The sequence below is a fragment of the Erythranthe guttata genome, chromosome 12, assembly GCF_056151865.1.
Source record: "Erythranthe guttata isolate IM_541 chromosome 12, IM_541, whole genome shotgun sequence".
NCBI classification, from domain to species: domain Eukaryota; kingdom Viridiplantae; phylum Streptophyta; class Magnoliopsida; order Lamiales; family Phrymaceae; genus Erythranthe; species Erythranthe guttata.
In genome coordinates, this window is record NC_142544.1 from 1,671,359 (window position 1) to 1,884,526 (window position 213,168).

The 213,168-nt window shown below is 33.3% G+C and overlaps 25 protein-coding genes, 2 long non-coding RNA genes and 1 other non-coding gene across 29 annotated transcripts; 12 read left to right on the forward strand and 16 right to left on the reverse strand.

Annotated features, from left to right (window-relative positions):
* Positions 1 to 6,438: 6,438 nt before the first annotated feature.
* LOC148766184 (uncharacterized) lies at positions 6,439 to 7,795 on the reverse strand. Its single transcript, XR_016034857.1, has 2 exons — positions 7,380 to 7,795; positions 6,439 to 6,868 (listed from the first exon to the last, which is right to left on the reverse strand). It is a non-coding gene; the product is annotated as an uncharacterized LOC148766184 (long non-coding RNA).
* Positions 7,796 to 21,010: 13,215 nt separating this feature from the next.
* Positions 21,011 to 26,805, reverse strand: NAGS1 (N-acetyl-l-glutamate synthase 1). 2 transcript variants are annotated; one of them, XM_012977176.2, is made up of 10 exons: positions 26,258 to 26,805; positions 23,949 to 24,036; positions 23,638 to 23,843; positions 23,395 to 23,546; positions 22,444 to 22,834; positions 22,117 to 22,214; positions 21,818 to 21,929; positions 21,557 to 21,716; positions 21,401 to 21,473; positions 21,011 to 21,308 (listed from the first exon to the last, which is right to left on the reverse strand). In XM_012977176.2, the coding sequence occupies exons 1-10, from the start codon at positions 26,558 to 26,560 to the stop codon at positions 21,158 to 21,160; spliced, it is 1,734 nt and encodes a 577-aa protein (XP_012832630.2). In that variant the 5' UTR covers positions 26,561 to 26,805; the 3' UTR covers positions 21,011 to 21,157. The 2 variants fall into 2 exon arrangements, with proteins under 2 accessions (XP_012832630.2, XP_012832631.2); XM_012977177.2 differs by lacking the exon at positions 26,258 to 26,805 and adding an exon at positions 24,195 to 24,848.
* A 1,898-nt stretch (positions 26,806 to 28,703) lies between these two features.
* On the reverse strand, positions 28,704 to 30,389 carry LOC105953457 (uncharacterized). Its single transcript, XM_012977116.2, has 3 exons — positions 29,820 to 30,389; positions 29,635 to 29,729; positions 28,704 to 28,955 (listed from the first exon to the last, which is right to left on the reverse strand). Exons 1-3 carry the CDS (start codon positions 30,085 to 30,087, stop codon positions 28,815 to 28,817), a joined length of 504 nt encoding a protein of 167 aa, XP_012832570.2. The 5' UTR covers positions 30,088 to 30,389; the 3' UTR covers positions 28,704 to 28,814.
* A 2,538-nt stretch (positions 30,390 to 32,927) lies between these two features.
* On the reverse strand, positions 32,928 to 33,001 carry TRNAT-AGU (transfer RNA threonine (anticodon AGU)). The gene has a single exon. It is a non-coding gene; the product is annotated as a tRNA-Thr (tRNA).
* An 898-nt stretch (positions 33,002 to 33,899) lies between these two features.
* On the forward strand, positions 33,900 to 35,658 carry LOC105953456 (glycosyltransferase 6). Its single transcript, XM_012977115.2, has one exon. The coding sequence runs from the start codon at positions 34,155 to 34,157 to the stop codon at positions 35,493 to 35,495; it is 1,341 nt and encodes a 446-aa protein (XP_012832569.2). The 5' UTR covers positions 33,900 to 34,154; the 3' UTR covers positions 35,496 to 35,658.
* A 1,317-nt stretch (positions 35,659 to 36,975) lies between these two features.
* Positions 36,976 to 37,930, reverse strand: LOC105953455 (uncharacterized). Its single transcript, XM_012977114.2, has 3 exons — positions 37,634 to 37,930; positions 37,338 to 37,556; positions 36,976 to 37,240 (listed from the first exon to the last, which is right to left on the reverse strand). The coding sequence occupies exons 1-3, from the start codon at positions 37,821 to 37,823 to the stop codon at positions 37,116 to 37,118; spliced, it is 534 nt and encodes a 177-aa protein (XP_012832568.2). The 5' UTR covers positions 37,824 to 37,930; the 3' UTR covers positions 36,976 to 37,115.
* Positions 37,931 to 40,801: 2,871 nt separating this feature from the next.
* On the forward strand, positions 40,802 to 41,437 carry LOC148766186 (uncharacterized). The gene has a single exon (XM_088826763.1). The coding sequence runs from the start codon at positions 40,802 to 40,804 to the stop codon at positions 41,435 to 41,437; it is 636 nt and encodes a 211-aa protein (XP_088682889.1).
* A 5,406-nt stretch (positions 41,438 to 46,843) lies between these two features.
* LOC105953454 (uncharacterized) lies at positions 46,844 to 47,798 on the reverse strand. Its single transcript, XM_012977113.2, has one exon. The coding sequence runs from the start codon at positions 47,561 to 47,563 to the stop codon at positions 47,102 to 47,104; it is 462 nt and encodes a 153-aa protein (XP_012832567.2). The 5' UTR covers positions 47,564 to 47,798; the 3' UTR covers positions 46,844 to 47,101.
* An 8,482-nt stretch (positions 47,799 to 56,280) lies between these two features.
* On the forward strand, positions 56,281 to 57,661 carry LOC148766187 (glutathione S-transferase T3-like). Its single transcript, XM_088826764.1, has 3 exons — positions 56,281 to 56,302; positions 56,746 to 57,050; positions 57,134 to 57,661. Exons 2-3 carry the CDS (start codon positions 56,748 to 56,750, stop codon positions 57,659 to 57,661), a joined length of 831 nt encoding a protein of 276 aa, XP_088682890.1. The 5' UTR covers positions 56,281 to 56,302; positions 56,746 to 56,747.
* A 140-nt stretch (positions 57,662 to 57,801) lies between these two features.
* On the reverse strand, positions 57,802 to 59,354 carry LOC105959663 (uncharacterized). The gene has a single exon (XM_088826458.1). It carries the CDS (start codon positions 59,347 to 59,349, stop codon positions 57,913 to 57,915), a length of 1,437 nt encoding a protein of 478 aa, XP_088682584.1. The 5' UTR covers positions 59,350 to 59,354; the 3' UTR covers positions 57,802 to 57,912.
* A 2,620-nt stretch (positions 59,355 to 61,974) lies between these two features.
* Positions 61,975 to 62,550, forward strand: LOC105953432 (uncharacterized). The gene has a single exon (XM_012977093.1). It carries the CDS (start codon positions 61,975 to 61,977, stop codon positions 62,548 to 62,550), a length of 576 nt encoding a protein of 191 aa, XP_012832547.1.
* A 7,779-nt stretch (positions 62,551 to 70,329) lies between these two features.
* LOC105953431 (uncharacterized) lies at positions 70,330 to 74,201 on the forward strand. Its single transcript, XM_012977090.1, has 2 exons — positions 70,330 to 70,545; positions 71,772 to 74,201. The coding sequence occupies exons 1-2, from the start codon at positions 70,330 to 70,332 to the stop codon at positions 74,199 to 74,201; spliced, it is 2,646 nt and encodes an 881-aa protein (XP_012832544.1).
* Positions 74,202 to 77,024: 2,823 nt separating this feature from the next.
* Positions 77,025 to 79,228, forward strand: EMB2001 (P-loop containing nucleoside triphosphate hydrolases superfamily protein). The gene is made up of 4 exons (XM_012977173.2): positions 77,025 to 77,597; positions 77,708 to 77,777; positions 78,491 to 78,653; positions 78,759 to 79,228. Exons 1-4 carry the CDS (start codon positions 77,135 to 77,137, stop codon positions 78,972 to 78,974), a joined length of 912 nt encoding a protein of 303 aa, XP_012832627.1. The 5' UTR covers positions 77,025 to 77,134; the 3' UTR covers positions 78,975 to 79,228.
* A 339-nt stretch (positions 79,229 to 79,567) lies between these two features.
* Positions 79,568 to 81,334, reverse strand: LOC105953506 (large ribosomal subunit protein uL23). The gene is made up of 2 exons (XM_012977174.2): positions 81,056 to 81,334; positions 79,568 to 80,233 (listed from the first exon to the last, which is right to left on the reverse strand). Exons 1-2 carry the CDS (start codon positions 81,212 to 81,214, stop codon positions 79,811 to 79,813), a joined length of 582 nt encoding a protein of 193 aa, XP_012832628.1. The 5' UTR covers positions 81,215 to 81,334; the 3' UTR covers positions 79,568 to 79,810.
* A 4,052-nt stretch (positions 81,335 to 85,386) lies between these two features.
* Positions 85,387 to 86,255, forward strand: LOC105953430 (short-chain dehydrogenase virD). The gene has a single exon (XM_012977089.2). The coding sequence runs from the start codon at positions 85,387 to 85,389 to the stop codon at positions 86,227 to 86,229; it is 843 nt and encodes a 280-aa protein (XP_012832543.2). The 3' UTR covers positions 86,230 to 86,255.
* A 5,919-nt stretch (positions 86,256 to 92,174) lies between these two features.
* Positions 92,175 to 95,417, forward strand: LOC105953504 (AP2-like ethylene-responsive transcription factor ANT). Its single transcript, XM_012977172.2, has 9 exons — positions 92,175 to 92,621; positions 92,714 to 93,305; positions 93,381 to 93,463; positions 93,620 to 93,628; positions 93,732 to 93,820; positions 93,908 to 93,981; positions 94,101 to 94,151; positions 94,285 to 94,361; positions 94,758 to 95,417. Exons 1-9 carry the CDS (start codon positions 92,354 to 92,356, stop codon positions 95,261 to 95,263), a joined length of 1,749 nt encoding a protein of 582 aa, XP_012832626.2. The 5' UTR covers positions 92,175 to 92,353; the 3' UTR covers positions 95,264 to 95,417.
* Positions 95,418 to 107,116: 11,699 nt separating this feature from the next.
* LOC105953503 (receptor-like protein 44) lies at positions 107,117 to 108,576 on the forward strand. Its single transcript, XM_012977171.2, has one exon. The coding sequence runs from the start codon at positions 107,460 to 107,462 to the stop codon at positions 108,273 to 108,275; it is 816 nt and encodes a 271-aa protein (XP_012832625.2). The 5' UTR covers positions 107,117 to 107,459; the 3' UTR covers positions 108,276 to 108,576.
* A 1,534-nt stretch (positions 108,577 to 110,110) lies between these two features.
* Positions 110,111 to 112,700, reverse strand: LOC105953502 (thioredoxin-like protein AAED1, chloroplastic). The gene is made up of 7 exons (XM_012977170.2): positions 112,342 to 112,700; positions 111,577 to 111,623; positions 111,365 to 111,479; positions 110,845 to 110,889; positions 110,711 to 110,770; positions 110,515 to 110,604; positions 110,111 to 110,402 (listed from the first exon to the last, which is right to left on the reverse strand). Exons 1-7 carry the CDS (start codon positions 112,468 to 112,470, stop codon positions 110,277 to 110,279), a joined length of 612 nt encoding a protein of 203 aa, XP_012832624.2. The 5' UTR covers positions 112,471 to 112,700; the 3' UTR covers positions 110,111 to 110,276.
* A 919-nt stretch (positions 112,701 to 113,619) lies between these two features.
* Positions 113,620 to 114,719, reverse strand: LOC105953429 (mitogen-activated protein kinase kinase kinase 20). Its single transcript, XM_012977088.2, has one exon. The coding sequence runs from the start codon at positions 114,679 to 114,681 to the stop codon at positions 113,620 to 113,622; it is 1,062 nt and encodes a 353-aa protein (XP_012832542.2). The 5' UTR covers positions 114,682 to 114,719.
* Positions 114,720 to 115,593: 874 nt separating this feature from the next.
* Positions 115,594 to 119,994, reverse strand: LOC105953452 (thioredoxin-like protein AAED1, chloroplastic). Its single transcript, XM_012977111.2, has 7 exons — positions 119,539 to 119,994; positions 118,981 to 119,027; positions 118,552 to 118,666; positions 116,469 to 116,513; positions 116,321 to 116,380; positions 116,012 to 116,107; positions 115,594 to 115,884 (listed from the first exon to the last, which is right to left on the reverse strand). Exons 1-7 carry the CDS (start codon positions 119,839 to 119,841, stop codon positions 115,765 to 115,767), a joined length of 786 nt encoding a protein of 261 aa, XP_012832565.2. The 5' UTR covers positions 119,842 to 119,994; the 3' UTR covers positions 115,594 to 115,764.
* A 12,412-nt stretch (positions 119,995 to 132,406) lies between these two features.
* LOC105953451 (1-aminocyclopropane-1-carboxylate synthase 3) lies at positions 132,407 to 134,440 on the forward strand. The gene is made up of 4 exons (XM_012977110.2): positions 132,407 to 132,687; positions 132,773 to 132,904; positions 133,024 to 133,184; positions 133,293 to 134,440. Exons 1-4 carry the CDS (start codon positions 132,544 to 132,546, stop codon positions 134,245 to 134,247), a joined length of 1,392 nt encoding a protein of 463 aa, XP_012832564.2. The 5' UTR covers positions 132,407 to 132,543; the 3' UTR covers positions 134,248 to 134,440.
* A 1,879-nt stretch (positions 134,441 to 136,319) lies between these two features.
* LOC148766188 (uncharacterized) lies at positions 136,320 to 137,316 on the reverse strand. The gene is made up of 2 exons (XR_016034819.1): positions 136,974 to 137,316; positions 136,320 to 136,452 (listed from the first exon to the last, which is right to left on the reverse strand). It is a non-coding gene; the product is annotated as an uncharacterized LOC148766188 (long non-coding RNA).
* A 7,154-nt stretch (positions 137,317 to 144,470) lies between these two features.
* On the reverse strand, positions 144,471 to 146,082 carry LOC105953427 (uncharacterized). The gene is made up of 3 exons (XM_012977087.2): positions 145,725 to 146,082; positions 145,359 to 145,488; positions 144,471 to 145,064 (listed from the first exon to the last, which is right to left on the reverse strand). Exons 1-3 carry the CDS (start codon positions 145,858 to 145,860, stop codon positions 144,515 to 144,517), a joined length of 816 nt encoding a protein of 271 aa, XP_012832541.2. The 5' UTR covers positions 145,861 to 146,082; the 3' UTR covers positions 144,471 to 144,514.
* Positions 146,083 to 156,489: 10,407 nt separating this feature from the next.
* On the reverse strand, positions 156,490 to 160,894 carry LOC105953425 (Serine carboxypeptidase S28 family protein). Its single transcript, XM_088826479.1, has 10 exons — positions 160,375 to 160,894; positions 159,600 to 159,786; positions 159,379 to 159,512; positions 159,176 to 159,288; positions 158,560 to 158,683; positions 158,015 to 158,164; positions 157,750 to 157,905; positions 157,122 to 157,201; positions 156,967 to 157,016; positions 156,490 to 156,887 (listed from the first exon to the last, which is right to left on the reverse strand). The coding sequence occupies exons 1-10, from the start codon at positions 160,774 to 160,776 to the stop codon at positions 156,748 to 156,750; spliced, it is 1,536 nt and encodes a 511-aa protein (XP_088682605.1). The 5' UTR covers positions 160,777 to 160,894; the 3' UTR covers positions 156,490 to 156,747.
* Positions 160,895 to 178,161: 17,267 nt separating this feature from the next.
* On the forward strand, positions 178,162 to 179,547 carry LOC105953448 (homeobox-leucine zipper protein HAT22). Its single transcript, XM_012977109.2, has 3 exons — positions 178,162 to 178,699; positions 178,800 to 178,879; positions 178,978 to 179,547. Exons 1-3 carry the CDS (start codon positions 178,286 to 178,288, stop codon positions 179,261 to 179,263), a joined length of 780 nt encoding a protein of 259 aa, XP_012832563.1. The 5' UTR covers positions 178,162 to 178,285; the 3' UTR covers positions 179,264 to 179,547.
* Positions 179,548 to 184,388: 4,841 nt separating this feature from the next.
* Positions 184,389 to 185,303, forward strand: LOC105953447 (EPIDERMAL PATTERNING FACTOR-like protein 2). Its single transcript, XM_012977108.2, has 3 exons — positions 184,389 to 184,607; positions 184,725 to 184,768; positions 184,876 to 185,303. Exons 1-3 carry the CDS (start codon positions 184,502 to 184,504, stop codon positions 185,158 to 185,160), a joined length of 435 nt encoding a protein of 144 aa, XP_012832562.1. The 5' UTR covers positions 184,389 to 184,501; the 3' UTR covers positions 185,161 to 185,303.
* A 3,889-nt stretch (positions 185,304 to 189,192) lies between these two features.
* LOC105953499 (cytochrome c oxidase-like protein) lies at positions 189,193 to 191,832 on the reverse strand. The gene is made up of 4 exons (XM_012977163.2): positions 191,548 to 191,832; positions 190,984 to 191,090; positions 190,725 to 190,767; positions 189,193 to 189,477 (listed from the first exon to the last, which is right to left on the reverse strand). Exons 1-4 carry the CDS (start codon positions 191,669 to 191,671, stop codon positions 189,443 to 189,445), a joined length of 309 nt encoding a protein of 102 aa, XP_012832617.2. The 5' UTR covers positions 191,672 to 191,832; the 3' UTR covers positions 189,193 to 189,442.
* An 8,275-nt stretch (positions 191,833 to 200,107) lies between these two features.
* Positions 200,108 to 204,406, reverse strand: LOC105953496 (LRR receptor-like serine/threonine-protein kinase HSL2). Its single transcript, XM_012977162.2, has 2 exons — positions 201,541 to 204,406; positions 200,108 to 200,836 (listed from the first exon to the last, which is right to left on the reverse strand). The coding sequence occupies exons 1-2, from the start codon at positions 204,137 to 204,139 to the stop codon at positions 200,463 to 200,465; spliced, it is 2,973 nt and encodes a 990-aa protein (XP_012832616.2). The 5' UTR covers positions 204,140 to 204,406; the 3' UTR covers positions 200,108 to 200,462.
* Positions 204,407 to 213,168: the final 8,762 nt, after the last annotated feature.

Consider the following 213,168-nt stretch of genomic DNA (forward strand, 5'->3'; position numbering starts at 1 on the left):
TCTGTCTCGACATTGTATGCATTTAAGTCTTCATACTCAAGGTTACATGAAATTCACCCGAGTATAATATTGATCAAATATTGCTAAATTAGATTATAGGTCGAATTGGAAAAAAAAATCCATGACAATGACTCTTAATTAAAAGAGACATGCTACTATTTTTTTTTTTTTTTACAAATATATCCATCCATCCAAAACTTATTTGCAACTTAGGGAAATTCTCTTATTGTATGGTATATATACCCAAAGTTATCTCTAACTCATTGGAACTCTAATTCAAATCCAATTTTATGATTTAACCCATAATTTAAGTCAAAATTCACAAATTAACCAATTTCGACCTCTTACTCAATGTTGACCGGCACCGCTAGGCTCCGGCATTTTGAATTGTTTTCTGAATTATTTTTCCGGCTGGTCTCTGTTTTTTTCAACTTAAATTCATATACCAATCTTTTAATAGTTTCATCAATCTTCTCTCTAAAAAATTTCAAAATTCTGGAGAATTTTGGAAATGATCTTTTTAATTTTGATATTTTACATATTTGAATTGTTTTATATGTATATTATTAAAAACAAAATTAGGGCCGTTGCCCCTAAACACCCGTAAATTTTTACTCCACAATTTTTATTAAGTGTAATTTAGATTTTTTTTTTAATATACTCAATTTCGAATACCCTTGAATAAATTACTAAATTCAAAACTCGTTCCTACTACGGGTGATTTTTTTAAAATCCGTACCTACCCCATTAGCTAACGGGGCGGGGATTACCCTATGGGACGGGTAAATTGCCATCCCTAGGTGCCAATTGAATTTGGTTGAGAGAGATGAGAGTAAACGGTTTTCTACACAGAAACTTAAGAGGTTTTCAGTTGTTTATATTAAGTTTCTAAGGCAGCGGCTATTTACAATAAAAGTTCTATTAAGTGCAAGACCAATTTAGAAAAATCAATGTATAAATACTATAATACCCCAACTTGTTAAAAAAAAAAAAAAAACCAAATTGATGCAATACCATAAAATTAGAAACCACAAAACTACAAGACCAAATTCTCATCTTCTCCATCTTTCAACACCCACAAAAATCTTTCTCCTTCCTCTTTCATAAACCCACAAAACCTCAACATTCAAATTTCAAAACCCTCAAAACTTAACAAACCTTACAAAGATAGAAAATATATAGTCAAAAGACATTAAAATGAAAGATTCCATGGTGGAAGAACCCAAAAAGATATGCATTTATGTGTTTTATTAGCTAGATCATCGTTTTTTTTTTTAAATCTACGTAGACAAGATTCCACATTTACATGTCGAAGTTTGTACCCAAGACTCGACATTAAGGTGTTGAAAATTGAGCAACAAAATCTACACCGTGCTTATGTTGATTTTGTTGCACATATATCGACATCTTAATGTTGAGTTTTGGGTACAAAATTCGACATGTAAATGGCAAAGCGTGTTCGCACGGATTTTTTCGACATCTTAATGTTGAGTTTTTCGGTACAAAATTCGACATGTAAATGTCGAATCGTGTCTGGGCGGATTTTTTCGACATCTTAATGTCGAGTTTTGGGTAGAAAATTCGACCTCTAAATGTTGAAACGTGCATGCGCATAATGTTTTTGAAAAACGATAAACTAGCTAATAAAACATATAAATGCATACCTCTTTGAGTTAATCTTCCATTTTGATGTATTTTGACTCCATACTTTCCCTCTCTGTTATATTTGTTGAGCTTTGAGAGTTTTGAATGTTGAGTTTTTGTGGGATAATGGAAGAGAAAGGAGAAAGATTTGTGTGGCTTCTGAAAGATGTAGAAGATGAGACTTTGGTCTTGTTGTAATCTTTTGTGGGTTTAAGTTTATGGTATTATTAATTTTATTTTTTTAACAAATAGAGATATTATTGTATTTGTACATTTGTTTTTTTTTTTTATTTAATCTTGCAGTATTACAAATAGCCACGGCCATTTTATAATCATTATATTTTTCATGAATCGCTTGAAATATCAACTAGTTGTTTGTGGCAACTGGCAATATATTAGCTTGTTGATGAGTAATATTTTTAAGTGTGTTCTATATTTATGATTTACCGGCCATTTAAATCAGAAAATTCTTGTATATTCATAAATTATGCTTAGTATATTCATATAGTACATTTTTTTTATTGCTAATTTTGAATTATCCTTACGTTCCAAGTACAAAAGATGAATTTCACCTTGTATTGATTGGCATTTATTAATTTCATTATGTAACATGTCCACAATTTCATCACATGTGGACATTCTATTGCAGGAAATAATTTATGAAAAAACATGTCATCATTTTCCAAATTTGAAGATTATTAAAAATGTTTATGATTGAATGAATTACTTCATTTTTCGTAATTATTTGACAAATATGAAATTTGCATTTCTTATGGTCATTGCCTATTTATTTTAAAATTTTAAATGTCAGTTATTATAATTGCATGATAGGTGTTGTTACGGAATTTTTTTTTATTTTAATTCATAAATTTGGATTTGTATTAAAAAAATATTGTAGATTAAATTATTTGATATTATACCTTATACATGACCATGATCAGAGAATATATCTTTTAATTTCTTTTTTCGAACTTAGAATATTATATATTAATATTGTTTGTATAAAATAAAGATATATATTTAATTTTTTTATTTTTTTAGGACGAACATTAAATCTTTTGTTAAGGAAGAACCTCTATCAGTACAATATTTTGAATCAAATTAGGTAAACTCGTTAAAATACATGGACCCTCTAAAGAAAGTCGAGCCACTTCGTGTGCAATTGTATTCTTCTACCTCCTGATGTGTCGTGCCGAAAAAGTTTTAAAGGATTCCGCTACACTGTGAATATCCGCTTAAACTGCCCCAAAATTTAATCTATGGTCTTTGAGACTCGAAATCACTTCTATAATCACGCTGAAATCGCCTTCAATGACAACTTTGCTCCAGTTGTTATTCTTCGCCAATTCCATAAATAGGCCGTTTTTGCTCCCGCTAATGTAGGATCCAGAGTTTGTCTAAGACAAACCGAAGATCAATCCAAACACTACCTTGTATGTGATCGAGCAATAGCCCCAATTCCAACAAACCCATTAGATTCATTGATTGCCGCATCAAAATTTAACTTCACCCCATTCACGTCTGGTGGGAACCAACTAGATTTCGGATTTCTCACTTCAATATTGTCTTGGAGCACATTGTCCGCGGGGCTTCGTAACATGTTCCCATAGTTCTCCACGAAGGAGATAACTTCCAGTGCTTCATTCGCTTCTCCTTCAAATGTGTTTTTGTTTCTTGAAGACCAAAACGCCCATCATATCAAGATACACTTCTCCAAAGCAGTTGTCTCTTAATGAGACGAAATACACTGTAGCAGTCAATTCATGTTTAAATGTGTTTGAAAAATGTATTATAGAAGAAAAAATTGGAAGATGAAGTAATGTTTATTTGTTTTTTAGTGAAGACATTTTTTAATGTCCCACTCAAATCATTTTACTGTAGCAGTCACGTCATGTCTGAAGGAAAGAAAAATTTTTGAGATTATTTTGAAGAAAATTATTTGAGAAGTTTAATAAATACAATTTTGTTTCGAGGAATCAATGAAAACAAAATAAAAACACTTCCAAACATTGCCGTGTTCATTATCAATCCATTTGTGAATATTCCACGGGATATAACTTAGTCTGTCAAGGTAGCGGCGCTACATCTCATCTTACATATTATTATATCTTATTTTGAAACTAAACAGACGCACGGGTGAAGTACTAGTTTATGTTAAACATCTATGTATGATTTTAAAATCAGAGAAAATAGAGGAAACATTTTGAATATCATTAAGAGCATTTTTTTAAACTAATCTCTACAAAAAAAATAATTAATGTTTAGCAAAATCTATTAATTTAGCGTGGTGTTAAATAATTATTAATTGATTGTTATTTATTATGATAAAAGAAAAAACTAAGAAACGGCATGTTGTAATTAATAAAATTTTATTTATTTTTTGGGTTGAAGAGAGAATAAAAAGTTTTAATAAATTTTTTTTTAAAAATGTTGTAATTAATAAAAAGTTGGGTGATCAACTTTGATTAATTATTTTGTATATTAAAATCGAGATTGGTAAAATATATTTCTTGGATCTTATGATTAATTAATTTTGCAAATTTATATTATTAAAAAAATAATTTTATTGTTTTGGGCTTATTGAAAAGGGTGGGGTTTATTTAGGATTTTGTTCTAGAATAATCTCCTATTATTTAAAATAAAAAAATAAATAAGGAAAATAGAAAAAATAAATAAGGAAAAAAGAGGGTAAAGGCTTGCCTATAAATAGGTCTTAACTCACTCATTATTTGTCCTCCGTAATTTAGAAAAAGCCCTTTCTTTGTTTCTGTCTTCTCCTATTCTTCGATTCGAAACGAAACATCATCGTGATTGAATTCTTCTGAGATTGATTGATTGGTTGATTGATTGAATAAAATCATCGGATATGGATATAAAATTGGTGGTTTACGCAACGGAGGAGTACGTGAACAAACTGCAGTACGCATTGGACACGTTCACATCGGATTTGATCAATCAATTCGGGCCAGACGCCATCGCAACCATGTCGAGCCCGCCGCCGCCAGGTGCGTTGAAGCCGCGTAAGCCGCTGCCGAGAAGGGCGGCGCCGATTCCAATTAGATTGCCGGAAGGAATACCTCGGGAAGTAGTGGAGAAGATGGTGAAGAGAATCGAAGAACTGGATTTCCAACACCAACAACAGCTGGCACAGATCGGCCTGATAACAAAGGTGATTCAGCACGCATCTTGGATGTGGAATCAGTACTACAACTCGCCTGACTCACCTGTTTACGAATACCTTCTCCAACTCTCCCACCTGATCAAATCCTATCTCGATAGAAAAGGCGCTGCTTTCGATTCTTTTGCCAAGAATTGGAATCATCTCACTACCAAATTGGGTACCCAATCCCACCAATTACCTGCCGACGAAGACGACGATGGTGATTCAATTCCGGCCACACCTTTTGAGAATTGGCGGCTCACGGCTCTTATGCTCCACCACCTTTTGTCAACGGAAACTCCAGATTCTAAACCCTAAGGATTGATTTAAGGGGTTATATGAGATAACCCCTTTATTTAATTTTCTAAGAGGGATAAGTCCAATTAATAATCCTATTTTTAGGATAACCCCCTCCCATAGCAAAATACTTATATTACCCTTATAGTGTATTTTCGAATTTTAATATTTAATTTAATTTCTCAAAACAACTCCCCTAAAAATCCGCCTAATCCCAAAAATTTCTCAAAAAATCTCAAACCGTTTCAATTAAAATAAATTACGGTTTGATTATGTTTTTAATTTTGACGTTTTTTTTTTTGCAGAAATTGTTTTTTAAAATTTTGATTAAATTGTGTTTTTTTTTTTCCATTTATGTTTATTCTGAAGTTGTTTTATAAAAAAATTAATAAATTTTGATTTTCTTAAAAAAAAATATTTTCGTTATTAAACATTGATTTTTAATTTTGATTTTTTTTTAAATTCACTTTTTACATTTCGATTGAAAAAAAAAAGTTTTTAGCAAATTGAAATTCATTATAAACTTATCGAAAACCACTATGTAATTAACGATAACCACTATGTAGTTAATGTATTCCGTTACAAAAATTCATTATAAACTTATCGAAAACCACTATGTATTAACGTAGTTCATTACGAAAATCCATTATAAGCTTATCGAAAACCACTAAATAATTAACATAAGCTATTACAAAATCGAAAAATCCATTATAAGCTTATCGAAAACCACTAAATAATTACCATTATCTATTACGAAATTTGCTATAAACTTATTGAAAATTTCAGTTTTTTAAAAAATCATTTTATTTCCAGCAGGTTTACTAAAAAATGAAAACCACTACACATTTGTCAAAATTTATGGACATTCATTATAAAAAAAATATAAAAAAATAACATAAAATTCATTGTTAAATTGTCATAATCCTTGTAAAATTAACGTAATTCACTATTCCCTGTCTAAGTTTAAAATCCACTATTCCGATACACATCAAAACTTATGAACATTCACTATCTAAAAAAAATTAACGTAATCCACTGTTCACAGTTTGAATTTGAAATCCAATGTTCAATGCATGAATTTGAAATCCACTATGCATTCATTTGAAATCCACTATTCACTGTTTAAAATTGAAATCCACTATTCACTGTTTGAAATCCACTATTCAATGTACGTGTCGTCAACCCCATCCCTCTAAGGCTCTAACGTAATCCACTATTTAATGTTGCGTAAGAATTCGAAAACCACTGTACAATTAACGAAAATCACTGTACAATTAACGAAAACAACTATGCAATTAACGAAAATCACTGTACAATTAACGAAAACCACTATGCAATTAACGAAAACCACTACGTAATTAATGTATTCCATTACGAAAATCCTACAAACATATCAAAATCCACTACAACTATCAAAATCCACAAAGAAATTGCCCGAAATCTAGTACGAAATTATTGATATCCACTATGAAATTACCGAAATTCACGACAAACTTATCCAAAAGCACTAAAAACATACGTACTCGGATTTCTGACACAACTCAAAAATAACAAACAAAAAAACATAATCTACTATTTGAATCACTTGGTAGCGGTGCCTATATTGCCATGGCGTCGTTATGTGGATCGCCAGGTATGAAGGCAGTGGTTGGTGGCTCTGACCACAAGCACTGCTCTTCTTTGTGAAGACAGCGAAGAAGATCCAGAGACGACGGTGGCGTGTTGGCGTCGAACAACACCTCCACCAAAATGTGGATGATGACGGCCCTACTCACAAAAACATTGTTCCATATTTAAAATCAAGATAGGTACTAATTATTAATCATATAGCTTGATAATAATGATCGATAGTAAAATGTTGGAAATTAAATTTGTAACCATCACTTAACTATTCCCTATACTACTGAACTTAATCCTTTATATTAGTATTAATTTTCCAAACATAAACAATTAACACACAAGGATTTAGATTCACGTATACCATTAATTATACCAGTAACACTATCAAACAAAACAAAATTACCAAATCATATTGTGCTTATGTAAATCCATAACACATGAATTCTTAAGCGTCAACTTTACATGCCAATATACATTGGAATATTAAATACTACAAAATTCCTATACACAAATTCGCACAATAAACAATTCAAACACAGATTACATATAATGGTTTTTTAACTATATTGTATACCATTAACACAGAAAACACAAATTCAAACCAAATTACATATAATAATTTTTTGACTCATATTGTATACCATTAACAGAAGAATACCTGATATAGAGAACAACTCCGTGTTTAGTCGGCTACGCAATGCTCGCCCCGTTCAGAGGAATTTTTTTTTGGAAAAGCGTTCTGTGTTTAGTCGAGTAGGGCAGAAGAAGAATACCAACAATACTGTGTAAAATAGTGATATCTTTTGAGATTGTTTTACGAAATTTAATTAATCTCTGTGAAACGGTGTACCCATAAAAGAAGGGACGAGATATGAGAGAGATATTATTAAATAACGAAACGATTCATTCATTGAAAGAATCGATATTTTCTTAAAGGAGAAAATATATTGTCCATATATAAATAGGGGTAATATAGAAATATCATAAATAAAAAATCTATTAAAATATAATTTGGATTTATCTCAAAAAGGGGAATATTTTTTGGGCCTATACTAACTGCAAATTGCATATGGAGGGGTTATATCAAATAATCCCTTGATTTAATTAGGGCTGCTTGTCTTTTTTTTTTTTTTTTTTTTTCCTGATTGAATCCTATTTTCTTTGTAAATTGTAGTACTCGGTATATAAATTGAATTTTATTTATATAAATTATATAAATAAAAATAAAAATTCGGTATTCGGTAAAACAATTATTGAAATCAAACGTTTACCGACCGGTTCCCTTACTATGTTAAAAGTCACACGATTGGTGTAAGATGGAGACAAACTTCAGGGGTTTTTGGTAATTATAAATAAATGGGGGTACTTTTTGTTATTTAGTCTAAGTTCAGAAGGGTTTTATAATTTGTCCCAATATATATGTTCGGGAAAAATATTTATCCAATTGTATTTAAACTTACACTTGGAACATTCCGTGCAATTTAAAATATTGGGTAAATTACACCCACTCCCAAGGTATACTTAAATAATTTTAAGGTCCTATGGTATTGATAATTACATTCACCCCCCTGAACCGTAGTTATAAACTCTAACGGGATAATGCAGTGGATACATTATTCCGATAGGGTTCTAATGAACTATTACTTTTAGCTAGTGGTGGAGATAAAATAGAGTTAGGGGGAGTTATGTGGTGACATGGCTCCCCAAATATGTCGTAAATCACCCATAACTCTTTGTTGTCTCCACCACTTCCTAAAACCAATAGAGCGTTAGAACTCTATCGTAATAACGTATCCAATGCATTATCCCATTAGAGTTTATAACTACGTTTCAAGGGGGTGAATGTAATTATCAATACCACAAGAATTTTAAAGTGATTTAAGCATACATCAGGGATGTGTGTGTAATTTACCCTAAAATATTTTATTGAAGGGTGGACGTGTGTAAGAAGACTTATAGTTGAGGTTTTGATTGTAATTATTCAAACATGGATTTAATAAGGGCCTTTTTTTGCCTAATTGAATCCTAGTTTCTTTAATTTGGTAAAACCGTGTTTTGTTAGGAAAATAAAGGAAAATTTATTAAAAATTGAATTTTTAAATATTTTATCAATTGTAGTATAAAAATTATATATTTTAATATAACTATTAATATTACATTATATAAATAAAAATAAAAATTCGGTATTCGGTAAAACTGAATTATCGAAATCAAAACTCGGTTCGATTTACCGCCCGATTCACATTGTAAGGGATTGGTTGGTGTAAGACGGAGACAAACTTCCGGGAGTTCAAAAAGCTTGAGTCTGAAAAAAATGAGTTCAAGCTTTTTTTTTTAAACACGTGGGGTACTAAATACAATAAACCCATCCATAAACATAGGGAAATTACGGCTGTAGTATAAAATTTTGATGTACCTTGTTGGACCACCTCAATAAGCCAATTAGTATGTGAATCATTTAAGGTCCGATCCATCTACAAGGTGATTAACTAATGACCCAAATCCACAAGATCTTACAAGCCCATCAGGGTTCACTAATCATACTTAGAGTTCTACTCTAATAAGGATTCTACTAATTACACAATAAATAAACCCTCTACCTCACTTTACAAGGTACGTTCTATTCTCTACTTCTGATACCCAGAACTCTATTGTTCTTCCTACCCATCTGCTTGCCTAAGCATCTATCTGACTTGAGCGTCGGATGAATTTCCACCGGATCAACCCCCCGCTTAGTTCACGTGTCTTAGTTTTGCAAGTTGGAGACCCAGGTGTTCGTTTTTACGTGGCAGTGACTCCAATCAAGATTACCTACTCGCGTGCAGTGACCTACCCTCGTGTTTCCGTTTAATCCACCCAAGGTGAGTGAGACAACATCATTCTGGCGCCGTGTGTGGAAATGCAACCTAGATCGTGAAGTAGACATGGTTTTCAGGAGAACTCATACCCTCCGATAACAATCCTACCAAAGTGAGATCTAGATACGTTCCATCTATCAGAGTCCACGTATCTAAGTCTGCCCACCAATATGAGATCTCCAATACCGTAATAACATGGGTCACCCTCATCAAGATTTTACGGATCACGCTCTCCAAGGCTTTGGCAGCTCCCAAAAAAAAAAAAAAAAATGTCACTCAATAGTGCCACGCGCGGACGCCACCTCCTTCCCTCTACCCGCGGCACTCGAACTCTCCATGTCTTCGTATCACTATTGCGGCTCCCAAGCCCTAGTGCGCTCTCGCTAGCGGCACCGACTAACACCTCAATCGTGCTGCTAACGCCAATCCCTCCTCAAGGGCCGGATATCCCATCTCAAAGGTTGGACATCCCAAGGGCTAGACATCCCACCTCAAAGGTTGGACATCCCCTCATCTCTCCTCAAGGGCTGACATCCCATCTCAAAGGTTGGACATCCCATCTCAAGGGTTGGGCATCCCATCCCAAGGCTAGACATCCCCTCACCTCTCCTCAAGGGCTGGGTATCCTATCCCAAGGGCTGAACATTTAATCTCAAAGGCTGGACATCCATCCCAAGGCTAAACTTCTCCTCACCTCTCCAACCCCAGTCGTGGAAATAGTCAACACATGAGCTTACCGACTACAACACCCAGATGGCCGCCAAGTACCAAGGACATGGAACGTAGCCAATCTCAAGCAATTCTATGCGTGAAGAATATGAAGGACACATCAAGGACGACTTTTCTCCAACTAAGTTTAGTTTTTATTCTTTACTTTCTATTTGTCATGCTCCACAAGCAACTACTTCGTCACTTCAACACTAATAAACCACTTTGCTATTTCGACATTATCAAAACCATTTCACTATTTCTACACGCATTCTTAACAAACAGAGTCAAGATGCCAAAACCCATGGAGTTAGATTATGCTTGCTAAGCTTACAAGAGTCTGGCCAACTCAACTTCAGGAAAGTAGAACACTCCATGGGTCAAAGACATCTGACTAGGGGTGCCTAGCCTCATAAACGAGTTAGATCACAAAAAGATTAAACTCCGAGTGCAGGTCCACCCTTACAAATCAAACCTCGATAGGCCAACTACGGGTGCCTAACCTCATAAACGAGTTAGATCACAAAAAGACTAAACTCCGAGTGCATGTCCACCCTTACAAATCAAACCTTTAGAGGCCGACTACGGGTGCCTAGCCTCATAAACGAGTTAGATCACAAAATGACTAAACTCTGAGTGCAGGTCCACCCTTACAAATCAAACCTTGAGAGGCCGACTACGGGTGCCTAGCCTCATCAATGAGTTAGATCACAAAAAGACTAAACTCCGAGCGCAGGTCCACCCTTACAAATCAAACCACGAGGAGACTCGCTCGGTACTACGACGCCGCTGCGAGACAACTCCCACGAAGAGACTCGCTCGGTTCTATGATTCTTCTGCGAGACAACACCGACGAGGAGATTTGCTCGATATTACGACTCCGCTGCGAGATAACAACTCCTACGAGGAGACTCGCTCGGCGCTATAATCCCGGTGCGAGACAACTCCCACGAGGAGACTCGCTCGGCTTTCCGATACTACGACTCTGCTGCGAGACAACTCCCACGAGGAGACTCGCTCGGCGCTACAACCCCGCTGCGAGACAACTCCCACGATGAGACTCGCTCGGTACTACTATCCCGTTGCGAGACAACTCCAACGAGGAGATTCGCTCGGTGCTACAATCCCGGTGCGAGACAACTCCCACGAGGAGACTTGCTCGGCTTTCCGACTCCGCTGCAAGACAACTCCCACGGAAAGATAACTCGCTCGGTGCTACCACCCCGTGGCAAGACAACTTCCACGAGGAGACTGCTCGCTCGACGTTCGTGACGATATCACCCCCTCGCACTACATTACCAATTTTTGGTGTGACCATGTACATAGTACCTCGATTCGTGTTGTCGTAGGTGCACCGCAACCCTTGCTCCGCCACTCGATCTACCTACTCTTTTCCAGTGCCACCCCACTGGTCGGGCGACCAAGAAATATGGCGAGGCCATTCATCATGTCACATGTATTGACTTACTATGATCAACCTATTAGTGCCATCTCCAAGACAACTTGGAAATCTACTAATTCAACACTTGAAGTTGGCAGCACCAACACACTTCTAAATCAAGGCAACCCAACTCCACCCATCAATGGCGCTGCGACACCCTTCTTGATTGCAATCGATAAATCTAGTCGTTTCTCCAAGAATAACAAGAGACCATCAATAAATTGAGCCACCTTCGACCATTAGAACACCCAAGTTTACTACTCAACTCAAGTTCGTTCCCCAGCCAACTTAACAAGTTCGCCATCCAATTTAATAACGTTGACACCTAACTTAAAGATTGACACTCAAATTACCATTCACCATGTTAGTTGGGTCTCCATTCCCAAAGTTGCCAATGTGGCCGTCCACTCCACCGCGCCGCGGCCGAATTCGCTAGCCATACCTCTCTCAACGGCTCGCCCAACGGCCTCCGGGCCCCTCGTCGCGCCCCGCGTCGCCCACGCCGCGCCCCGCACCGCATGCGTCGCTGATCTTGCTCGCCTTGCCAACCACGCGCCCCACGCCGCCGGCCTCCAACCTCGGGCCCACCTCCTCCTCACGCCTCGCTGCCAACTCGAGGCCTTCAAATGGAAACATAAATTTCTTGATAATCGTATAGTGATTAGTGAGGGAAGATATATTGTGCTATAATTCGGAGCTGTATCGCTCGAGGTTTTTGTAGTCTGGATGAGAAGATTCCCATGAGCAGGAATGGTGAAAAAAGGCAATTCAAGTAAGTGTTGGATGAGATGCCAAAATACGGGTGCATGCGACCGGACGAATACGCGTTCAGTTGCTTATTGGACGCTATGTGCAAGAACGGTGTAAATAATGGAAATTAATCGAGGCAAAACTTGTGCAGTAAAAAAAAACAAAATTTTTATATACATTTTAAGTAAGTACACATATTGTAAAAACGAGTTCTAAAGAAAAAAAAATTACGATTGAACAAGAATAGAGAACAATATTCCTACAGAAAATACGAATTTGTTTTTTTACATATTATCGGGAGGTCTCTTGGTTTCACCCATGGATCCTAGTTGAACTTGATCTGCACATTCACAGGTTTCGTAAATGTGTGAAGGGTCGGGGATTCCAGTCTCCCCCTGTTTTGTATCTTTCTTATCTTGTAATTCTTTGTCGGATTCGTCTTCATTTTCGTCTTCGTCTGCGTCTTCGTTTTCGTCGTCAAGGAAGGTGCCGTAGTTAGACGGCATTTCATGATTATAGTTCAGAAGGTCATCTGCTATGACGTCGAAGTAATAGCCATCATTTTCTTCTTGGTCACTGTCTCCTTCTCCTTCTTCTTCTTCAGTCACGTTGTCTCCTTCTTCTTCTTCCTCTTCACTTTCACTCACATTGTTTCCTTCTTCTTCTTCTTCACTTTCACTCACGTTGTCTCCTCCTTCTTCTTTTTCTTCTTCTTTAACGCAATCTCCTCCGTGCTCTGATTCTTGGTCAGTGTAATCATAATATTCATCTAAATCATAATCTTCATCGTTTTCATCTGAATCAGAATTTTCATCGCTTTCATCTGAATCAGAGTCTTTTTCGATTTCATCTGAATCATAATCTGCTTCGATTTCATCTGAATCAGAGTCTTCTTCGATTTCATCTGAATCATAGTCTTCTCCGAAATCTTCATCAAGAACGTCGGAATTCGAACTTGTTGTGGATTCAGGTCCACAGACAATAACAAGCCACACAGATATGAAAATCAAACCAAGAAGAACACACATATACCACTGTATTGACTCAACCGACTGTAGACACCGTTGCAGATAACACAACTACAGTACCACAGATCTAAAACTGAAAGCAATAGAACAGATAAAGAACACAATATTTAAAGTGGTTCAACCTGTATTACCACAGGCCTACATCCACTGTGCAGAGAGAACAAAATCCACTAGATCAAAAAGGTTACAGATTACAAGATAGTGATTACACTCAAGCTCTCAACACCTATTTCACCTAAGCTGTGTTGACACTCCCCAGTGTATACCTCACTGTTTCTCTTTTGTTTCCCAACCCCAAATCTCACAAAGCCTGTGAAGATTTCCTTCTTACTTTCCCTCTAGCTTCTTCTTTTGTTCTTGAGAGTTTCCTCTCTTTCAGCTAGACATGGCCACGGGCCGGTTCGTACCGGTTCACGGTTCACTATTTCCGGAACCAGAACCGGCCCGTAATATGCACGGTTCGGCGGGCCGGGTCGGCCCGCCGGTTCGGGCCGGTAACGAATACCACACCGAATTAACGACATGTACGAATTTTCGTTTGGTTCGATTCGATCGATTTACCAGCCGAATGAACACCCCTAGATAAATTTGACATCATAAGGGTAGACGTGTAAGACAATATATAGTTGAAGGTGGTTGTAATTATGCAAACAAAAGGAAAATTTTTCGTAATTATAACTTACCTTAGGGGTGGCCGTAATTTACCCGTAATTATTGAAAATTAGTTCATAGTTTTTTTTGTTTTGGCAAATCCTATAAACCATGAAGTATGAACCATGAACTATTTTATTGGCTGCAATGAAGTTTAATCTTCATTTATGAGGAAATATATTAAAATCGAGATTTGTAAAATATCTTTCTTGGATCTTTTGATTAATTACTTTGCAAATTTATATTATTAAAATTATTTAATTGTTTTGTCAAAATTATTAAAAAAAAATTATTTAACTGTTTGGGCTTATTGAAAAGGTGGGGTTTATTTAATAATTGGGCCAAGATGAATGATTTTGTTCTAAAATAAATCTCCTATTATTTAAAGTAAACTAGTACTACACCCGTGCACGGGGTATTTATCGTAAGTAAATATTGAATAATGAAAAAGTTCTCGAGATAGTAAGATCAATTGTTGATATGCAATATAAAGAAGTAGAAAATATTTTTAAAAAAAAAAAGAAAGAAAGAAACTAATTTGTGTAGTGTAAGTGATGAAATAAGCCGAAATAAATGAAAAAACTACGCATATCGAATAAACACAGTTAAGACACAACTGATAGAATAAAAGTGAGTTCAAATGACATAAAAAAATAAAAGAACAAATTTTTATATTGTTCAAGTAAAGTAAGTACAATTAGTCGAGTCGTCTATATCGTAAAAACAAATAATATTCCTAAAGAAAAAAAAAACGATGGAACAAGAATAGTCGAGTCGTCTATATCGTATCGGTAGGTGTCTTGATTTGATCCGCGATTGATTCTTGATTTGTATACGCAATGGTTTTGTACACGTGTGAAGGGCCAGAGGTTCCACTCTTCCCCTGTTCTGCATCTTCTTTGAACTCAGCCTCTTATAATTCTTCTGCATCTTCTTGGACTCAGCCTCTTGTAATTTTTCTTCTTCTTTGGACGCATCCTCTTGTAATTCTTCTTCCTTCAATCTTCATCCCATTCGTCTTTGTTTTCTAAGTAGCCGTAGTTCGACGACAACTCATTGTTGTAATTGAGGATGTCGTCGGCTATTACGTCAAAATAATAGCTCTATTCTCCTTCACTGTCCTCTTCTTCACTAACATTGTCTCCTTCTTCACTTTCACTAACGTCTTCTTTAAGATGAGAGATATTGAATGATATTTCTACAAATCAATAAGGATTTGAATTTGAAAGATATCTTCTTCATTTTCATTTTAACGAATTTGAGTTGATTTGTAGAAATATCTTTCACTCTCTCTCATTTTTAATTGCGAACATTTTTCTATAGTTCAAATCGACCAGCTTTTGGCCGAAAGAAGTGAGAACAATAATTTATAGCCTTTTGTGTTCGAATTCGATATATTTTATGTGTCTTTTTTGCTTTAGGTAGTGTGTAAAATATACATGTGTTTCGTGTCTCAAAATGTGAACCCAAGTATGTGGGGAGGTACAGAATCACAGACGATGATTCTCTAAGTGCAGTGATGACTGCTTCCAGAAGAATCCGGATCATGATCGAGGCAAAACTATCGTCTAGCCCTTCCTTAAGTGGCATTCGCCGTCATGGAGACAATAGTCGATGGTACGATGGTGTCAGTGTTGATTACGCATCAACATGCGAAGTAAAGAAAATAAACGTTTCTCACATTTGTGAGAAGCTGGATCAAGATAGAATGCTCTTAAGCAACCTCGGTTATTCTAGTTCCGACGAAGTATGAAATTGCAAGTGCTAATTGGTTCATAGTTATTTTTGTGTCCACTTGCATGATATGTTCGTGAAACTCAGGTGAATTACCAACTCACTCACTCCCTCCCTTACAAAATAATTGTCACATCTAGCCATATATTTTTTTGCAATATTAAGTGTCATTATAGAATTTCAAGAATTATTTTAATACCAAATTTTCCCTTTATCATTGACTGTTTAAGCTCATTAATTTTTGCAACTAGATTATCTTTCTTCACGGTTTGTAGAGGGCAATTTCAGGATTTTCCATTATAATTTTTTAATACCAAATTTGCCATTTATCATTGACTAGTTTGTCATAGCCATTTTTTTTCAAGAATTTGTGCATGTATTTCGTTGTTTATTCATTAAATACTTTTTGGTTTTCTTTCTTCGATTATCTACATTTTGGCATTTACGAAGTGGTCACGGCATGCGCACTAGCCCTCGGTACAGAGAAACTCATATGCATAATTGACGGCATGCGCAAATTTCTTTTTGAAAAACGATAAACTAGCTAATAAAACATATAAATGCATACCTCTTTGAGTTCTTCAACCGTAAAATCTTCCATTTTGATGTATTTTGACTCCATACTTTCCCTCTTTGTAATGTTTGTTGAGTTTTGAGAGTTTTGAATGTTAAGTTTTTGAGGGTTTATGGAAGAGAAAGGAGAATGATTTGTGTGAGTTCTGAAAGATGGAGAATATGAGAATTTGGTCTTGTTGTTAATTTTTTGTGGGTTTAAGTTTATGGTATTGCATCAATTTGATTTTTATTTTTTTGACAAATAGAGGTATTATTGTATTTGTACATTGATTTTTTAATTTGATCTTACATTTAATGGAACTAGTATTGCAAATAGCCATGGCCATTTTCTAATTATTATATTTTTCATGAATCTCTTGAAATTTCAACTAGTTGTTTGTGGCAACTGGTAATATAATAGCTTGTTGATGAGTAATATTTATAAGTTTGTGTTCTATTTTTATGATATACTGGCCATTTAAATCAGAAAATTCTTGTAGATTCATAAATTATGCTTAGTATATTCATATAGTACATTTTCTTACGAATCATTTTTTTGCTAATTTTGAATGATCGGTACGTTCCAAGTACGATAATATATAAAAGATGAATTTCACCTTGTATTGATTGACATTTGTTAATTTCATTATGTGACATGTGCACAATTTCATCACATGTAGACATTTTATTACTGGAATAATTCATGAAAAAACATGTCGTCATTTTCCAAACTTGAAGATTATTAAAAATGTTTATGATTGAATGAATTACTTTATTTTTCGTAATTATTTGACAAAATATGAAATTTGCATTTCTTATGGTCATTGTCTATTTATTTTAAAATTTTAAATGTCAGTTATTATAATTGCATGATTGGTGTTGTTATGGATTTTTTTTATTTTAATTCATAAATTTGGATGTGTATTAAAAAGTTGTTGTAGATTAAATCATTTGATATTATAAATTTTACATTACCATGACCAGAGAATATATCTTTTCTTTTTTTGAATTTAAATTATATATATTAATATAGTCTGTATAAGATAACGATATATATTTAATTTTTATTTTTATTTTTTTAGGACGAACGTAAATCTTTTGTTAAGGAAGGACCTTCATCAGTACAATATTTTGAATCAAATGAGGTAAATTCGTTAAAATACATCGACCCTCTAAAGAAAGTCAAACCACTTCGTGTGCAACAGTATTCTTCTGCCTTCTGATGTGTCGTGCCGAAAAAGTTTTAAAGAATTCCGCTACACCGTGAATATCGCTAAAACTGCCCCAAAATTCGATCTATCGTCTTTGAGACTCGAAATCGCTTCTATAATCACGTTGGAATCGCCTTCGATGACAACTTTGCTCCAGTTGTTATTCTTATCCAATTCCACAAATATGCCGTTTTTGCTTCCGCAAATGTGGGATCGAGAGTTTGCCAAAGACAAACTGAAATCAATACAAACACTCCCTTGTATGTGATCGACCAATAGCCTCAATTCCAACAGTCCCATTAGGTTCATTGATTGCCACATAAAAAATTACCTTGACCACATTCACGTCCGGTGGGAACCGACTAGATTCCAGATTTCTCACTTCAATATTGTCTTGGAGCACATCGCGGGACTTCGTAACATGTTCCCATAGTTTTCCACAAAGGGGATAACTTCCGGTGCTTCATTCGCTTCTCCTTCAAATGTGTTTGTGTTTCTTGAAGACCAAATCGCCCAACATATCAAGATACACTTCTTCAAAGCAGTTTTGTCTGTTAATGACTTCATACACATTATCCAAGACACTTGTTCATTAGCAATCCATTTGTGAATATTCCACAGAATATAACTTAGTCTGTTGCATATTATTATTTCTCATTTTGAAACTGACATGCATGCAACACACATGTGAAGTTTATGTTAAACGGCTATGTATGATTTTAAAATTGGACAAAATAGAGGAAACATTTTGAATATCATTAAGGGCATTTTTTAAACTAATCTCTACAAAAAAATAATAATAATAAATATTTAGCAAAATCTATTAATTTAGCGTGGTGTTAAATAATTATTAATTGATTGTTATGTATTATGATAAAAGAAAAACTAAGAAACTGCAAGTTGTAATTAATAAAAAGGGTCATTACAAATAAGTCCATCAATGGGTACTTATTCATAAAGAGATTCAGATAAAAAAACTTCTTTATCAATAGTCCACACATGGTCCAGATTTTTGTAAGAGATTAAAATAGGCCCTCATACTTTAATATGCTCCAATTTCATAACTTAATTTAACTTCAATTTGACTCAAAATTTCACAAATTATTCAATTTTGACCCAAAACTTTTTTTTTTCAAAAAAATATTTTTGCCGCCAGATTCCGGCGTTGACCTTTTTTTTTTTCCTTTCGGATTTTTTCGCCGGTTTCGCTGGTCTCCCGCGTTGACTTTTTCGATTTTTTTCTTCTTCTTTCTGTAACATTTTTTTTCGTTTAAATAGCAATATTGTTGTGATTGACAGTAATATTAACTATATTACTGTTAAACACAGTAAAATTAACTAAACTACAGTTTAACACAGTAATATTGCTATATTAATCTCTAGCACATTAATATTAACACAACAAAACTCATTATTATTGTGTAATAGAGTAACATTACTATGTTGATCGTTCAACAAATGTAAACATAATAAAAAGCCAAAAGAATTAATATTACTGTGAGTGATGGTAATATTACCGTCAACCACAGTAATATTACAATAATAGACAGTAATATTATTACGTTACTCCGTGAATAACTCAAACAAACAAAAAAGTCCATACAAAATAATAATATTGATGTGGTTGACAACAATATTATTATAACAACTGTAATATTACCGTCAACCACAGTAATATTATTGTGTTTACAGTAATAATACAATAATAGACAGTAATATTATTACGTTACTTCATGAATAACTCAAACAAAACAAAAAACAAAACAAAAATAATAATATTGATGTTGTTGACAGTAATATTATTGTGTTTACAGTTATTTTACTGTTAACGACAGTAATATAATTACGTTGACTTGTCAACAAATCAAAAAAAATAATAATATCAAAAAATAAAAAATAATAATATTACGTTAATTTTCTGTCAACGGCAGAACAATTACATAAATGTATTGTCAACGGCAGTACAATTACGTTAATTAACTGTCATTGACAGTATAATTACGTTAATTTACTATCAGTGACAGCACAATTACGTCAACGTTTAGCGGCGGACGTAAAAAAAAGACAACCAAAACAAAAAACAAATAAAAAAATAAAAAAACTTAAAAAAAACGTTAAAAAAAGTCAACGCCGGAAACCGGCGAAAAAATCCGGAAGAAAAAAAAAAAAAAGTCAAGTCTGGACACCGGCGTTGACCGCCGGATACCAGCGAAAAATCCGGAAAAAAAAAATCGAAAAGTCAACGCCGGAATCGGGCGGCAAAATAGAAAAAAATTTGAAAAAAAAAAGTCAAAATTGAATTTTTGTGGTCAAAATTGGATTTTTGTGGACAAAATTGATTAAATTGGGGTTACAATTAAGAATTGGGTATAAATGGTTGGGGGTAATATTGGCATATACATGAATGTTTTCTTTATTTATAATAAATATTAAAGGGATGGGTTTATTGGTGAAAAATATATAGCCCATAAACCTAGATTAATAAAGATGTTTGGTTGAGAACTTATGTACAAAATCCCCTTAATAAGAAAGTTTTTTTTTTTTTAAGATAGAATAAAAAGTTTTATTAAAAAGTTGGCACATATCCGTTTGATAACGAAGGTGATTGAGTACGCATCTTGGATGTGGGATCGGTACTACAACTCGCCGGTTTACGAATACCTTCTCGAACTCTCCTACTTGATCAAACCCTATCTCGATAGAAAAGGCGATGCTTTCGAATCTTTTACCAACAATTGGAACCATCTCACTACCAAATTGGGTACCCAATTCCAACAATTACCTGCCGACGATGATTCATTCCCGCCATACCTTTCCAGAATTGGCGGCTCACGGTGCATATGTTTCAGCAGCTTTTGTCAAGGGAAACTCCTTGATTGAAAACCTAAGGATTGATTTTAGGGATTACTTAGTGTTTTAATTTTAGCTGATTGAATCCTATTTTTTTGTCGAATATATTGTATATGTTTATTTATTCAATCGTATTTAAATTTACACCTGGAACATTTCGCAGAATTTAGAACATTCTATTGATTTTGACACCATAAGAATGGACGTGTAAGAAGACTTATAATTGAGGGTTTGGTTGTAATATTCAAACATGGGGGATTTTTTTTCGTAATTTGACATTACCTCGGGGGTTAACAACTCATTCTCGTATAATTTTGTCACCCAACATCTAATTCAACTTATTCCAGTTAGATTAGAAAGTTAATTCAAACAACTACAGTTCTGTGCTTTGAATTTTGCCAAATCAGACTAACAAAGTGTCCATCACAGTTTTTAGCCAAAATTGTATTAGTAAAATTGAAACAACGTTTAATATTTCAAATAATAAGATGAAAGATCTAAAATGGTAGTTCTAAAGATGGATTTTATTTCGATATTTTCAATCGACAAGCGACTAAACTTAAACCGGAAAAAGAAAAACGTACTATAACAATATTACAAGTCCACAGATACAAGTCCACAGAAATGCAGGTAAATGACAATATGCTATATCAGGCATAAGCATTGTCTAAACGAATACCACTACCATCGGGTAATAGTCTCTTCATGTAATACTTGGATCTACGAGAGATATTAATCCTCTTTCTCCTCTCCTCTGGAATTGACTCAATCGAACACTCGGTGAACCCACGCCTTACAAACCTTCGCAAAATTGAAACACGTGAGACGAGGGTTTTAGTTTCCATAGCTTGTCTGAAAATCCTACAAAAAAAAAAGAAGAAAAAAAAACATACCAGTCGGCAGTACGAGTTGTCAGTAGGAAAAGCATTTGCAGTCCAAGGAAAGATGCCTTCTTCTCAATGTAATCTGCAAGAAAACGCGAACGGAGTTATCATCAATCCATATTAAATTTTTTTTTTTTTTTTAAGGATGTAATAGAAGATTATTACCAAGTAATTTATCACCCTGTCCTTGGCCACGGCATTCAGGAGAAACGGCAATAGCAGCCACCTCTCCGCACTTGTCTTTAAAGAAAGGGAAAAGAGCCGAACAAGCTATAATATGACCTTCTCTCTCTACAACTATGAAAGAATCCAATGCTTGAAGCAGCTGTGTAATGCATGAAAATTGATGCAGATAAAAATATACGAACAATAATATGTAATAATAATAAAAAAGAAATTAAAATATAAATTGGGTGTAATAAAAACCTCTTCCTCGGTCCTCTTTATCAAAATACCAGACTCCTCTAAAGGTAATAAAAGCCGTTTAATGCCATCGAGATCTGTGACCCTCGCCATCCTTATGCCTTCGTAAAGATCACTGCCACACAACACAATTGCACCATATATCAATACAATTATACATAGGAGAAAAAAATGGTTCCTAAGAGAAGATTAACCGGGATGCCGGTTTGAAAAGTTATTTAGTTAACCAAAACCAATAAGATCCAATTATTTAATTAATCATGGCTAATCTAACCAACCAAACGAGGCCTTGAAAGCAATACCTAGCCACCATAGTGCCTACTCCGTCTCTTTGAAACAATTCCTTGAGTAAAACTCCACCCATAGTGCCGTCCAATAGATGCACTCTTTGCACACCACCCTAAAAAATACAAGGAAAAAAAAATAATACTTAGTATTTGCAAAATTCACCGAAAACATAAAGGCCTCGTTTGGTTGGGGAGATTAGCAATTATTAACTAATACATCGGATTTTGTTTTATGTTTGGTATTCCCAATAACTTACCGGGTCGAAACCTTTAATCAGAAAAACTTTAATTAAAAAATGGTATTAAGAAACGGAAATAATCACCAAATTACGTAAAACTTACACTACAAACAAAAGCTGCAGCAGCTAGTTCCGACAGATAACCATTCAAACGGCCCAACCTTTCTTGACCACCAATAGCAAACCCTTGTTCGGTTGACCAAAGTCCGCTCCAATTATCAAATCCAACACCGTTCTGAAATTTTGGGGCGCGAGGAAAAGCCTTCCCATTCGGGTCGAATATCGCACAAGCGAGATCTTCTTGAGCAACAGCTTTCACATAATTAGCAGCTGTCTCGCTCTGCTTGGCTCGTTTTCGGATTAACATGTCAGCATCTTGAAGGGTCAAGAATCGAATGAGTCTTCCGTATTCATCTAGAATCGGCCCGTCTATTATGCATATGAGTTTCTCTGCACCGAGGGCTAGTGCGCATGCTGTGGCCACTTCGTAAGTGCTAAAATGTGACAATAGAAGAAAAAAAATCAAGAAATATTTAATGAATGAACAACGAAATAGATGCACAAATTCTTGAAAAAAAAATCTCCTAATAAATCCAGATAGGCCATTGATAAAATAATATCTCCGGGTCAGACCGGAATATTATTGCGTTTACCAAACATCCAAACAGAGTCGAATTATTTAATTAATCATGTAGATCCCAAATCAAATGAGGCTCTATAAGATACTCCCTCCATTTCAAACACATGCATATTAAGAAACCTAATAAATAGCCTTTTTTAATGGAAAATCCCGAAATTTCCCTTTCCAAACCTTGAAGAAAGATAAATTAGGCGTACACATTAATGAGCTTGAACGGTCAATGATAAAGGGCAAATTTGGTATTAAAAAAAATATTCTTGAAATGCTAAAGTGACACTTAATATGGGAAAACAATATATGGCTAGAGTAACACTTATTTTGAAAGGGAGGGAGTAAGTCGGAAATTTATCTGAGTTTCACGAACATATCATGCAAGCGGACACAAAAATACCTATGAAAAGCCAATTAGCATACTTGCAATTTAATACTTCGCCGGAACTAGAATAACCGAGGTTGCTTAAGAGCACTATGCTATCTTGATCCAGCCTCTCACGGATGCGAGAAACGTCTATTTTCTTCACTTCGCCTGTCGATGCGTAATCAATTCCTTCTACCACCCCTCTTCTCTGCAAAAAAAAAAAAAAACGAAAAAAATAAAATAAAATTAGATTCTAACAATAATATATATATTACATCGTATGACTTTGTTGTTCTCACCTTGGCTGCGAGAAAATTACCACTAGCAACACTGACACCATCGTACCACCGACTATTATCTCCATGGCGGCGAATGCCACTTAAGGAAGGGCCGGGCGATAGCTTCGCCTCGATCATGATCCGGATTCTTCCGGAAGCATTCATCGCTGCGCTTAGAGAATCAGCGTCTGTGATTCTGTAGCTCCCCACGTACTTGGGTTCGCATTCTGAGACACGAAACACGTGTATATTTTACACTAAAGCAAAAAAAAAAAAAACAGATAAAAATATATCGAATTGGAACACAAAAGGATATAAATTATTGTTCTCACTCCTTTCGGCCAAAAGCTGGTCGATTTGAACGTGGGTCCCGGGTACAAGAACAAATTTGATTCCCAACCCATGAAGCAGAGATATATCCTACACAAATGTTCAACATATATTAGATCAGCTGCCAAATTCAGTCTTTTTCGTTTCATGTTAGAGCAAATGGACACACATACACATAACACAGAGTGAAAATTCAGCTGGAATAATCATAACAAAAGCAAAGGGGGGAAGGGAAAAAGAACACGTGCCATAAGAATATGGTCCAAATTAGGGCTATCGATAATCTCTGCAGAAATCAATATAACGAAAGTGCTGCCCCTGTGGGCGAGAAAATACGGCCACGATTCGCGGAAGAAACGCACGAAGAGCTCGTCTTTGACGGCATTGCTCGCTTCGATTCCCGCGTTCTCAGTTTCCCCCAACACGTTGATTTTGTTTCCGGGGCGATTATTACCCTCGAAAGGCGAGATTTTTAGGGATTGAATCCCGACGAACTTTCCAATCGACCGATTTTTGTTGAAATTCGACCTCGAAAATGAGCAGCAAGGAATGAATTTTGATTGAATGTGGCGCTGGTGGTTTTGGATCGGAGTGCAAGGGCTCAGGGAAGCGGCGGCCGCCGCCGCCATCGAAATTGAGTCGTCGGCCGCAAATTAAAAATAAAATTACACCACGAATGAAACACTAGTTTATGCCGGAGGTCTAGTGGTGGTTAGTTAGTTAGTTAGAGGGTAGATGGCCGTGGTAGGGAGGGTGGGTGGTGGCGGAATGGCGCGGGGCAACTGATAGGTTTTTCTTTTCTTTTTTGCTAACGTGCGCCTTTTCTTTTTCTTGCATTTTTTTTTATAATAATTTTAGATTTGAAATGAGAGTTTGGGCAGGTGACAATAGTGGCATGAGACACCCCTGTAGGTCAGATAATAAATCCAACTTATAATTATCAAATTTTATGAAATCTATTATTTATTGATTTATATTGTGAAAATAGTTACCAAATAACAAAAGTAGGCCCAATTAAATAAGTCTTAGTTTACAAATAGTTTAATCATCATATTATTAGAAGTAAGAATTAATTTATCTTAATTATGGCATGTTTCTTTGAACTATCCGACTCACTAGTGGAACCAGAATTATAAATTCGAGGAGCCGAATGCATTAAAAAAATTTACAAGGGGGCCATTAATACGATTATACACGATATATATATATATATATATATATATATATATATATATATATATATATATATATAAAATAATAGGGAATTGAGAAATGTTGCAGGCCATGGCTCCCTGGCCCCTTGAAACTTACTTGTTTGTCGTAGGAATTTTGTGTGGACCAAGATACAGCGCCCTAATGCGTGTTTGAGACACATGTTGAGGTCCCTTTGTTAGATTAACGAATATTCATAAATCTTTCGCGAGCTAATTTGGAAGATAAATTGAAGTGAAGTGAATTCAATTATTATGAACCACATCATGCATTATTGATTCTCCTTGCTATTAAGATATCTACTTCATACGTAATGTAGGAAAAGATGTAGTCAGTAGATCTTATATATAAAAAGAGTTAACGCTACTTTATTCTAAAAAAACTCGAACAGCAAAACGTATATATAAAAATATAATAATACAATAGAAGGCCAAAAAAGTCAAAATCCCATTCTCTTTTCTTACTTTATTCTTCTTTATATCTCTCTCTCTCTCTCTCTCTCTCTCTCTCTCTCTCTCTCTCTCTCTCTCTCTCTCTCTCTCTCTCTCTCTTTTATAGTATAAAAACAACATATTTTTCTTTAAATATCACTTAACAAATTTTATTATAATAGTATAATATATTTTTGTTATAATTTTTATTGCTGTGCATATAAAACTCAGTCATTTCGTTTTAATTTTGAAATTCATAATCCATGCATCGCACGAGAAAAAATACAATCGTTTACCTAAATCAATAATTACATGGAAAAAGGAGTAAAGTCTATTCTTCTACAAAATTAAAGTCCTTTTTGTGACTATTCTTTATGAAAAAGAGTAGGACAAATAGACTTGATTGGAATTCTCAATTTTCCTAATAAAGTGAATTTAATTTAAAAATTATTAATAAGAGCACAAAAATCAAATGTAACCTTCAATTCTTCTTAAAATTAGTACTCCTTAAACAAGAATGTTTGTCCTTTATTATATTATAGTTTAAAAAGAAAATTATATTAATAGAAGCAAAATTAAATACCGTTTGCAAGTTTAATTTATAAAAAAAAAAATTATAATTAATTTCGAATAAAAAAAAACTGAAAAAACTTATGATACATACATACCTTAAGAATGGAGGATAATTGGGGAGTATCAACAATTTGACTTGACAGCACCACCACAAATGTACTACCCCTATGCATCACATGGTACGGCTGCGCCTCCCTCATCGCCTCCACCAAGCCACCACCACCGCCGCCGCCATTGATGTCAATTGTGCAACACTTCCTAATAACAGAGATATTATTTCTCTTCCTATTTTTTTCCGCCCAATCATACGGAAACCCACCAAAAGTATGAACCCCTCTGATATTTTTCCTATCTTTTAGCAGCTGAAGAAAAACTGGCGATTTTGACTTGATCACCATGCGCGCGCGTGAGTGATCAAGAATCCTTGATAATAATTAATTAATTAATGAAAAAAACAATTGCAGCGAAACGTCGGCGTTTTCGAGTTTTCCGAGGTAGAGCGAAAAGTATTACTCAGCAGTACGTACGTGTTGAATTGAGGTGTAAGAAATGGGACATGAATATAACCTTGTTTGCTGTCAAAGTTCGGATGCTTCGGGGAAGAGTATAAAAGTTTGGGGTAGTGATCGAGTGTGACGCGACCACACCATATACTTTAGAAAATCAAATTAAACTTCCAACCTTGAGACAAGTGTGGGGCCACTGCATGGGGACGCAGAATTAGTGACATCTGCATAATTATTTTATGTCACACCGGGTGATATAGAGAGCGAGTAAATCTTTATCATTCATATTGCGTAAAAACAAACATTTATATTGTTGTGTGTAGATCAATAGTAAAAATCAATCAGCGTAGTCTTCATCATGTGTAGCATACAAATAACTAATTATTTGACATAATATTTCCTGGGAATGAGATTTATTTCATTTAATCTGGAGAAAATTGTTTGCCCCTTGATAGACGTAGATGAGCTTTTGATAGGTTGCAGAGTAATTTTTAATATAATTTAAAAAAAAAAATCTACAATTTAACCAACTCTCTCGTTTTCGATCCAATCTGGCAAACTGTTGCGTTTTTTTTTTCCGGATCTTATCAACTAGAAATCGACAACAAACCAAATGAACGACGATTATTCTGATTTTTAAGTAAATTTTTCAACTTATTGAAAAACACAATTGATTATTTTGTATTGAAAAACACATAAATCCCTGTTCGTGATTCAAAATTCCATGTTAAACAACATGAAATAAAAAAATATGAAAATCAAGTTCCGTGTTGAACAACATGGAAATAGCGCATTTTAATTCGAGATATACATGATTCAAGAATGGTAAACATATAAAATTTACCTCAAATTTGTTATAGTATGAGTTAAAAATTAGCTCCGTAATACTTTTTTTTGGTTGAGACAGTTTCAGAACAAAGTAAGGATTTGAAATATGAAAAATTAATAAATACTCGAAATTACACTACGACTTACCAATTTTCACTCTGTGAATATCATTACAGAAAAAAAAAATTTGAAAAAGACGAATTTCACTAAAATTAAGGGGGAAAGAAATATTTTTTTTCCCACAAAAGTAAGGAATTTCAACGTCTCTCTCCCTATCACTACGTCACTTTTTCACATCTTGTCAATCTTTTGTTTCATGTCTGCGTCTTGTCGTTTAATTCTGGGTCCCACCCAGCCATGTATTAATCTAATCTATTAAAAATATATAATTAATAATATACATGCTCGTAATATTATTATCTTTTTTTTATATATATAAATAGAAATATAATTAATTAATTGGGCTGAGGTTCAGCCCAATTAGGATGATTTCATTTACTTTCGAGTTCCAGTTGGGCTTATTGGGCCGATTAAACCTTTTGAGTTTTGAGGATGTAATCCTCAATTTTGTTTTTTGTTATATATCTACAGATAAATGTCCATTAATTAATAGAGTCGGGACTTGTAAACATTATATTAATTTCACGAAAAATTAAATTATGGAACTAATAATTTAGTAGACTTTTAGTGAGTTCGAACCAGAAGAAACTATTATTTAAGCGAGATTATTAATTAATCGAGTATTTATTTATCGAAGTTCTACTGTACTTTTGCTCACTTTAGGCATTTTGGAGTTAAAACTCAAGATAATTACAATATATGGCAAATTACCACCACCTCTTGAGGTATGGTCAAATTACAAAAAACCCCTCTTGTTTGGGTAATAACAGCCACCCCTCCTTTTAAATATTTTATCATAAAATATATGTAATTCGGTCATTTACCGAAGCATATCGTATATTTAGTTCGGTAAACAGTATGAAATGTTGGCGTACCGAAATTACGGTTCGATTTTATCGAATTAACATCCTTAAATTTACCTTTGGAGGGCTCTTTTCGTAAGATAATACATAGTTGATGGAGTGACTATAATTACCCACACATGAAGGTGGCTTTTGTAATTTGACCATAACTCATGGGTGACCGTAATTTCCCTTACAACATAATCACAACTTGGAGATGCCTAAATCCTATTCTATATATACTCTGAAAAAAAAGCATATACCTGATTTTATTATACATCGGAGAAATTACACGAAGAAAATGGACTGCGTACTTATACAATTAAACGACGTACGAAGAAAGCTACATTATATATTCAAGTTTCGATCTCTGAAATACTCTGCAACGCTGGTCTCCACTGCCCCCCGCCGCCGCCTTGATGCCTCGCAATGCCGCCACTACTTCCACCGTCATCGCCGCCACTTCCAAGGTTGTGCTGCACCTCATCATGCTCCGCCTGATGAATGAGAAAAGCATAATGAATATAATATGAAAATACCGTTACAAAATTATTTCCTTTTCCATATGATAAGTTGTTGCACTTTCATTCTCGATAATAAAATTACACCGATAATTCCGGCATTCTACAAATATTATCGTTTTTGAAGGACACACACATTTGTCGCTCGATTTTTTTTTAAAAGTAAAATCGACTCAAAACTAAACCAACTCTCGCGAAAAAAATCAACTCAATTTTACCATTGGTCACTCTTAATTGACTACCTGTTGCGTAGTCTATTAAAGCAGTCCATGCATAATTAATTACATATTAGTATATTCTTAACAAGCGCTAATTACAAATTTAAGTACAAGATGCACTTCACCACCTATAAATTTCTCATTTTCGCAATTTTTCCCCTAAAAATTAAAAAAAATTGATAATCCCCTTTCAAAATATTATCCATTATGCAATAAAAATAACATTTGAAGGGGCAACATGCAACAAAAAATACTCAATTGCGATGAATAATCCATCGTAATTTTCCTATCAGGGTATGTGCAACAAGAATAATATTTTGAAGGGGACATTCACTTTTAAAAAAATTGAGGGGTAAAGTGAGAAAATTAGAAATTTACAGGGGGGTGATGTGCAATTTTCTCAAAATTTAAATCACAAAGCTTTTAATTTACTTTACCTTAGCAGAAGAGAATCGACGGCCAGCCTGATTTCTCTCCTTCAACAACTTTCCTAATTTCACGCATTTTTTTGCAGCAAACTCCTTCAGCACATCTGCATAATTAATTAATTAATTAATTATTAATAATCCAAACATTAATGGAGATAGTTACTGAATAAAAAATTATAAATTTATAATAATACCTTCAAAGCTGATGAGCCGATAAACCTGTCCCAATATCAGAGTGTCGTCTGGACGGAGAAGCTTGAGCTGCTGCTTCACCGCCGCCGCGCCGTTCTCCTTCCTCCTCCTCGCCGACGCCGGCGAGGCGATCACCAGCGCCACGTAGTGTCCGGGGTTGGAATTCATGACCTCGTTGGCGCTCACCGACCAGTAAATCCTCTCCACCTTGCCGCCGCCGGGGTGCTGGATCACCACCGTCGCCGCCTCCGCCGCCTGGCAGTTCCCCATTCAAATCTGTTTTACGTTGCCTCTCGGAAAAAAAACGCGCATTAAATTGGCGTGGAGTTCACGCTCTAATATTCGCCGATTGCCGAGAAATTTGATGACCGTTTAATTCTCCGACTGAAAAGCGAACGGAAAACGCAACTGAAGATTCTCGAAAGGGTAAAACGGGAAAATGATGAAGAAAATTGGTTTAATTTATGGGTGCGTAGAACATATACATGCGTCGGGTTTTATTTCAACGTGGGAGGATAAAACGCGCGTGTGAAGCACGCGTGGCAAAAAAGTTAGGTGTAAATAATAATGGTTATGGGGATATTGTTGATTTAATTTAAAGCCTAAATTACAATTAGCCCCAAATTACAAAAAAAAACCCCTTAATGTTTGTATAATTGCAACTCTTCTTGAACTATGGATCTTCTTACACATTCACCCTTATGATGTCAGATTCAACATAATTTTTTAGATTATGTGGAATGTTCTCTACTTTGTACTTTGTGGAAAAATGCAGTTTCTGATGCACCACAATCTGATATATACAAGCAAAAAACACACATCTTAAAAAATGCAGTTTCTGATACCCCACAATGTGATATATACAAGCAAAAAACACACATCCTATAATCATCTTGCTTCAAAATGTGGGGTTCGATCGAATCGGATAAAACGGGTACAAAAATGAGAATATTTCATATAATCTAGAAGATTCCACTAAATTTGACGCCGCAAGGATGAATGTGTAAGAAGATTTACAATTTTGGGGTGATTGTAATAACACAAACAAGAGGAGTATTTCATAATTTAACCATTCCTTGTGGGGTAATTGTAATTTATCATAATTTAAATTATAAACATTAAAAGAGGGAGGAAATTAAGGTGACGTGGAGTGTTAGATAGACCTGCCAAACCACCTGAAAGTAGCAGCTCTGGTTATGACTTTGCACTAATAGGTGAGAGAATCAGAGATAAATATTAATTAAATGCATAATTATATATTAAATTAGGAGATTAAATTAATATAAGGGTAATTTAGGTAATGTTTGGAAGCTTTTTTCGAGCTTATCTTCATTTCATTTTAAGAAAACATGTCTTAATATGAAAAAGAAATGAATGAAAGGATGTTTGTTTATATTTCGATAGCAAATAAAATTAACACACTAATAGTCAATATCAATTGATTAAGAAAAGTCTAATTATATTTGAAGGAAAAATAACTTTTCAGATTGTTATAGAGACTCTTTTGAAAGTTAAATAATAAGCATTTTAAATATTAGGGTAAATTACAAACACTCCCCTGAGGTATGGAAAAATTACAAAAACACCCCTCTTGTTTGGATAATTACAACCACCCCCTCAACTCATCAAATTTAGTGGAATCGTCGAGATTATATGGAATAATAAACTTTTGTACCCGTTTTATCCCATTCAAACTCTACATTATGAAGCAAGATGACCATAATATGTGATTTTTAGCTTGTATATATCAGTTTGTGGTGCATCGGAAACTGTATTTTTTACACAAAAAGAGTACAAACTAGAGCACATTTCACGGAATCTAGATGACTATGTTGAATTTGGCACCATAAAGGTGGAGGTCTAAGAAAAAATCATAGTTAAGGGGGTAGATGTAATTATCCAAACAAGATGAGGGTTTTTGTAATTTGACCATACCTCAGGGGGTGTTTGTAATTTACCCTAAATATTAAAACAAGTCAACTTGTAGCATGTTGGTATTAGTAATATTAATTTATACAACCAAACGAAAAGGTTTATCGGTGTTTTGAAAATGAAATTATGGGGATCTTCTGAGATAAAATTAAATAACTTACATATTCTTGTGGAAATGCTAATCAATAATACTTACTCCCTAGTTATTTCTTGGTCTTATAATTACACCTAATAGAGTTATGGGTAATCGAATCTCGAAGATTTCCTAGTGTATTCGATCTGAATTTTCAAATTTACACCTAGAGATAAATGTAATATACCCCACATGGGGTAATTGTAATATTTTTTCTTACCTTTGAATTTGAATTTACGCGTAATTTACCCATAATTTGTTTGTTTAACAAAATATGTAATTTAGATTTAAATTATCAAGTCTTATCCAATATCCATGGGTATATATATAACAAAATTCTATTAAAAAAATATTTTGAATTATTTAGGTCAACTTCCTGAAAGTTCTATTAAAAAAAATCCCGAAATTAATTGCATGATCTAACTCGAATTGTCAATCCTTATTAAAATCTATGGCTGACGTGGATGTTCATATATATAACTCACAAGATTCCCTCTCCAAATTGACACGATTTTGTAATTTTTGGAGTTTAATTCTCATTATTATTTAGGTACACTTTAAATATGTTCTTACATATATATGTTTTTCTTATTTAGATAGATTGAACAATTTGGATTCTTTTTCTAAGGATTTTTAAATGTTGAATAACAAACTCATTAGATTACCTTGTTTGATGAATTTATTTTAGAACGAATTTAAGACCGATTTTTTTTTATTAGTTTATTTCTGTAGTTTTTGTTTTAAATAATTGTGATGGATTAAAATTGCAATTATTTTATCTTCACTTGTTAGATATAGTCTAAACAATAATAACAACAACAATAATAATAATATTCAGTTATTAAAATTTATTATATATTCTTTTTGATAAATAATTAAAATTTCTTATAAATCAACTGAAATTTATTGTGAAAAACAAATGGGCTTAGGCCTGCCAAACTTTAGCCCAAAACTTTACAACTTCAACTTATGCATAGCATTGAATCTAGGCTTAATAATAATTGAATTATTTAAAATAAAAATACACGTTAAAATAAATAGGCATTGCTCTCATTGAGAGTTGAACTCAAGACCTCCCGCTTACTAAACGGGTGCTCTAACCAACTGAGCTATGAGAGCTGTTTGATCGATTTTTTTTATTAATTTATCTGTACAATACGCAATAGAGAAAAAAATAATATAAAAATAATTACAAAGATGCTAGTATAAAATAAAAATAATTACAAATACGACATTAGAGTTGTTTAGGTTGCCCTAACGGTAACATCTTCTATATATAAGATATCTTCACAATTAAAATATTTTTAGTGAATTTCAAAATTACATTGAAGTGTAATCTAGTTGTTGAGTTAGTTAAGGATGATTAGAAAGAGCCTCGGGTTTTGTAGAACCTACACCTGGTGAAATACACGATGTAGTTTTAGTGTTATTACACCACTGATTTACACGTAATAAGTTAAAAACACACACTTATGTGTATGTGTGTTTAGTGGGTATAATTTATTTTATGTAGATCAATGGTTAAAACTTTAAAACCACATGGTGTATTTCACCAGATGTAAGATCTCATAAGCCAAAACATCGAAGCAAGTTTATCTATAATTACATTATATTCATTTTACTGTTATTTTAAATATTACACAACAATTATTTTGTTTTCATAATTGATTAATTTAATTTAATATGCTTTAAACAATAAAAAACAAGCATATTTTAATTTTATTTTTCAATTACAAAGTAATTAAATGAACCAGCTTAAATTGCAACTAATTAATCAAATCATATTATGCAACAAAAGGAATAAATTGCTCTGATCTGCAATCTCTCACCACGCACAAAAAGCATGCAAAAAAAATACCAATATAATGGCTCAAAACCCAAGAACAATAACCCGAATCTCCGGCGGGTCAGCCCATACCCTCAATCAATACCACTCTCTACCAACTCCAACCACCGCCATTCACCGGTGGCGGAAACATTTATATATATTTAATTTATTGGTTTCATTTACTGAATTTAATCAAAAAGGTCTCAGCTATTTTGGAAGTGTGCTCTCTTTTTCTTCCTCGGGGTTCCCGCGGAATCTTCAGCTAAATTTAGCGGGTGAGCGCGCATTGATTTCTTGACTCCGGTTTGCCACGTGGCAACACAGCTTCGCTAGCCGACGTATTGCTTCGTTTACAACGTGTGTGCGTGGGGTGTTTGATTTCTTGCTTTATATTGGTTTCTTTTACGGAGTTCTTTTTTTCTAATTCAAATCATTAAATTAATTATGGCGAAAAACAACGGCCGGAGCAAAGCGGCATCTTTTTTCTCCGACGGGTTTTTTTTCGTCGGCGGAGGGCTGGTTGCTTTCTTGTTGGTATGGGCATTATGGTCTTTCTTCGCTCTCAGCCCTAGCCCCACCCCCACCCCAACTCCTAGTTTCTCCACCTCTTCATTTTCCGCCGCCGTGCCGGAGATCTGCGACGGCGGCGGCGGCGTCTCCGGTCCTAACCTCCGTTACGACCCGCCGGAGAAGAATTTCTACGACGACCCAAAACTCAGCTACACCATCGACACGCCGCCGGTTAAAAAATGGGACGAGAAGAGAAGGGAGTGGCTGAAGCAGCACCCCTCCTTCGCCGCCGGAGCAGACCGCCGGATTCTCCTCGTCACCGGATCTCAGCCGACGCCATGCAAGAACCCCATCGGAGACTACCTCCTCCTGAAGCTGTTCAAGAACAAGGTCGACTACTGCCGCCGCCACGGCATCGACATCTTCTACAACAACGTCCTCCTCCACCCCAAAATGTTCTCCTTCTGGGCCAAAACTCCGACGGTGAAGGCGGCGATGCTTGCCCACCCGGAGGCGGAGTGGATCTGGTGGGTCGACTCCGACGCCGCCTTCACCGACATGGATTTCGAGCTCCCCCTCGACAAATACAACCACCACAACATGATCATCCACGGCTGGCCCCACCTAATCTACGAGAAGCAAAGCTGGACAAGCATAAACGCCGGCGTTTTCCTGATCCGAAATTCGCAGTGGGCCATGGACTTCATGGACACGTGGGCCCGAATGGGCCCGCAGTCACCCGAGTACGATAAATGGGGCGAGATCCAAAAGTCAACTTTCAAGGACAAAATATTCCCGGAATCCGACGACCAGTCGGGATTAGTTTATCTGCTGTTGAAGGATAAGGATAAATGGGGTGATAAGATTTATCTGGAGAGCGGTTACTACTTCGAGGGGTACTGGATGGAAATTGTCGGGAATTTCGAGAACATAACCGAGCGGTACAAACAGGTGGAGGCGGCGGAGGGGAGGCTGAGGCGGAGGCACGCGGAGAAGGTGAGCGAGGGGTATGTTCCGGTGTGGGAGGAGCACCTTAAGGAGGCTGGGTACGGGAGGGGGAGCTGGAGGAGGCCGTTCATCACGCATTTCACGGGGTGCCAGCCGTGCAGTGGGGACCACAACCAGATGTACTCCGGCCAGACATGCTTCGACGCCATGCAGAAGGCTTTGATCTTCGCGGATAATCAGGTGCTTAGGAGTTATGGGTACGTGCACCCGGATCTACTGGATCCCTCCACTGTGCTTCCTCTGCCCTTTGATTATCCTGCTTCGTAATTGGGAAAAAAAAAAGTGTGTAATTATATATAATGGATGCTGAGTATTAAAAATATGTAAGTATATATGTAATGTGTTTTTTTTTTTTTTTTTTTGGCATGTATGTGTAATTTGTTATTGAAGTTTCTAATTTGCTGTTAAGAATTTGATTAGTTGCTGATAATATTATGCATGCATGGGGCTTCCTTAGGAATGAACAAAAGGAGTAATTCGATTTCATGCACACCAATGAAAAGCGTTTGATTTTCGGTTTACAATTATTATTAGGGTTTAATAGAATACTAATTGGATTTTAAATTTATTTTTTTTCATGTCCTATTGTGTGTTGGTATGTTAACTAGGGGTATAAATCGGAAGGATTGTATTACAATAAGCATTTTCGGAAAAATCTTGATTTTTTACGTAAGCGAAAAATTAGTTTCAATTCCGTTCCAGAAAAATCAGAAAATTTTGGATCAGAAACGATGGAATTCATAAATTTCTATTTTTGTTCACCTAAAATATAAAATACACAATAATGTTGATATTTTTAAGTGTAATATTCGGAAAACATTGGAATTTTCGGGACTTAATCGTAATCTCATTCATATATATATATATATATATATATATATATATATATATATATATATATATATATATATATATATATATATATATATATATATATATATATATATATATATATATATATATATATATATATATATATATATTCTAATTTCAATCCAAATAATTTCGGAAAAATAAGAACCCTGAATTTCGAAATTCGAATTGAAAAATATTGTTCCAAAATCAGAAAATTTCGGATCGGAATCGACGGAAATCAGAAATTCCATTCCAATTTCTAGGGGTGTACACGGGTCGGTACGGCTCGGTTTTTGCAATAAACCAAAAAAGAGCCGATAATATCGGGTTTTCATATTTTCAGAACCGAACATATCGGTTTTTTTTAGTTCGGGGTTGATCGGATTTTCGGTTTTCGGTTTTCGGTTAACGGTTTCGGTATCAATTCTATTTATTTTTTATTTCAGTTTCATCTATCGGTTCGGCATAAAACCGATATTTGATTAACAATAAATTTGGACTTTCATTACATTAGTTTGAGAAAATTAACAAATAACAATTCAAAATTAACTAATAAACCACATGTCACAACCCCAAATTAATTAATAAAAAACATGTCACATTGAGGCGTTCGAAGGATAGAGGCGCACAAGGGGTACATGGTAAATATTTATTCTATATATCAAAACGACATCGTTTTGTAAAAATCGGTTCGGTTCGGGTAATCGGTTCGGTAAATTTTTTATTCTACATACACAAATCGATATTTTCGGGTTTTCAAAAAAAATTACCATGTATCCGGTTTTAAGTCGGGACGGTGTATATCAGCTCGATTTTTTCGGTTTTCGGTTTCTCGGTTTTTTTGCTCACCCCTACCAATTTCCACCGCTACTGTTAACTGTATATACAAATATTTTTGCAAACTATATATCAATGTATTAAATATTTAAATGAATACGAAATGCAATGCAGTACTAAATAAACAAACTGAAAAAGAATACATAGGGGATCCAATACTAATATTTGTGAAAAATACACCCATAAATTCAAAAGTCATATTGGGCTAGTAGTACTAGTTTCAATGCAGCTTGACGAATTCGCCTTTCGATCACCACCCGATTTCTTCGATTTCCTTCTCTGTTTAAGCTTGTTCTGTTTCGAGCAAGAAGCAGGTTCACCTACAACAAGGATTTGATATCCGAATACATAGTACAAACAAACTCACACACTAAAACTAAACTAGCTAATAGAGAAAAAACTTAATAATCTGATCACCTGAAAAATTGGTTGCGGCATTTTGTCGAACACCTTCGGGGACATCATCACTAGTACCAGGTAACAGAGGCCCAATGATCTTCCTCCGCCGGGAAGCGGCTTCCTTCAGCTTCTTCTTTCGGAGCCTCTTCCTCTGAGCCCTCGTCGGCTTTTCATCGCCGCCATTTTCGCCGTCACTGCTTGACGGCAATATGCACTCTTCCTCATTTTTCTCTTCCTCTGTATTTACAAAAAGAAGCACTTATTAAGAACCCGGAATCATTATATATATACATATATGTATGTATAACAATTACCTGGAGGAAGGTCATTCAACAGATGAATCAACTTCTTTTCTTGGTCCTCGTCGGACTGAATCTGGGGAGATGGTGGGGAAGGATAAAGCATTTTAAGAAGGGCTTCATGAAATTTCTGTTGCTTTTCTTCTTTCTTCATTCTCCACACTATTGCACTAACATGCATTACAGTTTTTATACAGACATACATGTATATGTATGAGTTTTGTGCAAAAAGTACCCCTGTGTTATCTTGAAATAGCAAAAACCCCCCTGTGATAAATAAACTAGCAAAAACCACCCTTGTGAAATTTTATAAATAGCACACATGACCCATTACATATTTATGCTTTGACCCGACCTACAAAGACTAAAATGCCCTAGAGTAAAAAGCAGAGACATTTATTTGAGTTTTAACGTGTTTAATTCTATCTGTTTCACAAAGAAAAAAAAAAAGAAAAAGAAGTGTATGTATTCCTATCCATCCGAAAGAAAACCCTAAATAATCTCACCAAAACCCCCAAAATCCCTAACAAAATATTTATTCTCGCTCGATTAAAAAAGAAGGTGAAATCGTTAATGTGATTTCTCACAAAAACGAAGCCATTAACATCTTTTCTTTTCTTTAGGTGAGTTGCACTTTATTTTTGCCTTTTTGAAAGCCATTAACAGCTATATGTGTGTGTATATATATATATATATATATATATATATATATATACACAGCGAATGAGTATGGGAATTTTGGGCTGTGGTCCTGCTTTTGGGCATTTATGAGAAGAAAAATTGTAACTTTTTTTGACTTCTTAGGATTTTAAGTGGGTTTTCGACTTCGTGTAATTTTAGGTGGGGTTGATTTTTCCGTATTTCTAACATTTTGTGGGGTAGCAAATTATAGTTTTTTTTTTGTCTGTAGCTTTTTTCTGTATCGAATTGGCAAGAAACTAATGAGAATGAACGAAGAAGACGATGATAAAAATAAGAGGGTTTTTTCAGATTTACAATTTAATAAATCTGTGAGGGCAATTCTGTCATTTTATGTCTTAAAAACAACTAACAGCCGCAGGTCCGGCGAGTGTGCAACACGAAAATACCCTAGGGGGGTTTATGCCTTTGACAAAATTTCACAGGGGGGTTTTTGCTAATTTATTTATCACAGGGGGGTTTTTGCTATTTCAAGATAACACAGGGGTACTTTTTGCACAAAACTCGTATATGTATAGTAAAATGTGTAAATTACCAAAAACCCCCTAAACTATGATCTAATTACCGAAAAACCCATGTGAATAACGGTTCCCCAAATTTTGTAACAAAAATATGTGTAACGTCTATGATGCCACTTAATTTTTTTTTTGAGTAATTCAAGTCATTACAAGGGGAAGTAGGGGAGGGGGGACTCGAACCCTAGACCTATTACCTTATTGGTAAGGCTAGGTACCAACTCTCCTAATGAGGGTTGGTCTATGATGCCACTTAATTTAATAAATGAATAAAAACACTGAAATGCTAAATTCCACACTAATTTTGCCAAATCATGTATATAACTAATTAAAAATATTTGTGTCTGTAAAATCTTCTCTTCTCCTTCCCCATCAATTTTTTCTTTTTTTTTTCCTATTTTTTTTTTCACAAAATCACACACTAAAAATGTTCCTAGTATTCCAGGTTCGAATTTGACAAAAATCTTCACATGTTCAAACTAAAATAAAGTTGGAATTTGAGGAATTTTTTTGAATTGATATGAATTTGAATAATTGAAAATGCTTAATGAGATTGAATAATTATTAAATAAAACGGAACTCATTTTTTATGATTATTCACGTGAAAAATTAATGAATTTTGAGTGACTTGGATAAAATGATTTTAGAGAAAAGTTATAGAGAATATGAGTAGAGAGAGAATATTTTTTAATTTATGTGTGAAACTTAGTAAATTTTAGTGTGGGATTTAGCACGCACCATAAATTTTTTGAAGGTGTGGTCGTTTCACAAAAAAAAAATTAAAAAAAAAATAAAATTTACCCATCATGTATCCATAATTAGTCTCAATTTTTCTTATACAGTTAAACCTCTATAAATTAATACATTAGGGATTAGGGAGATTCTATTAATTTAACTATTATTAAATTATCGAGTTAGTAATTGAACATGTTGTAGCAACAAATTCTTACCTGCAATTTAGACAAACAAGAAAAACTTGAACAAAGATAATTTTATTGAATTAAAAATAAATATTGCGGGTTACAAACTCTAATTTAATCATCTGATTCTTCTCTCAAGAACAATATATGTGGACTTTGAATTTCGGAGTCGGGTCGTTGACTTGATCTTCTCCGGATTTGATTTTTAACTTGAATAACGTCTTCCGAGGGTCTTGCGACTTGAATCTCGGATCGACCGCAGAACTTTGACGGGTTTTGACTTGAAGATCTTGGAGTTCTTGATGGATTTGGTCCTTCAATCTTCCTTTAACTTGAATAACGTCTTCCGAGGGTCTTGCGACTTGAATCTCGGATCGAACGCAGAACTTTGACGGGTTTTGACTTGAAGAATTTGGAGTTCTTGATGGATTTGGCCCTTCAATCTTCCTTCGATCTTGATTTGTTGAAGAACGTCCTTGATTTGATGAAGAACGCCTTGAATTTGATGAATATGACTTGAATGTTATAGAGATAATTTTTTCCTACGATTTTTATTATTCTTGAGTTGTCTTTTGAATTGTGTAGGGAGGGTCCCTATTTATAGTGGTAGAATAAGAGTCCTACATGAAGTCTTCTTGATGACGTGACACGATTTGATTGGCTCTCTTTAAATTGATATTTATCTCTTATAACTTGGAAGAGAAGAAACAATCCTATTGGCCAATAATTAATTGATAATTATCTCCATGACTTATTTTGCAAGATAAATTATAATCTTGTGATTCAATTTAATATAATATAAATTATATTAAATTTACGTGTCTACAAATGCCCCCTCGAGACTTGTTCACGGACAATGCGATCGAGACCCACGCTTCACGGGATGATTATGGACTGAGCTTTTCAAGCTTTTGGGGTCCGAACTTTGCTACTTACGGCACTTCGTGGGAGCCAATCAAAAGGATTGGGCGAAGCTCCTCGACGTGGCTCAATTTTCTTACAACTTGCAGCGGAGTGAAGCCACGGGGAGGATTCCATTCGAGCTTGCAATGGGACAACAACGGCTTATGCCACACACCTTGGCTACGACAACCGATGGGAGGAGTCCCGGAGCATTGAAGATGGCTAAGTCGTGGGAGGAACAAGCCGACTTAACTCGAGCGTGCCTTGAGAAGGCTAGGCGACGTATGAAGAAGTGGGCAGACGATAAAAGACAACCACGGGGATTTGACGTCGGGGCCCAAGTGATGGTGAAACTATTGCCCCAAGAGTTCAAGGCGTTGCGGAGCATGCACAAGGGTCTTGTGCGGAGGTACGAAGGACCATTCCTGGTGATCACCAAAGTCGGTAAAGTATCTTATCGCCTAGAACTTCCAAGTTCTTTGAAAATCCACCCTGTCTTCCATGTGAGTATGTTGAAGCCTTATCACGAAGACAAGGAAGACCCTAGCCGAGGAGAATCACACCGAGCACCACCCATCATGACTAAGTCATATGATAAGGAGATCGAGGAAGTGCTCGGCCGACAACTAAAGAGACGTAGGGGTGTTCCACCGAGTATTCAATACCTCATCAAATGGAAGGGACTACCCGAGTCCGAGGCAACGTGGGAGACTAAGGAAGACTTGTGGCAATTTCAAGATTGTCTTCACTTGTTCGAGGCAACGAGGACGTCGCCGGATTAAGCGGGGTAGGATGTCACGGCCCGCCAGTTGGCCCAACCCTTTGCTAGTCTCCCTTGGGTTGGGAGGTTAAGAAGCCCAAGATTAAGCCCAAATAGGGTTAGACCCAAAATGACCCAAATGTATAGAGATATGTAGAGATTCTTGGAGGATTCTAGAAAGCTTTCTAGAACCCTCCCTTGTAGATATTTTGTAGGAATGTTTTGGAGTGTTCTAGTGAACAACTCCTAGCCGTTAGATCAAATAGATCTCCACTGTCCATTAAGGAGGCAGCCTAGTATAAATAGGGGTAGGGTCCTCATTTGTAATCATCCAACAAATCCAACATCCAAGTACTTAAGCAATAAAAGTACTTTCCTACAAACTTTCTTATTTTCTTAAGTTCATCCTTCGTTTTCCATCACTTAGCATTCGCAACACATTCGGGAGAGGCTGACTTAGCTATTACAAGGGGCGAGAAGGAGCTAAGGCCGCACAGTTCGTTGTTAAGGGACAAGTCCGTGACATCGGTCTCCCCTTCCAGTAACACCTCCAAATAGTGAGACTAAAACCCATTTTTCTTCATTGTCTTCATCCCTGTCAACTTGAGCATCTTCAAGGCGATCCAGTTTGAGAGAGATTTTCTTTTACTCTTTTGTTTAAAGAATTTGACGGTGAAGAGTTATATGAATTTGACCGTGAAAATTTTAATTTATATATGAAAAAATGAAATTTATTTGATTAATTTATTATATTTAGGGTAAATTACACCAACACTTCTGAGATATGCTAAAATAATTTTAAGGTCCATGTAGTATCGATAATTACATTCACCCCTAAAACATAGTTAGAAACTCTAATAAAATAATGAATTGGACACGTTATTCTATTAGGTTTCTGTAGTGTTACTCTAATAGACAATATTAAGTTTTGCTTGATTTTTTTTTTAATTATTATTTTCTAGGAGGAATAGTCATATGTCTCCTTAAAAAAAATCAAGTTTATGTCTAATATAATTTTTTTTTTATCAAGCTTACATTGGTTAGTTTGAAATCGGAATTGATGTATACATACGGTACATAAATGTCAATCATCGTCTCTATGATAACTTAATGTTTCTGTAGTGTTGCAAAAATATTTCATTCACAATTTGCAAAACTTTGAATTTTGAAATTGAGAAAAACAATTATTCTTTTTTTTTTAGAATGAAATATTTTATTTTTCTATAGAATAATATTAATTTACTATAGAATAATATTCAAAATATTTCTAGGTCAATAGAGATTTTTGTGAAATATTATTCTATAGTAATTGGCCTAGAAAAATACAGTAGAACCTCGATAAATTAATACTCGATACATTAATAATGCATAAAAAAAATCTTAAATTACATGGTACAAGTACATATTTATAGATTTATGAAGGCTTAATACAATTTAGTTTAATTGTCGCTTGTTTCTTATTGAAGTTCACATTACCATCAATCTTATCCCTTACTTTTCTTAACACGGTTAGAACTTTCGGTATAGTTTTCTCATTACTCAACATAAAATCTTTCTATACCATTGCTGCTTTAAGAGCTTCCGTTCCTGAAACGGGCTCTATAGTGCATTGAATTAATGGTATAATAAATAATATACGCGTAATTTTTTTTTAAAAAAAATGTGTTTATTGAAAATAATAGTAAAAGTATTTTTATAAATTAATGAAATTTTGATGGTCCCAACTGTATTAATTTATAGAGGTTTAACTGTAATTGCTTTTCTCGAGAGACGTTTTTATAGGGCAATTACGTTTTGATGTTTCGTAAGTAATTATTTTTATTAATGTATAACATCTTTATTATTTATTTTATTTCATAGGTGGTAGATTTCGATTTCTCATTTTCTTCTTTAACATTTTCCAGGAAAAATTATGTTATTAGTCACCCGAAGGCTGTAGGCACCCGTGATTATGGATGGAAATTGAAACGAAATTCTTGAATTCTATTCATTTTACTTCAATTTTTTTTTAATGCGTAAGTAAAGCAAAATTTCTGAATTTTGTGGATTTGGATTAAAAGAATTCAACACTATTTTTTCCCCAATTAATTTAATTTGTAGAAATTGAAAAAAAAAAGTTTTTTTAAGAATACAAATTATAATCTGATCCATTAAATTTTCAAATTTAATAGAAATTAACTTTTCACTTGGAAAGTGTTTCTTTAAATGTTTCTTTAAAAATAATAATTATAATATAATTCAACCTCGTGGCTCTCACATGCAAAGTGACCACTCCACAATTTGAGCTACATTCGTGAACAAATATTTTACATAATTATAAATGGTATGTATACCTTTATTATCCTTATAATTACAATCTTTATCATTTTCTACCTCAATCACCCATTTCTCTTCCTCTCATTTTTTTAATTTTTTGGTAGATAGTTTTTTTCAATAATATAACCTGGAAGAAAAATAAAATTCGAAAAAATTGAATTAAAAGAATGAAATTATCTTTAGTTATTTTCGATATTTTTAGTCGATTTAAAAAAAATTATTTCAATTTTTTATAGTTATTTTCAACAATATGTAGTATTTTATCAATTTGGTAATCACCTGGAAAAAAATCCGATAACAAATGGATTCAAAAAAATGAAATGAAAAAAAAAGTATTTGATTTTTAGAGATATTGTAGTTGATTTCGAAAATAATATACTCGATGTATGGGAAATTAAAACAGGAAAAAAATGCTCAAGAAAAAAAAAAAGAAAAAGAAAGGGAAAAGACATTTAACAATGGCTAATGTGTAGTAATTAGTAATGAAGAAAGGTAAATTTGTCAATAAAGAAAAGTTTGACCAATTACTAATAAATAAAAAAGTGGTCGGACTCATCCTTAACAAAAAAATATTAGAGTGGGGGTGTTTCACTAATAGCCCGTAAATAATGTTGCTAATGGATCAATATTTATAATGCATAAGGCTAAAGAAATTAAACATACAAGTTAAAGTTGAAATTTTCCGCAAAATAAAACAAAAATATGGGTTACGATTTAAATGTTTAAGAAAAATGTATATGCATAGTATTCTCCAAACTAGAGACATAAAATATAACTTCTTCGAATAAATTGGGTGGGTCTTTTCTGCTCCCAAATGTCTTTTTTTTTTTTTTTTTTTTTTTTTATAATATATTTCCTACATGGGTTCACCTCTAGCGGTTTTAGAAAAAAAAAAAAAAAAAGACACGTGGCAGCAGAAAACTAAAAAAAGACATGTGGCAGCAGAAGACTCACTCAGGGTTTTTGTCACCGAGTGTAGAGTCGAAGGAGTCCATAATATACATTAGATTAATCATGTGTGACAAACTCTATCTAATGATAATTAGCAAGGAGATTTGAATATATATCAATTGACATAAACACATTTGTTCCAACCGTTAGTCCATTTCTTGAGAAGCCATATGATCTTTATAGTGACAATGGCTATAGATCTTATATTGGACAAATTATTTTAATAGTAGAATAGGATGACTTTGAAATTAATTGGATCATAATTTGGTCAAGAGTCTTGATCAATATGTACACCTTAGTTTATTTACATAATTTAATTATCGACTTGCAACAATAAATAATTGGGGAGTCCATTTATATGAATGGTTAATTAATTGATTACGAGCAAGGAGTCATCCGCTTAGACATGCCCACATCGTATTAATTAAATTATTAAATTTTGGTTGGTGAAGATATAGTTGTACTTGAGTTAAATGCAAAAACCACCCCTGTGTTAATCCTAAAGACCAGAAAACCCCCTATGATAAAAAAAGTGACAAATACCCCCCCTATAATGTGTTCAAGCAAGCACACTCAACCCTTTTTGTTTTCCCCCGTTGACCACTCACGAAAAGACGAAAAAACCCTCCAGTAAAATATTTTCAGACTGAAACAATTTTTTTGAAATTTTCAATTCAGTCCATTGTATTTTCAATTAAGCCCTCTCTCCAATTAAAAAACACACAGTAACACACAAATACACACACTTCTCTCTGTGCAAGTATACAAACCTCACCCCACCACTGCCGTCTCCGCCGCCACCTTCTTATCATCATACAAATCTCAAACCCACTCGAGATTCAATCCATATCCGTCAAAAGCTCCGCCCAATTCAAAATAAAACGGGATTTTTTGCAACCTCTAAGGTGGAGGACATTGATCCGACGAGTTTGCTCCCGAAGAAAACCGCCGGCACAAGGCCACTGTAGCCCATCCTCGATTTCTTTACCCTCTGAATCGTGTTCAATTTCGATTTTCTCACCTAATTGAGGGCTGAAATTCTGAGTTGTTGGGGGAGGAACTGAAGACGGTGGGGAAGAGTTGAAGAAGGGAGTACGGACTTACGGTGGAATTGAAGGTGGCGGCAGATTAGTGAAATAATAAATCTGAAAGTGGCGCCGATGGGCCATTTGCGAGTGAAGACGACGATTTTGAGAGGGCCAACGGTGGGATTTGCTCTTCGTCGAAGTGGAGGTCGCCGGACGACAACTTGGAGAAGAGATTTAAGCGGGGGAGAAGGATGATAAAGGGAATTGCTGCAAGCAGATGGCGGCGAAGGAGGCTTGGGCAACTCTGGAGGTAGAACTTGATTTTTTAATGGCGGCGGCGGAGGAGGCTTGGGCAGGGAAGAAGAACATGATTTTTTAATTAATTAATTTATATAATATATATCTTTTCACAATTTATTTGTTTAAATTGAAAACTAAAAATACAGAAGGTTTCATAGGGGCGGTTTTGTCTTTTCATACAAAATATTGTACAAAAATCAAACAGGAGTCGCACGAATAGCGCGTGGACGACACAGCCGATCGGGAGGGGGGAAAACGACTTTGACTATTGAATACTGGGGGGTTTGGGTCACTTTTTTTATCACATGGGGTTTTCTGGTCTTTAGGATTAACACAGGGGGAGTTTTTGCATTTAACTCAGTTGTACTTGTGGGTTGTAATAACTTAACACGCTTTTGATGCAATGGATTAAAAAAACAAAGAAAAAAATAATTAAATTTATCCACGAACATATAATTTACTACCAACCATGAAAAAAAAAATAATCAAATAAATTACAGTCACCTTTGAGATAATGTCAAATTACAAAAAAAATCCTATTAATTGGATAATTACAACCACTTCTCAACTATGAATTTTCTTACATGTCCATTATTGTAGTGCCAAATTTAATAGAATCTTTTAGATTATGTGGAATATTCTTCGGTTTGTACCTATTTTACCCCACTCCAGCTCCACATTTAAAGATGTATTTTTTGATTTTGTATATATCTGATTGTGGTGCATCAGAAACTGCATTTTTTCACAAACTGAGTACAAATGAACTAAAGAACATTTCATAAAATCGAGAAAATTATGTTGAATTTAACACCATAATTAATAGATGGTTGTAATTATCCAAATATAAATGATTTTTTCGTAATTTAAAATTACGATAGGAATAACAGTAATTTACCCTATGATGATCATGCTAAATGCTACATACTAAAAAGAACAATAACACACACCACCTTTCTCAATCGTACAAATTGCTTATTCACAAACAGAACAAATTAATAAAACAGCAAAAAACAAATTAATAAAACAGCAAAAAAAGAAATCAAACCGGTCAAATTCTTTTGAATATTTCCAAATTAAAACCGTCTTCTTCTTCAAGCAGCATAGCTTCTACTCCGGGGAAAAACCTCCGCCCTAGCTCCGCAGCCGCCTTCGACTCCCCCAAATTCACACGGCTTCTCTTCATCAATCCGGCCAATAGTAACCGTCCTGCTCCGGCGGATCGCCGCCACGCCTCCTCCGCGCACAGGCGACCGGAGGAGCTCCGCCTCGATTTTCCCGGTGAGGCTGCGAGTGGAAGCAATCCTTACTAGCTCCCTCAAATCCTCGTCTCTAGTACCGGAATTCGAATATGATGAGCTGGCACTTAAACTCCTCGGCAAATTCGAGAAATTGTGTGCCGCCGGAAAGCCAAAGGCATCGCCGCCGTAGGAGACTTGTCCGGCACAACCGGTTAGGCTCTGCACGTAGAAATCTCGAACTCGGGTTAGAATTTTGATTGGTCCTTTCGTGTATCTGGCGAATTTGCTCTTCTTTCGATCTATTTTGGCGCTCATTTTATTTATTTATATATCTTTTTTTTTTTTTTTTTTCTGTCTAAGAATTTTTGTGTTTAAACACCAAATTTGGTAGCTTATGATCAACGCTAGCTGAAAGTGTGATCTTAATACAGTTCTGTATAGAAGAGAGAGAGAAAATAAAAAGACGACTGGAAAATTGTATTTATTTAAATGAATGATTGGAAAGTTGTATTTATTTAGATAACTAAGTAATAGTGGGGCTATATTTTAATTATATTCTCTTATTTGGATTTGTTCAAATTTAATACTATATAGAGCTGATATGGATTCTGATTTCTGACCAAGTGGAGCTCTATTAAGTATTAACCGTGATATGTGTGTCTTATTAATTTAAACTTCGTTTGATACATCCAATGATTCGGGTGGAATTTGTCAAAATTGGGGCCGATTAAATATTCGTTTTACTACAAAGGTTGATTATTTGACCTAATTTATCACATATGACGTAACTCAACTCTTCTATTTGCAGTGGGAAGCCAGTGTAGGGCAAGATCCTATATATAGGTAAAAGGTATGGATTTGTCGGGTTTTAGATCCGTAATTGACTTGCTTAGGCGGGCGTGAATAAGTTAAATAATTTTGAGTTGGGTAATGGATTGTAATTTCTAAAACTGGATAGTTCTAGGCCGGGTAATGGGTCTTACTGGACTGACCAAGAATCAGCATGTATAAATATACTATATTTAACATTTTTTTTGATCAAATACTATATTTAACAATTAATATAAATATATAATTATCGATTTTAGTTAGGGTTGTTCGTGGGTTGGGTTGGTTGATTATCGGCTATTAAACCAACCCAATCCAACTAACCAACAACGGTAAATATTGAAAACCATTATTGACCCAATTTAGATGGGTTGGATGTTGGTTGACATTCAACTTTATGGGGCGGTTGGTGGGTTGGTTGATGGTCATCCACATTTCTAAAAAACATCACTCTTTTAAATATTTTATTACAACAATATTATATTATTACAATTAACAATTAGTTCAACAATATTTAATAAAAAAATTCAAAATATTATAAGCTATATGTATTGCAATTAAACATAAATATAGTTCAACAATATTATAATAAACTCATATATTTCACCTCATGTGTCTTCAAATTAAAATAGTTCAACATAAAACAAAAATTCCAAAATTCTACACAACATATTGAAATTTTATGCTAATTTCTCAATTAGCATGAACTGAACAAGAATTCAATACTTCAGAATAGTTAATCTCCATAAATTATGTTTATGTGTTTTGAGTTTAGTCAATATTAGATAAAAAATAAAATTAATAAATAATAAATTAAGTTGGTTGGCCAATATTACCCGATTAACCAACTTTTTAGCATATTATAAACAACTATACATGGGTTGGTTGATATTATATATCGACCAGCTTGAATGAGTTGGTTGATGGTTGATTATCCATAAAAAAATATAGGTCGAAAATGGGTTGATTGGTGAGTCGGTCCGAGGACAACCCTAATTTCAATTATAAATTTCAATTTCCATCGTGTTTATTCTTGTTTACCCTTTTTCTTCATCGTTTCTGTTTTTTAATCTAATTTCTCGAAATTCATAACTATTAATTATTGACCACCGCTAATGATCTTGTCTTTTGAGATTTATTGTATATGTTAAAAATATAATTAATTAGATTCTTCAACAAGTCCTACATAATAATACGTGGTTCATTTTTTTCTATTTTTTTCTTCTTTCTTTTGATAAGTATAATAATACGTGGTTGTTTGCAGATTATAACGATGGTCTAGTATTTGAGTATATATTGCGTTATTTCAAAATAAGATGATTTTGATTTATCAACAAAGTAAAGTTTTATCTGGGTTGGGGTTTCCACCTAATAACTGATATATTTCTGAACATATTTTAAGGCAAATAATACATTTTTCACCTACCCACTGGATCCGGTCGAAATTTTTGATCAATTCCCATCTATAATAGGTTGGTTGATGGCTTCTAATATTATCAAAATTCGATTGACCGATAATTTTAGGTCAACCAACTGTGTCAATAAAATTTTATTATAAAATGGGTTTTCTTAAGAATTGGTATTGAAATAGTCAGGATTTTATATTAAACAAAAAGTCAACAAGGAGAAAAAATAAATAGAAATCTTTCACCAAAATTTGGGAACGTGTGTTGGGGTTAAATACCTAACACGTAAGTGCACGTATCGCAAACAAGTAGTAAAAGTGGATTTGTGAGAGTCGGATGTCGATCCCACAGGGAATACTCAAATTACCTAATTCTAAGTACCAAATTCTAACAACTATAATTTTTATCCAGCCTACGCAAGTTTGTCAAATTTAATCAATTAAACAATTAAACTAATTAAGAAAGCAAATAATCACGAGAAAATATCAATATAAAACGGATCTAGGATTTTATCTTCCCCTATGCGGTAATTCGTCACCCAATTAACCTCTGTCATGCAAATTATGATTCTCGATTATTAACCCGAGACACTCAATTACTCATAATCCGCTGTCGCGTGTATTATGAGTCTATTATTCATAAACGATTCACTATATGTCTATGCAAACCTAGTATGAATAAAGCATTAAATAACAAGTCTCATAAACGGCTACCTAAGGTATTATCTGTATATCTACGATAACACATGCAATTAACACACTCATCCGGTGAAAACTACTCGAAGGCTCTCCTATCCTTGTTCTAATTATTAAAACGATATGTCAATCAATTCTAACAATAACATATAGCAACATAAATTAGCTACGTTCATGCGCTAAATAAGATCAAATAGAAGAAATAATCAAGGAATTTAAACTTGCATAATATTAGAAAAATAGGTTCGAATCACCACATAGGGTTCCAACAAAATCCTAGATTAAAAACTTAGCTACTCATGTTCTCTACGAAAAGCATAATAAAAATACGAAAAATCATAAAAATTGTGAATAAAAGTAAAGGGAGAACTATGATGAAGATTCGTCGAGTCTTTGTCTTCGTTGCTCCGTTCTCTTGCTCCTAGATTGCGTGTAAAAAGATAAGATCCCCAATTGTGTGATTGGCTTGGCCTTATATATGGTGTAAAAAGATAGGAAGGCGGTTTCCTTGTGTAATTAAACTTCCTTCACTGCGCCTACTCGTGATCTCGGACGGCTGTGTCAAAATTAACGCTGAAACTCGGACGGCCGTCCGGACTTCAATTCTTCGAAGTTATAATTTTTTTTCACTTTTGGCCCACTTTTTCTCCGAAATTGCAATTTTTACCCCATAAGTTTCCAATTCTTCAATTTGTACCTAAAATACAAATAATCAACATTTTAAGCACCAATTACCGTTAAAACACACTAAAAGCTCCAATTAAAAGGTACGAATAAGTGTAAAAATATACACTTAACAACGTGCATGTTTGGGATTAGTTTGAATTTCAAAATTATATTTTGTGTCGATTGCTAGTAACTATTTTGAACTGATAAATGATCATGGCGAGTGGCACTAGCCAGAATGTGCATACGTTTACCCTAAAATTTGTTTTTTTTTTCTTTTTCTTTTTTGTAAGTGAATTAGGTGACGTGTATGCCCATCAACCGACCCATTTTGGAACTAAGTAATCGGTTGCTAGCCATCAAAGAGGATGGTCCTAATTTACAAATTGAAATTAGAATTTTTTTATGAATATTTCAAAGTTTATGAGGCAAAAATTTTATTAAAGTCTTAAAGTACAAGCGGCAACTTCACAATTCCCAAGGAACAAGTATATCTATACAATGTTACACCTGGTGAAATACAAAATGCGGAATAGATATTTACTCTTCGTTTATACAAACACACACACATATATTGATGTGTTAATCAACAATCAAAATTTCATCTGCTGTAATCTTCAACATGTGTAGTTTAGAAATAACCGAACAAGAATTTGAGGAAAGTAAAAATTGGTGATTGCAAAGTAAAAGTTTAAGAAATTATTTATTACCTCTCTAAAAATGTGGAATGCATGCAAAATGTTCTAACAATCTCTTTTTTTTTTTTCTTTTTTTCCTTTATCTCTTTTGAGAAAAAAATGTTCTACTAAATTGACTTTGAACACATAATTAGAGTTTGTAAGTCATATAAGTAGAAATTGTGATTAGTATTAACTTTAATTTTTGGTGGCACACATAATTAATCCTATTTCTAATTAATTACAAAAAAATACCTTTGAATTAGAAAAGCTGATGCAAAATATTCTTTTGTAAATATAACTTAATACATATACATGCAACATTAAATTGAAATAATATATTCAGGCTGAATTATTGAAGTCCCTGGCGGCTGATTATTGATAAATCTTGACCACTTCAAATCTATTTTGACATTTTGTGGTTGACTAAATAAATATGAGAAATTGACGATTGAACCAACAAGAATCTAATTTTTTTATTTTTTTTTTCCACGAGACTAGAATCCAAATATACTATTTATGACATAATAATGACGTCAGAGGCGATCAACCATTTTTATCACAAGTATCCCAAAAAAAAGTTGCGAATTTTGGCTAATAGTTATAAACTTTAAGTAACACATCATATATTAAAAAAATTGATCATTGAAATTCTTTAAAATTACATTACAAATAAGATTTTTAATACTACACTTGTTTATGTGTTTTATATTCTTATTTCGGGTAAATTACGAGAACCCCTTAAGATAAGGTCTACTTATGAAAAGATCTCTTGTTTGTACAATTACAATAGTAATAACACATGTTCAAGGTCAAAAATAATATTTTTAGAGAAATATTCCATGGAATCAAAAGATTTCGCTAAAAGTAACACCGTAGAAGAACTGTTTAAGAAGGATACATACCTCGTCGAGGTTTTCATAATTACGCAAATATGGAGAGAATTTTCATAATCAAACTAACCTAGGGATTTTCTCGTAGTTTACCTATTTATTTTTGCAAACTATGTATGGTTTGTGTTTTCAATTTCTTTACATTAGCAGATTTGTGCCTCTCTAAGATAATATTTTTTCCGTTTTATATACTTAATTAGGGCAAATTGCATGTCAACCTCTATAATTTTGTAATTTTCGAACTTTACCTCCTCAAAATTTAAAAAAATGAATGTCCATCTTCAAAATGTTATACCTGTTGCACATTGCCCCGACAACAAAATTTCGATAGATTATTAATCGGAATTGAGTGTTCTTTTTTTTTTTTTTTGCACGTTACCCTTTTAATTGTTATTTTTATTGCACGTTGACCCTTAAATACAATATTTTTCAACACAATGCCTCTTTAAAATGCTATTTTTATTGCACAATGTCCACCGAAAATTGGATTTTGGAGTAAAGTGTAACTAAATCAATATTTCGAGAGGGGTCATCTCTTTTCTGAATTTTTAGAGGAAAAAATGTCAAAAATGAAAATTTATAAGGGGTGAAGGGCATTATATCAATTTAATTATATATTTTGGTCAAATATAAAATAAAAAAAAAATTAAATAATTTTGCTATATTTCAGTCGTTTGACCAACTTTAAGGCATCTTTCACTTCCCCAGTTACCCCTCTAATTAATTATATTATTTCTTTGATTATTTCAAACTCTTGCAAATTATATATATTGCTCAAAATAATGTACTATAAATACATCACCGAAAGCCAAAAATCTTTTTCATCGCATTTAAAATATAATTATATATCATAAATAATTAGCAATCATGGACTCAAATTCATACATTAAAAGAAATTCTTCTTCTCATGAAGATTCTTATTATTATTCTTCAACTCATTACTTTCCTTATAATCAATATTACCAGCAGCAAGAAATCAGGACTCGCCGGAAACAGCCGCCGCCGCTGCCGGCATTCACCGCATCCCTCCACTGCGTCCGTAAGTTTCCGACGAAGAAATTTATTACCAAGAAATTACCGATCGCACCTCTTCCGCGGACCCCACCGAAGCTCTACAAGGTGAGCCCCGCCGATTTCAAGGATGCCGTTCAGAAGCTAACCGGTGCTTCGTCGGGGTTCACGCGGCTGCAGGAGGTGGCTCCGCCGCCTCTCAGCGTCCCTCCGCCAGCTTACTTTCATCCGGCTTCACCGTATTGGGATGCTACTGCTAATATTGTGGCTAAAGATGAAAAAGAAGAAGAGAAAAATTTTCGAAAATCGTATGAGAATAATAATAATTGTGGATCAGTTATTATAAGTCCAATTGATTTTAGCTTGTCACCTTCATCACTCGCTTGGTGTTGGTCTGTACTTATGAGTCCCGAAGTCGTTTAGATTGCTCGCTTAATTATTTTTGTTTCATATTATGTCACTTTTGATTTTCAATACTGCATTAAATATATTTTTTTCATGTTTTAAACTTATTAATTGTACTCTAAATATTAACTCTCTCTTATCATATCATATCATTAAATGATAAATGTTATTTTAGTCTTTTTAATGTGTTTTTTTTGTTTGTTTGTCTAAAATCAAAACATATTTATTGAGATTAATAATACTTGTGCAAAGCTGAAAAACGACAATTAATTAGAAACAGACGAAGTAAACGATAGATGATGCGAGATGGAGGGAGTACAAATTGTCATGAAATGTGTGGACTACGTTTTTTCATAATTATTGGCCGCCATGCATATTGGAGTAAGAATTGAATTTTGCCTTGAGCACAAAAAGAATTAGAAGCTTTATAAAAATATTATTTTGTGTGGTAAATTCTTAGGAAATTATTTGTAATGTTGCTTACACATATTGGATTAGTGTGTTTGGGATTGAGTATTGCAAGGTTTGGTACATAACACCCTTTTATACGGTGGTAAATGTAACAAATTTTCAAAATGCAGGAAGCTGGATGTAATTTAAAAAAAAAAAAGATTCTTTTATGATTACACTTTACATCAGGGAGTTCATTGTTATTACCCTCTTATATATATATATATATATATATATATATATATATATATATATATATATATATATATATATATATATATATATATATATAATGTAAATAATGAAAAAAAAAATCATGTGTATAATAACCGAAATATTGGTTTTTTTTATTTTTATAAGCCACACTTGACGAATTTAACCAATTATATCCTACCATACACCTGCATTATGTATATCTTCAATTCAAATTTTACATACACAAATCGAAATCGGAAAATCAGCCAACAAAATTCGCCGAAAATAACATATAGTATTATTTAGACATTCTTCCCATATAGTCTAGTACTAATTAGACACTAATGTTTCTCAATTACAAGCAATAACTTTACGATCTGGAACGAGGCAACTCGCCGCCTAAAAGTGGTGGCGCCGCCGCTAAATAATAAGGTGTGTAATGATCAATATATATTTGAAGTCTACAATACTCTAGTATTTATTATTTATTTAAAAAAATCTTCAATAAATTAAGTAGTGATTGTCCTTATTGACTTCTCTGTTAAATCTTAGTGGCGTGCTATGGTGCACGGACACGGATACGTGGACACGGCGATACGCGGATACGGACACGGTGATACGACATTTCCAAAAAACTAGGATACGGACACGTGGGGGATACGCGTAAATATAAAAAACATAGGGGTATATTTATAAATAATAAAAATATAGGGGTACATTTATAAATTGTAAAAAAAATGTATAAGTCGTCATCGCATAAGAGAACCACTCGCCCTTGTTGCTCGTGTTCTTGATCGCCGTCCCATGCTAGACTTTTGGAGTTTTTGGTGGACTCACAAAGAAAACAGAGGAAATGTGTATTACAAAGAAAAGAAAATGCGCATTTTTTTTATTAGAGCTCTCCTTTACAACGTAAGAGAAGTGTCCCAACTTTTTTAAAATTGTGGACACTGCCCGATACGGGCGTCCTACTTTTAGCGAAATTACGACACGGCCCGACACGGGTATCCGAGAAGTGTCTGGGAGTATCCGAGTGTCCAGGTATCGGATACGGGGACTCTTCACCTTCTAGAAGTGTCCGTGCAGCATAGGTGGCGTGGAATTAGACTTTTAATTATAAACTGCATTAAATTCAATCCTACTTTTAGGCTCATAAGTCATAAGCAGTCATTTATAGAACACATTAAAATTACACTTTTTGATGAGTAAAACAATTCTTAGGGCATCTTCAGTATAGTAAGCAAACTTTATTTGGCTTTAGAATATAGAAATTGTAGAAGAAAATTCAACACCAACAAGAAATTTAATGGGTCTCTAAATTTTCAGATTTTTGCATAATCTCCAAACTTAATTCTAAATATAGGACTTTGTTTGGAGACTCATGTGTATCATGGGACTTTGTTTAGGGACTCAAGAGCCCTCCGCTGTGAAATTTTATTTTTTAGAGACTCTAAGGGCATCTCCAATGGAGTCTCTAAACTCCATTGGGCTGCATAATATAGAAATTCTGCACCAAAATCCAACACCAACAAGAAATTTTAAGGGGCTCTAAATTTTCAGATTTTTGCAAAATATGCAAACTTGGTTCTAAATTTAGGTATTGCTTTAGAGACTCTGATTTATTGGGACCCAGCTTCAAACAAAACAAAATTTCTTGAATTTAAATTTTGAATTTAATTTTTTTAAATAAAAATAAAAATTTGAATGATTTGTAAATATGACCGTTGGTTTTCAACGGTAAGAAAAATAATGAAAAAAGCATAAATACCCTCTAATTGTTCTTCATCTTCATCTTCATCTTCTTCATCTTCTTCTAAATCTCCAGATTGTGAGTTTTTTTTCTCTTCAATAGTTGTAGAAATTGGAAACTTGGTTGGGTTTATGGCAGAGAATGAAGAAATAAGAAGTATAGGGGGCTGGGATTTACTTCAGTTCTTGAAGAAATTAGGAGCAATTTTTTTTGTGTTTTCTCTCTGTCATGGCTGCGTGAATAAATTGGGGAGTTGCGTGAATAAATTGGGGAAGAAGAGGGATTAGGTTTAGAAGAGAGAAAAGAGGAAAAAAAAAAAAAAGGAAAAAATACGTGTGGGTGTCAAAGCGGTGCACAATTTGTGGAGATTACAAATCTTATATTTAATTAGTTACTAAAAAATATTTAATTAGTCTTATTTTTTTTTTTTTTAGTAATTAGTTTATTTTGTTTTAAAGTTTAATAAATTTAATTTTTTTATATTTAGTTTAATGACTTATTATTTAATTATTTTGTAACAGTAATGGAAGATCTCGAAGGAAGTTCAAGGGGTCGTAATTTTTCTTCTGAAGAGGATGCATCTTTGTGCCGAGCTTATATAGCGATTAGTGAAGATCCACTTATTGGAAAAAATCAATCAATAACTACAATGTGGAAGCGAATACAAGAAAAATTTCACGAGTTGGTTCCTGATGGAGGTGAAAACAGAACAGCAAAAAGTCTGAAATCCCATTGGACGAAAATCAATCAAAGTTGTACAAGATTTGCTGAATGTGTTGCTCAAATAACTTTGAGGCCAAGAAGCGGAGCAAGTGCCATTGACAATGTGAGTGTTATTTATGTTGTGTTATTTTTATTTCTTATTTAATATTTTATATACTAAATGTTTGTTATTTTTGTTATTCACAGTTGGATGACGCTAGACTACTATACCTTAGTAGTGAGCGCAAAAATTTTAACTTGGATCATTGCTGGACAATTTTACAAGATGGCAAAAAATGGAGGGCTATCATCGGAGTTCAATTCTCCCCAAGTGCAAATATCACTTCAAGTCCGAACCTATTTTCTAGTCCGAGTGAAGGAGGGGATTCGGTGCCGGAGACCCAAAATTTACCTGAATCATCAAACACCAACGTAAGGCCGATGGGGCACAAAAAAGCTAAGAAACAAAAAGATAAGGGCACTGTAAATGATAGCACGAGACAAGCTGATTCAATGGCAAAAGTAATGAGGGATTACCAAGAAAAATTTGAGATTAAAACAGATTTCAAAATTATGATGACGAGCAGGTCCTCAGTTGAAACTCCGGAGAGGAAAGCATGGTTGATTGAACAACAAAATGCCATTATTGCAAAAACGAGGATTTTGACGATGATGTCTATCATCCCGAAATGCCTCCATCTGATTAAGTATATTGATGTTCTTTTAACGGTTTAATTTTCTGATTATCGTTGATTATCTTAAATGTAGTTATTTTAATTGTTAATTTGAATTTTTAGTAATGTCTAATAAGTTATTAATATTAATGTTAATTTTTTAAATATATAATTTTAAATATTAAGTTTACAGACAATCAATTAAAACGAGGATTAATATGGTTGACCCAAATATCCCTTAAAATACAAGGAACAAAACAAAAAAACAAGACAATGAATAACCATCTTACAACATGATTACAACAATAAAAATTAAACATTCAAATTTCCATCTCGATACTCTTTCCAGACATGCTCGACGAGATCATTTCGGAGCATAAAATAGCGATTTGTATCTGTAAGTCCGGCACGGTTGCTTAAATATTCTGCAATAGTTATCGGGTCTCGATCAACAGGTTGCTGCTGCACGTGCTCGACAAAATCGTCACCTTCTTGATTGCGGTTGTCTTCCACGATCATATTATGAAGAATTATACAACATTTCATAACTTCACCAATTTGTGCATTGTGCCATAATCGACAAGGTCCTGTAATAAACTCAAATCGTTGTTGGAGAATGCCAAATGTTCTTTCAACATCCTTTCGATATGCCTCTTGCAACCTCGTAAATAATTGTTTATCGCGTCCTTGTGGATCGGGAATTGCTTGAACAATAGTTGACCAACGTGGATATATACCATCTGCTAGATAATATCCTTGCTTGTATACTCTACCATTTATAGTAAACTGAATATCTGTGGCTAGACCTTCGACAACATCATTGAAAATAGGTGAGCTATATAATACATTAAGATCATTACACGCACCTGGTGGACCAAAGTATGAATGCCAAATCCAAGTATCATATGATGCTACGGCTTCAAGTATTATTGTAGGTTTGCCATGGCGCCCAGAGTATGTACCAGCCCAAGCGGTGGGACAATTTTTCCATTCCCAATGCATACAGTCCACACTTCCTAGCATTCCAGGAAATCCCCGTTGCTCTGCTTTTCTAAGTAGTCTTACCATGTCTGCATTGTTAGGTCGTCGAAGGTACTCCTCTCCATACACTGCATTGACAGCACGACAAAAATGCTTCAAAGTATCTGAGGATGTGCTCGCTGCTATTTTTAGATACTCGTCAATTGCATCTGCAGGATATCTGTAAGCGAGTATACGAAGTGCAGCTGTCATCTTGACATGGGGTGAGAAACCTTGATTTCCGGAGGCATCCGGTTTTTGCCTAAAGTAATCGTCAAAATTCACAATATCATTCATAATTCGTAAAAATAATTCACGCCTCATACGATTTCTAGTTCGAAAATATTCAGGAGGATATAAAGGACGATCTACAAAGTAATCATTCATAAGTCGCTCATGCGCAGCTCTTCGATCCCTTCTTATGGAAGTCCGGCGTGATGATGTTCCTCCATGTTGTGTTTTGCACTTTCCCTGCGAAGCCAACATGAGTGATTGGTATTCCACGTACATCGTCGTCATCATTGTGTGGCCTTGGTTGTCGTCGTCAGAGGAGGAATTATCACTTCCTTGCTGTGCCATTTTCTTTTTATAAAACAGAAACTGAATTGTATATAGAATGTGAGGTGATTGTGTATAGAATGTGTGGTGATTGTGTAAGGGGTGAGGAGTACCATTATATAAGAAAATGAATAGATAATAGATAAGAATTGGATGGCCAAGATTGAACATGAAAATTCAATCTAATGGATTATAGTTGGATAAGATAATGAAAATCTGAATAAGATCATCAAGATGTGGATAAGATGATTAGATAAAAATTTGATGGACGAGATCAATTGAAATCATATCCAGTGGTTGTAGTTCAATATTTCAGATATTTTCAGAAATTTTCATTTTTAGGATCAAAATGTGTATTAAAAATAATTAAGATTGTTTAAATAAAATTTAACTGTCTACAATCTCGTATATGAATAAAATTTGAGCCATAAATAAATTACTACATAAAATAATCCGCAACATGATTTAGAGACTCGAAATTATAGAGCCCTCCCATTGTGGATTTTTTTTTTTTAGAGACCCCAAAATTTTACTGGGTCTCCATTTGGGTCTCCAAAACATAATTTGGAGACCCAATTTGAAGACTCTATTGGAGATGCCCTAAGATCCCACCGGGTCTCCATACTGGTCTCCAAAATAGAATTTAGGGACCCGATTTGCTTACTCCGTTGGAGATGCCCTTATATGACTAACAATATATTTTTTTCCCGGCTGGGCATGGGTCGGGTCTTATAATTATCGACCAATTATCAATCTGACCCGACTAAATGACTTATTTAATTATTGCAAATTATTATGGCCCAGCCATTATGGGTCGGATAATAGTCGACAACCAATTTTGTCGGGTAAAATATGGGGCGGTTGGTTGATATGTATCGATTATTTTTGTTCTTTTACAATAATAAGAAGTTATGCTATCAACTTTTTTAGAAATTTTTCAGAAGATATTCAAAATTAAAGGGAAAACTTTATATTTTTAAAACTTTATATTTTAAAAATCCTAACTTTAAAATTAAGATTTTTTTCTTCCTAAATTTCTACAATAAGTAAATATATAAAGACGGATAGGAAACAAGAATTATAAAATAAAAATAGTAAGTAGAGTCTACAAATTTTGTATTTTGAGTTTTCGAAATTTGACTTCTTTTATATATTATTAATTTTAACTTTTAAAAATAAGAATTACAATTAAATATTTATAATAAAGTTTTATCATTAAAAAAGTCAGTTAGTCGGATAATTATCGGCCAACCGACTTTTAAGTAATCTGAAACCCACCGACCGATCTATTTATACATTGGTAGGTTAAAATCACCGGCCCGACTATATAGGTCAGTCAATAATCAGTTATCGATTATTGAAAATGGGTCGAAATTAAGTTGGTCGGTTGGCTGGTAAAACCAACCCATGCTCAGGTATATAACACATACATACTATATATATAAACGTAATATTTTTTTTTTTCATTATTGCATATTTGCATGGGACAAATCACACAAAATAAATAAATAATTAATTAAATATTTAAGATGAATTATCAAAGCCATGGCGGCTGGTTATCCAATAAATCTGGACCACTTGTGGTTACGTTGCACTCAATAAATAGGTGCATTATGAGAAACAGTGACGAAATCAATAATCCGGGAGATTTTCAACTACACTATTTTGCCTGTATTAATAACACAATAATGGATGTAATAAAATAATATATTTTATAAGATTAGTATTAAATTATATATAGTGTATAAATAATATTTTGACAGTCAAAATTGCCCACCAAAATGTAAGGTCAGCTTCCGGTCAGGTGTGCCGACGCTGAAGACAAAACTCAAAATATTTGCTCTCTCTCTCTCTAGATTTCTCTCTCTCTTGATTCAACTTCAAGGTCTCTTTCACTAGTATCCCTTCTTAATTGTTTTTAATTCAATTTCTTGCAACTTGTTATCTGAATTATTGAAATATCATTAGTTCTTATATTAGCCTAAATAGAAAGTACATAAAGGGCGAAAAAGAAAAATAGAGCTTACGATTGTATGACGCATGACGGAAGCGTGGAAAGAAATCACATTTTTTTTACGAATTAATTCTATAGAATAAAGAAATATTTTCAAAATCCACCAAAAAAAAAAGAAAAAAAAAAAGAGAGAGAGAATGCTCTAAAAATTGTATTACTTTCAAAAGTTATGAAATTCTCACTATTATGGACGTATTTAAATTTATAACGTTTAAAAGTAACAAAATCCTAATAAAACTCGAAAACTAGGAGGAAACAAAAAAAATACTAAATAAAGCAAACACAAGTTAATAGAGTGATTCTAATAGATCTTGTGTTTCATGAGCAACGTTTGTGAGCTTTTTTTTATTGAATCGTTTTTCTTGCTATATAGTTAATTTCAAATTCAAATATTATTGTAGGGAAACCTTTTATTTTCTCTATTTATTATCGCTTATGCCAATTAACAATTATTTTTATAATTAAATAACTATCTTTTACTTCAAATACCTAGCATGGTTTGAATTTGTTGTGCAGTTTACGAGCTGTTACACCAGAGTTAAATTTATCCAGTACACTTATGTAGTTGGCCGTGGATTTTGCTTCATTAAAAAATAAAGTAAAATAAATATGTAAAGTACACGAGAGATTATGCTAATAGTAATTAATAATTGAGAAATATATTTGAAAATATAATATAATGTAGGGGTATTGAATGCAATTAACTCATGAGTTAGTGTCTTATATATACATCACTTCAAGGCAAGAGTTTGTTCATCACATACATTATATAGCACAAAATCATGGACTCATATTATTCATACAATATTAATGAATATTCTAATTATTCTTCTTCAACTCATCAGTTTCCTTATTACAATCAATATAATGATCAGCACCAACAAATCAGGGCTCGCCGGAAACAGCCGCCGCCTCCGCCAGCTTTCACCGCCGCCCTCCACTCCGTGCGCAAGTTTCCGGCGAAGAGCTTTATTCCCAAGAAATTACCAATCGCGCCTATTCCACGGACCCCGCCAAAGCTCTACAAGGTGGACCCCGCCGATTTCAAGGATGCCGTCCAGAAGCTAACCGGCCTGAAACCGGAGCTCCGGCGGCCCACGCGGCTGCAGGAGGTGGCCCCGCCACCACTAAGGCTATCTCCGCCGGCATTCTTCCATCCGTCGGAGAATTGGGATAATGCTATTATTGATGTAGATCAAGAAGAAGAAAAAGAATCTCGAAAATCATTCGAGAAAACATGTGGGGCCCTCAGTCCGCTAGGGTTTACCTTGTCGCCGGCGTCGCTTGCATGGTGCTCTTCTATACTTATGAGTCCAGGAACACTTGCTTTCTGCTCCGAGCCAACTGCACTCCTTTAGATTATATTATATATATTTTTTTTTCAAATTTGCTATTTTTGGATTTTAATAAATAAAATTATTGTAATACTTATGGTTAGGGCTGGGACTGGGTTGGGTCGGTCTATTACCAGCCTAAAAACCGACCCATCCGTCAAACCATTTTTGCTCAAATTTGAAAACCGTTGCCGACCCAACATTTGTGGGTCGGTTGATGGTTGGCAACCATATATTTGGTTCCGGAATGGGTCGGTTGATGGTTTATACCCGCCACCTAGTTCACTTAAAAAAAATCAAATTTTGGAGTAAAACATCCACATTTTGCATAATGCCGCGATGCGATCATTATTTATCTGTTCCAAATAATTAATAACAATTTGAAGAAAAAATATAATTAGGAAATTCAAAGTAATTTCAAACATGCACAAGAGATTTAGTGGAGTTTTTTGGGCTCTTTGTTTAAGTTTTGGCATAAAGAAACTGGTGGAAGATTTATGTCAAAATTGTTTCCTTTGTTGATTGTTTTAAAATTTAAAATACTAATTATTTTGATAATTTCAATAACCACTTAAGAGAAAACGGGCTTTATTTTATATTTTAATAAAATTTTAATAGTATAGTTGGATAACCGATAATTATCGGTCAACCAACTTTTGATAATATTAGAAACCACCAACCAACCCATTATAGATGGGTTGGTTGAAATTTTCGACCCGATCCAATGGGTCGGTTAAAAATTGATTATCCGCCTAAAAATATGGTCGGTAATGGGTCGGTTGGTGGATAAAAACCAACCCAGTCCCAGCCCTACTTATGGTATATTATAAGTGATGCATTAAGCTAAGAAAATTATAATTAGATTCATGCATGTGTTTTTAGTTTTTTTTTTTTTTTTTTTTTTTTTTGAGAGTACATGTGTTTTTACTTTTTAGTTTTAAATATACAGTAATAACCTCGTCTAAATATTTTTTTTGTTTTATATCCCGACTTAGTGAAAACCTACTAAATTATTAGTTCGATAATTTAATATTTTGCTAAGTTAGTCTCGACTATATTAATTTTGTTAGTCTCGACTATATTAATTTATAGAGGTTTAACTGTACTAGTATTTTTTTACTTTTTCCCTGTGTGATGCACGGGATAATATTTCAAAATTAAAAGAAATAATTAATTCAAAACATGACAATAATAACTATAATAAAATTTATTACTGATATCAGTAACAACATCAACATTCATATAAATTTGATAATACGAACCTACTTGATGTGTCTAATTGGACGTTAACCCAAAAAGCCCAAGATGTTCAATAAAAAGGAAAAACCCAATACAAAGGCCTTAATTAAGAACTTTATGAGAAGCTTATGGGAAGAAAGCTAATATTTTTTTGTCCCACATTGTTTTTCTACAAGAAAACATACCAAACTCCACCTATAAATGTGTGTTATCAATCACATAATAAGGTAAGCACTATTTAGGCAATTAATTAATATTATTTGCTTATATTGTGATAGTTTTCTGACTTGAGCATCGGAGGACAATCCGTGTCACCTAGTGTTTTCAACTGTTTTGTAGGTTAACGAGTGGAGTGATCCCTTTGACTACCTCGGACGCGTGGCAAGGACTCTCGGCATTCCCGATATTGGGCTTGAAGATTCCCGGACTTAGGAGACCTGTAGGCTTCAAGACCATTGGGCTGACCCTCGGGCCACCCCCGGTGTGTCACCTTGTGTTTTCAACTGTTTTTTAGGTTAACGAGTGGAGTGATCCCTTTGACTACCGCGGACGCGTGGCAAGGACTCTCGGCATTCCCGATTGGGCTTGAAGATTCCCGGACTTAGGAGACCTGTAGGCTTCAAGACCATTGGGCTGACCCAACATTTTGGAGCAGCATCATTTAACGAGTGGAGGGATCCCTTCGACTACCTCGGACGCGTGGCAAGGACTCTCGGCATTCCCGATATTGGGCTTGAAGATTCCCGCACTTAGGAGACATGTGGGCTTCAAGACCATTGGGCTGACCCAACATTTTGGAACAGCATCATTTAACGAGTGGAGCGATCCCTTCGACTATCTCGGACGCGTGGCAAGGACTCTCGGCATTCCCGATATCGGGCTTGAAGATTCCCGGACTTAGGAGACCTGTGGGCTTCAAGACCATTGGGCTGACCCAACATTTTGGAGCAGCATCATTTTGGCGTCGTCTGTGGGAATGATGCTTAGAGCCGTCTCGAGGTAGCGGCAGAGTCTTAGAGCCTTCTCGAGGAAGCGACGGAGTCTTAGAGCCGTCTCGAGGAGCGGTAGAGTCTTACAGCCGCCTCGAAGCAAAAGAACTACGAGAGCGACCAACGAAGAGGGTCAAGGCGATTCCAACCAACCGCCTCGAGGAAGCGACGGAGTCTTAGAGCCGCCTCGAGGAGCGGCAGAGTCTTAGAGCCACCTCGAAGCAAAAGAACTATGAGAGCGGCCAACGAAAAGGGTCAAAACGATCCCAACCAACCGCCTCGAGGAAGCGACGGAGTCTTAGAGCCTCGAGGTAGCGGCATAGTCTTAGAGCCGTCTCGAAGCAAAAGAACTACGGGAGCAGACAAAGAAGAGGGTCAAAGCGATCCCAACTAATCGCCTCGAGGAAGCGACGAAGTCTCAGAGCCGCCTCGAGATAGCGGCAGAGTCTTAGAGCCGCCTCGAAGCAAAAGAACTACGGGAGCGGCCAACGAATAGGGTCAAGGCGATCCCAACCAACCGCTTCAAGGTAGCAGTGGAGTCTCAAAGCTGCGGAAAAGGAAAAGAACTACGGAAGCGGCCAACGAAGGTGGTCAGGGCAATCTCAACCAACCGCCTCGAAGTAACGGCAGAGTCCCAGAGTCGACTCGAACGAAAAGAACTACGGGAGCGGCCAACGAAGGTGGTCAAGGCGATCTCAACCATCCGCTTCAAGGTAACGCTGGAGTCATAGAGCCGCTTCGAAGGAAGAGAACGACGGGAGCGGCCAACCTTGCGGGATCTTCAGCGCCGGTCATCTAGATGACTGCAGAGGAATTACAAGCCTTAATGGAGAAGACGGCGGCCAAAGTAGCATCTTGGGCAGCGACGGACGTTGTAGCTCAGTATATCAATGCTCAAGGCACAACTGACTTTGAAGAAACTATTCATATCGGAAGCGATCCTACGGATTCCGTGCATGTCCATACCACTCCGCCAATTGTGGAGCTCCATGACTCTGAAGAAAGAGTATCGCTTGACGGCCAAAGTTCTTCCTCCGAACGGGCTCCTCGAATATACGCTAACCACCACTTGCCTCAGCGTAGCGCATCCTCAGACCGTGTGCCTCGAATATACGATCACCACCACTCGCCTCAGCGTAGCACATTCTCTGACCTCGCGCCTCGAAGAAACACTCACCGCCACTCGCCTCAGCGTAGCACATCCTCAGACCGCGCGCCTCGAAGATACGCTCACTACCACTCGCCTCAGCGTAGCACATCCTCAGACCGCGCGCCGCAAAGAAACGCTCACCGCCACTAGTCTCGGCGTAACACATCATCAGACCGCGCGCTTCGAAGAGAAACTCGTCGCCAATCACAACGTCCACTAAGGCAAAGAGCCCGAGCCCCTTCAAGGGAGAGAGCGATGGAAAGCCGTCGGATGAGAAGCGGTTAGTTATTCCCGGTCGTATGACTATCATCAAAGGCCTTGAGGCGGAGGACACCACGAACATGCGCACCACCGCGAAAACTCCCCTCGAAACTAACTCGGAAGTAGAGCTTCCCGACACTAATAAGCAAGAAGGCATCGACCAGGCTCCGACGACTGCAATTAAAGGAGTCCTCGACGAGAAGTCTCGAGGTCGACGGCCGCTCACTTTGGAGCATTGTCCACCCGAATTACCCATTTATTCCTGCTATTGTGAAAGAAGTGTTGCCTCTCAGATTCAGGATCCTAATCTCCCCCAATTCGACGAAACCGGGGATCCTTAAGATCACTTAAATAATTTTTAAGCCAAGATTGACCTCTACGGTCTTAGTAACGCAGCTCACTGCAAGATTTTTCGGACCACGCTAGCAGATTAGGTACAAATTTGGTTCAACAGCTTGCCCGGATCGTCCATAGACAATCTGGACCAACTAACGACGATTTTCCGTCACCAATACTCTATAAGCAAGAAATACGCCAAAACTGGTCGTATCTCTTCAAGGTCATACAGCGAGACGGAGAGTCGCTAATGAATTACTTGCAACAATTTGTCAAAGCAGTACATGAAGTGCCCCTCTTTAATCACGAAATGGTAACCGACATATTGTAACACAATTTGAAGCATGTTCGCTTTCAAGAGTACATCGCAGGCCAACCCCCTATGACCCTAGAGGAGCTCCTGAATCGCACTAAGAAGTACATTCGGATTGAGGAGACTGCATAGATGAGGGTACCCCTTAAGCGAAAGCGCGACGAGGGAAGCCACAGCTATAATAGAAAATAAGAGAGGCGTTCCGCAAAAAATCGCACCTTCGAGAAGTTCTCACCTCTCAAGGATAAGCTTGTTGACATAATGATCATCGCAGAGCAAAAATAAATTCTTCAACCATCGAGATGGATGAAGGAGAATCCATAACGAAAAAATTTGGATGATTACAGTGAATACCACAGAGATCGAGGTCACACTGCTGAGGAGTGTTTTCAGCTTATGCGAGCGCTCGAAAGACTTGTCCACAACGGGCACTTGAGAGAATTCCTAGAACAATCGCAATCCTGAAGAAATACTTTACTTAGTATTTACTATTGCCCCACGCGGGCCTCATGTAATTTCTTTTCAGCAATAATCGATGGCATACCGCCCCGCACAATATTTTCAAGGCATACCGTCAGCATGATTCTTAATAAACTATTTTAGCCGGTGGGATACCGCCGCCGTAATTTCTACATCAACCATTTGTCTTCTCTACGCGTTTTCGTTCGAGGCATCTACAATTGGTTTAACAAAAAATCAATTGACTCAAAAAATAGCTAAAGGGGAAGATATCAGGGATCACAAAGGGTCTGGCCAATCCAAACCTTGGTTTCTCGCTCCCCAAAGCTCCAAAAAATAGAGCAACTAAAGCTCAGGGAAGTCTTACCCACCACAAAAAACTTAGGTAAACGGGCAGACTTCCTGCATAAAAAACTTGAGGGTCTGATCAACCACCAAGTGCAAAAATACGGACTTCCCACTAGGCATTAAAGCCAAGGGATACCGTCTTACCTAAAAAGATAAAGTAAAAGCTTATTCTTTACGAGAGTCGAGCCTCCCACTAGGCGATATAGCCAACGGATACCGTCTCACCGAAAAAGGTGAAGCATGACTCATTTTTTACAAAAATACGGACTTCCCACTAGGCGTTAAAGCCAAGGGATACCGTCTTACCTAAAAAGATAAAGTAAAAGTTTATTCTTTACGAGAGCCGAGCCTCCTACTAGGCGATATAGCCAAGGGATACCGTCTCACCGAAAAATGTGAATCATAACTCATTCTTTACGAAATGCGTGTCTCCCACTAGGCAATAAAGTCAAGGGGTTTCGCCCCGCTAAAAAGATAAAGTAAAGCTCATTATTTACGAGAGACGGACCCCCCACTAGGCGATATATCCAAGGGATGCCGTCTTGCGGATAAGTTGAAACATAACTCATTCTTTAGGAAATGCGCGATTTTCACTAGGCAACAAAGCCAATGGATATCACAACTTCCTCCAATAATTTTGGCGACAGATCGCCGCCGTACAACAAATGGGTCTCCCTTAAAAAACTATCATCGTCTAACTGCAGCGCCCGCCTCTGTAAGATCTCTATAGCCGACTTCAAAATTTCCTACCACCTTGAAACTCAAGGAAAACAAGAAAATTATTTCGTCTTCGAGCGACTGTTCATAATTACTCCCAGGCAGACCCACGGGCCCGTGACTCAACCTGGGAGTGGGGGGCTTAATGATGTGTCTAATTGGACGTTAACCCAAAAAGCCCAAGATGCTCATTAAAAGGAAAAGCCCAATACAAAGGCCTTAATTAAGAACTTTATGAGAAGCTTATGGGAAGAAAGCTAATATTTTTTTGTCCCACATTGTTTTTCTACAAGAAAACCATACCAAACCCCACCTATAAATGTGTGTTATCAATCACATAATAAGGTAAGCACTATTGAGGCAATTAATTAATATTATTTGCTTATATTGTGATAGTTTTCTGACTTGAGCATCGGAGGACAATCCGTGTCACCTAGTGTTTTCAACTGTTTTGTAGGTTAACGAGTGGAGCGATCCCTTTGACTACCTCGGACGCGTGACATTCCCAATATTGGGCTTGAAGATTCCCGCACTTAGGAAACATGTGGGCTTCAAGACCATTGGGCTGACCCAACATTTTGGAGCAGCATCATTTAACGAGTGGAGCGATCCCTTCGACTACCTCGGACGCGTGGCAAGGATTCTCGGCATTCCCGATATTGGGCTTGAAGATTCCCGGACTTAGGAGACCTGTGGGCTTCAAGACCATTGGGCTGACCCAACATTTTGGAGCAGCATCACTACTCGACAAAGAATTATATAAACTTAATTGTCATAATATAAAACTGGTAATTAAATAATAGAAGAATTAATAAAAAAAAAATATGAAAAAATAAAAATTAATTACAAAAATGCCACTAACAAATAAAGCTGTACATTTTCATCCATAATTATTATCCATGCAATATGCATGTAGATCTTGAGACAAAAACAAACGTACGTGACTTCAAATTGAAATATTTTGTCCTGCAATAATTACAGGGGCCGCCCTGGTGATTCAGAAGCCCTGGGCAAAATTATTAAATTTGTCATTATAAACAATTTTGGATAGCTGGCATGAATTTTTATGTTAGAGTAAAAAGCAGTTTGCCCCCTAAACTAATGCTTGTTTTGCGCTTTGCCCCCCAAACAATTTTTTTTTGCACGTTTTTACCTAAACTCGTGCTTTTGTTGCACGTTGCCCTAAAAACGGTATATTCCGGTGATTTCCGCTGGAATACTAGGCATGTGCGAATCACGTGAGTTTGACAGGGGCAAACTTGTCCATTCACTTGCATTCCCTCTTTTTCTCCATCCTCTCTCTCTGTTTTTATTTTTTCACTTTCTATTTTTTTTGTTTTTTGTCATCTCCGTAATCTCTCTTCTCAAATTCTCAAATACACAGAAGCAAGTTCTCCATTTCTCCCCTTGATTAGTCTTCTTCTTCTTCCCCATCCTTTAATCACTTATAGTGCAGAAGAAAATACATCCCCCAATTTCCCCGTCCTTTTTGGCCAGGAATTCTGGACATGAGAGGATTGTGAGATGGGCAGACCGAGGTTTTTGTAGAAAATGATTTCTCCGCTGCTTTTGCTTTTTTCCCCCTCATGAGAATGCTTCAGCATATCAATTTTCCATGCTTCTTTGAAAATAAAAATCACCAATTCAATAGTACAGTAGCTTTTTAATCTTAATTAAATAAATAAAAAAACTCCATTGTTGTTTGCTTTAATATGAAGGTTAATGTTTTTTAATGTTTGTGTGTTGTTATTGTTTGGATTTTGGATTTTGGATTGGGGTACAATTTTATATTCTCAGAATGTAAGAATTTCTTCGTCGGGAGTGGATTGAAATAAAATGGGAAAATTATTTTCTTCAGATTCGAGAATTGAGGATTATTTTCGAATAATCAATTCGACTATGAAATTGAGTTTTGCGATTCCCCCTTCATCCATCGAGTGTCATTCATCCAGAAATATTGCTGAAAAGTGGGATCTTGGAGGTAAAGTGAGATGGATTTCCATGTTAAAAGTGAGAATTGTGTAGATCGAGAGTGGGAGAGTGCAGAAAATATCGAGAAAATTGCTCTAACAAAAATAACAATTCATCCTACTCCTTCAGTTGTGTGTGAGAAAGATGAAATTTCACAGGGGAGAAAATCTGCGTCAAAAATGGAGGATGAAGGATGGCGTTGGGAGAGACGAAGGGGAATGAAGAATATGAGTGAAGTGACAAGTTTGCCCCTGCCAAACTCACGTGATTTGCACATGTCTAGTATTCTGGCGGAAATCACCAGAAAATACCATTTTTAGGGCAATGTGTAACAAAAACACAAGTTTAGGTAAAAACGTGCAAAAAAAAATTGTTTGGGGGGCAAAGCGCAAAACGGGCATTAGTTTAGGGGGCAAACTGCTTTTTACTCTTTATGTTATTACTATTATTTTTTTATTTTTATTTTATTATTATTTTTATTAATTTTATTATTTTTTTTCTTTTTTGATATTGACAATAAAAATACCTGTCAGTGGAATAATTAAAATAGATTTGGTCCGAAATATTAGTGGAATTTGAAAGTCAACACCGGTATGAAGAATCTATATATATGATATATTATTCGAAGCTATTCCAATATAATAGGCGGTTGTATGAAATTGCAAAATAATTGTAGCAGATCATTTTCCGTTGACTTTGACTTATTGCAATCACTCTATACCATGTAAACAGAGGCGTATGTAGCATGGTCCTAGGGTGTGCAGTTGCACACCCTTGGATTTAAAAAAAAAAAAAAAAAAAATTATATATTAATTTTTGGGTTTGTTTTTATATTTATAACTAATGGGGGGTTAAATTGAAATTTAGTAAAAATTAATATAACCTTACCCACAAACAGAGGCCATTTTCCAGAAGGCTTTTTCCTCTGTTTTTCACTTTTTACTCCTGTAACAAAATATAAAAACAGAGAACACAAAAAAGTTGGAAAAAAAAAAACGATCGTGGTTTGGTTTCCTTCTCCCTTCGTCAACTCCGATCAAACAACACATGATTTCCGCCACCAATTCATCCCTATGACGCAACAGGTTAGCAACAATTTCATTAATTTAGTAAAAGGAGATTTTTTAATTGGGTTGAAAGAAAAGAAAATAAAAAAATTAAAATTAAGGCCTCAACAATTCTACCTCTGTGAGAGGTTTTGGGGGGGGGGGGGGGGGGGGGGGGGGCGCAGTTATTGTGCAAGAGTCAAGACCGACCACTGGCCACATTATTTTTTGTGGAGTAATTTTTGTTGGGTTTTTTTTTTTTTTTGAGGATATAAATTTGTAATTTTAAGTGGAATTTTTAATTGCAAAACAAAAGGATATATGCACTTTGCACGTGCACCACATTATGTAGGGATTCCATCCATTTTTAATTATTATAAAAACTTCTATTTTTATCTAATTATATTTATTTTCAGAAACTAGATCGATTTGTGACAAAGACAAAACGCTCTCGGCTAGAAGAACCATCAACATCAAATGATAATGTGAATATTGGAAGGCCAACTAATGATATCGTCCAAGAAGGACAAGTTCAAGGTATTCACTCTCAATTGCAAATAGAAGTTAATGCGAACACTATTGAGGCCGACCCGGGATTAAGATTGCCTATTAGTGTTCTTGCTAAGACTTCAAAAGAGCTTGAAACTATCCGGAGAGCTTACTTACAAAAAGGTCCTTGTCAACCTCGACTCCATACATTTCCTCAATCTACTTTATATGGACAAGAACGTAGATTTAGTGCGGATTGGTACAATGAATTTGGTAGTTGGTTGGAATATAGTGAAAGTAAAGATGAGGTATTTTGCTTATGTTGCTATCTTTTTAAGGTTGGCGATAGTGCAAAAGGGGGTGGTGATAAATTTGTTGGTGAAGGTTATAAGAATTGGCACAAGAAAAAGAGTTTGAGAACACACGAGGGAAATCATGATAGCGTTCATCATCATTGCTACATGGCTTGTCAAGATTTAATGAATAATAAATGTCACATAGATGTTCCTCTTGCGAACAAAACTAAAGAATCTAAACGTGAGTATTACATTCGGTTGCGTACAACGACTAAAGCCATAAGATATCTCTTACGGCAAGGACTTGCATTGCGGGGGCATGATGAATCAAATGAGTCGCTAAATAAAGGTAATTTTGTTGAGCTTATCAAGGTTATGGCGGAAGACAACGATGAAATTAATCGAGTTGTTTTGGATAACTCTCCGGGAAATTGCATAATGAAAGCACCAAATATTCAAAACCAAATTATCAGTTCATTTGCCCATTTTGTCTTGAAGGCTATTCTTTGTGACATTGGTGATGATTTCTTTGCTTTACTAGTTGACGAGACACGTGATGTTTCCATTAAAGAACAAATGGCCGTTGCTTTACTTTATGTGAACGGTGATGGGAAAATTATTGAACGTTTTATTGGCGTTGTTCATGTTCCAAACACTACTGCACGATGTCTGAAAGTTTCTCTTGAGTCTCTTCTTACGACATTTGGCTTGAGCTTGTCACGTGTGCGTGGCCAAGGTTATGATGGAGCTAGTAACATGCAAGGAGAGTTTAATGGTTTGAAGAGTTTAATATTGAAAGAAAACAAGTCTGCTTTTTATGTCCATTGTTTTGCTCATCAACTTCAGTTGGCTCTTGTGCAAATTACTAAGAAGAACAAGCAATTATGTGAGTTTTTTGGTTCTCTTGCAATGTTAGAAAATATTATTGGAGGTTCTTGTAAACGTCAAGAGTTGCTTCGGGAGAAACAATTTGAAAAACTGTGCGAAAAGATTTCTTTTGATAATTTTGTAACGGGTAGTGGTTTGAATCAAGAAGCCACTTTAAAAAGGCCGGGAGATACACGTTGGAATTCATATTATTTCACAATCTTGAGTATGATTAAGTTGTTCTCGTCGGTGGTTGATGTACTAAAGTATTTAGCAAATAACGGTGATGATGTTGCTCATTGTGGACAAGCCACAATTCTTTTAAGAAATATTGAGTGTTTTGAGTTTGCCTTTGTTTTGCACTTAATGAGATCAGTCTTGGGAATCACAAATGATTTATCACAAGCATTGCAAAAAAAAGACCAAGACCTTGCTAATGCCATGAAGCTTGTTACTTTTGCTAAAGATCGACTGCAAGAATTGAGAGAAGATGGTTGGGGCAAATTGTTGCAAGAAACTTCAGAATTTTGTGTTGAGCATGACATTCTTGTCCCAAACATGGATGATAATTTTCTACTTTACTCAAGAGATGGCAGAATATCCCGGAGAGGTACACAAATTACAAACTTGAATCATTATCAAATTGAGGTGCTTTACACAGTCATAGATCTTCAACTTTCAGAGTTGAACGATCGTTTTGATAATACCAATACGGAGTTACTTAGTTTGATATCGTGTTTTGATCCAAGTAATTCGTTTTCTGCTTTTGATACAAATGCTTTGGTGAAATTAGCTGGATTTTATCCAAGCGAGTTTGATGATTGTGGTCTTATCGTTCTTGAAAATCAACTTGAAAATTTTATTAGAGATGTTAGAAGTGATCAAGACTTTTCAAATATGGTGGGGGCTAGTAGGCTTGCTGAGAAGTTGGTTGCAAAGAGAAAACATATTACTTATCCATCGGTGTATTTGCTATTGAAGTTGTCGTTAATTTTGCCGGTTGCAACCGCATCAGTGGAAAGGGTATTTTCTGCAATGAAGATTGTCAAGTCAGAACTACGCAATCGTATGGGGGATCAATTGTTGAATAATATTTTGGTGTCGTACATTGAAAAGGATATATTAGATAATGTTAGTGTCGACGAAGTGATGACTTTTTTCCAAGAAATAGGACCACGTCGAAAAATATTTTAGAACTTTTTTTTTGTATATTAAAACGGTAGTATTTAAAAAAAAAATTCCATGTGTATTATTTATATATTTTTTTTGTTATTATATTTCGAACACCCTTAATTAAAATCCTGGATTCGCCACTGCATGTAAAGGCTGTTTTTTTAATATATAGTATTTTTTTTCCCCACTTGATGACATATTTCGCAATTAATTGATGACATTAAATCTGATTTTGAGGAAATTTCGTTGCACGGAGTAACATCCGAGTTGTATCACTCAGGTGAATTTGCAAGTGTGTAGGATGATTAATAAGTTTTCAAATGTTAATAATAAGGCTGCGGCTATATGCAAGACTAATTTCACTTATGCAAGATCAAATTAAATTTTTCAATGTATAAATATTGTAATATTTTTATTTGTTAAAAAAAATTAAAAATTCCAAATGTGCAATACAAAAAACCCGATCACAAAACCACAAGACCAACTCTCATCTTCCAAAACCCACAAAACATTTCTCCTTCCTCCTCTATAAATCCACAAAACCTAAACATTCAAAATCATCAAAACTCAACAAATCTTACAAATATGGCAAGTATTTGTGGCAGAAGACATCAAAATAGAAGATTATACGGTGGAAGAACCCAGGAAGATATGTATTTATGTGCTTTTTAGCTACAATATCGTTTTCCCAAAAAAAATCCGGCGCAGACGAAGTCGGCATGTATAGGTCGAATTTTATAGGTAGAAATCGACATTGAGATGTCGATTTTGGAGTACAAAATCGACACCTTACTGTCGAAATTTAACTGTTAGCAAATTAGTCCAAATATACTAAATTTCGACATTAAGGTGTCGAATTTATGGACATATATTCGACACCTTAATGTCGAAATTTAGTTGTTTCATATATTTTTTTAAATACCGCGTAGACGCGGTTGACATGTACATGTCAAATTTTATAGGTAAAAATCGACATTGAGATGTCGATTTTGGAGTACAAAATCGACACCTTAGTGTTGAAATTTAACTGTTAGCAAATTAGTCAAATATACTAAATTTCGACATTAAGGTGTCGAATTTATGGACACCTTAGTTTCATATTTTTTTCTAACTTTTTATTTTCCAATTACTTTTTATTTCAATATTCATTTATTTTTTATAGCAAAAGGCGAATGCGAAGACGCAGTTTACTGTCCAAATTCATCCAAGGTTTCAAAAATATGTATAAGACCACAAAAACATCGCATCAAGAGCGACGGTCGGTGGCGGAGCTTGGGCATAGGGTAGGGTTTCACAGGGGATTTTTTAATTTCACCATTCTCTTATTTTTGTTTTTTTCATTATTTGTTATTTGGTCTTGGTCTTGCATAAGCAAACAAAAGCCAATTTAATTTATGAGTATATTTTTCATTTCATGTTAATAAAATAGAATCTTTTAGAATATTTCTTTAATTTGATCTCGCACAAGTGAAATTAGTATTACATATAGCCGCAGCCTAATAATAATAGTTGTGTATACAATCTGTGCCTCAATCATATATATGTACGAGTGAACGTCGGATGGAACGGATCCGAATTAAGTTTTTTAGAAAAGAAATCATTTTTTTTTTCGAAAGTACCAAACTAATTCCAATTCCAATTACAAAAGTTTCGGAATCTAGAAATTCATTACTATTCCAAAATTTATAAAAATTTAGAATCAAAATTTTTGGAAATCACATGAATTTTAATACTTTAAAAAAAGTTTATGAAAATTTCATAAATTTTCAAAAACAGGAACACCTCCTTTCGTAAAATAATAAAATTAAAACTATTGATATGATAAATTCTAATAATGTTCGGAAATTAAGTTATTGGTGTATTTTAAAAAAAAAAACTTTAAATTAAATAGTAAATTAAAATATTTTAAAAATGAAAATGATTATAGAAAAAAAAAAGTCTGACAAAAATCATTTAGGTTTAATTATTAGGTTAATTCAATTGATTAGGGCCCATAAGAAGTACCAATGGGCATGAAAACTAGATGGGCTCTCCAATCAAACCCAAAACAAAAAAGTCCATGAAATGCATTGAATTATATTTTAACCAATAATTTGAAGAAAAAAAATAATTTCTAAAATGACAAATATTTTTTTACGGAGAGAAATTCGATCGTGATTTTCAAATATACTCCGTCCATTTCTTTTCAAGTGTCTAGTATGTACATTAATTTAGAGAATTATTAAATATTCTTAATTTTAGACTAAAATAATATTATTTTTTTTATTTTAATAAATATTGCATCATTCGATATCCAAAATAACAATTTTTTCGAATATCTTTTTCCCTTTAATATGATAAAAAAAAAATTATTTTCCCTGATGAGGGAATAATTCAATTAGGGATGTGATAAATTTCTTTCGAGGTTTAATAATACCGTTACGACTTCAAGCGTGATTTTGATCCTTTTTAATTCCAAATTTTACAAAAGCCGAAAAATATAATTTGTAGTATTCTGAGTTAGTTTTCTAATCCAACTTGAATCACCAAAATTCGATATCGGACGAGAAAGATATACATGAATCAACGGATACTGCCACAACTTTGATGTATTGAGGTATCTAAAATTCAAAATGTGACTCATTCATGCATAACTTTGTCACACGACATCCAATCTAGTGGATTTAAATTGGATTAGAAAGCTAACCCAAATGACTACAGTTTTCGTGTTTCGAAGTTTGCCAAAATTAAAATAGAAATATGTCAAACTCAGGTTCGAAGTCAAAACGACATTAGTAAAATTGAAACGACATTTAACATTTCAGATTCAATTATTATTTTCAAAAAAATAAATAAGTAAAAAATAAAATAAAATCGATTATCGGTTTATTTTTAAAAACCCCCAAACCCTCTATCCTCTGTTCTTGCTTATAGATAGAAGCTTTCTTCAATAAATCAATTTTATTGCAAAAATAATGCTACTGATTCTAAGATCTCGTCTCTTTCACCCCACTTTCTCCTCTCTCCTCAAATTCCCATCTCCCAACCCTCGCCCACCACCCCCATTTTCGCTCTCGTTTCGCGCCGCCGCCTCTCAAACCCCAAACCCCCACCGCGCCTCCGGAGCCGCGGCGGCGGCGGCGGAGGCGAAATCCAACAAGTTCGCGCGGACGGTGCTATTTGTGCCGCCGGGGGTCGACCCGGATGAGGTGACAGAGGACATGGTCCTGCCCGGGTCGAACATCGTGGTGGGACCCTACGCCGGCGACGCGAAAATCAAGGAGGTGGATTTCGTGAAGAGCAGCATTCGGGCCAAGGATTGCCCGCAAGACGAACGGCCCGAATTCGCAATGTTGGGCCGGTCCAATGTCGGAAAGTCTTCCCTCATTAACTTTCTTGTCCGCAAAAAGGAAGTTGCCCTCACTTCTAAGAAGCCAGGTTGAATGAAATATTTGTCTGTATTAAAACTGAATTCTTTTTTTTTTAATTTAATATTGGGATTGAATATTGAAATTAAATGGATATATATATATATTTTTTTTTTGCAGGAAAGACTCAGTTGATTAATCATTTCTTGGTTAATAAAAGTTGGTACATTGTCGATTTGCCCGGATACGGGTAAGTTTCCAAATGTAGTTCGATTCGGAGTTATTACCGTGTAACTGAAAGATGGTCGGTTATGCCGTGTAATTTCCTTCGTATTCACTAGAAAATTGATCCAAATTCGATGAATCTATTTTAATTATCGGTAACATTCTAGAATATGCGTATAACCTAGAACATTCTCGATTTTACTATGGAAAATTAGGGAATAGCAAAATCCTCGATCCATGAGTTTCACCATCACTAGTTGAGTAGAGAAGGATATTGCAAAATGAATTAATTTCGGGAAAATAAATAAATAAATAAGCGGATAATCGGGAGGACTGGAGTATTAATTTTATGATCTAGTGTATTTCGCCCCCTTGCTCGGAACGATAAAATATTCGTTTGCTTCTTAGTTTAGTTTCTTTGTTTGTTGTTGAATTACATTATCCCATTGTTCGGGTTCTTAATTTTTCAAATCTCTGTTTATTCCGAGTTTTCTAATTTTTTTTCTTGCAATTCTGCGAATTATTTGTGTCGCAATAGCTCGAATTGCCTAGTTTATCTCACGTAGTCCACCTAAATAATTTGCCTAATCTCTAAATTTAAGGCAATTAAATGTTCATATTTACGCACACTATATCCATTTTTTCTCGAATATTATTAATTTTTACAATAAAGTATTATTATTATAATTATTTGTAGTTTTTTTTTTTAAATCTTGTGTACCATACTTTCGTCTGCAGTTTTGCTAACGCCCCGGATTCCGCAATAATGGATTGGTCATCATTCACTAAAGGCTACTTTTTGAACCGAGAATCTCTCGTCTCTGTTCTTCTATTAATCGATGCAAGTGTCCCACCTAAGAAAATCGACCTCGATTGTGCTAATTGGCTTGGACGGAACAATGTATGCTTGTTTTTAAATTCACAATCATCGTATATTCTTAAATTTAATAGTTTATTAACACCCGATTACTGTTTTTATCTTACAATTTCTTTTACAAAATTGTAGATACCGTTGACATTTGTTTTTACAAAGTGCGATAAAACGAAAGCAGCCAAAGGGAGAAGGCCCGACGAGAATATTAGAGAGTTTCAAGAACTGATAAAAGACAATTATAGACAAAAACACCCTCCTTGGATTATGACAAGCAGTGTCACTGGTTTGGGCAGAGACGAGCTTCTCTTACACATGTCGCAGCTTAGAAACTACTGGGACAATGAGTGAATACGAATGTTTGTGGGCCCCACAAAATCTCCGAGTTTTCACGAAGAAGGTACTGTGTACGACGACCTGGGATTTTTTTTATTTTTTTTGTAGCGGTAATTGTTTCGGTATTTACTCGGGTTTTTGAAGCCTTTGTAAATTAAATAGTGACTATGTTGAATTAACATATGGTGTTCCTTAAATTGGAACCTTGGTTGTGTATACTTTGAATGGAAATTTGTTCTTATTAATTAGCTTTTGATTGGCCCTTCTGAGATTATTCTACAATGTTAGGCCTTGTTTGTTGTTAATATAAAATAGGGTAAATTACTGAGGTCAAATTATGGAAAAACTCCTCATGTTTGGGTAATTACAATCATCCCCTCAATTATGAATCTTCTTACACATCCACTCTTATGGTGTCGAATTCAACGAAATCTTCTAGATTCAATAGAACGTTCTCTAATTTGTACTCGTTTTGTGCAAAAATACTGTTTCTAATGCACCACAATCTGATATTTACAAGTCAAGAAACATATTGTATGATCTTGTTTCAAAATGTGAAGCTGGAATGGAGTAAGACGGGTACAAATTGGAGAATATTCCACATAATATAGAAGATTCCAGTAAATTTAATACCACAAGAGTAGACGTGTAAGAAGATTCATAATGGTTGTAACTACCAAACATAAGGTTTTTTTTTTTGTAATTAGAGCTTATATTTCAAACGAAAAACACCCTGAGAGGAGACAATTACGATTCACAACAATAATGATACAACCTTAAAATCACGAATAAAATTTATCCGAATTTCGAACATACTCATACAAACATGCGCACAAATTAAAAAAAAAAAATCACAAGATTTTGATCTTCTTCGCCACATCCAAGGCACTAAAACCGGATGCCAGCATAATAAAAGCCTTCTTCGTACCGTCAGGGGTAATTGCGGTATTTACCTTTTTAGCCCTCACGTTAAAGACATTCTGAACGGTGTCTTTGATGCTGTTTTTGTCCGCACGCTCGTCCACAACAAAAACCAACGTGTTGTGTTCCAAAATTGCCTTCATAGCAGACTCGGTGGTGAGCGGGTATCGAAGAACCGGGAGAAGTAAATTCCTCTGGGCCGCACTACTGCTAAGCCGTTTCGGATTCTTTTCCTTTTTTGGTGCATTCCGGAACGATGATGCCTTCGGTTTTGGGATGAATATATCTTCGAAAGTTGATGGCAGAGTATCGATTTTTTCAATTTCCGCGAAATCAGGTAATGATACGACTTTCTGATTGAGAAAAGAAAACAGGAAATAAAACTAACTTAACTTCATTCTTATATAAAATAAAAAAAATCGAGGAAAAATCTCGACTAATCAAATACCGATGAGAATCTTCACCCACTATCATGCCAATATTTTGTCGTCCGTGTATAGAAATACGAAATCGAAAGTTGAAATTTTCGAGAAATAATGGACTACCTAGTAAAATCGATCGATTGCTCGGAGTGAGATACACATGTAAGCATTTGAATAACCGAAATAATTTTGTAGCGTTGTGTACATACAATTAAAAGCAAAAGTTAGTGATTGTGAGTTAAGTTGGAATTAAGTGTTTATTTCTAAAAGTTGGGGGTATTTGCAAATTAGCTGGAAAATAAACTACATTCGGAAAAGCAGGTACGATGGTGTTTTTGAAATTATAGCTTAAAGCTGCTTATTTTAAGTGAAGCAAAAACAAAAGCTTGTTTTGCAAACTAATTATGTACAGAAAAAAGCTCATAATCTATTTTTAAAAGCATTTGCAAACACCACCTAAATCATATTGCTGATGAGCTGATAATTATTTACAAGCACATAACCAGAAATCAATTAACTTAGCAGAGGCTGAATTAATATTTTTTTTAATTATTTTACTTAATATGATTTTAATTCATTAGCTGCAAAAGTACCAACTTCACACACACCAACTAAGGTTTCTCAGTATTCGAAGGCCAAATGTTTTTTTTCTAAATGAAAATAAATATAAAAAAAAAAAATTTAATTCACACAAAATCAAAGTAGTTTATTTCAAATTAGCAATAGAAAAGAAACAAAGAAGAAAAGATTCACCTTTTCGATCGGATGAAAGATGGCCGTCGTAGGGAAGAACTTTCTGGAAGCTGAAGGTAAACCGGAAGAAAACCGATTGAGAAATGAAACTCTGTCCCCACGGTACCAATTGCCGGAACTAAAAGCTGCCGCCGGCGGAGCTACGGCGGAAGCAATCATTAGTAGATTTAATTGGGGGAAAGAAGAAAAAAAAAAACTGTGTTTCGTTTTCGCCGGAGGATAAAATGAAGAGGGTTTTAATTGGGGGGTTTTGGGGACGAGAAATGAAGGGAAATTGTAGTTTTCGTCCTCTATGTTGGCCTATTTAGGAATTTAGTCCTCTATCTTGTCATATTTCAGTTTTACATGCAATAATTTTTCAAATATTTTATTTTTGGTCCTATTTTACATGATTTATAATTTTATGACGCGACAAATAAACTTGACGCATTTTACTTATATGGATGGTTGGAAATTTATAAATTCGACATCTAACTTACTATTGGTAGAATTTTAATTACGTAAGACTACACATTTATAAACCAAATTAGAGGAGAATTTATGATTTTTAAGTGTCCATGTGAATAACTTTATAAGAGTTTGTTATGTACATCATTAAAGGACGGGTAAAATTCAAAGTTTGAGTGAAATGGGACTAAGTATACTAATTTTGCATAGTTATTGCATGTAAAATTAAAATAGGACAACTTATAGGACTAAATTTATAAAGAGACCACCATATAGGACCAAAATTATAATTTTCTCAAAAATTAATACATAAAATAAATAGAACCCATTTTTTTTTCTTTTTTTTTTTGTGTGGGTGTGTGTGAGCCCAATTCTTCCCAAAAGCCCAATAATTAAGGTTAGACATAAAATTTGAGGCCCAACAAAGGAATTTATCTTAAAGGCCATACACATAGCGGTGTGTAATATATGTGTTAATGCATGTAATTATATGTTGGTCAAATGTATACACCCTAATGTAATACACTAATACTTCATATTTTATAGACCAATCATTTAATTAAAAATAATATTTAATTTGGAGGATTACATTGATTAAAAGGAAAATAATATTCATATTGTTGATTTATATCTCTATGGAAATCTACTTATTTTATTGAACTGGATTAATTGTTACCACAATTATTATGTTACAACTATTAAATGTGTATAATTATTAATTATAACTATAAAGCAGAATAAAAGACACACGGTATTTAATGTGATTCGAACAGAAACGTGACCTACATCTGCAGGGACCTGCAAACAAAATTTTCGCTAGGTTAGTTTTATGCGTACAATATATGAATTTATTAAAAACAATAAATATCTCCTCTTTATGTAATATGTTGTTCTTGTCCGCTATTCGAACTTCTTGTCTTCTCCACCGCAACTTCCTTAATCTGCACTTCGTGAACTCCCTTCAAATGACAAACGATCTCTCCAGAGATCTTTTACGCATTTTCCCCGAAACACCGATCTTTCTTAAGGCCCGATGGAAAAAAATATGAATATGTGGTAACAACTCCACAGATGACACACATTGATTCAGAGACTGCTCTCTTGAAGCCTTAACTTAAACCTAAAAAAATTATGCACTCTAAACCTAACTTGAAACTAAAAAAATTAATACTAAAGAAATAGAATCCTTCACGATTTCTGCTACTTAATTTAAATAAAGATAAATCTTCTTCCCTAATCTAAAACAATTACAAGGAAATAAATAAAAAAAATTCTACGTCATTGCAAATCTTGATTAACAAAGCAACAAATTTCTTCAAGTCTCTCGCTTAATTTGAGAAATCTGGCGCCAACATATATTAATGAACATATAGTAATTAATATTTTACTCAAATAAAAAAAAAATTAAAACTTGAATTTAGGTAATTACAAATGTTATTTCTCTAGATGAATGAATACGACATATGATAGGCATGCCTAGGAATACGACATTTCAGACAGAGTGAAGAATTATGGGTTTGCCAATAAAAATTGGTAAGAGAATTTTTAATTTTAATTTAATTTAAATTTTTTTAATGGGAGAGGGGAAAGAGAAAAAAACTGAAAAGATGGAGCTTTTGCTCTTTAATCTTTAAACAAACAGTTAGGTTGCTATCTGTATTCTACTTTAGTCACAGTTGACTTGTGTTTAGTGATGTTATAATTGCATGCATGCTTTCAACTCATCAAAGATTTACTTAATTAAATTTATTTAGAGAAATAAATTAAGCCAAAATAATTATTTTAATTACATGGGAATATTCTGATTAAAGAAAAAGAATTACTTGGAATATTGAATTTACAGAGTGGATTAATTAATTTTAAATTGTGGGGGTTCAGACAAAGGGGAAACAGTACTGAAAAGCAAAAGAAGATGTAATGTATTTCTCCGTCGGGTACAGATCCCTATATGAACTCCAGGAATATTGTTCAGAATTATATTGCTTCTCTTTGTTTTAATATCTTTTCAGAGAGGTTAAAAAAAAAAAAAAAAAAAGCATCAGATTTTGTGCTTTGCCTAGATTCTGATTGGATTCCCTTTTAGTCAAATCTTGAATACCAATTTGTCCCAAAAAAAAGAAAAGGGTAAATTAGTGTCATCATCCCTCAACTAAGGTTGAATTACCAAAGAAATCATTTTTGTTTGTATAATTACAATCGTCCCCTCAATTACAATTTTTCTTACACGTCCATTCATATAGTGTCAATTTTGACAGAATCTTCTAGATTCCCTAGAATATTCTTTAGTTTATACTCGTTTTTGTGCAAAAATGCAACTTCTTATGCACGACAATATGATATTCAGTGGTCAAGACATCACTAGTAGAAAAATGGCTTTTAAAAAACGATCATTAACCGTAGCAAAATGTATCAAATTCGTACTAAAAAGGCTTTTCCTACGCATTTGTCCCGTAGCATATACGGGCGTGACAAAAGCTTTGCTACGGTAAATGGCCGTACCAAATACTTTTTTTGCTACGGCAAATCCTAGTATTTACTACGACTTCAAAATTGTTCCGTAATAAAAAATACCTTTTATTACGGTTTTTTACCGTAGCAAAAAATATTATAGTAATAAACAAATTTTCTACTAGTGCATGGAGCTCGAATGAGGTAAAAACGGATACAAACTGGCCGGAGAATATTCCACATAATCTAGAAGATTTCAATAAATTTAACACCGCAAGGGCGAACATGTAAGAAGATTCATAGTTGAGGGGTTGATTGTAATTACCAAAACAATATGATTTTTTCGTAATTTAATCTTACCTTAAGAGGGTGACTGCAATTTAAAAAAAATTGAACTTGCATTTGTCACGTATCGTAAATTGATAATGCATATGCATTGTTTATTATATATAAAATGAATATTATTTTACTTAAAAATTTAATTAAAATCGAGTCGAAACTCGATTTTTCCGAACCCCAAAAAATACATGACGCTCTATGAATTTAGGGAAAGAGCAACACTAAAGAAATTACTTTACAAGAAGAGAAATCCTACACATGCTATGTTTAGCATGTTCGAACATTAGCCCCACAATTGGAATATTGATGAAACTCTTGATAATATCAGCACTTTTGTTTGTCGGTACTATCACTATATATATGTACCTATGCTGCACGGACACTTCTAGAAGGTGAAGAGTCCCCGTATCCGATACCTGGACACTCGGACACTCCAGGACACTTCTCGGACACCCGTGTCGGGCCGTGTCGTAATTTTGCTAAAAGTAGGACACTCGTATCGGGCAGTGTCCACAATTTTAAAAAATTGGGACACTTCTCTTACGTTGTAAAGGAGAGCTCTAATAAAAAAAATGCGCATTTTATTTTCTCTGTAATACACATTTCCTCTGTTTTCTTTGTGAGTCCACCAAAAACTCCAAAAGTCTAGCATGCGACGGCAATCAAGAACACGAGCAACAAGGGCGAGTGGTTCTCTTATGCAATGACGACTTATACATGTTTTTTACAATTTATAAATGTACCCCTATATTTTTTATATTTACGCGTATCCCCCACGTGTCCGTATCCTAGTTTTTTGGAAATGCCGTATCACCGTGTCCGTATCCGCGTATCACCGTGTCCACGTATCCGTGTCCGTGCACCATAGATATGTACTAATTAGACCAAATTAATTTTAATTAATGTTAATTTCTTATAATTAATTACCCTAGCCGGCCAATCAAAGAATAAACGAAGAATATTCTTAAGTTAGAGTTACAAAACTACAAACACAAGGAAGATTACAACAATTAAGATCAAACATAGTGGAATCTTGAATTAATATATATATCTTCCAATAACCAACATAAGTGGAACAACAAAAAAGGCAAGTAAAAATGAGTGATTATCATAATTCTAAGGTTGTCCTAATCACCGGTTGCTCGAAAGGCGGGATTGGCTACGAATACTGCAAAGCTTTCGCCGAGCACAACTGCACCGTCTTCGCATCTGACCTCCCGCATAGGATGTCCGATCTCGCATCACTAAAATCCGAACAAATTGAAACCCTAGAACTTGACGTCTCGTCAGATGAGAGTGTCGCAGAGGCGGTAGATTTTGTGATATCACGGTGCGGCAGAATCGATATTTTAGTCAACAACGCGGGAATCGGAAGCACGGGCCCACTGGCTGAACTTTCACTAGACGAAATCAGAAGAGCGTTTGAAATAAATGCGTTGGGTCAATTGAGGATGGTTCAAAAAGTGGTGCCTCACATGGTGAGGAGTGGTGGTGGAAGCATAGTGAATGTAGGAAGTGTTGTTGGGAAAGTCCCTACCCCATGGGCGGGTTCCTATTGCGCTAGCAAGGCCTACGTGCACGCCGTTTCGCACGCACTTCGAGTTGAGCTAATGCCGTTTAATATCAAGGTCATTTTGGTCTATCCAGGGGCAATTAGGTCAAATTTTGGGCGAAATTATACCATCAATCGCGATTGGAGAATGTATAGGGATTTTAAGGAGAGTATAGCCGAGAGAGCTAGGGCGTCTCAAAGCGGTCGGTCGACAGAAGCTGACGTGTTCGCTAGGCACGTTGCGAGTAGGGTTATGAGCTCGAGACCTCCTAAGACGATCGCGTACGGTCACATGACGGGGTTGTTTGACTTTCTTTCGTGGTCCCCACTCTGGGTTAGGGATTTGTTCTTTGTCAAACGATTTAAGTTGAAGAAGATTGTTTTGTAATGAATAAACATGTTTAATTTGCTTTTTTTTTTAATGTTCATTTTATTGTTTTATATGTATTTGTTCTTCAAAGTCTCAATTTTTATGGGGTACAGTTGGAAGGAAAAAAGTAGTTGGGGAAGTCGTGAAACGACGACACTCTGACAAGAAATTAAATATATATATTTATATATGTACAAATAATTATATATGACGAAATTAAAAATAAAAAATATAAAATGATAACAAAAAAATCTAAAATTTGTTTAGATAATAAATTCCGAAAGCTGGCATTCCAAATAGAGAAAGATGTGTTAAGAGATAGATAGATACTAGATTGGGTGAAATGTAGCCTATGCCTTATAATGAATACAAGATTTTGTGTTTAGTCACTTTCAAGTTATATATTCTGCATTCCTTTATGTCACGCCTTAATCACAACTACATAAATAGTTCATAGATTAATGGGCTAAATACAGTTTGCACCCTTAAACTATAAGGGTGGTAACACTTACCCCTTAAAGTTATAAATGTAACACTTACCCCCCTCATTAATGAATTTAAAGGTATAACTTTGACTTTGAATGATGTGGCATTTTTTCTTCCCAAATTGTCCTTCTAGCCATTAAATAAATAATGAATATGTAATAATAAAAAATCCGGCAACTTTGCCAAAACTTAATTTTATTATTTCAATATTGTAAATCTATGAATGAAAAAATTGAATTTTAGTTTATTTTTGTTTTACCTTGTGTTCATTTGTAGCTAATAAAAAGTTAACGATTATTCGAGTTTTAAGTATAATTTTATAGTTTATATAGTTATTTTAATACGTATATGACTCTAATATAATCATCTCACTTTTTACTTGGAGAATCACAAAATGTATTCAAAAGTTAATAAGAAATTATAATTTAAACGTCTAAATATTTAAATATTATTTTATTAAAATTTATATTTAAGTAACTTAAATAAATTTTCAAATCAATAATTATTATAAAAAAATTGGCCATTTAAGTCTTGAATATTTTTTTCTCGCGAATGTTTAACGTATTTTATATATGTTTTAAAATATTGAGATTTTTATTTATATTAGGGTCTATAGTAATTAAAATGTGGAGTTAAACAAAAATCAAAATATTTTTTTAATAATTATTATATTTTATAAATTTTAGTTTTTGAAATATTATTGAAACTATTTTATTATATATGCATCAATATAATAGCTAGAAGGACAATTTGGGAAGAAAAAATGCCACATCATTCAAAGTCAAAGTTTTATCATTAAATTCATTAATGAGGGGGGTAAGTGTTACATTTGTAACTTTAAGGGGGTAAGTGTTACCACCCCTATAGTTTAAGGGTGCAAAGTGTATTTAGCCCTAGATTAATTACACCTTAATTTGGTATTTTAATTTTAATTTTTTTTGGTTAGCTAATTATCCTAATTTGGTATTTCGGATATTGTAATGCTAAGGGTAATTAGATGTTAAATTTTCGGGGGTTTAGGGCATCGACCACAAAAAAAAGAATTGGACCTTTTTTTGTTGGATAAATTAGGGGGAGAAAAAAATTAGGACTTTTTTTTGCATATTTTGAATTTTGCATGAAATAAATAATAATTAGGTGGACCAAATAATATACTATAATCGAAGCTAAATAGTTGAGGGGGGCTTGAGTTCACCCTAGCTATGGGCTGGACTCGCCCATGGTTACATCTAGTTATTTATATTGGGATGTTTGTTAATCGTAGATATACATATAATCACACACATTCATTTGTATGTGCTTAATCGGTAATTATTAATTTTGTATATGGTTAATAATCGGGTGTATCTAACTCGCCAAATGGTTTTTATTCATAAATAATTAAGTTTTTATTTTGTATTAATTTAAATAATATTAGAGTATTTTCATACAATCGTTTAATCTAACCATAATTGAAGTTAAATAGTTGAATCATAGTTAATTGAAATGAATTTATAAAATTGGGACCAATAATGAAGTAGCTAGTTAAAATAAATCTTTGGGTAATTACCATCACCTTCTTCAGCCTCTAGTTCAATTACAAAAAGACCCCTCATCTTTAACTAATGTATTTGTTATCTACATGTAAATTACAAACGAACACTCACTTTTAATTAATAACATTCACCCACACACTTTGTAGATTTCTTACAATAATAGATTTAAGACGGGTTTTTTTGCAATTACACTTCACTTCAGGGAGGTGATTGTAATTTATCCTATACTTTACATTGTCACGTCTATTGTGTGCTCAATATACATGCTCATACCCTATAATATTCCCCAAGATTCTGTTGGGAATAGACAAAGCAGCTTACTTACCATTTTCGTTCAAGGTCTTTGGAAGTTTTGGTAAACCTAATAAATTATATATATACAAATACAAGTATATAGTATATATATAATAGGATAAAAGTAAAACCACCTCCTATATTTATAAAAAAAATCCTCATGTTTGAAAATTTACATTTTGCTGTAGTTTGTGAATTTCTTATATCTACTACCCCTACAAAAGGGTGTTAATGTAAGAAATCCACAAATTGCAAGGAAGTGAATGTAAATATAGAAAGATGAGGGGGGGGAGGGGGGGGGGGGGGGGGGGGGGGGGTGGGGGGGTTTGCACAAATAGACCTTACTTCGGAGCAGTTGTAGTTTACCCTATATAATAATGTTGACTCCGAGAAAAATAGGTTTATTTTTTTCTACCAAGTCAAGTTTAAATTAGTTACTTTTCTTTTATAACAAAAAAAAAAAAAAAAAAAACAAAAATATTTTATGAAGCGTTTTAAATTTTAGGGCAAATTACAACCACCCCTGAGTTATCGTTAAATTACGAAAACCCCTATTGTTTGGATAATTAGTCACCACTCAATTATGTATTATCTTATGAGAAAACCCCTTCAGAGGTAAATTTAGGGATGTTAAGACGGTAAAACCGACCCGAAATTTCGGTACGCCAACATTTCATATATACGATTTGCTTTGGTAAATAACCGAATTACATTAATTTTACGTAAAAATATTTAAAATTAGGGGCTGACGATAATTACTCAAACGCGATGATTTTTTTCGTAATTTTGCCATATCTTAAGGGTGGCCGTAATTTGCCCTAAATTTTAATTAAGGAAAAACCAAAATATTGCGCGAATTCAATTTTTTTTTTATAATATAAGAGTTTATTATTATTATATAAGATTAATTTATAAATAATGGCATTCAAAGTGTGGGACCCAAACCAAACAAAGGTACAAAAAATTACAAAAGCATGCACCAGTCAAACTACTTTATCTCTCTTTACTGACAACCCATTTGCTGAATTTCTGTGTCAATTCTTCACACACTATATACACTTTCTCAAATTTGTAAGAAAAAAAAAGAAAAAAAAAAAAAGACTTTTGTCAAGACACCTCCATACGGCATCGTTTAGCCCTGTCCACACATGCCTCAGCTAACCAATACTACAATAACTATGCATACAGAACTACTAGCCAGATACCTATATATATATGTAGCCCATAGTACTACCCACATAGCTGTATATACATCCATATATATATATATATATATAGGGTAAATTACGAAAAAACTCCTGAACTTAAGTAAAATAACGAAGAACACCCCACCTATCCGTTATAACCAAAATCCCACTCTGATTAACTGTTGATCGAGTTTTTTAATAGAAAATAAGTATAGTCTATTATACCTTACGTCAATAGCCCATAGTACTACCCACATAGCTGTATACACAGGGCCGTTCCTGAGATTTTGGGGGCCCTAGGCGAGACTTGAAGATTGTTGAAAAATGGGGCCCTTCTACAATCTCATTAAAACTCTTTGTAAAAAGATGATAAAATCTATGTTAACTCATTTTTGTAAGGTATATAGCTAGAGGCAAGGTTGTAAATTTCCGGGGGTTCGGGGGCAGCGCCCCCGATTTTTTTTAAGGATAATTTTCATTAAGTAGCACTAAAACAAGTGTAAATATATAAAAATAAATAGCTAATGCACTATTATAATTGAGGGCCCCATGATTAGAGGAATTGTAGAAATAAGTAAAAATCGTCGATCAATATCTATTCATGAATTAGAGTTCGCAATAATTATACATATAATATATATTTTGTTTTAAATAAATACTAATATATAAAGGGTATAAAAAAAAATTGGGGGCCCTAAATTTTTACAAAAATTCGGGGGCCCTAGGCGACCGCCTACTTCGCCTCCCCTCAGAACCGGCCCTGTGTATACACATCCATATATATATATATATATATATATATATATATATATATATATATATATAAGGGGTAAATTACGAAAAAAACCCCTGAACTTAAGTTAAAGAACGAAGAACACCCCACCTATATATCCGTAATAACCAAAATCCCACTCTGATTAACTGTTGATCGAGTTTTTTAATAGAAAATACGTATAGTCTATTATACCTTACGTCAAATAGGTGAGAAATAAAAAAAATATCTGAAATTGTGTAAAGTTTATTCCTTGGAATAAAAAAAATCCGTGGGATTGGTATAAGACGGAAACAAAAACCTCAAAGGGTTTTTGGTAATTACGAAAAGGTGGGGGCATTTTTTGTTATTTAGCTTAAGTTAAGGGGTGTTTTTGTAACTTACACTATATATATATGTATATATGTATATGTGTGTGTCTGTGTACTGGTTGAGTGAGCAGAGAGATCTGAGACAGTTTTTGTCTTCTGCCCCGGAGAAATCTATGTAAAGATTTTGTAATGTCATAAGTTGTAATAAATTAAAAAAAAAAAAAAAAAACCCTAAATATTGAGAACAAAAGATATACGTACAGTTTTAATGAGACAATATAATGTACAGCAGAGAGAGAGCTCATTTAATTAATGTTATGTCAAAATCGTATTAATATTTTGGTCGCAATCTTATATTAATTAAAATTCAAGAATCACGGAGAGTAAAAGAGTGTGACATCCAAATCCCTTTACATCATTTATTAATTAATTATATATATGAGTTATTGTTTCCTGCAGTGGAGAAGGAAAAAAGGAGCTGTCTTTCTGCAGAAACTGATGTTCTTTAGTTGGTAATATTATTATATTGCAGGCTTTGGACCTAAAAATAATAACAATTAATAAAAATCAAATATAAAATTACAAATAATTATATAAAAGTGAAGGAATAAGAAGTCATCTTCCGATTTGGCTCTCTGACGTAGGCGAGTTCACTCGGTCGGATTACCGACCGAACCAAAAATTCAGTACGTGTGAAATACCGAACCGAAAATTTGATTGGGCATTCCGTAATTTTTTGTTTGAATTTAGGTATTCCGTATGGTATACTGTATTGATGTTTGATATACCATTACGCAACGAATACTAAAATATTTAGCATATATATTTTTATCTTTTCTAAAATAAGGAATTATATTTCGATACGGGTTTTATCGTATGAACACGACCCCCACTTTAAAGTTGTTAAAAACAATTGTAATTTTTACTTATTGTCGCATATATAATATAATGTTGATTTAAAAAATAAATAGAAAATAAAGTTGCCTTTGCTGCAGAGATATAGATGAATGCATGCATATTCAAATAATATTTATTAAATTAAAAAAAAAAAAAAAAAAATTGAAAAAGAGAGGGAGGCAGGAGTGGGGAGCTGAGGAAAACAAAGAAAGCAAAATAAAGAACGATGTATGGTATTATTTCTCTCATGCACAGATCCCCATGCAAGAAAAAAAATATATGCAGTAAGGATTCCCAGCATTGTTTGCTGTAAAACTCATTCTTTTTGTTTTCTTTTATGGGCCCCCCCCCCCCCCCCCCCCCCCCCCTTCTTTATTTTCAATTCTAGGGAGAGAAACTAAACTAAGAGAGAGAAACAGAGAGCAAAGATTTAGGGTTAGATTCAGTTTCCTACTTAAGTGTGTGTAGTGTGTAGCTACAAAACAAAACAAACCAACTTCTCTCTCTCTCTCTCTCTCTCTCTCTCTTATTACAAAAATGGAGGGAAGCAAATCAAAAGAAGAGAAATAGAGTTTTAGATATGCATCATCATTAGTTTATTTGTTTCCCAATCATTTGAATTTGCTTTCTTCCATATATATATATATATACAAAAACAAAATGAACAATATTAACTGGTTATTGGGTTTCTCTCTTTCTGCTCCCACCATGGACGACACATCATCATCATCTCATCATCATCATCATCAAGAAGGTGATGATCATCAGCCATCCTCTACAGTTGTTTCCGGTACAGTTCCCTCAAGTTACAACTACCCAGGAATTAATTACTACGGTGAAAACTCTTCTTCTTCTTTAACCATGATGCCGATCAAGTCTGACGGCTCACTCTGCTTGATGGAAGCTTTCCACACCTCACAACCACCAGGCACTACATATTTATTTATTTTTTACTGCATTTAAATAATAATATAAATCTTTTTTTTTTTAACTGTGATAATTGAACTGTACTGTAAACAGCTAAACTGGAGGATTTCTTTAGTACTGGAGCAACAATGGGGGCCCATGCCCATCACTACGAAAGAGGTGGAATGGCTCTAAGCCTAGACAGCACGTACTATAATCAAACCCATGAAAACGAAAACAACAAAACCCTAATCAACGGTCAGGATTTTGTCGGCGGCCATAGCCAAGAAAACTCGCAACAAATTATCCAACTTCATCAAGATCAGTACCCGCATTATAACTACCAGGCTTTGTTATTACAAGGTGGTGGTGACGATCATCATCGGAGCAAAGAAGCCGATCAGCATCCATCAATGGCGGCGGACGACGAAATAGGCGGCGGCGGCGCAAAGAACTGGGTTTCGAGAAACTGCAGCCCGGGAAATGTGCATGCTGCGTTGATGGCGGAAAATGGGGTGGAATCTGGTGGTGCGGGTGGCAATGGTGATTTACAGTCTCTGAGTTTGACTATGAGCTCGCAGGATAGTACGATGATGGCGTTGGAGAAGAAGAAAAGAGGGCTGCCTGAAAATCAGAAGCAGATTGTTCACCGGAAATCTATTGATACTTTCGGACAAAGAACCTCGCAGTACAGAGGTGTCACAAGGTCTCTCTCTCTCTAGACTTTCTCTCTCTCTCTCTCTAGACTCTCTCTCTCATCTTCTTGTTGATAATGCATCAGGCATAGGTGGACAGGCAGATACGAAGCTCATCTATGGGACAACAGTTGTAAGAAGGAAGGCCAAAGCAGAAAGGGAAGACAAGGTATTTTTTCTTTATTTTTTTTATTAGATTTCGTTAATTAAATTAACTCATTTTTAAATACTAATTTTTTTATTTATTTTTTTTTATTGTTTTTTTCTCTTCCCTGAAATCTTTGGTTCCTTGGTGATGATGGATGACACATGAACTTCTTGCCAGTTTACTTAGGTAACTATTTATTTATTATTATTTTTTTCGGGATTTAATATATTAATTAATGATCTGTATATCAAACTAAACAATGATTTTTTATTTATTTATTTTAATTTAGGGGGATATGATATGGAAGAAAAAGCAGCAAGGGCTTATGATTTAGCAGCACTTAAGTACTGGGGGCCTTCAACCCATATCAATTTCGCTGTACGTCGATTTTTCGATTTTTTCGTTTATTTTAAAGCGAAACATTGAGATAATTATTAATGAATTTTTCGAGTTAATAACGTATAGGTGGAAAATTATCGGCAAGAGCTTGAAGAAATGAACAGCATGAACAGACAAGAATATGTTGCTCACTTAAGAAGGTAATTAATTAATTCTTCATTAATTCTGTATATATGTAATTAATTAAGAATATTCTAAATTTCAATTTATTTTTTCTTACATAGTTTTTTGTTGGTCCCACAAATGATTTAATTTGCAGGAGAAGTAGTGGTTTCTCTAGGGGAGCTTCTATTTACAGAGGAGTGACAAGGTCTTAATTAATGATGAATTAATGGATTTTAGTATATGCTAATTAATTAATAAGGTCTTTAATTTTTTTTTTCAAGAAAATGAACCTTTTTATACTGTGAAATCTAATTATATTTTACATTGTTGTTTAGCAGGCATCATCAGCATGGCAGGTGGCAAGCTCGGATTGGCCGAGTTGCAGGGAACAAGGATCTTTATCTAGGCACATTCAGTAAGTTAATTAATAATTACCTCTCTCAAAATGTTTAATTTTTTTTCTTTACTAATTTTTAGTTAATTCCTAAATAATGGATTTTATATTAGGAAAAAAAATTGAAACGGAATTTTCGAGCTGTCTTTTTAGAACTCGAATAGTTTATCAACTTCGGAATCATGTTTTTTTTTTTTTTTTTACTATATTTCGACTTTCCCGAATATTATGTATCTGATTTATGATTGGATTTTAATTTTAGAAAATAATTAAACAATTATTTCTAATTTTGGAATAAAATATTTTCATTTTCTGATTTCGAAATTGGATTTGGGGGTTTAATTTTCAAATAATCCCGAAAATATTATAATCAGAATAAGGAGTGATATTTTAATTTGACATATATAATAAATCCAGGCACACAAGAAGAAGCTGCAGAGGCATACGATGTAGCTGCAATAAAATTCAGAGGACTAAACGCCGTTACCAACTTCGTTACATCAAAGTACGACGTGGAAAGAATCATGGAAAGCAACACGCTTCTCTCAGGCGAAATGGCCAGGCGGAACACAGACGTTACAACTTTGACCGTTAGTCACCCCACCGATGACGTGGCGCTCTACGAGCCGTCCCATCATCAGAAACCAGCGTTGGAATATTTCAACGGCTCCAGTTCATCGGTAAGCGGGTCGGTTGTAATTGACCCGCAGGTTTGGGACGGGGCGGGTCGGAGTACCGCGGGTCGTTTGTCGGGTGGGTCTTCGCTTGTGACGAGCTTGAGCAGCTCTAGAGAAGGAAGCCCGGATGGGAATATTAATAACAGCCGTTCGATGCAATTTGGATCTGAGTTTTCTTGGATCCAATCAACGGCTCAGATGAGGCCACAAGTACCACTTTTCTATGCATGGGCTGATGCATCGTAGTTTATTATTATTATTATTATTATTTTTTAATTAAAGAACAGTTAATGTAGACTTTCATCTGGTTCTAATTTTCTGTGGGAGAGATTTAAGGGGGTTTAGGTTTTTATGTTGTTACCTTTTATGGTTTTTAATGTTCTAATTTAATTTGCCTCAATTTTTGGTTTTATGAGTTCCATTATTTAAACAAAAATTAAAAAAAAAATTGAAGTAAATAATTAAATAATCGTTAAATAAAATAAATGTTTAGAGAAAATATCCGTTCCAGAATAAGGTATGTCATAATAACTTTAAGATCACTCTGTCATGGTTCCTTCGACCCTACACCCGGTGATAAACACTGGGTGGATTTTCTGCTGCCACGTGTCCCTTTTTTTTTTTTTCTAAAATTCCTAAAGGTAAATTCTAGCGGGGAATATAATATAAAATACAAAAAAGTTACACGTGGCAGCAGAAGACCCACTCGGTGTTTATCACCGGGTGTAGGGTTGAACAAATCCTCTGTCATTGCTAATTACGAATCCGGAAGTTAACGGAACGTTATAAACATTAGCATCAGTGGGGTGGTCGTAATTATAAATGCAACAGGGACTTTAAAATTATTGTATCATACCTCATGGGGTAAATGTAACAGTTTTTGATCTATTTAAATAATTAAAATTCCTAACTTTTTACCCTATTTCATTAGTCGTTGGTGCCCTAGGGGTGATTGTAATGAAAAAAAATCTTGGTTCAATTTTTACTTAAATTTATTATAGCATACCTAATTTAGGGTTTTTTATTTTCAAATTTCAAGCTTCCCGTTTTTTACTGATTTTGGATTTCCAGATTTAGGGATTCTAATATTTTCAAAAATAAATAAAAATTGGACTAATTTTTTTTGTTCATTCATTACAATTAACCCCTAAGACACCAACGACTATAAGGAAATATGGCCAAAAAATTATTATTTGAAAATATTCAAAATATTAGCGCACTGAGATATGATATAATAGCTTTGAAATCCCTGTGGTGTCCGTATGACAACCACCCCTGACGTTAGGGTTTGTAACGTTAACATCATGTTTGTTTAATGAAGTGGTGGTAATTACGAATATTACAGAGACCTTATAATTATTATAGCAAATCTTAAGGATTTGATTGTAATTTACCCAAAAAAAATTAAAATCCTCAAAAGTGGCTTAATTGGTGAGGGCATCTAGCAAATTTTATTCTTTTTCTAACACGTATTTTCAAGATCTGGAAATCAAAAAAAAAAATAAAAAAAAAAAAGCTAGAATGCATTAATGTGTATAATTGGACTTCATTCATTGCGTCATCATAAGTTTCTATTCTTGGGAATAATTGTGGTTTTATGTTCTTTTGCGTTGGGAATTAATTTTGTATCATGTGTCTAAGATCCAGTAGGCCCTACCCTAAGAATTATGGAATTTTACAAGGACGTACATGCAATTTTTTCCAACCATTACTTTCTTTCTTTATTTATCCTTAAATTAAATAATTAACGGCGCGATTAGAATAAGGGGCTATTACTGAGAGCCCCTCTAATATTTTTCTTCTAATATATTTTTTTTTATGAGGATGGGTGTAGACATTTTATTATATTTGGGAGATCAACCAAATTAGTTATTTCTAATTTACCCCTCTCCACTATTCACTATCCATTATCCATACTTGATGTTTTTTTTACTTCCTTTTTATTTATTAAAAAAATAATATTTTTTAATATTTTTTTCACTAAGTATCAACTATAATATTTTCAAAAACGATTATAATATTTCTAAAAATCAATACAATTTTTTCGTTTTTTTATTTCCATTTCATTATTTTAACTTCATTTTTTCGGTTTTTTTTCCCAAAATTTACCAAATTGACAAATTACTACATATAATTGAAAACAACTACAAAAAAGTCCAATTCGACTATAACAAAAAAAAAAAAAAAAAAAAAAGAAAAAACTGAAATCAACTAATACATGTCGAAATCAACTAAAAATAGATCAATTCATACTACAATTTTATCTAACTATCTTCATCTAAACGCAATTAAAGACTTTCTCAATGTTTACAGCTTATTAAAATAAGCTTTTTTTAATCTTTTATTGTCGGACCGATTTGCAAGATTTCCGACTTTTCTGAGATGGTTACAATTCCCTAGCACGCTTGTAGACATTTGCAAAAAGTATTTTTTACCTTTATTAATTTATTTAATATAATGAACGTATATATAACAATTTTCTTTTTGTACGATTATGAAGCATCTTTCGTTTTCGACGGTGAAGTAAGACCAAAGCTCATGAACTTATTAGCCTAGGCCGGAACAAGTCGATAGGATCCCCTTTGTTTCGCCTCCATGCCGCCACACGTGGGACATGGGGGCGGAAAAAGGAAAGAGAGGGATGTGGTTTCTCTGCTTTTGGCATAGCGGGCCTCCAGTGGGAGGCTCGCACGATGGGTTATTAGCTCAGTGGTAGAGCGCGCTCCTGATAATTGCGTCGTTGTGTCTGGCCTGTGAGGCTATATACTCTCTAACCAAAAACTAATTAATAGTTTCTTTAACAAACGGTCGCTAAATTGATTTTTTACACATGGTTAATCTGTTGTAGGGGTGGTAAACGAGCTGAGCCGCTCGTGAGCTCGATGAGCCGTCTCGAAAAAAGCTCGAACTCGAACTGGAGTATTTTGAGCTCGAGTTTGAGCTTGTTTTTAGTTGTTCGTGAACTCACGAGCCGGCTCGCGAGACTTTTTTTTTTGTTTTTATATATTGTTTTTTACTTAAATAACGTATAATAATATAAAATATTATAGAAATAATATAAAAATAACATATAAATATTAAATAACATATATATAATCAAAAATTATTTTTTATTTATTTTGAATTTATTTTATTATAATCTAAATATTTTTTAATAATAGAATTTAATAACTAAAAAAATCAAAATGGGCTCGAGCTCGAGCTCGAGTTATAAAAAAAAAACTCGACGAGCTCGAGCTCGAGCCCGTCAAAACAGGCGAGCTCGGCTTGAGCTCGTTCACACCCTAAGTCTACTGTGGTTTATAACCTATTATACAATAATACAGATTTATCCAGTTCATTTATATGATTGGCTGCGGTTCCTTCGTCTTAAAAAAAAAAAGAAAAAAAAACTAATAAATTACAATTAATTAAGAGATATTTTATTTGATGAATGAGAGAAAATTATTTATGGAGGATGGGCCTCATTGTCCCAAATCGACAGAATATCGTCCAACAACAATTACTTGGGCTGAGAATTTAGACAGCTGTCAATCTCAAATATATCCAGTGGCCCAAATTCCACCTCAGCAATCTAATAGAAAAAAGCCTGGATCTGGACCACACGATTACGATCCGATAAGACTTGTCTCTATTTATTTAAAGTTTAAACCTATATTATTACTATTATTTTTATTTTTATTTTTTATTTTCTGAAAATCAACAAATAATACTACAGTAACACATGATAATGTAATAATTAATAATCCCCAATAAACCCAAATAATAGATGTACTTATTAATTATTAATATATAAGATATTATTCTCTCAATAAACAGACCATTAGACCAAGGTGGGTCTGGTTAGATTTAAGTGGCAAGTTTATATTAATTTAATCAAAGGATTATATTATTATACATATTTTTAATTTAATTTTTCTATGATAGTGATCTGTTTGGCATGTGGTTTGGTAGGAAACAGCTAAATTTGATATGGGATCTGGTTTTTCTGTAAATAGCCTATCCTTTTTAGCATATAATTTTTCAATTCTCAAACTTGTAATTTTATGTCTCGTTTTTAGTTTGCAAATTATCATGCAAACAAACCTTAATTAAAGTCATTTGTCGACCATAATACAAGCCAAATTCGTGCCCAAATAGTGTGGATTGTTATTATTTTTCAAAAAATAAGATATAGGTAAACTTACAAAAATGCAAATTAAGAGAGTGTTTGGCTAAACTTATAAGCCGTTAAAAAAGACCTTATAAGATGTTTAAGACCTTATAAGCTTTTTCAAAATATTTGATAATTTAAAAAAATAAGCTGCTATAGAGCAAATAAGATTATTTTTAAAAAGTACTTCCACCCCACCAATTTATTTAAGATCATATAATAAGTAAAAAGAGCTTAAAAGGTCATTATCCAAACACTAATTAATTCTAAAAATAAAATGTAACAACTTATCGGTTCTTGAAACAATTTATCAGACGTAAAAGTTTATCCATTGTTTAAAATAAGTTTATCCAAACAAGCCATAAATATGAAAAGATTAGGAAGAGTGGTAGAAGTTGAACTAAGAGGGTGTTTGACTAAGAGCCTGTTTGGCTAAGCTTATAAGCTCCTAAAAACATCTTATAAGATGCTTAGGAGCTTATAAGTTGTTAAAAGGTGTTTGGTAAAAAAATTGCAAAAGATCTTATTTTTTCAAAAAATAAGCTGTTAGGGAGTTTATAAGATGTTTTTAAAAAAATACCTATACACCACATTTTTTCTTTAAGATCTTATTTGCTTCTTTACTAAAATACTTAAAATACAAAATTACCCTCAAATACTTTATTATATTACATGAATACTAATAATATTTTTATTTTATCAAAACAACGTGTTCTTGTAATCAAGATTAATAATTAGTTAAATATAATTATCGTAATTATCATAATAATTGTGAAAAAAATTATTCTCTATTTATATTTTATATGTATATAAAAATACACGAATATTCTTATTATCTCCATAATAAATTATATTTCTTTCATCTAAAAAAAAATTATATTTCTTTTACAACTTTTATTTTATATTATTATATAATTTTATATTATTATTATTATTATTTGAAAAATTAATTTGTAAATATTATAATAATATATTAGGAACAAAAGTATTTGAGTCAAATAAGTTTAACAATTATACTGGCGTCATGTATTTTTTTGTCATTATAGCAATAAACAGACCTTTTATTTCCAAACACCTGAACAAGTTAAAAACAAAAAGTAACTTATAAGCTACATATCCAAACACCTTAAAAAATGTTTTTTAAAATAAGATCTAACAGCTTATCAGCTCCTAAAACATCTTATCAGATGTAGGAGCTTATAAGATGTTTTAAATAAGCTTAGCCAAACGGGCTCTAAGCTTATAAGATGTTAAAAGGAGCTTATAAGATGTTTTAGAGCTTATAAGCTCTTCCAAAGTGTTTGGTAATTTTTAAAAAAAAGATCTTAATTTTTTTTAAATAAGCTGTTGGAGACCAAATAAGATCTTTTTAAATAAGTATCTCTACCCCACCTTTTTATTTAAGATCTTATAATGAGTAGAAATAGGAAATAAGCTCATTATCCAAACACTCTAAAAATTAATCCTAAAAATAAGATGTAACAGTTTATCAGCTCTAAAAACATCTTATCAGACGTAAGAGCTTATCAGCTGTTTAAAATAAGCTTAGCCAAACACCCTCGCCAAACACCCTCCACCAACAATTTCTTTGTCAGTTTATCAACTCTTAAAACAATTTATCAGACAAGTTTCTAAACTATTTAAAATAGATTTAGCCAAACATATCCTAAATATGAAAAAATTAGAAAGAGTGGTACAAATTGAAACAAGTCCTACACCAACAATGAATTTGTCAATAATTGTGTAATAAAATGAAATATAGCCCACATATATTTTGCAGGTACACTGTACCATGTTACCATATAAAGTGTAGAGTAGCAATCATCCTTCGAGTCATCTTACATATTTTATGTATGTAGTGAACTATCCACTACTATTTCTTTTTAGTGGATTTCATTATATGGTACAACCTTAAAATCTCATCCTTCAAAAAAGAAAAAAAAGAAAAAAAAAAGGCATAATAAACTAATAGAATTATAATTACTAATATTTCAAAATTATGTCACGTGCATTTCACCTTTCATTTATTTATTTATTACTTTTTTTTTTTTATAATTGTATTTGATAGAACTAATTAGATTGCATGTTAAACTCAAAAGTATAAATATATTTGTTTTCCTTTGTTTTATGCCCCAATCTATCCAGCACGGAAACTTTAACTTCATAACGTTTCCGTGTTTCGGACATGTTTCGTGTCCGATACTCGAGCACACCTGTCGGATACTTTATGGGCTATTTTGCAGTTTTTTATTGGTTAGTTGAATAGTAGATATTTAAATATTTTGGTTGCTTCCCTAATTATTTTACATGGTTTAATGATCAATAGTAAACTGATAGTTGATAGTAAAATTTATTTTGAATATATTTGTATAAAAATATATAAATAAAATTTTATTTATAAATATACCCATACACTTTTAATATTTATACATTTCCCCCAAGCTTTCGTATCCCCATTTTTTGGACATGGCGTTCCCCTGTTCGTTTTCCCATTTCCACGTAGTGCCATTTCCATGTCTGTGTTACATAGATCCGAATACATCATATAAAAAATTCTCAAAGCAAAAATCCTTACTAATAATAATAATAATAATAATAATAATAATAATAATAATAATAATAATAATAATAATAATAATAATAATAATAATAATAATAATAATAATAATAATAATAATAATAATAATAATAATAATAATAATAATAATAATAATAATAATAATAATAATAAATAATAATAATAATAATAATAATAATAATAATAATAATAATAATAATAATAATAATAATAATAATAATAATAATAATAATAATAATAATAATAATAATAATAATAATAATAATAATAATAATAATAATAATTAAAAAAAAAATTGTGGGCCATAGCATTTGAGGATGTCCTTAGACCACAAATGAAAATAAAATATCTATTGAATCGATGGGCAATAATCGGTTGACTGCTGTTTCTACAGAGGAAGACCAACAAACATGTGTCTTACTCAATTCCTCATCACACTCATTCACTAAAAAAATTGCATTTTAATTGACATCATATAATCCACAAATTAAATTCAGAAAAAAATAATAAAAAATAAAAAATAAAAAATTGTATTGACGTGACTGACATATTATCTTGTCTCTGGGACCAGCTTATATGTATATAATTTTTTTTTTTTATAAATATATATTATATATAGGACAAAATGCACTTCACCCCCTTAAAAAATCAACTTTTTGCACTTTCCCCCCTGAAAATATATAAAAGAGACTTTCCCCCTTCAAAATATAAAACTAGGAGCAGTTTGCCCCGAAAATGTATTCCGTTCAGAACTTCGCCGGATTTCAATAATGCGGCAGGGTAATTTCGTCATTTACATTTAAATGTCATTTTATATTTATTTTTTATTTTTTATTTTTTTATTTTTTATTTTCCCACTTATATTCCATTTTTTATCAACGCCTTTCTCCTCAAATCGAATTAGGGAAACCTAGAGTTTTCTTTTACCCAAAACTCAAATCCAGCAGCGACAATCTCTCCAAATTGAATCCGCCAACTTAGGGTTCTTCTTTTCAAAATCAAATCGAATCAGCGGCCATCTCTTCTTCATCGACCGGTCAAAAGATTCATTAAAGGTAATATTTTTATCCATTTCTACGCGAAACTGGATTCGCGAATTAGGCTAGCTCTTCTCCATCGATTGTTGATGATTATTATTTGTCTTTATTTATTTTTCGAACATTTACTAAAGCTTTAGTGGGTAATTAGTTTGAATTATTCAATTGATAATGTTTGAATTTGTGTGTACTGTGTGTTTTAGGTAGTTTGAATTATTAAATTATGGACAAAAGTTGATTCTGGGGCAATGTGCTCACTATTTTGGATTTTGAAGGGGCAGTGTCTCTTTTGTATATTTTCAGGGGGGAAAGTGCAAAAAGTTGATTTTTTAAGGGGGTGAAGTGCATTTTGTCCTTATATATATATGGTGATGAACTAAAGAAGTTAATTGGAAAATGCTCCTTCATGTTATTTTGAAACTGCTAAAGAGGTCCTATAGTTATTTTTATTAGCATACACCCCCCATATATATCTTACTTTTTTTAGCTCACAACTCTCTAATTTATAATTTCTTATCGTTTATTCGAACTCACTCACACGTGGTGACCATAGAGACGTGTGTTGTCAATTACACACTTTTATACACATCCACATGTATGTGCGTGATTATGTGTATATTTATGATATAAAATTATATATGGTGTAAGATCTAAGAAACTTGATTTTCCAATTGCAAAACGTTATTGATGAAAATAACCGATGATTTTGAACTTTTTTTGACATTTTCATACAAAAACAAGTAACGGCGGAGCCAACATAGGACCAGAGTGGACCATTGCCCATCCAAAAAATCCGTGTATAATTAGCATTATTGTTTCTCCATAAAAGGAAACATTTAGCCCCGCGAACTTAAAATACGGGCTCCGCTGGTGAATCCAGGAGGGCCTAATGTGCAATAAACACTAATTAAAATAGAGTGGAATTAAAAAAAGAAGGATAATGAAACCAGAAAACATTTTGATGGCTCCACTGAAACAAATTAAAGAAGCTTCTTATTCAAGTGACCCATATGACATAAGAGCCCTTTGTTTTGTTTGAATTAGGGTTTAGCCCCCCTACAGAATGTTGGTCTATCTTCATCCATGCATGCTCATTTTTTGTTGCTTTCAGTTTACTCAGCTATGGCAATATTAATCCAATTTTTTATTCATATATTTATATGTTTTCATAAAAAGTAAAATTAAAATTGACGCAAAACGGAAGCACGATAAAAAATTAATTTCTACAAATTAATCTTATAGAACACGAAAACTCTGGAATCCAACAATAATTGAGAGAAAACTCCGAAATTTTATTGATAATTGAAGATGCCGAAAAATAAACCATAGAGCAACTATTTATACTAAAGAAAACGAAAAAATCTAATCAAACTAGGAAAACGAGAAAATTACCAAAAAAAGGCAAAAAAAAAAAACGAAATAACTTCTAAACCTAATAGAATACATAAAATTGGAAACATCCCAACTTGCGGAATTTAAATCCGAATTTTCTAGAATTAATTATGAATTATTTAAAATTTTCCTAAAATAGCAAAAATGTCGTTTTGAAGACCTAAACGACCTCGAAACGCCAAAATCCATCGCACATCACAATGTAACGGTGAGTTTGACTCCCCTCGTTGTTCCGATTCGGAAAAACTTGGCCCCATACGGCCATACAATTCCGACTCCGCCACCTCTGCATCAGTAAAGACCTCTGCATCAGTAAAGAATTAATTTCTACGAATTAATCCTATAGGACACAAACTCTGGAGTCTACCAGATAATTGAAAGAAAACTCCGAAATTTTATTGATAATTGAAGATGCCGAAAAATAAATTCTAGAGCAACTATTTATACTAAAAAAACGAAAAAACTTAATCAAACTAGGAAAACGAGAAAATTACTAAAAAATATTCTTTATATAATTTTATGGACCACTTGAAATGTGGTGTATGATGAATTATGAGGCAAAATGAGTATAGGGCAAAATTGACCAAAATTGTTGTCTGCAGCTTTCTTTGTCTATAGTATTACTTTGTTTTCTTGATTTATTAATCTCGTATTAACTCTTAAGTATAAAATTGGTCACAAAATTATGAGTTTTTTTTAAAGATAAATGAAATGGCACGTATTGAGTAATAATTTGATCACAAAATCATAATTATTGATATTTGAATTACTTTTGTTAACATACTTTAATTCATATTGTAAGGTTAAACGTTCGGGATATTGCTTGGTCCACACCGTTGTTACTCGATATGGCCATACTTGTAAGGAAGGATTTTTTATCCCCTTCTATTTGACGAATATTGTCTAATAATACAAGTGATTTTTTTCTCAAAAAAAAAAAAAATATATATTGTAAGGACACATAATTATTTTCCATCATATATAAATTTTACATATTAATAAATTATCATTATTACTTGTTCACGCATGCTCAATATTGTCACCATCTTTAACAGCATATATTATTTCTTCCTTTCTCTCTTTTGGTTTTTTTCCCTAACACGATTGTGTAATATTTCAAGGGTCAATTATGGCTACCTCGCTAATATTAAATTACAAAAAAAAAAAAATCCTTATTTTTTGGATAATTACAACTATGTACACGTCCATCTTTACAACGTCAAATTTTACGGAATCTTCTGAATTTCGGGTAATCTTTTACAGAATATTCTAAATTTCACATAATCTAGAAGATTCCATTAAATTTGATACTGTAAAATGAACGTGCAATACGATTTATAGTTGAAGAGTTTGATTGTAATTATCCAAAAAAATATAGTTTTTTTTTTTTAATTTGACTTTACATCAATGACTGGACGTAATTTAACCTATTTTACATTACATTTTTTGTTATTGTTTATTCATTTGTACATACCAATTGGACGTAATTGAACCTATTTTACATTACATTTTGTTGTTATTGTTTATTCATTTGCATATACCAATTAAAACATCAAATTACACTAGATAATTCTAATCTAATCATTATAATTATTTTGATTTAAGTGTAGCATGTCATTATAGATAATAATAATAAAAAAACAATTAATTAATTAAAAAAAAAAAAAGCAGAGTAATGACCGCATAAAAAATATTTGTACTATAGAGAAATTCGACTGTCATTGTTCAGAGAAAAATTCCAACAAGAAATATAAGGTTCAATTTTTTTAATCTTTTAAAACTTGTTGGATTTTGCATTGAGATGCAATAAATTAAATCGAGGTTGAAAATTGAAATTGGGAATAGTGTTTGTTGTATATACCTCGTTGCAGAATTTCAGGATGTTAGAATTTATAAATAAAATAAAACCCACCGAAAGAACAAGTGGCACTGCCTCGTATCACATGCCAATTTCCCTATTGGCTCTCATGCACACTATAATTATTGTTAAAATAATAATATTAATACTATGATTATTGTTAAATAGATACATAAATACTATGTGTAACTCAATGCACGAGCTTTAAAAAAAATGTTTTTTTTTTTTCTTTACCGCAATTTCAAATTTAGGTATCCAGAGAATGTGATTACATTCGAATTTAATCGGGTGAAGCTAGAAACATCAGAGTCATAAAAATAATTGCATTATAGAGTTGATTTTAGTATCATATAATCTAATTTAATTTTTATTGAACTAAATGTCAAATTATAGTTCAGCCAGCGTCGTTTGAAATTATAATTTTGTCTAACGAAAAAATATGTTCTCATGTACTTTGATACGTTGAATAACCGAGTTCGAACGAGCATTTCGTCAACTATCGAGTAGTTAATATACTTTTCTTTAAAATTCAAGGTTCATAAATTTTGATTGATGCCATATTATAACCTAATGAATTTTGCCATAAATCTAAATTTTTATTATACACTTATACACATATAATACATATTTCCCTACCATTCCTGAATTATGGTCAAATTACGAAAACCCCATGCTATTTGGGTAATTATAGCCACCGCTCAATTATGCATTATCTTACGAAAAACCCCCTTCAGAAGTAAATTTAGGGATGTTAAATCGGTAAAATCGAACCAAAGTTTCGGTACGCCAATATTCCATGCCATTTACCGAACTGAATATACAATTTGGTTCGATAAATAATCGAATTACATGAATTTTATGTAAAAATATTGAAAAGGAGATGTAGCTTCAATTAACCAAACAAGATCGTTTTTTTTCTTAATAATTTGACCGTAACTTAGGGGTGGTCGTCTAGAATATTTTAACATTCTTTTACTAATTTTGAAGGTTGTTCGTAAATACCGAGACTACCCTCGAGACCCGAATGCGTGTAGTCACCATCTTCACCCACACGCCTGATTGCACCACTCTCTCTCACACACTCGTGTCAATTACTTTCATTTTCACCAAACCCCAAACACTACTATGACCACTTTTTCCCCCCTCTCTCCTCTCTCTCTCTCTCCTCAACTTTCTCTCTCTAAAACAGACCCAAATCCAACCTATATAGTAGCCCTACTAGCATTCCTCCGCCATGGATTCGTACCATGCTAACATGCGCACCTCGACGACAAACAGTATCCAAACCACTGAAACAGTACTAATTAGTTACCACCTCTAGTAACAATTCAATTCCTCCTGCCACAAAGAGAGAAAGCGCTAATCTAGAGAGAGAAACAGATTTGATTGATTCTATTTAATTTCCTTTTTTATGTGCTAGGAGGATGGGTTTTTTTTGGGGCCGCCGCCACCTGCTGGCCGCGGCGGTGCTGATTTTCTCCGCGGCGGCGGATCCCAACGACGAGCAGTGCCTCACCGGACTCAGCCAATCGTTGATTGATCCATTGCAGAACCTCCAGAACTGGACGAAGGCCACCTTCGCTAACCCTTGCCAGGGTTTCACCTCCTTCCTCGAAGGCGCCACCTGCAACAATGGCCGAATCTACAAACTCTCCCTCCCCAATCTCTCTCTAAAAGGCACAATCTCTCCATTTTTATCCAATTGCACGAATTTGCAATCCCTAGACCTCTCGTCCAACTCCATCTCCGGCCAAATTCCGCCGGATTTACAGTACCTGGTGAATCTAGCCGTACTGAATCTCTCCTCCAACCGCCTCTCCGGCGAAATCCCCAGCCAATTGGCGCTGTGCGCGTACCTGAACGTCGTCGATCTCCACGAGAACCAGCTGTCCGGCCCGATTCCGCAGCAGCTCGGGCTTTTGGTCCGGCTTTCGGTTTTCGATGTGTCGAGTAACAAGCTGTCCGGACCCATACCCGGTTCGCTGGGGAACCGGAGCGGGAACTTGCCCCGGTTCAATGCGAGTTCGTACGAGGGGAACAAGGATCTGTACGGGTACCCTTTGCCGCCGATGAAGAGTAAAGGCTTGTCCGTAATGGCGATCGTCGGAATCGGGCTCGGCAGCGGGCTTGTGAGCTTGATCCTCAGCTTCGCGGCGGTGTGCGTCTGGCTGAGAGTTTCGGAGCCGAAATCGGAGAACGAACACGAAGGCAAAATCAGTCAGCTCATGCCTGATTATTGAATTGATCGCCATTCTTTTTTTTGACAATCCGATTGAAAATCGATCGGAAAAAATCAACTGTAATTTTCAGGTGTGTGTGTGTGTGTGTTTTCTTTTTTCTTTTTTCTTTTAATTTCACCCTTTTTTTTTTAATTGGAATTCTTTTATAGATGGTTAGCTTTAGTATTTAGCTCTGTATGAGTGGTTTGATTTTATTTTTATTTTTATTTGGTAATTTTCTTGACAATAGTTACTGTTTGGTAAAAAAAATGTGTATATAATTGATAGAATGAGTTGAATTGTGGGTTTGGAGTAACATAAATTCATTTCTTTTAAAGTTTTATGTCTAAAGAAAGGATGCAAATTTAGATCAGATGACCTGTTTTAATAGGAAAATCGGATGCCACAGGATGATTGACACGTTATATAGTTTAAATAAAAATATAATTAAGATTCTAATAATTGAAAAAAAAACACAAAAAAAAAAAACAACCGGCATAAGCAGTAACTCCTCTACCTGATTATAATCAACGTGATTTATTAAAAGTTAACACTTAAAAGTATCACAATCAAAAAATTAGTGAAATATGATTTATATTTAAAAAATGACTCATCTGTTCAGAATTTAATCTCTAAAAAAATGATATATTAAATGGAAATCGGCGGGATTATGAATCTTGACGGGGTGGAAAGATATAATTAAATCGAGTTTTGACTCAAAAGAGTAGTGAGGTGTTGTTATCTACAATATAATACTATTGTTAATTATTAATTATTATTATTAATATTAATTAATATTTGACGACCGGCTGTCCGGCTCGATGTTATCTTGAAGTTTATCCCCCTGTATTTTAAATTCTCTTCTATTTCTTTCGAATAAAAATTATGTCTCGATCATTTTGTTTAAGATCTTACCACACACAAAATAAAAAAGAAAAAAGAAAAAAAAGGATTATAATTTGGAGGGTAAATTACGGTTAGCCCCTCAGGAATATCAAATTATGAAAAAATCTCGGCTTAATTCCACTTTGCACCCTTGAAATATACCATTTTGGCACTTTGCACCCTCGAAATAAATTAATAGCACTTTGCACCCTCGAAATACAATAAATCATGCATAATGCACCCCAAATGAATTTTTAAAGCTAAAAAATATAAATTTAATATTTTTAGTGATATTTTTTTAGAACGCCAAATGTCAAATATTTTTTTTAAAAATCAATCATTTTGAAACTATAAAGTTTAAGAATAAAAATACATTTCATCAACATAATTAAAAATTATATTTTTTATCAAAATAAAATATTTTACGAAAAAAAATCATTCAGCTATTCCGTTATCAAGTTATCTGAAAATCATATTTCCTTCTAAATATTTTCACCTAATATTTTTAAACAGTTACATAAAAGATCCATTAATCGAATAATTTAGTGATAAAAGCTTATTTTTTATTTTTCTTTTGTAAGAAAATGTAGTTTTTTTTAATACTCCGGTGTAATTTTTATTTTTTCGCACTTTGTCCGCTCGAAATTAGGTTTGAAGTTCAAGAAAATAACAATTTTTTTTTATTTTGTACTCGGAAAATAAAAACACCAATGAAAAATGAAATTGCCTTTATTATTCAATTAAGGGTGCATTGTGAATGATTTATTGTGTTTTGAGGGTGCAAAGTGCTATTATTATTTTTCGAGGGTGCAAAGTGCCAAAATGGTATATTTCAAGGGTGCAAAGTGGAATTAAGCCAAAAATCTCTTATGTTTGGATAAGTACAACCACACTTCAACTATGTATTTGCTTACATGTTTGAGAAGCTTACGAAGAGAAAAGGAAACGAAGAATTTATTAACACAAACATACACACAAATCAACTGGTTTTATGGTCCAAATGAATTTACATTACTTATTTCCAAGTATTCGATTTTTGTTGTTGTCCAAACGAAATATTTATATCGAGCATATGAATCCATATCACGAATACAAGATTAATAGAATTTGTGGACTCAAAATACAAATAACCACTCCCTAATGAGTAGATACAACCGATGGACTTACGATATTGAATATGTCATCCAACGGTGCATGATCACCGCTTCCTTCGTCCTTTCTCGCGTATAATAATTCCTTCCCTTTAAACACAAACATCCCTCCCTAATAATCAAATCCAGTAAATTGAATTATTCAACAAGCTAAGAACATGTTTATTTCACGAAATTAAGGTTTAAAAAAAAAAGAATAAGGAAGATTGATAATCCCGAAAAACCTGTTGAAAGACGCCACTTTTATCATCTGGGGTGGCTTTAATAGTGTAGTTCTTCACAGGGTTCTTCAGTTGTCTCGAAAAAGCTTTGGTCTGTATTGCAGTTAATACAGTACAGAAATCCGAGGTAAAGCAAATGCGATATAAATAATAAATAAAATTATCTTGCGAGTTACGTTAAAAGGTTGTAGAACCATACACTAGCTATGCTGAAAAGTGTACGACGAATCCCGTAAAACAAGCCCAACACATCGTACGCCTGAAATTCAAGAAAGGGTGTCCGAAATTAGTTTAGTTCTATGACTAAATTAAATGATGAAATGAAGAAATGACCTTATGATCAGGGTCACAGTAGAGGGAATCCAACGGAAACGGTAACTGTTGGCACAAAATAATTGGTATTAGAGATCAGTTTAGCCATAGCTATAAAAAAAATGGATAAGGAGGAAACTATATATGACTTTTTATTTTTTTATTAGATTTCTCGAGAAAGAAAAAAAAGGGAAAAATACACTTTTCGTCTCTCAAGTTTCCCCCGATTTGACATTTGGTCCCTCTATTTCACGAAAAAACCAGATTTACTCCCTCATGTTTCGACAATAGAACTCCTTTGGTCCTTTCCGTCAATTTACTATTAGTCCGTCAGTTAAGACAGTGATGGTATGCTTAATTCCATTAATACTAACGGAAAATTGATAGAAAGGATAAAAAATATTAATTTTTTTTTTGAAACATGAGGGACAAAATCTGTTATTTTTTTTGTGAACAGGGACTGCCAAATGTAAAATTGAGGTAAACTTAAGGGACCAAAAGTGTATTTTTCCCCGAAAAAAAAAAAGGATAATTTATTTACTTTTTCAGCAAGAATTTGAGCTCTGTCAGGGGTACCAATACCAACAGCAATTAGCTTCACTCCGGCTGAGTCGAATTTCTCCTTCGATTCTCTGAGTGCTAAGGCAAGCTCCCAGCTACAAAAATAAAATAAAAAAATTAAATAAATAAATACAAAATCTCATAGTATTTATTAACAAACGAAAAAGTCATGAGGGGATTTCGGTAATTTACCTACAAAAACATCCAAAATGTCTCAATAGTGCAACAACAGCCACTTCCTGTAAAGAATATTTTTTCGGTCAAGTTCCGAAATTAAGAAGAGAAAATGAAGCTAAAAAAGAAAACGAAACATCTCGTTTGTATGGCAAAAACACTTCCATTTATCCTTCATTACCATCTTTTTTTATATTGAATGTACACTGTTTCTATATTCAATACTACTCTGTGAAAAAGTGCAAGTCTAGTAAACCGAATTGACCGAATCGGGGAAGCTAAACTCATACAAAAGCTTCATCGAGTATTAAAATTAAAATAGTGTATATTTTTGGAAATATTTTTCGGAAATTAAAATTGGATCGGAAATCGTAAGCTAATGTAATCCAATTCCCTTCCAAAAAAACGGAAATTTGAAATTTGGAATGAAAAATATTCTTCCAAAATAAAAAATAAAAATATTCTGATCGGAATCGACGGAAATCGGAAATTCAGATCAGTCTTAAGAACACTAGAAAATATTCATCGACATCAACATCGAACTTCAGACCTTTTCATGGCATCGTCATCGGATTGACTATCAATTCAATGGTAATATATGCCGAATTTGTTGAATTTCATTTCACAATTCACATGTCCAAAGAAAAGAAATTTAAAAAAATATTGCAATTAAAAGAATCATAATTCACCAAACAGATTTGAGGAAATCAGGCGAAAAAGCAATATCACCATAGCAGAGAAGGGGGTTACAAACAATTATACAGTATAAATAACTAGCAATACCTCCTTTTGATCCCAAAGTTCCTTAAATTTCACCGGCTCGCCGGCGGCGGTGAAGATGCCAACTTCCCCGAGCAAATCGGCGATGTCTTCAGGCACGACGGTGGTGGCGGCGGCGGCGGACGACGTCATCGGCACAAACGACGATGGTCGACTGCGATTAACTGGAAGAAGAGCTCAAAAACTGATGGGATTGGTTTGAATTGCAAAAGATTGTGAACAAAAAGATATGTAGGGAGGTTAATTAGTGTGAAAGCGTGGAGATATTATCTTTTCGCCATTAATGCTAGCAAAGAAATGGGACTAATTTTCAGCACCGAAGAAGAAATAAGAGCCAGATTTCTTCAGAAACGACGTCGCTTTTTGATCAATTTAGGGCTAATAAATTGTTTTGGGGAAATTGCAGTCGATTACACACTTGGGTCCACTATGTTCATAAAAAACACATTTGATCCCTCATGTTCCAATAATTTAACATTTTTGGTCATTTTAGTCAATTTGTCCGCCAGTCCGTTAGTTAAGGCAATGAGGGTCACACGCTTAATTCTGTTAGTTTTAACGAAAAATTGATGTAAATGTGTTTTTTTTTTTTTTTTTTAATATGGAAGATCAAATCTGAAATCGAAACAAACTGATAAAAACTGTATTTTTCCCAAATTGTTTTGTCAAAAGTTATCATAGCCTTGTCAATTTTGGTTTTTTTACTGAACGGAGCACTGTCAATTATAACTATGACCGCAAACTTAGACCGAATGACCTGTTTTAATAGAAGAATCGGATGCCAAACGATGATTGACACTAACTCATAACCCTTCTAACCAGCCCTAATTTAATTATAATCAGCGTAATTTATTAAAACCTTCTAACCCTAATTATAATCAGCCCTAATTATAATAGCTTAATTTATTAAAAATTGAGACTTAAGAGTGTCACATGTCAAAAATTCAGTAGAAACCAATTTATTCAGTAGAAACCAATTTATATTAAATATCAAATATCAGCTGATCGGCTTAGAATCCAATTTATATTAAATATCAAATATCAGCTGATCGGCTTAGAATTTAATAATCTCTGTACTTAGAAGACTGCTAATTCGCTCATAATTTAATCTCTTATAATTATGTACTTAGAAGACTTTTAACTTATAATAACAAAAGTAGACTAAACACATTTTTCATCAATTAAAGAATAAATCAATCATATTAAGTATTAATCATGAAAATTCATCTTTCTCGTGATAACTTAGTCTAGGAATCAACTCTTTCTCATTACATATATAAACTAATTCGATTGATCGAAGAAAATATCACCCGTCCCGGACCCACCACACCCATCGTCCACGCCGTTTTCGAACCAATGTAAAAACGACGAATCATCATCGTCCACATCATCAACATCAACATCAACATCAAAACCATCACTCCAGTCCACACCATCATCCACGTCATCGTTTTCGAGACCATCAAGAAAAGGATGATCCAACAACATTGGAGCACTCGGCCTCAAAATCGAATCCCTAACTAAACAGCACTTGACGAAGTCCTTCGCCTCCTCCGATATATTAGTCCCCTCCGGAATTTTAGGCAATTCGTCTTCCGTACCTATCTGCTTCAATATTTCATCCGCCTTCTCACCGCCCCACACGTGCTTCCCTGTCAGCATCTTAAACACAACGCACCCGACCGCCCAAACATCCGACGCCGCCTCCTGTATATTATCCACCACCGTCTCCGGCGACATGTACATAGTGGTACCCCTCCTACAACACCCGCCACCGCCTCCCCTCTTCGCCAACCCGAAATCGCAAATCTTTGCCCTAAAAGACGGCTTAGTCAGCAAAATGTTATCGGGCTTTAGATCACAGTGGACGTACCCCGCGCGGTGAATATGATCCAATCCTCTGAGGATACATCTCGCGTAAACCCTAATCTCGGATTCAGGCAAACCCGACGGAGATTTCTTGATTCTTTGGGCTAGGTTTCCGCCAGAGCAATACTCCAACAAGAGATTGTAGGCCAATAGGGAACCGTCGTGGCGGGCCATGGTTGTCTCATCGCCAAAGCACTCGATTAAGTAGGGAGAGCCCTTCAAGTGTCGCATGGTCTCCCTCTCGTTTCGGAGTGTGCTTGAAACGGAAGCTTCCGAAGATTTCACAGCCATTGTTGACGGAAGATGACCGTACAATAATTTCGACGTGGGATTCCTCTTCTTCTTGAGAGTGGCTCGATAAACGGACCCGAAACTTCCTTTGCCGATCAATGGACCCCTTATCCATGCAGCACCATCTCCATAATTCTTGTTCTTCTTTACATCAATAGTATCAAAATTAATGCAAATTTTCATGGAAAGAAGAGAGATTTTTCTGAAAGTTTTACGTAGGGTTTATGAGAATATAGTTGGTGTGTTCTTGGAAAAGAGATTTAGTGCCCAAATAAATAGGAGTCCTATATAAACAGGTGTGGTACGAGATCTTATAAAAGAATTAGTGACTGCCATGCATGCATGTGTCCTTAATCAATTGTAACTCTTATTCGTGCAAGAAAACTTCTTTGTAAACTCTTACAGAACATGATATAAAATAGGGCAAATTACGGCCACCCCTAGGTATGGCAAAATTACGAAAAAACACCTTTTATTTGGGTAATTACAGCCACCCTTCTTTTTAAATATTTTTACATAAAATTTATGTAATTAGGTTATTTACCGAACCAAATCGTATATTTAGTTTGGTAAACGATATGAAATGTTGGTGTACTGAAATTTCGGTTCGGTTTTAGCGAATTAACAACCCTAGATTTACCTATAGAGGGGTCTTTTCGTAAGATAATACATAGTTGAGGGGTGGCTGTAATTACCCAAACAGGAGGAGGGTTTTCGTAATTTGACCATCGCAGGGGTGGGCGTAATTTGCCCTATAAAATATGTAGGGTAAGATATTAAATTCGTAGTAAAAGGTTTTTTGCTATGATTTTATTACAAATTTTATCCATGGCAAATACGGGCGTGACAAAAGTTTTTCCATGGTAAACGGCTGTAACAAAAAAAAAAAGTTTGCCACGGTAAATTCTAGCATTTACTACGACCACAAACTGATGCAATAGTAATAAAATATATATTTTATAACAACTTTTTAACGTAGCAAAATAATTCGTAGTAAAAACTCCTTTTTATTCTACTAGTGAAAATAAATTCAATGTATAATACAATTTTATTTGTACAATATGATTTAAACAGGAGTATATATGTATACACACATTAATGCATAACAAGTTTTTACATTCTCAAGTACTCAACAATGTATGGTTATCTACACAAGTATTTATAAGGAGCATAAATGTATGTATACACATCACCTTAATGCATACACTAATACAAGATTACTAACAAATTGTGGACTAATTAAAAACAATAACAAAATATTATTCCTCAAGCAGAAGAAACGTTGCAGCAAATTTCAAAGATATCGTCCAACGGAGCGTGATCGCCCGTTCCTTCATCCTTTCTTGCGTATAATAACTGCTTTCCTTTAAAAACAAACATCCCTCCCTGATAATCAATCGAACCCGAGTCGGATTATATTATCTCACAAATTAAAGGGAAAAAAAAAACGAGTTTAAGGCATGGATGAAACATTGAAAAATTCGAGGAATTATATAAATTAAAATTAATTAACCTGTTGCAGGACGCTACTTGTATCGTCTGGAGTGGCTTTGATAGTGTAGTTCTCCATAGCCTTTTTCAGTTCCTCAAATCTCGAAAACACTTTGGTCTGTAAGTTAATTAATACAATTTAATGAATCTGAAATCGAGCAAGAACAGAGCAAATAATAATAATAAGATAATATATATATATATATATATATATTATATATATATATATATATATATATATATATATATATATATATATATATATATATATATATATATATATATATATATATTTCAAATTATGTTTAGAAAAGGTTGAGAGAAAATGTACGCTAGCTGGATTGAGAAATGTACGACGAAAACCAAAATACAAGCCCAAAAGTTCGTACGCCTGAAATTCGACAAGGGTGCATTTAGAACTTAATTCGGTTTTATTGTGAAAAATAATGAAATTAATTCACTTGCAGATGGTAATTTACCTTACGATCGGGGTCACAATAGAGGGAATCCAAAGGAAATGGTAACTGAATTGTTGGCACAAAAAAAATATTGTATTAGGGATCAATTAAGGGATTTTTATGCAAAAGTCTCCAACCAAGCATGTTTATTATTCTATAGGTTTAGGGGACATATCTCTTTCACCAATAAGCCCATCCCTTTAATATTTATTATAACTAAAGGAAACATTCATGTATATCCCAATATTACCCTCAACCATTTATACCCAATTCTTAATTGTAATACAAATTAATCAATTTTGTCCAATAAAGTTCAATTTTGACCACAAAAATTCAATTTTGACTTTTTTTTGGAGTATAATTTAATATGCTCCAATTTCATCCTTAACTTAATTTAATCTCAATTTGACCCCAAATTTCACAAATTATTAAATTTTGACCCAAAACCTTTTTTTTTTCAAAAAAAAATTTTTTTTTCAAAAACTTTTTTTTTTGCCGCCGGATTCCGGCGTAGACTTTTTTAAATTTTTTTTTTTTTTTTTCTTTCTTCCGGATTTTTTTTGTTTTTTTTTTTTTTTTGTTTTTTTCTTTTCTTTTCTTCCGGATTTTTTCGCCGGTTTCCGGCGGTCTCTTTTTTTAGTGTTTTTTTAAGTTTTTTTTTTGTTTGGTTTGTTTTGTTTTTCCACGTCCGCCGCTAAACGTTGACCGTAATTGTGCTGTCACTGACAGTAAATTAACGTAATTATACTGTCAATGATAGTTAATTAACGTAATTGTACTGCCGTTGACATTACATTTATGTAATTGTGCTGCCGTTGACAGTAAATTAATGCAATATTATATTTTTTTATTTATTATTATTTTTTTTTATTTTTTTTTATTTGTTGACAAGTCAACGTAATTATATTACTGTCGTTGACAGTAAAATAACTGTAAACACAATAATATTACTGTCAACAACATCAATATTATTATTTTTTTGTGGTGTTTGTTTTGTTTGAGTTATTCACGGAGTAACGTATTAATATTACTGTCTATTATTGTAATATTACTGCAAACACAATAATATTACTGTGGTTGACGGTAATATTACTGTTTGTTATAGTAATATTCCTGTCAACCACATCAATATTATTATTTTGTTTGGATTTTTTGTTTGTTTGAGTTATTCACGGAGTAACGTAATAATATTACTGTCTACTATTGTAATATTACTGTTGCTATAGTAATAATGTAATATTACTGTTGCTATAGTAATATTACTGTCACTCACAGTAATATTAATTCTTTTGGTTTTTTTTTTATTTTGTTTACATTTGTTGAACGGACAACATAGTAATATTACTTTATTATACAATAATAATGAATTTTGTTGTGTTAATATTAATGTGCTAGAGATTAATATAGCAATATCACTGTGTTAAACTATAGTTTAGTTATTTTTACTGTGTTTAACAGTAATATAGTTAATATTACTGTCATTCAAAGCAATATTGTTGTTTAAACGGAAAAAAAAGTTACAGAAAAAAAAATAAATAAAATATATAAAAAATAAAATAAAAAAAAGTCAACGCCGGAGACCGGTGTTTACCGCCGGTCAACGCCGGAATCCGGAAAAAAAATCCGGAAGAAAGGAAAAAAAAAAAAAAATTAAAAGTCAACGCCGGAATCCGGAAAAAAAAAATCCGGAAGAAGAAAAAAAAAAGAAAAAAAAAAGTCAACGCCGGAATCCGGCGGGAAAAAAAATGTTTTTGAAAAAAAAAAGTTTTGGGTCAAAATTGAATAATTTGTGAAATTTGGGGTCAAATTGAAGTTAAATTAAGTTAAGGATGAAATTGAAGCATATAAAAGTAAGAGGGGTTATTTTAGTCCTTTACATAAATCTGGACCATGTGTGGACTTATTGGTAAAGGAGAATATTGTCTGGATCTCTTTATGAATAAGTTCCCACTGATGGACTTATTTGTAATATGCCCATCAATTAAAACCATAGTAAAATGTCGATTAAAAAAAAAACCCTTTTTTTTAAAATGCGGTCGACTCGAATCTATATTTGTATCCAGAGTTTGATTTATCGAGAAAAAAAGAAAGATAAAATAATTACTCTTTCAGCGAGAAGTTGAGCTTTGTCGGGAGTACCAATACCAACAGCAATTAGTTTCACACCGGCGGATTCAAATTTCTCCTTCGATTCTCTGAGTGCTAACGCAAGCTCCCAGCTAACAAAAAAAAAACAAAAATATTACGGTCCATTTGGATGGAGGGATTTGGGGAGGGATTTGATTTGGGGAATGGATTTGAAATGACTCCAATTTTGGAGTCATTTGAAATCCACCACTATTGCTCAAAAAACAACTAAAAAGGAGGGGTGGGGATTTGAAATCCATCTCCAAATCCCTCAATCCAAACAAGTCCAAGGGATTTGTTATTATGGATTTGAAATCCCTCCCCCAAATCCCTCCATCCAAATGCACTCTTGTAGTATTTGTCGAAACGAAAAATTCGTGCAAGGAGTTAAGTAATTAGTAATTACCAACAAAAACATCCAAAATGTCTCAAAAGTGCGACAACGGCCGTTCCCTGCAAACAATAAGTTTTTCGTAAGGAGCTGTTTTTACTTGTGAGTTAGCTAACTTTAAAAACGAAAAAAAATCGGAATTAACGGCATTCAACTTCAACGTTGTATCTTGTATCTCTTACATAATATTTTCGGCAAAGTTTAGTTGATTATTTTTTTGTTTTTATTCTATTTCAATTTTTTTGCTAACTCGATAATTCGGTTATATGACGTTATTCGACTACTGATTGTATAGTTTGATTTTACATAACAAATACAGAGTTCCACATTATGCAATTTTGAAATATTTAAATTCGATACATTCAAGTTTAATGTGTACTACGCCTAAGATTAAATGATTAATAGTAATATCAATTCATTTTAAGTACCTAAAGAAAAAAAAAACAAACAAAAAAATAATAATAAATAAATAAATAAAATCGACGAACCAGAATTGAATAAACCAGGCATTTTTTTAAATTACTAACAAATAATTATAGAGTAGAATTTAGTAAATAAGCAGTAATAAAATACCTCTTGTTGATCCCAGAGGTCCTTGAATTTGACGGGCTCGCCGGCGGCGGTGAAGATGCTAACTTCCCCGAGTACATCAGCAACGTCATCAGGCACGACGGCGGAGGAGGCCGCCGCCGCCGTGGCCGCAAGCGGTGGTGGGCGACTAGGGTTTCCTGGAAGAAGGGATTTAGATTTAGTGACGTGTTTGGTTGAAATAGCAAAAGATTGGGGTGGAAATAGTAATTTTTTGTGAGAGTGGGTAGATGGGAAAAGAAGAGATGTGGACGGAGTGAGAATCCCTTGAGATATCAATTTCGCCATTTTTATTTTTATTATTTATTTTATTAGTGTTTTTTTGTGTTTTGTTGTTGCAGAGCTGCAAATCAAAGACAAACCTAATTTACATGGTGGAGTGGTGGACTGATAATGAACATAAAACATGTGTGTGGCGGGAGAAGTTTCTCAATTTCTCCTACTCTCTCTCTTCTTTCTTTTTTTGGTAGATAATTTTTTGGGTAAATTACAGTCAACCCCTTATTTATGGTCAAATTACGAAAATTCCCCTGTTGTTTGGGTAATTACAGTCACCTCTCAACTATGTATTATCTTATGGAACGATCCTCCAGAGGTAAACTTAGGGATGTTAATTCGGTAAAACCAAACCGAAATTTCGGTACGCCAACATTTCATACTGTTTAACGAACTAAATATAAGCTTTGGTTCGGTAAATAACCGAATTACAAGAATTTTATCTAAAAATATATAAAAAGAGGGAGGTGGCTGTAATTACCCAAACAAGAGGGATTTTTTTTTGTAATTTAACCATACATCAGGGGTGACCGTAATTCCCCCCCCCCCCCCCCCCCCCCCCCCCTTTTTAAATAATATAAATAAATCCTCATGGTTCTTTGTTTTGGGCTCTATAGTACCATGGTTCGTCGGAAAGTCGCGGTACATTGTTGCGCACATTGACCTTCTAGTTCCAATGCAACGTCGTAGCTTCTTTGCGGTTGGAAGAGACAAATTTTAACTAAAATATTAAAAAAGTAGAATTTATGTCAAATATGTTTTTATATCAACATTACAATACAATAATATGCATATCACAACTTCAAATATGAAAGTGCATATTGTCTTGCTCTTTTCTTTATATAGCATGCTATTATTGAAGACAAAGATGAGAGTGCATGCTATTATAGCTTGAATTTATAATAATTGTTGAAAAAATAACATTTTTGTCAAAGTGTCCGGTCCACCTGGACCGTCATCCATGTTTTTTTTTACTCAGTCCATTGTCGAAATTCAACTGATCTTCTCACTGTGACATGGTTGTTTTGTAATTCTGTCACGCCATTTTCCGGTGTTCCAACGCATCACAGTGCAAAAATCATTTTTGTTATGGTTCTGGAACGGAGGGCACCGTTTCTGTTTTGTTCTGATAGTTCCGGTGAACTTTGTCAGCTACTACTACCCAATTAAGCCCATAACAAGTAGAGATTTCGAATCGAGCTTGTTTAAATTTGGTGGGCTCGACTTCGAGTTTTTGCCAAGTCTAGTCATCAGATTCACGAGATGGATCAACTTATTTACACATCGATATATAATAATTGAATTATGCATTCTAAAAAAAAATTTAAAAAAAATTATAAGAATTTTTCCGCCCATACATAGGCACAGGCCCAATAATTTTTCTCTCTATTTTGGGCTTGCAACCATTCTTTGGGCCTCAATTAAGTTGCAGCATTGTTACAATCCAACTATCCCTTTTCTCTATTTTTATTATTTAAAATTGGGTAAATTACGGCTACCCTCTTAGATAAATTCAAATTACGAAAAAAATCCTTCATGTTTTAGTAATTAAAACCACCCTTCAACTATGAATCTTTTTACACGTTCACCAAGTTGTGTCAAATTTAGTGAAATTTTCTAGATTATGTGGAATTTTCACCAATTTGACCCGTTTTATCACATTCGAGCTCCACCTTTTGAAACAAGATGATCATAAAATGTGTCTTTTGGGTTCTAAATATTAGATTTGGTGCATCAGAAATTGCATTTTTGCACAAAACGAGTACGAACTAGAGAAACATTCCACAGAATCTAGAAGATTTTGTCGAATTTGACATCATAAGGGTGGTTGTTTGAGAAGATCCATACTTGGGATGGTTGTAATTACCTAAACATAAGGATTTTTTTTCGTAATTTAACCTTATCTCAGGGGAATAACCGTAATTTACGCTTAAATTTTTGTGTGTATCAATTGAGAAGTACCATTAATTAGCCCTTATATATTGTATACAAAATTGTCATCTTTTATTTAAACCCGTGTGTGTATATATATAAAATAAAACGACTTGTTAGTTCTTATATATAAATTTATTAAACATATATTAACATATATGCATGTTGAAATAGAATACGTGATTAAAGTACAAATTAAAGTTTGGGAGATGGTTTATGAACGTAGGTTAATTTTGAGCTCTATAAATATAATTAAGCATAATTAATTAATTGAATTTGAGGTGGCATTTTGGCGGATAGCTACTACATTCCTAACCCAATATTTTTTTAACAAGCTGGCAACATCAATGCCACAACCTGCAACAATGCTTCCTTAATGGCAGCACAAATAAACATATGTTTATTACCATGTCCGAATAATTTATATAATTAATCCTAATTATATACATTTTCAATATATATATATATATATATATGCTCCAATTTACATTTTCCGAAAAAATAATACTCATTGAATATATTTAAGTTTTTGGAGCAAATATTATTGTACCATGTCAACGAAAAGTTAGCCGAAATGTGGGTGCAAAAATGTTGAATCAAGCAGAAATAATAATTAATAAATTAATAAAAAAAAATAAACAAGAAAATAAAGGACAATAATTAATCATTTGGAAGATAATTAGTGTTTCAATTCTTTGGTACAAGAAATCGTGCTATTTCTATAGTTTCCCTTAGCAATTGAAACATATTGTCCACCAAAAGTATATATTATATGTTTTCAATTGCAGTTAAATATTTCTGAAAGAAAGTGACTTTGCTTGTGTTTTAATATAAATTGGAGCTTCCATGCAAGTTGCATGTGTTTTAAAAAAAAAGAAAATTAATTTGTGATTTTATGCATGGGTTAATTTATTCAATATTTTTCCATTTATTAATTATTCGGTTTCTTTTATCAAATCCGAAAAAAGGGTCTCGATCGTTGGTGCAGTATATCGCAATATATTTACACACAATCAGACGTGTAAACCTATATGAACTTTGAACATCTTTGGTGGTATTTTTCGGAAGTTGGCTATGATATATAAATATATATATGTTTGGCAAAAGACATTTTAAAAATGTAAATTTTTTTAAACTAAAAAAATCTATTGTGGAAAATTTATTTTTAGAACATCACAATTTAATTTCCATTTTTTTTTGTTAATTTTCGATATCCTAGAGGGGACAGAAGAAAGATTTTGTTGTCTTTTCGAAAATTTCTTATCCCTAGCGGACTTTTCGGTAAAGATTCGAACGTATACAAAGTCGTGGCCATCAATCAGACGAAAAAAAATGTGAACCAATCTTATAGAATTTGAACGAAAAAACAAAATCTTCGATTTCATATAGAGATAAACGATGAACGAGGAAATTCTTTACGAACGACTTGTCACGAAAATATATCCAATTTTAAAAACCAGCACAAAATAAATTTTCATATATATATATATATATATATATATATATATATATATATATATATACATGTTGACCTATTTTTTCTTTGGTAATGAAAAGGAAATGTTGGAATTTTCCATGCTGTTGAAAGAGAAAGTGTAATATATTTGTCTGGAGCATTGAAGTGTGTTCAAACAAAAATGTATCACTGTCAATCTCAGCTGGAAATTATTAAATAATTAGTTAGGGCTATATATATAATTGTGAAATTGATGGGTAGACCAAATAAATAAATATTTAATTTAATTAAATTGCAGAAAAATATATATTAATTAGCTCTCCATACTAATTAAGACCCTTTTGACATGGGATTTTGGTACACAACATGCATGCATGCTTGATTGTTACTAGTGACAACCTATTTGCTACTATCAAAGAAACATGCAATACTATATCTAGCTTGCAAATGGGACCTTAATTCATAAATGAATTATTTTCTTCATTATTTATTATTAATTTTTTTTAATTTTTCTTTTTTTTGCAATATCAAATGGTTAATTAAATAATAAACCGGATACCCATTTCGAGAGAATTATAGATCAAATTAACCAAAATTATTTCTAAAACCAATTGCTCAATTTCATATTTATTGCATAACTAATCGGACGAAAGAAAAAAATCCGTCGCACCGTATTTTGAGTATTTTTCGCGACTTTTTTCCGTAAACTTGTAGATGTGATTTTTTTTCCAGATACACGTAACAACATAAACCAGGTGGCCTCCTCTATATAATTGAAAGTGATATTTTATTATTTTTGCAGACAAAATCTTTTTCTGCAATAAGATTTATTACAGCTAGCATTGTAAGGAAATCAAATTAAATTTCCACAAGGCACGAATTGTGTCCTCACATTAATTTTACTTACGTGTAGTTTTATTGTAGTAGTTCATAACGTGTGTATACTGTATACTGTGTATATTTGTAAATTAATAGTTTATTATACGTTGTTTATGTTGAAAATTAAAGTAGATTCTAACTCATATGTATAGTACGTGTATTTGATTATTACGCAATTATTTTTTAGTGATTATGCATGGAAATATTTATTTCAAGATTGGTATAATCTTCATATTTAATTAAATTACTTCAAATAGATAGAATAAACTCTAGATACTTCTAGATGAGTTCTAGATGCAAAGATCTCGAAAAAAATAATGACGTACTAGAAGAAATTAAATAATACTCCCTTCGTTTCTAATTAACTGTCGTTTTTCCTTTTGCACAAATATTAAGAATGTCAAATAAATGTGTTTAGGTTTTAGAAAGAAAAAAAACACATTAAAAAAACTATAATAACCTTAATAATTTAATGATGTGATGTGATAAAAGAGAATTAATACTTAGAATTCATGACGTAATAAGGTTAAAACATGAAAAAAAAAATGCATTTAATGCAATTTTAAAAATCTAAAGATGCATATATACAGTTGTTATGAAACATAGGGAATATAATTTAACAAATTCAATACGATGTGTAATCTAAGAAGTCGAATATCTTACTAACTAAATAGTTAGGTAATTGATAAAATAAAAAAAAAATGAATTCAAAAATAAAAATTAATCCGACTAATATTATTATGTAAATTAAAATCAAGATATATTAGTCATTGTTAAGAATTCTTGTATATAATAAGAATTATGTTTGACATTTAAGGTACCATGATTAAACAAACAATATTCTTGTACGACTTATGTACAACTTACAAGTCGTTTTCTTTGATTTAATTTGTTTATGAAGCAATTAGTATTATTATAACTAGCATTTTTTCCCCGTGCGATGCCCGGGATATTATTTCAAGAGTGAAAAAACAAATCAATTTAATACATAATAAAAAATATAGTTCAAGCACATAGTAAAATTTAATAATGTAGTATTATTCATATTTAATTTTATATAACATTAGTTTGTTTAAATTTTACATATCAAGATTTATAATCCACATATATAGATTAAGATTTAACAAATCGAATTTCTATCTTTATCTCTTAAGATTTGAGATATATTTTTTGATGAAAAATAGGAGATTGATAATTATTGAAAATTATTAGAGAAAAAATATTAAAAATAAATAATTAAAGAAATACCATTAGGGTTTTCTAGGTTACCCATCGTTTCTTTCTTTTATATATAAGATAATTAATTAAAAGTCTGACTCAAGTTCCCCATGCATTTACGTACTCTCTGTTTCAGCTTAAATAGTCAAGTTGGCATGTGTAACTTTCGTTGACCTTCAACCCAAGTTGGCTTTTAATGTAAATTATCCATCAAGTTTCATATATACTCAACCATATTCGGATTAAATTTTTTTATTAGTTCTCGAATAATTATATTTCTTTTAATTTTTTATTTTATATTAATAATATTATTTTTTATTATAAACTAATTATATTACAATATTTTTTTGATAAAATCAAAAGAGTAATTAATAAAAGAAGAATTAGTTGGAGTCATGACAATTTAGTTCTTTTACATTTTTTTTTAAATCAAAACATATTTATTAATTTTCTTAATACACGCACGCTGAAATCTTAAACAAAAGTTATTTTAAAACGGGACGAATATTTTATTAATTAAATAATAAGAAAATAGGGGGAAGGGGGCCAAGAAATTGAAATAGGGGGAGCAAATGGTCCATAGTGTGTCTCCTGGGAAGTGTGGGTGAGTGATGGACTTATTGTGGTAGTCATGTTAGTTGTCACCATAACCAAACACGCCCCCCCACCCCCCACCCCCCCACCCCCCCCCCCCCCCCCCCCCCCCACACACCCCCCTCCCAAATGGTCCCTTCCTAATCCACCTTATATATATTTTCTCTTGGGGGTGGGGGGTGGGGGGGTGTAGTGTGGAGTGGGGGTGGTGGGGGCACTTAAACAAGGGTTTCACATGACCTAATCACCCTTCTTCCACAACAAACCACGAGCCAAGAAAAATTGAATTCGAAAATTATGAGATATATATATATATATATATATATATATATATATATATATATATATATAAAAGAATTTCAATAGTTTAGTTACTATTTTTTTCAAGCTCAAAAAGGCAATGATAATAGTAGTCGACAGTTTTGAATAATTATAACTATATGATTTTTATTATACAAATGTGCACAAAATGAGTTAAGGTAATTTAAGCGTCCTATGCTATATCTGATTATTTATACTATGTGGATTTGAATCGTAAATCTACACATAATCATACATACCAACGTGTATTTGGGCTTAGTAAAAAGTTATTATTAGAGTATATTATTGTAATATTAGGATTCTATTATGATTGGGTTACCTAGATTAGTTTGGATTTAGTTACCTAGTCAAACTCTATTACCTCGTATTATTTCTCTATATATATTCCATGTAAATCAATCCACAATATAATAGGCGTTTCTATTATATTACGCAGTATTATTATTTCTCTCTAATTCTATTTTTTCTTTAGTTATTTAATCAAATTATACCGTTCAAATCCAGCCGAAGTAAATGAAATAATCAGATATAATATCAAATCTCTCGACACTTAGGTGGTGTTTGCAAATGCTTTTTGAAAGTGATTATGCGGTTTTTTTTGCTCATAATCTGTTTTTAGGTGTTTGCAAAATCAACTTTTGCTTTTGCTTCTCTTAAAATAATCTGCTTTAAGCTATTTTTTTAAAAGCACCCCTAACCCTGCTTTTTCAATTTTAGTTTATTTTCCGAATTTTTTGCAAACACCCCCAACTTTTAAAAATAAGCACTTAAAACTAACTTAAATCACAATCACTAACTTCTACTTTTAAATAATCATTTGCAAACACCACCTTATATTGGACCTCAAAAATCACATAAAAGGACACGTGTGTTGAATAGGGGTAGAGGTACTCGCATGTGGTTTTTTTATGGTTTGACATGTGAAGAGAATTCAAGTGGCATATGTCTATGTTTTATATTATATATTTTATATTATATTATATATATACATATAATAGTATTATTAATAAAGAAGTGAAATGGTCCTCTCTACCAAAGTCGACTAGCATTAATTAAAGGGTATTTGGATGTGCATGATATATAAAATTATAAATTGGAATTAAATTAATTTAATTTAATTTATCAGTCTATTACCCTTCAACAATATTTATATAGAAGATCTTCAAATAATTCAAATCTTTAGTTTTCTCTGACAATTTGATGGAACAATAATGTATATTTGACTTCGATAGCTAACTCGATAATAATAAGGTGGTTTGACTTCCATAATAATTTGAATGTAGTGCTTGTCAGTTGTCATTATTGAATTTTTACGAGTGTAATGTAATGACAAAACTATATCTACTTACAACAAAGACATGACTTCGTAGTTATATTATATGCTATTTTTTTGCAAATATTATCTTTCTTCCCCTGAATTAGGGTTTGCGCGGGTCATAAACTCGTGGGTTCTAGCAAATTTCATTATAATTTCGATAAACAACGGTTTTTGATTTTAGGAAACTAAATTTGTGAGTTTTCAACGAATTCATGGTAGACGGGCCATGACGGATTTATAGTAAAACCCAATTTTCACGTGTCGATCGAAACCCTTTATAATTTAAACATATTTTTTTTATTAACAATTATAAATTTTACGCGAAACTATTTACAAATTAAAAGAAACATAAGAATTTTAAATGGAAACCAAAATGAACATCAATTATAAATATTAAGAGTAAATCAAAATTAATACGTTCCATTAAAAATAGTAACTAAATTCAAAAGTTTCACAAGACAAAATTTAAAATAAAATAAATAACTATAGACAAAACGAGACGATAACCTCGTTATAGATATAAGTTTTGACATATAAGAGATATTTTATTTATGTATTATATAGTATCAATTTATTATACTACATTATATAAATAAAAGGACGTCATTTGCCCGTTTGACGGGTTGATTAGTCCGACTCGTTGTATATATATTTGTTGTCCATTTCTCCTACTAGCTCTCCCTTTACCACCTAGGACTTAAATAAGGTCATTGTCATAACAACCGTGCAATATTAAAAAAAAAAAATTGTTATACAGCCAACTAATTAATTATTTTTGTATAATAATAATAAACTATATTGCACCACTGATTAACCCAGGCCCCATGTTAATTAGTCGGTGCACACAGTCCTACATAAGAAAACCCTAAAATTCAACATTGATTTAATCCAATTTTTCCAATTCTCATCTACACAAATCACATCATTTTCGGTACCAAATCTTTTTTTTTCAAATAAATTTAATTTGAATTCTTATATTATACAGAGCTGTTTCGAGCATCGAACGAATAGTGAGTCACGATTGACCCAATTTAACCCAATTTTTAATTTTTTCACTTTTTTGTTTCGTGGTTTATTTTTTTTATTTTTTTTTATTTTTTGTCTTTGTGATGGATCAGTCGGTCTGATTCGGTTTTAATAACATTGTTGATAGTTGTATGTCGTCAACATTAAAGGGTGACATTTTATAATTTCAATTCTCTCACCCATATATTTTGCTAAAAAGATCAAATAAAATACATCTTTTTCAACATTAAAAAATAAATTAAAAAAATGTAGTCAAATTGAGCACACGTCAAATCCACAGCAGATTACAGATCATATATACATCTAAAATTAGAAAAAAAATATTTTATGTTTAACAAAATAAAGTCCTCAATTTGAAGAAAAAAATAAACATGCAAATTAGAAATGGATTATTATTATGCCATGATTAGCTGTCTCAAATGTTGAAATATGGGTTCTTCTATTAATTAAGGGCATATGCCAAAAAGAGGATAATTAGCATCCAAATCAGCGGCCACTGGGTCACATTTTCACCTACCATTCCATTTTTGGTTTTCTAATTTCAGTCCTAAGTATTATTTAATTAATTAATTAATTAATTATTATTTTTATCACTTTTTGTTCAACCTAAAAAAAGGGCTTTTAAAAAAACCTAAAAAAGGGCTTTGTTATATATTTTTTTACCTTCTTAGGCCGTGTGATTACGATGATAATAATTTTTAATATAATAATGAAATCGGTTGGCTAGATAATACCAACGGCGGAACTCATTGGGGATGTTTGGTTATGTTTCCAATGAGAATTTCTAGTTTTCAAAATTTCTGATGGAAAAAGTAGTTTATTGGTTTTTGTGTAGAAAATGGGAATATGTTTGGATGTAAGGATATTTTTAGTTTTATGTAGGTGTAGAAATGAAAATATGTTTGGTTGTGATGAATTTTCTTTACGAAAGTACGTGCAAAAGTAGAATATAATGATTGAGGATGATGATGATGATGATGGTTATTATTATTATTATTATTGTTGTTGTTGTTGTTGTTGTTGTTATAATAATAATAATAATAATAATAATAATAATAATAATAATAATAATAATAATAATAATAATAATAATAATAATAATAATAATAATAATAATAATAATAATAATAATTATTATTATTATTATTATAATAATAATAATAATAATAATAATAATAATAATAATAATAATAATAATAATTATTATTATTATTATTATTATTATTATTATTATTATTATTATTATTATTATTATTATTATTATTATTATTATTATTTTTATGATTTTTATGATTTTTATTATTATGATTATTATTATTATTAATTATTATTATTATTATTATTAGTATTATTATTATTATTATTATTATTATTATTATTATTATTATTATTATTATTATTATTATTATTATTATTATTATTATTATTATTATTATTATTATTATTATTATTATTATTATAATAATAATTATTATTATTATCATTATTATTATTATAATAATTATTATTATTATTATCATTATTATTATTATTATAATTATTATTATTATTATCATTATTATTATTATTATAATTATTATAATAATAATAATAATAATAATTATTATTATTATTATTATTATTATTATTATTATTATTATTATTATTATTATTATTATTATTATTATTATTATTATTATTATTATTATTATTATAATTATTATTATTATTATAATGATTATTATTATTATTATTATTATTATTATTATTATTATTATTATTATTATTATTATTATTATAATAATTATTATTATTATAATGATTATTATTATTATAATGATGATTATAATTATTATTATTATTATTATTATTGTTATTATTATTATTATTATTATTATTATTATTATTATTATTATTATTATTATTATTATTATTATTATTATTATTATTATTATTATTATTATTATTATTATTATGATTATTATTATTATTATTATGATTATTATTATTATGATTATTATGATTATTATTATGATTATTATTATGATTATTATTATTATTATTATTATTATTATTATTATTATTATTATAATAATTATTATTATTATAATGATTATTATTATTATAATGATTATTATTATTATTATTATTATTATTATTATTATTATTATTATTATTATTATTTTTATTATTATTATTATTATTTTTATTATTATTATTATTATAATGATTATTATTATTATGATTATTATGATTATTATTATTATTATTATTATTATTATTATTATTATTATTATTATTATTATTATTATTATTATTATTATTATTATTATTATTATAATAATAATTATTATTATTATTATTATTATTATTATTATTATTAATGAGATGGGAGAAAAAATTGAGGAGAGAGAAATAGGTTAGTAGGTATTATTATAGGTTTGAAAAGTGGGAAAAGTATGAATAGTGTATTTCTATTGGAAAAATTGTTAAGAAAAATAGGAATTTCCAATTGAAAATCGTCAAACAAACATAATTCCAATTTTATGTATAGTATAAAACTGGAAATGGAATTTGGAAATAAAAACAAACATACCCATTGTTTTCTGATTTCTTCAGGATTAAATTCAAGTAAATTTCAAATTTCTCTATTGTAATTATGACGTCGAATTATATTATTTTGTGTTACTGGAGCAAGTGATTTTGTGTCAATTGACCTAAAACAAGTTATAGTGTTGCTAAATAAAATAGAAAAAAAAAATTAAAAATATTGGAATAATAAATTATACTAAAAATGAATTGCACGGAGTTTCCAGGATCTTGCTTAGTGCGCAATGTCGATTAATTAGGAGAGGTTGACTTCAAATGAAAAAAAGGTTGTTGGAGTTGTTAGCATCATAAAAACACAATTAAATTGTTTTTATTTCTTCTTTTTGTTGAAAAAAAAAAAGAAAAGAAAAATATTTAGAGAGAGAGAGAGAGAGAGGGGGATAGAGAGAGAAAGTGGTCGACAAGATGGGCCCATTTAGCAGGGGAAAATATGGACCAAAGCACAGTTGGAGGTCCAGTTTTATATGGGCTTTGTTCCCACTTTTCCTATTCTCTCTTTACTACTCCGATTTCCTCTGTCGGTACACTTTCAACTATTCTTTTATATAATCCAAAAAGGCTAAAATTATATTATTTTTTCAATTTATTATTATAGAAAAGACTTAAACCAATTAATAATAATAATATTTCTATACTTACATTTTTTCCTTAATACTAAAAATAAAATTAACTAATCTAAGCTATATTTCATAAATAATAATTATAATAATAATAATAATAATAATAATAATAATAATAATAATAATAATAATAATACATAGTATTTTTTTTGGGCTAAAATTGAGTAAATTAACATTTTTATAATTTAAGGTGACAAAATCATCAAAAATTTATGTACCTTACTTAATTTCGCTATTTTTTTTTCAGGTAATTTAATTACAATATCGAAGTCGTAGTTTATCGAAATAATCCTACACTCCTAAATGGGAGTAGAGTACTATTGATGTAGACAAAATTGAGGTATAGTTTATCCAAATATTGTTACTAATTAAAAACAGAAAAAAATTAATATTGTTACTAAATACTAATTATTGATCAAGCCAATATACAGATTCAATAATTAATAATTTTACAATTCAAAATTCAAAAACGAAAAAAAAAAAACGGATAGAGTATACCATATATTAATTAATAATAAAACAATAGGTAAAATAATAAGCAATTATCCAAAAAAAAAAAAAAAGAATTTAGTACAGCTGCCAACTCCTATATATACCCACTGAGATTTGCCCCAGAAAGCAACATACCTTCTCATTTGCAAAACACTTACTTTCTCTCTCTAATTCTCTCTCTCTCTCTCTCTCTAGAGATCATTCATTCCTTCATACTCAGCCACAGCTTCTAGATTTCTTTTTCTTCCTTAAAAAAAAAAGAAAAAAAAATGACGCTGTCAGAAAAAGCAACATGCAATTCTCACGGCCAAGATTCTTCCTACTTTCTCGGATGGGAGGAGTACGAGAAAAACCCGTACGATGATTCCACCAATCCCAATGGAATTATCCAGATGGGTCTTGCCGAAAATCAGGTTTCTTTTTTTTTTTCTTTTTTTTTTCTTCAGATAAAAAATATAATTTGTTTATTTATTCTTAATTAAATTTTTATTTTTGCAGCTATCTTTTGATTTACTAGAAAAATGGCTGTCGGAAAATCCGGATGCAGCTGGGTTCAAGAGAAATGGGCAGTCCATTTTCAGAGAGCTTGCTCTCTTTCAAGATTATCATGGTCTTCCTGCTTTCAAAAATGTAAGCATGCAAATACTATATTATATATTTAATTAAATAAATATTTTTATTAATTTTTTTTTTTTTTTTTAATATTCCAAATTAACTAACTTTGAAAAAAATGATGATGAATAATTCAGGCACTGGCACAATTCATGTCGGAAATCCGAGGAAACAAAGTCAGCTTCGTTCCCGACAACCTCGTACTCACCGCCGGCGCCACGTCAGCAAACGAAACCCTCATTTTTTGCCTCGCCAACCCCGGCGAAGCTTTTCTTCTCCCCACTCCATACTATCCTGGGTACGTATATACTCCATATTCCTTTTTATTTATTTATTTATTTAAACTAATTCCACGTCACCATTTTTTTAAATTTAATAATGATTTTTTTTTAATTAATTAATCCAGATTTGACAGAGACCTCAAATGGCGAACCGGTGTCGAAATAGTGCCTATACAGTGCACCAGCTCGACCGGGTTCAGAATCACTGAACCGGCTCTCGAAGAAGCCTATAAGCAGGCGCAGAAGCTTAACCTAAAAGTTAAAGGCGTATTAGTGACTAATCCCTCCAACCCGCTGGGTATAACCCTGACCCGCCACGAGCTTAATCTCCTCGTCGATTTCGCCGACGCAAAAAACATCCACCTCATCAGCGACGAGATTTACTCCGGCACAGTCTTCAACTCGCCGGAAGATTACGTCAGCATAATGGAGGTCCTCGTTGACCGGAACCTAGTCAACACCCCCCTCTGGAACCGGGTCCACATTGTGTACAGCCTCTCAAAGGATCTGGGTCTCCCGGGTTTCCGGGTCGGGGCAATATACTCCAACGACAAACGGGTCGTGTCGGCCGCGACGAAGATGTCGAGCTTCGGGTTGATTTCTTCCCAGACTCAGTACCTCCTCTCCGCCATGCTTTCCGACGAGAAGTTCGCCGGGGACTACGTGGTTGAGAACCGGAGGAGGCTGAAGAACCGGCACGCGATGCTGGTCCGGGGACTGAAGAAAACCGGAATCACGTGCCTCGAGAGCAACGCCGGTTTGTTCTGCTGGGTTGACATGAGGCATCTGATGAGAGAGAAAAGTTTCGAGGCGGAGATGGAGCTGTGGAAGAAGATTGTTTACGAGGTGGGTTTGAATATCTCGCCCGGTTCGTCTTGCCACTGCGCTGAACCGGGTTGGTTCCGGGTTTGCTTCGCCAACATGTCTGAGGCCACACTGGAGCTTGCGATACAGAGGATTAAAACCTTCGTGAACGCGATTAGTGGTCAAAATCAAAGTCAAAATCGAGTTTGCTCGAGGACAAAATCGTCAAAATGGGTTTTTCGGATGTCATTCAATGGTCGTGAAAGTGAACGGTGAATCCGGTTTTGTGTGTGAACTCACGCGCGCACACCCTCCCCATTTTTTTATTGACTTTTTTTTTTATTCGAATATTGAGTTTCGGATTTTTGTGTAATTCTTTTTTTTTTTGTTGGGAAATGTAAATTAAGAAAGAGTGCACTCTGTCCACGTGGACGTGAAGTGAATTGCGCTTCATAAATCTGTAAAACTCGTTTTTTTGTTGGAAATCTTCTCGATAAGTTAACCTCCACCGATTATTTATTATTTAATTACATATTGTTTTGATTAATTGTTTGTAGTTTATACTCCACTCATTTGCATTGGTCCTAAATAATACTACATTTCTGCCTTTGCTTGTATTGTTCTCTAAAAAAAATTAATAATAATAATTAATTTTTTTAGATAATTTATGAGTTATAAGGGATAAAGTTGGAAAATAACTAATTAATGACTATTGATATTTTAAAATGACAAATAGATTCTGATTAATTTAAATAACCATATATTTCAGACCATTTTATTCAGATATTTATGATTTGTAATTCATAATAGTGACATTTGGTAAAATAGTAAATAGTGTCAGATCTACAAGAGTCGTCTAGTTGGTAGATTACGAGAGCGTGATATATCATATATTTATCGAGATGAGTTGTATTATAAGAATGTGAGTTCCTTTTTTAAATATAATGTACATTTCCTACTGCGCGTTTCCTTGTAAAAATAAAAATAGTATAAACTATATATTTTATTGTTTCGAGAGAATAAATGAAGAAATAAATAATATAAAGGGTAAATTACAAACAACCCCCTGAGGTATGGTCAAATTACAAAAACCCCCCTCTTGTTTGGATAATTACATCTACCCCCCTCAACTATGATTTTTCTTAGACCTCCACCTTTATGGTGCCAAATTCAACATAGTCATCTAGATTCCGTGAAATGTGCTCTAGTTTGTACTATTTTTGTGTAAAAAATACAGTTTCCGATGCACCACAAACTGATATATACAAGCTAAAAATCACATATTATGGTCATCTTGCTTCATAATGTAGAGTTTGAATGGGATAAAACGGGTACAAAAGTGATAATATTCTATATAATCTCGAAGATTCCACTAAATTTGATGAGTTGAGGGGGTGGTTGTAATTATCCAAACAAGAGGGGTGTTTTTGTAATTTGGCCATACCTCAGGGGGGTGTTTGTAATTTACCCTAATATAAATGGCTGTGATAAATAGAAGCGGCGCGATTGGACATTGGCCGGTTAAACAAGGGTCTATTAGATATAACCCCCTTAAACATTCAAATAATAGGGGTAGACCCAAATTTAAATTTGCCATTTTGATAAAAGCCCAAGCTTTTCGTAATTACATAATTACCCTCAATCAAATCCCACAAATCCCGTTACTTTACCTTTTTAAAATTAATAGACTATCTCATATCTTTTAATAGACTATCTCATGTATCTAATTCGACTATGGGTTTAATTAATTGACTATTGGAAAAATAATAATATATATGGAAACTGAATAATATGTTTGTTTGAAATACTAATCAATTAGGGTAATTTTCCTTATTATATGAAAACGATTAGGGTAAATAATAATATATATGAAAAAATAATAATATATATGGAAACTGAATAATATGTTTGTTATACTAATCAATTAAGGTAATTTTCCTTATATCATGTAATAGACTATCTTATTGATCTAATTCGACTATGGATCTCGTTAATAGAGTATGGATCCCGTATTATTCAACCACATAGTATATTAATAATTTCAATATAGTACATTAATCTGCTGTGATAGTATATTACGGTTATAATATTGATATGAAATTGTGTTACAAACAATATACCACTGAAATGACAAGAACATTGAGAACAACACCAACGTAAAGTATTCCACATAACCAATAAAATAGTACATTAATAATCTCATAATTTCAATCTAGGGTTTTGATAAAATACATAAAACACATCATAACACAATCAAACCAATATGTCGAGTTAAAAAACTCTAGTACATTAATAATCTCATAATAGTATAATAAAATGATACTGGTAGTATCATACGGTATTCATAATAGTATACTACTGTATTACAACGGTTTAACACTTAACCGAAGTTACCGAGCCATTACATCGTAAACACCTCTTTATAGCAACCAACCCACCAAACCTCAACAAAATCCGTACGAAATTCGCCATCGAAAAAACCTAAAATCATGAAACAAAATTAAAAATGCAGAATACTAAAAAATAATTAAATAGACTGCAAATACATTTGAATGATAATACATTAATATCATCAAAAATAAACTTAAAATGCAAAATTCATACGCTAAATTAAAAAAGACTACGAACTATATTTTAATGTACTACCCAGCACACTTAAATCGGCTGTTATAAACAAATAAACCAACTACCGATCGGGATAAAAACATGAACTCGACCAAAGCGGACAATTATTCCGATTATTGCATAAACCAACTACGAAGCTCATATAAAACAACTCTGGTCCGATCTGCGTGAACCATCCTCTTCTAACTCTGTCAATCCTCTTCCAAACAAACATCATCGGCAAAAAAAAAACGATATATATATGACGGAATAATTTTGTTAAAAAACGTTCTACTTAATAGAATCAAGTATCAACACAACTCTTAAAAATTTCTAACCACCGTACAAGACAATCATGGACATTGAGCAAAAAATAAAAACGAATAACGCATTCATACCCGCTTAACAACGTCCAACAACAAACGCTCAAAAATCGATCCTATTTCCACGACGGTGCAGAAATCTTCAATGACGATAAAACCTGCTGGAACGATGAAGAGAATCTTCAAAAAATATTGTACACGATTTGATATAACGGCCAATGATCTCACGTAAATTTATTCCGTGATTTTAGGCAACGTATCAGCAAATCTCAAATCACGTATTAAAGGAAATAAATGCTGTTTAATAATAAAACAGGGGTATTAAAGGGAAATTATATAATATATTTTGCCAAGTTGGCAAAATTGGGTGTATCTCAAAAAGGGGAAAAAAAATTGGATCTACCTCATTAGAAAATATGAACAAGGGGGTTTTCCCTAATAAACCCGTTAAACAAACGGTGATATAGAAATGTTTGTCAAACCGACTTCTTTTAATGTTGTCTGATCACGTTGTTTTAACTTTAAACATGCAGTAACATGCGTATAATACGTAGTCATATATTATTTGCTTATTTTAATTATTTATTTATTAATTAGGGTTTTTGAGATAAAAAATATATATATATATTCCATTTGAGGATGAATTTAAACTTTGGAAGGCCCTAATTTCGTTAATTCATTTTTTTTTCTTTTTAGAGAAACGAAATAATAATAATAAAGCAATAAAAATCTGAATAATATTCTTCTTTTCATACAAAAAATTAGTAATTTAATTAGATGGGAGTTGCCTGTAAGTAATCTTTTTCCTTTTATTTTTTTTTTCATACAAAAAATTAGTAACTTAAACATTAATTTTTTTTCTTTAATATCTATATCATACTTTTGTAGGCAGGCATAATTAATTATTTTTTCACTAATTTAAACCTTGATCATTCATTAAAGAGAGAGGCCTGATACCTTTGATCTATGAGATGTTATACCTGGTGAAATGTACCGAATGTAGCATCTACAAAACCCAGTTAGTAAAATAATCTTGTTCGGATGATAATTTTATTTTGATAATTTTATTTTTTTTCTTATAAAAGTAAAGGTTATTTAAATGTGTGCCTAATTAAACCTCAAATTAATGACAAATAAAATGGCACCGAGGAAGTGTTTTATTTTCTTTAGCAAGTACTTTACTTATAAAGACAATGAAGAACAATAAAAATACTTCCCCACTAAATTAACAAAATCATATACTAAAAAAAAAATTATTTAAAAAAAAATGATTTGATTTAACCGAACTTTACTATGGCTAGTTGTTGAAATTAATGGTTTCCCTAAAATTTTAAATTTGTTGAATTTAGATTAATTTAGAAATTGTTCAATTATTCTTCCAATTATACATCACCATGACATGCGGCTTATATCCTAATCCACTTAATTAATTTGGTCAAGAAGAATATAATATGAAGTATCCAAATTTAATACGAGTTCCAATTTCTGTCTCTTGTCACAATATTTTCGTTGACCGAATCATCTGTTGTGTTGACTTTTTTTTCTTGCCTAATATATCCATTTAAATTGAAGACAAAATATTATTAATATTCTTTTTCCATTCAAAAAATGCATAACATTATATTCTTGTATATATTCTACAAGGTGAACTAATTAGTAGAGTACGAGAGCACCATGTCAAACGACGCAAGATCGAATCTTCGTCGAATGTGTGGTTATGTGGTTGAAGTTTCTTAATTTGTCACTAAATAAGGAAAATCCAACTTTAATTACATTTAAAAATTAAAATAATTAGATTAATACTTTCGTATTTTACGTCAAAAGGCCGACACAAATGAATAAAGTGAGCTAGATTAATACCTTCTTTAGTGAACACAATTTGATATCAATATGTAGTTGTTAGAAAGAAGATCAACTAGAGAGAAAACAAACAAACAAAATATTTGTTAAACACCTTTATTTCTTAACCTTTTTATTGCATTTCCATTAATTATATATTTCTTAATTAAAATGAACTGCAAATTAATTATAATTAATCAGCCAAAAGTAAAGCCTCAAGTCCAATATAGTTGATTAATTAGTACTAATTTAGTATGATTAATTAATGCATCGACACAAATGAAAGCATCTTCTCCGCCAGGTATGAAAGTTGTAGCTTTTTACGAACTTTTTCCTCTCGTACCATTAAACAGTACTAAACACCTTGTCTGAAAGAATCAACGACGACATTGAATTCGGTAACAATAAGAGTGAAATAAAGCGGGAAATAAACGAACACAAGGTTAAATATTGAATTACATTCAAAAGTACAGAACTTGTGGACTGCCATCAGGACGGAAAACAAGTAGAGGCAAACGCAATTCGAATACGTTGAAGTACATTATTTTTCGTCAGTTAATTATTTCTAACTTTCTATGTCATATGATTTTGATTTTAGTTACTATAATTTTTTCTTTCAGTTGTTTAATTTGAATTTATTATGTATTTTTCGAAATTTAATACACGTAAAAAACGTTAAAAAATAAAAATTAATGACAATCTTGATTGACAGTTGATCACGTGAGTTCCACGAGTAATGCTCCCATGCAATCACATGCAAAGATCAAGAGAACAGAGAGAGCACACCTGCATGCCTAACGTGCAAACACACACAGAGAGAGAGAGAGAGAGAGAGAGAGAGAGAGTAAATGGGTCCGGGTCGAGTATTTGGGTTTCCAATTCGAGATCAGAAGTAACCTGGTATTGCAATTTCCTGTCTGGTCTGATGAAGACAGAGATATAAATGGCCGAATGAAAAATAAAGATTGACCCCTTTGTCTCTTACACTCATATACTATTACATTGAGCATCATGAATTCATGACCCACAACCCATACCTTGATGTATAAATATATTATGCACCTCTTTAAAAAAAATTACAAAAATATATTATTGTAGATTTATTTGCTGGCTTTTTAATACAACTTGAATCAGAGTAATCGAAGTTCGTATGAGAGAGATATGATCAAAATATCTCATTTAATTTGTCCATTAATTATTTAACATGAATCTCACAAGATACAAACATTGTAGATCGATTTATTGATTTTTAAACGCATGCAACTTGAATCAATACAATTTGAGTTTTTCCGATCAAATAATTGTAGCATCAAATTGTGATGTGACTAATTGGGCTCTAACCCAAAAAGCTTCTGAGGCTCATTCAAAGGAAAAAGCCAACACATAGGCCCTTAATTAAGAACTTCATAATTATGGGAAGAAATCTAATGTTTTTGTCCCACATTGGTTTTCTACAAGAAAACCATACAAAACTCCACCTATAAATATGTGTTATCAATCACATAACAAGGTAAGTACTATTTAGGCAATTAATTAATATTATTTGCTTATATTGTGATAGTTTTCTGACTTGAGCGTCGGAGGACAATCGTCGGGCCACCTCCGGCGTGTCACCTAGTGTTTTCAACTGTTTTGTAGGTTAACGAGTGGAGCGACCTCTTTGACTACCTCGGACGTGTGGCAAGGACTCTCGCCATTCTTGGGCTTGAAGATTCCCGTCCTGTGGGCTTCAAGACCATTGTGATGACCCAACATTTTGGAGCAGCATCATTTTGGCGCCGTCTGTGGGAAAGCAAACTAGATGAGTATGTTGAATTTGACACCATAAGGGTGGAGATGTAAGAAGATTCATAGTTGAGGGGTAAATGTAATTATCCAAACAGAATAGGTTTTTCGTAATCTGACCATAGGTTTTTCGTAATCTGACCATACTTTAGGAGGTGGTTGTAATTTACCCTTTTTTCTTTTGAGGAACTCGCAGCCAACCATATAAGTGCATCAGGTAAACTTGCACTCTCGTATAATAATAGCTTTCCAAATCATACGGGAGACATAAACTACAGTAAACTAACCATATGTGACAAACTCCACCGAGCGACCGTTGGCAAAACGATTCAAACTTGGGTTAATCCAGACTTTTTCCATTATATTTATTTTAGACATTCATATATAATACATTATTGGCATGAAAAAATGAAAAAAAGTGGACCTATTTGAATACACTCCAAATTGAATATGTATATGGAACCTTTAGCCACCCATAGGCCATAATAACTAACCGGCCAAATAAAAAGAAATACTATTTATAAATGTATGTACTTTCCTTTAATTTATTGCTCGCAAAGTAGTGAGAATATCCCATGGATCTCGCACTTCAATATTCACACACTCGGTTATTTCTATGCTACATCCGATGAACGTTACACCGGGTGATTTTTTACCATTGATCTACACACACCAATGTGGATGTGTGTGTGTTTGTATGTATATGAATGGTAAAGATCTACCCAATGTATTTCACCCGGTGTAGCATAGTATAAGCCTCACACTCTCAAACATTTGATTTTTTTTTTCTGACCCCCTATATCCAATTAAATATTAGTTTATGTTACAATTGGATGTGCTAGTAGCAAGTAATAATTAATTAAAAAAGAATTATTTAATTAATTAAGAAATTTAAAGTATGGGCCGAATATAGACAGAAATGACAAACTTGGGTTGTCCAATTGGTTAGCAATACGGACCGGGCCAAACCAATTGACCCAACTGAATCTTAATACTTTCGAAAGAGCCTACAATAAATTGCAATATTTCGTCTCGTTTCTTTTATGAGCATCATTAAATAAATTGCAATTTATTTAATAGATCTTTATTGTAATGTTTTTTTTTTTTTGATATTTTGTGTTATATAGAATTTGAGTCGCTAGTGCAAATGAAAGTATAAAATAATTATAACGATGATTTAGTGGCGGAGCCACCATAGGGTCGGGGGTCACGCCCCCCTAATATTTCTCAAATCTCCATATATACGGGGAAACGGCATGTTCCAAAACTGGGGTTACGGGAACTTGGGGAAACACGTATGATGGGGGTTCGTTGGCCACCATAGAAATGTGTCTGTTTTTCGTGTATGTGTGTGCGTCTCCTCTTTTTCTCCTTTTCGTCTCCCCTGGCCTGTTCTACCGAGAGAAAGTAAAATAGGGCTGGTTGGTGGGTTTGGGCCGAAAATAAAGAAAAAGGCTGGTGGGTTCTTATATATGGGCTCAATCTTCGGCCCGTTTATTGTATGGTTTGGGCCTGGGCAAATCGGCCTAGATCAGCGTAAATAGTAAAAGTATAGGGGTATAGTTATAAATATTCTATATGAACATATATAAGTTTTTATTTATATATAAATTCCTTTTATATATTTATACAAACATATTCAAAATAAATTTTACTATCAACTATCAATTGCAATTGATCATTAAATAATTTGGGAAACAACATAAATATTTATAATTTTGCTATTTAGACATACTTCTAACTTTTCAAAAATTACAAAATGACCCATAAAGTGTCTGACAGATGTCTTCGAGTTTCTGATACAACTTTCCCGAAATGCAGAAACGTTAACATGTTGAAGTTTTCGTGCCACAAAGAGCTCTATAAATTATAGAGAAACATAAAAAAAGTTGTGTACAACGTCTCAGAATTTTTTTAATGTGTCAACCCGAGACTTAAAATTCTAGCTCCGTTGATGATCAAATTGGTCTATTCAATTGAACTTTTTTACAGGTTTAGTATTGTGGTCAAATTGCCCGCATCCCATACACGATTTGGAAAAATTAACTCAAATAGCTTAAACTTTTAATTTGTAATTAGGATATTCTCAAATGTGAATGGAATCACTATCAAAAAATCGAACACAGTTCTCAAAATAACTTCTTCAATTAAATTGTCTATTTTCAGTATAAACTCCCCATGTGTTTAAGCTAATTCATAATATATGCAGCACTGGACTTTAAGCTGTAGAAAATAGTTTCGACGGACTTTAAGCTAATAAATCCCAAAATTTAATCAAGGCACGATAAAGTCAACTCAAGATCGATTACTATTAAAATGTTCTTGAATCACTATCGAATACACATAACATTCTAATAAGTATCGGTTTCTTCAAACTCGTTTATCCGAGCTTAATTATCGGATGAATTGGAATGGAAGCACGTTCAAGGGCGTACCGACATTGAGGGTTTGTGTGTGTGTGGGGGGTGGGGGGGGGGGGGGGGGGGGGGGGGCAGCCGCCCCTGCAAGAAGAAAAAAGAAATGTGCTTATTGCTTCCCTTAGATGAATATAGTAATTATGTATATGCAATATTCCAGGGACAAGGCAGTAATATTCTCTCTCTCTCTCTCTCTCTCTCTCTCTCTCTCTCTCTCTCTCTCTCTCTCTCTCTCTCTCTCTCTCTATATATATATATATATATATATAGTGAAAGATATATATAATATGCAAAGTACTGTTAGAGTACTGTACTTACAAATAAGTCAAATTGGAAAAAAATAAAAAGATGCCGCCATTGGAGGATGCTCTACTTGCTAAAACCTAACTAGTTGTGGCCAAAATGTCAAATAATTAAAGCACCTTTTCTTATAAGCTCCCTTTAATATTTTAACTCTCTTATTTTTCATGTAGGTCCCCCAATTAGGACCTTTCTGCAAATACCCAAAATCCAACCATTTTTCTAAGGTATTAACCAAAAATTGATATTTCGTTTACGTCACATAGATCAACATATATATTATTTTAATTTTATTTTTATTTTTGACAATGAAATTTAATTTAATTTAGCCACCAAACACACACACATATGTGTGCAGTGTAGTTTCGCTCTTGTGCAATAACACGCAAACAATGCGAGAAAAATATATTAATTAGGTCTAGTTATTACTAAAAAATAAATAAAAATGGGTAAATCACGAAAAAATCGCATCAACTATGAATCTTCTTAAATGTCACGCCCTTATTGTGCCAAATTCAATATAATCTTCTAGATTACGTGGAATGTTCACTAGTTTGTACTCGTTTTGTGCAAAAATACAATTTCTAATGCACCACGATATGATATTCTCAAGCTAAGTGGCACATCTTATGTTCATCTTGTTTCAAAATGTGGAGGTCGAATGAGATAAAACTGGTACAAATTGAAGAATATTCCGCATAACATAGAAGATTAACTAAATTTGACACTGCAATAGTGGACAAATAAGAAAATTCGTAGTTGAGGGGTGATTGTAAGTACCTAAATAAAAGATGTTTTTTCGTAATATAACCATAACTTAGGAGATGGCCGTAATTTAGCGAATAAAGATAAGAGAATTTAAAATTGATCATCAAAGAATACAAGTCAGTAGTGAGGACTAATCTTATCTGGATTTTAGTGTCCTAAGATTCCCAGTTTCAGCTCAGTTCTATCCACAAAACACATGTTGTTACACTGAAATTATCCTTAAATTCTTAGAATATATATATATATATATATATATATATATATATATAATAATGATTTATTAATTAATTAAAGAAGCATGAAAATGGGAAGCGCATCTCAGTTTGATGAAAGTGATAGTGATAGTACCAAAAAAAAAAAAAAAAAAACAAACAAATTTAAAATTAAAATTAAAATTCCCTCTTCAACAAAGTACACCTGGAATTGATAACACTGGCACTGAATTCACTGCAAGCCCAATAAATTTAAAAAAAAATGTGTTTATTCATTTAATAAATTTTAATAACCCTAGTATAGCCTTTGCTCATCAAAAAACAAACAGTTATACGATGAACAAGGGTAAACAAGACAGCTTATATCTCCATCCAGTTGCTGACGTGGCATACTGTTATAATACGATGATAAATTTTCCGGTATCATAATCCCATCATCATTATTATTATTAATAGGTATTAAGCCGCCATGGAAATCACCTTCAGACAGATGCTGAATATTCTCATGAGAAAAGGACGACACGTCATCAGAAGAAGAAGTGCTGTAGCACAAGTTCCCATAGGGCGGCGGCGGCGGGATATCTAGGGTGGCGGTGTTTGAGTAATTATAAGCATCCTCCGCCGCCGCCTGCATCATCAGGAAGGGTGGGGCCGCCGCCGCCTGTGGCGGCGGCGGCGGTGGGGCGGCGGCCCAGTTAATACTTTGCTTGGTCTCCCCGCGGCGAGCGTGTAGTAGCTGTTGCCTTCGCTGCCGGCCGAGAAGCTTCTTCTTGAGGCGTGTGTTCCAGTAGTTCTTTATATCGTTGTCCGTTCTTCCTGGTAATTGTGCTGCTATTATAGACCATCTGCATGCCCAAATTAATTAATTAATTAAACCATGTATAACTGATATATCAAACCCTAATTTTATGTATGTAGAACCTCTATAATAAATTAATATTCGATAAATTAATAATTTCGCTTAAATAATAATCTCGTCCAGTCCCAACTCAGTAAATATGTATTAAATTATCAATTCGATAACTCGCTAAATTAATAGAATTTTGTTAGTCCCGACTGTATTATAATATTTATAGAGGTTTCACTGTACATATACACATATATATCATTTAATTTTGTTGAATTCAATATATAATTACCTGCTTCCGATAGTGATATAGAGGCTGCAAATCAAGTCATCTTCATCTTCCGTAAAACCGCCGTGTTTGATGTTTGGCCGGAGATAATTCAGCCACCTCAGCCGGCAACTCTTTCCACATCTCTTTAGACCTATACATATACATAATCATATATATGTATATACATATGATCAGGGGCGGAACCAGAAAATTTGATTACTAGAGGGGCCAGGTTTTTATGAAATCATACAACAGAGGCAGATGAAATTTTCTTAGATAGTAATTCATAAAAAATGAAGCAAAAAAATAATCTCTTCCTCTTGCATATGATCCCATGAATTTTTTCATGACAAGTACAACATAGTACAAACAAATTAAAAAAAGTACCAATTTTTTGAGGTAAGGAAATCCAGTTGCCACCAGTGCCATGGTTGTGAATGTAGGATTTGAGTTTATCATCTTCTTCAGGAGACCATGGCCCTCTCTTCACGTTTGCTTTATCACAGCAAGGCGCTCTCCCCATCGTGTATATGTGTTGCTTTCTCTCTCTTCAATCTCTCTCTCTCACCTGCAATCATTCATTAATGATCTTATGCTTCTATCTATGTATAATATATACTAGAGAGAGATCAAGGAGAGAGAGAGAGAGAGAGAGAGAGAGAGAGAGAGAGAGAGAGAGAGAGAGAGAGAGAGTAATAGCTGGAGAAGAAAAGATTATGTATATATCTATGTGGTGTTTAATATTGAAAAAAGAAAAGGTGGAGTGGAGAAAAGATGGGTGTCTTTTATGTAATAAATTAATGAAGTAAAATTGAAAGGCAGCGCAGTAGAATGAGCCTTTTCTCATTTGTCCTTTAATTCTCATTTTCTCATTCAAGAATCTAACTCTCTATACAGTGTTCAATATTATTTGGTTCATGCATTATTCAACATTTTTTAGTTTGCAAATTACACTTCTAACCCTCTTTATACTGTACTACACGATGAATAGATCTTTGCCATTCATATACACACAGACACACATAGGGGTGTGAGCGAGCCGCGCTCGCCTCTTTTGGCAGGCTCGAGCTCGTCGAGTTCGTTATTTTTTGACTCGAGCTCGAGCTCTTTTTTTTCTCTTTTTTTTTTAAATATTAAATATTATTTTATTATTATTAAAAATTATTTAAAAACTTACAAAATAAACAATAATTTGTAATTATATATATTTTTGTAATATTTATATTTTATTTTTTTATAATATTTTATATTATTATACATTATTTAAATAAAAAATAATATATTAAAACAATAATAAAAAATAGTAATGAATAAGGCTCGCGAGTCGGCTCGTGAGCTCATGAACAACTAAAAACTGGCTCGAGTTTGAGCTTTTTTCGAGCCGGCTCATCGAGCCGGCTCATCGAGCTTACGAGTCGGCTCAACTCATTTACCACCCCTAGACACACACCCATATTGGTGTATGTAGATCAACGATAAAAAAAAAATTATCCGATGTAACATAGAAATAGCTCTACTAACCCCGCATAGAAAATAAAAATAAAAAAGTAAAATAAATAGTGTCGACAGCTAATTACAGCCAAGATATCAACGAAGGTGATATGTTTTTTTTACAACTTAAATAATATAATGTTTGTGTTGAACCATTTTCAAGACTCTAGCTAATTATGCACGGGGAGTTAGATTCTACAGCTGGTTGTTTACATTGGGTGGATTTGGATCGTATTGATTAGATAATTATCCAGTAAGCATTCATATGCATAGGTAGGTGGGTGATTATGTGTAAATTTACGGTTGAAAATCCACCCAATGTAAATTGCCAACTGTGACATATAATTTCCAAATTAAGCACTCAAAATAATATAAGTACCTTATTATAGCTTCATTAATTAGATCAATGATTAAGACAATTATTATTAAGGAAGCCGATCATTATGACTCGTTCAAAAAGCTATACCACTAAAGTTCAAAAGTAGTCTACACCATATAAGTACGAATTTTGATCATTCAATAATAAAGCAAGGTCGCTATATTAAGTCAAGTTCTATTTATTAGTCGAACTTCCTCAATTTTGTATGATTGTACAATATTTGCACCTTCAAAACTCTTCTTCCAATCCTATTCCCTCAAACGCTGGAAAACTCACCTATCATCGGATTTTGGGTCGGTGGCGATGAACAAAACAGTAAAATAGCAAAAAGAGAGAGAACTCGAGAGAAAGTATTAGAAGTAGGTTATTGATAGTATGTGAACGCAACCCTAATGGAGTTTGATACATTTGTTTATACATATATATATAGAGAGAGAATTATTTATGATTATCTCCTAATTTACAACCCTATCTCCATCTATGATTGCGATTGCTCGATCAACGATTCTAATCTACGTACTCTTTCCTTGACTATTCATAAAAGTTATCTCTGTATCTCGCCCTCCAACGATCATGAAACCATCTATCGTGCCTTCCCTTCTCACTTGTACCTGCGTTAGAAACGTAGGGCGAGCTCTGAGGCGATGACTGCTGCTTTGGCGAGCTCTCAGGGATGACTGCTGCTTGGGCGAGCTTTTGACCCATTCTAACTGTCGTGGCCTATTTAAGCAAGCTCTTGGCCCATTTTATTTTCGGAATCCAATCCGTCGAATGAACTTTTACGGTCTACTTTACTCAAATTATCGTCACAATAATAATTTAAAATGATAAATACTTCATTTCACCAAGTCCTAAGGCCTCGTTTGGTTGGGGAGATTAGCCATGATTAACTAAATAATTGGACTTCGTTTGATGTTTGGTATCCCAATAACTTGTTGGATCGACCCGCAAATATTATGTTATCATGTCTTATCTTGCTTTTTAGGCATCTTTTTTTATTGGATCTTTGTTGGGCGAAAACCTACACGCAAGTGCACGTATCGTACAAGTAATATAGTGGACTAAAAGTCCGGATATCGAACCCACAGGGAATATTTAATTATCTAATCCTAGACGCTAAATTCTACCAATTATTATCAAGCCCACCCTACACAGTCGACTTTAGAGAGAATTAACTAAATTAAAATAAATTAAAAAGCAAATTAAAAAGACAATAGCACGAAAGCAATTAAAAACGAAGGTTTAATCAGAGTAAACAAGCCTAGGATTTTATTCTTCCCCCTATGTGATTATTACTCCCCCAATTCCTTCAATTATGCAAGTTATTAACCCGGATTATTAACCTGAGATGCTAAAATAATCATAACCCGCTTCCGCGTGTATTACGATTCTAATACCCTAGATTCAATTACTATATTCCTATGCAATTAATTCTAGAACACAGCATTAAGCACAAATCTCAATAATGGCTACCTAAGAGATTAACTATATTCCTATGTTAATACAACAAAGGCTCTTCTACCACAGTTCTAATTATTAACCCGATCTTCCGATTCATGCGATTAACAATAACATAAAAGCACATAAGTTGATCAAGTTCATGCACTTAATAAAACAAGTAGAAGAAATAATCCGGAATTAAAACTTGCATAAAATCATAGAAAAGGGTTCATAAATCCCACATAGGGTTCCAAATAAAATCCTAGAAATAAAGACTTAGCTACTCGTAATTCTTATGATAAATAAAATAAAATAAATTAATTAAATAAGAAAAACTATGCTTGAATCTTCGTTGATCTTCTTTGCTCTTGAATTTGCGTCCAAAAGATTGATCCCCAATTGTGTGCTTGACTTGGTCTTATATAGGGTGAAGAACTTGGGGAAGAAGGCAGTTTCCTTGTGCAATTAAAATTCCTTTACTGCGCAACTTCGGATTCTCGGACGGGGGTCCCATGATTTGCACTAAAACTGGGACAGGGGTCTCAGCATTAAATCTTCTGAAATTTGATATTTTCACTTTTGGCCCATATTTTCGCCAAAATTGCAGTTTTGACCCCATACTTTTCCAATTCTTCAATTTGTACCTAAAATACAATAAATCAACTTTTTAAGCACCAATTATCGTTAAAACACACCAAAAGCCCAAATAAAAAGGTACGATAATGTGTAAAAATATACACTTAACACACCCCCAAACTTGAACTTTTGTTTGTCCTCAAGCAAAATCTACCAATAAGCAAATAACTCAACGATAACATCTCATCACATAGATCAATGATCAACTTCACGTTTTCAGAACTTGTAATTATAATGACAATTCTTAGGCATTCGCAAGCTCAAAATTCAACAACACTTAGTCACTCACCATTACCAAAAACCACAATTCATACAATTGCTTCAAGCATCCAATATTTGCAAATTAAAGATAGAAAGAATTTATACTTACATGCATATGCTTGACTCCAAATACTCACCAAATTATTCTACTCTACTAATATCGAACATTAAGCTATTGGGATCATTGGGGCTTTGTGGCTTTCAATTGTTAGGCTCTTTGGTTTGAGGTAGGAAATATGGGTATATGTGGCTATTATTCTTGAATTTAGGTGATTACGCCAAAATTTGAAAGATAGGCGTTTGAAACAATGAATTCACCTCTACGGACTTTAATAAACTCGATTCTCAAAAGTTCAAAAGTCTCCACTTTTGCTTTTGAGACAATGGATCGAGTTTTCAAAAAAAATTCAACTAGTCCTTATTTCTCCCTTCTAGTCTCTTCTTCTTCTCTTTCTTTTTTTTTTCTTTTTTTTTTTTTTTATATAGAAGCATATATATATTTGTCTTCTTTTAATTTTTTTTTTCTTTTTTTTTTTTTTCTCTTTTTTTTTTCGAAGAAGAAGAAGGACCTTATAAAAAATTTCGACCGAACTCCAAGGGGTAATTTTCAAGAATCTCCACCTATTCTACCTTATACACATGGCTAAAAGAAAGAACACCTTTTCTCCGAGGCTCAAATCAAGGTTCTAAGGAATTTCGATAAAAAGGTCACCTTGAAAGGCTCAAACGGTTCAAAGAAGGCCCAAATCATATCCCAAATCACTTACTACTCAATACTTCGTATCATAAATTTCCTAAGGTGAGTCTTAAAACCGAACATAGCACGATCTAGCACAAATTAATTCCAAATTTAAAATACAAAACATTCAACAAAAGCAATGCACAAAATGTGATTCCTAGCAATAATTCGCTTCTAAGTCCCGTTGAATCGAAAGCTAAACAAACATCAAATCCTTATCACATAAAACAAGCAATTTCATCATCAAACATTGATCATCTCTCATCATCATAAATCATCGATGCATTCGACTCAAGCAATTTTTTTTTTTTTTTTTTTTTTTTTTTTTTTTTTTTTTGTTATATATTCCGGAAAAACGAGAAAAACAATAAAAACGAATAAAACCTAATGCATGCAAACTAAAACAAATAAGCACAAAAACATGTTTTTCACCCCCAAACTTAAAATTTTCGTTGCCCTCAATGAAATTAGCACAAAGTTTTAAGGATAGAAAACACCTGATTTATTCGGAGTCGGTGTGATCGGGGTGCTCCTCTCTCGCTCTCTCACGCTCGTCCTCATCGGAAAGCTCGGGTACGGGCTCAAGAATGGGTGCCGGTAAAAATTGGATGAGAATCGGCCTCCAAATTTGGTTGAGGCAATTTGTCGAACACCTTGTGGGCGTGCCTTGAAAGAGTAGATTTTGGAGAATTTGGTTCGATTCTCTAGCTTCCATTTGTGTGTGGGAGTTTGAGAGAAGGAAAGAGGAGGGTTTAGGAAATAATTGGGGAGAAAATCAAATTTTTTAAAGTTAAAATGCCCCAAAAATAGTCGGACGGCCGTCCCGGTTTTTGTGCTGATTTTCGGACGGCCGTCCAACATCTTCTGTCTCCCCTCTGTTCACGGGACGGCCGTCCCATGTTTGTGCCTTATTTTCGGACGGCCGTCCCATAGGCAGTGATGCCGTTTGAGGCTTTCTGTTTCCCAGACGGCCGTCTGGGATTTTGCTTGCGATTTCGGACGGCCGTCTGGACCCCCTGACCATGTTTTCGACCCTGAAAATTAAAATTCAAATAGATTAATTAGAATGCATGCCTATGAAAATAAAAACGAAACGAAAAATTAAAGAAAACTACGAAAACATAAAGCTCGGGTTGCCTCCCGAGAAGCGCTAAGTTTAAAGTCTTCAGCCAGACTTTTCTTCTTAAAATTGTTATGTCCAATCCAAAGCCTTGTAGATTGCGCATCCATCCATGAGCTTTGTCACTTCAATTGCAACCGATACAGGGATAGGATTGCAATATGTCAGGGTCCACCTTAGCTTGTAATCTTTCTTGGTTGTAATCAGTCGGTACGAAGCCAAGATAGGATCTTCATCACCCGCTCCCTCAAATTGGTACACAAAAACCTCACGGCCGCGTATAACCTCCACTTCAAACACATTCGTCTTCTCATCAACCTCTATTGATTCCTTCAAAGCCACGTCAGGAATAACAATAAGATCCTCAATTTGAATATTTGCACTAACCACATCCATCTCCTTCTTCTCTTGTTCCGAGACATCTTTGGAGTTTAGCTCAATTGTATTGTCAGATTCATCATCCTTCAGTGTCTTCGTAATTTCTTTTTCCCTCTCATCGACACTATTTTCTAGGTGTAAAGGATTTTTCTCACTACAAGTTTCAGACGAATTTTCTTTGTTGCAACCATTCTCGATATTTTCTGAAATATTTTCAAGAGACTTTTGGCGCTTGAATTCTTCCAATTGTAACTCCAGTCTTCGGATAGATGCTTGAGTGGATTTCATAAATTCTTCAAGGACGGAGTTCAAATAACATTCCTGAACAGTGGGTTCTCGTGGCGTGTTGGTGTACGTGTTCCAATAACCGTCGTTGGTGTTATCTATGAAATTATTTGCTTTCGGTGCATACCAACATTGGTTAGTGTAATGATCTCCACCACATATTGAACAAAGTGACGGCATATCATAGGTATTTTGGAGGTATTCGCCAGACGGAAGCCATTCATATCCCGTTTGAGGTGCGCGCAAATTGTAACCTGACATGTAACCAAAGAAAAAAAAAAAAAAACGAAAAAATAAAATAAAATAAAATAAAAATTAATTTGGGTGAATCGTGAAAATTGTTCAAATCTAGAGCTAGAATAAAATAAATAATTAAAATATTCCCCGGCAACGGCGCCAAAAACTTGTTGGGCGAAAACCTACACGCAAGTGCACGTATCGTACAAGTAATATAGTGGACTAAAAGTCCGGATATCGAACCCACAGGGAATATTTAATTATCTAATCCTAGACGCTAAATTCTACCAATTATTATCAAGCCCACCCTACACAGTCGACTTTAGAGAGAATTAACTAAATTAAAATAAATTAAAAAGCAAATTAAAAAGACAATAGCACGAAAGCAATTAAAAACGAAGGTTTAATCAGAGTAAACAAGCCTAGGATTTTATTCTTCCCCCTATGTGATTATTACTCCCCCAATTCCTTCAATTATGCAAGTTATTAACCCGGATTATTAACCTGAGATGCTAAAATAATCATAACCCGCTTCCGCGTGTATTACGATTCTAATACCCTAGATTCAATTACTATATTCCTATGCAATTAATTCTAGAACACAGCATTAAGCACAAATCTCAATAATGGCTACCTAAGAGATTAACTATATTCCTATGTTAATACAACAAAGGCTCTTCTACCACAGTTCTAATTATTAACCCGATCTTCCGATTCATGCGATTAACAATAACATAAAAGCACATAAGTTGATCAAGTTCATGCACTTAATAAAACAAGTAGAAGAAATAATCCGGAATTAAAACTTGCATAAAATCATAGAAAAGGGTTCATAAATCCCACATAGGGTTCCAAATAAAATCCTAGAAATAAAGACTTAGCTACTCGTAATTCTTATGATAAATAAAATAAAATAAATTAATTAAATAAGAAAAACTATGCTTGAATCTTCGTTGATCTTCTTTGCTCTTGAATTTGCGTCCAAAAGATTGATCCCCAATTGTGTGCTTGACTTGGTCTTATATAGGGTGAAGAACTTGGGGAAGAAGGCAGTTTCCTTGTGCAATTAAAATTCCTTTACTGCGCAACTTCGGATTCTCGGACGGGGGTCCCATGATTTGCACTAAAACTGGGACAGGGGTCTCAGCATTAAATCTTCTGAAATTTGATATTTTCACTTTTGGCCCATATTTTCGCCAAAATTGCAGTTTTGACCCCATACTTTTCCAATTCTTCAATTTGTACCTAAAATACAATAAATCAACTTTTTAAGCACCAATTATCGTTAAAACACACCAAAAGCCCAAATAAAAAGGTACGATAATGTGTAAAAATATACACTTAACAATCTTCCAAGGTCCAATAAAATAATTGGGTTTCATTAAATTATTTAGTCTTATCTTGACTAATCTTGTCTTGGCAACCAAACGAGGCCTTATTATAAATTCAATTATAAAGTGATTAGATCCAAACAAGCTCAATCTCAATGAATTTTTTTTTTCTTTTCCTTGCATCACCACTGCAGTATAAGTTGTAGTTAATGAATAGGTAAATGATTCATAAAGGGCAACTGAGAAAAAGCTTGAATATGACTAACAACAGTCAATTCTTGTCTCTTGATATTTAACCTTTTATTTGTTGTCGTTTTCTATTTTTTTATTTTATTTTATGTTTTGGAGGTTTCTTGGAGCTCTAATTTCATTCTTATGCAAACCGTTGTAATAATTCATTGAATGTCCTAAATAATTGATATTCTCAAACACTAGGTTATAAACATAAATTCCGAACATAAAACAATTTTTATTACCAATTTTCATAAATTCTGTAACGCTACTCAATCTAATATGATAATCTAATAAATTACACACAAATTCTACCAAAATCCGAGACTGGGCTTACTGTATTGTTAAGATAATCGCGCATGCACACACTAAGAACCAAATCTTATAAAGATGAAGCTCAAAAACCCTGATGCAAACCTTAAATAATCCGTAGAAGCAATTAACATGCACATTATTTATTGTGGTTCGATCAATGATATTTGCATCCACTTTAGAGCAGCCACCGGATTGCTTTTATTGACAATCATTTTGAGATTACAATTACAATACGACTCTCAAGAAATCACTATCATAGAGCTCAAAAAGAGGAGCAACAATAGTGACCCGTTTCTGCACTCGGACCCATTTACTCTCTCTCTCTCTTCACGAATGAAAACCTAGAGCTTCTATCTGTACTAATTTGAGTGTACAGAAGAACCTCGATAAATTAATAATCTCGCTTAAATTATAATAGCTTCTCTTGGTCCAGACTCGGTGAAAATATGTTAAATTATTAACTCGATAATTTAATAATTCGCTAAATTAATAGAATTTCCCTAATCCCGACTGTATTAATTTATAGAGGTTCAACTGTATTTGCTTTCTCTCTCTTGGATAATTTCTTATGTGTGATATCAACACAATACATATATGATCATATGTGCATCACATTCTCCCAATAGAACGGTAGTTTCTAGTTACACATGGGTCGTTCCAACCAGGGGCGGACCCAAGGCCTCTGTTGGGGGGGCACCCGCCCCTGCAGAAAATTTTTTTTTTACCTTTTTTTTTTATTTTTTGAATATTTTGGCTTATTTATGTATTAATTTATACACTTTAGCCCCCCAAAGTTTCAATTTTATACCATTTAACCCCAAAACTTTTTTTTCGCCCCCCCACCCAAAACCCGCTGGGTCCGCCCCTGGTTCCAACTACGGTCCCCGTCAGTTCATAACCGTCTATTCCATTAGTATTCTTCCATGTCAACACTGATCATCAATCCAGCTCAATCTTTAGCTTATTCCCAGCTTTTAATCTTTTATGTGCTAAGACAATCTAGATCACTATAATCATTACATATGTATGAACAAAAAATGATGTACTAAAAGATCAAAAGCAATAGGCACCAATTAGTATTATTGTTTCACTACAAAAGACATATTAATTATAAATATTATTCGTGGACTTGGCCTTTTCCATATGAAATCAACTGCACTTACTACTAAATTCAACGCACATCCATTTCTAAAGTGATTTATAAAGTGATCGATAAAAGTAAAACCCACAGCCATTGACTAATTAGGGATCAATAAAGTTTTTATTTCAAATTAAATTACAACTTCTCAAAAAGTTTTAATTTTTAATTTTATTTTCAATTTTTTTCCTAATGTTCATACGACTTTTTGACAGTCGAGTCGCCCGAAGATTATTACAGCTAATTAATTCAATCCTCAAGTTGTTTTTCCTCCAGGCATTTTTCTTAATCTTACTTTTAGAAAGTGCTAATTAATTATATATGTATAATTAATGGTGGTTGTGGTTAAGTGCTTTGAGAGGGATTATAATTTTTTTTTCCATCTTTTTCTGCCTTTTCACACTTGCTCTGAGTTCGAACTTTCAGACGAGCTCGAACTTATTTTCAATTACTCAAACAGCTACTGATTTTTTTTATTTTTTTTTTTACTTTTTTATAAGTATATATAATTTGTAACACAAGGTACAATAAAAGATAAACTCGAACTCAAGTTTGAGCTTAAATGGGATGCTTCAAGCTTGAATTCGAGCGTTCTAAATGAGTCGAGTCGACTCATTTAGAACACAATATTGAAAAGAAAATATACTATTGCAATTAGTCATTCATAATTTTTAGGGTAAATTACAACCAACCCCTGAGGTATGGTCAAATTAGAAAAAATCGTCTCTTGTTCGGATTAATTACATCTACCCTTCTCAACTATGAATCTTCTTACACCTCCACCTTATGGTGTGAAATTCAACATAATCATCTAGATTATGTGGAATGTGCTCTAGTTTGTACTCGTTTTGTGTAAAAATACAGTTTCTGATGTTCCACAATCTGATATATACAAGCCAAAAAAACACATATTATGATCATCTTACTTCAAAATGCGGAGCTCGAATGGGATAAACGGGTACAAAAGTGATAATATTCCATATAATCATGAAGATTTCACTAAATTTGAAACCGCAAGGTTGGACGTGTAAGAAAATTTATAGTTGAGGGTGTTGTTGTAATTACCCAAATAGGATGGGGATTTTCATAATTCTACCATACCTCAAGGGGTGGTTGTAATTAACATAAGTTATAAAAATTAAAAACCAGAGTATATTATTGTAAGAACATATCAGAAAGAAATATATACATTAACCAGAAAATGTTACTCATATGAACAGCCAAACCACACACACACACACCAACATGTGTTGTGTCATGTGTGTAATGAAAACAACGATATTGTTCCGTACGTCCATATTTCAGAACTCGAGGAAAAACAGAAACCTCGTCGAGTTAGTACTTATTTACAAGATTTATGGCAAAATGTTACAGTAGAGATTCCTAAAAAGTTTACCTCGTCGATAAGGTGTTTTATTTTATTTTATTTTCACATGTCGAAAACTTTTCTCTTTGTGTCGACGTAATCATCTAACCAGGATTGGATCAACTTGACTTCAGCAGCTCTCTGCTCCACCAGCCAATCAGGATCCTCCGCGGTTGCAGCACGCAGATCCAAGTGGTGGGCCCCTAATATTATCCAATCGAATAAACGATCTCAAATCAACATAATTTAAGATAGAAACTTCCGACCGAATTAATAGTTTACCTTTTTCTGTGACGAGAGCGACAATAGTTTCCGATATATCCTCCAAAACACTGCACCGATAATCGTTAATTCTCGTCAAATAATTTTATTACAGTGCAATAATGTTAATTAAATGTAATAAACATAAACGGGTTAAAAAAGGTTGGTTAAATTACCTGCCGCCACTCCATGGATCCAATAACCCGTTTGAGAATATAATGTTACTTCCAAAAATTTTCAATGCATGCTTAAATCCCTTTACAATGAAAACACATAAAAAAAAGAGCAAATAGTCAATATTTTTAATTGATTTCATTCATTATAAATAGTTATGTAAATTATAATGGCACCCCTGAGTTATATCGAATTGTGCCGAAAAACCCCTATTTTGGCACATTACCCTGAATTTTCACGGGGCGGTTTGCTAAGAAAAAATGAATCATAGGGGCGTTTTTGCTAATAAAATAACACGAAGAGTTATTTTAGTAATTAGAGAAAACACAGGGGTGCCGAATCCAACAAATCCATGTATAAAACATTGGGTTTATTGCATTCAGCACCCTATGTTCTATTCAATTGCTAAAATACTCCCATATTATTAATATTATCAAACACCCCCTATGATTCAATTTTTTTTAGCAAACTACTCCTTAAAAACACACCATTTACGAGTTATATGCTAAAAAAATGCATCGTAGGGGGTTGTTTGCTAATATTAAAAAAACAGAGAGTTTTTTGGCAATTAGATATAACACCTGGGGTACTAAATGCAATAAAATCGTAATTCGAGCAAAGAATCCATACATGTCCACCGAATTCGGTAGTGATCCAAGTAGGCCTAGGTTTAACACCGTAATTCTCCAAACACCACTCTTCATCGGAGGCGTAATCGTAATCGTACGCGGGAAACATGCTCGTGTTTTTGCTACTAGAAGTCGGCATGACCATCTCAGTGCATGCCTGGTAAAATTCAGACAATTCAATAAAAATTTATAAACAAAGTAACTACACATTTTTTTTTTTTAAATAATTTTTTTTTTTAAATAATTTTTTTTTACGGTTTTTGCACCTGCCAATTCCACCCGTTTGTACCATGAGGGTCATCATCCAAATCGAAGCACTCGACTTTTCCCGTGTAATTGTAATAAATACTAACGCCTTCGAAAATCCGTTGCAAGATACTAGTCCCGTTTGGACAGCTATCGATCTTCTTACACACCTGACCAAAACGGCTATATCAGTAAGCATGAGGAAGTATTACATAAAAAATAATGGATTTATTGCATTAAGCACCCTGTATTTTCTCTAAATACAAAAAAACTCCCAGTGTTATTTTAATAGCAGAAATAACCCTAAAAACTCACTATTTAGGGAGTTGTGCACCATAGAGGGATTTTTTAGCAATTCGATACAACACGTGGGGTACTAAATGGAATAAACTCTAAACAACCTAATGAAAACATTAATTCTTGAATGTTATAGCAATATTCTATCTTTAATGAACAATAATCTTTATATAGGTCCTCGAAGATTAATTAGCTAAGAAGGTTTCGCATCGAGATATTTATATAAAATGTGTATGTAACGAAATGGGATATTTCCATCGGAACAAACCTCCTTAATCGGGTTTCCAGGCATAGGCATTAGAAAGTCAGCAGGGTATGGGTAATTACCCATTGCCAAATAACTATAAGCCGAAGATAACCAGTTAGACAGATCATCAGCACTCTCGAGTTTCCTGCCAATTTAAATTTTAAAATCAAATTCAGCTATGGTTGGAAATTGGATGGATTGAATTGGGAATCCAACTTATTTTTCAAAAGTGAAAAACTAATTCCCAAAAAAAACGGAAATTTGAATGAAAAAAATTGTTCCAAATTCGGAAATTATTGGATCGGAATCAGCAGAATTTGGAATTTATATTTTCTTAGTAACCTATAATATAAAATACATAATATTAATACAACAAGTGTAATTTTCGAAAATAATTTGAATTTCGGAAATTAAAATAAGATCAGAAAATCGGAATCTAATATGTATTCCAATTTCGCTGCAAAAAATCGGCAATCGGAATGAAAATTATTGTTCCAAAATCAGAAATCCCATTCCAATTTGCACTCCTCATTCAGCAAATGTTAAAAAAAAGTTCAAAACTTTCTCATACATATATATAAATAGTAAACAAAGAGACTTCGACATGAAACATATTGTATCTGTATGTTAACAATACCTGCAAAAGCGGAAAGTTTCGGTAAGATACGAAAGCCCGTTACTTTTTTCTCCCTCCGATTCTATCGCATCCCAAGAATCTTTTATCGTGTTAAAGCAGTTAACGCTCTCGCGCTGACAAAGAAATGAACAAGATAGGTTAGTTAACTATACTCCGTAGAAATAATAAAAGACAAACGAATAGTCACAAAAACTAAAACACACCTTAAAATCATTCGAAACAATATCATAAAAATTCTCGGGAGGAACAAGATCCTCAAATTCAAGAACGGGCGCTGAAGAAGCAAGCGCCCCAATGGCAATATGGGGATATTTCAACCTCATCCATGCTGCCAACACTGTTTAATTTGACGACGAAATTTTTAAATTAAATCCCCACAATTAACCAAAAAATTAAATAAAAAAAAGAAACAAAAAATTCGTACTTCCACCGTATGATCCACCGAAGAGCACTACAGGACAAGCCTGAGCAGACAAATTCCGTTTGAGCTCCGTGATCAGTACAGCAAAATCAGCAAGTGCTTGTTCGGTTGTTAAATGTGCTAAGGTGGTCGTGTTTTTATATGCCTCGTTCCAACTGCCGTACGGCATAGACTCTCCATAGTACCTATGCTGTAATTAACCAAAAGAATGATACTAAAATATACTACAACCTCTTAATATAATGCTCGATTAATTAGTAACTATTGGAGATGTTAATATTAAGGTGGTGTTTGCAAAAGCTTATTGAAAAGCATAAGTTAGTAATTGTGAGTTAAGTTGATCTTAAGTACTTAATTCTAAAAGTTGGGGGTGTTTGCAAAAAATCAGGAAAATAAACTAAAATAGAAAAAACACGTACGTTGGTGCTTTTAAAATTATAACTTAAGGCAACTTATTTTAAGAGAAGCAAAAGCAAAAGTTGGTTTTGCAAACACAGTAAAACAGATTATATGACAAAAAAAGCTCATAATCTATTTTTAAAAGTTTTTGCAAACACCATCTAAATGATACATTTCAGTAAATGAAAGGTCCTGAGTTCAATCCCACCGCCATCCATTTCAAATATTTCAAATTAAGAATTCATTAAATTTATAAGATAATAAATACATTTACGAAATATATAAATGAATAAGTCCTTCATAAGTAGTTAGGTTTAGAACACATAAATTAAATTAAATTGAAAATTGAAAATTGGAATTAGGCGAAAATGGAAAGTACCTCGGGGAAAACAACCATGGCGCCGAAAGGAGGAGCAATCTCCCAAACGAAGCCGGTATTAGCGGCGAACCATTCGATATCGCCTTCATTGCCACAGTAGAAGAAAATCGGGCCGAGCTTATCGGGGCCCGACCAATTTTCGGTATTGATAAGGTACCGCTGCCGGAATTTGGGGAGGTTCGAGAAGCTGAAGTGGTCGAGATTCTGTTCGAAGTAACGGGTCTCGTATCTGTATTTCGGAGCTCCGAGAGGATCCGTGTGATTTGGGCGGCGAGAGAATTTTCCGAGAAAATGGGGCGGTGACTTGGGAGATCGGACGAGGGAGGAGAGTGTTCGTGGGAAGAAGGAGAGTATGGAGAGAGAAATTAAGAGAGAGAGTAGTGCTTTTGGAAAGTTCGCCATTTTTGAGTTTTCTGGAGAAAACTGAGTTGCAGAAAGAGAGTCGTTATTCACTATTTGTGAGTGGAAGACTGAAACTTGAGCCACTATCTTTTTTTTTTTGTTTTTTTTTCTTTTAGATTTTATTGAAAATACAAAATGATATATATTTTCAATAATAATGATTTGGAAATGATTTTTTGAAACTTTTAGAATTCGAATTGATTTTTCGGATTCAACCGATTTTGATCCGAAATTTTCCAATTTTGAAACAATACTGTTCAATCCGAATTTCGAAATTCCAATTTCCGATTTTTCGAAATTATTTGGATCAGAATTTGAATGTATGCATGTTAGATTTCGATTCCCATTTCAATTTGAAGTTCCGATAATAATTTCAAAATTTTCACATTACACTTAAAATAATCAATATTATTAAGGGCTCGTTCGGTTACATATATTGGATTGGATGAGATTAGATTAACTTCCTACTGACTAATTAATTATTTAGTTAGTAGCATGTTCGGTTTCTTAGATTACATCTTCTATTAAATTTGTTAAATTCGGTTATTATATATGAATTGTCTATAAAACCACTTAGTTTAAAATAATACGATATGATTTTAAAGATAAAATTGTCTTTTTCCTTTTTAATCACCCCCTATTAAATTAATATTTGGGGGTGCTACTAATTTAATGCAAAGTATCATTTAATAACCGGCTTTGATTTTAGTAGCCGTTTTGAAAAAATGTGAATCTTGTTAACTAGACGTGTTAATAGCCCCTACTATATATTTAGTCAGTAGAACCGGTAACCGAACGAGCCCTTAAGTATTTTATATTTTTTTTAGACGAAACGACAGATGGTATTACTTACCATGTTAAGGGAAGAAAGTACCCTTTCTTACAATCATAATTAGCAAAACATGCGAGAGATTATGAGCGATACCATTCCCATTTCGTTTAACAAAACTAAAAGAATAGGAAATAAAAGATTTTGCCAAGAACATACAATCTTCAATGGAAGCTCCGAAAGATGAGTCTGATGCCTCCGTCGCCTTAAGTGCGTTCATCACTTGTAAACAATCTCGCCTTCAAAAATCCAACGCTTAGAGAACGATTTAGCCAAGGCTTATAGAGCTGCATTAGCCTCTTCTTCCACTACCTTCGGACGACTCGCAAGTCGCAAACTTACTAACATTCCACCACAAACACTTTACACTTCCCACTAGAATCCCTTGCCCCCATAGTATTTTATATTTTAGCCCGATTTATGTAACAAAAAATTGGAAAATTTCCAATTTTGCCAATTCTGTTCTGAAATTTTCTGACTTTGGAACAAGTTTTTTCATTCCAGTTTCTGATTTCTGATTTTCTTTAGACCGAATGGGAATTAGTTTTTTACTTCCAAAAAAATCATAGTTTTTTTTCTTTCTGAAATAGCTAATTACGATGCGAACCGTCCGATTACACCCCAAGTATTCGATGATATTTTCACCCATAATATCAAGAATAGGCCACCCTCTTAAACCGGGCTCTTTGTATTATCTTAATAAGCTTATTGGGCCTATATGTGGGCTGGGGAGCCGAATCCCTAATTTATATCCTTTTGTGGAATATTTAAAAGGGTAAATTACACCCACACCCCTGATGTATGCTTAAATAATTTTAAGGTCCTTGAACGTAGTTAGAAACTCTAACGGGATAATGCATTGGATACATTATTCCAATAGGGTTCTAATGGACTATTACTTTTAGCTAGTGATGGAGATAACATAGAGTTATTGGGATTTATGGGGTGACATGGCTCCCCCAATATTTCTTAAATTACCCATAATTGTTTGTTGTCTCCACCACTTCCTGAAACCAATAGTCCGTTAGAACTCTATCGTAATACCGTATCCAATGCATTATCCCGTTAGAGTTTATAACTACGTTTCAAGGGGGTGAGTGTAATTATCGATACCACAGGGACCTTAAAGTTATTTAAGCATACCTCAGGGGTGTGGGTGTAATTTACCCTATCTAAAATCAAATCGGACAGGGCTAGGGGTGGTAAACGAGCCGAGCCGGCTCGAGAACTCAACGAGCCGGCTCGACAAAGGCTCGAACTCGAGCTCGAGCTCGAGCTTCGGACGAGCTCGAGCTCGAGCCCAAATTTAGTTTTTCGACAGCTCGCGAGCCGGCTCGCGAGCTGCCTTTTATTTTTATTTTTATTATATATATATATATATATATATATATATATATATATATATATATATATATATATATATATATATATATATATATATATATATATTATTCTTATTCTTATTCTAATTATTATTATTAACTAAATAGTAAATAGTCTATAATAATAAATATTTCTAGTATTTAAATATAAACAAGTCTATATTACTTAAATAATTCATAATAATATAAAATATTATAATAATAATAGAAAAATTAAAAAAATATATATATATAACTAGAATTCATTATTTATTTTATAATTTTTTTATTTTCCTATAAATAAATTTTAATAAAAAATTAAATGATTTTAATAAAAAAAAATTAAATAATAAAAAAAAATTAAAAAAAAAATTAAATGAGCCCGAGCTCGAGCTCGAGCCAAAAAAAATTGGCTCGATGAGCTCGAGCTCGGCAACATGGACTCGAGCTCGAGCTGGCCAAAAGAGCCGAGCTCGGCTCGTTCCCACCCCTAGACAGGGCTACATTTACATTTGGGGTGGCCGAATCGAATTTTCCACTATAACGATTTATTTTATATAAATAATTAAATATATCTCCTAACTTTCAAAATGATTTACATTCAAAGATACTTTTCAATTTGTCGGAATATTTTTAAATTTAAAATATTCTAATTGAGTTCCTTGTTCGAGACCATATGAATAGTTGTACCAATTATTGATCTCGCAAAAGATTTTATCCCGAAAAGATTTTTATTCCACATGTATGAAGTTAATTTAAATCACATGGAAAAATTCGCAAAAATCCATTTCAATTGTCCAAATATCCATTACATATCAGTATATCACATATGTTTTACATTAATAAAATTTCATTTTATTAATGTACAATAATAAAATATCACAAAATTTGCCATAAAACAAAACCCAAAAAAAAAAAAAAAAGACAACAATAATATTAATTATTATTATTGTAGAATATGTATGCACACTTTTAATTATTTATTTTCACTATCTTTCTCTATCTAGATGATGAGGTTCACTACTTTTAAACGAAAGAATGATGCTTCCCTATGAAAGTCTAATCCCACAAACAAATCTTGTATAATATATGATGGGTGATATATTTTACAAGATAGTGAAAATATATTCGATAATTTTTCATATTTTTTAACATATTAATCACACACACGCATGTACATATACGTATAAATGCCAGAATATGTGTAGTATGTATGGATTTATACATATATATAGATAGAATATTATACTCCATCCGTTCCTAAATAGTTATCTATTTTCAGCTCTATACAAGTATTAATAAACACAATAAATATGTCTTCATTTTAGTAAAATTCATATAAAAAGACTAAAATAACCTTTATTTATAAGAGATAGTTAATACTTACAGATAGATTAATAATGTTAAAACATGAAACATCCAATGCAGTATTGAAAATGTAAAGTAACATAAAATATGTAACAAAAAATATTTTCAAAAGTAACGATAATTATAGAACGGAGGGAATTTTTTTTTAAATTTCGAGTATAGTATAGAACAAATCGAGAAAGTAATGGAGTGGAGCAACTCATGAGGCTTTTTCCTTTGAAGTCGGTGGAATGTGATAAGCACTTTTTCCCTCTTGTGTGAAAAAATCCAAACTCTTCCATAAAAAAATAAAAATAAAAAGAAAAAAGGAAAAGAAAAAATCCAAACTAAATAATATATGTTGTCCTTTGCACCATAAAGATTATTATTCTATTTTCATGCACAATAATGGGCCTTATCATCATTTTAATCAGTGCCAATATTCACTACTTTTGACTCATCAATTTTTTAATTTTATTTTTACTTCTTCATTAATCATTGTATTATTGACTTTTTGTCCACAATCATTGACTACTTGTTACTTCTTAATTAATTATTGTATATTTAACATTTGTATGATCGGTCGACATAGCAAAAATATGTAAATCACACTGTACTAAAAATATGTGACGAGTTCGATTGAAAAAAATATTGGTAAAAAGATTCGAGCTCAATTTAAATGTCGCTGCTCTCTCTTGCTCGACCCGCTAGCGCACCCCTTAGTGCTTTCATGTACAACTCTTTATTAATGAAACAAAGATAAGTTGTATCTTAGCGGGAGACAAGAGAACAAAATCCACGTGATTCACTTATGGGTGCACGACTATGTTATTTTCCTTTTAGTAATAAACTCATAGGTTGATTGATTTCGTAGCATATAATTTATATATTAGAACTTCGATAAATTAATAATCTCGTAAAATAATATTTTTTTCTGGTTCAGATTCGGCAATTTAATATTTTGTTAAATTAATAGAATTTTATTTTTCCCGATTGTATCATGAATTTAACCAGACTCGGATAATTTGTTATCATGAATTTAAAATATTTCATCTAATATAATTTATCATGAAATTGATGAGTACATTACACACACACACACCAAAAAAAAAACAAAAAAAAAAGTGAGAAAATGGGATAAATTAAAGAGGGGCATTATTAATTAACCATGGTTAGCAATATTGTGGGTTGAGCGGAAAAGGGGGAACTAACAATGGACAAGGTAAAACCTTATCCCCGGAAATGGTGGTCACCATGATTGCCAATTTCCACTACAACCAAATCAAATGCCCATCATCATCATATATATATATATATCAAATCATTGGTTGGTCCCTTTTGTCCAACATGGATCACAATTGGTCTAGTCATGGGTCGGGTTTTGCCCGATTCATCTACCAATTTTCTTAATAATCAATTAATTGTCGTTTATTTGAAGTTATATTCAGTGAATTACATCGGGTGATTATTAACCGTTGATCCGCATATAATTAAACACATCTATAAGTATATGTGCTTAGTGAAAAATTATTAAAGAGCACCCGATGTGTGTCATTGGATATAGCATCTCAATAAACAATACAAGAGCTTGTGATATCACTTAATATGGTCTATGTTATTGTTCTATTAGTAAATTGGTAAAATTAAGTTATTGATAATATGTGGAATGAATGACCTCTTTTAGAGCAACTTCAGTGATAAATATCAAAATTGGATTATCAAATACTCATTTGATAATCAAGATAGTATTTTAATATTCATTTATAGTTTATCTACTCCGACAATGGTTATCAAAATTTGGTTTTATTTGTAACTGTCACGTGTCATTTTGTGATTGGATATTTAGGTGGTTAGTTTTGATAACTCAATTTCCATAATATTTTTTTACATACAAAGAGGTAGAATATCAAAATATTTACCAATTTTGATACTTCAATTGGAGTAGAAATTTTTAATTTTGGTATATCAAAAAGATGGTTTATGGGTTTGATAATTCATTTGATACTCCCATTGGAGTTTCTAGTTTTCAATGAGTTCTACTTAAAATTGTGCAATTATGTAAGTTTTGTAGTAAAAAAAATAAGGGTAAATTACAACCACCTCCATGATGTAAAGCCTATCTACTGAAAAACCCTTACATTCTAAAAATTGCTTTTAGACTATCCAACCCGGTGGGTACCCGCCCCACCCCGCCCCACCCGCCCCATTAAGGATAGGGGCAGGTAAGGGTTTTACAATTTATACCCGCAACGGGTAAGGGGCGGGTACGAGTGTAGTAAAATTTCCCCCGTGCCCGACCCGTACCCACCCCATTAGCATCCGTATTTTTTATTTACGTATAATACCCTTATATGTATTATCTTTCAATTTATTTTTTCTCTATTTATTTTGTATTTACTATTGTCGAACATATGTGACTGGGTGACTTGTTCAAAGACATTGATACTTGCTTTTAATTCTGATGTAATATGTTATTTTATAAAATGATTGTTGATTTGCATTTATATTTTAATTGTATTTAGTAATTAGCAGGTAGATATATATATATTTGCATTGGAAACAAAAAAAGAGGCTATGTTTTTTTTTAAGGAACATAACTAGAATTGATTTTTATATCCACAATATGAAGGAAAAGCTGAAATGGAAGAGAGAGAGAGAAAAAAAAAAGGTCGTCAAACGGGGCGGGTACCCGCGGGTGCAAAATGGGGCGGGGGCGGGTTCTACAATTCCAACTCACAACGGGTATGGAGCGGGTGCGGGTTGCTTGATTTTCTAAACGGGGCGGGTGCGGGGATTGCGATACCCGCCCGTACCCACCCCATGGCCATCCCTAAATTTAGTCCCTACAATTTGTAAGTTACTTACATGCAACTAGGGGTGGTAAACGAGCCGAGCCGGCTCGCGAACTCGATGAGCCGGCTCGAAAAAAGCTCGAACTCGAGCTCGGGTTTTTCGAGCTCGAGCTCGAGCCCAAACTTAGTTGTTCGACAGCATGCGAACCGGCTCGCGAGCTGCCTCCTTTTTTTTTTTCTTTTTCTTTTTATATATATATATATATATATATATATATATATATATATATATATATATATATATATATATATATATATATATTATTCTTATTCTTATTATTATTATTAACTAAATAGTAAATAGTCTATATTAATAAATATATCTATTATTTAAATAGAAACAAATCTATATTACTTAAATAATTCATAATAATATAAAATAATAATAATAATAATAATAATAATAATAATAATAATAATAATAATAATAATAATAATAATAATAATAATAATAATAATAATAATAATAATAATAATAATAATAATAATAATAATAATAATAATAATAATAATAATAATAATAATAATAATAATAATAATAATAATAATAATAATAATAATAATAATAATAATAATAATAATAATAATAATAATAATAATAGAAAAAATAAAAAATATATAACTAGAGTTCATTATTTAATTTTATATTTTTATTTATTTTCCTATGAATGATTTTAATAAAAAAACTAAATAATAAAAAAAAAATTATATAAGCTCGAGCTCGAGCTCGAGCTAAAAAAAATTGGCTCGATGAGCTCGAGCTCGAGCTCGGCAACATGGACTCGAGCTCGAGCTCAAGCTGGCCAAAAGAGCCGAGCTCGGCTCGTTCCCACCCCTACATCCAATACACTACAAAAGGATATTAATGTAAAAAATCTATAAATTGTAGGGGTGGATGTAATTATGAAAAAATGAGGGATCTTTCATAAATAGACCTTACATTAGGGAGGTAGTTGCAATATCACAAAAGAAAATTTAAATGAAGAGAATAATATGGATTTATAGGTGAAGATTAGATTATCCTAATTCATGAAATTTAATGTATGATGGCTTCTCTTAGCCCACAAGCTTTATTTTTCTTAACCATATTGGAATTTATTTTATTTTGAGTGCTAGTTGTGCTTACTTTAGTCAATTTAGACTCTTTGATTTGATTTTTTTTTATATTATATATTGTATGTATAATATGATTCATGTATGTAATTGTATTGATTGGATGTAATTTGAGGATTGATTAGATTATCCATAATCACTATAGTGGATTCGTGTTTATTCCCAATCATTAATTCCTACAAGGTGCAAGTTCGGGCAGATTCCATTTATTTATTTGTCTTGTTTTATGTTTTGTTTTAATTAATAATTAATACTTTAATTTTTCCATCTGAAATTTAAAAATAAAATTTGTGAGAAAGTCAATGCCAATCTAATTGGATTATTGGTTGATTTAAGCCATGCAAAGACAAAAGATCAGAACACTAGCATGAAATAATCGTGTGTCATCATCCACTAGCACTAATATAAATAAACTAGTGATTGAATTTGAGACATCTTATATATAAAAGAAAGAAACGCTAGGGTAACTTAAGAAACCCTAATGACATATTTGTAAAAATAAATTAATTTATGTGTAAATATATTTATTTTATCTCCTATTTTGCAGCTTTTTTTTTTCTAATTATTTTAACACCAAATCCCGGCTAACACAATCATAATCCACTACATCTATATTTTATTATTATTATTATTATTATTATTATTATTATTATTATTATTATTATTATTATTATTATTATTATTATTATTATTATTATTATTATTATTATTATTATTATTATTATTATTATTATTATTTTCCAACATATTTTTTCTAATAAAAAACATGCTTCATTTATTTAATGATTGACAATTAAGTTTGTATAGTTTTTAATGGTTTGTATTATTAAATTCGTATAAATGTTGATGTTTTTTTTTATATCACTAATAAATTTTATTATAATTGTAATTATCATGTATTAAACTAATCATCATTTTCATTTGAAATGCTATCCCGTGCATCGCACGGGGGGAAATGCTAGTATATATAATAATACTTTAAATTAATTTTATAAATTAGTCACCAATATGATACGAATATTTGACCTTTATATTCACCAATATGAGAAAGATCAATATTCAATACTACTAGATTAAAGAATTTGGAAATTAGTTGAAGCATGTATCTATCTAGGTAAAATAAGTTTTTTAGTCCTCTAAGTTTATTAGTTGAGAGTTTTAGTCCACCATATTTCAAAATCAGAATTTTAGTCCTGTAAGTTATAAAAGTTAGGATTTTTGGTCCTATGACCTGCTATAACAGGTAATATAATGGTTAATATAATGAGTTGGCATTTAAAATATAAAAATAAATAGATTAAAAATAAATTAGGTGATATGGTTAATGAGTTGGTTGGTTTTCGAGAGAAATTTGATTCATCAAATACAAATAATAATTTGATGGAATATTTTATTTCACTCCAAAATCGTCCAACTCATTAGCCACATCACCTTATTTAATTTTAATATGTTTATTTTCATACTTTAAATGCCAACTCATTCAACCAAGCATCACATTACCTGTTATAGCAGGTCATAGGACCAAAATTCTCATTTTTTGTAACTTACAGGACTAAAAATCTGATTTTGAAACATGATGGACTAAAACTCTCAACTAGTAAACTTACAGGACTAAAAAACTCATTTTGCCTATCTATCTATCCACTAATATTAATATTTTTTAAGAATACGTTCTCGTTTGCTTACCTATATCGGATTACATTGGATTGAGATTAGATTAATATCCCACTGACTAATTAATTATTTAGTCAGTAAGATGTTTGATTCGTTTGATTAAATCTTGTATTAAATTTGTTAAACTATGGTATTAATTGTGAATTGTCTAAATCTTTTAATTAACAAAATTAAGATATTGTTTTAAGGATAACATTATATTGTATTTTCTTCGTTTAATCACTCTCTACTAAATTAATCGCAGTGCGAGGGGTGCTATTAATTTAACCAAATAATAGCATTTAATCGCGGGCTTTAAGTGTAGTAGCGGGCTAGAATAAATACGAATCTCATCAACCAAACATCTTACTAACTCCTACTATTTAATTAAGGCTGCGGCTATATGCAATACTCATTGCACTTGTGCAAGACCAAATTAAAGAAAGATTCCAAAAGATTCTATTTTATTAAGATGGAATGACAAATATGCCCATAAATTAAATTGGTTTTTTTTTTCATGCAAGACCAAATACAAATGATGGGGGAAAAAAACAAAAAAAGAAAACATAGAAGACAAACAACCCCCACCCCCCACCCCCCACCCCCCCCCCCCCTCTTGAAACCCTACCTACCCCCACCTTCTCCGCCGTTCAAGCTCCGCCGCCGATCGCCGCCGCCGCCAGCCCCGCCACGCACATGACCTAAATCTGCCCAAAAAAAGAGGAAAAACAAATTAAATTTGAAACTGGTAAAAATCGACACCAAGGTGTTCGAAAAACTATGCTACAAATCGACACTTAAGCGTCGAATTTCATAGGTAAAAATCGACATTGACATGTCGAATTTATAGCACAAATTCAAATGTCGAATTTTATACCTCAAAATCGACATCTAAATGTCGATTTTTACCTGTAAAATTCGACCTGTACATGTCGAATTCGTTGGCGCGGGATTTTTTTTGGAAAATCGATATTTTAGCTAAAAGAAACCCATAAATGCATACCTTCTTGGGTTCCTCCATTGTAGAGTTTTCTATTTTGATGTCTTCTGACTCCATACTTGCCATCTTTGTAAGATTTGTTAAGTTTTGACGATTTTGAATGTCTAGGTTTTGTGGGTTTATGGAGGATGAAGGAGAAATGTCTTGTGGGTTTTGGAAGATGGAGAAGATGAGAGTTGGTTTTGTGGTCTTGTGATAGGATTTTTTGTGTTTTTGAGTTTTTGGTCTTGCACATTTGGAATTTTCTATTTTTTTAATAAATAAGGGTAATATAGTATTTATATATTGAAAATTTTAATTTGGTCTTGCACAAGTGAAATTAGTCTTGCATATAGCCGCAGCCTTTAATTAATAGAGCTTAGTAGCATTACACAAACAAGGCCTAAATGAATAATTATACCTACTCCCTTAGGTGTAATTACACTAGACCTCATATATTAAAAAAAAATTATGCATAGATTATTTGATATTTGATATGAGCTAACACTTAACTCATTTGACCATCGAATTTTCTGTTGGAAATTCATGTTACCAGTGAGAAAATAGAGAGCAAACTGTATTCTCCTCTGTATCTTTTTTAGAGAAGAAAAATGCAACGACGAGGTGGAGGTATCATGGTTTGGTATTCAACGAGACTGCAAGTCTCTGTCAATTTGGTAAAAAAAATATATCATTTTATTATTTCACATACAAAAAGGAAAACATTGTTTTTCAATATTATTATTATTATTATTATTATTATTATTATTATTTTAAAAATTATTTCTTTTCTTTGTAATACTTTAGAAAAATAAATATATTATTTTAATAAATTTAAATTTATTTTGGGGTTAAAACTAAACTTTTAAGGGAAGTATTTGTATTACTGTTAGAGTATGAGGGACAATGTAATTTATTCACTATTTGGTCGGGGATAAAAATAGAGTTCCAAAAAAGTCAATAATAGTCAAATGGTAGCTCCTATACAAGGAGGTATACGTAATTTTCTAAAGGCTGCGGCTATATGCAATACTCATTCCACTTGTGCAAGACCAAATTAAAGAAAGATTCCAGAAGATTCTATTTTATTAAGATGGAATGACAAATATGCCCATAAATTAAATTGGTTTTTTTTTTTCATGCAAGACCAAATACAAATAATGAGGGAAGAAAAACCAAAAAAAGAAAACATAGAAGACAAACACCCCCCCCCCCCTCCTCTTGAAACCCTACCTACCCCCACCTTCTCCGCCGCCGATCGCCGCCGCCGCCAGCCCCGCCACGCACATGACCTAAATCTGCCCAAAAAAAGAGGAAAAACAAATTAAATTTGAAACTGGTAAAAATCGACACCATGGTGTCGAAAAACTATGCTACAAATCGACACTTAAGCGTCGAATTTCATAGGTAAAAATCGACATTGACATGTCGAATTTATAGCACAAATTCAAATGTCGAATTTTATACCTCAAAATCGACATCTAAATGTCGATTTTTACCTGTAAAATTCGACCTGTACATGTCGAATTCGTTGGCGCGGGATTTTTTTTGGAAAATCGATATTTTAGCTAAAAAAAACCCATAAATGCATACCTTCTTGGGTTCTTCCATTGTAGAGTTTTCTATTTTGATGTCTTCTGACTCCATACTTGCCATCTTTGTAAGATTTGTTAAGTTTTGACGATTTTGAATGTCTAGGTTTTGTGGGTTTATGGAGGATGAAAGAGAAATGTCTTGTGGGTTTTGGAAGATGGAGAAGATGAGAGTTGGTCTTGTGGTCTTGTGGTTTTGTGGTATTGTGATAGGGTTTTTTGTGTTTCTAGTCTTGCACATTTGAAATTTTCTATTTTTTTAATAAATAAGGGTTATATAGTATTTATACATTGAAAATTTTAATTTGGTCTTGCACAAGTGGAATTAGTCTTGCATATAGCCGCAGTCTTTTCTAAATATAGAGTATGTAATTGTAATTATACCTAACCTCGTGGAGGTAAGCATAATTTACACCTTTTTTTTTTTAATATCAATAGAAATCAACCATACAGTTACAGTAACTCATTAAGTAAACATTCACTCTCGTGTAAAATCTTGCAAAATACACGAGATATATAAACCACATTATGCATAACTCATGTGAAATAATTCGGCAAAAGGGTTCGACCTCAAATTATATAACTATGCGTTATCGTACTTCACGAACTAGTCCACCTTTACGGGCACTAATATTTACAATTTCGAATAATTTAAATATCAGAATTCAAAGCAGTCCAAATTAAACCAATTGTTTGAATTCCTAACATTTCATATCTATTGAATAAACGAGTCTCTGATACGACATATTATTTATTATATTATTTAGTTAATTGTTTAGTTAATATTTTATTATTAATTAATTAGATTAGTATATTCATGATAATATACGCCGTGAGTTTTGTATTTAGGAGATTATTTAGTATTTTATTAGTTTAGGTAATTATCTTTTCTAGTTAGATTAGGATTCTAGGTTTTATTATCTTTAAATAGTCGTCTTGTGCTAGGGTTTGATAATGAAGAGAAATAATAAACAAGAGTTTTCTTACGTTCAGTAAAGAAATCTTATGATACACAAGAGATCGTATCAATTGGTATCAGAGCGAAGTTGCGATTAACACCAACGCTTCGTTAGCAAGGCAGCGATTACATCAAAGCTACGCTGGAGCAAAGTTGAGATCACATCAAAACTTTGTGAATTGTGAAAATCATGATGTCAGAAACAAGACGGTTGGAGCGATTGGAAAAATCTGTAGAGAAATTACGGATTAATTTTCAGAAATTGTTCGATCAAAGTCAAGGACGACGTCAACGCCATCACAAAAGCCGAAGGGACCGCCGCCCATCACCGCCGCTGCCGCTGCCGCTGCCGCTGCCGAGCCTATCGCCGGAAGAAGAGGAAGAGGACGACGATGACTTTTTCGAAGATCCACTGCCGCCGCCAATGCCAAGCCTACCGCAAAAGGAAGAGGAAGAGGACGACGATGATTTTTTCGAAGAACCCCAATTTTTTGTGAGTTCGCCGAAAGATGAATTATCGGATTCACTTGAGGTAATTTGGGACGAAGGTGATGAATTAACTAAGGAAGAGAACGAAGAACTACAGTGGATATTAGAAGAGTCCCACGATATTCAAAAGAAAGGAGACGAACAAGATTTGGTGACTGTGAATGAGCCCGGATCTGTAAAGACGATCGAGAAAAATAAAAGCACAATATTGATTGTGAAGGAGATGAGATTTGAAAAGACAATTGAGACGAAGGTTGATTTATCGGGTAAGAGATTGAGAAATTTCGTTCGGGTATATGGACTCGTATTCGGAAAAGAGCTCGATTTTTCGTCATGTTTTTCCGATTCAATCGGAAAGCAATTCGATGGCGTCAAGCATAGGTGGAAACACAAAAAAAAAGAGAGACGATTATTGGGCAGAACCTTGAGGACAAGGTTCATTTCAAGAGGGGTGGTTTGATACGACATATTATTTATTATATTATTTAGTTAATTGTTTAGTTAATATTTTATTATTAATTAATTAGATTAGTATATTCATGATAATATACGCCGTGAGTTTTGTATTTAGGAGATTATTTAGTATTTTATTAGTTTAGGTAATTATCTTTTCTAGTTAGATTAGGATTCTAGGTTTTATTATCTTTAAATAGTCGTCTTGTGCTAGGGTTTTTATTATGAAGAGAGAAATATTAAAGAATAGATCTTACGTTTCGTAGGAAATATTTATGATACTCGAGAGATCGCATCAGTCTCATACTATAAATATATATTCCAATTGTGTATCTTCTTGATCATTTCCATTTTATATATCTTAATAAAGAATTTATTTTGACCATATTATATCCAGTCGCCTGCTGAAATAGAATAAACATGTAATTCTAGTCTAATTTACTTTAACATTTCAAAATTGAATTGTTGAATTTCTTGGTCAGTTCAAATATCATGTGGTCATCAAATTGAATTAATAACATAAGAATTACGATTACACGTGTCTTACAATTAATGATTCTTTCTAGGCCTCGTTTACCGCTAAAATTCGCTATAATTAATTAATTAATCTATCGTTCATCCTTCTAATGAATTATACTCTCTCTGTTCCTAAACATGTTCCGTTTTTCATCTTTACACAAGTTTTACAAAACCGAATAAATATATTTTGATTTTAATAATATAACTATTTTTAGACTAAAATACCATTGATTGTTAATTAACGTAGAAGTAGAATTAAAGAGTGGATAAGGACACAATTGAAAATTATGTAATTAATGCAACATTAAAATTGTAAACTGACAGATAATATGAAACAAAACAAAAAAAAAATCTTAATAGTGATAGATATTGTGGAACAGATATTTTAGTTCCGCATTTGCAACCAAACGAGGTCTTAATGTGTATATAATCCAATTAAAAAACTCTTTATTTCTTTAAAGGTGATACAACTTAATTAATTATACCTTGGATATTTATAAATTATGAACCATGGTTAATTGGTAACCTAACTTATTCATTGGTGTGTAGCCGACAATCAATTATTGAATTCTGTTTGCAAAAGAATATAGATAAGTAGGGCCAAACACACCCTATCGCCAACTTTCTACTTAAGCAAAGATCTTGATTCGTGTATCTATTACCACTATGTATAAGTATATATCTTCCATTTCAATCTACATTATATCCTCGTGGTGTGTTTGGCCTTACTTTTTCAAACTTTTTCTTCTCTTTCCCCACACAACAAAAACGATGGATTAATTAATCAATCCTCTTCCGTATATATCCACATTCCTTTGATTATATTGGATAAAAAAAATAAAAAAAAATAAAAAATAAAATAAAAAAAAGTTAAGCCAACAAAGTAATATGAGATCCGTATTTCTAATGAACTAATCCAAACATGGTGTTAACAGACATGTCATGTGGTCTGCTTTAAAACAACTATGTTGTGTGCATCCCATGAAACAACTTTTTTCTTGAAATGGTATTTTATTGAATTATATTATCCATTAAAAAAAATCATATATATATATATATATATATATATATATATATATATATATATATATATATATATATATATATATATATATATATATATATATATATATATATATCTTGAAGATTGATATATTAGTGTTCCGCAAGGGATGACCTAACGGTTGGTGCCAGTCAGTTTGTGCCAATTGACCAAAATTCGAATTTTCTTGCCAACGGTCGAGCTTGTTGCACATGGTTAGTCTAGTGTGGTTTATGTCTCTCGTATAATTTGCAAGCTATTATACGAGAGCGTAAGTTTATCCAGTGCAGATATATGGTTAGGCTTCGGATTTATTTATTAAACAAAATATATTTAAAAAAAAAAAAAAAAAAAAAAGAAAGATTGATATACACTAATTAGTCTAGTGATAAAAGGGTGTAGGCCACGGTGTAGATTGGACGGATCTAAATGAATTGATTGAATGAATAAATACAAAATTCGTGCAGCAATTAATTAATCATGCTTCATCATTGGGCTATATTATCACTTAAAACGTTTGCAAACATCACTAATTAATAATTATTAGTGTGCTTTAAGATTTTGTAGTATTAATTAAGGACAATTAGTCGCAAATGTAAACCTTGTATTAATTAATTATACTTAGTACCCATGAGAAACGTATTTAGATGGAACTCAACCAAAAAAAGATATCCTTAAAGGGAGAGGGATGATCATTAACACATTTACTATTGGGGCCAATTGCACGTCACCCCCTAAAAATTTCTAATTTTCTCACTTTAACCCTTCAAATTAAAAAAAAAAACAAAATGATTGTCCACCTTCAAAATATTATTTTTGTTGCACATTTCTCCAGAAGCAAAAATCAATGGATCATTCTAAAAAAAGTTTAAAATTAAAAGTTCATTCAAATTTTATTATATATGTATATTGCTTATTTTCAAATCATTCGAGCCTCATACTATCTCAAATCTAAAGTTCCTTTAAAAATAGCACAATTAACCATAATACTTGAAATGGTAAAGTGTTGAGCAAAAATGTACTATACCAAATTTGTCACAAATTGGCCCCAATTATTGTTGCAAATAGGCACGTAAAATAGACAAATGGTGAAAAGCCAAACACCCCCAAGAATAAAATCAAAAAAGATGTATAAGGTTGGCCTAATTGATTTGAATTTATATACTTTGCGTGATATTAAATTTATTCAGTGCACAATACTTATTTCTTTGTAGGACAAAATGCATTTCGGCCTTCGCCCTCGATAAATTTTCACGATTCACACTTTCCCTCTCCAAAATGTTGTTATGGTTGCAGTACTGACCTGAAACCCAATTTTTTGTGAGGACAACATGCAACAAAATAATATTTTCAAAAAGTAACGTGCAATAAAAATTATAACAGTTTAAAGGGCCAACATGCAATTAAAACATTCATTATATATGGTGAACAACACATCGAAATTTGACTATCGAGGTAACTGCGACGTGCAACAAAAATATTTTTTTTTTGAAGGGGCACTCACCTTTTTCTCTCTTTTTGAAGTGGGGATTGCAAAAAGTTGAGAATTTATAGGGGGTGAAGTGCAATTTATCCTTCTTTGTAGGAGAAAAATGAAAAATAGTGAAAAGGACTCGGTAATTAAGCATGTTAATGGGTGGCGAGAGATTTGTTCGATGCTACACCCGGTGAAAAACACCGGGTGGGTCTTCTGCTGCCACGTATCTCTTTTTTGTATTTTATAATAGATTCCCCGCTAGGGTTTACCTTTAGGGGTTTTAGAAAAATAAAAAAAAGAACACGTGGCAGCAGAAGACTCACCCGGTGTTTTTCACCGGGTGTAGCATCGAAGGAACCGTGGCGAGAGAGGGGGGCAATCGCATCATCTTCTTCATGTGTGTACCCCATTACCATGTGAATCCACGTCATCATTCTTTACATTGACTCTTGACATCTCAATTTGTAATAAATATTATTTGTGGGGGTGGGGGTGGGGGGCGGCTTCTTTTGGTTTCCTCGTCGTTGGTCATGATCATAATTGGATTTAATTCAAATAGTCAACCAATGTGTGTAACTGTGTGAGAGAGATAGGCACAGTAGCACTACGACTGTGTGTGTGTGAGAGAGAGAGAAATGGACACGTGTCTGTGTGTGTGAGAGAGAGAGAGTGATTTTTCTCACTTACAAAAACCCCCCCTCGTCATTTCTCATCACATTACAGAAAAAGATAACTTTTTCTTTTGTTTCTCTCTCTAGAAATTTGTTTGTTCTTTCTCTCTCTACAAAACTCCCAAAAACTAATTTCAAGCCACCAGCTTTAATTTACCAGAGATACATACACAAATGGGTTTCGAAGATTTACGCCACACGTGTCTGGTTCTAGGGTTGGGACTTCCGTCGTCGCCGCCGACGTATTCAACCGGAGAAGACAAATCAAGAAACCCTGCGGCGGCGGCACCCGGCCGCGGGAGTATTAATCTTGACCGCTCGTGCAATATCTCCGATCAGCCCACACTCACTCTTAGCCTCGCCGGCGACACTACTTTTGACGACGACGATAATAAGCTGCACGGGCATGACAGCGGCGGCGCCGCCTCGTCTTTCTCCAACGGTAGCGTGAAGAGGGAGAGGGAGATTGAAGAAGACGACGAAAATAATAATGGATCGGTTAATGGAATTAGAAAGAAACTCAGGCTAACTAAAGCTCAGTCGGCACTTCTGGAAGAAAGCTTCTTGCTCCACAGCACTCTCAATCCTGTTAGTTTCTCTCTCCTCCACCTCTCTCTCTCTCTCTCCTCTTTTGTATCTTTCTCTCTCTAAAATATATATATATAAATATTATTAATTAATGGATCAGAAACAAAAACATGAACTGGCACAAGATCTGAAGCTGAGGCCACGTCAGGTTGAAGTTTGGTTCCAGAACAGACGAGCAAGGTCATCTTATATTTTATTTAATATTATTTTAAATTTTATAATTATTTTTATTTTGTTTTTTAATTTTGTTTTTTTTTTACTTTTTAAATTAATTACAGGACGAAGCTGAAGCAAACGGAGGTAGACTGCGAGTTCTTGAAGAAGTGCTGCGAAACGCTCACCGACGAGAACCGGCGGCTGCAGAAGGAGCTGCATGAACTCAAGTCACTGAAATCGCCGCCGCCGCCGCTGTACATGCAGTTTCCGGCGGCCACCCTCACCGTGTGCCCATCCTGTGAGAAGATCGGCGGCGGCGGCGTATCTGATAAAACGGCTAATAAGAACATCGTTCCCTTTGCCGTAGCAACAAAGCCGCACTTCTATAATCCATCAGCCGCTTGTTAATTAATTAATTAAATAATTAATTACCATTTCTTTTTTTAGATAATATATTTTTATATTTATATATATTATTGCAGTAAATACATAGGAAGAAACATGGCACAACCCTGTTTTTTTATTCGGTTAAGAGCCTGTGGTAAAAGAAGTGAAGCTAATCTGTAGAAATAATTACATAAGTATTTTACTTTTATTATTAATTATTTTGTTTTTGGTGTGTGTCAAATGGATGTAAATCACTAATTATTTTATATATACATATATAGTTAATGAATTATTATTTTTTATGATGATTCTTTGTACGTGTACCCTTTTCTGGAATTGTCTCAATTATTGGTCGATGATTAATTATTGTGTGACCATGTATACACGTATGCATGAACAAGTATAAGTAGATGCATTGAAATCTTTCTCACTCGTCAAATTACAAAAAACTCTCTTATGTTTCGGTAATTGCAAATATTTTACTCAATTATGAATTTTCTTACATGTTCATCATTGTTGTGTTAAATTTAGTGGAATCTTCTAAATTATTTGGAATATTCTACACTTTGTACCTGTTTTACCCCATTCGAGCTCCACATTTTAAAACAAGATGATCATAAGATGTGTCTCTTGACTTGTAAACATCAGATTGTTGTGCATAAAAAACTGTCTTTTTGCATAAAACAAGTACATAAACTAGAGAAATTTTACGGAACCTAGAAGATTCTGCTGAATATAACACCATAAGGGTGGATGTATAAGAAAATCTTTAATTAAGGGGATGCTTGTAATTACCCAAATATATAGAGTTTGTTTTTTTCGTAATTTGACATCACTTCATAGGTGACCGTGACCGCAATTTACCCTTATTAAAAACATCACTAAAATAAAAACAAATTTTGTACAAGTAATAAAACTAAACATTGCTTTCATTTTTGTAGAAATTTATCCACACAAAAAAGAAAATGATTTTCAAACCTTGCCTAAAAGAGTGAATACATGCATAATGGAATGGAAAGAGGCGTGTAGATTAAGAAATGAATTGAGAAATTTCGTTTCATTTTATTTATAAAAAAAATAATAATAATAAATAAATAAAAAGAAAATGGTGATGGGCGTGACTTGTGAGACGCCCTAATATTTAGGGAACCGGTGGGTCACGTCCACGTGATGGTTACCATGTTCCCCTTTTCACACCATAACACATCTTCTCTATGTTTCTACCAAACCAATTATATATCACCTTCAAATATTAATTATTAGTGTTAATTACGACTACACTTTTGAGGTATGCAAAAATAACTTTAAAATTTATATAGTATTAGTAATTCCAATTACACCTCTGAAATAATTATCGGAGACAAGATTTCATATTCTGGGGATCGATATAAACTATATTTGTCGATATGCTACATGGACAAAAAATTATAAATTTTATATAAAGTAATAAGGATTTAGAAAAATGTTAGGAGAATCGTGTCACATCCTAGCTATATCTTGCCTCCACCATTACCTGAAGCTAATAGTCAGTTAGAACGCTAACGGAATAAATTACCCAATGCAGTATTCTGTTAGGGTTTCGAACAATGTTTTAGGTGTAATTGTACTTACTGATACTATAGGGACCTTAAAGTTATTTTAGCATACCTCAGGGGTCTAAGTGTAATTTAATAGAGCATTTTTTCTTTTTTGTTTATTTTATATTTAATTATTAATTTATAGTTGCAGCAATTCTTAAGAGGCACGTCATCATAATTTAAGTCCAACATTGGATCATTTGTAGGACCAATCACTGTCTTTTGTCTGGTCCATATATATTTTGTTTTCCTTTTTCGCGCATGCTCCCCTAATTTCATTTTATTTCAATTTTTATAAGAATCAATATTTTTTTTTTGCGGAAAAAAAAAAGAAAAGAATAAATTGGGAGAATAGCAATCACATAATCTGGTAATTTAAGTAAGAATAAAACACTAATTATATTGCTAACATGAAAGGGCAAGAGTGTATATATAGTAACTAAATTGTTTACAAAATATCTTAATATTCATCATGAAATATTAATTATTTAACATATACTCCATCCTTTCCTAAATAAGTGTCGTTTTTCACTTTTCATAAAGATTAAGAAATTCAATTAATGTAGCTTGATTTTAGGAAAATCACATAAAAATGACTAAAACAACCTTTATTATTTAATGATTTATAAAAGAGAATTAATGTTTAGAGATGCATTAATAAGATTAAAACAGTAAAAATGCATTTAATGCAGTATTGAAAATATAAAGTGACAGATAATACGAAACAAAAATATTTTAAAAAAGAGACAGTTATTATGGAACAGATGGAGTAAAAACTATAAAAATAACCAAAGCATGAATACAAATATATAATCATAAAATAATCACATAGTTGCTGAAATATCTAGTTATAAACTGTAAACCGACACCAAATCTTTATCCAGAAGCCCTAACCACTGTCGGTCATCTACATATTTGTTTTCAAAACAAAAAAAAAATAATAATAATAAAAAAATAATAAAAATAATAAAAAAAAAATAATAAATAAATAAAATAAAAAATGAAAAATAAAACAACATACTAAATCTTCGGCTATATTATATTATATTGGAAAAATATATTTATTTCTTTGGAAAGGGCCCAATTTATTGAGATAGAAGCTGACAAAATGCTGGGCTGGATATTCCTTTGAATTTCTTTTGGATTGCTTGGCCCATATTTTATTCTCTGTGGGTTTCTATTGGGCCCGTATTGAAAAATTAAAGGGCCACATTTTGTTTGGCCCGTAGGTATAAATCTAAATAATTTATTTGCAAATTACGGCTAATCCCCCGATGTAAGGTTAAATTATGAAAAAACTCCTCATGTTTGGGTAATTACAACCGCCCATCAATTTTGTATTGTCTTACAAAAACCTCCTATTTCAGTAGGTAAAATTGACACAGTGAGGGTGGACGTGTAAGACAATAAATAATTGAAGGTGGTTGTAATTACCTAAACGATATTTCTTTTTATAATTTTACCTTATCTTATAGAGGTGGCCGTAATTTCCCCTAGTTTATTTTAAAAAAAAAGGAAAATGAAACAAAAAGTTTTGTCATATTTGACAAGAAGATCCAATGTTAATTTATTTATGGACTAGTAATAAATAATAATCTTTAATATTCACATATAACTTTTTTTACAAATCAATTTACCGACTGATCCGGAAGGAATTCAGGCCCAAAATAGCAGGGCCTCATTCGGCCCAAGTTAAAATAATATACTATATAAGCTTTTTCAAGTAGGCCCAACGGGGAGAAGACCAAGGCCCAAATGCTCCTCGCGCACGCTAAGCTACAGAGGAGACTAATACCCAAAGTGTAAGGCCGATCACTCGCTCGGGTAAAAGGGGCGCGAGGGTCCCACCGAGGGCTTTTAGTGGCGACAAAAGGCACCGCATCAATGACGACTGACAATCATTCTTTATGCTTGCACCGGCGCATTAAATACCCTAACACCGGCATTTAATGTTTGAATGACTAAAGACCGTCGTTGATAAAAAGCTCCCAAGTCAGACTACTCAAAATCCGGAGAGGGGCTGTTATAGCCGTCCCAAGGAAAATAATGTTTAACGCCGTCCGACAAAGAGGGGAAAGCAGTCGTCGCGCCTACGCGCCTGGGTTTCACACAAAGTTTAGGTTATAACATTATAAATACCAGCTCACATGTACCAAGTAAAAGGCAGAAGAACTCTTAATTTACATTATTCCACCTAAAACCACTTCAAATCACTAACTTGACCGTTGGAGTGCTAACTCTAATGTCAGTCCGGTTTATTCTGGTGCAGGATAAACTGAGCGCGATAGAGACTAAGTTCCAGATTCACAAACTGCTCTACTAGACTCCAAGAGGTGGTTTTCAGACGGATCACCGACCATATTATCAGTCGGAAATTGGCATTAATTAGGGACACTTTGCCAAGAATATTAAAATTAAAGAGTGGCATTTTTGTAATTTAAGAATGCACAGTGAATTGTTTTCGTTTTTTTTTTTTTTTTAATTTAAAGGTACATTATATTTCACTGTGGCATTTTGCTGTCTTAGCCTCTTGTCTTATTTCTATCTTAAATACATTCCATTTCCCTTTTCTCTCTCTCTTCACTAACTCTTTCATTTTTTCTGCCTACACACAATATCCCATCTTTTACTTTTCTCTCTTTCTTCCATTATTATTACATATATCCCATTCTTGCATATTTTACTTGTTCCAGAAGGGCGCACTCCACGAGGTTCTTATTTATTTATAGAGTAAACTACGGCCACGCCACTGATATAAGGTTAAATTTCAAAAAAAAAACCCTCATTCTAGTTGATTACAACCATCCCTTCATTTATGAATCTTTTTACATTTCTACTTTTGTGGTGTCAAATTTTGTGAAATCTCCTACATTATGTGGAACATTCTCCTGTTTGTACCATTTTTACCCCTTTCGAGCTTCACATTGTAAAACAAAACGATCATAAAATGTGCCTCTTGACTTGTAAATATGAGATTGTGGTGCATCAGAAACTGCATTTTTACGCCAACACGTGTACAAACTAGGGAATATTTCACGAAATCTAGGAAATTATATTGAATTTGACACCGTAAACATGGATGTAGAAGAAGATTCACTGATAATGGACAATTGCAATTACTCAAAAGTAACATTTTTTTTTCGTAGTTTAATTTTATCTAAGGATAAAGTAATTTACCCAAATTTATATAACTTCAAAATTTATTTTTTTCAATTCTTTTTTTGTTTCTTTATCTTTTTAGCTCTCTCTCTCTCTCTCTCTCTCTCTCTCTCTCTCTCTCTCTCTCTCTGTCTGTCTGTTATTATAGTGGTTTTGTCCTTGTAGGTTCCATCACTTCAAACTCCTCTACCCAAAGGCCAAAAAGCAGCAGAAGAATACAATATAATATAATATAATATAATATAATATAATATAATATAATATAATATAATAGCCCTTTACATAACTAATAATAAAGATTGACAACATGTGTCCTAATATCTACTGTCCCCACACCACTCTTCACTCAATCACTGATAACTCCCCCCATTTTTCATTTCTTCATTTCAGACAAACACATATATATAATAAAAAATAAATAATAATAAAAAAAAAAGGATCTACTTACTTATTGACCCTCCCTAGCTATATGGTTTTCTCCACCTGGTTTTAATCTTCTCTGCAGCAGCCAGCTCTGAGAAAAATGGGGTTCTCTAAAAATGGCAGAAATTACCATTTTGCCATTTCTGCTCTCCTTTTCTTGATTTTTTCTACTTCTTCACAGTTCACATTATTCACTACTGCTCAAGGTAAGTTGACATATATATATATATATATATATATATATATATATATATATATATATATATATATATCTTTGGAGGGTGATTCACTATAAAAGTTGAAAACTTGGTGTATTATTTCAGGTAGAAGAATATCACAAATTACAGTGGACAATCATAATTCCAAGGTGAGTGGTCTTTTGTCCTTTTAACTGTTACTGTGTGTTCTCTCTCTCTCTCTCTCTCTAAAACACGTTGAAAGTGATTTGTTTTGATTTTTTGAATGGGGGGGTAGGCAGTGAACGGAGAGCAAGACGACAAGTACTTAGCGGCGGCGGCGATGATACTGAGAGCGCAAATAGGTTCAAGGCCGCCGCGGTGCGAGCGGCGGTGCAGCAACTGCGGCCGCTGTGAAGCCATACAAGTTCCGACGAACCCACAAAGAAAAAGGACAACGTCGTCGAGGAATATTCCGGCGGTAGTTGATAGTATGGCCTACGCCAGACGCGGTGGTGATAATTCCAACTACAAGCCCATGAGCTGGAAATGTAAATGTGGAAATCTCATTTTTAACCCTTGAATATTATTTTTTATTATTACTATTTTCTTACTAATTATATATATTACAGGTGGATTGGATTATATCATAATTATTTATTAATTAATTAGTTAGTTAATTTTTCACCTCCTTTTTTATATAATTATTAATATTTATTTTTGGGTAGAAGTATTCTACTCTTTTGTGGGGTATCTTCAATATTTCCCCTTTTTGTGTATGTGTAGTCTTTATTTTCAAATTATTGTTATTTTACATTAAATTGGCATTTACTATATGTTTTAGATTAAATTATTTTTATTATAATATAAATTGGCATTTAATAATAAATTTTCTATTGTCACGATATTAACCTAGACATGCTAAAACGTTGTTATTATTAAATAAAACAATATTAAAAAAATTACTTTATGTATAGACTAAAGACAAATTTCACTTCTCAAAATTAGAAGCTTTTTGCTAGAGAAATGTGCTACATGTATATGCATGTATACCGGGTGTTTATTTAGTAATACCGTACTTAATTGCATTGTAATTTTCGTAAACTGAAATTTCGGTACTTCAAGAAGTTGCACCATTTAATGTATAGAACTACTCGGTTGGGTATAGTATTTTTACCGAATGTTCACTTCAGTTTCTTTGGTTCGGCACCGGTAAAACCAAAATTATATTTTAAGATATTAAAAAATGTAAGAAATTCATATGTTTAAACAAATTTATTCTTGAAACATTCAAATTTCAAAAATCGATCATAATAACAAAAAACGATCATCATTAGAAGCTAATTTGTAAATAATTGAAGAAATTATTAAATCTAAAAGAATTTTATAATTTTTTATAACCTTTAAGACTTAAAAAAAATATTAAATATCTCGGTATTCAGTAAAGTTCGATATATATACCGGACATCAATACCATATACCGAGCAGAATACCAGAATTCCAAAAAATATTTACCAAAATCCACCGAATTCAGCACGTATTGAATTTTCGATTCAATTCAGTTTCAGTCGATTTACCGGCGAATACATGATATATATATACTTACTAGCATTGTTGATAATGTGTGCTAAAATGTTAATTTGATTTGAATAGGGAAAATTGGCGCCAAACACATGAAAGGCAATCATATAAAGCTCTGATTTTCTGAGCTTTGTATGATATTTGCAGCACAGATATTCTGATTTTGTACTACAATTCGGTATACGTATTTAATACGCATTAAATTGCGATCTACTTACATTGTACGTACAAATATTCAATTTGATCAATTACAAATATGGAACAACATTAAATAGAAGAAAAAAAAAAAAACAGACGCACAAGTGTGTGTTCTGTGTGTGTACCGGTTTTTCACGTAACGGCGCCGTTAGGTTAGGTTAAATCTTTTCTTGGCAGAGAGATGTCATTTCATGATAATAATAATATTATTACAGCGTTACTTACTGTCAACACGCAAAATAGAATTTACATTTATTATTATTATTATTAGATATATCTCTCTTTCTCTCTCATCTTTCTCTCTCTAGAGGGGGTGTGGTTAATGAAAAGAGAGATTTGCAGAGAAACAGAGGTCTTAAAGTAGAATGGTTTTCTTGATTTGCAAGAAACATGGGTAAGTGCGGCCATTGATGGACAAATCTTAGTTCAGTTTTAATAATAATATTCGGCAAATTACGGCCGAGTTATGGTCAAATTACGAAAATAATCTTTTGTTTGGGTAATTACAACCATCCCATTAATTATGTATTATTTTACAAAAAGACCCCTTTCGAGGTAAATTTGGGAATGTTAATTCGGTAAAACCGAACTGAAATTTCGATACGCCAACATTTCATACCCTTTACCGAACTAAATATACAATTTAATTTGGTAAATAACTGAATCACATAAATTTTGTATCAAAATATTAAAAAAGAGAGGTGACTGTACGTAACAAAAGGTTCTTTTCATAATTTAATTATATATAAAGTGGCCGTAATATGCACTACTAATAATAATAATAATAATAATGATGAGTAGTCTGATTTTTATTTTTATTTTTTTAATTATTATTTTGTTTTGCCTGCTAAAAGAGATTCTGTCACCACCTGATAATCATTATCCAGATTAGTGAAAAAAAATTGATGGGTTTATTATCCACGTCATTCATCAATGATGTCAACTAATCACTAGGCAAAACAACATGTCACAATCAAATGAATAAGATTGATTGATTTGGATTATCAATATGATAAAAATACTAAAATGATCTAGTAATGAAAAGAATAATCATTCAATTTTTCTGGTTGACTGAAATTTATTATTTAATGGGTACATATAAAAAATTTCTTTTATCATTTCTTGTAGAAAAAGAATTCAATATGTTAATGATATTATAGTCTTCATATAGTTAGAAGGGTTGTGACGGAATATATGACTATTTAAATAATATTTCTACACCCACCCCACAAAAAAAAAAAAAAAAAAGAAAAGGTAGAATTTATTATTTTGGCAGATGAAAAAAGAAATAAAAAAATTATATGACTTGTCATTGACGATTTCGCTTCTATATCAAGAGAGAATATTGCCGGCTCTATATATGGCATTGTTTGGAAATAATGAAATGTTAGATGTCGTTAATTTTATTAATACTATTTGGAATTTGGACGTAATTCTGATCCTATTTTGGTTTGATTTTGACAAAATTCAAAACATGGAAACCGTAGTCTATTGAGTTAGCTTCCAATTTCAATCCACTAAATTGAATGTCGGGCGATAAAGTTATGCGTGTATAAATTAAATTTTGAATTCTAGATGAATTTTTTTTTGAAACAAAATTTTAGATAACTAAGAATATCAAATTTGTGGGCAATATTACTCCTTATCTTTAACACTTTGTTTTCCTCCTCGATTAGGGCATACTTCTCTTTTTTTAAGGGACTCAACTCACATACCTCAAGCAGTTTTCCACTTTGCATAGCAATTCTTTAATTATTTCAACATCATTGTTGTTTTTTGAATCCTCATCATCACCTGCAACGATAAGGGGAGTTAAAATGTTATCGGGTATTAAAGGCAATTTATCATACTTCAGTTTTGTTTGAAATGTTTGTCCAATTGTTAGACAGTTTCAAGGAACGACTACTCATATCTGCACAAAATAAATCGAATGAAGCCTTATATATTTATGTAATCATTATGGGTAACGACCAACTAATGTTGATCATTAATTAACTAGTAAAAACGTGTTAGGAATCACTAACTAGAATATTCCTATTTGATGTGTTCCATTGGGCCTCCACCCAATTAGAGCTCCAATTGTGAAAAGAAGCCCAAATTAATTGTCAAGTACAACTAAAGTATGCACAGATTAAGATCAATGGAAAAACATCTTGTACTTTTTTGAAACTGTAATAATTTTTTTTACCCATGCTCGGAAATGTAAAAGAACTCACGTGTTGAAGCAGTTTCAGTTGTCTTAAATTCGAACCCATTTATTTGTTTCTCTATAAATTATTCAAAAAAAATCCAAAGAGAAGAGAATGTTTTAAAGCATCGATGAAGACAGACAAGATGAAAAGCTAGTCTCTTTGGATTCTGATTTTTAATTACTTTTTTCAATCTCAAAAATAAAAATTCCTGTGAAATTTACCTAATAATATTCCTTTCAATCAAAGACAAAATTGTACCATAAAACCAGAGACTAGTTCCTCGGAATCAACCACTCATGTTGGAAATATATTCATAATTACTATTCTATGGTACAAATTCCCATCGATTTTCCCTTTTTCTTTGAAAAACTAATAATTAATATGAAATTTCGGAAACATGTTGATTTTTTTCTCTTGGAAGTTGAATTCGTGAATCGGCGTAACATTCCAATTTTCGCTCCGAGTTTCACAGAACTCAAGTATAACTGAAACAAACCAATTGTATGTATATTAAAGATGTAAGTCATGGTTAAACAATCATCTCGTGTCAGCCAAAGAAATAAAGGAATTGAAGTGAAGAACATTTCGAGGATAAATGAAACGGACCATAGTTATAATAAGGAGAAAGACGATCACGAGACAAATTGGACGAGAATGAAATAATTCCACAAGATGGACCAAAAAGCCCTCCAATCTAATCAACTTTATTTTGTAAAAATCACAAACGAAAGAAAGTACAAAAAAGATGAAGATGAAAAGCATCCACATAACATGCTGAATGGAATTTCGAATTTCCAAGTCAATATTGGAGACCACGAGTTTAAATACATTTCAGAAATGCACCACACGACTTATTAATCTTTGAGACTTCCCAAAAACGATCAGCCAAAACGATTAGTGATGCTTTACCTCAAACAGACCATCTGGACCTGCACCCATAAAAACTAATGTTAGTAAACGAGAACCAAAAAAAAAGATTAAGTGTAAAATAAAAATTTGTTAGCCAAGAAATGAAAACTCGGAACAACAATTACAACTGATTCTTTCTAGTAGATCAGGTTAACTTTCTCGAGTACACAATTACATAATTCTTAACCACTTGGGTTTGCATGAAGAACACGAAAATGCACATGATAAATAATCAACTAAGAAACAAAGGAAAAAGCATGTACAGTATACGGCGATGCTAAGCTTCCCACTCAGGTGCAACTTATTATGTGTCGGATTATGACAATGCAAAGACAACGCAATAATATTAATTAGGGCTTTCTAAATTGAGATGCAATTTTAAGAGAAGCAATCAAGAAGCTAAAGAATCAACCTCAAGAAACTACTAATTTAAGTTCCTGACATGAATTCTGAATTTGCACTTACATAGTTATTGCTATACCGAACAATTGATGCAACTCGTTTATAAATACCCAAAAAAAACAAATTGTGAGAAGTGAGAAAAATGAACATAATTTTTCATCTGTAGTTGGAGTGCTTTTAATCCTCATTTATCCTTCGTCTAGCCCCTGTACCTTCGTTCTAGTCCTTACTCAGTAGTCTCATGCTAAGTTGATGTAGCTTTTCATATATACAACTAGTGCACTTTCTCAAATTAATGCTAGACCAGAAGCAATAGAGTACACATGGAACAATAATTAAAGCCTCAAAATTTTCAACTTTGTGAACTTTATACTGCAGTGTGTATTGCGTTTAAACAAGTATAAAGCTTCAAATTAGGAGAAAAATAGCAGCACACGTGAGAATGTGTGAATCGTGAACTGAACATCATTAATCCATATATTATGTATGAACTAAATTTCATGCAAAAGTTAGTTAAATCAATTCAAATCCTTATGAGTCTCCTATATGTTGAGCTCAAGATCACCAATCACCACCATATTATTTGGTCTATCTTAAGAAAAATTCGAATCTTAAAATATTTAGATCGAGATTTATCAGAATCCAACATGACCAGCAAAAAGTAATCCCCAACAAGTCATAACCAATAATCATCACAAGTAGAATAAAGGTCAATCATCATACACACATTCAATTATACAAATACGATAAATAACCACATAGAAAGTCTTACAAATCCGTGAAACATCAAATAATTTGAAACAAGCACATCATCAAATATTTCGAAACAAGAAAAAAAACCCGAGAAAGATTATAAGAAACTTACCCCATGGAAACTCCTTGTTTCGAATGTGCAAGAATGGGTATGCCTGCACCACAAAACCAATAAGTAGATCAGAATCACCGACTTTTTTTTCAACAACGATAAAAAATCGTGCAATTTCAATTTGAAACAACATATATAGTAAGCTGGCACCAAAACATGGGCAAACGAAATTCTAGGTCAATCTAACAACTGCAAACCCCAAATTTAAAAAAAAAAAAACAAAATCAGGATAATATGAGCAACTGTGGATGATTCTTACAGGAGGTTCGTCGTGGTGCGGATGACCCTTGGAAAGGATAAAGGCAGCAAGACACGTGCATGCTGCTATTCCTACATATGTTATCTTCTCCCACTTTGAAGCCTCGGCTACATAAACCACAGTCCAACAAAAAAAAAATTAAAAAAATTAAAAATTTAAAAAAATTCAGCACTTTCAATCACATCATCACATATTTCGAACTGAATCCTTTAATCATATGTAAGCTAAAATATAACAGGAAATGTAATTGAAACCCTAGATTGCATACACGAACAATTGACAGCCCAAAAAATAATGCCCAACAAAAAAAAATAAAAAAATCAGCATTTTCCATCACATCATCACATATTTTGAACCGAATCATTTAATCCTACGTAAGCTAAAATATAACAGAAAATGTAATTGAAACCCTAAATTGCATACACGAACAATTGACAACCCCAAAAAAGCACGCCGAACAAAAATAATCAATCATCAGATCTTATAATTTCTCTCCACACGATTCAATTCGAATCTAAACATCAATTTCTGATTCGATTAAATATAAATCAATAAAACAAATACCAGCTTCATCGAGTTGAGATGCTGAAGAGGAGAAGGAGCGGTTAGAAGCTGATGAAACGCGTGGAGCAGAAGCGCCGCCGCGGAGGGCGGAACGGAGGCCAGATCTCATAATCGCCGACGCCATTCTTCCCTTTCTATGCGAGTAATGTTTTCTCTGTTTGTAGATTCAACTGCGTTCCTTGAATTGAGAATTTTGTTGGTGTTTGATATTTTATTTATATATCTATTTTGGAGAAAATGCAAAACACGCTTTATTGCAAGTTGTAGGTTGTAAAGTCGTGTTTTATTAGCAGAGGGCAGTGTCAAAATGCCAATATAATAGGATTTTTTGTTGATTTGGTAGAACTAATAAAATGAATTATTATATTGAGATTTTCATAATTAAATAATAAAAAAAAATCATTATCTGATGGAATTATCAATTGATTTGATATTAAATAAATTTAAATTGTTCGTAGGACATGAAACTATAATGTTTTATATTTGGTTCTCATTTACATTTCCCCTTTTGTATTGTTTAATTAAATATTTATATTTTATTCTTACAAAATTATCTTCATTTTCATGTTTATATATGTACCTACGTAGCACAGAACCTTCAATTTCTTAACTTTTTCGTGTTTCAGATAAGTTTCGAGTCAGACACTCGAGGACACCTGCCGACACCTTATGAGCCATTTTGCAATTTCTGAAAGGTTAGAAACATGTTTGAATAACAAATTTTCGAATTTTTTTGTTGTTTTCCTAATTATTTATATAATTTAATGATGAATTGCAAATTGATAGTTGATAGTAAAATTTGGGAGAGATGTAGTTTTCATCCCTCACAATTTGCACGGATTTCATATTTGGTCCCTCAAGTTCATAAAAAATACAATTGGTCCCTCATGTTTCAAAAAGTCAACATTTTTAGTCATTTTCGTCAATTTTACGTCAATACTGACGGAATCAAGCATGTGCCTATCACCGCCTTAACTAACGGACTAACGGTAAAATGACGGAAATGATCTAAAATGTTACATTATTGAAACATGAGGGACTAAATGTGTTTTTTGTGAACATGGGGGACCAACTGTGAAATTGGTGCAAACTTGAGGGATGAAGACGATAATTTTCCCATAAAATTTATTTTGAAATGTTTGTATGGAAATATATAAAAAGAATTATATATAAATAAAAACGTATATATGCTTACACAACATATTTATAACTAAACCCTTATAGTTTTAATATTTACACGTCTCTCCCAAGCTCCTGTATCCCATTTTTGAGATATGCCATTTTCCGTGTCCGTTTTCCCATATCACCGTGTTTGTGTCCATGATACGTAGATCGGTAATGTATCCATCATATCTGATGCGGTTGGGTTTTTCCGCTTCGAGGAATCTCGAATCTTTAACTCCGTTCCATATTAGGCCTGTTCGTCGCGTGCCTGCAAAAGAGACCGGGAGAGGTGCTCCCGGCGTTAGCACTCCGACGCCCAAGTTAGAACACCTCAAAGATTCGGAGATAAATATATTCGAGAGAAAATAATGTGTTAAGATCAAGAATACTTACCTTGAGGTTTATGAACCCTCTATTTATAGTAGAGGTTTTCCGGATGCCATTGCTTCTATCCAATTTGATTAATAGAATCGTTTCAAGTCCATGACAATAAGTCTTAGTGGTTAAGTTATGAAGATATTTTCTATTCTTAGTGTCTAAGTTATGAGGTGGCATCTTCAGCTCGTCGCTCGACACTCGTCACTCGGTGCTCAACGCTCGGTGGTTTGTCGCTCGGGACTCGTCACTCGGCGTTCGTCGGCTCGTCGCTCGATGCTCGTTGGCTAGTCGCTCGGGACTCGACACTCGGTGTTCGTCGGCTCGTCGCTCGACGCTCGTGAGCTATCTTTAGCTCATTTAGGGGTCTTCAGCTCGTCGAATAACTCTCATGTCTCCAGCTCCTCGAGGGTCTCCTACCTCGTCTCTATTCACAATGTATTATATTCTTTGGGCATACACTTGTGGGCTCAATGTTTTGGGCCATTTATAAAGATCCGATGAAATGGGCCAAGCCTAGATCCCATGTGGTCTTATCTCCTCTTTGAGTGTGGGCCAACTCTGTTGGGCCTTGCCTTATTGGGCCCTGCAAATCTGTCCGGATCAACTAGTCCCCCACTCCAAGTTGAACGCGAGAATACGAATTGATCAGCTTGGAGTATGCGTTATTTTCTTAACCCACCGACTATGTTCTTAGCCAATTTTTCTTGGGGGTTGGTTATGTTAATGCTATGATTTCTCGCCGGGTCAGACTTCTTGCCGAAATGTTGAGTTCGTGCTTGTTTGGCCGGATGAAGCTCGTATCATTTGATTGGGTAAATGAGCTGAAGAGCTTGGCCAACCATTTTCCTATTCCATTCGGTTTCCCATTCAAATTATTTCTTAGCTGCAAACTCCAGTGCATTACACAAAATCTTAGATTTTAGTTCCAGGAAAATCGAGAAAGAAAAGGTACAGAGATATTCAATACACTGCCATTTCTTGCTTCATTTTTTGTGCAATTTTTCAATGCTTAGTTAGATCAATTTCATGTTTCTTGATTTTATTTTTTTATTTGAGGTTTATATCAGTGCATTTCGTTCTATAATAATCTTTCAATTAAGATCGTGCTCGTTATCGCGAAGTATGAAAAGCTCGTGCTTCCTACTCAGATAAATTTTCTATTTAACGAGCTCGTGCTCGCTACCCGTATATCCGGATAGATTTTCTATTTTAACGAGCTCGTGCTCGCTACCCGAATGCTTGGATAGATTTTGTTTAACGAGGTCGTGCTCGCTACCCGAATGCTCGGATAGAGTTTTCGTTTTAACGAGCTCGTGCTCGCTACCCGAATGCTCGGATAGATTTCCTTTATAACGAGCTCGTGCTCGCTACCCGAATGCTTGGATAGAGTTTTCGTTTTAACGAGCTCGTGCTCGCTACCCGAATGCTCGGATAGATTTTCTTTTTAACGAGCTCGTGCTCGCTACCCGAATGCTCGGATAGAGTTTTCGTTTTAACGAGCTCGTGCTCGCTACCCGAATGCTCGGATAGAGTTTTCGTTTTAACGAGCTCGTGCTCGCTACCCGAATGCTCGGATAGAGTTTTCGTTTTAACGAGCTCGTGCTCGCTACCCGAATGCTCGGATAGATTTTCTTTTCAACGAGCTCGTGCTCGCTACCCGAATGCTCGGATAGAGTTTTCGTTTTAACGAGCTCGTGCTCGCTACCCGAATGCTCGGATAGAGTTTTCGTTTTAACGAGCTCGTGCTCGCTACCCGAATGCTCGGATAGATTTTCTTTTCAACGAGCTCGTGCTCGCTACCCGAATGCTCGGATAGATTTTTAACGAGCTCGTGCTCGCTACCCGAACACTCGGATAGATTTTCTATTTTACGAGCTCGTACTCGCTACCCGAATATTCGGATAGATTTTTCATTTCATCTCGTTGAGCTCGTGCTCATTTCATGTTTGAACAGCTTTTCGTACCATGCATACTTAATCAATTCTTCAATACAATATATCATTAATAAAATGCTCCTTGAATAAACCAATATTGTAGTCACACCCATTTATAGATTTAATCAGCTATATCAACATACTCCTTTTCTCTTTGAATATTTTGGTAAAAACAATTTTGTAAAGCATTTGAAGATGAACTTTTCGAAAATTTACCAGGTCATCAGCAGAGATCCAACAAGGCCGTGCTTTATTATTTCTTTCGAGGCTCCTCATGGATCCTTGAGCTACAAGGAATCCTCCGGGGTAATCGAAAAGGCTCGAACCAAAGCTCGCGGTGAATTAATGAGTTAGAGCTATTTCGATAATATCATTCTCATCACAACGATCGTTTGCACCTGTAATCACAATTCTCTACCACGTCTTCCGAGACAAAGACATAAAGTCGAGACAAATCATATGTTTTGAAGAAAAACTTTCGAGTGGAACAATATTAATCGTTTTATGTAGAAAGTTGCCGATGTCATGATAATTAAAAGAAACCACGGGTCCAGGAGCCCGCAAATAAATCCCGTACAATTAAAACATATACAACTTCGTGTATCTCTCCTAGTCACTAGCTTTGTAGAGTAATTCGCGAGTTTCTCTACTCTACACCCAACGAAAAACAAACAAAAAATATAAATCAAATCGTAAACAAGAAACACGTTAGGTGTAAAAACCTTCATTGTTAGTTATTCTCACATAAGATAGCCTCATTCGTAGTAAACGAGCTCCTTCGAGAGCTCAATTCAATAATCAAGGCCATGATTGAGTCACTTATCACACGAATTTGATAATAAATTTGGCAGATCGTATGCGATATTCAAACAAAATTCACTTTATTGGTAATAACGTGAGCTAACATGCTTGTACAAAATAAAATCAAACCTCTTGCTAAATTAACGCATGTACAAACTTATAGTTACTTGCAACATCGAAATTGAGTGAAAATCCAAATTATGATTAGCTTCATCTGTAATCGCAACTTTTTAAGATTCATTTTAAAAATCATTGGCCACGCATAATCGAGCTCCCTAAGCACTACTTTTGGTAAACATTTATCAAATATGTGCACAATCCAATTTTAGAAAAATCAATGCGAGTAGAATTGCTGGCTGGATCTTGTAGCCAAAATATCCATATTCTAATTCTTAAACACAATCAAGTAATAAACAAGTTATATAAGATCTCAAATTCATCCTCTGTCACAATTCAGCGCTTATCGAGTAAATTTTCTCAAAATATTTTTCAACATGTGAGCAGTTATTGCCTTCGAGATTCATGCACAAAATTAAATTAGAGTTCACCTCATAGTGTGACTAGGAGAAACTCGGGATCCCATGGGTTCTTCTCGAGAGGTAGGCGTGAGCCTCATAAGACCGATGCGGAAAGTCGGGTAAGCCGATGCGGGGCTCTTTCGAGAAGTCCAACAAACTGAGCTATTCTGGGCACTAAGGAATCCGCATAGGAATCAAAGACATAGGAGAATCGAACTTGCACAAAGAAACTCATCCGGTTATTTCGTGTTTTCAACAGGTAATGATAAATAAAGTCAAGCTCTATTGAGTTCATAGAAATAAACTCAAGCTTTAGCTCGAGCGATTTAGAGAATATCTACTTCGATAAACAATGATTCTTCCAAGAAACTTAGTTATGATTGTGGAAGAAAGACTTTTTTCCAGAAACTCCGAGTTCGTAACAACCCGAGAATATTAATTCAATTTCGAGGGGTGGAAAGTCGAAATTTTAGGAAACCCAGTTATAAAAATATTACATAGATTCATTTGATTTGTAAACAAAAGCTTCGGTGCTCATATATGATTAAAAATGCTCGAGACAATTTTGTAAATACTAAATTTGGATACATGTCTATAATTTCAAAGATTCTACCTTAGATGATTAAGAGCAACTTTGAACTTTGAAGAATTTATGTTCGGTGAATGGCTGGATTTGAAAATCCAACAATAGATTTCGTCTCGAAATTCAGGCTCGGTGGGTTGCTCCACCAATCATTTTTCTACAATTAAAACATATACAACTTCGTGCGTCTCTCCTAGCCACTAGCTTTGTAAAGTAATTTGCGAGTTACTCTACTCTACACCCAACAAAAAACGAACAAAAAACAGAGCTAAGAAAACACTAAGCATAGGTTTCGTCTCGCATGGAAACAAATCAAATTCACTCTTACTAACATTTTTGGTTGTTCGCAACATCGGAATTGAGTGCCAACCCTGATTGTAGTTAACTTTCAAAAAACAAAATGGAAAATAAATTTGTCTTGGAAAAATATTGACGAGTGCAGTATAACAACTCAAGAATTAAGCTAAAAAATGTTCCCCGAAACAAATTTGATTAAAATAAATTTTAGAAATTCGAAAATCATAGTCCAAGAACTTCAACTGGATAAGTTCTAGTTTTAAAAGGTCCATTTTATAAAAAAAATTGCAGAGACAACTAGGTCTCCTGGAATTTACATACTAACTACATCATAAATGACAGTGGTCTAATTCAAAAATCACATGAATACCAAACAATTATCTCGTTATCATCAATCGTGCTTGGTGGGCCCAATTCTTTGTTTAATAAATCAACATAAAATGTTCTAATTTTATCAACCCCTTATGCAATATGTATGCTATATAATATCTCAAATTCATTTAATTTCAGAATAATTAAAAGTTTCAATACCTCCCGAGTAAATACAATTCCTCACATCGAAATGGATTTATATAACTTTAAACAAGTCAAGTTACTGGTAATATGTACTTATAAACTAACTTCGCCAATTTATAGAGATAAATTTGGATATCAAGGGGTCTAGTGTCAACGGATGAACTCGAGCTCTAAGGAACTTACCTCCAAGTGATTAGATAGTCTGAGCCCCCAAAAATCTGATCTCCAATATATCCGCAAGTCTGAGAAATGTCCAATACCGTGAGCTCTTTCGAGAAATCTTATTACAGCTCAGCTCATTCTGAGGAAAATCCATCTCGCCAACGTCACTATCTTTCTAGAATAATTCGTGAGTTATTCTATTCTACACCCAACGAAAAACAAATAAAAGGCAGGAATGAAATCGCAAATAAGAGGCGCATTGACATAAAATAGCCTTACTCGCAGTAAGCACGCTACTCCAAGAATTCAGTTCAATAGTCATGGCCATGATATATACGAAAATGACAAATTTAACAGACATTAAACGATAATCAAGTAAAATTCACTCCGACGAGCTGACATTCTTGTACCAAAGAGCAAGGTAAATCGAACCTCTAGCAAAATATATTCAAATCAGTCCCTTTACAAATTTATAGTTCATCCAAATCGAGTGAAAAATTAGATTATAATAATCTTTTCATGTATAATCACACCTTTTGAGATTCATTTTAGAAAGTATTGGCGAGCACAATAGCCTGGCTCGGTAATCGAGCTAAAAAACATGTAACTTCAATAAACATATATCCAAATATCCGCAAAATCCATTATATAGAAGGCAAAAAGAAAAACAAATCATAAATTGCCCTTAACGGAATTCAAAGATTCAAGTTCATTAACATGCTCGTGACATAGAAACTTGCACGCATATAGAGGATATCAAAAAATCGTAATATTCATTGATAGAAAAGATATTATAAATTTCGAAAACTTCCCTGTTATGCGATTCCAATCCGATGTACTGGAGAATCAAATGCAAACAGTGAGCTGGGTGTATGGCTGCCAAAGTATCCGGCCAAGAGTTTGCTCTTTGGGACTTTTTATCGAACAGTTTATCTACGTTGAGGGCTTCCATTTCGGTTAACCAATCTCGGATTCTAAACCTCTGCGCATACTGTAGCTACCCCTCAGTTAACCAATCATTGAGTTCGCTTCGAAGAACGCCGCCGGTCAAAGAGTCAAGGAAACGTAGAGCGACGGCAGAGATTTATTGACCGGAGACTTCAGGTGGATGCAGGGCTTTAAGGAATGGGCAAAAGACGGTGACGAGGGGGCGCCTGAGCAAGGTGACGGCGTCACTCGGTCATGAACAATCATATGTCCCATAATCGTCCTTCATTTTGGAGGAATGATTTGGGCGATAGGCTGAAGAATGGAAGAATGGAAAAGATGGTATCTTTCCAAAGTTAGCGAATAGGGGGATACCATTGCTGTATCATTGCAATTCCAGAGAGCTCCCTGCTAACTCGATTTCCCACAGACGGCGCCAATGATGCGGTTGGGTTTTTCCGCTTCGAGGAATCTCGAATCTTTAACTCCGTTCCATATTAGGCCTGTTCGTCGCGTGCCTGCAAAAGAGACCGGGAGAGGTGCTCCCGGCGTTAGCACTTCGACGCCCAAGTTAGAACACCTCAAAGATTCGGAGATAAATATATTCGAGAGAAAATAATGTGTTAAGATCAAGAATACTTACCTTGAGGTTTATGAACCCTCTATTTATAGTAGAGGTTTTCCGGATGCCATTGCTTCTATCCAATTTGATTAATAGAATCGTTTCAAGTCCATGACAATAAGTCTTAGTGGTTAAGTTATGAAGATATTTTCTATTCTTAGTGTCTAAGTTATGAGGTGGCATCTTCAGCTCGTCGCTCGACACTCGTCACTCGGTGCTCAACGCTCGGTGGTTTGTCGCTCGGGACTCGTCACTCGGCGTTCGTCGGCTCGTCGCTCGATGCTCGTTGGCTAGTCGCTCGGGACTCGACACTCGGTGTTCGTCGGCTCGTCGCTCGACGCTCGTGAGCTATCTTTAGCTCATTTAGGGGTCTTCAGCTCGTCGAATAACTCTCATGTCTCCAGCTCCTCGAGGGTCTCCTACCTCGTCTCTATTCACAATGTATTATATTCTTTGGGCATACACTTGTGGGCTCAATGTTTTGGGCCATTTATAAAGATCCGATGAAATGGGCCAAGCCTAGATCCCATGTGGTCTTATCTCCTCTTTGAGTGTGGGCCAACTCTGTTGGGCCTTGCCTTATTGGGCCCTGCAAATCTGTCCGGATCAATATCTAAACTTCATATTCAATTTTGTTTTAATTTGTGATTTATAAATGTTTTAAATGACATTATATTATTTTATAGAAACAATTATACCAATAACAATTTTTTTTTTTTTTGCTACCCCTTAGTCGAAATAAATTCGAAAGCCCCCCTACATTAAATTTACCTCCTCCAAAAACACCATAACATTCACACGCCACACAACATAAGTCAGTTTTCAGCAGTCAAAAATTGCTTTGCTGAATTGCAAACAACAACCCTCAAAAGCCTTGTCATATGTATCCAACTCTTTGACCTTCGTGGGGGGGCCAAATATACACTAAAAATGCTCTAGAGGTCGACAATGCTACACTAATCGGGAAATGGCGGGGGGCCATGGCCCCCCTATACTGCATTCTCTAGCTTAAATTACTTGAAACGAGTTTGCGAACGGTCCTTGAGCAATTCAACAACCCTTCTCATGGATGGCCTACTCATAGGCAGTTCAGCGGTGCACGAGAGAGCCACGTTCAGAACCTTCTCCACCTCATCGTAGTTGACCGTGGATAAGTTCATCCGACCGTCCAATATCCGATCCAAGCCGGCGAAATCGACGCTGCTGGTTGCGTCACTGCATCCTCGCTCGGGTGAGGATAGCGCAATCTCAGTCACCCACTTGACTATGTTCTTGTTCTCGCCGAACGAGGAGTCGGTGGGCCTTTTGCCCGTGATTAGTTCCAACAGCACCACACCGAAGCTGTACACATCGCTCTTCTCCGTTACTTTCGCCGTGTATGCATATTCTGCAGATATGTCAAAGCAGAGTGAAATATTAAGGCCTTGTTTGGGAACTTTGATCTTGATAGACAAGTATAATCAAGTTTTTCAAATGTTTGGGGTTTAGATTGGGGTTGGAAATCGGACCGATCGGATTGGAATCGACACTTTTGGAAAATTTCCAATTTTCTTGGTAAGGAAAAAAAATAGTTCTAATTCCATTAAACAAAAAATTGGAATTCGGAATATTTCGATAATTGGAATGAGAACAACATGGTACAACCTACAAAATGGAAAATTTCAGAATTTGAATAGGCGGAATTCGGGATTCCAATTTCCAGGTCACCTATAATATAAAATACACAACCATATCGATATTATAAATGTAGTGTAGTGAAATTTAATTGGGATTTTCGGAAATTAAAATTTGGATGGGAAATCGGAATCTCTTATCTATTCCGATTTCGTTCCAAAAGAAAACTCCTAAATCGGAACTTTCAGAATTTATAATGAAAAAAGTTGTTCCAAATCGAAAATAATCTGATTGAAATAGGCGGAATTCAAAAATTCGTTCCAATTCCCACTTATAGGTTTAGCTTTCAAGTTCATCATTAAGTAAATTAAATCAACATTTCGAAACAAGACATGATTTGAATAGCAAATGAATCAAATTGATCACATAAGTAATTAAAAGATTCATTAATGGTTAAAAGAATATAAGCATTCTCACCGGGTGCAATATAGCCGTAAGAACCAGCTACGCGAGACATAACTTGATCATCACCGTCGTTCGAATCCCGTTTCTTCAATATCTTTGCCAATCCAAAATCCGCCACTTTAGGCCTAAAACCCTCGTCAAGCAATATGTTATTACACTTAACATCTCTATGAACAATTGCTGGCACACAATCATGGTGCATATACGCGAGCCCTTGTGCCGCACCAATTGCAACCGCAAATCTTTTCGGCCAATCCAAGAATTCGCCCCCTTTATCTCCGTACAAAACATCCCCCAAACTCCCGTTCTCCATGTAATTGTAGACCAAAACCTTAAAATCATCCGTAGTGCAACTAAACAACAATCTTACGATGTTGACGTGTCTAATTCTTGCCAATATTTCAACCTCCGACCTAAAAACCGCCTCGGATTCCGCCAACGCTTTAGGCTCGTAGTAGAGCCTCTTTGCTGCTACAGTAAGCCCGCTCTTCAAACCTACCCTGTAAACCCGACCTGACCCGCCCGACCCTACGAGATTCTCGTCCGTCAACGAGGCTAACACTTGTTCTTCGTCGAACCCGACTCTTTGGAAGGCGGTGATTTTCCAAGGCTTTCGGGTTTTACTACCGAAGAGAACGAATTTGGTTTTGACCGAGAGCCATAGAAACGAGACCACGAGTATTGATGCAAGAACAGATAGAACTAGAACCAATAGCAAGCTAACGGATTTGGGTTTAGAGCAAGGGGGAATGGGTCGAAGATCCGGGCTGCACAAACCTGGGTTGCCCGTTAGACTTGACAGAAAAAACTTGGTATCGAAACCAAGTGGAACTTTGCCTTGGAGCTTATTGTTGGAGATATCGAACTCGTTGAGTTTGAGTTTAGTCAACTCGACCGGTATTTTACCAGAGAGTAGATTGTTTGAGAGATTCAACGATGTCAGCACCGGCAAAGCTCCAAACTCCGCCGGAATGTCTCCGGAGAATCGGTTGTAGGATAAATCCAGTTGTGTTAACTCTCTCCAAGATGATACACTCGCCGGAATCTCGCCGGTGAACTTGTTTCTTTGAATGTGAAGCTCCTGTAGTTTTGTCAGTTTAGTAATACAAGGCGGCAGCTCGCCGGAAAATTGGTTCCGACTGGAGTCGATTTTCCTCAGCTCTTGCAAATCGCAGATCTCAGGGGGCAGCTCGCCGGAGAAATTGTTGCCGGAAATTAGTAATTGTTCGAGGTTTTTCGCGCTTGAAACGGATGGCGGAATCGATCCTTCCAATCTGTTGTTTCTAAATTCGATATATTCGAGACCGTTAAACCCCCATAACCCATCGGGTACTACTCCGGTTAATTCGTTTTCTTGAATTCTGAGGTAACTTATAGTGCTGCATTCGCCGTACGATTCCGGTATTGTACCTGAAATTCTGTTGCCAAAGAGTATCAGAGATTGGAGCATCTTTCTGTAGCACAAATTTTTAGGCAACGGGCCCTGTAAATTGTTATCGGAAACATCAATTTCTTCCAAATCTGAATTCATACCCAAAAACTCCGGCAAAACGCCGGCGAGTTTGTTATTGAACAACCGCAGCTGAATAAGGTTTGGGCTCAGAGCTATAGCCTCTGGTATTTCACCTACTAAGAAATTGTCGTTGAGATGTAGGGATTCTAACGGCAGAGCGGCGAGACTCTGAGGTATTTTTCCGGTGAGATTGTTTTCCGAAGCATCGAAACGGAGTAGAGAAGTGAGATCGGAAAACGCATCCGGCAAATCGCCGGTGAGTTGGTTTCCAAACAGTTCAATTTGTTCGACGCTTTTCATCCTCCCGATGGTGTCCGGGATTTTTCCGGCGAGATTGTTCTTCGACAGGTCGAGGTTTTTGATGGAGACGAGATCGCCGATTGATTCGGGGATTACTCCGATGATGTTGGCGTATGATGCGACGAGGTTCTCTAGTTTTTTCAGGCGGCCGATGTTCGCCGGAAGCGGACTGGGGAAGAAAGGATTTACAGCCAACACCAACTGAGTCAACTCGGTCAGATTGGGTAGGAACTCAGGGATCGATCCGTTTAGGAGATTCGACCCGAGAGATAGAATCTGGAGCCCCGGCAAATTGACAAAACTCGACGGTACTTCACCGGAGAAATTATTGAAGGAGAAATCCAATACCGTCAAATTGAAGAACTGCACTGCAAACTCCGGCAATTCGCCGACGAAATAGTTCGACGAGAGGTTGAGAGAAGCGAGGTGAGAGCAGAGAGTAATCGAATCGGAAGAAATGCCGCCGCCGAGGCTGTTGAAGGAGAGGTCGAGGTTTCGGAGGGAGGAAATCCGGCAGAAGTCCGCCGGGAAATTGCCGGAGACATCAGCGCCGGAGAGGTCGATTGAAACGACGGCGTTATCAACGGGGTCGCAGGTGATGCCGGTCCAGTTGCACGGCGCGTGGCGATCCGATTCGAGCCAATCGTCGAGTTTCCGGAGCGGGTCGCGGAGGTGGTTGTTTTTGACCCGGATTAAGATTGCGGCGTCTCTGGTGGTGGAATATGTCAGTGGGGTGAAATTGATGAGGAAAAGTGCTTTTATAAGTAGAAGCAGAAGTTGGTGCTTCTGATTATTCATTTCGTTAATGGTGCAGAAGCTCAAGTACAGAACTACTTATTGAAAAGAATCAAAATTAGCCACTTTTTTTTTGATAGATAATGTTTATTCTTATATGATAAATAAATCGATACAGATGGACAGATATAACTGAAAATAGAACTCTTTATTATAAATATATTAATTCTAATTTGTTAGAGAATTGAAAAAAAAAATCTGGGATTTCTTTTTTCAAAAATTAGAATGAAAAAAGTTGTTTCAAATTAATTGAAACCAGTGAAATTCCTTCTTTTTTTGGTTTCTTTATCCACATGTATATATAAAACATATATGGTAAATTACACCTACACCCCTGAGATATGCTAAAATAATTTTAAGGTCCTTGTGATATTAGTAATTACAGACACACCCCTGAAGTAATTACCGGAGCCAAAAGTTTATGTTCTGGGGACCGATATGCACTATATTTGTTTCTGCGGGACCGTTAATGCTACCTGCATAGACGACAATTTATAAATTTTATATAAAATAATAAGGATTTACGAAATGTTGGAGGAGGTTTGTCGCCCCTACCTCTGTGTTGTTTCCACCACTTACTGAAACTAATAGTCCGATAGAACCCTAACGAAATAATTTTTCAATGCAGTATTTCGTTAGGGTTTCTAACAATGTTATAGGAGTTCATTGTAATTATTGATACCACATGGACTTTAAAATTATTTTAGCTCACATGAGGGGTGGGGGTGTAAGTGTACTTTACCCAAATATATATTATATTGTAATATATTCAAGGGCAAAGGGTGAGGTAAGTAAGATTTTTATTTTATTATTTTTATATACTATAATTAATTAATTAAGTCGAATGATTTTTGTTTTTATATAATAAAAAGATCCAATGATTTGAGTATTAATAATGGAGTTGTAAGAAAGCAGCCAAAAGCTTGGTCATGAGATGTGTCTGTTTTCTTTTCTTTGGAAAATATAAAAGCAAAAAAACCGTTGAACAAAAATGAGTCAACTACCAGTTGATTTGTGTGCCACGTGACATGTGCTCATACACAACTAGTTTTATCTTTAACAATTATTATCTCAAATAAAATAATTACAATATTGTATTTAATTTCATTTGTTTCTAATATAGTTCATAGTGAGATATTAGTTCATAGTGAGTTAAAGTTCTTAACAAAATTGAAACCACATTTAATAATGTTTTAAGGAATATTTGAAGTATTTCTACATGACGTGGGATTGGGAATCAAATGGAGAATAGGTGGGAATAGGTGAAAATTGGGGAAAAAGTGTTGAGTTACTTTAATTTCTATAGAAAATTCGCAGTCATGCGATAAATTTGACCTAAAATCGAGTTAGTTTGGAACAAGAAGTCAGTATTTTTATTATATGACATGTTAAATGTTGTTTTAATTTTACTAATAAGGGTTTTTACTTTAAATGTAATTTTGATCATTTTCTAGTCCGATTAAAAATTCAAAACAAGGAAGCTGTAGTCATAGTTAACTTTAGAATCAATTTAAAAATGTTAGATTGGATGTCGAGTGACAAAATTATGCATGAGTTACATTTTGAAGTTTAAATAACTCAAAACATCAAAATTGAAGGCACTATACATCGATTCGTGCATGCCTCTTTTACCCAACATCTAATTGTGGTGACTCAAGTTGGATAATAATTTTTTTTTAATATTGATCACATTCTTTAATATTGCTCCTATTAATTAATGAATTTTTAATGGGGCAATTTGCTATAGGTCACTCTACATTATAATTTATGTGTGTAAATCCAAGTCAAAATTTAATGTTTTAATAAATTAACAATATTTATTATGGCAAAAATACCCTTAATTAAATCAAATCAAATCCCCAAAAATCTCTCTATCAAAACAAATTTTCAAACATCTCTCTTCCAAATATTAACTAAAACAAATAATATTAATTCATAACAAAAATATACAATTTGTTTTACAAACTCATACTCTAAAAACGACACCGCAGCCCTACCACCGCCTATGATCCGGGAACTGCGATGCCTATGACTCCGCGAACTGCAAATAGCAAACTGAAAATTAGATTTTATATTATTGAATTGCAAACAACAAAATACCTATGATTTCGGCAAATGCAAACAGCAAACTATAAAAACAAAATCCATAATTTGTATTACTGAATTACAAACAAAAATTACCTAAGACTTCGCCAAATGCAAACAACAAACTGAAGAAAAACATTCAGCAAAACTTGCATTATTGAATTGCAAACAATAAACTACCTTTGACTTGGCCAAATGCAAGTAGCAAACTAAAAAAATATAAAAAAAATGAGCATCATTAAAAACATCAACCAAAAAATTGTTTATGGAACAATTTGCAAGCAACAAAAACATTCAACAAAATGTTTGTAAAATGTAACTTAAGACATACCTTGCAAATTGTAAACCAGATGAATCGAATCTCAACATCAAACGCAATTCTTCAAACAACAAACGAAGTTAAACCAACCTGCAAACGGAAATTGCTAACAACAAAAACGATGGGAAGGTTCTACATACAGGAGACACAATGTGAATTTTGGCTATGATTTTGGATTTCTGAATTTTTGTTGTCCTCTTTAATTCTTCCACCAAGAAATCATTTCATAATTAAAAAAATCTCTATTTTTTTTCCTTCTCTATAATATTTCTTTATCAAAAAAGTAAAGAAAAAGAAAAAAAAAACAGAGAAAGCTCGAGAGATGGAGAAAGGCGTGAGACACAGAGGAGAGAAAGAGATGAGAGATTAAATATAGGGCGAGAGAAACGTGAGATTGGAGAGAGAAGATATATGAGATTTTTATTTTTTTATTAATTGAGGGTGATTATGTCTATACACTAATTAATTTATTTTATTTATATTATTTTATTGAGTCAAATAATCTATGCCTATATTCGTCTAACAACTAGAATATCTACCTATATAAGTCCAAAATAAGGGGTGTTTAGCAAATTTCCCCACTTTTAATTGACAAAGTTAAAAGTAAAGTAAAAGGAATAAAATAAACGCGTAGACTGAAAGTCATTAAAGATTAGAAGTGTGAACTGGGTGACTATGGTATTCATAGTTTCAATTCAACATTATTGTAATTACTGTATGTAATCACAAAGTATTATTTAATGTGCAAATTGTATTAAAATAATTCTTTCTATTTAAAAATATTTAATCTTTTGTTATTGAAAGATTTCACTGCCTATGTTCTGGTATTCTATTATTAAAAAAAGTTTAAATTTGGAGGGAAAAAATTGAATAAAGTCTCCTACGTGATCATTCAATTATCTCGCTGTCGATGTCAATTACTGTTGAAATTTAAAATAATTACTCGACGTATAAATACAAAATACATTAATCTAAAAACACAAAAAAATTAATAAACTATTGATATATCATATATACTATATATATATATATATATATATATATATATATATATATATATATATAAAATATATATATATATATATATATATATATATATATATATATATATATATATATATATATTATTTTTTTCATGTGTCTCCCACTAGTGGAGCCAGAATTTTAAATATGGAGGGCAGACGTATTAATACGCAAAAAAATCTATATTTATATTAATTTGGGAAATATTGGGGGGCCATGGCCCCCTACCATCTTTTGACTCGTCACTGGACCTTCCGAAAACTTTATATTATATTATAAGTGATTGAAAAGAAAATGTTGAACCGGCCCTAATACGGACTAGTTGGCTATCTAATTCTATCATCGGTCCGATTTTATAAATAATATTCTTTGTCGGACCAAAATTAAATTTTAAAAAATGACGAAAAACATCACAATTTTCTTGTTCAAACATAATTGTGATTATGTTTTTTATGATTATGGTCAGAAAATTAAAAGTTTTAAAAATAATTTAAAAGTTTTATGATTATGTTTTTTATGATTATGGTCCGTCTGTAACTATATACGGAGAAACCGATGATCAATATATTTTTTATGATTATGGTCAGAAAATTAAAAGTTTTAAAAATAATTTAAAAAAAAAAATCAGAGATAATCAACTAGGGAAAGTCGCAAACCAACGTACAAGGACAATTAACAATTATTTAAAGACTTTTGTCTGAGAAATGCTGCCGTTAACAGCTGACGTACAAATCTAACGTCGCCGTGAAAATCACGTTCTAATCTTAACGAGCCGTAGGCTAATTAAATATTAGGGTAATTTACAATCACCTCTGAAGTATGGTCAAATTAAGAAAATTTCCCTCTTGTTTGGATAATTACATCCACCCCTCAACTGTGAATCTTCTTACACTTTCATCCTTATGGTGTCAAATTCAACATAATCATCTAGATTCCGTGGAATGTGCTCTAGTTTTTACTCGTTTTGTATAAAAATACAGTTTTTTATGCAACACAATCTGATATATACAAATCAAATAACACATCCTATGATCATCGTTCTTCAAAATATAGAGCTCGAATGGGATAAAACAGGTAAAAAAGTGATGATATTCCATATAATCCAAGAAGATTTTACTAAATTTGAAACTGCAAGGGTGGACGTGTAAGAAGATTTATAATTGTGTGATTGTAATTACCCAAACAGAAAGGAAGTTTCGTAATTTGATCATACTTTAGGGGTGGTTGTAATTTACTCTAAATATTACACACACCCGCATGTGTGCTGTGTGCATGGTTTGGTTTAAATTGAATTATTTTTTGGAGCAATTGCCGAGATAGAGATACATGCATAATATTTTTTAAGGTGCTCTAATCAAAATAAAAAATTAAAGCTCTTATATAATATTCTATTAATTAATATTTTTGTTTAAACAATATTTTTGATAAGTGTCGACTAGAGAATTGAGATGATATGGTAAATTAATGATTCACTAAATTTATTAAATAATATATTTACAAGAATTTGTAGTCTCCATAAAATATATAAGTTAATGATTCCTCAAGGTAATAGTAACTATGAAGTTATAATTAGTCTACAAAAACTTCATAAGAAAATGATATCTTTTTTTTTTCTTGTTGAAGTTGACGCCGTTTAATATTCTATTAATTAATATTTTTGTTTAAATAATATTTTTGATAAGTGTCGACTAGAGATGATACGGTTAATTAATGATTCACTAAATAAATAAAATAATATATTTACAAGAATTTTGTAGTCTCCATAAAATATATAAGTTAATGACTCCTTAAGATAATAGTAATTATAGATTTATAATTAATCTGCGACGACTTCATAAAAATAATACCATTTTTATTTTCTTCTTGGAGTTGATGCCGTTTTGAATTTTTTCCGACTCTTATTGATGCAATAATAATTTACGGTGTGATTTTCTCATAACTAAACACAAAGTCATGAATAAAATAATATTTATCCATCAATAATTTGTAAGAGAGAGTTAATATTTTGAATTAACAATGTCAAAATAAAAAGAATTTTTTTATATTTAATGACGAATTGAAAATATAAAGTGATGTATAAATATTAAACAAAAGTATTTTAAAACATAACCGTTCTTGTGAAACATAGGGAATAACGAATAAATATATTTGACACTCGTTGATTAAGATAATGCATTTTTTGATTATCTTATATAGTTCTTGTATTTTAGCCATTTTGATAATTTTTTTAATACTCCCTCCTTCCCATTTTATTTGTCGTTTTGAGCTCATGCACACGTATTAAGAAAATCAATAAATGTGCATGGATTCTACAAAAATCATAATAAAATGACTAAAAAACCACTCTTATTTATTGCTCCATCATTAATTCTTTTAATAGTAGTAAGGGCAAATTTGAGAAAACATAATAAATGTGCCATTGAAATTGTAAAGTGACAATTATTTTGAAATAAAAAAATATCTCTAGAAATACAAATAAAATGGGAAGGAGGGAGTAATTATAAATTTATCGATTCCTTACTACTATCCTACTAAATTAAATATTTTGGTCAGTCAAAAAATATTTTTCCAGTCAAAGAAAACTTTGATCAAACCTTCATCCCACAATTGGGCCTTGTGAACTGCAAAATAGTATTTTAAGGCCCAATCTACAACCGCCACCTGGCAATTCTTATACCGAGGATATTTTGAAGCCCATATACAAGTAGGGTTATTAATAGTATTTATTTTTAATATTTTTTAGTTTTCGATTTTAATTTAATATTAATTCTATTAAACAAAAAAGGGTAAATTCCACTTTACCCCCTCGTACTCTGCCCGAGAGTCACTTAACCCCCTCGTACTCTCAATTTTCTCAATGTACCCCCTGTACTCGTACGATTTCCCAATACAACCCTCTCCGTCAACTTTTTTTCAATTTCGACTCTATCGCCGTTTGGTCAACTCTGTAAATTACAAAATTGCCACTGCCTAAACATCGTTTCTTCTCCCGTCAACATTATCGTTTCTTCGCCCGTCAACATTATCGTTTCTTCTTCTTCTTCTTGGAATCGATCAATTTTTTGATCTTGATTTTTGCTGAGTTAGGGCTTCAATTTGGGGATATCTTGGGAGTGGTGAAAGAAGAAGAAACGATAATGTTCACATGAGAAGGAACGATGTTTAGGCAGTGACAATTTTGTAATTTACAGAGTTGACCAAACGGCGTCAGAGTCAAAATTGAAAAAAGTTAACGGAGAGGGCTGTATTGGGAAATTGTACGAGTACAGGGGGGTACATCGAGAAAATTGAGAGTACGAGGGGGTTAAGTGACTCTCAGGCAGAGTACGAGGGGGTAAAGTGGAATTTACCCAACAAAAAAAGAAAAAAAAATCATAAATAGTTTAATTTTATGTAATTAAATTAATCTTACGAATCCCATTCACATTCTAAAACGACGTCGGAAGGTAAATAGAGAATCCCCATGCAGTAATTCTGGTTGCTTGTTGTGTAGGTAGGTGACAAATAGAAACAACATATGATAATCATAAATTAAAATATATTATATATGCACTTTATATTTTGTATATTTTGACTCTTATTATATAAATATATACTAAAAATGCCATTAATTGACAGCCAAATTTATTAATGCTAACTGAAAAAAAAAAAAAAAAAACTTTTTTGGAAATTTCCACTGTACTTTTTCTATCTACCCTACAATCTGCACCTGCTGCGTATCTAACATCCACATGCAATCATAACATTCATCGCCCAATTTAATAATAATAATAATAATAAAATTATATAATTAATTATTTTTACTTCTATAATAAATAAAGTTCAAAGTCAAGATGACTGGTGGGGGTCGATAAATGATAAATATAACTTACAAGAAACGAGATTCGACAGAAAATAAAACGATGAAAAAAGGTAAATGAGAATAAATACGATGATATTGAAAATTTGATATACAATCATATTTAGGAACAAGATTCTGAGTATGTTTTTATTTCAATCGTATATACAAACAATAAAAAATAAATATTATGTATCATGGAACTTACAAATAAAATATATATATAATAAAAGAAAATATAAAATGAAATGGCACTTAATTAGATCTACACAGAAATTGTTGTCTGCAAAGCTGCACATTGGATATATTTTTTTAAGTCCTCCACCATAAGTTGTTATATATATTTTATCAAAATAAATATATATATATATATATATATATATATATATATATATATATATATATATATATATATATATATATATATATAGATTCAAGTTCAACTTTAAGATGAAATTCAAATTATTACTACATGTTGATTGAAAAATATATCTTTTAATTTGTTCACTTTACAGCTCCACCATTATCTTGAACCCTATTATCTACCTTATAAAATATGGTAACTTTGATCATTGAATTTGCTTTATTACAAAAATAATCCTCTAAGTCGTAAATTTGTCGAGCCAGTTCGAACTTTTTGACGAGCTCTTATAACGCAGTTCATTTATTTATTTTTAACTACAAATACACTAATTTAAAATTAATCTAATAAGAAGTTATAAAAATAAATTAATTTTGTCACTCTTATTATAATATAATAATTAGTTCAAGTTCGACCTTAATATTAAAATTTGAGCACAAACTAAAATAATTAAAAAAAATGGATCAAGCTCGTGAAAATGTACTTGAAATAAATAAATTGAAATAAGTACTTGAAATAATTCACCAAATATGTTTCCCAAATAAATAAATTGAAATATTCCCAAACAAATAATTGCTCCTGCAATTTCTGCTTTATTGGAACAATTGTCAAAAAATTTGACATTTTAGCAAAATTCAAAAAAAAAAAAAAAAAAAAAAACCCACTCCGAAATGTTTTGTTCCCAATTAGCAGAGCAACATACCATCCATCAATCAGTCACCTGCTGTGGGTAAAAATCCAACGGTTAATAGAATGCCACGTCATCCTTCTGCCAGATCACTCTCCATTACATGTACAAGTGAATAATAAGTACTATTTGGATTGTTTTTATAATAATTTTGAAAAAAAAAAATTATAGTACCATGACATGACATAACAACCAACAACCCGTGGACAAAATATATGTTCGATTTTCTCATCATCCACAAATAAGTAGAATTTAGACCATTGCTTTTGTTAATCATTGTGTGACTATATTTACTTATGTTTGATTTCTTTAGATTCAAATTAGGGTTTGCAGAGCTTATTTCGTGTTCATATAAGTCAAACAAATTAGTGAAAAATCTCGACGCTTTTGTTGAAGAAAAATATATTAAGTATTGAAGTTTTGCTAGGTCGCTGTGTGGTGGAATATTGTGCCCTTGTTGCTGTTGTGGCAACACATACAAATTCGCTATAAAAATCTCGGGAGAGGTTATCCGTCATCTGAAGGAAATTCAGTCTCAGAGAAATTGCAAGAAAGATGATTTGTGGGAAGAAAAAAGACGTTCGAGTTTTGTCCAAGAGCGACGTAGAATCTAAAAGCGATGCTTTAATATTTTAATAAGTCTTATATATTAAGGTCACCGTACATCTAAAATAGTAAAATCTTGTTTGCAGGTTCTCGTTTTTGTAGGTCATTTTTG

Excerpts from the sequence above, each read along its gene's own strand:
- LOC105953506 (XM_012977174.2), bottom strand. The coding sequence starts at position 81,214 with ATGATTGCTTCCGCCGTAGCTCCGCCGGCGGCAGCTTTTAGTTCCGGC. Across the intron at positions 80,234-81,055 it reads TCTTTCATCCGATCGAAAAG|AAAGTCGTATCATTACCTGA; the intron begins GTGAATCTTTTC and ends TTTCTCAATCAG.
- LOC105953427 (XM_012977087.2), bottom strand. The coding sequence starts at position 145,860 with ATGGGGAGAGCGCCTTGCTGTGATAAAGCAAACGTGAAGAGAGGGCCA. Across the intron at positions 145,489-145,724 it reads TTCCTTACCTCAAAAAATTG|GTCTAAAGAGATGTGGAAAG; the intron begins GTACTTTTTTTA and ends GTATATGTATAG. Across the intron at positions 145,065-145,358 it reads TATATCACTATCGGAAGCAG|ATGGTCTATAATAGCAGCAC; the intron begins GTAATTATATAT and ends TTGGGCATGCAG.
- LOC105959663 (XM_088826458.1), bottom strand. The coding sequence starts at position 59,349 with ATGTTCAATCTTGGCCATCCAATTCTTATCTATTATCTATTCATTTTC.
- LOC105953499 (XM_012977163.2), bottom strand. The coding sequence starts at position 191,671 with ATGGCGTCGGCGATTATGAGATCTGGCCTCCGTTCCGCCCTCCGCGGC. Across the intron at positions 191,091-191,547 it reads ATCTCAACTCGATGAAGCTG|CCGAGGCTTCAAAGTGGGAG; the intron begins GTATTTGTTTTA and ends TGGTTTATGTAG. Across the intron at positions 189,478-190,724 it reads AAACAAGGAGTTTCCATGGG|GTCCAGATGGTCTGTTTGAG; the intron begins GTAAGTTTCTTA and ends TTATGGGTGCAG.
- LOC105953504 (XM_012977172.2), top strand. The coding sequence starts at position 92,354 with ATGAACAATATTAACTGGTTATTGGGTTTCTCTCTTTCTGCTCCCACC. Across the intron at positions 92,622-92,713 it reads CCACACCTCACAACCACCAG|CTAAACTGGAGGATTTCTTT; the intron begins GCACTACATATT and ends TACTGTAAACAG. Across the intron at positions 93,982-94,100 it reads TATGTTGCTCACTTAAGAAG|GAGAAGTAGTGGTTTCTCTA; the intron begins GTAATTAATTAA and ends TTTAATTTGCAG.
- LOC105953447 (XM_012977108.2), top strand. The coding sequence starts at position 184,502 with ATGGGGTTCTCTAAAAATGGCAGAAATTACCATTTTGCCATTTCTGCT. Across the intron at positions 184,608-184,724 it reads ATTATTCACTACTGCTCAAG|GTAGAAGAATATCACAAATT; the intron begins GTAAGTTGACAT and ends GTATTATTTCAG. Across the intron at positions 184,769-184,875 it reads TGGACAATCATAATTCCAAG|GCAGTGAACGGAGAGCAAGA; the intron begins GTGAGTGGTCTT and ends ATGGGGGGGTAG.
- LOC105953448 (XM_012977109.2), top strand. The coding sequence starts at position 178,286 with ATGGGTTTCGAAGATTTACGCCACACGTGTCTGGTTCTAGGGTTGGGA. Across the intron at positions 178,700-178,799 it reads TCCACAGCACTCTCAATCCT|AAACAAAAACATGAACTGGC; the intron begins GTTAGTTTCTCT and ends TTAATGGATCAG. Across the intron at positions 178,880-178,977 it reads TTCCAGAACAGACGAGCAAG|GACGAAGCTGAAGCAAACGG; the intron begins GTCATCTTATAT and ends AATTAATTACAG.
- LOC148766186 (XM_088826763.1), top strand. The coding sequence starts at position 40,802 with ATGGGACAACAACGGCTTATGCCACACACCTTGGCTACGACAACCGAT.
- LOC148766187 (XM_088826764.1), top strand. The coding sequence starts at position 56,748 with ATGGAAGATCTCGAAGGAAGTTCAAGGGGTCGTAATTTTTCTTCTGAA. Across the intron at positions 57,051-57,133 it reads GAGCAAGTGCCATTGACAAT|TTGGATGACGCTAGACTACT; the intron begins GTGAGTGTTATT and ends TGTTATTCACAG.
- LOC105953425 (XM_088826479.1), bottom strand. The coding sequence starts at position 160,776 with ATGGCGAACTTTCCAAAAGCACTACTCTCTCTCTTAATTTCTCTCTCC. Across the intron at positions 159,787-160,374 it reads CCATGGTTGTTTTCCCCGAG|CATAGGTACTATGGAGAGTC; the intron begins GTACTTTCCATT and ends GGTTAATTACAG. Across the intron at positions 158,165-158,559 it reads CTGGAAACCCGATTAAGGAG|GTGTGTAAGAAGATCGATAG; the intron begins GTTTGTTCCGAT and ends CGTTTTGGTCAG.
- LOC105953451 (XM_012977110.2), top strand. The coding sequence starts at position 132,544 with ATGACGCTGTCAGAAAAAGCAACATGCAATTCTCACGGCCAAGATTCT. Across the intron at positions 132,688-132,772 it reads TGGGTCTTGCCGAAAATCAG|CTATCTTTTGATTTACTAGA; the intron begins GTTTCTTTTTTT and ends TTATTTTTGCAG. Across the intron at positions 133,185-133,292 it reads CCCACTCCATACTATCCTGG|ATTTGACAGAGACCTCAAAT; the intron begins GTACGTATATAC and ends TAATTAATCCAG.
- EMB2001 (XM_012977173.2), top strand. The coding sequence starts at position 77,135 with ATGCTACTGATTCTAAGATCTCGTCTCTTTCACCCCACTTTCTCCTCT. Across the intron at positions 77,598-77,707 it reads CCTCACTTCTAAGAAGCCAG|GAAAGACTCAGTTGATTAAT; the intron begins GTTGAATGAAAT and ends TTTTTTTTGCAG. Across the intron at positions 78,654-78,758 it reads ATTGGCTTGGACGGAACAAT|ATACCGTTGACATTTGTTTT; the intron begins GTATGCTTGTTT and ends ACAAAATTGTAG.
- LOC105953502 (XM_012977170.2), bottom strand. The coding sequence starts at position 112,470 with ATGACGTCGTCCGCCGCCGCCGCCACCACCGTCGTGCCTGAAGACATC. Across the intron at positions 111,624-112,341 it reads AACTTTGGGATCAAAAGGAG|GAAGTGGCTGTTGTTGCACT; the intron begins GTATTGCTAGTT and ends TATTCTTTACAG. Across the intron at positions 110,771-110,844 it reads ACTGTGACCCTGATCATAAG|GCGTACGATGTGTTGGGCTT; the intron begins GTCATTTCTTCA and ends CTTGAATTTCAG.
- LOC105953455 (XM_012977114.2), bottom strand. The coding sequence starts at position 37,823 with ATGTATGTCTGTATAAAAACTGTAATGCATGTTAGTGCAATAGTGTGG. Across the intron at positions 37,557-37,633 it reads GTTGAATGACCTTCCTCCAG|AGGAAGAGAAAAATGAGGAA; the intron begins GTAATTGTTATA and ends TTGTAAATACAG. Across the intron at positions 37,241-37,337 it reads TGCCGCAACCAATTTTTCAG|GTGAACCTGCTTCTTGCTCG; the intron begins GTGATCAGATTA and ends TCCTTGTTGTAG.
- NAGS1 (XM_012977177.2), bottom strand. The coding sequence starts at position 24,575 with ATGGCGGCGGCGGCCGCCGCTTCCCTGAGCCCTTGCACTCCGATCCAA. Across the intron at positions 24,037-24,194 it reads ATTTGGACCATATTCTTATG|GATATATCTCTGCTTCATGG; the intron begins GCACGTGTTCTT and ends ACATTTGTGTAG. Across the intron at positions 21,717-21,817 it reads TAAAGAGGACCGAGGAAGAG|CTGCTTCAAGCATTGGATTC; the intron begins GTTTTTATTACA and ends TGCATTACACAG.
- LOC105953503 (XM_012977171.2), top strand. The coding sequence starts at position 107,460 with ATGGGTTTTTTTTGGGGCCGCCGCCACCTGCTGGCCGCGGCGGTGCTG.
- LOC105953454 (XM_012977113.2), bottom strand. The coding sequence starts at position 47,563 with ATGAGCGCCAAAATAGATCGAAAGAAGAGCAAATTCGCCAGATACACG.
- LOC105953432 (XM_012977093.1), top strand. The coding sequence starts at position 61,975 with ATGGACTCATATTATTCATACAATATTAATGAATATTCTAATTATTCT.
- LOC105953457 (XM_012977116.2), bottom strand. The coding sequence starts at position 30,087 with ATGGGGAACTGCCAGGCGGCGGAGGCGGCGACGGTGGTGATCCAGCAC. Across the intron at positions 29,730-29,819 it reads TCGGCTCATCAGCTTTGAAG|ATGTGCTGAAGGAGTTTGCT; the intron begins GTATTATTATAA and ends TTAATTATGCAG. Across the intron at positions 28,956-29,634 it reads GTCGATTCTCTTCTGCTAAG|GCGGAGCATGATGAGGTGCA; the intron begins GTAAAGTAAATT and ends CTCATTCATCAG.
- LOC105953496 (XM_012977162.2), bottom strand. The coding sequence starts at position 204,139 with ATGAATAATCAGAAGCACCAACTTCTGCTTCTACTTATAAAAGCACTT. Across the intron at positions 200,837-201,540 it reads TTACGGCTATATTGCACCCG|AATATGCATACACGGCGAAA; the intron begins GTGAGAATGCTT and ends ACATATCTGCAG.
- LOC105953452 (XM_012977111.2), bottom strand. The coding sequence starts at position 119,841 with ATGGCGAAATTGATATCTCAAGGGATTCTCACTCCGTCCACATCTCTT. Across the intron at positions 118,667-118,980 it reads CATTTTGGATGTTTTTGTTG|CTGGGAGCTTGCGTTAGCAC; the intron begins GTAATTACTAAT and ends TTTTTTTGTTAG. Across the intron at positions 116,381-116,468 it reads ATTGTGACCCCGATCGTAAG|GCGTACGAACTTTTGGGCTT; the intron begins GTAAATTACCAT and ends GTCGAATTTCAG.
- LOC105953430 (XM_012977089.2), top strand. The coding sequence starts at position 85,387 with ATGAGTGATTATCATAATTCTAAGGTTGTCCTAATCACCGGTTGCTCG.
- LOC105953429 (XM_012977088.2), bottom strand. The coding sequence starts at position 114,681 with ATGAAAATTTGCATTAATTTTGATACTATTGATGTAAAGAAGAACAAG.
- LOC105953431 (XM_012977090.1), top strand. The coding sequence starts at position 70,330 with ATGGATTTCCATGTTAAAAGTGAGAATTGTGTAGATCGAGAGTGGGAG. Across the intron at positions 70,546-71,771 it reads GAATGAAGAATATGAGTGAA|AAACTAGATCGATTTGTGAC; the intron begins GTGACAAGTTTG and ends ATTTATTTTCAG.
- LOC105953456 (XM_012977115.2), top strand. The coding sequence starts at position 34,155 with ATGGCGAAAAACAACGGCCGGAGCAAAGCGGCATCTTTTTTCTCCGAC.